Source organism: Rhinolophus sinicus, chromosome 2 (assembly GCF_057876585.1).
Source record: "Rhinolophus sinicus isolate RSI-liver-muscle chromosome 2, RSI-T2T, whole genome shotgun sequence".
NCBI classification, from domain to species: domain Eukaryota; kingdom Metazoa; phylum Chordata; class Mammalia; order Chiroptera; family Rhinolophidae; genus Rhinolophus; species Rhinolophus sinicus.
Genome location: NC_142502.1, coordinates 11,346,708 through 11,635,065, shown reverse-complemented (window position 1 = coordinate 11,635,065; position 288,358 = coordinate 11,346,708). Strand labels below are relative to the sequence as shown.

Below are 288,358 nucleotides of genomic sequence, written 5' to 3'. Positions count from 1 at the left end.
ACTAAACACAATGAGGCTGACCTTATTTCAATTTTATAGATGAGCAAAATAAGGTTTATGGAAGTTAAATATGTCACCCAAAGATGCATACCTGGTAAGTACCAGAACCAGGGTTGAAGTCCAGCTTATCCAACTCCAAAGCAAATGATATAGCACAATGCAGCAGTGGAGACAAGTGGTTAGGAATGCAGGCTAGGAAACATATTGCCTGAGTTAATACTCCATATTAACTCTGTGAACTGGAGCAAGTTATTTATTCTACTCTAGCTCATTTTCTCACCTGTAAAATGGGGAGAATGATAATATTGACTTCATAGGATTGCAATGAGAACTAAATGAGTTTAAAAAGTACTTGGACCATGGACCTCAGTAAATGACAACCATTATTACATTGCCTTCCCTTAAGAAGAACGGTTCTTCTCTATTTGGTAAGGCCATTCTTTTGATAGAGTATTCCTAGCGACTTTAGTGAGCAAAGATACTTCACAGTCAAATCATTCTAAACCACTTTTGAGCTTATATCTGAATTTATAGACAACTAGAATTTTAATTTCAAAATCCTAACGAAAGTGTCATTAGCCTATCCCTGTTTGTGTGTTTGTTCATTGCTCAAGCTTTCTCCACCCTCTCCCCAATAAGTCTTTGTCTTCCTACTATGAGGAGAAGGACAATGACTAAACCCATCAGCACCAAAGCTGGGAAGGCTTCCAGGTTCATTTGGAGACGACTGCACGGAGCTCAGGGGACGTGTGATCTGTCACAGCACTGGAAGCTTGCACTAAGTCTGCATTCTAAAAACTCCCTGGGAAAGGGGAAAGCAAACAAGGAGGAGCAGCCGGGCAAGGCGAGCTTCTCTGTTCAGTGCTAGGTAATGACTTTACCTGTACTAATGGCCCCATTTCTCCTATGAACAAGAGAAATCCAGTCAAATAGATGTGGCAGAACTGGGTTGCTCTAAGACGATAGGAAAGGACTGCTGACTTTTATATAATTGCAGCCCCTGTTCTTGTGCTTGTTACATGCAATAAATGTTGTTTCATGAGAAGGACTAGCCCTTGCATCCCATCAAAAATCTTTCCCGGAAACCTGGGGCATAGAATTCTGATATACTCTCACATTGTGGCAGAAAAACAGCAGTACAAGGCACATTACTGACATAATATGGTCCAGGGGACATGGGCTTGACTTGTTTTGTTGTAAAAGCCATTTCCATTAAATTTTTTGGAAAAGCAGCAGTAAGAGCTACTTACTACTCATATTTTTAATATATGCATTCTGCTTTGTCCTCATGATGGAAGAGTAGAAACATGAGGGACAGCAAACACAAGAAGAGTGATTAACAGTTTTGAAAATTAAATGATAATGCATGTATGTATGTATGTTTGTGTTTTCCCGGAGTGGCTGTGAAATAAGCGATATTTATGCCCAAGTATGCTTTGTAGAAATCATTTTAGAGTTCTTATGTTTACTTCCTAATTCTATTATACATTTGGAAGTTTGGAAAACATAAGGAAATCTAGGTCTCCCAGCTATGGGAATTAAATATTTAGAAAAATGAGCTAAAACCAAGGAGAGAGCGTCAACAGATGAAAAATTTCACAAAAGTGTGTTTTTCAATATAAAGATAAACTACCTCAGATAAACTAGCTTAGCTGTGTGCATGTGTGTGCATTCATGTATGGTCACACACACAAATGGTTTAAAGCCAAGCAATTCAATTTAAATAAAACATATGTCTCAATTGTTTGGATTCTACAAGAAAAGACTTAAAATATTCTGACCACAGTAATTTTTATAAGTGTTCTAATTTTCCATTTCAATCATGTGTAGACTATTTTAGAAGCTTTTTTTTTCTTTTCAAAAAAAAAAATCTTTGGTAGTCATTGCAATGGAGAACAAAATAGGCCCATTTATTTATTTCATGGATGGACTTAATACAGATGGTGTTATTAATATTACGTTACAGCAATGTTTGCCCAGAAGTGGGATTTAAATTCAAAAATGAAAAAAAAAAAATGTTCATTCAGAACTAAAAACAGTAATACTTTGAGAGTCAAGATGAGACAGCCTTCAAAATAACGTGAGCCATACTTTAACTATCAACAAAATAATTCAAGTTATTGGACTTTCACTTCCAAATGTAAAAACTTCTTTCCTTCAGTTCTTTTTCTTATGCCATGGAGTCATCTTCTCAAAAGAACAAGCAAAGGGGAGATCTATAATAATTGCATATTTAACACTTATGCTATGGGACCAGCTCAACAACATCAATGGGACTGAGTACTTACAATCATTGTTTCAACAAATGGCTTAATGTGAGGGAAAAAATAAAAATGTAACAAGTTAGGATTTTTATAAAGGTGGGGTTTGAATATTTGACAAACTTCTGAATAATCTCAAGCAAGTAAAACTCAACAGAAATAAACATCTGTCTTATAATTGCTATCATGATGGAAACTTTCCATAACTTACAAATTATTGAATTATAGTGCTCACACAGGAGCGGTGGGTGAATCACCAACCCTTAGTATAGATCACCCTGGACATATCACTTTCCCTTCTCTAATATCATGTTTCCACGAAAATAAGACCCAGCCAGACCATCAGCTCTAATGCACCTTTTGAGGCAAAAATTAATATACGACCCCGTCTTATTTTAATATAATATAAGACCGGGTATAATATAATGTAATATAACATAATATAATATAATATAATATAATATAATATAATATAATATAATATAATATAATATAATATAATAAGACTGGGTCTTAAAATAGAAACCTGTGGAGCTCAGTGTTGGCACAACTGTGGCATTTATGACAACATCTGATTTCCAGAGCACTATTTAGTTATCATACTTGCAAAGAGTTAAAGTGGAGAATAATGCTACATTCTAGTACCTGGGAACCTAGCCTAGAGTCTACCATTCAAAGGCAGAATTTTGGTCAAGATTGATTTATGTTTTCAATTACATTTCAAAGAATTAAAAACATTTTTTTCTGCCTTTAGACTTACTCATCTTCAACACTGTCCAAAATAAAAATCGGCTCTGTGAAATATTTCCAAAAATAAATGAAATGTGAGTGAATTTGTTCAGTAAAATTTATTGCTCAATATCCTTAATCATTTAGGTCTGTAAAAGAGGGTAGGAGAGTTTTCAGAGGGGTGTAATATTTGAGCGCGAAGCACTTTGATTTTTTTTTAAGTCAGTCAATTATAAAGAGAAGGAAAGAACAATGAAGAGAGTTATGTATAGAGTACCAACCAGTTGTAGCCAGCACACTTTCAGTGAATAATGTATGAAATTCTAAAGAGAGCTGAGAGACACATATGTGCATTTAATTTAAATCACCAGTATAAGCTTGTGTGAGAGAGAAATTAAATAGTTTGAGAAGTTCTATTAGCAATATCATTTTGGTATTTGAAATTACCAGTGCATGTTGGCAAAACTTATGGAAATACTTTGTGAATTTGTTCATCTAAGAAATGTTTATTGAGAACCTACTTTATGCCAGAAAAATTCCTTGCCTTTATGGAATTAATATTGAATGGTAGAAAACAATACACACACAAAGATAACATATATCAGGTTGGATAGTGATAAGTGTTAAGTAAAGTTTAGTACTACGGAGTAAAATTAAGTGACAGTGGTGTGCCTATTAGCTAACTATTACCTCAGAAGTGTGGCATTCAGCAGTAAGGATTTACTGTAGGAGTGTAAACTACGCTGATCTCGGCTGGGGTTGGCTGACTGTAGGATGATCAAGGCTGATCCTAGCTCAGGTGATTGAGGCAACTGAGCTCTAATCCACATTTCTCAGCCTCCAGCAGGCTGATCTGAGCAGGTTCTCGAGGTCTTGGAAGAAGTGTGGGAGAACAAATGGAAATAGCCAAGGCTTCCTGAGACCTGGACATGGAACTGATACACTGTCACATCTAATTCATTCTACTGGTCAAAGAAAGTCATATTTCTGAACCTAGATTCAAAGAACAGTGTAGGTCACCCCACCCACTGAAAGAGAGAACTGGAGAGTTAATAGTGAAGAGTAAAGACACGGGGAGGGGTGAAAAATGGGGTCAATGATGCATCTACCACAATGTGGAGGTTACTTGAAAAGAGCAGTCAAGAAAGAAGTCATTGATCTATTTGATCCTACAGATTAGACAGCTTAAGGAGGAGAAGGGGTGGAGACACTTGGATATCTGGGAGAAACATTTTAAGTGCAATGGCCGTGAGGCAGTAGGGAGGAAATGAGGGGAAAGTGGTGGGAAAGGAAATTACAGAGGTGGTGGAGGGAGGTGAATTGGGGTACAGATCTTATAGGGCCTCGTAGATCCTTGGGAGAACTTTTATTTTACTCTAAGTATAATGAAAGCCATTTAAAGTTTATGAGAAAAGACAAAACATAACGATATTTAAGGGCCTGCTACCACTGACAAAATGCTGGGCAGGCTGATGGTTGTCATGAAGATTAGAAGGTTAATTGAGAACCATAGAAAAATGCGTACTAAAAGATAATAAGAGGAATTGATCGATTCTACATATAGGGTCATATATCCAAAACTACATGTATAATACTTTAAAGGAAATTTAATGGCTATTCAAGGTAAGGCAATGTACAATTTGCTCATGCTGAATTTAGAAAATAGTTCTACAAAGCAAAACTTTACCCTGAGCTATGGCCTTTGATGTATTATTTTTAGAGTCATTGAACATAGATGACTTTTACTTTAAGTCACATGCATTTTTTATGAGGTTTCATATTTTAAAGCGAGGTAATTTCTTCATTGCTATAACTTAAAATATGTAACTGCATACAAAACATGAATTGAAATTCCCTAAAATAAAAAATTTTCCATTGAACAAGGGAATTTAATAAAGTAGCAGGTATAAAAAGTAAACATACATAAAGCATTATCTATGTACATATAAATATAACCACATAGAAGATAATATGGGAAAACACCACATTTGCAACAGCAAAAATAACAATAATATAAAATACTCGGGCTAAACTCTACCAAGAAAACACTCTTAAATGATGCAAAAGTAAATGCAAACAAATGAAAAGGTACCTCATGTACTTATGAGGAATCAATGTCAGATATAGGTCAGTTTTCCTTAAGGTAATTTAGAAATTTGATACAATACCACGGAAAAATCAACAGATTTTTCTTTTCTAGAACTAAACAAGTTAACAATAAGTTTCATTTGAAAAAACAAACAAGCAAAAATATTGAAAATGAATATTTTCAGGGAGTGGCTAGTGTTATCAAAGATTAAAATACACTATTAAGTCTTATAAGAGTGTGGAATCCTATTGCATAAAAAGACAGAGAGACTAACAGAACAGAATAAATTATTCAGAAATAAACTCAGTTACATATACATATACAAATAAAAGATAAAGAATACAATAAAGGTGGCAGCTTAAGTCTGAGAAGAGAGACGAACTTTTTAATAAGTGGAATTATGATAACTAAACAGACATATGGCGGAAAAATATAAAAATTAGATCCATTCCTAATACCATAAATGAGAATAAATTTCAAAAGTATCAAAAAGTAGATTGTAAAAAATAAAACATACTAGTACTAAAAGTCAACATGGCTAAATTCTTCTACAATATAGGGGATGGGGAGGCATAATTTACCTACTACTCAAGGTCCAGAAGTAATATGTAGATAAATATAGATAAATTTGGATATGTGAAATAAAAAATACTTTTTTGGATGGCAAAAGACAAAATGAACAAATAAAAAGACAAATGAAAGACTGGGGGAAAATGTTAACTAAGTTATAACAACTCTAATAAGTAAAGAGCTCCTAAAATAAAAAGACTAATAACTCATTTTTTAAATTAAATAGAAAATTGAACAGAGTACATAAAGAAAACTAAAGGCAAGTAGCTCTTAACTCTAAGGAAAGATGTTCAACCTCACTGATAAAAGTAGTACAAATCAAAACTACACTGACATAGCATTTTTCATCTACTAGATTGACAAAAATTCAAAAGGTTGAAACCACTTTGTTGTTAAACCAATGAAGAATTGCATACTGATATATTTGTGTTAGAGCTACAAAATATAAAATCAAGAAAAAGAATTTAATAATATCCAGAAAAATTACACATGAAATTACCCTTTGACCCAACAATAACTCTGGAAATCTATCAAAAACACATGGGCAAAAAGTATGAAAAGTATAAGGCTATTCATGACACTAGTATTTGTAATAGCAAAAGTATAAAAAGTATTCAAATGTGCATTAAAAAGGGACTGTTTGAATAAACAATGGTAGAACCACACAAAGGGGTTTCTTATAGCTCTAAAAAGGAAAGGATAGTATCTCTACATATCACTATGTGCTATCTCCAGGAAAACTTATTAAAGTAGCAGATTATAAAATTAACAGGCAAAAGTATAATAAAACAATGAGGAGAAAATAATGCATGAAGTGCTAATAAATATCTAAGAATGGGGCACTAGTAATATGTACATAATTATTTACGATTACAAATTTTGTGAAGAAAAAATGTTTTTAATAATTGCCTTTAAGTCAGGGAGGAAGAGAAAAAAGTGGTGAGTAAAGAGTAGCTAAACTTTAGAATGCATTTCACTTTGTATACTTTATGCTAAGAATTTAAATTACTTGGGTTTTTTTGTTTTGTTTTTGTTTTTCATTTTGTTTTGTGGGGTTTTTTTGCTGATAAAACATTTTTATAAGCTTAGAACTGAATTTGAAGAATTTATACTGAATATCATTTTCAACATTGGAAATTCCAATAACATTTGTAACATAACATTAAACTGTTTTTTATAGTTAGTCAAGCATAACAGGTATTTTGGCATGTGTAAAAGCACAATATATGTGGACTATATTTTTTACTGTGATAGGTGCTCTGTGATACCTGCAGAAGGAGACTGACTGGTGGAGAGCTGATTCATTGAAAATCAGGTTATCAACCAAGAAAAAAGAAAAACAAAGAAAGTTGTTTAGAAATAAAAACCCAATAGTTGGTAATTGCGTAAGAAAATAAAAATATGGTTGGGGTATACCTTCTTAATGGCTAGGATCTCATTTACATAATCAAATACAAATATCCCAGTATACCTCTTAGTTTGGTTCCTCATTGGACTATCAATTGATTTTGACACAAAATTGACTTTTTTCCCTAGTACTTATCACCATCTGACATTATAACAAATTCTCTCTCTCTCTCTCTCTCTCTCATTCTCTCTCTCTCCCTCTCTCCCTCCCTCCCTCTCTCTCTTTTCCCTCCTCCCCTCCAACTCTTCTTCCCTCCCTCCCTCCGGAATGTAAGCTCCGTTAAAGCAGGGACTTCTTCACTCTTTTAACCTAGTACCTGATGCTTGGAAAATATATGTTGCCCAAAAAATGTTTGTTAAATAAACGAATGTGTGAATATTATTTATTTGCTATAGCCAAATATCCACCCAAGATTTTATATGGGCATAGTGTGTTTGGTCTTGTGTGTCTATCCAGGTGTTTAGGACGGACAGCATCTCCTCTAGGCTTTTAATAGCAGTGGTGCATAGGTGTACATGAGATCAATGGCAGAATGTAGTGACTAAAGACAGGAGTCTCCAAAGTTACTCACTCCACCTTCTCACAGACTTTAGTTTACTTAGCTGGATAGAGAGGTTCACCATAGCATGTATCTCATAGGATTGTTCTAGCCGAGGCTCCCAACCTTGTGTCTGGCATAGACTGGACTCCCAGAAAATGTCTTATTTGTACACATATGTTGTGAGATTGAGGGAGTCATACTGCCTTCCTGACATCTAACTTCCTCAAGTCTCCATTCTGCTATTTTCCATAAAGGTCATCATCGTTAAGTTGTTGAAATAATTTTAGTTTCAGTTTCTGAATTAGTAAAATGGAAATCAAATAATTCCTATTCAACATACCACTCCCGAGTTGTTTTAAAAATCAAATCAGACCACTTAAGTGGAAGTGCTACATATGGTACTACACAGCTGTGCTATGTCCTTTTGTCATCTAGTCACTCAAGCCATTTAGCCAAATAAGGCAACTGCTCAATCATCAATCAATCAAATAATGGAACAGCACATATTTATAATCACACAAAATGTGAAAAGCACTGAACTATTCACCATGTAGAATAATGGGGTTATTCATTCTACGACCCAAGGGAACCACAAAAAGTTTCAATAATTTCTTCTGACTTTTGTTTAATATTCAGCTGCTGGAACTCATGTGTAAACAAAAAGAGATTTTTTTTTTTCCCCATGAAGAACGCATCCCTGGGTTCAAAGTCCTTTCTTATTTTCTATTGCTCCCCAGCTGTTCTCCTCTTTATCTTTTCTGGTTCTGCTCACTGAAAATATGGGGGTCCAAAACCTATTACAGTTCTGGTAAATAATTAAATAGACGAAAGTCACATATATTTTCCCAGGAGGAAGCATTAGATTTCTTTAAGCACAATGTCCTTCTCTTATCCAATTTTCAGGCCCAGTGATGAGTACTTAAATCCTAAAAATGTCACTATGCCCAGACCTAAAATAAACTTTCTCTTTGTTCTTTGTACATCCCTGGGGAAAGAAAGCATTTCTATCTGGGTGCAAGGTCTGCCTTCCTTAGATCCATCATTAAGCTGTTCTCCCAGGTACACCACCTTACCCATTAATATCCCATTCTGAGAATGTAATTTCTTTCCCACAAAAAATCTTTTTCTTTTATCACCACTTTTTTCACAGTTTTACCATTTTATTTAGTCTAGCTTATAGCTTCTCTTTCTCTTTGTACAGGTCTCTGTATCCTCTCCATAGGGCTTCGCTGAGCTCAAATATAGAGTCATATGTTAAAAAAACCTTTATACTTTGATCTTCCTTTATAATATTTTAATATACATAAGACTGACATTTTCCAAATTAGTGTGCATGTAATATGACAGCAAATTAAATGTTTCTTTAAAACAAACTAAACATTGTACAACAGGAGTAAATAAATAAACATAGCTTTTCAAACTGGTTGTTTTGTAAGATTATGTATTTCTAGAAATACTTGCTTTTTTAAGAACCAATCTTGAAATTGCCTTCAAAATATGCGACAACATGGAGGGATCTTGGGATTATCATGCTAAGCAAAATAAGGCAGACAGAAAAGATGAGAACCATATAATTTCACTGATATGTGGGATATAAAACTGAAAGCAGCAAACGAACAAGACAAACAAACAAAAACTCATAGACACAGACAACAGTTTAGTGGTTACCAGAGTTAGGTAAGGAGAGGAGAGTTTGGTAGAAGAGGGTAAAGGGGCTCAAATATATGGTGACGGAAAGAGATTTGACTTTGGTGAACACAAAATGCAATATAGATGATGTATTATAGAATTGTACACTTGAAACCTATATAGTTTTACTAGCAAATGTCACTCCAATAAATTTATTTTTAAAAACGTGTAAGCCAATTATATTTTAAATCCATCTTTATACTCTAAGGCTATCTTTCTTAACCCAAAATAAAATTATATAAGTATAATATAAAAATTTAGCTCTAAATGACTTTTTTTTCAGAAAAACATGTTTACTTTAAAAAATGAAGACTGTAACACTTGCAGCTATATTAAAGAATATGTCAATAACTACAAGGAAGCACAATACCAGATGAGATTTTTCTAGAAATACTATAGGCCATCGATAATTCTGTAGCCTCCTATCAGAAAATGTTTCAACAGACATATTGCTTTTTATATTTATATGCAGGTATGTATCTTTAAAAATTCATAGAATACCTGACATATTGTATCCTTCTGAGAGTCTCCTCCTGCTATCCATGTATATATTTACATTAAAGAAGAAGACATTTTAAAATATTTATTAAGAAGGGTAAATCCTGGTTTTTGCTCTTGAGGTTCTTAAACTTGATTAAGGAAAAAAATAGACAGGCATTATGGAGACAGTAGTATTTTAGAACTTTTAAACTCAGAAAAGATATTTTAATTTCAAATAGGAATATGTCTCCTGCCTTTAAGAAATACATTTTTAAATAATAGCATATTATCAAGAATGAGCTTGAAGCGTTACGTTGTTTTACTGTATGCCTGAAGAAATGAGGAGAAAAGTAAAATTATAAGTATTTTTAAAAAGGATCATAGGTAATATTAAAGATATGCAGTCAGCTTTCCCCCTAGGAAATCTGTGTTTAGTAAAGAAAATTCTGGAATATTTTCCCCCACAGAATTTGGAAAGTACAGGGAGCCTGGAGAAGAGCTTTGGGTAATAGACATTGACCTACATCAAATTTTGTGTAATCTATTCACTGAGAAGAGAAAAATTTATATGAAGATGGGAAGGATCCAGAGCTAAAATCAACTTTAGAAACATATGTATTGCTTTCATTGTTCCTACAGGAAAACAGGTCAAAATATATATATATATATATATATATATATATATATAAGGCAAAGTTGTATTAATACAACTCTCTGAACTAGAAATGGATGCAGATGAAAGCTAGCATATGTAATCCAAGATAATGGGGAGAAATTATACCCATGAAATATCTAAATGTAAGTTTAGCGTAATCATAGAAGCTTGTTTTAATTAAAAGCAATAACAAAAATACAAAAAAAGTCAAAGAAAAATATGATAGTTTAATCTCATCAAAAACTCTCTATGTAGGAGTTGATATCTCTTTAAATCTTATGTCAAAAATACAGTCTCTTAATTTTAACAGAAAGTATTGGCATTTTGGACAATTTTAAATTGTTATTTTATTAAAGGTGCTTAAGGAATAAATGATCAATCAATTGTCTGACACAAGTGCATTAAGTTCTGAGATCCTCTGCTGTGTGTCTAGAATGCATCTAACCATTGGGTCTCTGCCACTTTCCTGGCCATCACTTGCTACAGTAATGTTTACTGAAGATCTGCTATATTCCATCACTGTGCCAGCTTGCATTGTCACACAGAACTAAAACAGTGCCTTCCAGTCAGTCGACAAATATTTCTTAAATACCTCCTATGTGCCAGAAAAGAAAATGAGTGAAGTACAGAGACAAGACAGAGTGTGGCAAGTAAGACAGCAGAAGCTGTTCAGCACTCACCCGAGCAAAGTGCACAGAGTGCGCACCCAGGGACACAGCTGGCAGGCTTTATTTTGAAGGATGCTGTATGACAGGAAAGTCAACTTTATCTTGTAAATTATGGGGAGCCAACAAGCATGCTCAGTAGTGACACAGTCACATTCAACACCTCATTTTGGCAACAGTGTGCAGGGTGAATGTATAGAGAGATCAGTTAAGGGCTTACTGCATATATATTTAAGTGATAAATGTTTGAACTAGAAGCGAGATAGCAAGAGGAGAGGGCATTTAAAAGGTAGAATGAGCAATTATGGTGACTGAATGTGGGTCTAAAAAGGAAGTGGGAGCAGTCTATGATTTTATTGAACAAATATTTATATCATGTTTGCATGCACCAAGGACTCTTATAAGTGCTTTTATTAATAACTCATTTAATATCCATAAAAGCCCATGAAAGGGGCCCTCATGGGAGCCCAATTTTATAGATTAAAAAAACAGGCTATCTGCAGGTTAAGTGGTCACACTGCTTGCATGTGATTAAAATAATGATTTTTACTAAAACTAGGGTATCAGAGTTTATGCTCCCAAGGACTATATGACGCTGCCCACCTGGAAGCACTGAGGATGGCTGTCAGGTTTCTGGGTGGGAGACTCAGGCGGTGGTAACACTGTTAAAAGAAACATGTCTGGATAGGAAGGTGAGAATACTTTGGACATACAGCATTTCCGTGAGTTGTTCATGCGGAAGTGTTTACCAAGCCCATGGGTATTGGAATTTGAAGCTTTGGATAAAGGTCAGAGACACAGTTGGAGATGTAGACTGGATCCGCCGACATACGGGTTAAAATCAAGAGTGACTTCAGAGGACGTCAAAAGAGTATGTAGAGAAAGTTAGGGAGAGTATGCTGAAAAACCTCAACGTCTAAGGAGCAAGTAAAGGAAGAAAAAGCAATTAAGATAAACGAAAAGAGAGGATCAGAGACAGAAGTAAAGAAAGTTTAGGAGAGAGACAGTGGAGATAGGAGGAAGAGAGATCCTGTAAAGTAAGATTTAAAAAAAAAGAAAGCATTAGGTCAGCATTATAATAAGTCCCTAATGTCCTTAGAAAACAAGGTGGGGTTTTAAAGTGTGGAGTGGTAAATGAGGCTGTGAGCAAACAGAGGAAAAACTGAGGTCAGGACTTGGGTTAGAGATAAAAACATGAATAAAGTGCCATTTTTAAAAATGAAAATGGAACAGCCTGATGGTGTTAACACCAAAGTAAGAGTCTTTTGTACAAAGGCAGATGTGTAATGGTTTGAAAGCCGAATTAATGTTCTAGAAAAATGCTGCCACCATCACTTCCTCTGTTATCTGTGGAGCATGGAAGTTCAAGGAGGGAAAAAATGGGAAATAAATCAAGGGAAGAAAAGCACACAGTACTATATACTCTGTTAAACACAGGTTAATAAGGGTTTTGTTTGTTTTTCTGGTGAGTCACTGAAGGCTCAGGAACAAAAAAGTGATTTGCTCAAAAAGTGATTTTAAGAAGAATTATGTCGTGTGTGTGTGTATATATATATATATATATATATATATATGCAGTGGAATGATAGAAACAAAAGCAGAAAACAGGAAATATTTATCATAGTCTAAATTGTTGCCTCTGAAAGTGGGGTCCCCTGTGGTCTCTAAGACTCTTCCAAAGGATCCACAAGGTCAAAACAATTTTCATAATAATTCCAGAAAGTTATATGACTTTTTCACTGTATTGAAATTTGCATCAATGGTGGGAAAGAAGTGGTGGATAAAACTGCTAGCACCTGCAGCAGTCAAAGCAGTGAGACCAAACTCTGCTAGTAGTCATTGTATTGTTTAGATAACAATAAGAATGCTGATACTCTCTTGGTCAAAAAGAGTCATTGATGGATCAGTAAAAATTATTCATTTTATTAAGTCTTGACCCTTGAGTATATGCCTTTCTGATATCCTGGAAGATGAAATGGGAGGTACACAGTAACCACGTCTGCCATATGGCAAAGTAGGATGATTGTCTCTAGGAAAAGAAAGCACTTGTGTGATTGCTTCAGGTGAGAACTAAACTTTTCCATGCACTACTATTTTTACTTAAAGAAAGTCTGAAAGATAGACTATATTGATTCAGAATTGTTTGGCAGATGTTTTCCTGAAAATGAAGGAAGTGAACCTGAAATTCAAGGAATACTGAGAATATTTATTTCCAACGATAAAATTCAGGTTTTCAAATAAAATTGGAAATTTGGAAAACTTTTGTCTTCCATTGTAGCTTGACAATCTTCCAATGTTTTAAGAAATTTCTTATAATATCAGTGGTGATATTAACAAGTATGATTTTTTTGGTGTTATATAATAGAATGTTTCAGTATTTGAAAAATTGACATAATCCAGTAAACCAATATTTTCCAAATGATTGATACATGATGTTTCAAATCATGCACGAGTGGCAGAGTCATTCAGTGTGAAAAATAGACAATGGATTTTAATGTAACAGCACAAAAAAATTCACTGATATTTTAATTTCCACATTCCAACTAACCTTTAAGAAATTAGCACTTGTTAAGCTTGGAGTTAGTATCAAAGAAAAATATGCACAATTATCTGTAAAGACCACTAAAAGACTCTTCCTTTTTCTAACCATATATTTGTGTAAGGCCATATTTTCTTCAAATACTTCAATCATACAAGATACTGCAACTGACTAGATGTAGAAGGAGATACAAGAGTCCAAATGTCTTCTTCTAAACCAGACATTAAAACCAATTGCATAACATAAAACAATGCCAACATTCTCACTAAATATTTTATAATTTGAGAAAATATAGGGTCTTTTTTCCTTAAGAAATATTATGTTTACATGTAATAGGTTTGTTATTTTAAGTGAATTGATAATTTTTTTTAATTTTTAATGTGATAAATTATGATGAAGATAACCCATACAAACAAAAGGTTTTTTGAACCCTCAATAATTATTAAATGTATAGTCTTGAGACGCCACCAAAAAATATGGGAAAACTGTTCATCAAAATATAAAATGGTAAGAGCCTATACTCGGGTAACAGCAATTGTTGATAAATGATAACTGAAAATTAAAGAGAAAGACTCAAATAGAAATGAGGTTCCAGATTTTAAGAAAGATATTTAGACCTGTGAGTTGCTTAAACTAGCTGCTTCTTGGATGAATTATTCAAAAGAGTTCATTGAGTTTGATTCACAGTCATTACCTTCAGGCCCTTAAAGGAATCAAGCTCTTTATGCTATTCTATGCTATTCTATGCCAATTCTATTCTATTAAACATACTGCAATATTTCCAATAATTCTTCATGCTAACCTCCAGGCCACACACAATAAGATATGAAAAGCCAAGGTAAAGCAGAAGTTCTTTCATATACAAAGTAGTCCTGCAAAACTTCTTTGAGGTTGATTCTCATATTTTTATTTTACAGAAAAAGAAACCAAGTATCAGGAAGTATGAGTCATTTAGTTAAGTCACAAGGAAGTAAATATCAGAGCCTGAATTTTGAGTTGCCTTTTTATTTAAAGTCCAGGGCTTTTGCCCACTCTGTCCTAGGTATCTCTCTCTTAGGTTTATCAGATTGAGGTAGTTGTAAATTTTTTGTTGTTGTTGTTTTATTTTTATCATATAAATAAGAGCACCTGTTCTCCACTTCTCTGGATGTTTATGCAACAATACAGTGATCAAGGAAAATATTGTATTGCAATACATTTACATTCCCATTACACACACACACACACACACACACACACACACACACACACACACTTTGGATGTCCCTTTCTCTCCTGAGCTTGAAACTACTCTAATAGTGTCACGGGTAGTATTTATGTCTGTATTTCACATTAATAGATGTTAATCATGTGTTCCATTAACATCCCGTCTCAAAAAAGCAGGACTAAGCTATTAAAATAAGTGTGGGATGATGGCAATTATATGAATAACTAAAGCTAATATACTTTGAAATTCAAGGAGAAGGAATGACATTTACCACTTGCCTAGATCCATCCTAGCTATTACTAAATGTATTGTTTTGAAGCAAATATTCTTATGGGAAAAAAAATGTATGATATGGTTTTGATGTCAATGTTAAATTTTGACTGATAATTTTTTTCTTTCTTCAAAAGAAAATCTAGGCTAAGCAAGAAATATCAATAAACAGGCAGACATTTCTATTATACAGATAACATACAATAGAAATTAAACTTTATATGTTTAGAATACATGTTATATAAAATAATTAGGCTTGTAATAAGTTAACTCTTGTACTTATAGTTCATTTCCTTTAACAAGAGACATGAGATTTCACAGCAGAGTTGAGATCACTCTGATAGGAAATGTGTAATGATGGAGAAAAAGGAAAACACACTATAGGACAACTAAGATATAATGGAAGCTGGAATTTGAGGTTCTTTTACACTATATATTAAGTGGTATTTAGTGGTTCTTTCTATAACAGCTCTTCCCTAGCTTTCTCAAGGCTATCTTAACATATTTGAAAGAGAAATTAATTTTTTTCTGTATTTTTCCCAGTTGCAAATTGAATAGATGTGAGATACTGAGATGTTAATGTAATTTAAGAGGATTCTGCAATGATGTCCAAAAAATCCTGCATTCAAAATATATGTAATAGTTGTCCTTAAGAAAACTTGAGAAAGGGTAATACAAAAAAAACACATCAAATTTCCATTAAAAATAAATAGTTGAAGCACAAAGTTCAAATTCCTACTCCATACAATGATTATATTTTTTTGTAAAATAGAATGAACAACACATAATTGCTCTTTGACTAATTCTAGAAGAAAAGTCATATGGTTAGTCAATATGTCTACAATTTACATCCTGGCTGATTAATAGAATATACTGAGCTAAAAAGTACAAAACGTTATTATTGAAGCATTCATAAAATGTTTTGTTTTTAAGCTGTGCCATTTAAAAATCACGAAGATTATTTTAGGTAATGTTATTGTTTTCTTCAGTTTGGGCTGTTATAACAAAATACCATAAACTAACTGGCTTATTAACAACAGAAATTTATTTCTCACAGTTCTGGGGGCTGGAAGTCCAAGATCAGGGAGCCAGCAAGATCGGGTTCTGGTAAGTGCCTCCTTCTGGGTTGCACGCTGCTGTCTTCTCATTGTGCCCTCACATGGTGGAAAAAGATAGAAATTTTTCTGGGGTCTCTTTGATATGGGCAATAATCTCATTCATGAAGGCTCCATCCTCATAACCTAATTGCCTCCCAAAGACCCCTCATCTCCTAATGCCATCACATTAGGAATTAGGATTTCAACATATATATTCTGTGGGGACATAAATATTTAGTCCATAGCTCTTATGAAAAAAATATGCTAATTTTTTTCAATTACATTAAAATATTATGTATGTACATACATACATAGAGAGAGAGAGAGAGAGAGGAAGGGAGTCCACTATGCATTAAGTAGTGAATGGGCCTGCCCTCAGGAAACTTACTCTAGAGTAGACAAAGCAGGGAAGGTAAATAAAATATACGAAGTAGGAAGCATGCATATAAAAGATGACAGAATCACCATTCCAAAAGATCTTATTAGATTTGAATCATGAACTGCATCTAAAGATGTAATTTGAAAATAAAAATCCTATACTGTTGTACTCAGATGCCTCTGAAACAACTATAAATTTATAGGAGAGGAAAACATGACTCATCAAGTATAAGAAGTAAGCTCCTGCATTTGAAAACAGTCGTCTCTATCTTTTCTTAACTCCAGCACCTGATCCAAAGGAGATCTTTAATAAGTATTTGTTGAACTGACCTGGATCGTGTATAGAAAATTTTGTCAATACTAAACCTCAGGAGAGTCAAGAAAGCAATGTGTTCAAAAAGAGGAGGTTTAGACTCTTCCTCACTTTTCATTGGTTAGGCCAAACTTGGGGTACTGCTTTTAACTCTGGAACTGTACATTAAGAGCAGATGAACAAACTATAATGTGAATAGAAAAGAGGCAAGGCTACTAAAATAACCCAATACTACATCTTAGAAACAGCTGAAGGGAGCTAATGTTTAACTTGTAGAAGAGATTACTAAGCTACTTTCAAATATATGAAGTAATGATAACAGTTATCATTTATTAAACAACTACTGTCCCAATCTGTATCTCATTTAATCCTACTAATAGACATATGAGGTATTGTTACATTTCTTTTTACTGATAAAAAGAACTGTCACTCAATAAGGTGAAGTAACATATCCAAACTCATACAGCTAAAAAGTTACAAATCTAAGATTCACCAAATGATTTGACTTCAAGGCCAGGGCTTATGACATTGTACCTATTTGTTGTTCACATGAAGTCAGCTTAGGCTGGTTGTATGTGTCGTCTAGAGACAGAATAATGGCAGACAGATTTCAGCTCAGTGTGAGTGAATTGATATATTAGTTTATAGGACAAAATGTGGTCAGGTATTTTTTTGTTAGTCTCTAGGAGATTTTTGTGACATTTTATTGCTGAGAGTATAGCCTATAATGTAAAAGGATAAGAAAAATACTGAATACTGGCAAAACAACCTATAATTGCAGAGTTCACCTGTGAGTTACCTGTTTTAAAAGAAATGATAAAAATAACATTAGAATTAAATCTTCCTTCTGAGTTCCCTCATCCACTTCCTTCTGAGTTCCCTCATTCCTGCTCCCCAAAAGTATAACTTTCTACAACGAATGGCAGCATTTGGTGCCAAGGTGTATTGTTAAAAATATATATATATATATATATATATATATATATATATATATATATATATATATATATACACACACAAACATACAGATGTGTAAAAATGAGAATTACTTCAAAATTAGTGTTAATTTTACAAGAAAAAAAAAGCTTACCCCGGTTGATTTGCCAATTTATTTCTAAAACAGAAGTATTTGTGGACTTCAAAGTGAGGTATTACACTTAAAAATGTATCAATATTCCTCAACCTTATGTGGGCCACTCCAGTTCCAGTTGTCTATGAGATTCCTCCTGGAATCAAAACACTAGAAAACAGACTGAATGAATGCAAATGGTGTTTGGTTTTAACAATGTTCTATTGGGAAGCACACATCCTTGTAGGAAGTCTGGAGATAAAATGGATAATTAATAATTCCAAATGGATCTATGGGATTTAAGATGTGGAGGTTAACCATTATCTTTTGTTAACTTTCCTGGAATTCCCTGATTTCTGTGACCCACTCTTGTACCTCTTCCCACCCGGATAGAAATCAGATGCAACTGGATCTTCTACTCTAGGAGAAATCAAGGAAATATACAATAAGAGGAATAGGTTTTCTCCACAAAAGTTGATGTTTCCCATTTGTTTTTCAGAGAAAGGCTCACTCTTGTTTCAGGCATGTTTGAAGGGTTGGAAATTCTCATTTAGCAATATGAAAAGCACAGCTACCTTTTCAAGGATGCGTGGGACTGAGGCAAGGAAGGAGGGCTGAAGAAGAGGAACGTGTGTTCCTTGCCCTAAATGATTGCAACAGACAGTAGAGAGTTGGGGTGTCAGGGTTGCTTGGGTTGCAAGAGGCCAATCTCTTCCCTGTTGTATCACACAGAGAAAACGGCGCTGGGAAAACAGTGATGACAGCCCCCACCCTTTCTTATGCTTTACTGCTGCCAAAAACTGTCTGTCTCACTCCCCACCCCTTCCTTCCAACTCTCTTCCCCATCCTGCCCCTCCTTAGAGGTGTTTGCACAGAAGAGGGCCAAGTGGGGAGAACAACTCCTTGGACCGCTTTGCGCAAAATCCACCCCTTCTCTCTCCTCCCTCCCCTCCAGCCTCTGGATCCCGCACAGCCCTCCGTCCCCTCCCCCAGCGGTGCTGTGTTGGGGATGTGTCTCTGTACTATTAAGGTGGGAGGGGGGCTACAAGAAGAGGATGACGGATATTCAGTTCTCCCACTTCTGCCTGACGTTCCTCTCTAGCTCCGCCAGGGTTGGTCTGTGTAAGAAATAGCAGGAGCTGTGGCAGCGGCGAGAGAAGCGGCTGAGGCGCGTGGAACCTGAAAAGTCCGGGTGCTCGCGGTTACCTCGCAACGTGGGTCCCAGCCGGCCGCCAGCACCATGGACAGCGGCACCGTCCCCAGGAACGCCAGTAATTGCACTGATCCCTTCACGCACTCTTCAAGTTGCTCCCCAGCACCTAGCCCCGGTTCCTGGGCCAACTTCTCCCACTTAGATGGCAACCTGTCCGACCCGTGCGGTCCGAACCGCACCGAGCTGGGCGCGAGCGACAGCTTGTGCCCTCCGACCAGCAGTCCTTCCATGATCACGGCCATCACCATCATGGCCCTCTACTCCATCGTGTGCGTGGTGGGTCTCTTCGGAAACTTCCTGGTCATGTATGTGATTGTCAGGTAAGAAAGGCGCCCGAACTCTGAGCGGTGATTTCAGTGATTAATAGGGGCGTAAAGGGACACCTGGGTCCCCAGGCAGAGTGTTGGGAGGGAGGATGAGAGAAGTAAAAGGGAGAATGTGAAGTGACAATGAATACAGAGAGTGGTTATTGTTTGAGTGCAAAAACCTACTTTTCAATCCCCCCCACCAGTGATAAAGAAGAACCCCAAATTTCAGGAACAGATGTAAAGCTCCGACCAAAAAAAAAAAAAAAAAGCGCTCTATCTTAGAGCTCGCTTCAAGAGGGCTCTGGGGCAGAATCCCACAGTCCTTTAGGCAGAAGTTGTGGAAACAGTAATTTGTGAATAATGCAAGAGGAATGCCAGTTTATTTCCTCTCATTGGGGGCCAGGTCTCATTTTCAGTTCTTTTCAGAGTTGAACCTGGGCAACATTCCAACTCCTGCTAGTTTCTTTGCTGTCCCATATCTCCACCGTCCCTTCCCTTGTCATGTAGCCCTTACCCCACTCCACCTTCCATCCTATGGCCACACTCATAGAGGAAGTTTTCCTGGTGTCTCACCACAGTGTTGCTTTGTTGTACCAAATATGACAGTTGTGTTGCCTAGACCAGTTTGCAGTTAGCAGCTGCAGATGTGCTAGGGAGATCTGACTTGGGAATAGGTAGGGTGGTTCAAAAGTGCAGGATGTGACTGTGTTTCAATGCCTCCAAAAGGAGGAACCAGCTAGAATTGACCAAAAGCAGTACAATTCTGCATTATAAACTATAATATAGGAAGTTGTAATGGTTGCTCTTAAAAAATAAAAAATGTCTTTATCCAGGGTAATGATTTCAAAAGAGTTTGTGGCCCATTTTCTGTTTCCCAGATGCTCTGGGTTTACTTGGCAGAGTATGCAAACGCTCAATATCAATTGAGATTGATATAAATTGTGTTAGTATTGTGCATGTTCAAATCCTACATGTTAACATGGAATAATACATATTTATGTTTGTTAAAGGAAATAATGATTTTAACACTTTATTTAGGATTTTCTTCCTACTGGGGTATCTATGTGTTCTATGTATGTAGTGAACATGGAATTTTCATGGTGAGCTACAATATTTGCTTCATCTATTCTGCAAATAGTGCAGGTTTCAATGGAGCTCTTTAATCATTCAACAATCCATTTTCCCCATTATGTTTCTGAGTTGTTTGTAATTGATTTTCTACTTATATGTCTGATTTCTTTAATTAATGATTACTACAGAATAATGCTAATTTCTCTGATCTTTTGATGAGGAATAAGATAAGTAACGTCTCTGAGAAAACAGCACCATCTATTGAGAAGAAGGCTAACAACAGAAGATAATGCAGGAAGAGAATCAATGGAAGACTTTATTTTTATAAACATTTACTTTATGTAATCCAATACAAAGATTCATACCAAAGATAAAACCTAAATCTCATTTTGCAATTATGATAATAAAAATCATAATTTAAGGCCTGCATTATGAAGGGAAAATATGTTTCTCATTTTTCCTAAGAAAATTCATGAAATCATAAGCTTATAGGACCAGAAGGGACTCTAAAGATTATCTATGCTAAGTGAGTAAACTGAGTCACAGAAAACATAAATGATTTCTTCAAGGACAGATATTTCATTAGTTCAATACCACTGAATTTCTCTTAGCCAATATAATTTTCTGTTTATTAGAGTGGCAAATCTTGATTTGAGTTAATTAGACAAAAAGATTGACAGAGTAGGTTTAGGTAACAGTAATAATGTAGAAATGATAAATTTTCCCAATTTATGTCTGAAATCCTGGAGAATAATGGATAAATCTAAATTGCCAAAGTATCTAGAAATCCTGCCATATGAAACATAATATTTTCTTCTCTTTTATTGCTTCTCTTGGTATTTTCCTTCATCATTTTTCTCCCCTCTAGTTTATGTTTTTCTATAAAGGGAGAGTCAATAGAGCAGCAACTGACTGTCAAATAAGCAAATTGGTCTAATTCCAGGTTTAAAAGATTGCAGGTTAGGTGAGTTTATTTTAAAGGCATTACCTCTAACCTCTTGATGACTTGGAAAAGGATGGTGACATTTTATCTTACTGAGAACATGATATTATGCTTTACTTCTCTGTACTGAAAGTTCTACCAAATGCCACTAGGATTTGAAAGGACACCCAAACATCAACCTGTGGCAAGTCAGATGTTTAATCCAAGGTCAGACAACCCACTGAGAACATGAATGTGAAACAGAAAAATAGACAGTTCAGTGACGGATGGACTGATGAAGAGAGTATCTGGGGATTGAAGAAAGTTTATGTAGCTGAGAATATTTAACTGAACTGTCTCCAGGCTGTGGTGTTTTCACTACAAAATGATGGGTTCAGGGATATTATTGTCCCTGTTAAAACAATGAATATAATGCTGCAGCTATTAAACTATAAAGATAAAATTCTCACTTCCTGCTACTATTTAAAATTCTACAAATAATTTTGAATGGTCAAGTACGTAGTTATGGTTTTCTAACCAGATTAAGGTAATGTTGATTACAATGTCTTAATACATTGAGTGAATCATGAGGCTCAGATGACTATGGCAACAAAATCAACAACAAAAGTACCTGGAAATACAGATGCTGTGATTATTGCTTTCTTGTTCTGTGTCTCAACTCCATCATCATCATGCCTTCAACAACATTAAATAGGATTCTTACATAGTGCTATTCTAAGGAGCAAAGGACGGAAAGGAGATACTGTCATCTGATCTAAAGATTTAAAATCTAAATGTTGTGATGGAATGTTATAACTATCCATCACCTGAAAGCTTTTTTGGTTTTAAGGAAAAAAAAAAACAAATCTTGCAGGATAATATTATAAAAATTGCCACAAAGTTTCTGGGAAATATTGTGATAAAAATATTACAAAATGTAGCGATCATTTAAAATAGGATGATAGTATATTATTGTCAAGAATATTTAAAGAAAAAAATAAATTCAAGTAATACACAAAGTTATAGTTACCAGGAATGTTTCACTCACTGAAAATATTTGACCAAAGTAGAGAAATAACCATAACTGTAAAAACTGATAACAATCCCACATGTGCCAATTTTGTGATTTTTTTCCCACAATAATTCGTCCATGTAGTCATGGATGTGGTCTATGCCAACACTGTTGGAAAAAAGTAGAGGCTTAGAAACTGTTAGATCTCTGTGGGCTGTGTAAACCATCCTTACAAGTAAAGTTCCAATGAAAAGCGCCAAATATTGCCTTCATTTTTAACATTATTTCTTAATTTATCTAGCTGAATTCTCAGTATGACCAGTTATCAGAGAAGAGTGTTTAAATATATGCAAAATGTTACCGTCATGTTTCTTTCATTAAAAAGTATTTCTGATTTTAAAACACGACCTATGAGCTTATATTTGCTCTATATACTAAATATTTGATTCAGGTCTAAACTACAAAATGATCAGTCATGCCTGATTGAAACAGAAGTGCAAGCTTTTTCACTTAATTCAGATGTAAGTAGCCAAGAAAATAAGGAATAATAACGTCTTGTTTAATTTAAGGATATATATGTATGTATTTTTGTGTATATATATATATATGTATATATATATACACAAATATACATATATACAAATATATATATACATATCAATTAATTTGAATGCATATGTCATTGATATGGTCACAGTAATTTTTATAAAATAAAAAAGTTAATAGTTCATTTAGAAAGCTCAAATACTTATAAAGCTCGTTTTATTTTTTTTAAACTATAACTATCCTACTTAGAGGATGAATTTAAAGGAAAAAAAATACTAAATAAAATTCTGTTCTTAACAGAATGGTTTACCATCCAAACATAAGAATTTAACTGTATGCCTTTCACTTCACAATGGAGAGCTTCTAGTACCAACCATTACCATTTGAACTTGAACTGTGCTTTCCCATATAAGTGCTAATTCTGTTGGGAACACTCTTCCTCAGCGTGTCCTCAGACCCTAAATTGCTTTTAATTTTCTATGTTGTAAACTGTGTCTTTGTCATTTGCATAGAGTTATCACTGTGTTTCTTTGCCTTCTCTCCTTTCTTTCTTAAAAGAATGAGTTATATTTTATGAAATCTTTCCAACATAAAGGAATGTATGGAGAACAGTACAAGATTCTTCACCTTTAAAATTATATATATAATTAGAATAATTATATTATACTATTATATAATATACTATATTATATAATATATAAGAATTATATATTATATAATTATATTATAATTAGAATAATTATATACCTCTAGGAATATATAATATATACTACACATAATATATTTTATTTATATCTACATAACATATAATACATCATTACATAAAATTAAGAATTTTATAATACATAATATAATATAGAATACACAACTATAAATACATATAATATATAATATATAAAGTATATTATATATAAAATATTATATATAATATACAAAATATATATATTATAACATATATATAAGAAGCCTTCTCTCTTCTCCCTTCATTCTCTTTGCCCAGAGACTATCACTATTACAAATTTGGTGGTTATTATTCACACACATATTTTTATATTTCCACAAAGTGTAATCTTTAAACATGTTCTTCAAACTGTATATAGTAAATATTTATATTTTACATTAATATTAATACACATAGTTTCACTATTTGCCCAGTGTTGTTCTAGTTCCAGCTGATCAATGATAGAAACAAGATGTCAAACAAAACAACATAAAAAACAAACAAAAACAAATAAAAACTCGGGCCATTAACTCTCCTGAATGCTTTTAACTTATCTCTAAATGTGTGTTAAAAATTATTATAAATATTTCTATACAAGTACTTTTCCAAACTGATTTATATTTTTATTAATATTTGTATATAATATTCAGAGAAAATTTTTTTTAGTAATTGTTGCATCAAGTAATCTGTTCATGAATATTACCCAGACATAATTTCTCTACTTTTAAGAGGGAAATAAAAAATAAGTGGTTTCTACTCGTATTCCAAAATGTCATTCAAATGATAAATGCGATAATATTTACTTAGGAATTTTGAGTATCTTTGGAGGACCCCGTACACATAAAAGCTTAAAATGTTATTTTTTTTAGTATTCCACTTTAGGTATTAATTGCAATCAAATTGTTTTGGTCAGCAGAAAAAAATAAACTCATTTCAATGAATAATATACAACAATATGAAATTTAAAAATATATTAATGATAAATTCCAAGATTAAATGTTGTATGTAATTTAAAAGTATGAGACTTTCATATTTTTATATCTTTAACCCTCACAAAGTTTAATGTATATTTAATGGAAATAATGATTTATGACAGTAGTCTCCACACTTGTTTTTAGATGGAGACACTTACTTCAAGAACTTGGAAGCCAATATAAAAAAACAGATCAAAGAAGAGCCATTCAGGATTAATCATGTGTTGGGAACCAAGAGCACAGCTCAACTGCCACCCCCACCCCACCCTCCATTGCTGTCCCCAAGTCACCTGCAGGGAATTTCTGGGGCTACCTCAGGCAATATTTTAAAATAATGGTTTTCATATTGTTTCAGACCCTTCTTGTATCCCACCTCTCATCCTGCAGCTCACTTTTTACTTCAGTGGTTGGGATGGTAGTAAGTTTTGCCCAGATATAACTTGATAACACTTCCCCTTGCTGCGTGCATGTCTGGTTTCCTCACCTTCTACTCTGGACTTTCTCTGACTCCACAGCCCTCCACAGGAATCAGCCTGGCGTTCACATGTGAGGAAGTGGGACGAAGTTGCCACCCCATGGAATAACCCCTGACCAGGGAAATGGGAGCCGGTGGACAAATGGTCCCCTCTGCTTCCCTCTCCTTTGGGTGCACAGTTTTGCACAGACCACAGGCACTTTGGAAAGTCATTGTGACCATATCAAGGACGTGATTTTCTTCCTTTCCTGTTTCACTCTTCTATGTCCCCATTTCCGGTACCCATTTCTGTTTTCTGCAATCGCTTTCCAAAATGATTCACCTTCACATAAGCTCTTGTCTCACACTCTACAAAGCTCATCATTGCTGTTATTTTATACTTGGATACTATGTGTTGGTACATAAAATCTGGTTAATAAATTGAGTTTTATAGATTCATTGAGTTTAGGCTTTTCTTAACAATTAGAAATTCTTACGAAAAATTCTGATAAGTCACCCCAATTAGAACTCATAAGAGAGTTCACAAGCTTAGCTTTTCCCTGCACTTTTTCCCGTTTCAGGATTCAGGAAAGACTTGACTACATTTTGCTTAATGGATGGGGAGTAGGCAACGGTCACGTATAGTGTTCAGTTTACTTCTTGAGTTCAGTGTGACGGCAGCAGTAGGGTCTCTGGTATATACAGGAAATAAAGCTTCCTATGCCTTCTAAAAGATTATCTGAAGACAAGAACTACTCCTTCCTTCTCCACTGATTCCAAGTTGTATAATAACTATAAGAGTACTTATAATAACTAACGTCAAGAAAATTTTAGGACCTCCAAAATAAGCTGAAACAGCAGATATAAGAAATGTCATATGCAAGACACATCCTACAATGATTTTGTCTTAACAATTCCTTTCCTTAGCCATCTTTTCTTGCTTCAAGCCATCTTTTTCTTTCTCCCACCAATTCCTCAGGCTGAGGGTCCTTGAATAAGATAAAATCTGGAATGGGAGCGTAACCTGGAAGAAAAGCTTTGCCTTGGTTCAGTCAGGGCTCAGCTCCAAACTGTTCTGTGCCTCATTCTCCTTATCTGTACAATGTGTTAATTAGACTGAAACTCTTAACGTCCCTTCTACTACTAAGATTTCCTATGGCAACTTCAACGACACTTTCTCCATAATTTCTCCAGCTATAGTGTTTAGTGAAAAAGTAATCATCTATGAAATTAAATAATCTTGGTTCCAGTGCCATCTCACCCTCTTGGATTCAAAATGAGCTGAAATAGATTATGTCGGAGAGAGAAAACACTGAGCTGCCAGGTACTGGAGTGGTCAGTTAAGACAATGAGCCAAACTGAAAATCAGAGTCAAGCCTTTACTCACTTACTGCAAAAGTATAAGCATGAGGTTAAACAGGAAAAGATGCCAGCTCCCAGTTTCCATTTTCCCCCACAGAAAGGCACCAGGTCACATTTATGAGAACAGATATACATGGAGGGGAAAGGGAGTCACTGTCTTACTGCATACGGAGCCCCAAATAATAGAATCCTGCTGTTTTATGGACCTGGGGGCTGGAGGAGGGAAAGAGGTAGGGCTATGAGTGGGAAAGTACTGAGTCAGAGTAAAGAAGGGTTTCTTCAAGGACCTCTGATAAGGAGGTCTCGGCACAAGCACCTAGGAAGGACCATGCCAATGGCCCCTCAAGGAGGCTTCCCAATGGGTGTGTTTGGGCTAGGACTGCATATACACATAGGAGTATGGCTGTTGAGGGTGGGGGAGGGGAATGAACCCTTGACCACAGCTCACTCCAGGCTGTGACCAAGTCTGATTTGCGAGTAGCGTTCTCTCAGGAAGCCTTCCATGCAAAGCCTTTATAATTGTTTATGATTGGGCCCCCAAGATCACACACAGGATTTTGACCTGGACCTAGACTTCTCAGATTTAGCTTAAACCTCTATCTTTCATTTTCTCTTTTTGATTTATAAGGAGATTGCTTTAATATTTGCCTTTGGAAATTAATCATATTCCAGATGTTGCATTCCAAAACTGATGCAGAGAGATAGTGGTTCCACCAGTTCTAATTAAGAGAACTTTTGTCAACCAATGAATAGGGCAGGTAGGGCCTTTACACATGATGGAACATGTGATGGGTTCTAACTAATGAAAGAGATCATTCTACTCTGGATATCATTTTCTGTCCAGGCAAAAACATTGTCAATCATGTGTTAGTTTATCAGTTGCATATAAGGAGGTGTCCTAAAGTGAATCAAATAGTAACCATTCAGATTTACTGAAAAGTATCAGGGTAATTAAAATTAATGTTTAAATAAGTTAAACAAACCTGGTCTATTCACTGTCTTGAAATAAACTATATATTATTTTTTAGTACCTTTTTCTTTACTTTTTCTATTTTTTCCCCATCATCTCTCTACTTTTTTTCTATCAAAATCTTTCTTATTCTTCAAGTCCCAGTTTAAATCCACTCCTCTTTGCAGCCCCTCAATATTCTCATACAACCAACTTCTCTGAAGTGCAACCCTTACTATTTGCTACTATTGCAAAAAATCTCTGCATTTTCTCATGACTTCACAAAATGTCACTTGATGATACTTGAAGACTTGATCTACAACTGTCTATGTTAGCTAAGAAATTCAACATTTCAAAGTTGAGCAACAGAACTGTACATCTTTAAAATATTGTGTAATTCAAAGTGTTCAGCATTTCAAATTTACCTCAGATTATTCAAATGTAAATTCTAGTTAGGACAATTTACTACTTTGTTCATGCATATTTAGCCTTTATGACTTTAGACATGAAAGCTGTTCTGTACTCGTGGATTTATGTCAGCAAATGATAAATTCAAATACACATATAGATGCATACACACAAACATTGAATAGGGACTAGATTGTTACTCTTATAATTTAAATTACAAAGTAAAATTTTAAAGAGTAAAAAAATACAAAATTAATACAGTTGATTCTCATTATTCATAATAATTATATTCTGTAAAGTTACTGTGACTTCTTTGTAATTATTCTACCAGGATGCTAGCTCTATGAAAATGTAAAAGACAGGCATGTAAAAACTCAGCTCCAAAAATATTTCTCATTAATGATAATGACAAAATAATTGAATTTCTCACTAATATTTTTAAAATAATTTTAAAATAACCATGCCATATTTTCTTTTGTTAATTTGTTCTGTGAGAATGAAATGGTTCTTCGTTCAGTACAAAAATGCTAATCTACATTTTGGTTTACTTGATTATATAATGCAAATTATCCCATGATAAATTTTACCAAATTGCCTCCTTTTCACAATCTAAGATGAAAAAAAGCAAGCTAATTGTGATATATAATAATATATATCTGCATTCCCTTTTCTCCACAGCCTCTTCAACAGTTGTTACTATCTGTCAGACAGAAAAAGTAGAGAACCATATGATTTCACTGATATGTGGTATATAAAACTGAAAACAACAAAAGAACAAATAAACAAATGAAGGAACAAAAACTCATAGACATAGACAATAGTTTAGGGGTTACCAGAAGGTAAGGGTGGGAGGGGGGGTTCTAGAAGAGGGTAAATGGGGTCTAATATATGGTGATGGAAACAGAACTGACTCTGCGTGGTGAACACACAATGTGAGATATAGATAATATAGATATAGATAATGTATTAGAGAGTTGTACACCTGAAATCTATGCAAATTTAATAACAATTGTCACCCCAATAAACTTTAATTAGAATATATATCTATATCTATATCTATATCTATCTATCTATCTATCTATCTATCTATCTATCTATCTATCTATGTAAATTCTTAGCTGCCAGCTCAGAAAAAGAAGCAGTGGGCCAGATTTGGTCCATAAGCTATCACGTGTCAAACTCTCGTGCAGAACGTGCTAAATAAAATGTATGTACTTGCAGTGGTCATGAAATAAAATATATCACCTTCTTTGGCAATTTTGATTGCATGTTGTTTAATAGATGGAGATGAAGCATTTTATAAAAATAACCTAGTAACAACTTGGTAGTATTTTTCCACATGAGGAAATAGCAATGCAGATATGAAGTTTTAATGCAGACCAGAAGAATAGTCTTAGATTATTGTCACAGAGGATCCTGCTTTTCTGAAACTGATGTTGAAGTTGGGTTGAAATAGTAATCACACAGAATTGTTTCTATTTCACCTTACGCCCCCATCTTCAACCCCCAACTCTTCATTTGACCCAGAGGATTTGCAACATTCATTACAGCTCTTAACCACCGATTAGGGAGTGAGCACTTAGAAAACAGCATTTCTGAAAATTTTCCTCTATTGAATAAGCTTTGTGGTTATCTTAAATCAATGCAATTTTCTAGGCTTTCTCGTGGTATTTTCATCTTCAATCATTTGAACCTTTCAGGAAAAAAATGAAACTATCATCTGCAAATTCACATTAATTTCTTAGCAAATGTAAAATCTGTTTTCAAAGACACTTGTGCCTGCATACCAGCCACTCTGCACCCACTCCCACGCACCCAGATGGTGACTGGCAACTTTATTTCCCTCATCCTATCTTTATGCCCTTTCAAGTACAAACTCATTGCGTGGAATTTTTTTTTTCTCTTCTTTCTGACTTATATAACTTGCTCATTTAAAAAAAATTTTTTTTGTTTTCTGTGGTTCTCAAATATCGCTTTGAAAAATGTTATCCCTTGTGTTTTAGAATTCAGACTGTGCAGCTGCATAAAGAGGACTGGGCAGGCCAAGGTGTCCTGTGGTGTTTGTAAGCCTTTGGCTTCATGTCCATGGTTTTGCTCGGTGATTTCCTAAAGACTCACTGAAATCTCCTCCCTGCCTGACTTCACATTTTTAATTCAGTCCCCATCTGTCTCCAAATGACTGCTTCTTCTTTGATCAGTGTTGCTAAGCAAAAACTTTCTGGCATGTACAGGAATTCTTTAGATTAGACAGATGGCCACCAGGTATAAGTTTACAAGGAGAGCCAACTTAACTGGGTTTTAACTGGATCGTATATAGTCCAACTGAAGAACGCTACAATTCCCAGAATCTCTTAAGTGATAACCAGATTTAAATTCTAGCAAGGAACTTAGACAGAATAAAATGAATAATAAAATGTGAGTTTCCTTCCAATTAACTTATGGAACGTGAGAGCTACTCATAAATCCTTGCAACACGCTTTGGCACATCGAAGGAGAAGGCCTCCCAGATCTTCCATTTCAGTGTTTCTCAGTCTTGGCTGAACATTAGAATCACCTGGGAAATCTATTTAAAAAATGAAAACCCACCTCTGCATAAGGCTAATTGAATCAGAATCTCTGGAGGTAGCTCCTGAGCGTAGGTAGATCTAAAGCTTCACTAGGTGATTTTAATGTGCAGCCAAGATTGAGAAGCATAGATCTGGACCAGCCAATCCATTTGGGGGATAAGAATGCTGAGTCTTGTTTGTCAAGGAGGTTTAAGGGTTCTGTTTATATACTTACTTCTCTGTACTTCAGCTAGCAGTTTAAAGAATAAGTATTAAATAAAAGTATCTCTCAGAAAAGCTAAAGCTCAAGATTTTTAAAAATTTCCTTAAAACTGGCTAATCAGCTCTCTTCATAGTCTGCATAATAGAGTGAATGCAGGGCTAACCCTGGAACAAGAAGACTCATGCTTGAATCGCTGACCCTTATTAGTTATCATGCTCACCTAGCCTCCCTAAATCTCATTGGTTAACTTGCACTGAAGGAATAATAATCATATTTAATTTCCCATGGATTTTTAGGTCTCAATTAGATAAGATACATGGAAGTGTGTGGTGAACTGTGAAAGTAAGGAGTTTTGTTATTTGCTTCCTTCCCCCTGAGAATTTATCTTCCCTCCCACTCGGCTCACACCATCAGCTAGTAGGAATCTCAAAATTCACCCAGTGCTTTTGCCTTCCCATGGGGCAAATATATCATCTGTTATAATATTTTGAAATACAGTTCATCCCTTTGGAATCACAATTTTTGCAAAGGAAAAGCAAGGCTTTCTGTGAAAGCCACTGGTGTCATTCTTCATTCCAGTCAACCCCTCCCAAGTGCTCTGGGTCATTCCAAAATCGTCTTGATGGCAACCATGATGATGTGAAAAGATTTCTAAGGACAGATAATTTCAACTTACTTGGCTCCCTATTGATAAGTTCTTTTTATATTGTCCAATAAATTCAGTGGAGAAAAATGACACAAACCAATTATTTTTTGGGAAAAAATAGCTATTTTTGTTACTTAAATGTTTCACATTTAAATTGGTGTTATAGTCAAAGGATCTAAAACAGAATCTAAGTCTAAATGCTGGCTGCATGTATTAAAACTCCTTTTACCTCAGCAGAGAATTTTATTTGAATTAGAAGACATTAGTCATAATAATGATGTTCTCTGAACACTAGCTTTGGAAATTTAGGTATTTAAAAGACCACCCCTGTGAAGAGCCTTGGTTTCTGTTATCACAGTAACACTAATCACAGTAAAATTGGTCAAAAAGATGGAGCTCTTGATGGAGAATGAATTAATGATGGTACAGTGAGTCTGTGTGGCTATCTGTTCCTAACACTTTCATTATGGATTTTTATGCTTGTCAGCTTCCTAAATCAGAGTAGTAAACTCTATAAATAAAGCAAGTACAAGGTGAGAAATAATATCCTCAAGGCTTGGAGTGTCCCTGAAAACTGAGACTATTCCAAGTACAGAAACTGTGCAGAATAAGGAGATCAGAGAAAGAGAAGGTCTTCTTTGCTTCTGAGCATTTTTTCACTGAAACACTGAGTTCAGTGCCAGTGAAAGGTTAAGTGTTGTGTGGGGGAGTATTAAATGTTAATTGAAAAATGCTGCTGGCAGTATAACCTGCACATTAGAACCCGATTGTGCCTGCCAAGAAGAACAAGGGAAATTATTATCAACATTATTATTTCATACTTACTCAGCCCCCATCATTATGAAAAGGAAACCACATGGGTTGAATGAAATTAAATACGAACATGCTTCTGATGATGTTGGTGATTCAAGGCCACCGAAATAAAAGGTCCTATTAGAAGACATTAATTGATATCTTTCAGAGTCTTTCCTTCTGATGACAAAAGGAGGCTTGTTTTATTTCTTTGTAAAATAAACAAAGCATGTTTCTAAGGAATAAATATAGTGCCTTCACGTTTTATCAGACTTCACCTTTTGTTGTTATATTGAGTAACTGGATTTTCATAAAAAAGTTTTTGAGTATAGACAGGAAAAGCTTGTTAATCAAATTCATGCCAAAGAAGATGAAACTGAGGCTCATTTATTAATATGTATTTGCTGTGTTTGTTGAACACTAACTATGTACAAAGCACTTTCCTAGGAGCTCCACATATACTAGTGAGCAAAATAGATACAGTCCTTCATCTCCTCAAAAATACAGTCTAGTGAAGAATATTAAACCATTTCACCAATTGATAAATGCCAAGGATTTGACTATAACAACTAACCTAGTGTTCTTTAAACCCACTATCAGACAAACATTATTCACAAGATTCATTATAATTACTGTACTTCATCTTTTTCCATCAGTAAGCACAACAATGGGATAACTTCTGATTTGTGTCCACTCAATTTTCCAAATTTTATTAAAGCTATTATTTATGTTTCAGAGACAAGATAGAGAAAAATGAATGCAGAGGGCCTCGGTTAATTTTCATAAAACAATGAAAGAGAATTCTATCAACCATAATTTACAAGTATTTCTCAAAGCAAATATTATAAACATTTTATAAATAGTAAAGATAATGTAATGGAACTGGAGTCCTGAATAAAAGGGATTCAGAAGAAGAAAATATTAAGAGTCAATGCTCTAAGACATTTATTCGTGTGTCACTGTACTGAAACAATGGCCACTCTACTTCTGAATACACTGTCACATAAACACAGGCAGCAGAAAGCTGAAGCTGGAGATAAGACCTGAAACCTCTGTTCTTAAAATCACTGTCCTTTTTGTGGAATTTAGAGTATCAGTATCGAAGGAGAAATTGATGCCATCTTTTGAAAAAGGATTATTGCTCTCAACAAAGAAGTTTCTTGCCTACAAACAATATGTCACATTTCCACAAAAGACATTGGTACATTGGTACATGAGTCAATGTCATAAAGCATATATTAAAACATATAAATGGGGATGTAAAGTACAGCATAGGTAATACAGTCAATAATATTGTAATAACTATGTGTAGTACCAGGTGGGTACTAAACTAATTGGAGGGATCAATTCCTAAATTATATAAATATCTAACCACTATTCTGTATACCTGAAACTAATATTAAATAATATCAAATGCCAACTGTAATTAAAAAATAAAAATAATAATTTTTCAAAAAGTATATAAGTGACGCCAATGATAACTTCCACAAGAGAACATTATTTTCTCAACAACTTAGAAACTCAAAATATGAATGAGTGAATGAACATGACCATCTACCTACCCTTGCTTTAATTGCCTTTTAGAACATATTTTACATGACATATATATGTTAAATATATTCTAGTTAAAATAGATGAAGATGTGGAATTTAACAAATCAAAATATTTTGGAGGGGGATAATTGGTCAAGGAAAATAGTTGTGTTTTCAGAACAATTATAAATAAGGATGCATCAGTTATCTTTAACACCTTTGAGAGAACATGCTAGAAACAATGTTAGTACAAGCAAAACAAAAATAACACTTTTAGAAATATAAGCATTTAACCTGTGTCTTGTCAGAAAACAGTGTTGGCCTCATTAAATTTGAAACCTCTTAGAAGCATAACCATTATTATCATCATTATCATATCATCTTAGCTAACATTTATTGTGAGCTACTAAGGTACTACACGGTAGACTCCATACTTAAAAATTGTCATCCTTGCACCAACCATTTAAGAACAGTACTAATGTTTTCCAAGTTTTATAGATAAGAAAATAGAACTCAGAAATGTTAAGTAATAAGCCTAAACTTGTTCAGCTAACAAATTACGGCACTAAGATTTGAATCAAGAGCTACATGACCCTAAAACTTAATGTTTTTCAAAACTGTTACGCTTAATTGTAGCAAGGTGAGATTTTTTGAGCCAGTTACTGAGACTTCATCAGGATAGTGGATTGGCCTATTACTTTAGTTTCTATATCTTACTTCCCAGAATGTTCCCTAATTGACAACCTGTCCATGACTTTTCCTTTGCTGATAAGTTGTGCCCCCACTGAAATAAGAATGAAGGAAATAGGAAACTTGTAGCCTTTCAGTTATAAATTTAGAGTTTTTCCTCATATTAAACTGTGCCTTGATGAATTGAACTTATGTCTCTGGACTAACTAGATCTAGTTCTCTAATTTAGTTTACATTTTATCACAGAAAAATACAATCCATTAATTACTTGTGGAACTTCTAATTATAAAAACTCAGTTGTGATCTAAAAGTGTGCTCATACTTTATCTTTAAGAGTATAATTGTATGCTGTGACCAGTATATGTTAATAATTTGTATCAACAAACTGATCAAGAAATAGTGTGCCAGACCCAGTGCTGAGAAGTACAGCTAGAGCTAGGTTTTCTGGACCTACTATTCAGCCAAAGACCACGCTATTTTCATATTTCCATTTAGATCAGTGATCACTTTTTACCTTTTGGATAAAGGAAATTTCCAATTTGTGGAATGTAAGCTTCTTGAGGACAGGGAGAGACTGTGTCTTTTTTTTCACTCCTATAACCCTGAACTTAACAAAGTAGGACAGAGTGTGCCTGAAATGTTTCAGCATATTGAATTCATTATACTATTATATTAATGCTAGATTTATTTCAGCCCTCTGTATTTCAGTGTCCCATTTCTCGTTTGTAAAAACAACAACGTTTAGATCATTGCTCTTCTGAGAGTTAATGATTGAAAGAAAGTTGGAATTCCGTAAAGTAAAATTCCTGTGAAAGAGGTAGCTATTGTTAATTTAAGATCAAGGATATTTTCCATGGTTATTGTCCACATTCAAGTTGAGAAGTCCATGGGGTCTATGCCTTGTCCTTCATCCACTTTACTATACCAAGGAATCCAAATGGGAGCGGAGCCATGGAGAGATAATTGTGATTGAGAAAATAAGAATCTGGAAGAATTAATTCTGGAAGAATCTGAGAAGAATCTATCTGGAAGAAAACATACACCTTTACTCAAGGACTTTGCTAAAGACCTACCTAATTAAATTCAAAGAAAGGCATACTACTTCATGCCCTTGTCTTCTTAGTGAGCAAAATACAGGATGGACAGACAAGGGACAAGTCAGCTGGAATTACTGCCAAGCAAAAGTAACCAGGCAAGTCAGTTTTACTCTACAGAACCTAAATAAAGTAAACCAATGTCAAAAGTGCTATAAAAATATAAAATAAAATTTAAAAATCCTCCTTTCTCACTTATGGCTCTTGCCTATTTGCAAACCTAGCACCTTTGACTACTGTCACAAATTCTTCCCATAGACTCTACTCCATTGTATTCCACATTCCATGCGTTAGAAGTAGTTTGGATAGCGTGAGATATCCAAGGTTACCAATAAATGGAACTCTACTTCTTGTATCAACATGATAGACTGAAAATTAACAAACATTAGAAGAATTCTTCGTGGTGAGATTTTTTTTCCCCCCGAAAACCATTGAATTTATGCTTCCCTAGGAGAAGAAAGATGAGGTGATAAAAGCCACAATATCGGAAGGGAAATACAAGTGGAGTCCTTCCCCCAGGAAATGGGAAGAAGCCACAGACAATGTGTGACTAAGGAATCCAGATACGTTGTAATGATGTGTCATATTAGGTCACTAAAGAAACTGTTGGCCTCTACTATAGACCAAACATTTAACAGACATATAGAAGTACAAAGCTTACGTCAAGAAAAAGAAGTTCTACTTCACAGAGCAAAAAATAAACTGGCAATAAAACTTGGCAGTTACTATCAGTAGAATGGGTAGTAAAATTTGCCAATTTAAATGTATTTAACAGAAATTTATGTTTGTCTCTGGAAAACAGATAAATGATAGACTTAGTAGAGAAACTATATTTACATTCATTTCTGGAAAACAGATGATAGGCTTATTTGTAATTCAACCCTCTACTAAGCCCTTCCTGCCACCACCAGTGACAAAATCCTCAGCATCGTGGACCAGCCATATGACCCTGAGAAGCAAATTTAATATTTTTATGGGCACTCTCCATGTAATGAAACAAATTTTGAATAATTACAACTTTCCTAACACCTAAATGCAGGTTAAGCATTCCTTTCAATGTTGCCATATCACCCCCTACCTTGCCATAACATCTAACATATTGTTTTGAAAATACTTGGTTCTGGACTCTCACCAAACTTAAGGTCTCTTGAAGGCAGGAAGGATGTGTCTCAGGTACCTACCATGGTACTTGGCAAAAATTAAAATTTAAAAAAAGTGTTACATAAATGTATGTTTGACTCTATGTTGACACAGGTTTTTATGGTAAAAAAATGTAATTGTGAAAATGTAAATGTATTTTATGAAAATCAAGAATATGCTTATAATTCTTTAGATGTTCTATTATATTTCATACATAAAATCCAATATAATTTATACCTTTAGCTAGGAGAAATGTGAAATGTATAACTTGGATCACAAAGTTAGAGTATTAAACATAAAATGTCATCGGTTTGTCTCTACATGTTAAGGTTATGGTGATTTGTATTTCACTTTTTATATGCTTCATATTTTTTAAAATGGATGTGCAATGGTATAATAAAAGAAAAACACAAAAATATGAAAATAAAAAGGGAGAAAATTTTCATATTTTCAAAGTAACAGATGATCCTGAAAGACAAAAAAGTATTGTAGTAGAGAACTTCTTCACTAAAATATAAATCAAGGTCATGTTTGGAGCTTCCTATAAAAAATACAGTTACATATATTAATTTGTGACTAAAAATGTTGTTAATGCCAGATGAGTCTATTCCAAGTTGGAAGACAAGTCTAATTGATTTAATAACCCTTATTTCACCATAACACGAAAATTTTAGATTTTAAAAACTAAAATTTCAGACTTATTTGCTCTGCCAAATTACTGGTTTATTCATGAATCATATTTTCTCCTAACAAGTGCAATTGAATTCTCCACAGGGGAAGGAAAATACCTTCCAAAAATCTCTCTGCCTGAAATTACTTAGAAAAAAATCTCAGTAAGTTGCTTTTTGTTTCCTAGAAAAATCCCAGGTCATCATGGTAGTTATAAGGAATTGTATAATTCTTAGATGAAAAGCAGTCATGATAAATATGCAATTTTAGATAAGCCAAGATCTGCAGGAACTAACTGCATTACCTTCATTTTTCCTTCAATTGGTCCTAAAGCTTTTGAGCAGCTACTGTTGCAGGAATTAAGTGAATGCCAAAATATTTAGCTATCAAAAGGTGCTATGACACATTAAAAGGGATAAACAGGGAATGCTCATCCAGTTTTGACAAGTGAAATTTGAAATTAAGTCTTCATGGATGTTAATTAAAAATCTCTGTTGTGAACACAAAAGCAATGAGAACATTCTTATGTCAGCTCCCTACACAGAATCCTGATAAATAATTCTGTTCAATATGCTGTGCTATCATTAAACATCGCTAATGGTTTAATACATAACTACAGGACATACACACACACAACTGCACAAAAAATTAAATTATCCAGGGATTTTGCTTGCATGGCAACCATCACTCAGATATAGCAAATTAACAATGTGAAACATTTTTGTCCTTTACAACGGTTCTAAACCTTAGTTCTCTTTAAAATAGGGACATAACCACAATTGTTGTAGCTACCACTAGGATTTCTGTGAGCATCGGTTTACACAAGTATATGTAGAAGTGTCTGTAAATCTTACTGCACTTTATAACCGTTATTATTTATCAGACAGACAGCTTATATTATATGGTGCATATTACAGCAGTGCAATGTAGCGGTGAAGAACATAAATTATAACAAACAGATATGGATTTAAATTTATCCTCTGTCGCTGGTATTTTTGAGCAAGTTGTTTCACCTCCATGAACCTTGGTTTATTCATCTACAAAAACAAAAGTTATAATATGCAATTCAAAGTCTGTTATGAAGATTAAGCCAGAAAATGCAAGTAAACGTTTACACAATGATTGGCAGAAAGTAAACATTCAGTAAATGTTGGCTATGGTTATAAAACTCAAAAAGTAGCATCTATCACCATCATCATTTAATTTGTTTTAATGGGAATTTTTAGTGGTAATATAATCACCTCTTTACAATGTGGAAATTAAAGCTCAGTCACTTACTTGGTCATGGTCACAAAACATATTTTAATTCCAACCCAACTTATATCCTACAGACTAGTGAGAGTGTTTTACTCTGAATTTGACTAAGAAGCCAAATTGGGGGGAAATTAACAAAACAATGGTAGTTTTAGTTACTCACTGCTCTAGATTCATAGCAGTGTAATGGACTGGCCTTGCTCTTAAGATGAAGTAAACAGCTGGTATAAATCGAGAATCACCAGGAATGTTCCTACCTTACAAAATAAGATTTTTGTCCCTTAATCTCTTACATTTATGATGTTAAAATGAAAAGGATCTCTAGGAGATATTGCAAATAAGCCCTACAAATAGAAACCACTTAATTACAATTAAGCAAGCAGGTCTCAACTTCAATGACTTCTAGATCTAATGACCACATTCAACTAGTACTTGAAGGGGTAGAAAACGTGGCCCTGGGCTCTGAAAGAGAGAAGCAGCCCATAAAACTGGTAAGACGATATCCAATATAAGCTTCATAGCCCTCACCCCCAAGTTTTGTCTGGAATGGGTTCTGCTACAGAGAGACATTGGGTAGACATTGGGTGAATACATTTGCCAAAATTCCAGTGATGCAGGCAGCTATTATAGTGACCATGCCCTCCAAGTGGCCTGTACCACATCTGTGGGCATCACTGGAAAATTTCTAATTTTTCCCTCCATCTGCTCTTTGTTGTTGGCCTCTGGTACAACCTCCTGATCCGAGTACACTGCCATCAATGCTCTCCAGCTGAAAGCCACCAGGAATAGACTTGAAGCCAAAACAACTTAGGCTTATTAAGTTTGCTCCAGCAAAGGAGACAGAACAACCACAGGGCCTTTCGTTTATGTTTGGTGATGAAGGATAGGATTCAAGGAAACAGAGCTCTGTCTGGATAGGGTGCTGTCTCAAAGCAAGAGTAAATTGAAGCAAGGGCTTCAATGATTCCTTATCTAGGCAGCAGAATTAAAGTAGTAGGGCTGGAGTTGTCAATGAATAAAAACAGCAGTCAGTTAATGTTAGCCAGGAGAGGGAGATGTTTGGCATTTTTATGGTTCAGGTAATTTGATTTTATCTCTGCTCAGGCCTGGTTATAGAGTCGTCTGGTTTTGGCTTGTCACATCAGGGGCATGGAAGGTCATCCTCTGAGGTTGTTACTCTCAAGAATTATATTCCACACATGAATACCACAGCCTGGCTCTTAGCAACTAGGCTAACTGCCTGAAAGCTGTCAGGGGGTTTGTTCTTTCTCACTATTACTCAACCTCACCCCTATTACATGCTGTGCCCTCTTCTCCTCTGGCAAAAGGGAGGGATAAAAATGGGGATCAATGTGGGGAGTAGTAAGATGACATGGGATGGAAAGCAGAATGTATTTCTATAGAGGTGAGGAGGTGGGTGGAATCCCTTAAGAATATGAGATGAACAGAAATCTTATTTAAAGAGCTACATAGATGCAGACGTTAGGGTCAGGATAATTCATCACGTCCCTCAGGCAAGCCAGCAGTAAAGTGCAGACTGAGCATGGTCTCTATACTCCAGAAGCTTACACATTAAAAAAAAAAAAAAGATAATTTAAATATAATCATTACATATATTGCAGAACACTATGATTTCAGGTATGAGCATGCAGAATGTTGAAATTTATTCTCAAGTTTATTAATAGCGCAAGATTTGCTTTTATTCAACATTCACATTAAAAACTTGTTTAAAGTAAATACTATACAATGTCTCATTTTCTGGATGGCTGATTGAGAGCAAGCACAGGATTCCATTCCCAGCCCCCAAACTCTAGAACAACTTTCAGAGATTATTTTTGAAAGAACACAATAAAATAAAGAGCCATACACAAATTTATGAAAATGATAGATTCTTGGTAGACAATGTTTAAAGGGCCTTATTAAATGTCACTCTTATTTTCCCTGACAATGTTTGGACCAACTGAGAGATAAGACAAAATGAATCACTTGATAGAGAGAAAAACATCAGCTTTATTATTGATAAACACTTTGCTGGGTGGTTATGACTAGGTCATGAAGTAATCATGGCTTCCTAATTCTAATCCCAGAATGAAATACATGGACTCAGCTAGTAAAAGACCTGGACCACCAGTGACCTCGTGATATGGGACTAACCCCTTTAAAATTTAGAACCTGGAACACTTGGATATAATACGTGTTCTTTTTGAGCAACTGAATCTCAGAAAGAGATAGGGGAGGGGCAGAGCTATATAGATACACAATTCCTGAAACGTACAAATGAGATAAGTCTCTCCTCCTTTTGAAAGTAGTGAATGATGCAATAGTGTTAGGGACAATGATGAAATATGAATTCAGAATAAGAGAGGTCCTTACCCTTTATTCACTTTGAATAAACTAAACACCTGAAAGGATATGTGGGAGAACAGGCAATATGAGCCTCAGGTTGTACAGGCCACTGCCTGAGGGGGTTTCATAACGGTGTGATTTTCACAGTGGCAGCAGCCGTGTTAATTGGCGCTTGTGTGTTTTCTAGTCTATAGGCTAGATAAAAGCAATGATATTCATTTAAAAACTGATTCCGTGCTTGGGGCAGAGACACTGGCTGCACCTGGGAGAACAGAATGCTCTGGATGATTAGAAAGTAGCCACCAGTTTACTACGCCTATCTCAAGCTCATTCGGTCCTTCATTCTTATTGAAAAATATATGGTGCACAAGGTGCAGGAGCTGATTCCAACTCTTGTGCCCAATCAGGCTGCACAGGAGAGGGAGTGTACAATCTACCAAAGAATATTAACTTCAAGAGTCATCTCGAAATTAATAGCAATTATGTTGTTAATGAATGACTACACCATGAAAGAGATGGCGTTGGGGGTGGGGGGTGGCACAACAAATAGAAGAATTTACACTTGAAAAAACAATTAAAAAGCAGTCACACAAGGACTTTAAAATAACTTATATTTAATATCTTCAGAGGGATGAAAGTAAATATTATTTCCATGAAACAAGAAAAAACAATTAGGAAATAATAATAGACAGTTAATAATAAGCAAAGCAAAGCAGCGAAGGCCCTGAATAACCAGAGTTCAAATCCTGGCTTCAACAATTAATTATTAGTTGTGTGTCCTTAGGGCAAGTTACTTAACCAATCTGTGTCTTAGTTTTCTCATGTGTATAATAGTGCTAATCATAATACTTACCTAATTGTAAAGCACTCAGAGCAATAACTGACACATAATTGTTTGTTAAATAAAGAACTAAATTTGAAACCCTGAAACTAACAACCATAATTTGGGGCATTCAAGATTCTATGGGTGAACTGAATAACAGAATAAGAGAATAAGTATATTAGTGAGCTGGAAAAAGGTAGTAAATGAGATAGAAATGGAAAATATGGGAAAACAAATAAGATCACAGGAGTATAGACATGTATGATTAGAAGTAGAGAATGGAGGGAATGGAAGAGAGGCAATATTTGAGAAATAATAGTCCCCCACTTTCCATAAATAATGTGATGAGACTTCAAACTGGAGGGGGCTCTCTGCGTGCCAATCACAATAAATCTTTTTTTTTAAGTTAGCATATTTTAATGAGGTTCAAGAACATAAGGGAGATAAAATTGCAAGAAAATAGATGAGAAAATAATACATTATAAGGGAGTAAAATCAGAGTTCTTTTGAACACCATTGGAATAAAGAAGAAAATGGATGGAATCATATTTTTAAAGTGAGTAAAAACAACTGTGAATGTCAAACCAAAGTAGATAGTTTAGAGATAACTTCTTCAACAGACAGTAGAGGGCTGTTACTTGAAGATATTGAAGTAAATACTACAATAATCAGTTACATTTATTGAAATTGATCACGAGAGAAAGAAGAATAAGATGGGGTAAGAAGGACTGGTGTTTTCCATCACAGGGGTGAAATTATATTCATGCATACCTTCAATAAATATTAAACCTACTTTTTAGATAACCAAATAACGTAAGCATGTTTGAAAGCCTACTATGTGTTGGGCTTAGAAGAGTTGCAAGATTCAAACGACGCTTCTGAGGGACTCCCTTTATGTTAGAAGAAGGCAGCGTGGAACAGTGAACAGACCTGGGATTACCCCAGTTATGCCACTGACTGGCTTTACAACTTTGGGTAAGGAGCCCATCTTGAGCCTCAGTTTGCTCACATGTAAAATGGGGATGATATAGCACCTGTCCCATCAATTTTTAAAATTACTTAGTGCAATATCAGGTATGTAACTAGCATTAGTGACTGTTACTCTTCTCAGGAATAAGACGTTTAGAAGGGTGTTGGCCAAAACATTCTCTCCAGGTGGTAGAGTTTCATTTTTTTGTCTAACCAATATGCTATACACCTGAAATTAATATAAAATAACATTGAATGTCAAGTGTAATTGTAAAATTTTAAAAGGGGGTGAAAAGATGAAGGGGAATTAGAGGTCCAAATTTCCAGGTATAAAACAAATTAAGTCACGGGTTGTAATGCACAGCATGGGGAATATAGTCAATAATATTGTGATAGCGTGGTACAGTGTCAGATGGTTGCTGGACTTATCATGGTGATCACTTCTTTAGGTCTATAAAAGTTGAATAACTATGGGGTACCCCTGAAACTAATATGTTATGTTAGCTATATTTTAATAAAAAATCTTAAAACACATTTTAAGAAAAAAAAAGAAATCAGGGCATGTATTTTTGGATTTTCAAGCTTTTCCTGTGGTTTTTCAGGAAATTGTTTTTCCGCTTTGGGTAAAATATAATCTACTTCTGACAACATCAAAATAAGTAATAATAAATAAATAAAAAGAATACCCAGTGCCTTCTCACCAGTACCTCTTAATTCTCCAGACCTTAAATCTTGTGCTCTGCCCCCAAAATTGAGCTTTCCAGCCTATCATCCTAAATGCTTGTTTTGTAAACTGGAAATCTCAAAAGAGCACTTCACAGCGCCACGCAGCTGTTTCTTTGCTGAATTTATTTTCCTGCTGTCCTCTCTCCTAGACTTCCCACATTCCCTATCTATCCCATTCATTAGTTGATGCCCCCAGGCTTTATTTTTACTCATTTTATTTGTATTAAATACTTATTGTGTGCCTATGCAACAGAATTAAAGGCAATGAATATGGATTATTTCTAGAAGCTTTGCTGAAACAAAACACAGAATGGAAATCACAAAATAGAAAATGAGGTCAAGAGAGGGATTTCATTGAAAAGCTATAAGCAACCAGAAAAGTCCTTACCAAATCTGCAGAGATTTTCTGCATTGTACCCGTATTTTTAATCTCATTCTTAGTAATAACCAAGAAGTGAGCAAGCACTCCACATGAGCTGTACATCCATCTCCTTTCAGTTTTTCAAGGACATTGCTCATACAAGTATCCTCTCTTTCCCCTGACTCATTATTCTGTCATTGCTACATGACTCAATACCACACATACAGATATTCTCTAATATATCAGATCAATCAATTAAAAAAAAAAATCTCTCTTGAACACATTCTCTGTTTCTCTTCATAGAAAAACATCCCTAAAGTGTTTTCTACATCATCCATCTCCCTCACTTCCCATTTACTTTGTAAATCTTATCTATTTATCTTCCAACCCCCACCACTCCGTAGCATTTGTCAAGACCATTAATAATGTGGATTATGCGACGTGGACGGATCTCTGTCCTCATTTTACTCAATCTCTCTGCAATGTTCAGGAAATTTGACCACTACAGACCATGATACTCGTTCCCACCTTGATTTCCTTAACTCCACCTTTGGTTTTTTTGTTTTATTCTCTGACTATCCCTTACTTCCCCCATGCTTATTGAGACTTTTAACCTTGGCTGCTTCCTTTCTCCTATATATCCTTTCTCCATAAGCATTCATCCACTGTCCCATGCTTTATGTAATACCAATAAGTTAATTACTCCCCAAATCACACCTCCATTACTATCTTCTCTTCTAGACTCCATATTCCAGCTGCTTATTTAATTTCTTCACCAGGTATCTAATAGGCATTTAGCAAAACAATATACTAAAATACTGTCCAATGCATATATTCGCTTTCAATCATTCTTTTTTATCTTACAGCTCTTTTGTCTTTAAAACCAGACTATGGGATTGAGTTCTCTTATTCCTAGGAAAAGGAAGTTACAAAAGAACCCAAGGAGGATTTATAAAAAAAAAGAAAATCTTGACTATATATTCCATTATAGGGTTTTAAAGCCCTTAGCTTTAAAATGCATGACTAGGTCAACTTTAAAAAGGGAAATGTTTTCAGTGAATTCTAAAATGTTGCACTTGATTATGAAAAGCTCAGCCTAAAGGACTGTGAGAATACAGTTTATACCATAAACCATAGGTTATAAAAGAAAAGCTAGTGAAAACAGTGATTTTCCTGCTGCAAAAAGAGGGGCTAGAACTATCCGGGCTGGAGAAAACCACTTGGAAGGACAGGAAAAGAGAACAGAGTTCAACTCTTCATGTGGGACCGTACCCTTATCACTTGCCTACCTCACCCCCTCCCTCCAGAGGGAAACTCTTTATGAGGGTATAGGTGAAACATATAATTGTGAATATATAAGAGAGCTTTGACCTCATACCTGGCTGGAATTCTGCAATGAGATGACACACAAAGTATCCCATGGTACCATTGGATAGTTACAGTGGAGTAGAAATGGTGGCAAGGCAGAGAGAGGAACTGAGAAAGGTCTTGCTATACATGAAGGAGACCCAAAAATGGGTTGTAGGAGATTATTGGAGTTGAGAAATATTCCACAGGGACCCTGTTGCATGCAGTCAGCGTGCCCTATAGTTAACTATGACAGAAAACCCAAGACAGAAACCAGAGAGATCATGGGTTGAATCTCGAGAAGAGCCCTGTGCGTCTGAGCTGACTTGCAGGCAAGGATGGGTTCAGAATATGTGGGGTGGGGCTCAAAGCTCATATACTTTGGAGCTTCCTTTAAGAAAATGATGCAAGATTACAAACAATAATTAGAAATGAAAGCAAATAGATTAAAAATCATGAAAAACAACAGATTTCTAAAAGCTGACAAATACTACAAACCACAAAATCTAGAAAAATAATTTTCTGTTACTCAACTCCCTGCCATAGCTCTGTAATAGTTTTCTAACTTTTAGGCTATATACTTTTTGCATGCCATTTGATAACATTATTATTTTCTATAGTAACATGGAAAATAATTTAATTTTTCTTCTACCATAGTTGACCAAAATGTATTCATTTTTTATTGATACTTTAGAAAACTTTCTTTCAATTTTGCAAATTGATACCAGAATTGTCATGCACATTCTTAAGATTGTCAAATTTGGGAGCATTTCTATCAAGTTTTTCTTACATGATCTATAAGTTTTATCAGGGAAATATGTATCACATAAGTAAGATATGATCCAGAATGTTAGGATGCATAAAAGATGTGATTTCACGTATAGACATACTCATGGCCAAAATACTGCTACAAGCTTATTCTTTCAAACACAAGAATGTTGATAAATTCTATTGCAAAGAATTGCCATCAAAAGAGTTATACTCCATAAATAATTGCATTTTATACTGTATAATCAAATATAGGCACGATAGAAAAGAAGTACTTTGATTGGATATTGATGAAAATTAAATCTCCACTTACAAAACTGTATGGTTTTGTCTGGTGATAGAAGGCTTTTCCACAGACTAACTTCTAACTCCAACAATTCAAACTTCATTTCTTTCTCACTCACATTCTGGTGCATTCTGTATAACACATTCATGTTCTCTCTCTCTCTCCCTTCTCTTCTCTTCCTTTTTCTCTCTTTCCCTTTTTCTCTCCTTTTCTGGAACTTTGTCCTTCCCTATCTTCAACCATTGTCACATTTTGCATCGTACAACAGATAATCTCACCCACTTGCATGATTGGAATTACCATGTAGAGACTGGTGACATATAAATGAATTACTCCAGGGGAAATGCAAACATATATTCAGCTACTTAATGGACATTTTTCCTTTGTCTCACAACATTTCTCCTTTGTCTCACAGTCAAAATCAAACTCTCTATCAATACCAAACCTGTTTTTCCTCTCTTCCTTCTCTCTTACATAATGATATTACCATCTGTCCATTCTTCCATGCTAGAATTTGGATGTATATTACACCCTTTTTGAGACCCCAGTCCTAAAAATAATTAACTCTTATTGATACTTCTTCCTAATTTTCTCCGTTCACATTTGTTATACCTTCTTAAATGGTGTTGCTGATTATTTTGCTGTTATTGATGATGGTGGTGGTGGGTGAGAAATAATAAGCACACTTGGGAAGTATTGCATTTGAGAAGCCAATAGCAGGAGCAGATGTCCAAAAGAAAGTTGGAAATGTAGTTGTACAACTTGAGAAACTTGAGAGAGATTGTGAGTTAACTACATAGAACTGAAAGGTTTAAACCATGGATTGTTAAAGCGTAAACTAAAGAAAATGGAACAAACTCAGCTCTACTTTTAAAAATACGATGTATTACCACATTCAATATAACAAAAAAAAATCTCAGAATTTACAATATGCCCCCAGTATGGTCATCTTTGAAAAGATGAAAGAGCTTTGTCTCTCTCTCTCTCTCTCTCTCTCTCTCTCTCTCTCTCTCTCTCTCTCTCTTGCATGTTTCCCTGGAATATCAGTCATTGGATTTATCCAATTAATCATGGGTATTAAAAAGATACCCTAGGGAATTTTTTTCTTCATTAATGTGGATTTCTTTCCATGAGGGTAAATGGACATAAAAGTCATGGCAGATGCAAGAAAGGTATCTTTCCAAGCACAGTCCTGAACATAGAAAAAGGTGCTCACTGTACCCTTACTGAATTAGATAGCTTTCTTCTTCACTGATATTAAAAAAAGAGAGTAAAAGAAGAAAAATACCACTTGATAAAAACACGCAAAAGCAGAAACTCAGCCCCAAAAGAGGTGAAAGTGTTCTGTGCATCCAATTGGCTCTATCGTGAACTCCTAGAAAAGTTAATTGAACAAAGTGAAGGACTTGACCTGGTACAAAGCTGACAAATGGGATTCTAGAACCTGCTCTTTCTCTTTTCAAGCTCCCTTGGTCAGTTTTATTTCTGGACAGAGATAGGGTCATCACAATTCAACAAGTAACCCCAAAACAAAATAACAACAAAATGCTTGCGAAGCCCATTGGGAAACACGAGTAATTTATTCAGTGTGGCTTCATTTAGCAGAAGTCGGTCAAAATCAGTTTGGGTAAGTGGGAATAGTTGGAGAAATGGTGTGAGGAACGGGTCTGAAGATAAATAGGAATTATTTTATTAAAAAAGGAAGGGCATCTACAAACAAAAGGTATATACAGAACACAGGAGAATAGGTAAGCTGCCAATGAAATGGGTTTCCCAGTACCGCCTCCACAAAATTACTCAAATGAGTCAAGCATTGAAGGTCCTAAGATAAAATTTTTTAAAAATATAATTGCATGGTGATTCATTTGGATTCATATATCGAATAATCTACTCAATCACCTAGAACAAATGTAAAGAAATACATACTAGGAAATTTTCAATGGGATAATTAGAAAGAAAATAATAACTTAGGCCACTGACTACAATAAAAGCCCCAATTCAGTGGGCACAGCAGAACCAGTCAAGGTCAGAAAGGTCTTATGAGCCCAGGCGAGACCTTCTAAGGACTTGCTATATATCCCTCCCATTTCACTTTGCCCACTTGGCTACCAAACTCATGTATGGCACAGAAAGAAGTAAGCAATAGGTACAAAGGATGGTAAAAGGATTCTGTGTTAATATCGAGGTGTTCTACTCAGACCAACTCAGGTAAACTGACAGCAAAATTAATGCGTCCTTCAGCTCACTTCTTTGGCATGTTGGGAACTCTGGTTTATATACTCCTATGTCTCTTATAACTCATAGTGTGCCTTCCATTGTTCATGTAACTTCTCTGGAACAACATGCATACCACCACATCAGAACAGAACAGGATGAAAAGCTCACGTTTGCTGGATTGAATGAATGACCCCTTTCCTGATTAGACCATCCCTTTAGATTAAAGCCTTTGGAGATAAGCTAGAAGCCCTTGGAATTCCCAAACATCTAGTCTTGTATAATTCTCTTTCATATATTTAGGAAATTGCTGAACTGTCTATGTTGCTGTGAGTTCTGCTGGGGGAGAAGGGAGAAGCAGGGTGGTGTGTGACTAATGCAGCAGAACGTGCTTTGACATCATGCAGGTCTATAGTCAGTGGTGTAGCTAGAAAAAGTGATTCTTTTTCTGCTTTAGGGAAGAAATTCCTGCTTATAAACAACTTCAAAATTCCTGCTTATAAACAACATCAAAATTTTTAAAACTTCTTGGGCATCCAAGGTCATTTACCCTAAAATCTTGAAAATCACATTTTTTATTTCACTTTTGTTTTTGTACTTTGGAGGATCTGGTCTAAATTATCTTTATATGCTTGCCATATTTAGAGTCCTCAAAAAAAGCAAATTGATTTACCTCCTTAAGTTAAATGGCTTTTCCCTTTAAAATCCTTTAAGGAAATGAAACTTCTAAAGCAAGTCAAAAGGACCCAAATCTAAAAAGGGGGAGCCTTTCTGGTAGTAATGCAACTTCTACAATTAGACGCAACTGGGTATCAGAATTTTAGAGCTCAAGAAGCAGTTCGAGCCTATTGGTCCTGAGGAGGTTTATGAAATCCTCCTTTATAACATCAGCTTCCTGGCTTACTGAAACTAAACATACTCTGGAACACCGAATGAAGGCCCCAGACAAATGAGTCTATAATCCTATTTCTTCCAATCAACAGCCCTCTAGAGTTGAATGAGTTAGATTCTTAATATCATGTGACTGAAGCACAATGAACACAAATGGAGATTAAAAATAATTTATTACGCCATGTAATAAAAAGGGCAAGGAAGACCTGGCCTCAGTTATGGGTTTCTGTCTCACTCTGTCCAATCTACATCCTCTGGGTTGGATCCATTTTCAGACAAAGTATTCTAGCAACTACATACTTTACATGCTCACAGGTTTTGGTCCTGTGGGAAAAAATAATATTCTCTTTCCCCAGAAACCCCAAGATAATCTCATTGACTCTAGATGAAATGTGAGACATTAAAACATCGCTAAACATTCCCCATGGCCCCAATCACTTTACATCTTTCTGCCCTGAACGAGTAAGAGAGCCCATTGCAAATCACATGGACTGAGAGTGGGACATGAATGGCTCCCCAGAGTGAAACTGAGATACTATTATTAAATTAGGGTAAATAGATGTGAATTGTCAAATGTATTTGACAATTTGACAGTACATTTGCAAAATACTTTTCCACCATCCAATAAGATTATTAGTGTTGTCAGCATATCTGTTTATATCTTCTACTGGGTAGTTCTAATTTCTGCAGCTTTAAAGACATATAACTCTCATAGATACCCTGGAGAAAGAAAAATATATGTCCATGCAAAGACTTGTACATGAATGTTCATAACAGCTAATTTATAATATCTAAAAACTGAATGTGACTCAATTCCCATTAATAGATCAATGCGCAAAAACTCATAGCATATTCATAAAATGGAATACCACTTGCAATAAAAAAATAAATTATTGACACATGCAACATTGTAGATGAATCTCAAAAATCTCAAAATAATTATTCTGTGTGAAAGAAGCTAGACAAAAAGGAGGTCATACTGAATGATTCTATTTACATAAAATTCTAGAAAATGCAAACTAACGTATAATGACACAAAACAAATCATGATTAGTGACTGCCTAGAGAACAGTGTGGGTGGGATTAAGGTAGGGAAGGGCAAGATGACAGGATTAAAGAGCTGCACAAGGAAACTTTGGGGGATGATTGATATGTTCACTATCTTGATCAACTATTGGCATTTTTGCTGTAAAGACAAAGACAGTAAAATATTTTAGGTATTGCAGGTCATATGGTCTTGGTTGTAACTGGTAATCTCTGCCATTGCATCATTGAAACAGGGGATAGATAAGAAGTAATTAAATGGGTGTGAGTGTGTTCCAATAAAACTATTTACAAAAACAGGCAGCAACCCAACTGAGTATACAGGCCATAGTTTACCAATCCCTGATCTTGATTACAGTGATGGTTTCACAAATATGTACATATGTCAAAACTTATCAAATTGCCCATTTTAATTATATGCCTCAATAAAGCTATTAAATCATAAAAACAAGACAAACAACCTTAGCTTCCCCATCACAGATTGGATAAAGTTTAATATTCTTACCATTGCATATAAGTCTCTCCATGAACTGTCCTCAGTATCCCTTTATATCAGATTCATTGTCACTCCCCGGTGGGATTTCACCCGTTAGCAGTGCCAAACATGCATCATGCCATTTCAACTCTCTGCCTTTGTTTGGATTCTCTCTCTTCCTGGAATTAAACTTGTGGATCTACACTTCCAGGATGCCTTCTTTCTTTCCCTTTCTTACCACTTCTAGTCCCTTTGCCTCATTTCTATGCCCTCATAACAGCCTGTGTGTGTGTAAGCATGTGTGTATGCATGCATATATATATAGAGAGAGAGAGAGAATTTCACAGTTACATTGCTCTACAATTTTAACTATACATCTGATTTTTAATGTATTTAATATTAAAATGAATTATTTTCCAGTGTCTGAATACTTGACTGAGAATTCCCTGTGCCTGCTACACTTATCACAGTGCTGGGCACATAATAAATAAATAAGGTAGCCATTTATTACAATCGTTTTACAGATAAGAAAACTGATAGGTAGAGAAATTATACTTATATGCTTAGCCCATAGGCACATAAATAGCCGATCTAGTATTAGAAAAGTGTTCTTCCACTTCTAATCTCAAATGCTTTCCATTAATCCTTGTATATTTCTTTGCTTTGTTATTGGAAGCTCATCTATATTTCACATTGGTGTCTTTTTCTGACTCTGCCACTGCTCTTCCTTTATTTCCTAGATACACCAAAATGAAGACTGCCACCAATATCTATATCTTCAACCTTGCTCTAGCAGATGCCTTAGCAACCAGTACCCTGCCATTCCAGAGTGTCAATTACCTAATGGGCACATGGCCATTTGGGACCGTCCTCTGCAAGATAGTGATCTCCATAGATTATTATAACATGTTCACCAGCATATTCACCCTCTGTACCATGAGTGTGGATCGCTACATCGCAGTCTGCCATCCGGTCAAAGCCCTGGACTTCCGGACTCCCCGCAATGCCAAAATCATCAATGTCTGCAACTGGATCCTCTCCTCAGCCATTGGTCTGCCTGTAATGTTCATGGCGACAACAAAATACAGGCACGGTGAGTAATGCTGCAGGCCTGAGGGGTGGAGAGTTTGTAGATGGATGTGTTGGTGAAGTCATGAGCAAAGTCGAATTTATGGAGGGGTCCAATGTCAGTCAAATTGTAATTTTAATGATTCTTTGTAGCAAAATGCCTTTGAATATATTGAAACAGACATTTTTCCCTATAATTTTAATCATACTAAACATTTTAAAGAATATATATAAGCTGTTGGTAACTGATTTCTCTGCACTTCATCAAAATGATGGGAAAATAAGATTATTGCTCTCCCAAGAGTAATTAGAGTTTAAACCCAAAAGCATGAAGTGGAGGCTTGTTTTACAATTTCAGGTGCTGCCTACATGACAAATTTATATTTCTAGACCTCATATCAGAGTGATAAACCACTCATCAAAAGTGGACTGAAAACATCCATTTGCTGGAACATCCTATAGATTTTATTTTTTATATCAACATAGACCCCATAGAGAATGCAGCTCGTGGTGAGAGGTCCATAACTGTTGACTGAATGAAAGCTAAATGTGATCAAACTGGACAGTAAAATGAGATATTTAGAAAAATACAATAAAACTAACTCTCCCTGAAAATCAACAGAGAGCTGAGTTTCCTCCATAGTTTCTTTAAGTCTTTCCTTACTGGCCTGTGCACAAATAGTTTTAAGTTAGCTTAAGTCAAGATGATACATTAGTGAGAAAAATGGCAGTGTTAATGCCTAATGTCTTAAATGCTGCTGCTGATTCTTCCTTATATTTCTTTTCATCTAGGTTCCATAGATTGTACCCTAACATTCTCTCACCCCACCTGGTACTGGGAAAACCTGCTGAAAATCTGTGTTTTCATCTTTGCCTTCATCATGCCCGTCCTCATCATTACGGTGTGCTATGGGCTGATGATCTTACGCCTCAAGAGTGTCCGTATGCTCTCTGGCTCTAAAGAAAAGGACAGGAACCTGCGAAGAATCACCAGGATGGTGCTGGTGGTTGTAGCTGTGTTCATCGTCTGCTGGACTCCCATTCACATTTATGTCATCATTAAAGCCTTGATAACAATTCCAGAAACTACTTTTCAGACTGTTTCCTGGCACTTCTGCATTGCTCTTGGTTACACAAACAGCTGCCTGAACCCAGTCCTTTATGCATTTCTCGATGAAAACTTCAAACGATGCTTCAGAGAGTTCTGTATCCCAACTTCCTCCACCATCGAGCAACAAAACTCCACTCGAATTCGTCAGAACACTAGAGACCACCCCTCCACAGCCAACACAGTGGATAGGACTAACCATCAGGTATGCAGCTTCCAGAATTGGGTATATCTACTGGGGATGACATAAAAATTAGATCTTTGTACCAATCCAAGATTTTAATCCATTAGGAGATCAGTAAATTGGGGATTTAGATTCAGAATGAAGATAAAGGGAGGAGGGAAGTAAATTGTGATCATTGTGTTAGAGAGGTGTGTCTTTATATAAACTGAGCTCTATGTATTTGTACGTATTCATTTAAGTATAAAGATATGCCAACTAGAGACGTGCAAAGCCTCTAAAAATCTATCTTCACAGCCTTTCCTTCTTTGCAAAATTAATGACTTAGCACATTTTGGGAGCGATCTTGACCTAGAATTCTTTTTGTTTTCCCCAGCAATGTTATGTATTTCATGCATGTCATTCCAGCATCCCTGTCACTTCTCAAAAGCCAGCCCTGCTTTGGTTCTGTGGTTAAACAGAAAGGGCCAGCACTTTGCTGACTGGGGTGATGGGTACAAGATGTTCGTAGCAAAATCAGTGTCACAGCCAAAGGAAAATAAAAATGGCCAACTTGAACTTTGTAGCTTCATTGGCTGATAAATTTTTATACTCGAACACTAGAGCAAATATCAAACATATTATTTATTAGAACTAAATTAGTTTTATAACAGTCATCATACCAGTTGGGGTTAATACCACGAGGAGTGACAATTTGTTGGAAGATTTATTCCTGTGTGAAGAGTATAGATCGGGGCCTGCGTGAAAGATTCAAGATTTACACATAATAGTAAAATTACATGAGAAATCAAAAAGGAGGAAAAAGAAAGAAAAAACTGTCTATAAGTTAATATTGCCTTGTTAAAAGTCACTGCTTTGCAAAATTTGGAGACTGACCTGTAAAGTAAATCAAACATACCACTTAACTAGTAATATGAACTTAAGTAAATTTTCAAACAATGGTGCCAGTATCCAAAAATCACAGCCTGAGTAATTCAAAACACAGAACTCAAAGTCAAACTTCCTGTGAAGTAAATTCTTAATTCAGAACCTTAGATAAAGTTCCTAGATCAGAGGGTAGGCCTGTGGGGGCAGTTGACTAGGAAGTAAAGTAGAGGAGGCAGAGGGAGAGTTAGCTACCAGAGTGCAGCTGCTTTCTCTCCACCACACCCCACCTCGCTGTTTCCCATTACCCCCACTACTACCCCCGAGCCCAGCCCAGACTCACCCTTTCTAATGGACCACAAGACTAATGCAGCGTGGCCCATAGCGGGCATTAGCCCTCATAACCCTGGTATGAAGTAATGCTAAAATGAACACAGGAACTTGCATCCCCTAGAGAGTTTGAGGTAATGATGGCAGGCCCACTTCCAACCAAAGGGAAATTACCTTATTATGTCTCACTTCCAAATCCGTTTTAGAAATGAAAGCCAAATGTTTTTCTACCCTGCTTCTTTTCTCTATTATTTTTCCACATCAAGACCTCTCACCCTGCTCCTTTTACTAAGCAGCTCTCTTTCTCAGCAGCTATCAAAAGCTTATGAGTAACTTAAAGAGGGTGGATATGTAGATTTTCTCCAACCTGAAGATAGTATGTTAAAGAATGCAATTTAAAAGTCTTAGTTCTAACCTAAGGTTAAAATATTTTGCATCGCAGTAAAGTGCTTGCATTGGAGCACATGATGGCCATTATAAAGTACTGGTTCTTTATCCTTTGGTGCCCACCCATACCTTCCCTCTCCTTACAGGCACTTGAGGGTGTGGCTGTTGGTAATACCCTAGCCTCAGGGCCCATGCGATCCTCCAAGCATCCTTTATGCGCCTTGCTCCCCTGGAAATACAGCTCCCATCTGGTCTGCTGGAGTGCTTCTGAGTTCAGAATGGTTGTCCTTCAGTTGCCCTTGACAGTGCCCTTGAGTCCCTTCCAAATGCAGCATTTTCACATTAGTGTGGTTCTTGCACAGCCAGAGAGAGGAGAAAAGGATGGTAATCAGGGAAGCTCTGTTCTAAGTAACTAAAAGGTTTGCTTTAAAAATACATCCAATTAGGGCTTATCTTCATTGCTGCCTCTATAAAGCAGCATCAGTGTCCGATAACAGCCGAAACTCATTAGCCATGGAACTGGCTGCTTTCCCAAAATGCCCAGCTGGGAGAGCTGGACAAAGAAGAGTGGCTGCCAGGAAAAGAGGAAAAGACACTCTGACATATTTGAAAATTAAGATAAATCAAAGATCCTTTCGCTAATCTCCACTAAAGTGATCGTTTAGAATCAAGACAGTTACACACAGAAATGTGGAACAATACATCAGCCTTTGACAATAGTATCAATCGTATATCAAAATAATAAAATTATTTGAAGGAAAAGTCAGAGACTTTATGTCTGTGTCTATAGGACATAGTTGATTAGTTGTATGAATTCAGAATCTGACAAAAAGATTGTTTTTGTTTGTTTGTTTGTTTGTTTGTTAACATCGTGAGCCATCATGCTAGAAAACAAAGCTAGTTAAATTTGCATTAACTTTTTAACTGCTTTCTTGAAGTTTGCCTTGTTGTAGATGTTTATGTCCTACCTATGTATTTATGTTTTCTCCAAGAAATATATTATACTATATGTCACATCGCAAGCACATTAGTCAACTTCATATTCTGCAGATCAGAGATCCAATATCAAACCTTCCCAGGGTGTCTGTATTCTGACAACTGTACACTGAGACCATGTCCATACAGCGCAAAGTGAAGTGGAGAGTTGGCAGTTATCCAGGTAATTTGATAAGCCATATATAAGAAAATACTGTGCCCAAAATAAACTTTGAATCATACTTACATAGTTAAGGGCCACTCAGTCAGCTTTTGCTGCGTAACAAGTCATTCCAAAATTTAGTAGCTTAAAGCAATCATGTTTGAGTTTGCCATTCTATAGATCAGTAATTTGGGCTGGCCTGGGCTGGACAGCTCTTCCAGTCTTAGCTGGGCTCACTCTGTGGTCAGCAGCTGCTGCCAAGTCAGCTGTCAGCCAGCTGATCTAGGATGACCCAGTAAGAATGGCTCCCTACACATGGATTCTCATCTGCCAGCCTGTGAGCCGGGCTCGTTTGAATAGTGGTCACAGGTTCTATATTCAAGGAATGGAAAAGACTCCACCTACTGATGATGGGAGCTGCTGTCATGTTGTAAAGAGGTGTGGATATCGGGAGGGCAGTAACTGTGGCCACTTTTACTAACCATCCATGGGGGCACATGCTGCATGGGACAGACAAGCCATAGCTTCCTAAGAATAGGAAACACATCTGCCTTCTTGTGCCTCCAGTGTCTACATAGTGCAGTGTCTGGCACATTACAGAGTAGTCCAAAACTACCTGTTGACTGAATGAATGACCAGAGGGCCCATGATAGTTCAGGAGATAGAAGGGTGGTGAGAATGAGCCCTTTCTTATGCAACTGATTGACCACTTAAAGGAATAGGTAACACTCTGATGTTACTTCAGGCTCGCCTTCCAGAAACTAGAAAATCTGGAAAGGAGAGGTTCTTCATTTTCTCTTCTCTAGCCTTTAGTCCTCGATCAGAAGTTACACTTTTCCAAAAACTTTCTTACACTTGTCCTCTCTTATAATTTTTGTTTTAACAAGTGCTATTGATAAGGAGGCCAAGAACTGGACTCACTGCCCGAAAAAAAAAAAAAAAAAAATGGCCTCATGTTCTTTCATGCATTCTAAGGCTCAGCCACTGCTCCAGCTGTAGCATTCCATTCCTGATTTATGTTCTGCTCATCATCTTTATGGCTACTAGATTTTTGTTAAGTAGATTCGGGCAGAGGCATTGATTTGCGGGCCATGTGCTGTCAATGCAATTTAATTCCTCTGTGCACCTTCCATCCTCGTGTTGTCCTGAGTGGACTCTGCTTGGCTTGTGAACACTCCCCGCATTTGTTCAGATCTATTCAGATCCCACTCAGATCTGAGATGCTGGCCACTCTAATTTGCCTACACTGCTCGGTTTCCACCCCGATCTCATTCTATAATACGTTTTCTGTTTTGACACCTAAATTATTTTTGTAAATATTTAACATTACATAGAAAAGGAAACAACTTCATTCGATTAATTGGACTTTCATTTACAGCTGTATTTGCGTTAACTATCACCATAATAATAATGCTGTCTTACATGTGTGTCATGGCATACAGATTAAAAAGTGTTTTCACGTGCACTACCACATCAGCTTCCTATAGCAGCCCTAGTGGGCAATCATAGGGGCAAAAATACTCAGAGAGGTTAAGTGATTAACAAGATCAAATCACCAGTAAGAGACAAGACTCAGATAAACATCCAGGCTTGTGATAGGAATCCAAAGCTCTTCTCTGCATTCCCACACAATGCCACTTTGCACTCAACTATAATTGTATGGTCTCAGCCAGAGATTCTCAAGCTTTGTGATGAGCTCCAGAAAATGTAAGTTTTGGAGAACTTTTCTAAGAAGTTCTGGTTCACTGGGTCAAAGTAGCGTCCAAAAATCTGGATTTGAGTAAAACACTAAACTGAAAACTCTGATTTAAATATAACTTCATCCCAATACTACTGACCTTACTGCTTTGTCTTAACCTGAGGAACCATTTCTGTCAAGCTGATTGACAGGAATATTTTCACCACGTGAAACTTGTGTTTAGCAAAATAATGTGGTTAGTTATTCTTGGACAAAGCCTTAACTTTTCTAATCTATCTGTCAGTGAGTCTCATAGGAGAAAGTAATACAACAGTGATAAAGCTAACATTATGGTACCTCCTGCTCACTCCTTCTCATTGATAGGGCAAGTCCATTCCTAAACCTTCTGGTTACTATTTTTAAAGCACTTTCTTCACATGTTAATCAAAGTAGCAGGTCAAGAAACTAGGAGCTACTTTGCATTTGTGCTAACTATAAAACTGCATTATCACCAGAGAAACTAAAAACAGAAGCCTAATTTTTTAAACTCAACCATATCACTCTCAAAAGCTGGATCTTGACTTATTTTTTTTACAAGACATCTGTGGAGAGCTAATTTGAGAAGGAAAGCATATCAATTCCATGGCAAAATCCCCAAATGGGAACGGCTCACAAAATGACAGAGCTTGACCACACTGATACATACTTTGTGAATAAAACCAGAATGTCTATTCTTTCAATTCTATGGTTTAAAAAGAAAATGATTCAACTTATGAGTGTGTGATTGTGTGTGCATGTGTGTGTATGCACGCACACACATACAAATGCACGTGTATAGTATGGGTGTGCCTCTTTATGCATGTGTGATTCCAGAGTATATCTAGGCTTGAAATGAAAAATATCTTTCATAAATAACAGAAGAACTTGGTATGATTCCATAAATTGGCTGAGAGGAAAAACATATTGTTTAATTGGAAATATGTTTATTCCCAGAAAATATTAGGTTTTTGAGACTATTAGTAATAAGAAGTATTGACTAGTTTGTGCCAAGTATCTTATTTAATTAATCATAGGCAGCATTGATTATCTGTACTCTACACTTGAGGAAACCAATGTTTAAGGAACTAATGTGCCCACGGTGATAGTTAAAAAGTAGTGGCTGAGAAATGAGCCCCTTGAATTTGATATTATAACTCTTAGTCCATGTGCCTTACTGTCCTTCCAGTCTGGTTTTCACTATTCTTGGTGGTGGCTCTTAGAACTAAATTTTAATCTTCATGTACTGGAAGTTTGAATGCAATCAGGTCTTTAAGCAGCCTTGTTTAGATGTATTCATAGAGTATTTGTGTGTCTCTGTGTAAAGACAAGTGTTCAGACAGACTGATGAATAGCACGGAAAATTAGAAATTTAATTATGAGGGTCTTGGTTACCGTTATATGAGTTGAAATTATTTGAATAAAATCTTTTACCATCATTAAAGTCATAATGACTCTCACTGAATGAAAGCATTTGCTTTTCCACAAGTTAAAATTTTTTATTTGTGTCAGAGAGACTCATTTGATATTTTCATCAGGTGACCTTTATGATCATGACTGCAATCACATTTATCCTACAAGAGAAGGCAGCATGGTGGCGGTGGGGGTGTCAGAGGGGACCAGGACAGGAAGTCAGGTGAATGTTTTAGTTATCACTCTGTGCCTGACCAGCATGTGATGGAGCAAACCTTTTCATCTTGCAAGAATTCAGTTTTCTCAACTCATGTAAGTGGGTTCAACCAGGGTATTCTGCATAACAGAACCATACAAGGGACGTTGAATTATCTAGTTGTTTCTGATGGGATATTCTAATCTTTTAGGGACTTTTAGTTTTAATGATTGCATCAAGGAATATCATTACTGTAACATTTTCTTGGGCTTGTTGTTTCAATTAATGTAACTAACTGATAAAATATAGCAACATATTAAAAAACACTAAATTAAAATGAGATGTCATTCTATTTGGCTAAACGTAAGTGGTAAATTACTATTTTATAAGAATTTATGATGAAAAAATTCTCACTTACTGAGATGTAGTGTTTGGGAAGATGTCAATCTTTATTTTTCTATCTTATATATAATAATCACCAAATATCAAATAACTATAAGCCAAAAGTTTCATCACAGTTTAAAATAATGGCACTGTCAGTATAAGAATGAATATATATATATATATTTCATGTCATTTGACTATATAAAACACAGTGTTTATTAGGAAGGAAGGAAGGAAGGAAGGAAGGAAGGAAGGAAGGAAGGAAGGAAGGAAGGAAGGAGAGAGACAGAGACAGAGACAGAGAAAGAAAGAGAAAGGAAGGAAGAAGGAAAGGAGGGAGGGATGCAGGGAAGAAAAACAACTGACCCACACAGCACCTTTTTTTTTTTGTCCAAAACCAGCTACATTCTTCCTACTGTTCTATTTTCCATACAGACACCAGAAATCTCAGGGACACTAGAAATCTATAAAATCTATCAAGCCTTACCCAATTATTTTCTACACACATTATCAAATCTTTATAAAGATTAAGGAAATATACATATATATTTATATGCATGTGCATATATGTGTGTTTGTGTGTGTGACCCGGAGTGTCCAAATGGTACATCTAAGTACCTTAAAGTGTAAGAAATGAATAATGTTTTTCTTGTGATGAAATAGATACATGTCAGATATCAAATAGAAAAGCAACAAAGTAAAGCCCATGGAAAATTACATTATAATATAAACATAGCTTAAGAAAATTCAAATTTTTAACACCACCAAAATAAACCTTGACAATAAGAAAATGTAGTGAATTTCAGGTATAAAATGGGACATGGCCTCTATGTATTTGACAAAAGCAATCACCTATTTAACCCACCCTTACCAACTTACCAAGAATATCTCACTCTTGCTGTTCTTTCTTCTTCTCAGTCATATCAGCTAAAACGTCCTTATATTCACAAAACTCCAAATATAGTTATAAGTGGGCTCATTCAAATTTAAATTAATTTTAAAATAATGCTTTCTTTGAGCTGTTCTTTGGAAATAGAAGAGACACATGTCACTCATAAAACCTTAAAATGCTGCAGATGGAAGTGTGCAGTATAGTTAGCACACACTTTAACTGAAAAGAATTATGGTTATTTCAGAAATTCCATGGGACAAATAACCTTCCAAATGGCTACACTATAAGTAAATATCAATATTTAAACCCCAACAATGCAGTTGGATTTATCAAGCAGATGTAAAATATTCACAGTGCTTAAAATATTGGAACTGAAATGGAACACTGAGGTCATCTAGCCCAAACCTCCTCATCTCACAAATGGGGAATGTAGACTAGAAATGTTTTGTTTGTATTTTATTTTATTTCATGCTTTCTTTCTAAATATAGAAGATGATAAGAAAAGAGTCTTTTCAAATGGGGTTTGAAAAGTGGGGTTTGAAAAGTGGGGTTAAAGAAAAAGTCATAATTATATTTTATATGAACTCGAGTATATGCAAATTTAATTTAAAAAAAAGTTCATCAGGTAAGGGGAAAGGTTATGTTTAGATGAGAATAGCAGATATGATTTCAAATCCTAAAAATTTAGATGGCTCATTTATTTATCCAGATTCTACCACTGACCAGCTGAAATATCCTGGGCAATTTTCTGGTCCTCCCTATGTTTCAATTTCCTCATCTGTCAGAATGGTGGTAACTGCAGTAGGTAACACTTAATTTTAATGTGAATGTGATGTATGAGTTCATGCAAAAGAGGTAGCACAGCTCCAGGCCACTGGCTAATATTACTAATCCAAGCCACTTAAAAAGGCTTTACTATTTTCATTTCCTCTGTTCCCTTTTCCCCGAGAAACTAAACTGCAGCTCTTGTAAAGAAAAGTTAAAAGGGATGAAATAATGGTGCCAAAGGAATCATAAGTTTGGTGTAACTCAAGGCTTCTCAGACTTGGCACTAGTGACATTTTGGGGTAGATAATCGTTGTCATGGGGAAGTGCATTGTGGGATGTTTAGCAGATCCCTGGCTCTACCTGCTAGATGCCAGTAGCATCCACCCACACTAGTTGCAACAGCCAAAATATTTCCAGATTTTGGAAGAAAAAAAAAACAAAAAAAAAACAACTCAGTTGAGAGTCACTAATCGACCTGACCAACCATGTTTAATAGTTGAAGAAACATCAAGGTCCCAATTAGTTGTGATGTCTTTAAAGTCATGCCTAGAACTAAGCCCCAGCTGTCCTGCCTTTGGTCTAAATCTGAAACATTATACTGATGTCTCAAAAGAAAGCTTTCTGCTATACTGCTAGCCAGATGGAAAGAGTAAGAGAATATTAATGGAAGATAAGAGGAAAGTACAATTCTTCAAATCATTTTATTTCAACTTTCTCTTTTGAGGAAAATGATCTCCATCCTGAAACATTATTAAGAAAGAATTAAAATCCTAAAAAGGTGAAGATATTAGTGAACACTAAGAGCCTCTGAATGAGTTCAAATCTCCTGGTGATCTTAAAACATTAAGGGAACTTTGAAATGAAACATAATTAATAAAACACAAATCATAACTTCAGAAGCAAAGAATGGGAAGAATCCTGAAAAATTAGGGGAAATAAGTAGAGTCCTAATTTTAATGGGAACTTTGTAGCAACTAAAAGCCACACAGAATGTTTACCTTTGCACTGTTTGTTTTTGAAACCCAGGTCAGATTATTAAAATGTGTTTTGAGAGCATGTAGAAAGGAAGCAGTAATCTCTAGGAAGCAAGATAAACTCTAGGAAGTAGTTATGCAAAAAACAATTTTATTTTCTTTGAGGATTGTGGGACAGGGAAACCAGGTAAGCCAGAATCAATAGTGTTTTCAACAAGAGATTTGACAAACCTTTGTTAATTTCCATAATGCTATACTATGTTGAATTACGATCTGGATATAATAGTACAGTGTGGTAGATTTATAAACTTTGATTCCCATTTTAAGCATCCCATCAATGAAGGAATGCCGAATCATCTAGGTAATTAGGTAATGAACCAAACATACTAGAAAAGTAAGTAAAAACTTAAGCTATAGTAATTACTAGAGAAAAACTTGAGAGTCCAAAAATCCAACTATAGAATCATAAAATATGAGTGATAGCAAATATGAACAAAAAAGTCCTAGCGATGTCACGGGTTAGCAGCGTGATATAGGCCATCTCAACTGTTGCAATTATAGCTCGATGGTATCCACAGAAGTCTAGTGTCTAGAACCAAAGAAATGATAGCTCCTCTCTATTAGAATGAAACAAGTAAATTAGGTTGTGATCAGAGGTGAAGGGAATTAAAATCCCTCAATATGACAAATGGTTGAAAGAAATGTACATGATTATCCTGGGAAAGAGGAAGTGCAGACAGGACAAGATAGCCTTGTTCATATATTTAAAAGGATATGAATAGGGAACTGAACTTATCTAATACAACTCTACTAATTACAGCCAAAGAATGGCAGTTACAGGGAAAGGGATTTCAACACAACCAAAAAAAGTACTTTCTAAACTTTGCTATACAAGGATTTCCTCATCACTGGAAGCCTCAAATGTTCAAGCATCAGCATTTTGCCTACATGGCAGGGATGCTGCAAGAATTCAGATGTTAAGATTTGATGTTTAGGGAACCATATAGGGGATGACTCTGAATAATGTTTTTAGGTTTTACAAGTTCAACCAGGTTCATACAGAACACTACTGTAGTGCAATGCTACTCTGTGATCCATGAAAAATTAGCTCTTTAGACAAATGTTAGGAAATATTGCCGTTTTTATTTTTGGTCTTCAGGACTAATACTGAATATTAGCATTTTAAGGCTTTGAAAAGCCCTACTGTGAGTGTGTGTGTGTGTGTGTGTGTGTGTGTGTGTGTGTCTGTGCTGCATATACCTATATCTATATATTTGCATTTTGGTTTTTAAGCTGAAGTTCTCAAACTTATCTGAGCACAGACCCAGTTTTTCAAGGGACACCTTGTAACGTCTCACAAAATGAAGGGTTCACTAAGCAGTTTCAAAGAGCCAACTGGAGACCATCAGTCCCAGTTAGGCACAGATCTATTCAAAATTCAACGTTTTCCTGGAATTAATGGCAAAATCCCATAATTCCAGACCTTCACCAACATTCTGAAATCGTTGTTCTCTTATTCTCACTCATTTAAAATATATGGTCTAAATTACAAACAAGATACTGAAACATGATCTCTCAAAACAGAACGGACTCTGTTTATTTGGGTTTTCACTATTGTTTTGCTTTGTTTTGAAGCTTGCCACTTTCTAGTTACAATCCCAAAGGGGAAAAAGTCTATGCAGCTTTCAGATATGTTTTCACTGATTTAAAGGACACATTGCTAAGAATAGGCCTTATAATTGACACATTCTTTTGTTTTGAATGAGTCATCCTTGAGAAAAATAGCATTCTTTTAAAAGTCACCAATACTCAACTGTGAGAAGCATACCAAAGATTGAAAATTGCAGTCTTTCTTGTGAAGTAACACAAGATTAGAAGCCAGGGAACACAGGTTCCCTGTCAGCTGACCACCAGCTGTGTGAGCTCGGCATCCCACACCACTGGCAGCTTAGGGCTCTCTTCACAAGCAGGTCGTTTCCAGTCTGTTTTGACTGACAAGGAATTAAGGTTCATTTCTGGGTTTGACTGGTTACCCCATGCAGACTCTGAGGGCTAGCATTTTCTAGTGGACATCAAACGTAACCACCAAAGCTTCCTTTTGTGAGAGAAATGATATATTGAAAAAATAAATTCATATTAAAAGCAGGAGGAAGCATATGGCGTATTGAGTCTGGATCCTTTGAACTACCAGGTTATTCCACCTCTCCTTGAATTATCCTTGACTGAAGTTTGACCCCTTGTTATACCTACATACCAATATGTCTGATTTCACCAAGAGAACATGGAAGAAGGGACGAGTTCTTATGATTTAGATAAATGGAGAACTTTGCCTGGGAGTCACCAACTCCAAAAGTGTTTTGTGTGGCTCTGCTTTCACTGTTTCTGTAATTAATGAGATTTTGAAGTCTCTTACTGACTGAAACACTGATGAGCTTCAAAAGTACCCAAGGCTGTGATTGGCTTCAGCTGCAACTTTAGATGGCATCACAAACAGGACCGAGAAAATGGAAGTGGAAGAGAGTAGCTGCAAAAAGCAAAAGTAAAAATATTAAGCCAGCTTTCCTCAACCAATACAGTTTGCATGTCACTTCACCTCTAAAGACCTCTGCTTCCTTCCATAGATTGGTGAAGTTAGAAAAGACAATCTCTTAAACTCTCTCCAGGGTTAGGAAACACACTCCAATTGCTTTATGGATAGAGATTAAAAGTGCTTTATACAAGCTTCAGTTGGAACCGAAAAGTTACCAAACTTTATTTTTCAAAATAGGCTTAAAAAATAGCCCAAAGGGATTTGCTCATGGACTTTCTGGAAAAAAATAACAGTTTAAAAACCGTTGACCAAATTGGAAAGCTGATGGTGGGTGAAAATGTTGTATCTATGTCAAATGTCAAGTTTGCTGAAATTTATAACAGCTCTGTGGTTATTGTCAGGAAAGAAGCCCAGCCTCAGAAAATGGCAGCAGTTAGAAACTTCCAAAAAAGAGATCTCAGCAAGCCAGCAGGTCAACTGGCCACACCATGGGGCCAAAAATAAACAAAGTGACTCAGTGGACCAGAGAGAAAACAGCTTACCACCAACAGCACCACAAACAGCAGGAGCCTGGGGTGGGGGAGTGCTGGCTCTCTTGCCTGCTAGTCCCCTGGTGGGACACAATGGGCCCAGATTGCTGTTCTGCACACAATGGATTGTACTGCAGCTGCAGAGCCCAGAGCTAAGGGTTCAGCAGCATCTTTAGTCATCAGCTGTAAACAAACTGATCCTCTTCCGCTGGGAGCAGGGCAAGCAATTACAAAGTGGTCCTGCGTGGTCCTCATGTGCTCGGGCAGCAAAGGTTCTGAATTGACTACGTGACTATAGAAACCACACGGAGTCCAAAGAGAGTGAGGCGTGCAGTTCAGCTCAGTCAGCAAGACTGTGCAGGGACACATGGTCGACTGACTCTCCCAATAACTCACCTCTCAGCTCAACACATTCCTGGCTGAATTCAATTTCCATACGATTATGTCACCCCATTAGCAATTTGGATTAGACATACTGACAAGGGCTACAAATAAATCTGTTCCATTTAGTTCAATCAATACTTGATTAGGGTTATTATTCACAGAATCTCCATCCACAGGTTCAGATCACTAAGGAATAAGGACCTCAGCCATGCCCTCCAGAATCCCTGACTCAGCTGAGTAAGTCCCAGAGAGCACTAACTAGGTCTTATCTCAGATAGCCACTCAGCTTCCGTTCTTATGCGATGCGTGGATTGTGCCACCATGTTGCTGGTAATAATTAAAACACAACAGGAGTGGTTGACAACCACACCACAGTGTAGTCTGAGGCGCATCAGTGATCCATTTACCCTCAGGGAGTTCAGCCTGGCCTGTTGGTGTCCTGTGGCTTGTCCCGTCTCATTGGCTGTGGTAGCTAAAGTCAAGACTAGGTTCCTGACCTGCCTCTAGAATGTGCACTCTATTGCCAGGGAACAGTGCTCACACTGCTGTATGGAAACAGGAATCCATGTCTCCCCCAGGCAGGACAGCCCTCTTTACCTGGGGACCTAGCAAAGGAAATGTGATCCAAAGAGTGGTGTTATAGCGAACGACTACAGGGAGCCAAAGACGAGACACACAGCAAATCCCATGCCCAGTAGAGAGATATCCTGTGACCCACTCTTTCCCATATGCAAACATAAACCAAAGGAGACAGTTTCCATTCGGGATTTGTTGATAAAGTTCGTTTGGATCACTATTCCATGAAATTGGACAATCCATATTGTCCATGGTCACCAAGTAATTACAGCCTTGATAGTCATACATGGCATAATCCAAGGGCACTCAGGTGTCAGGAAAAGCATATGAATTGGTATGAGTTTAACTGAAGCAAGGTTGCTTCTATCTTTGTGTTTTTACGTGTACAAGGGGCTTCACTGTAGGAGCTGCCTTTGATGATATCAGGCATGTAGAGCAACTAAGGGCCAGCCGAGCCCACATAAGTTTTTCTGACCCCACTGCATATAGATTGAAGTGATAAACCCAGAAATACAGCAAGTTGGCAATCAGGGCTGCTTACTTCAGTGGACCATGTGATTGTTTTAGCAGGCGGCAGGGTTAGAATTTGGATATAATGATAGCATCAATCATTGTCCCCTTCCAGTGCCTCCAAGGTTGAAGGTATTCCTTCCTCTACTGAAGTGAGTATTGGTGCCAGGGAGGCACCAAGGGGCACACCTCAAGGAGGCTGCCTCCTCTTAAAGAAATCTGTAGTTCAAAAGGGCCCCACATATTTGACCCCCCTTACCCTCATCTCCCACCCCCCACCGCCCTTACCCTCTGGTAACCACTCAATTATTGTAGGACATTTTCTTTACTGTCTCTAGGATTCACTTTTAAATAGTCGCTCACATCGCTCCCCAAATTTTGACTTGGGTGGCTGGTTTCTGAATCTTGCCAGAACTAATGAGCAATCCTGGGCCTTCCTGTTGAGTTAGCATCTGCTAACTTTATTGGGGCTTATCGACATAATGTTATCAATGTATTATAGTAGGAACAAGTCACTTGCAAAAAGTGAGAGGCTTGTTCTGTGGTTTGGCCCACCCACTGGTGGAAAATGGCAGGAGAATCCAAGTATTACTGAGACTGCACGGTAACCATGCTCTGGAAACTGAGTTGGGTGACCTTAGAGTGCCAAAGGGATTGAGAAAAGACATGACCAAAGTCCAGGATAGCATGCCAGGTGTCACGTGGTCAATTGATTCAGTGATAGTCACAATGTCTGGAATAGCTACACCTACAGGGGCCAAAACTGAATTCAGTTGGCAATCATCCTCCATGAGCATCCAGATCTCATTAGCTTTCTTCACTGGCCACACAGCCCTATGATGTCGGAAGGGAACCTGAAGCTGAGCTGTGATCTGTTGTGCTTGCATCCCACCATCACCTCCCTACAGTGGCTCGTCCAGATCAGGACATCTGCCTTGGACATCACAGCATTCACAGAACCAGCATGTAAATCATCACTTGCAATTACACATTCAGCCTAGGAAGGGGCAGAAGTAGTGCATAACAGGGGTCCAAACAGCCCCACCAGAAGGCACATTTCCTTCCTTTACCATTTTACTCTGTTTTCAATCTTACTAATGGAATAAGTGGTTCTCTCCCCTCAAGGGATCCTGGTACATTAGTCATTTGTGCATGGATATCAGAAAAAGACATAAAAGTTTATGTTCGCCTGCCCTTACCTTTCTCCCCTACCCTCATTGTGCCCTCTTTAGGTGTGTAAGCTATTTGAGATCTCCTGAGAATGACACCTCACCCCAGTACTCTTTATCCTTAAAGGCTTTCAAATCTGGATACAGATGTGCAAGGTCGGGCAGTACATGTTCTGAGGGAGATGTTTGCTCTAACACAGCCACCTGGCTTTCTAGTTCCTCCATCAGAGGGAGATTGACCGCCACAAGGAATCTGGTTCTGCAGAGGCATGCAGAGCTCTATCTGCCTGAAAAACTAACGCCTCCTTGGGGCCCTCCATCACCTGGGTTTTAGCACACAAGTCTTTGGTGAGCATCACATCAGTCTCTACTGTGGGAACCCTTATTTCAGTTAAGGGCATATCCACATTGCCTCGTGGTTTGGAGAACGTTGGATTTTCCTATCCTGGGCTTGGTCTTGGATTTCAGAGGCTTTGCCTGGTTTAGAGAGTGCCATCCTGGACCTCTAATGGCCCTAAATCAGCATGGCTGCCAGCACAGGGCCTCCCTACAAGAAAGATAGTGAAGTATTCTACCTTGTGGGGAGGAGGGAAATCTTCAAACTCTTCAGTCATTCTCTGGATAAGGATCATAATCTGGCTGTCATCCTGTCTAAGACAGACCCAGTCTGAGCAGCATCAAACCTCAGGCTTTCAACAGCTTCCTGCACGGGATTTCATGGGATTTTATTGGCCTCAAGAAAGTCTCTTTAGGTTAGCCATAATACAGTTATTAAAACAGAAATCCACAGTAGTGAAACTCATTGAATGGCATGATTCTGTCCCAATTAAATCATCTGCACAGTGGCTTAAATCATGGGATCCAATGTCAAAGAACATAGGTGCTTCGTTCAGCCCCAAGGAGCACAGCGTTCCTCACTCTTTTATTAGCTATGGGTCTAACAGTTCCTCCACCCATTAATCAAAGCCCCCCACGCTTTCTCCTTTCCCTCTTACTATGGGTATGCATCTTTCTACCCACTATCGAAGTGAACTCTCCTCTAGATGTTTCTAGTTCTGACATAAGACTGGGTGTGGCTGTGCTTTCCTGCCTGGTGGAGCCCAGAGCACTCTCTCAGTCCCTAGTCCACTGGAGAGCGAGCAGCAACAATAGCGCCCTTTGGGAGCTGCTTAGAATCTGTCATCACCACTCAACCTCCATCCATCAACTCATCTCATGTTCATCAATAGCTAGGGCAGGTGGACCACTCACCACCTGCCTCTGCACCACCTGAGCCAGAACATTTGCCACCAGCTCCCAAGGAATCTCTTCGTATTCTCAAACCTCACCCATGAGTCCTTGCCTTCTCTCTTCCAAAAAAAAATCATTTTCTATCTTGGCACTCTGCTTGTTGTGCCAATTTGGAAAGTATCTCAACCTCTTAGAAGATGCAAGAAAGAACAAGTCTCCAGAGGTGTCTGAGTAAGCCAGCAGGTTGTCTTGCTGCAACTCCACAGTTGGCAAAATTTGACAAAAGGATGTAGACAGTTTATTGCTCACAGCACAGTGAACAGCAAAAGCTTTAGCACGGTAGTGACTTCCCTGTCTAAATCCCACAGAGTGGTGCAGATGGTGGCTGCACACTCAGTGTAATAGCTGAGGGACTCAGAGATAAAGTCTCAGCCCCTTTTGCAGCAAGCATAAACAACTCTCCCCTGAAGCAAGCAGTCACACCGTCATCAATGCTGTGGTCACCTCGACCTACTTAATTGCATATATGACTATCAGCAGAAACTGTGCCAAGTCAGAGGACAGGTAACCCATGCAGTTGGCACAGCCAGCAAGGATGGGCAGAAACACCCAGGGCCCGTGGCAGGCTGCCTCTTCCAATGGTGGTAATGATCATTCTATTCTCACTTTTATGAAATATATATTAAAATATTTAGGGATAAAAGGTCAACTTAGTATCAAATGGGGTGTGTGTGTGTGTGTGTGTGTGTGTGTGTGTGTGTGTGTGTGTGTGGAAGAAGAGAGAAAAAAAGGGAAAACTAGTAAAATGAATAGGGTAAAATGTGAAGTAGGGGAATCTGGGTAAAGGGTACACAAGTGCTCTTCGTTTCATTCATATTCTTGCACTTGTCCTGAAGTTTGATATTTACCAAAATAAAGTTAAAAAATCTTTCATCCCTTTTTACTGACTATACAAACACCTCCTTTTCTTCTCACCAAAAATTATGATAACTGTGACAAGCAACGGTTATTTGTTAACTATAAAACTTGTTTTGTTTCTATAACCCTCCTCCCTTATTTGAAAATATCAAGCCACATTTTATGTATGTGAACAAATTTCATGTTGTTGCTCTAGGTGTGATAAAAAAAATACAGTGAATGTTTAAATGTAAAAAATGTATTACAGTAAAAGACATTGCCATTAATCCCCCTCAAAATACTCCCCCCCCCTGCTTCGAACACACTTATCCCATCATTCTTGCCACTTTCTGAAGCCGTTCTGGAAGTCCTCTTTCGTGTCTTTACTTCATCCTCCATCAATATAATGCTCTGTGTCACACATCGCTTCTAGTGTATGGCAATTTCTGTCAAATAAGAACATTACAGTGTGTCCTCATCCACCTTATTCACAGTATCTGGCACCATGCGACTTCTGGCTCTTCCCCAAAGTCAAAATGACCATGAAAGATAAACATTTTGAATCTATTCAGGACATGGAGGCAGCCACGACAGTGCAACTAAAGACACTCATGAAAGAGGACTTCCAGAACTGCTTCAGAAAGTGGCAAGAATGATGGGATAAGTGTGTTCAAAGTGAGAGAGAGTATACTGAGGGGGATTAATGGCGATATGTCTTTTATGGTAGCTTTTTTTTTTTTAATTTAAACATTCACCATATTTTTTGACCACACCTCATATATGCTAGCTTTACAATGGAGGTGGGAATGGGGAAATTCCTGAACTTCAAATCAGTTGCTTCAGAAAAAAATACATTAATTTTGAGAATTGGGTGAAAAATAAAAATTTCTTTATCTAGAAATAAAGACAAAATGTACTATAATTTTTTTTTTAATTTTGATCAAATCATGAATAATTTGAAGGTAAGGAGAGAAAAAGGGTCAAGGACAGAGGGAAATAAAGAATTTGGGTTAAAATATACTTTTTCAAGGAAGCCATCAATAATATCTCTTTGATGATCAATGTATAGTTCTTATTCATCAGTATATACAAATGCAATAGCATATTCAAAATGACCCAAGTGATTAAATAATGTCTTGACATTTAGGATAAACTCTGAGACTTGTAGCAGAAAGAATACACAAAGGCTCTCAAAACAGTTCTGATACACAGAAGATACCCAATAAATACGTGGTGTAACCCAACCTGAAATGCTCACTGTCTTTGTTCTTTCTCTTCTTTCAGCTAGAAAATCTGGAAGTAGAAACTGCTCCGTTGCCCTAACTGGGTCCCATGCCATTCAGACCCTCACTGAGTTTAGAAGCCATCATCTTATGTGGAAGCAGGTCACTGCAAGAATGTGTGGGCGGCTCTAGTTTCCTAGGAAATTGCCTGCTCTGAGTCATCGAAACTCTTCCCTCTCTGTCCACTTCACTCTGCCTATTAGAGGGATATCCAAATTAAATCAACCACTGGGAAGGAGAAAGCTGTGCCACACTAATGAGTTCAGCCTGTGGGCATAAGGAAGACGCCCAATGGGACTACAACAGGCCATGGTATGTATATTGAGATCATCATGGAAGAAGAACCTTCTGTCTGTAATATATTTTCAAGCAAATATTTATGGCTTCATCAAAAAAACAAACGAAAATAAAACACCATAGATTGTTAAATTCACCACAGTAACACGTAAAGTAAATGCTACCTCTGATCAAAGCACCTTGTGTGGACATCCAAGACTTCCTAGACTTCTGTAAGGGAATACTTTGCTCTATTGTTTACCTGTACTGTTAAAGTTATCTTCCAGTTAAGACATCATTTCCACCTTCATTTCCTGGCGTTGTATTTTTTTAAAAGAATAACATCTCTTACCTAGTTCCATTATTGCAAGGGAAGAGATTCACATGAAAGGTAATCTGAAACGCGGTAATGAGTCAGCCGCAGAAAGGTGGGTACTTGTGCACGGCAAGTACTTCCTGAGAGTTATCATGGGAGATTTTCCATAGTCAGGCTTTCCATGGTTTGCTCCCCAGCTTTAACTGTACAGTTCCCTTGCTTCCATCTAGGTGTTCACAAAAGGTAATAGGAAGTCAATGAGCTCGTCACTTTCTTCATGCAGGAAGTCAAGCATTAAAACGTACTCTTTATTTCTCAGTAGTCTCTCCATACTGCTTGCTCCCTTTACAGATTATTTTCTCTTGTTAATTCTGCTCAGAATACTTACGCTTTTTGAATCAGAGTGATAAATTGACAGATGTTTTTGTTGATTTTCAGAACAGTTTGAACTTTTATAAAAATACGGATTCCATCAGTTTAATCTCAAAACAGAAAGACTCAAATGACCATAGAGGGGGGAAAAAATGTGTTATCTACTTTGCAATCCTGTGTGGTTTTGGACATGAAATATTAACAATGACTCAAAAATATTTTACTAAAGATTATGTTCATATAATGTCCTCAACAATATGTTGGTCTTTTTGATCTTTTCTAAATGTCAAGATTTCTTTTGTAAAATGTCAGTCTTCTAAGTAGATTCTCTAAGACAATTCTCCTCTTTGACTGGTTTTCTTTGGTATAAAATATAGTAAAGATTTGGTCATCATCCATTTTGTTTGATCTACACAGTCAAGTCAGATGGCTGATGCCAAAAGGCTCTCCATTTTGAACTTTTGTCTGCATTGATTAAATGAATCAAATACATTATAGTTAGTTATCCATGAAGGCACAAGTAGCAAACTGGGTGCCAGCTTCCTTTATAAGAGTATTTCTGAGTCTACAAGCTGCCAGTAGTCTCAACCTTAAAATTAGTATCCATTCTTCAATCTAACAAGGCACAAATATGCACCAGACACCCACAGGCAATGTTTCAGGAAGGCAGCTGTCGTGTCAGAATAACTGAATTTACTGTCTCAGATCCAGTTGGCTGTAGTTATGTAGACCCGACCCACATATCCATTGGATGAGAAAACAAAACAAAATCCAAGATAAGTGGTTTAAAGTTTCCTTCTGTAAAGTCATATATTTGCCTCTAATAATCTCAATTTTTCAAATAGTATGAGAATGGATATGAATCACGTTTAATTGTTTTACATTTTCTGATCAAAGTCATTAAAAGCAGGGTCTTAAAAAGATTTAGAATGTCAAATAAATGCATTTGTATACATATATTTACATACATACATTATGAGAGCTTCCACAAGTAAAAAGAATAATTCAAATGAAACACAATAAGGGAAAATGACATATTTGCATGTAAGTCTCTGGGGAGGAAAATCTTGTTTTTAATGAGCTATAATAACATGAGTCCTCTCAAGGGATGCTGTAGTGCTGCTTCCCGCTCATGAGGCTGTTTCTCAACAACCATTACTTCAGCCTAATGGCACCTCTCGGTTAAGGCATTCTAAAGTAAATCATAAGTGTGTTTTCAATATTCCTCATTCAAAATCGCTTTTATCGTAAATTTGTTAGAACTATCTTGCAATTCCATGGCCAATAGAGAAGTGGCAGCCCTGACTCAGTCGGGTTTCTTATGAAATCTGAAGACCACGTAATGTTCTGCTTTGTTCTTCCTTCTTATTTCATCCTTGCCCTTACGGATGGGATCTCTTCCTAGTTTGACAGCCCAGTAATGCAGACTGTGATGTGAAGTGGAAGTTTTGCTTCTTCATTTAATTACTTGCTGTGGAGATTCGAATCCCAAGGAGGTAGTGTTTTCTCCTGTCGTCTTGCCTTTCACTGTTTCTTTGCTCCTGCATCCTTCTTTCCCTGTCAATCATTAGAAAGGAAAGAAGGTGGGGGCTGGGGGGGTGAGACTCAGCTGGGGCACAAGTGAGTCACTAAGAATCTACTGCCAATACCCCCACTGGCTACTTGATCACACTTTTGTTCTAAACTTTGTGCTGTAATATTCTGGATCCACATTAACAATTTGATGGAGTCAAGTAAGAGATTAGTGAAGAGGCTAAAAGTTTGAGCTTTGAGTCATCTGGATCCAGGTCTGAGTACACGTTTTGGTATTTTTCTTTTTTTTTTTTCTTTTTGGCTTTGTGGCTTTGAATAACACATTTAAGCTCTCTTAGTGTCAGTCTTCTCTTAAAAGTAGGGCCAACAATAGCAACCTTATTGGTCTGTGGTCAGGACCAAGTGAGATAATGTATATAAAAAGCTTGGCCTACCATGTAGCAAATGTTCCCTATTTGTAGTGCAAATTATAAGTGAAAACTATCATTGTTAGAGAGAAAGAGAGAGATTTGATGAATCCTCAGGTAGAACCACCTCTCTGATCACCCTTGGCAGGAAACTCTGAGAGGGCCCTCCTTGAGAAGGCAAAAAGACCTCAAGCAGAACCTCCTATAATAAAATAGCATTTCAATAAGTGCCATCAAAAGAAGCAGACTCTTAATTTGGCCATTGGAGACACTTCTCAACATTGAAATAGATGGTTGGCAGTTTTAAAATAAACTCTTCTAAAAAATAGCTTTGAGTTGGTAAAAGAATATTCATTTCCTTAGATAATATGACATGTGTTGCTAAAACTGACATCCATTCACTTGCAAATTTCATTATTGAAAAGGCACACTTAGCTTAATATTACCCAAAAGATGCTAACAAAATTCTACTTCCAGTTTTCACAGCATGCACTTTTTGTCTTGGGATCCAAGCAAAAGTTGAAATTCAGAAGCACTGATACAAAGCCTAGCAGAGAAATAAAACTAAGGCACAAAGAAAAGATGATCTCTAACGACATTTATTACATAGCCCCCAAAGCATTCAAAGTCCTTACTTCAGTCAGTTATGTTTATATGGTCAAAAGTTAAAGCAAGATCCTTTTGGTAATGCTTGGATTACATATCTCATTCCAAATTTGTGGAAATCATGTGTGTGCTGCATCTCTCCTACAATAAAGGTAATCGGTTTATGTAGCCATAGTCTCTGTCTACTGGCAATTACCAAGATGAGGAGGCCTATGAGCGATTCTTCCAGCTTCAGCTAGCAATACTGCTCTTAGGGTTTTCCAAACTCCAGAGCATTTCAGCCAAAGAAAACTAAGGATAGGACATGGTAGCCTCAGCTTCTCTGTTTCTCTACTGGCCGTAGATGCCCATGCTGTGGCTGTGCATGTACAACCAGAGGCATTATCCCCTTCATAGAAATGTCCACCACCAGGGAATGGGGGAGGGGAAGAATCCTCATTGGCATTGTAAAAGCATCAAGATTCTTGCCTAGATTCTCAACATAATTTTTTTCTCACAGACTACATTACTTGGGCTAGGAGAAGGGATGGGAACCAACATGAATCCTCATGAGTACCTTGGCCAAATCATTATATTTGCCCTGTGTGAGATGCTTCAGGACTCACTATCACAGAATTTGGCATCCAGATTATATTTACGACCACTGTTATTAAGACATTAGGGTCTAAAATGACAAGTCAATTAAAAGACCTAACTTTGAGACATCCATCCAAGAGCCAGTTGAATTTGATTAGAAGTAATTTCAACCCACAGTCGTTGTTTTCCACTGAAATCAAAATACTAAACTTCAAGGAATTATGTACATTACTAACTCTTCAAGAATTAAGCAAAACCAAATACTTAGTGTGCTATAGTGTGTGGCAAATATTCAGGCTCTTGTCATGTAATGTCATAACATTTCTTAAAGGAAGCAGCAGATGGATCAAGTTCAATTTAATCCAACCAATATTATTGTGTCCTAGGCACTCAGATTACAAACGTAAGGACTACCGACATTGAGGTTTTACGAATATGAAAAGTGGGTTGAGGGTGGATTAAAAGTGCATCTTATTACAAGGTATTGCACCAACAAGGCTGGTGCAAAAAAGATTGCGGTTTTTGCAACTATTTTAAACCTTTTAAACCACAACTACTTTTGCACCAACCTAATACTTTTCAAATAACATTGACTAGCTGCATATGCATTTTAAAGGAACTTTAAGAACTCAGAAATCATTAAATTAAATATATCAACCTTTGAAATCATCTCCTGACTTAAACATATAAAAAGATGATTCTAGACTCTGAGCACATATTCAGAGAAAGATCGATTTGCTGGGGTTCTTCCCATCACACATTTAATAGAAATTTAATAGTGTAGTTTTTCAACTTTGCATTTCCTACAAACTTGTAGTAAGTGAAAACTCCATTAAAATCTGTACTTGGTATCGCACTTAAACTTTACAAACTACAGGGGAAATTAGGAGGATTACTGCTGCCTCTGCACTTTGAGAGAGGTTCAGGTTGGCATTTCATAGCCAACCCATTTGGAAAGTAATGCTTAGTGATGCCCAGACCCCACACCTAGAAAGAACAGCCCTATGTGGTGTATAAAGGATGAGCTCTTTCTTCTCTCCCAGCCTGCAGAAGCTTAGAAGTCTCTGATCCATTCATGTCCAAAAGAGACCCTCATATGCTTAAAGACAAAATAAAACTCTATGGCAATAGATTAAAATATTCCCAGAGTGTAGTACTAGGTCTGAGTCAATGCAAAAGTTTTATTATTTCTCTGGCAAAAGTGAGTTAAGACTCAAGTAGAATCAATACAGAATAAGGAAGGAAGGAGCGAGCTTACTCATTTTTATCATTTTACCATTGCAGTTATTTGCACCACACTTCACTGCTGCTCAGAGAAATTAGTTGGCATTCTTACCCTTCATACAAAGAGGTTATCTTGAAAAAGATGTCCTATAGAGCAGGTATTCAAATATATTCAATCTAGTCAAAGTTGCAGATTCTATAGAATCTATCAGACCAGAAACAGAATCTACTGAAACAATACTTGAGTGCAAGCAGCTGTTGGGTAGATTTACAGCTCTGTTTCAAGAAAACTTCTGTAGTTATGGAAACAATACAAAACAGCCCTATGTTAGTATAAAACTTGACTGATACTAATCATAACAGTGCCAAGTTTTTCAATGTAAGCAGATATGTTTATATTTGTTACTTGGTGTGTCTTCAGTTTGGGTTTTGAAAGAATGATAATATTAAGTACATCGCATGAGGAGAAAGGGTAGCTCACAATTTCTGCAGTAACTGAATTTGCCTGTCTGTGAATCTCAGTGGTTAACACAACTCAATGATTTGTTGCCATTCAGAGCTACCTCATGAATCAAATATAGTTTGCTTCTCACCCCACAATCATGTACATGAAATTTAAACCAGTGCAATTGAGAAAGAGGTTTGTTGCTTAAGTCCCAACCTAAGTATCACATTCTTAGCAATCTATGCATGGTTTACAAAGAGAAGTGTTTGTTTTATGGTTCCAGAAAAGGAATACAAAGTCCTTTCGGACACTGAAGGAAATTCAGCTTAGTAGTATTGTCACACGCACTGCAGTAGGAATGTTTAGCAACAAAAATCTTCCAGGTAAAGGTGGTTTCAAGCAACTTCTTTCTTTACCTTGAAATTTGATTTTTGATAGATCCTAGGTCTTCAGAACAGGCTGTCATATTTGCTTTCAAGTCTCTTAAACAGAAATTTCTTCAGATACTTCGATGTTTGATTTAATTAGCATTATCCACTGGACTTAGAAAATTTTTCACTGAATGCACAGGATTACAAAACACAAAGTGGAAATGAGAGGAGAAGTGGTACAAACTGAGGGAGAGATAAGAAGAGACCGGAAGGGACTAAAGGAGACAACTATTCTCCCAAGAGTCTGGGTAAAGTTGAACATAGTCACACACAACGAACAACATGAGTGAGCTTCATAAATTTACACACAGTAAAACTGTTCTAATTAACAAATGCTAAAGAAAAGGAAGACAAGAATACATTTGTGTGACCTGATGTTTGTGATTTCACCATCCACAGTGGAGGACGAAACTAACGAATCTCTAGGAAGCTAGGAAGAATAGCAATTGTTTTTCCCCATTTCAAGGAGGGCAGGAGGGCCCTTATATTACACAATATTTGAAAATTCATATGTCTCATAGGCTCTCCCATCTCTGGTTCCCTCAGAGATGGGCTTCTGGATGGCAGAGGTACTTTTCACATTCCAGTTATGGCCATAATGCTGTGTTTCCTCGAAAATAAGACATAGCTGGACAATCAGCTCTCATGCGTCTTTTGGAGCAAAAATTAATATAAACCCAGTCTTATTTTACTATAAGACTGGGTCTCATATATATATAAAAACCGGGTATAATATAACATAACATAATAAATATAATATAATATAATATAACATATATAACATAATATAATATAATATAATAATACCAGGACTTATATTAATTTTTGCTCCAAAAGATGCTTTAGAGCTGATTGTCCAGCTAGATCTCATTTTCGGGAAAACAGGGTGTCACTACCCATAGTGCTGTGACACCAATCAACCAAGCCTACAGATCAGCTGGTGCCTCTTCTAGTCTGCAAGGGCCTGGGTAGATTTGGCTTCCATAGATATTCCCAGTTACAGGCATACAGTCTTCAAAAGCCTTTAAGGATCTTCAGTCAGAGGTAAACCTGTGAAAATCCCACTGGTTTTTGACCGACATATTACAGTTCTTACTTTCCCAAAATAATAAAAAGCAATTTGCATGGTTTCCATTATACAGCATAACATTAAGATGTAGTATTAAATTCTACAGTCTTCCTAGCAGAGCAATACATATGACTCTTCTCTTCCCATGGTCAAGACATGCTCTGAAATCAGTGAACATTATTCAGTCTAAGGAGTCTGATTACCAGAGACTTCCAAAAGAGAGGAGTTCCCGTTTATAAAGAGATGTGAATAAAATAGTCAGGAGTTTCATTATTTGCCTCCTCTTTGAAGTTTTCGGTTGGTTGGTTGGTTGGTTGGTTGGTTGGTTGGTTGGTTGGTTGGTTGGTTATGGGGGGATTTTTGCTGTTTCTACTCAAGATTTTTCACTTCTCCCAGGAATGTTTGTCATCAAAGACACATGCCCCTCTATTTTCTCTATGGAATAGATTTCCCTTTGCAATGACCAGTGTAGGTCATCATCACCTGAATAAAGTAAACACTGGAGATACACATTTGCTCACAGCTTGACATCATGGTGGACCACCTACATTCCCCATTTCACCAAATCATGGCCCCCTTCTCTATCATTTTGACTTTAGAATGGGTCAGAACTCAATCTCCATTATCCTGACTAGTACCAGAAACCCATCAGCCTATTCTTGTTCTCCTGCATCTCTGCAGGTGGTAAACTTGATTCCTATTGCCTTTGCCTGCCTCTGCAGGGGTCCATGCAGAAAACAGAAAAATAGCAAGGCCTTCCTGTGACTCTCTTTGGCTGTGAGACAATTTGTTCCCATCCGCCCCCAGGCTCACCCAGGGCTCTGACTCAGAAGGAAGCTGCTACTGATCACTGCTGTATTATCTTAAAACTCATTCGCTTTATGGAAATTCATGGCCCTTATCTCTCAAGGGAATGGAGAAAAACAATAGGCCTCCTACCCAGCTGTACTTTCCATGTAAACTGCATCATCTATATAAATTAGGTTCGAATAATATCAGATTATATTCTGGATTCATAAAGTCAATATTGTAAATAGACTCTGGCAAATTTCCTAGGATCCCATTGCTGCCTGAGAATCAATCACATAACTTCTACATGAATAAGGAGGGGGAAAAACAACAATAAGACAAATTTATGTTTACGTGAACAACTGTCCAATGATTTTGGATTTTTTTGTTTGTTGGTTGGTTGGTTTGTAATAAATTCCATTCACTGAGGGGATGGAAATAATCCTGATTACATGATTCCTTTTTCATTTTTATTGTGAAATCCTTCCTTCTCCAACAATGAACTGAATTTTCTCATAGCAAAATTCATAAGCCAAATGGCATAATACAATTCATAATAATGGTTGATGATCCATTCATTTTAAATACTGTTCACTACAATAAAATTCCAGTGAAATCTAAGAACTGGGACAGTCCATTGAAGTTACTTGTACCAGGAGGTAATTTGGCCTATATGCATGGATATACACATAAAAAATAGGAGTATCTCTTTTAAAGTATCATTTTCTCATAACAAGGCTGAAGCTTCCAGTAGGAACTTGGGAAATCAATTTGGTGAGTTTCTTATTGATCCTGAAGACCATTGAAGTGATCATGCTGGTTGTTCTCTAACTGGCTGGTTTCTCACTTAGAGAAAGTTGGAAACTGAGCAATTAAAAGACACCAGGAGGGAAAAGGCCTACCTTGTACTTCATGCAGAGCTGTGAGAGAGAGGGGGATCCGGTAAATGCATGGAAACAGCCATGCTGCTTGTGACATAAATTTAAAAACTCTATATGTTTAACTCTGTTTTTGCATTGTCCATAGATATCTTTGTGAAAGTAGGAAATTAATGTTAGGTTGAATCTAAACACCTAAATCAATTTGCCTCTATTTTATTAAAAAAGAATAGTTTTGACCTGTATCTGTATTTTTTAATAATTTGAAGTCTGAGACGCTCATGTCAACACTATATAAGATTGGAGACTCCCACATACCAATATAATTTGAGTCTCCATTGTTTGAGAAAATCCATAATGGAAAAACTAAAATGTCAATAATATTTTCAGATGTGCATTTTATTTCTCACAAGAGCACCTACATTCATTTGAAGAACAGTTCTATATATATTCTCAAACATATTTATTTAGTTTATGGCCTGATAAACATGTGACTTCCCAGATTGGTGGGAATAGCTCCACAGCCTATCAAGGATCAGGGGACCCTGAGATTTTTTAAATGGCTGGTTTGATTGAAGTTTCTGTTATCATTCAGGTGTTTTGCATTATACAGTATATTTTTAAATAACTATCACCAACACACACACACACACACACATACACACACCATAGCAAAATGGAGCCTTGGAAATTACACAGCAACTGTGATCAAAATAGAAAGTAATCAATAAAATAAAGTTTATCAAGGTCTTAGCTCCTTATTTGAAAGTCTACAATCAAGAAATTACTTGCAAACTCATTATTTACATTTGTTCCCTGGAAACAAACTTAAAATAAAAATTAGAAAGTGCTTTCAACTATACTCTCTTTTAAATTTTAATTTGAATTTCAAATTAAGGTATTATTACCACACAAAATCTAAATTTCACTGAAAAGTTTTAATGATCATAAACCCTGAATCCATAAAATTCAATGCTACAATTTATAATTTAACACTCCCATCATAAAAATTTCTGTTCTATGACTAGCATTTAAAATTCCCATTAGTTTAATGAGAATTAAATGAGAAATATTGGTATATATATACATATTTCCTATTATGTATATAATATATATTTTATATGTTATAACATTGAATTATATATTATATATAATAGGAATATATATGTAATGGGAATATACATATATAATGATGGGACTATATATTTATATATATTCCCATTATATTTTCGATATAAACAGAATATATATACCAATATAAACTTACTTATATATTTAAATAGGTATATAAATTCTCATTAATTTGGAGGGAATTAAAGAAGAAATGCCAGTTTCCACTAACACCTTTCATTGGCAATATGTTTTCTGACCTTTTAACCTACTTAATAATTCTGGAAACTTAAAATGACAAGTAATCTTGTTGTTTTCATTTTATTATGTTAAATCAAAAAAATTACAAGTGGAACTTTACAAAAATGGAAAAATCTGCTCTATCAAATGTAGCAAATACACAAGTTTTTATAAAGTGTGAATCTAAACATTTGGTGCTCTGTTACTTGTCATTAAATTTTTGTAACAGTAATGGCACATTTTTGCTTTCCAAGGAAAATTTCCATTAGAAAAGAGAAGATGTGCTATATATTTTTAATTACATTGGAAATTCAGGTAACTGAAAACACTTAGCTAAAAAAAAAAAAAAAAAATACCTGTAATGTGTTCATGGGAAATATCCAAATGTAAAGAATATGTTTCATTAAATGAAATTCTCTGTGGTTGACTTAGTTTAAATACTTTTAAACAGATTCTTTCCCACAAACTACTTTTTTCTCCAGCAATAGAAATGGCAGCAGAATTGTTACTTCCTTTGTTTATAACTTGAAGTCAAACCTAACATAAGCAATCAACTCTCTACCCATTGATATCATTCTAATGGCTCCCGTTCAGGGGCCTGAGAGAAGAGTGGAATCATCATTTTTCTCTCAAGGGTTAGGAGTCAAAGGAAAGATACAGACCTGCTGCTCTGCATGTGGGTTCAGCTTCTTTGCAGCAGTCAAATATCTAAAGAGCATATAGAAATGCCTCCGGTAACACAAAAAGGAAGTCTAGAATAGTTCATGTTTTTCAGATTTTATATCCTCGTAAATGAAAGTATAACCAGATCTTTCAAAAAAACAGTATGAAATCCATAGATTTAGCAATGAGCACAACATGCTTCCTGTGTTTATTTTCAGGTCTTCTTCCCTATATGCTTTTACCACAATAAGTGAAAAATATTTGCCTGCGTATCCGTATAGTATTTCACCTCTGTGTCCCTGCCAAGAAATAGAGACAAATGAATATATTGTTGCTTGTGGTAATACACAAAGAGGAACATTTAAAAATATACAACGTTCTTGACATTTTGATGCACTGGTAATTTGGCTTTAGGTTTTGTTTTGTTTTGGGTTTTAATTAGCGTGTTAGTCTCACCTTCATTTTTTTCACTGTTGATGTGTATTTTCACTTGCAGTAAAGACTAAGTTATCATTTCACATGTTAGGCACATTTCTAGGTAAGACAGGACAATCAGCTGTAGCTTTCAAAAAAATGGCTTGCCAAATCACAATGGTCTCATGTAGATAAAAATGCTGACTCATACATCAAACAGTGAGCATACTGCTAAATTGTTTTTACATTATTTCTATTTGACTGTTTAAGGTTATTGTATGGAATAATATAAACTTCACATTGTATTACTCTTGTTCAAGAATACTTAAGTATTTTAGGCTGTATTGTGATTTTCTTGCATGTAATATATGATGATATATATAATAAAGAAAACCTGATAGGGATACAAATCTAGATTTTTCTCTCTTGTCTTTTTCATTCACACATTATCATTGATCTGTTTGAAAAGAATATCCTCTGGGGAAATATTGCAGTGTAGGTAAAGAGCCTAAGAATCAAACTAACAGATGATTTTGATGCTGAATAAGCACTTCAAAATGAATGAATGGGATGGGCTTTTCTCTTTGTAAATTATTTCCAGTGTTTTGCCCCTAAAACTTGACAACTATGACTTCTTCATTGAGAACTGCCAACCAACTGTACAGAGGAAAGAAAAAAAATAAACCCGCTACTGTAAAGTCATCAGTTGAAAAATAAAACTACATTCACTTCTAGTCTACTTTAAAAAAATTAATTCGATATCTTAAGCAGTTAAATTCTTTGCAAGAAACAAGAAGTTCAATAGGGTAAAATTTAGAGTATAGTTTAAGTTTTAAAGTATGATTTTTTGAGTGTGGAAGTAATCTATGCAGATGCAAAAACACTTTGCTGTAAAACAACAGCCATTTCAAAATGACATTGGATAACTCCAAATTACATATTGAAAAGAGTTATAAACATGAACCCTTTGAAAAGAAAAACTTATGCTCAAATCCTAATACATGCTAGTATCTTCTCTGCCCAGCATTCCAGGTGCAACTCCCTGCCGCACAGATTTGGTCTGCTCAAAACCTCTGAATGGCGTTCCATTACCTAACAAGTAAAATCCAATCTTTTTGCATGACATTGCAGGGCCTTCATACTTTGTGTGAATATACCACAATCTATTCATCCATTCTGCTATTCATGGACAGTTGGGATATCTCTTGTCTCAGGCTGTCATAACCAGTGCTAATAAGTATAGATCTTTGGGTGCATAGACACATGCATTTCTCTTGGGTACATACCTGGGGATGGAATTACTTGGTAAATAATACTGAATGGTTTTCTAAAGTGACTTCACAAGCTTCCCCTCCCTTCAACAGTGTATGAGCCGAGTTCCAGTGCCTCGCATCCTTGTTAACATTGGATATTTTCAGTATTTAACAACTTTAGCTGTCTTGGTGGTATACAGTGATATGTTATTTTGCGTTTTTCTGATAGTAAATATGTTCAGCATCTTATCATAGGAGGGATGAGAAAGGCGCCCTATCCTAAATCTGACAAGTCCAGGGACAGCAAGTAACTTGACAGGATGATGTGATCATAAACTCCTAATTGGCAGGTCATGGGAGGTAGTCAAGCCTCAGGCATATAACTTCTTTAATAAAAGAGTTGTCTTTGCCTTAAGCAAGCACTGTCCATTGTTTCTGTGCACCTAGGTAGACACATCTTTGAAAAGCCTCTTTTTCAGACCCCTGGGAAGCACAATCACCCTCAAGGCAGCACATCATATCTCGTTAACTATCCTGTAATCCAATCCCCGCTTTGCTTTCTCCCACCTTCCTGTACTCTTGCTTATGATCCCCCTAAATTCCGAATCCATAAGAGAAACTGAAAACCTATCATTCTCTGGAGCGTTTGAGATCTTGCTTCTGGGCAATGTTGTCAGTTTGGCTCAAATAAACTGTTATAAAAATTCTCTGAAGGTTTGGACATTTCTTACATCAACAGCATTCTCATTGGCATTTAGAAATTCTCTTTGTGAAATGACTATATAAGTGCTTGTCTATTCTTTATTGGGTTGTATGTCACTTACTACCAACTTGTAGTTCTTTACATTCTATGACTATGAGTCCTTTATTGGATTTAGGTATTGAAAGTATCTTTCCTACACTAGGCCTTGATTTTTTATTGTTGTAAAGGCATATTTTAATACATGAAAGTTCTAGAGTTTAATATAGTCTAACTTATCAATGATAAATTGATAAATTTGTCCTGTTTAAGACAACTTTGTCTACTACAAGTTGAAGATTTTATCCAATATTTTCTTCTAGGAGTTTTTACCTTAAAAGTCTAATCCACCTGAAAGTTACTTACGTGTATGATATGAAGTAGGTACAATATTCATTGTTCTTTCCACATGGACATTCAATTGGCCCAGCATCATTTATTGAAAAGACTCTTTGTCTTCCAAATTGCATGATACCTGTGCTATAATTCAGGCAACCTTATGTGTGGGTCTGTTTCTGTTTAATTTGTTCCATTGGTCTATTGACACTTTTAGAAATCATAACTTTACAATGAGTCTTGATTATCTAGTAGTGTAAGGTTTCCAACTTTGTTCTTTGTCATCAAAATTGACTTTGCTGTTTTGGGCCCTTTACATTTACATATAAATTTTAGAATCAACTTGCAGGTTTCTACAAAAAAAAAAAAAAAAAGCCAAAGGGAATTTTGCTTAATATACAATGTTGCCTGCTGGAAGGGGTCTATGACTGGCTAACAGGGTTTGAAAGCTGAATGATGGAAGAAGCTTTAAGTTTGACAAAAGCCTAATTTTAAAGGACTTGAATGTCATTTAGGGAATGTAGGCTTTATTCGGTAAACAGTAGGGAGCCATCAGAAATCTTTAAGCAAGGAAGTCAGATGATTAGATCTGTATTTTTGAATACAGCACCCGGCAGGCAGCAGCATCCATGCCCAACTCTATCTACCTAAATTTTCAGATGCCTACCTTAGAAGTAGGGTTATACCCAGGTGTGAGGAAATTAGTACTTCTTCTGGAACCCCAAAGCCCAGAAAGAGTTGTGTTATGCCTAGGGGTGGTGAGGAGAAGGCCTCCTCACATGTTAGAGTAAACACACAGCCATGCGCTCCTTTCTGATGTACTAACATTCAGTTCAAGTCTTGGTTTGAGAGGCAGGAAAGTTCTACCACTCTGAATCAGTGTACGTCTGCCTGGAAGATACACAGTTCTCTGGGATGTCAAGATGAAGAGAGAAAATACGAGGACTCCGGTATTGGAGTTGTGCCCAAATTACCCAACCACTACCCCACGTCATCCCTCCCCCTTCTCTAACCCCAGGCTGAGGCAGGAACATCCTCAGCACTGAAAGTGCTGGAGACAATACATTCAGACGCCAGGTACAATAAAATACAGACACACACAAAACAGTAACTTGTTAAAAGATATTCAACCGTGACTCACACTCCTTTCCCTCCAACTTCTGACCCAGATAGCTGGAGCAGTCAGGCAGGCCTGCAAAAGTACAGGCAGTTCCCTTCCAGAAACGGGCTAGCTGAACAGCTTATTTAAAAATTCATATCCATTTTTAGGACAAGAGTAAAGATAAACCACTCTTTGACAAGAAGAAACGGTAACAGTATTTAACCCACTTATCAAAAATAGAGGAGAGGAACTAGCTATTTAAATTAGATTCCATATTGAGAAGAGATCTCGGAGCCTTGTTTTATTTCCCACCCATCTCCTGTGGGGTTTCCAGGGGCTGTCTGGTGGCCAACTGAGCCTTTGACCATTTCTGCAAGTCAAATCTACCATCCGCATCCCAAGAAAGCTTTGGTCACTATATGCATCATGCAATTAATTGGAGATGTCTTTTGCAAAAGCAAAATAGACCAAAATAACTCTAAGTCTATGAGAATTAGGTATCTATCTCTCCTTGTTAAGCCTGTGTATTCATCTTGGGGGGACTACTGATATCTGTCCAGATCCAGGAGGACCTTTAGGTCTTTTTAAAATTCTATCTTCTCCCTAGTGACAGGCTTCACGGCCAGTATATGGAAGGCTTGGACCAGCCACAGTGTCCAGCCTCTCTGAGCCACCTAGGCCACACATCCTGGCCTCTAGACCCTCTCAGCCTCAGTAGTAGTGCCGGCTTCTTTCACAATTTTCCTGGCACAGCAGTGCTTGAGCTTTCCCACCAAAACTAGGTCAGCACTTTCTTAGAGGAAAATCAAAGCAGGCATACTAAAAACACCAAGATAGAGAAAGAAATTGAAAGAATGTTGATATTAATATTCCCTAAAGAAGCACCATGAAATCATAATGGAAAAAACTGAAATCCTCGCTGGATTTTCTTTTTTCGGTGTCGAGTATTTTCATGATTTTGATTTGCCTAGGGAGGGTAAGGGAACCAGGATCTTTCAAGTGTTTTGGATCCGTAAAGACATAATTCAGCTCTGCCCATCCAGAAAGCCTGAGACACCATAACCTGGAGAGGCCTGCTTGGTCATGTGGAAATGGCGGAAGGAATCTGTAGGTTCTAGCTGTCATAAAAGGGTGAGAAGCCATAGCAAAGGGATTGCATGCACAATCCTATCTGTGTCCAAACTGTCACTAGTGCTATTGTCCTGGCATGCTGCTTTTTTATCTCTTTGTCACCATTCCCCTGCTCCCCACCCCCCAATTCTTGACTTCATCAGAGCTCCATTCTGAGACTAAATATTTAATACGAAGATTACTCTGCCTAAGGTAGAAGGTGAGAAGTAGAAATGAGAGAAATCCCTCTGGGAATTTTGGATATTCAGCCATCCTTGACTCTTCCAGTAAAACAATGGTATCAAATTTCAGCTGAGTAATGTAGAAACTGTTATGTACGGTGAAGTGATTCTGCAGGCTGAGCTCATCTAAAACTCTCATGCCCACCTTATACTCTCTCTCCAGAATGGCTAGGGGACCTCACGTCCCTCCTAAACCTTCAGTTCCTCAGCCCCCTTCCCGAGCCTCTTTCCCCACTGGCCCAGCATCCCCACAGACAGTGGCCAAGCCACATTCTGAAATGCCGGCGCAACAAAAAATTATAGCCCCTCAAATTCAAATACATGGGAGTGCAATGGAAACTGGCAGCCGCTTTCCATGATGTACATGTCCATGTGAAGTGCATGGAGCTTGACTTCAAAGGGATTCTGATCTGTTCACTTGCAATAAAAAGGAGAAAGAGTGAGGCAAGCCGAGTAGCAGGTACCTGCCTGAAAAGTCCCCACTACTAGTTGGGAATGTCAAGTGCCTTTGAAGGACACTCACTTTATAACCATTTTAATGATAAGAAAGATGTTAATAAGGATAATATGAACACTCATCAGATGCAAATTATTTACAGTTGTCCCACTGAGGGCTTTACAATTATCATCTCGTTTAGTCTTCACAACAACTGTCAGGCAGGACTTCTAGTATCCTGTTTACAGATGAGGAAGGCAATCTGAGAGGTTACATTCTCTGTAGTAACCCAGGTAGTGAGTTATTTCAAAACCATGTTCTTAACTTGCACAGTATACTACTTCTTTCAAAAGCTGTTCCCCAAGCATATAGATGACATACAAAGAAATATAAATAAAATTCCGTAATTAGAAAAATAAAGCCAGAGGGGGCTTATGGTAAGAAGATTACAGTCATGTACACTGGTAAAAAGAAAGGATAAGATAGGAGTATGTTTACTATTTAAAAAAACATATCTGTTATCTCTGAATATGCATGTTTTCTGTGGCATGCCTTGTGTAAGATTTACTAATTATTCTATGGTTAAATAAAGAGATAAACCTTTAACTCTCTGAGCCTGTTTCTCCCTCTGGAAAATTACTAATAACTGACACGAGGATTACATCACAATGTATAGAGAACTTTCAGTTAAAAAAAAAAGGACTGTTGTGTGGTTTTTGATAATGGTACGACTTTAGAAATGCATTTGTATAGAAGTGATTCGCATGCCAGTCATTCATTTAAATCATCTGATTGTTTTAATAAAACTACCAAGGCCTGGACCCTGCTTCAGAGAATGAGTTTGATTAAGTGTCTGGAGGTGGGGCCTGGTCATCAGGACTTTTTAAAAGTTCCCCAGCTGATCTCACTTGTGTGCCTCCCGGGTTAAACACACAGGAGGGGTAAGGAGCTCTGCCCATGCATTTGGAGGGAGTGGAGAGAGTCAAGGTCAGTATACTGGAATTGATCATGTCTGATATGTACAACAGGTATCAGAATCCAGCATGAAAGGTGGGAAGAGGATCAGATGTACCTTGAATTTCATTGGAAAGACCAGGGGCAGGGTTCTATTTCTCCTACGGGGACTGAAAACTGTTTCTTCTTTATGGTGCATCTCAACTTACTGAGTTTTCCCCTTATCATCTCTTGCCTTTAAAGTTTCTTTCAACCTGGAGAAAACTGCAAGCCAGAAAAATGCACAAAGATTTGAACGCCTGCAACGGAGATGAACAGCGATCAGCAGCAATGGCCCTTTGAGTGGTTCCGTGTCTATATTCACTCTGATCATGTTGACTCACTCTGATCTGGTCACTGCCAAGTCAGAAAGAACCCCCATGTATGGGGCCCTGGGAATGCCCCTTTTTAGTTTAGAATTGTCCTTAAAGAAAGGAAGGGTGTTGCTTTGGCTGTAGTGAGGTCTAACATCACCATAAATCTGTGGTAAGCTAATATATTTCCAGAGAAGCAACCAGAGTGAAAGACACTTCAGGATCCTGGCAAGTGGGGGGAGCCACTAACAGCCGCTACCACCTAGCTTATAGAAATGTAATTAAATGCTTTTCATCTTCCCTACCGTATATGAAACAAAAGACAAGATCTGCAGACCAAAATGGCCAAAGAAAAAGGAGCATGATCCCCACTGCCCACAGAGTTTCATTCCCGCGGGATGATATCTCTTGGCCAAAGTCACACTTGTATCAGCCTACCCCGCAGGAAGATGAAGGAGCAAGTGTGCAGCCGCCAGCAACACATTCCCACTCTCAACAGAAAACGAATACAGAGGGTTTGAAACATTGATATGCAAGTCACTCTCAGGCTGTGAGTCAGTTTTCTTCTCAAAGCAATTAGCAATTACCAGCATTTATTCAGTGAGCAGAACTCAGGCAGACAGACACTGACAGTCCATCATTATCACAACAAAAGAACCAAAGCTTTTATCCTCCAGAGGAAGAGAGATTTTAAGAACCCCAACTTGCAGGCTCACTTGCTTCCCAGATCTATGATTTATTTTTTAAAAATAATATGAAGTTCAGGCATTTATTTATGAGGAGCTGCTTACAGGGGGTCTTCCCAGGAATCACATGCAACTCCAGAAAGCTCTATGTTAAATCTATTCAACATGGATTTAATAGCTCAACCCACAGGGGGTGCTACCTCTACACCCACCACCCTATTGACTGCATTTTGAGAGAGGAAACACTTTCTGCAAACTTCCTGCAGATTGCTTCCTCTTTGCCACACCCTAACCACTCAACTGCCATTTGGATGTGGTCAAACCAATCACTATTAGCCAGGGTCCAATTATATGCCAATGACAGACACTGTAAAAGCTAGAATGAACAGATGACACTTGCATGGTCACAGGTCTTGTGTACTAAATCCACAGCTTTAGCAATGGAGGCAAAGCCAAACTGGAATCATCTACCTCTAGCCCTACTGCATGTACTATTTTGGACATAGCATTTACCATTCTGAGCTTCAGTTTAATCTCCTCGTTCATCAAAGGGATAAAACCTACCTCACATAAGAAAAAGATGATATATATAAAGCACACAATACATGGGCATTATGTATTAATGTCATAAGTAACCAGTTTGTCCCAGTCTTTACCAGCTGGTAAATACAAATATTCTAATGGTCAGCCTCTACCTTCTAAGTCTCAGTGCTATATCCTCCAGTTCCACCACATCTGAAAGTCCAGTCCATTCCATTAATTCCCTCTCTAATTATTCCGACCTAGAGGCCCTGAAAGAGGTGGGGATGGTGGAATTCCTGGCAGCCCTGTTGTCTGAAGTTCGTGCACCAGGGCTGCAGCACTGTAAAGCTTTCCCAGTCTACAGCCTCTGTTGCTGCTTTGCTTTGCACCTCTCATGACCAAGTTTTATACAAGAAGTTCCCGTGTAGACCTATGGAGCCTGTAGCACCAAAAATTTCTCTTTCCTGGGATGCTTGGACAGAGAATGGCAGAGAAGATACAAGTAGCCCCATCACACTCACTCTGACCCTGGAATCTGTCCCCTCTGACCTTTGGCCCTCTCTGCCTTACAGTCCCACAGACTCTGCTATTCTTCTTACTCTGTAGTCAAGCCTCATCTGAGGTCTCCATAAAATAGATGTGACCTTATCTCAGCCCCAATTGTGAACCAGTTCTTTTTCACAGTTCTCCTAACTTCTTTACAAGCAGGGGTGTGGTTTTGAATTCCTTACACATTCTCTGTCCAGAATAGAGGACCTCCAGCCAGACTAACAGTCTAATCTCTAATACAGCAATAAACCTGGTCACTAATATGTGTATATATACATACACACACACACACATTTACACATGCAAACACGTGCACATAAATGAACAGGTAGGCTCAATAAATGGAGTTAATATTATTTTAATTAGTTTTCTACAGGAAGTCAAACTGCTTATATTTCATTAAACATTTTTCTCACTTCACCCTGTCATTTTGTATCTCAGACTGGCATACCATAGCCCTTCTTTCATTTTTGTTCCATCTATATCAATACCTCAAAACCCTTTTCAAACCTCACCTCCTCCATGAAGCCGTCTTTAACCACTCCAGCACAGACTTCTCTTCTTCACTTACATTTATTATAGTTATTGTCTCTAGTACACCTTTTACAATAAATTTATTCTCAGGAAAGAAGGCAAAGATTAACAAGAACATAGAGTGCTTTCTAAGAGTATAAACGGATCCTGTTGCACAAACCGGTGAGATGTTTAAATAAACCTCTTCCTTTGAAGAGCTAAATGAAACACACTAGAGTCTGGGAGGGCCTGATGACCTACTAGTAAGCACTCATCAGCTGTTTCCATTTACAAAAAGATGCAATAGGTGTACGTTTTCATATCCCTTTCACAAAATACAACTAACAATTGAAAACAGAGAAACAATAGAGAAAACTAATTAAATTTAAAAAGGTGGTTCTCTGAAAAGATCAGTAAAATTGACAAACTTCTAGCAAGACTGACAAAGAAAAAAAGAGAGAAAATATAAATTACCAATATCAGGAATGAAACAGTATAGACTATGCAGACATCAAAAGGATAATAAGGAGATATTATAACAACTCAACAGAAATAAATTTGGCAACTTAAAGTAAATAGACCAATTCCTCAAAAATCACCAAGAACCGCAACTCACCCAACATGAAGTAAATAATTTAAATGCCTTGCAAATATTAAGTAAATAGAATTTGTTACTTTAAATTCCCAAAAAAAGACATTCAAGCCCAGATAGTTTCACCAGAGAATTCTACCAAACTTTTAAAGAGGAATTAACACCAGTTTTACACAATTTCTTCCAAAAAATAGAAGAGGGGAAAATACTTCCCAATTTAATTTGTGAAGGTACTATTACACAGATACAAAAAACAAACAGATAAAGACAGAAAAAAAAAAAACAACATAGACCAATATTCTTCATAAATATACATGTGAAAATTCTTAATTCTTATATTAGCAAATAAAGTTCAGCAATACATAAAAAGAAGTATGCATCATGATCTTCAAATTGGATTTATTCCAGGAAGGCAAGGCTGATTCAATATTCAAAAATCAATCAAGAAGGCTACAACTGGCTACAGTTGTAGGTGCTCCTCTTAATGGACCCTTGCATAGACTTACTCATTGATGGACTCACTTACTCTGAGCTCCAGTGTTGAGGCAGCGGTTCAAAAGGTATCAGGGCCATATGGGGAGGAAATGAGTTGTCTGGCTTCAGAGGGTCAGATATGGCAGCTTTCTCCCAGAGGGATGAGCTGGTAGAAGCCACTATATCTTTGTTGGGCCCTCCCCACTCCCAGCATGCAAACACAGGTGGCCACCATATCTGAGTCTCTATCAACCTAACTAACACAATTGGTTCACCCCACCCAGGTGATTCCAGGAGACACTGCCCCACACAATTTTCAGGCACACCCAAGATGCTTCCAGTGGCTTTTCTGTACAAACACCCTGTCTTGGCATATGCTGCAGACTTTTCTAAAATCTCTCAAAGGTTCACAAAACCCAAACATGTAGCACCTGGCTTTGGCATGTCTTACATCTCTTGCTGAGCTGCCCTAACACTGGCACTAGCTGCTGCCCATCTTAGTTCACAGCTGGGCCTCTTGAGGCACCTCCAAGCACAGCACAGGTGGCAGCCATCTGCAGATTGCTTTGTGGCTCATGCCAGGTGGCCCCAGGCAGGAAACAGGCTGTGGTTGAACTGGTCTGCAGCAGAGCCCCTCCCAAGAAGTCATGGGGCTGGCACATCCAGAGGCCAGCTTCGGACATAGCCAGAGCATCATTTGGCCACCTCCAAGGATGACACACTTAAAGGGAAGACTAGGCAGGTACCAGAGCCCTGCTAAAGTGAATCCTGCTCTGTAGGTTCAGCCCCAGCACCACAGCTGCTCTACTGTAGTCATGGCTAGTCCTCACAAACAAAGAGCCTCAGGGTAAATCCTTTCCACTGACATGCAAACAGCAACCAAGGCTCAACTACCCTAGGAGGGCACTCACAACCCACATAATGGACACGCCTGGGGCACCCAGCTCTGACGACCAGAGGAGACTGTGCAACCTGGGCCCCACAGGATACCTACTACATGAAGCCATTCTACTAAAACTAGAGGTATAGCACCCCTATCTAATAAATAGAAACAAATACAGTGAGGTAGCCAAAATGGGGAGAAAAAGAAACGTGTCTCCAAATAACAGAATAGAACAAAGCTCCAGAAAAATAACTAAACAAAATGGAGATAAACAATCTACTAGGTACAGACCTCAAAACACTGGTTATAAGGATGCTCAATGATGTCAGGAAGAAATTCAACAAAGAAATAGGAAACAAAAATAAGAGATAGGAAACAAAAAAAATATATAGATAGGAAACATAAAAGAAATAGTCATAAATAAAGAATACAATAACTGAAAGGAAGAAACATTAGAGGGAATCAACAGATTAAATGAAGCAGAGAACAAATCAATGATTTAGGAGATAACAGAAAACACACAAACAGAACAGCAAAAAGAAAAAACAGAATAAAAAAAAGATTAAGATGGTTTAAGGGGCATCAGGGACAACATCAAGTGTACCAACATTTGCATCATAAGGATACCAGAAAGAGAAGAAAGGGAGCAAAGAATTGAAAGCCTATTTGGAAAAATAATGATGGAAAACTTCCCTAACCTGGTGAAGGAAATCAACGTAGAAGCCCAGGAAGCACAGAGAGTCCAAAACAAGATGAACCCAAAGAGGCCCACACCAAGACACATCATAAATAAAATGCCAAAGATTAAAGAGATAGAAAGAATATTAAAAGCAGCAAGAAAAAAGCTGTTAGTTACCTACGAGGGAGCTCCCATAAGACTGTCAGCTGATTCCTCAACAGAAACTTCGCAGGCCAGAAAGGATTGACAGAAATATTCAAAGTAATATAAAGCAAGGACCTACAACCAAGATTACTCTACCCAGCAAAATTATAATTTAGGATCAAAGGACAGATAAAGAGCTTCCCAGACAAAAAAAAATGCTAAAGGAGTTCATCACTACCAAACCAGTATTACAAGGAATTTTAGAGTGACTTCTTTAAGACAAAAAAATAAGAAAAATAAAATAAAATATGTGAATAATAAAATGGCAAAAATTCCACATCTATTAACAATTACTTTAAATGTAAGTGGACTAAATGCTCCAATCAAAAGATAGGGTAGCTGAATGGATAAGAAAGTATAACCTTTACGTCTGCTGCCTAAAAAAGACTCACCTCAGATTGAAAGACACACACAGACTGAAAGTAAGGGGATGGGAAAAGATATTTCATGAAAATGGAAATGAAAAAAAGAAAGCTGGGGTAGCAGTACTTATACCAGACAAAGTAGACTTGAAAACAAAGGCCATAACAAAAGACAAAGAAATAACGAGTAATCCCATTTCTGGGTATTTATTTGAAGAAACCCAAAACACTACTTCAAGAGGACATGTGCATCCATATGTTCATTGCAACATTGTTTACAATAGCCAAGATGGGGAGGTAGCCTGGGTATCCATTGATGGGTGAAATTATAAAGAGGAGGTAGTACATATAGACAATGGAATGTTGCTCAGCCATGGAAGGGAATGGGTTCTTGCAATCTGCCTCAGCATGGATGGACTGGGAGGGTACTGTGCTGAGTGGAGTATGTCAGACAATGGAGGACAGAGGCACTGTGATTTCACTTATATGTGGAATCTAAAGAACCAAATAAACAAAACAGAAACAAACTCATAGATACAGAGAATATTTTGATGGCTGCCAGATGGGAGGGGGGTTGGGGCCAGGGTGCAAAAGGTGAAGGCATTAAGAAGTACAAATTGGTAGTTACGAAATAGTCATAGGGATGTAAAATAAAGCATAAGGATTATAGTCAATAATATGGTAATAACTATGTATAGTGCCACGTGTGTACTACACTAGTCAGGGGATGACTTTTTATGTAAATGTCTAACCACTATGGTATACACCTGAAATTAATACCATATTGAATGTCAAATGCAATTTTAAAAAAATTTAAATGGGGGAAAATAGGTGAAGGGTAATAAGAGGTTCAAAGATCAGGTATAAAGCAAATAAGACTTGGGGATGTAATATACTTGTACAGTATAGGAAATACAGTCAATAATATCATTTAATAGCATGGTACAATGTCAGATGGTTGCTGGACTTATCATGGTGATCATTTCTTTAGGTATATAAATGTTGAATAACTATGATGTACACCTGAAACTAATATAATATTGTCTGTTAGTTATATTTTAATAAAAATCTTTTTTAAAAGATGTCGATTCTCACACATTAATACATAGGTTTAATGAAATTCCTATCAGTATCTCTGTAAGGAGAGTGACATCAGCAAAATGATGAAATAGGAGTTTCCAGTACTCAGTACTCATCCCCTTGAAAAAACATCAATTTAAATAATTATCCATTCTTGAAAATACTTTCATGAGAGATAAGGAATCCAGGTGAGAAATCACTGCATTTGAGTGAAGCACAAAAATAAGAAAAGATGTTCTGAAATAATAGGAAGGATAGTTTCACCTTACCCATTTCACTTCACCCTTTCCCCAAACTTAAATAATGTAGTACAGAGAGAGATACCCTATGAATGGGGGAAGGAGAGTGAAGTAAACACCCAACCTCACTATGGACCCCAGCACCAGGCCCATCCCACTGAACCCTGGTCCCAATCCAGCCCCAAAGCTCTAGATTCCAAGCTTGCCCCTGCAGTCCCAGGTTCCAGGCCTCCCCCCAGGCTAAAATGGTCCCCATGGCTCCAGATCAGCACTGATGGTCCCAGCTTCCAAGCTAATCCTGTAACCCCAGGCTCCAGTGGACTCAGAGTCCAGGCCTACCCCAATGGACCCTGTGGTTTTACTGCACCCCACAGACCCAAGCTCAAGGCTTATCCCAGCACTAGATCAGCCCTCATGAACCCAGGTACCAGAACCACCCACCCACAGGCCCTGGTACCAGGCCAGTGTGCCTGAGGACTTCAGCAAAAAGCCCACTGGTGGATCCCACCAAAAGACATGTCCAGAATTTCTGAACAGGCTGACCAGTGAAGGACTTTCTCTGCCAAAGCCAGTCTATAAAGAGATGCCTATTTCTTCAAACGCACAAACACTGATGCATTAAAATATAATATATAATCAAGAAAACATGACATCATCAAAGGAACAAAATAGAACACCAGCAATTGACTTTAGAAAAATGAAGAAATGTCAACTGCCTAACAAAGAATTTAAAATAATGATTTTAAAGAAGCTCCATAATCTACAAGAGAACACAGATAGACAATGAAATGAAATCAAGAAAACAATACATGAACAAAATAAGAAGTTTAAGAGGGAGATAGAAATCAGCAGAAAAATTGGGAAACTCACAAATATGTGGAAATTAAACAACACATTCCTGAACAACCAATGGATCAAAGAAGATATCAGAAAGGAGGTATAAAAATATATTGAGATACATGAAAATGGAAAGACAACATACCAAAACTTACAGAATGCAGCACAAGCAGTTCTAAGAAGGAAGTTTATAGCAATACATGCCTAATTAAGAAAAAAGATTTCAAATAAACAATCTAACTTTACACCTCAAGAAACAAGAAAAAAGACAATGTAAGCCCAATGTTTGCAGAGGGGAGGAAATAACAAAGATCAAAGAAGAAACAAATGAAAAAGAGACTAGAAAAACAACAGAAAAGATCAATGAAACTAAGAGTTGGTTTTTTTAAAGATAAAACTAGCAAACTTCTAGCTAGACTAACTAAAAATAATAATATTAATAGAGAAGAGTCAAATAAATAAAATTTTAAATGAAAGAGGAGGTATTACAACTAACATCACAGAAATACAAAGGATCATAAAAGACTATTAAGAACAACTATATGCCAACAAATTGGATAACCTAAAAGAAATGAATAAATTTGTAGAAGTAAACAACCTACCAAGACTGAATCAGAAAGAATTAGATAATCTGAAGAGACCAATAAGGAGTAAGGAAATTGAATCAATAATCAAAAAACCTCCCAACAAAGAAAAAACCAAGACCTGATGTCTTAATTGGTGAATTCTACCAAATATTTAAAGAAGAGTAAATGCCAATCCTTCTCAAACACTTCCAAGACAAAGAGGAGGAGGGAACACATCCAAACTCATTTCACAAGGCCAGCATTAATTACCCTGATACCTAAGCCAGGCAAAGACACTACAGAAAAAGGAAATTATAGGCCAATGTCTCTGATTAACGCAGATGAAAATATCCTCAACAAAATACTAGCAAACAAAATTCATCAGCACATTAAAAGGATCATACATGAAGACCAAGTGGGATTTATGTTTGGGATACACAAATGGTTCAACCATATACAAATCAATAAATATGACACACCACATTAGCAGAATGAAGGATAAAAATCATATGATCATCTCAATCGTTGCATAAAAAGCATTTGACAGAATACAACACCCTTTCATGATTAAAAAAAAACAAAACAACACTCTCAATAATGTGGCTATAGAAAGAATGTACCTCAACATAATACAGACAATATATGGCAAGCCCATACCTAACATCATACTCAAAGGTTGAAAGCTACATGCCTTTCCTCTAAGATCAGGAACAAGATAAGAATGCCCAGTCATGTCACTTCTATTTTATATAGTACTGAATGTCCTAGACAGAGCAATTAGGTAAGGAAAAGAAATAAATGTCATCCAAATTAGAAAGAAAAGAGTAAAATAGTCTCTGTTTGCAGATAACATGATTTTGTAGACAGAAAATCTTAAGGACGCCACAAAAAAAAAAAAATGGTTAGAAATAATAAATGAATTTACTAAATTTGCAGGATACAAAATCAACTTTAAAAATCAGTAGCAGTCATAGCATATACTAACAATGAACTACCTGAAAAAGAAATTAAGATAATAATCCCATTTATAATAGCATCAAAAACAGTAAAACATTTAGGAATAAATGTAACCAAGAAGGTGAAACATCTGTACACTGAATACTATAAAACATTGATGAAAAAAACTGAAGGCACAAATAAATGGAAGATATCCTGTGTTCATAAATTGGAATAATTAATACTGTTAACATGTCCAGACTACCTAAAGCTGGCAACAGATTCAATGCAATCTGTTTCAAGATTCCAATAACATTTTTCACAGAAATATGAAAAATAATCCTAAAATTTGTATGGAACCACAAAAGATCCTGAATAGCCAAAGCAATCTTGAGCAAAAAAGAACAAAGCTGGATGCATCACAACGTGATTTCAAAATATACTACTAACCATATGGTACTAGGCATAAGAATAGACCTATAAAACAATGGAACAGAGTGAAGAGCCCCCAAAATAAATCCACACATTTAGAATCAGCTGATCTTCAACAAACATACAAAGAACACACAATGGGGAAAAGACAGCCTTTTAAATAAACGGTAGTGGGAAAACTGGATGCCTACATGCAGAAGAATGAAACTGGAGCCTTGTCTCACACCATACACAAAATTCAACTCAACATGGATTAAAGTCCTGTCACTGTAAAACTACTAGGAAAAAATTTAAAAATAAAAAACATAGGCAAAAATCCTCTTGACATTAATTAGTCTACGCAATGATTTTTGGATATGACCCCGAAAGCAAGGCAGCAAAAGTTAAAAATAGACAAATAGGATGGTATCAAAATAAAAATCTCTGCACAGCAAAGGAAACAACCAACAGAGTGAAGAGTGAAAACATATGAAATGGGAGAAAATGTTTGCAAACCATACATCCAATAAGGGGTTAAAACCTGAAATATATCAGGAATGCAAACAACTCAATAGCAAGAAAACACGTAACCCAATTTAAAAAATGGGCAAAGAACCTGAATAGACATTTCACAAAAGAAGACATACAAATAGTCAATAGGTATATGAAAAAATGTTTAATATCACTAACCATCAGAGAAACACAATTCAAAACCACAATTAGATAACACTTCACACCTGTTAGAATGGCTATTATCAAAAAGACAAGAGGTAAATGTTGGTGAGAATGTGGAGGAAAGGGAGCCCTTGTGCACTGCTGGTTGGTATGTAAGTTGGTACATTTACAAAACGTATTAAAAAAAGGATGGAGTTTCCTCAAAAAATCAAAAATAGAATAATATGTGCAATCCAGCAATCCTACTCCTGGGCATACTCACGTATCCAAAAGAAATGAAATCAGTATCTTGAAGAGATATCTGTACTCGCATGTTTAATTGCAGCATTATTTACAATAGCCAAGATATGGAATCAACCTGAGTGCCCACTGATTGATGAATGGATAAAAAAAAAAAAAAAAGTTATATATAATGGAATATTATTCAGCTTAAAAAAGAAGAAAATCCTGTCATTTGTGACACATGGATGACCCTGGAGGACAGGACGCTAAGTGAAACAAGCTAAGCAAAGATAAGTGACCACCAGGAGCTAGCGGGGCAGGAGCAATGTTAGTTAAGGGGAACGAAGAATCTACAGAATATGATAGAGCCTCTGAATCCCGCATGTACCCCGCCTCACTTCTTTGGCCACACAGTGGGCTGCTTGTCTACGGTGATTGTCTTAGCTCGGGCTCCTATAACAACATACCATAAACTGGGAGGCTTATGAAAAACAGAGATTAATTTCTCACAGTTCTGGAGGCTGGAAATTTGAGCTCAGGGTGCCAGCATGGTTGGGTTCAAATGAGAGCCTCTGGGTTGCAGACTCCTGACTTCTCGTTGTGTCCTCCCCTGAAGGGAGGTAGAGTGAGCTAGCTCTCTGGCCTCTTCTTATTATCACGTCCATGAGGGCTCCACCTTCGTGACTTAATTAGCTCACAAAGGCCCCACTCCCAAATACCATCACGGTGGGGATTAGACTTCAACGTAGGACTTTTGGTGAACACAGACATTGAGTCCATGACAGTGGTGTTACGTGGGATCCCGTGCATAGATCCCGCGTGAGCCCTTGAATGGTCGTAGTGGTTGAGGCACTATAGAAAAGAAAGGCAAATCCACATGTGAATCCTTGCCAGTCCTAGTCAGGGTGAAACATTGTCTTTTCCCAGACGGAAGATGTCGCATCCAGCATGACATGGGCTGTGGGGAGGGAGAAGGGCAGCGCAGGGTTAAGAAAAGACAGTAGCCAGTAATAGTATGCAAGCATGGGCCAAGGGGAACAGTCTCAGGGACTGAACCCCGAATTGGGCAAACATGTAGTTTTTATTGGTAAACTTCTAAAGAGGTAATGATCGTTAATCTCAAGATCTGTGTGTTGGTAGCCTGCTGGCTGTCTTTCTGAAAGTTCCCATTGTGTCCCAGCTTGTACTCTGCCTTCACAAACACGCACATCTCCAAGGAATCCATTGAAGGGGAGGGACCGATATAATTCCATCGGATCTCAGTTTGCTGAGACTTCCCCCGGAAAGGAGCTTTTCTGATATCTCTCCATCGGGCCTCGGTTTGCTGAGGCACTCCCTTGTGAGATCCTGGGAAGAGCGCAGGAGAACAAAGGGTTTGGCATCTATAAGGCAACAGGAAGACATCCAACCTAGTCAACTTGCCAACGAGTGGCTGCTTGGTCTCCTCGAAGCATGATACCTTTTTGGGACTCAGCTTTGGCTTTGATATTAGTGGACAAGGCATTCAGCAGCAGCAGTCGCTCTCAGGTTTGTTGAGGGAGCATGTCATCCAGGATGTCATGAAAGGTCTCTGCTCCCGCTCCCCACATAAGAACGCAGGACATGGTGAAACCAAAAAGGAACACCCACGGAGCCATAGGTAGGGGAGTCACTATATTCTCGCTGGCAGCTGGGTTGGAGACACAGGAATCAGAAACCACACTATCCACAACCTGCCATCCACTTCTGTCTGCCAACCCACCTCACTTGCTAGCTGCAATCCTCCATGCTAACTGCAATCTGCTCTTGCTGGCTCAGCCACCATCTTCTTGCTAGCCCCCATTTTCTACCAGCGTAGCCACGGCAGTTATATTCGTGGCCAATGGCTCACTGGTTACAGCTGATGGCCAACCAGCCACAGCTGATGGCCTCCAATCTCAGTTGATAGCCATTTACTACCTGAGCCAGCATCTTTCCACGTGAGGCCGAGAGCCTGGAAACTGCACTCATGGCTCTGTCCCCACAGAGCGTGGGTTTTAGGTTCATGGTTAGCCTCCATCTCTGCCCCCATGCTGTCTCTGTTCATAAGCCCATTGTGTAAGCCCTGGGGTGGCCCATGACGGAGGCTGATAGGTATCAACAGGCCGACTCATCCTGTACACTGGTTGTTTAGTGCTTCTTCTGAAATGGATGCTCTCTGGTGGGTTAATAGGCCCACCAAGCATACTGCTTCTTTCTTACTGGTAGAAGTGCAACATACAATAAGGTGTCCTTTGAATGAGATGTTCTGGCTTTCTCCAGGCAATTGGACCCCAAATATTTCATATATATATTTGGCAGGCCCCTGAAACTTTGCAGGATTTATCTCTTCCTTTCTGGAGCTCCTGTGTGCAATTATAGCCTCACGAGCACTGCCCATTGTTTATTACATGATAATATCAACATAGTGGACCACTGAGATGGAGGTTCAAATGGTCCCAGTCCCTCCTGACTATACTGTGACACATAACAGGAGAATTATACAGACCTGGAGCAAGATCATAAATGTGAGTCTATTGCATAGAAATATAAAATGCCTCTGATCCTCTGTCATGATGGATATTGAAAAATAATGCACTTAGCTACCCAAAGTCTATGTACTTGAGGCTGTAATCTGCTCTGGTAAAGATACCACATCCAACACAGCAGCTACAGTTGGAATATAACTTGGTTAAATTTGCAAGAATCCACTAAAATTTGCCATAATCTTTGATCTTTCAGGAACCAAACTGGTAAAATTGCATAGGCCTGAATAGAGACAACTACCCTTGTCCCTGAAAGTCTTTTAGGGTGACACCAATCCCTACCATTCCCCTTGGATACAATATTGGCTTTTACTTACTATCTTTCCTGAAGGAAGCCACTTCAGGGACTTCTGTTTGGTCTCTCTTTGACCAATTATTGCTGCTCAAAAAACTGAAATGAATGATCTTCCACCTGCTATACGTATGGCCATTCTAATTTTTTATTTAGAAACCAGAGAACATAGGCCATTTATCTCTTGACCTGTATGTGCCCCTATCCTACCCTAACACGAGGTAGTTCAGAATATTTGGGGGTGATTCCTGGGAATCAGCAATACTTTGGACCCTGTATCCAAGTTGGCTTCCCACACATCCTGTCTCCAGGAACACCCTTTTCTATTAGCAATCTCCAAAGATCCACACGGCCAGCGCAAGCCCCAGGCTGTCATTCGGACCTTACTGCCCAGGGCAGTAATTCTGACTACCTTGTTTATAACTGTTAAGTGTTGCCATCTGGGCTCAGGCAACCACTGTACGAGGCCACGCTGGTTGAGGACGGAGAGCATAATAACCTTCTGTCTAAGTGGCTGTCATTTAGCTGAGGACAATTTTCTGGAAAAGGGAGGACGCTGTTAGCTGCAAAACCTCATCGCAACTGAAGGATAAAAGCTCTGGTGGGGTGAACAGATCTAAGCAGGCACCCGCAACAATAACCTTTGGCACTAGGACAATAACTGGCTAAATAGGCAGGCACCCTGCTCACCTGGGAATTCTGTCCCTTCGCTCTGGGCAGAATGGCCAAGACAGGCTCAGCAGAGACTTCTGTGTTGGCAGAGTGTTTATGACTCCCTAAACTTTGTGACTGGAAAACATCAGAGCGGCATGAAGGGATTACCTACAAATACAGGTTTGCTTAGTTTTCAAAAGAAAAGACAAATGTAATGCTCAGATTGTGATTTGTAAGAGCCAGGACCTATGGGAATTCTCTCCTTCCTCTTTCATGGGAGAGGAGCTGTGACTTGGCCAAACCCCTCAGTCAATTGGACGTGGCAGAGAAGCTCATAAAACTAAGATAGTGAGACATAAATTATCCTTTGCTTATGATACTTGACTCTCAAAAGTGACTTTCTAATGCTCTGTCTTTAAATGCAGGTATTGTAAAACCTGATCTGTTAAAATACCATACCTGTTCCGCCTGTGTACATGATTTTGAAAGCCAGGAATTATTTTGCTTTTTTCTGCTTTTTACCTCTCTGATGGTGATCTATATTTTGAGGAAATCTAACTCAAGTCACATAACATGACAAAGGCCTTTCATGCTTATAGTTGAAACTTGGGAATACTGGAATTTCTGGGATAAATAGATGGCTCAGGGGGACTAAGCAGGGTATTTGAAATGGAAGTTTTTCATAGGCAGAATAACAGCCATGCCCTAGTGCCTGGAACCTGTGTATATGTTCCAAAGGGGAATGAAGTTTGCAGATTGAATTCAGGTTGCTAGTCAGCTGACCTTAAAATAGGTTTTCCTGGATTATCCAGGTGGGCCCAATATAATCACAAGTGTCTTTAAGAGTCTGAGGAAGGCTTGACAGGAGAAGAATGGTGCAGAGATATGATATTGCTGACTTTGAAGATGGAGGAAGGGGGCCAAGAGGCAAAGAACGTGGGTGACCTAGAGAGCGCAAGGAAGTATGTTCCCCCCACGCCCAGCGCCATCAGAAGGAACGCCATCCTGCCATCACCTTCATTTTAGCCCAAGGAAACCCGTGTCTGAGTTCTGACCCCCAGAACTATAAGAAGACACATTTTTTAAGCTACTAAATTTGTGGTCATTTGTTACAGTAGCAATAGGAAACTAATACAAGATTGTTCTAAAAATTAGGAACATACTATACCTATGCCTGTTGCTCGTCCCTTTGGTCTAGGATAATTTTTACTGCTTCCATGTGGGAGCCTCGACACACTTGATGGTTGAAGGATGGAGGAGACAGAGGATGGAGCTCAGCATGTAAAGTGAGAATTGGGGGAGAGGTAAAAAATGACATGGTGTTTGTGTAGACAGCAATCGAGTTGGTGTGAGTCAAGTTCAAAGGCAGGCTAACTTCCTCTAAGCAGTGGATCCAAAATAAAGGTATTTTGTTATGCTAGTTCAATATTTTCTTTGTTCAGTTTTCACAGAAATATCTTGTGTATTTTAAGGAACTTATGTGTCACAGGTTGTAACTTTTATAATCTGCAAATTCTTTTAAACATCTAAAAATAAAAAGGGGTGACTAATGATAAGGGCTATATAATGTGTCAAATTTTGTGAATCAACAACCATTTTGAAAAATATAAATATAAATGTCTCTGTACTATTAAACTCGTAAACTGAGGACCATTGGAGAAGACCACATCAGTTATTATTGAAAGAGAGTTCCCCACAAAATTAGAGCTTTTATTTAAAAATAAAAACATCAGTAGTGTAGACCCTATTGTTTTTGTGACTGCCACCAGAGGGCACTATATCCTTTGCAGAAGATAAAGGCCCAGCCATGAAACACTTCCTGGGAGCTTTTTCTTTGAGGAAACATGACAGAACAGAAAATGAACACCAGTAAGTATATTTCAAATTTTTTCCATGTCATTTTACTAGATATATTATACCTTGTTTTTATTTTAATCTTACAAGTCAACCTCAAAAACATAAAGCAGGAGAAATGAGCCATGACACTTTTTTCAGTTTAGTCCAAGAGGGTAGGTGACAGAGAAGTAAAGCACAATGAAATTAAAGGTATCATTTCCACATTAACACCTTGCCCCCAAACACCATGCAGTGCTAAAAGTTCCATCTCCATCATGCAAGGACATTAAAATACACAATGATTTAAAATCCTGGTTTTTATCATAGGATGCTAAGTGTCTCCATGGGGCATGCTTCCCCTTTGGACTTAAGATAAAGAAACATCAGTACAGAACAGTTAAGTCTCCTCACAGCGAGAGAAATGGAAGAACTATTTTTTAACATAGAATCCATTTTTAATGTTTTCTCTGTGGTCTGTGGTAGCATGGGGAAGAGTAAAGATGTACCGAAGAGGCAAGGAAATTGCTTCCTGTTTCAAAATATAGAAAACCATGTAGCTGTTCAATATCTTGTTCACTGAGGTGGACGTCACGCTTTGAGGAGTGGACCTTTCCCCTTCCACAGACCATTTCAAATGGGTTGTTAAAATCCAGTTTCAGGGGCTTTCCTTTTCAATTTCATATTACAAAAGCTTAGGAGGGGCAGTCACCTCACATTTCTAGGACTTGATTTCTCTTGTGTACTAAATATACAAAAAATTAGAAGGGAAATAAATGGGCAAACCCTAATCACACATCATATTCTATTAGACTGAAGAGGAGATACAGCCTGAAACTTCCTTTGCATATGGCAACTTTCCAATGAATGGTGACTTTTGGAATGGCATCCTCTGACGTAAATTACTCACCAAGTCTTCTGTGTGGCTGTATCAAAATATTACCTTCCACTGTCACCTCTCTTTAAAAGACTTAAAAGTATATTTTCTTTCTGTTTCACCTCTATGATATTGTTGTGATTTAAAGGCTATCTGAGGAAATTATCATAATTACAGGAGAAGAAATTGAGAGAGGAAGTTAAGGGCCTGACCCCTAGTCACTAAGCTGGGTCTCTGACATAGCCTGACACTCTTTGAAAGGAAAACAAAATAAACGCACTTCATTTCTTTAAATACTCATATATCTCTTTCATCCATGGATCTCACAGCATCTAGCAAGCAGTATACTTTTCAGAAGGAAGAAAAGAAAGCAGAGAGTAATTATGTTAAACCCCAACTCACAGTCACCAGGTCACTGCAGGAGGGACAGAAACCTATCTGGCCGATAAGGAAGAGACTGTGCTCAAGGAAAACAGGCCCCCTCAGATTTCAAACGGATGACTTTGCAAAAGCCACCATGGGTGCCCATTTCAGTGCAATGGCATGCACACTCTAAGTCAAATTGATGAGTCCCAACAGGGGCTTCTCAAGGTAAAGTACGAGGGAAGTACAAGCTCAAGTCCTAGAGGTGCAACTTCAAGTCCTGGCTGTACCTGGGGCCCTGCCCAGGCACATCACTTTTCAGATTTTGCTTTCGCCCTCTATCAAAAGTAGTAGTGATAATCCACAGTCATCCCACAAAGACCCCTGGGGAGGTGGAGCAGGGAGCCTGAGACATACTGATTTGCAAACCACAAAGTGCTACTTAAATAAAAGTCATTGGCTTCACGTTGAAATCTGACCCCAAACACCAGCGCTCTTTAGGTTTCCTGGAGTCTTTGGAATAGTATGCTTTATGATTCTTTCTAGGCTTGATGCGATGCTGAGATTGTAGCAGAACTGAGAATTATGAAAAGCAGAAGACCCCCTTCAAATGTGGGACCATCTGATTCAGCATTGCTGCCATGTACCAACCAGTGAGGGTATCACATCAGGCACCAGTTTGGGTCTACAGACTAACACCAGAGAGAAGCCACCTCCTTTGGAGGTGCTCCCCGCAGCCCCAAAGTAGAATCCAAGGAAGATCTTAATCCATAGCAGGTGCCACAGATTTGGGCTTGGTTATACTCAGAGATTCTCTACTTCCCTTCTGAGAGGCCATTCTTCTGGGTCATTCTACAGTCCTCAGACCCTCTTTCTACAGGGAAAGAGGAGGCTTCCCTTAGACATGATGAAACTACCCAAATCCCTTTCAGAGACGACCCAATCCCCAGGAAGAAACTGGAACTACGAGGTGACAGCTGAAGCTGGGCACTCACAGAAGCAGCCCCTCTATCCTCACACAACATAAAATAGAGTGAAAGCATTTACAGAGGGGAAAGCACTAGCAAGCAGGTGATGTTGGTCTAGACAAGCAGGGTGCAAAATTGTGCAGTTCAGTTTAACTTGCGTTTGGGGAGACTCTGCAAAGTAACCACTTTGACTAACAAAGGAAACACTGCTAGACTTGACTTGACTTTGAAAAATAACTGACAGGCTTGATTAAGGACTCTCATGGACCTACTTTGCCTTTGAGTGGTTTTAAAGGAATGTACACTAAAAAGTCAGTTAAATACGTGTTAATGAAAAGCCAGAGTAAAGCACTGAAATGTATTCCCAAGTCCTAGTCAAAAGTTTTTGGAACACTCCAGTTTAGGAAAAACTGTTTTAAAATTCATAGGTTGGTGTTACAAACCAGAGGAAAAAAGGTAGAAGAACACTATGCCATATCCATTACTTATTTCCTCCATTATTCTTTCTCCTTCCTCCTTCCCTCAACACCTTGTTTACATTGAATCCTACAAATCAACCTTCTAATGGCTGCCAAGTACAGAAAGAATCAACGATCATTTCTAGAGTACAAAGATGGAAGCATTGGCCTCATACACCAGAAGCTTGAGGGCCCAATCTGAGGACCTAAATGGGTGCTTCTCTCTGGTGCCAACAGTAGACTCCCCACAGGTCAGGCGCCATCTTCTGCATGGCCGTGGCCTCACCCAGCACGTTCTACTTGGTATAGGTGCTTCTGGACCAAAATGACTGGCCTGGCCTCTCATCTCACAGAAGCTTCCAGTACTACAACTTGCTTCCTGTTTGGTTTCTTCTCTTTCCTAAGGCTAACGTTGTTTTTTGTTTGCAAAGCATTAAGACTTCTTAGTAAAGCTTGGGGAAATATTCCACAACTATTTCCATTTAGTTTGCAGATAAAATTCAGGAGGTTATTTCCATTTGAGTATCAAGCCACACTTTGACTCTGTAAAGAAAACTGTTTTGTTGACAATTTGCTAGCGGTAGGGCCAAAATGGGTTTTTGGTGGGTTCCGGTTATTCTTATGGTGGGAAATATTCATGATGATTATCAAGTGAAGACGTTCATATTGCTACTCTAATAAAATTAGTTTTCTTTAACCACAGACCCCAAAATTTCTATTAGTCTTTAGACAAAAGATTCCATTAGTTGTGTTTCATTTGTTTTAGGGTTTGTGGGCATAAATGTCCCAAAACTTAAAGTCTATTTACTAGAAGGGATAGTATAAGATGAAAGTCCTCTTCTGGTTAAGAGAGTGACTTAAAACAGAGAAATCTAAGCCTTCTACGGGGAGGGAAAGAGAGAGAACGCGCGCACAAGTGAAAGTGAGAGATGGAAAGAGAGACCAGAAAGTGAAAGATTATTATTACATGCCCCCATATTTATCCCACAAGATTTCCTGAGCATTCCTCATACATCACAGTGCAACATAACAACTCCAATGAATCAATAATCAATAGTATTTCTATTTTTCTCAAGCAAAATGTATATCCTTTGAGAATATGTACTGAGCGAAACATATAATAATATATCATCTTTTAAAACACTAGTAATTTGACCTTCTATAAATATACTTAAATAACAAACACATTATAGGTAGCTACTCACATAGGAGCCAAAGAGACACATAAACATACAAAAATAAAGCAATCATGTTTTAACTCTCTTGTTTTTGTTGGGTGTTATTTTGGAGTAGACATATTAAAACAATTCAGATAACAGAATTATCTTGTCAATATTTATCCTGGGACACCTTGATATAAGTTTATACTATGCATATTCACCACATCCAAGGAGTAAAGCAGCAAACACTCTTTGCTGGACTTATTACTATCTTCTACAGTGGTTCAGAGAAGCTAGGAGGGAGTAATAGCCTCCAAGTGTAATGAGATAGTTTTCTTTCAGCTGTTCTGTGGAAAGGAAAATTAATCAGAGTCCACCCCCACCTGGGTAAAGTGTGAAAAGGTCAAGCTGTTCTTTAAGTGAGTGGAATATAGATGGCATCTCCTCCTTGAGCTTTCCCACACACCAGTCGTTATGAAATATTTCTCAACTCATGAAAAAGGCAGGGGATTTCGGTGCCACAAAAACATTTGTCCTGTTTCAGTTGCTGCTGTAGAAGACATTCTCCCACTCCAAAAAATGATTTGGAGAACTCAGCTCCCCAACCAGATAGAATATGTACATTCTTCTTTTTGGAAAACTGAATATTTCTATGAATAATGATCCCCAGTAAAAAGTGATCTTTTGTCCACAGAATGTTGTAATTCTCTTGAGAGCAAGGAACAGAAGCTAGAGTGCTCACATCCCACCGAGAGCCTGGCAGAACCGTGAGCTCCCAGCAGGAACACGAGAACTGTTCAACTGGACCCGATCACGCCAGTCTTGAAGGAAGTGCTCCACCGGGGAGGAGTCCTGCTGCCATTGATGCTGGTCCTCACCTGAGCTGCATCTTTACAGAGGGAGCTCATGCTTGAGGAACTGGTCTCAGTTTTCCTTTCAAGGAAAAATGTAAGCTCTGGCAACATCTTGAAGAGTTGCTGGGGGTAAGAAGGGGAGAACATCCTGGCTTGTTCTCAACTAGAATTTTCAACAGAGGTGCAGGAAGATGGTTCCTCGAGTCCCTAGGGGGTGCCTTAAGAGGTGGACGTGGGGTCCTGCTGCTGCTGATAGATATCCTGAATCAGCAAGGTGTTCATGACCTTCCACTCCCTGTACTTCCTGGCTGTCAGCTTCGGATCATCCAGCAACTGGTTAATCATGGCCAAGTCGTGTTCTTTACACTGTCCAAATAGAAAATAAGGGGGAGTGGGGGTGGGGGGGAGATAATGTAGTGAGTATCTTAATTTCAATAAACCATCTTCAGCCCTTTTGCAAACGAATGTACACATGCATTCATAAAATTATCAAAGTGTTTTACACATTAATATTCAAATCCCTGTACCAATCCTAAGAAAGATGTCAAGACATCCATTTACATATGCTAACCACAAAGAAGTTAAGCATCCTACCCAATGGGAAAAGTAGGCATATAGCCAGGTCTTCTACGTTGCTCTTGCCTGATTGATCTGTTACTCTACACCACAGTAATATTTCTATCTCACTGTGAGCATTATTCCTCCTGAAACTCAGAATTATATAACCACTTCATTGACCATCCAACTTTACTAAGTAAAATTGGGGCATAGTAGTTTCCCTAAGACATATAAATCTTGTTTATTTTTTATCATCTTAAATTTTAATAAACCACACACACTTATTTAATTAATATATGCAGAATAAATAGATAGGCCATCTTTTTCTTTAAAGAAAAGACTACTAACCCTCCGTGAAAACAGTATGTATTGCAATGATGCTAATAAAGTAAACAATCTATTCATATTATTTCACCCTGCCTCCTCTGTAACCAATGACACACATTTCTGAAATGTGGAGCTCAGGTTAAGGAAGTTTTCTGTAGTCAAGAAATGGAGTAAAAATAAAATACGATGGTCTCTACATTCAAAAACAGTCATTCCATCCTGACAATTTTATCTCAAATCTTTCTTGTTCCCTCCATCCCTATGACCATCACCCTAATTTCAGGTATAAAGTCCCATCTGCTACTACTGCCTCCCAAGTGAGTCCCTGCCTCTAAGCCCCACTTTAAATCCACCCTCCACATGACAATGCAAGGATCCACCTAAAATGCTGAGTCCTTTTAATGGTTCCCCTTGATTTTTTTTATAGTTTTTTATTAAATTTATTGGAGTGACATTGGTCAGTAAAATTATATAGGTTTCAAGTGTACATTTCTATAATACATCATCTATATATTGAATTGTGTGTTTACCACTCAAAGTCAAATCTCTTTCCATCACCATATATTTGACCCTCTTTATCCTCTTCTACCATTCCACCTCCCCCTCTTACCCTCTGGTAACCACTAAACTGTTGTCTGTGTCTATGAGTTTTTGTTTGTCTTGTTTATTTGTTGCTTTCAGTTTTATATCCCACATAAGTAAAGTTATATGGTTCTTGACTTTTTCTGTCTGACTTATTTCACTTAGCATGATAATCTTGATATATTCCTGTTGTCGCAAATGGCAGTATTTCATCTTTTATTATGGCTGAGTAATATTCCGTTGTATGTACGTACCACATACTCTTTATCTAATCATCCATCAAAGGACACTTCAGTTGTTACCATGTCTTGGCCAGGTTTCTTGGACCTGAGCTTCATTTGCTGATCCTCTTGCTTCTTATTTTCCACTCTAACAGTGTTGATGTTAATTTTCTCCCCCACACAATGCTAGTTCACGTTTCCATGATGTTGTGCCATATGAAGAAATTTCCTCACCTTTCTTCACCTGATGAACTCTAATTCCTAGAGTTGCTTTCAAATGCAACACTTTCCAATCTTTCTCTACCAGATTTTACTGTGACTTATAAATCTATACTCACTTCGAGAATCATATTCTTCAGAAAATCTTCTCTGAACCCCCAAATTGGACTTAGAAGCTTTTTCAATGCTCTCATGCCTTCCAATGCTTAGAGCCTTCTTATAACTTAACCAGATAACGTTCAGATATTCATGGATCTTTCATGCCACTTACTTTAAACTTCTTAAGGAAGGTTAACAATTAACATATTGTGTTCTTCCCTGTATTCCTTGCACCTCACATGATGCTGAGTGACAGGCAGATATTCAATGCATGTTTATCATTGCACCAATGTCTCTGCCTACCCCCAGGATGGCATGTGTGGAGCTAAAAAGTCATAACCATGCTCAATGGTCACAGTTCAAATTCATAACCATTGCCATTAAGTGGACTTTCACTACTATCCAGTAATCATATTTTCTCATCCCTTCTCTCTCTCACTTTCCCAAAGGACTATTTCAAAACTTCTTGTCTCTACTCAAACCTTGTCCCATCCTCCATTGTAACTGATGTTTGTTTGCTTTTCTGCTTTTTGTTTTTGAGGAAATTGCAACAATCAGAAGAATATTTCTCCCAAGTTCCTACTGCCCACTACCTACAACTGCACAGATATATTGCTGCCTTCCTTGCTGTTCATTTGGATGAAATATCTGTGTTCCTAGCAAAGGCCAATCTCTCCATTTGTGTGCCATCACCCCCTCTCTCAGACTCAAGAAATTCACTTCAGCATTTCTCCCCTCTTCCCAGCGACTCATCAGTTTCCCATCTCCATATGATCATCTTCACTGCCATATGTGTGTGCTGTTATGTTTCCCATCTTAAAAGCCCTCTCTTGACCCCATATGCCTGTTCCAGGTAATGTTCCACTTTTCTCCATACCGCCAATGTCCCTGTGTCCATTCTGTCACAGAACCACTCCCACCAGTCTTTTGCCCCCACCATTCTTCTAAAACTGCTCTTCTTTAGGCCATCATTGATTTCCATGTTGATAAGTTCAATAATCAATTATTCACCTTCAACTTATTTATCAATAGCATCTAAAATTGTGATGACTCCTTGAACACTGGTATCATATCACTTACGTGACACAATTTCCTGATTTTTTTATCCCATCATGGCCACTCATTCTCAGACTCCTTTGCTGGTTCTTCCATCTGGCACAATCTCTTAATGTTGCGGTGTCCCAGAGCTCTAGTCTTTGGCCTCTTCTCTGTTCTCCCTACACTCACACTCTTGGGAATCTCATGTAGTCTCTCCCACTCTCCCTATAGACTGAGGGTCACAAATTTATTTGTTTATCTAAACTTCCTCTTCAGCTGTTCCACCTGGATACCGAATAGGCATCTCAAATATAACGCATCCAAAACTAAGTTTCCATGATTCTCTACATGCCTTGCCCTGCCAACTCCCAATACACACTGAAACCTGCTCCTTAGTCTTCCTCAAAGCACCTGATGGCAACTCCATCTTTCCAGTTACTCATGTCAAACACTGGAGTTATCCTTGATTCTTTCTCTCATTCCCAATCCACCAGAAAATCCTGATATTTCTACCTTCAAAATATTTCAAACTATACCATACGTCTGTACAGAACTTTCCCAAGGCTTCCTAGCTCACTCCGAGTAGAAACCAAGGTGTTAGCGATGACAACAAGGCATCACATGATATGATCCCCCTTTGTCCCTCTGCCCCACTGCCTCTCGCCCCATTCCCCCATCCCCCTACTGCACTCCAGCCACACTGACCTCCTTGCTCTTCCTTAAACCTGCGAGGCACACTCCCACCCCAAGGCACTTGCATTTTTGTTCCCTCGCCTGGAACATTCTACCTCAGATAACCTCATGGCTCACTCCTTTTTCAGATCTTATTCAAATCACATCTTCCAATTAAAAATCTATCCCTCATTAAAATCAATCCCTCAACATTCTTTATCGCCCTTCTCTTCTATTGTCTATCAAATCAATCACCACTTAGCATACTGTAAAATTACTTATTTATTTTGTTTATTTTTCCTCTACCTAAATGTAAGCTTTATGAGGGTGAGCAATTTTGCCTGATATGCCCGCTGCCATATCCCCAACTCCTGAAAGAACTGACACATGGTAGACATTCGCTTGTTGAAAAAAATAAATATATGAAATAAGAAATGAATGAATGAACTAATTATACATTTGCTTTTTAATTTCTTTTGCATCATGAACACTACTTAGAGCCTGAGGAAATCCTCTCCATAAACAAACAAAAATGTTATATACACACACATATACATAATTACATATAATATACATATATAATTACACATGGTATATATATTATATATGTAGATAGATATAGATAGATAGATAGATAGATAGATAGATAGATAGATAGATAGATAGATAGATCTGTATCTACCTATCTATCTACACACGAGACATTTGCATATAGTTTTAGAGATTCTAGAATTGGCAGCATTCGTTTTACCCAAATGAGGTATCTGGTCATATATGATCACAAATATTGGTGACACACAATTCTATTTTCTGTACTCTATAATTAGCTTTACCTTATGTTTTTTTAGGGTGTTTTATTACATTTTCTTTTCCTATACCTGTTTCTAAATTAGTCAGCATAATATGGATTTCAAGGGAAAATGATGAGATTTATAATTTTGAATCAAGAGAGCGAGGATGTGATGATAGATCGAGATCAAATGACATATTTGGGTTCAAGAAGGAGAGAAAAATTGCTCAAGAGGAAAGTTACCCAATAAGGACAACAAGCAGGCTGAGCAAGACCCAGAAGCAGAGAAAAGCAGGTTAAGCAAGTGGGTTATGAGGAAGAATGGCGGGTAGAAAGTTGAGCAGGGCCAAGAGAGTTTTCTTTCTTCTGAGTTCTCAACATCTATACTTCAAAAAAAACAGTATTTTCAAAAAGGAAATAAATAAATAAGAATAACAAGCTTTCATGGTCTATCAGCATAGTGTTATTCAATGAAATTATTTAAGGATTTTTTCTTTGCTCTTAAGAAATTTTGACATCTGTTCAGAGAGAGATCCTAATGTTTTCTTGAAAAAAATAAGATCTTTGCAGATTAACAAAATGTGGAAAATTGATTTTTTAAAGGCAAAAATGAACTAGCCACCCCTAAAAGATCTGATAAAAGTTTTTAGGAAAGGGTCGCTTCAACTTTGGGCTAATAGTTCACACATGGCTTTTAGCTCTAAATGACACAAATTTCTTACCATTTGGCTCACATATGTGTGAATTCTTTTATGGATAAAAAAACACACACACACACACACACACACAAAAATTGTAGACAAGAATAGAAAGGAAGGAGATTTATGAGACCACAAAACCCCTGTGCCCCCCCCCCCCCCCGGGGTCAGTGGCATCACACACCGCCAGCTCTCCCAGGTGGCACAGAACGCTGGCTCCCCATCGCTTTGCATCACTTTTACCACATCCTCCTGACTTTCTGGCAGGCAGGCAGAGCCTGGTGTGGCTTCCAAAAAATACTGCGAAAGAGAGAATGCTGTAATTTCATTTTTCACTCCACATATGCAGTGCATGGCTTGAATCAAGACCTTAGCACTGGAAATGTGTTCGACCAGAGAAGTTACGGGAAAGAAGGGTTTGTTCCTCTTGTCATCGGCCAGGGAAATCCTGAAAGTTTCAGGCAGACCCTTTAACCATTCGTTTTAAAATAAAGGGAGACTCAGCCAAAGTCAGTGGATGTTGAGCTATACAAAATTCTTAAAGGTCTACATTTAGAATATGACGTGCTAGTTTATTCAACTTCCTCGAAGAATTTCCATAAAGAGTATTTGTTCCAATACAATCCCAGGACAGGGGTATTTCTTTACGAAATGTGTCTATCTCTAACATAAACATTACTGTTAAAACAGTTTCCTCGTTTCTGTGTGGAACTGTTGTCTTTGCTTGCCCACACTCCAGCTTTCAAGAATTTTTTAAGTAAACATTGGAATTGCAATGCAACATACATAGAGAAAAGTGCACATATAATAAGGTTTGTTCTTGATATATTGTCACGAAAGGGACACATCTCTGAAACAACCACCAAGGTCTAAAAAGGACCCTTACCCAGCACCTCTGAAGCTGTCCTTGTGGGCCCTCCCAGTTATATCTTCCCTTCCTCCTCAAAGACAATCACCATCCTGACTGCCTTGAATTTTAAAGACCATTATATTAAATTAACAATAGTTAAAAAGAAAATAATTCTTATAGTTTTTTGGCATGAATAAACAGACATGTACCAAATTATCTTCCTCCAATAAATAGGTTGATGTGCTGCAAGGCCAGTTTCCACATCATCATGTCTTCCTCCCTCCTGATGAGATTCATGGGACCACATGACATGGATGATGTTTCATCTACCCCATCATTACACTTTGTGAGGCCTAAGGGATCTGTGGAAAGGGCCTCTTTCCAGGAACGTATAGACAGAGTTCTTCAGCTAGGTGAGGTAGCCCCTGACATGGCCCCACAATGTTCCTTGCTCCTTGGTATTCATGCCCTTTTGTAATTCCCCTCTGTGAATGCAGGCTGACCTAGTGTCTTGCTTCTAATGAATAGAATATAGTGTGAAGTCACAACTGAGATTGGCGTATGATCCATCTCACTCACCCTCTGTCTTACTTGCTCTCAAGAAATGGTAGCCAGCTACCATTTTGAGAGCTGCCCTAGGAAGGAGCTCACAGGGCAAGGAACTGTGTGGCTTCCCACCAACAGACAGTGAACAACTGAGACCCTCAGTCCAGCAACCTGAAAGGAACTGAATCTTGACAACAACCATATGAGAGAACCTGGAAGCACATCTTCCCCCAGTGGAGGAATGCATGCAGCCATCTGGATTGCAGCCCAGTGAGAGACTGGGAGGCAGAAGCACCTAACCAAGCCACAGACACTGTGAAATGATAAGTGGTTACTGTTTATAGTTGCTAAGTTGAGGGTATTCTGTTACCTAGCAATAGAGACCTAATACTATACGGGGAGAAAAGAAAAAGCTGAAATCATCAATTCCATGACCAGAGTACATGGAGAACAAGAGGTCACAGAGAACCACATAGCCCAGTAAAATCTTTGAATTCTTTGTACAAACCTGAATTCTTTGTACAAACCTCACAGAGAACCACATAGGCCAGTAAAACCTTGGAATTCTTTGTACAAACCTGGCTTCCCAGTGGCCAGGCCAGGGCATGGTCCTGTGATGGTCTAGAATCCTGACATTGCTATGGAAAGCCGAAAACACAATCTTTCTCCTTCTAGAAATGGCCTGCACTGTCTGTCCTCTACTTAGCCTCTATTTCCTGTTTCTCCTGTGGACAAAAAAGAAACCACATACTAAACCTGACAAGCTCAGAAAAAGCCTGTATGGCAGGCCCTACAAACTCAGAGACCGAAATTTACCACATAGGATGGTCTGAACATAAACACCGCTAACTAAAAGCGGGTCCTGGCTGGGAGGCACACCCTTGGCCTGTAGCTTCCTTGACGAAAGTCAATCTTTACCTTAATTGAGCCTGTCTATTGTCTTTTTGCCTAAAATAACATGCCCTTGGAATGTTAAAGTAATTCTTCCCCCCCCCCCCCCGACTCTGCAGGGCACAACCTGACATGGCCCCACAGAATAACCTCATTGTTATTCTTGTCCCCTGGTTACCATCTCTGCGTGCTATAAAATGCTAACTATTATTAACTATCCTGTACCCATCCATGTAAAAGGAGTATCTGTCCCTCCAATTTACTTTTAATCCAATCCCAGGGATTTCCCCACTTTGCTTTCTCCCACCCCCTTAATCTACCACCAATGGATATCATGTAACCTTCCTCCTTTGATTCTAATGTACAAAATAAATTGCAGCACTGTCAGTTCCAGAGCATGTTCTCAATCTGTTGAGACTTTGCTTCACAGCAACTATCATGAGTTTGGCTCAAATAAACTCATTAAACTTCTCTACAGGTTTGGACGCTTCCTAAGTCAACACTCCCAACATGGACCACATACAACATATCGTCCACTGATACATACAAGTATTCACCCAGGCCAGTTCCTCCTCCTTGAATGGCCTTCCTTCTCATCCTGACGTTCTTCATCTCTTACTCATGGGCGAGTTGTCAGCCCCTCCATGACACTGTCCTTAATGGCCTCAGATAGGCAGCCACTCCGCTCCACACCCCAAGCTGGCATCAATTAAAGCACTTATCACATTACATTCTGTTTTCCTCTCTGTTTTTATTGCCCAGTGGAGTCCACACAATCAATGGTCCCAGTGCCCTAGAATAGTGTCTGGTACACAGTAAGAATTTTTGTTCAACAAAAAATGTATTCATTAATATCAATTATCACAAATAAGACAGTAAAATCCCAAGATACTATGGCATAGCACATCGAAATACCAAATACATTTATCAACTCTATACATACTATGGAGTAAAACGTATCTGCCTTTGAAACGAGTGATAGTGATGTTTTTCCATCACTAAACGTCAGAGAACTTCTCTGCATTTGGATTTCTTTGTATAAACTACCCCTTTGCCTTTTATTTTTCAGCCTCATTTTTGCAGCCTTGTAGGGTGCCTAGGTCTTCTATTGACTAACAGATGTATGACTAAGACGCACTCAGCTGTCTCTTTGTGGCCTTATCCTTTGATTGCTGATATTTATTCCTGGAAAGAGACTGAAATGCTTGATGCAAAAGGACATGTACAAACCAGAATTAAACTGCAGGATCTATCAAGGCCTTTCAGAATCTATAAATCCTCTGCTAATTCAAGACTATTGTGCAAAGTATTCTGACCTCCTCCTATTCTATAATCTAAATATGAAAGCAGGATGCTTTTGTTAGGAGGAACCATTTCAGTTACAGGAGGCCCTGAAAGTAGCTTCAGTACATCCTGTACACTGTCCTTCATCCCCATTGTGACAACATCTGCTGGTTATTATCATGATGTGTATATTTCCCACTGCCCAGCTTTCATGGTGTATCTTGGCTGCAGAGCCTACAGCTGAGACTCACTAAATCTCTGCTGTATTTGAAATCCAGAAAATGTCTTCTAGATGTAGTACAGAACAATGGAACCCTTTGATAAATCAGGTGAAATCTCAAGATACCATTAATATGATTGTTTATTCTCACGAATTGACTACACTGAGCTCTCAACATTTATTGTGCCAGGTAAAAGGGTGCAAAAAACGAATTACACATGCTCCTTGCCTTCTAGAAGCCTAACAATTAACATTTTATACCAGAGTGAATGTGAAAATCAAGGCCTATTGTAGAAAAGTGCATTGGTGTTACTGTGTGAATGTTCTAGTGCTTTAAGATGCTTTAAGGCTGGATTTGCTTTTACTGCCCTCCCCTCTAGCCACACAGACACATGGTGATTAGCATCAATCTCTGGGCAAACCAGCCATTCCTCGCCCCACATCCACAGAGTTCATTCACAATTTGAATCTTTTTACCTTTAATGTGCTATTCAAGGTTCGGATTTTGTGGAGTTTCTCATTTATGGATGGATTTTTACACCGCTTCACAAAGGACTTTCTCAACTCCTTTTTGGTTGAAGGTCGTCGGTCCCCAAGAGGAGATAGACTAGCTTGCTCTAATGATTTGTAGAGCTTCTCCATTTCATCATCTTCAGACACTTTTGATTCTTCTATTAAAATAAAAGAAAGCAATAACAATAAACCCAGTTAAAAATAAAGGTGAGAACATTAGACACTGTGGTCCCAAAACAAGGCCCTGCTGACACTTTGATCTCAGACTTCTAGCTTCCAGAACTGTAAGACAATACATTTTTGTTGTCTAAAACACTCAGTTTATGGTACTTTGTGAAGACAGAGTCATGTTCCTTTTGAAGTCACTAGGGAAGGATCTGTCCCAGGCCTCTCTCCTAGCTTCTCTGATAGTTCCTTGACTTACGGAAGCATAACTCCAATATTCACATGATGTTTTTCCTGTGTGCATGCCTCTGTCCAAATGTCCCCCTTTTATAAGGACACCAAGTCATATTAGACTAGGGCTCGTGCTACTGACCTCATCTTCACTAATTATATCTGTAATGACCCTATTTCCAAGTAAGGTCATATTCTGAGGTACTCAGAGTTAGGACTTCAACAAATGAATTTTAAAGGGACACAACTGAACCCATAACAGTCCCCCATCTAGGCTGCCAAAATTCATGTCCTTTTCACATGCAGAATACATTCATACCTCACATCTCCAAAAGTTTTAACCTATTCCCACATCAGCTTAAGTCAAAAATCTAATCCAAATATCATCTAAATATGGCATTGGTGAGACTCAGGGAATGATTCACCTTGTGGCAAAATTCTTCTCCATCTGTAAACTTGTGAAATCAAACAAGATATCTGCTTCTATAATACAGTGATGGACAAGCAAATCCTAGCAAACTAATATGACATATGATCAAACAATATGTTGTTTAAATTTAAAAAAATTATTATAGTAAAAGACATATTGCCATTAATCCCCCCCAAAACTCAAAATACTCCCCCTCACTTCAAAACACTTATCCCATCATTCTTGCCATTTTTTGAAGCAATTTTGGAAGTCCTTTTTCCTGAGTGTCTTTAGTTGCACTGTCATGGCTGCCGCCATGTCCTGAATCATTTTGACTTTGGAGAACCAGAAGTTGCACGGTGCCAGATCCAGTGAATAAAGTAGATGAGGACACATCATAATATTTTCATTTGACAGAAATTGCCATACCAGCAGCGATGTGTGACATGGAGTGTTGTCATGATGGAGGATGATTTACTCCACACTTTCAAACACACCTTCTTTTCCGTTGGATGGCACTCGGAAGCAGTATTCATCGTATTTTGTGATCACACATTCATCGCATTTTGTGATCACCATGTCACACATCACTTCCTGTATGGCAATTTCTGTCACATAAAAACATTACAGTGTGTCCTCATCCACCTTATTCACTGGATCTGGCACTGTGTGACTTCTGGCTTTTCCCCAAAGTCAAAATGACTATAAAAGGTAAATGTTTTGAATTGATTCAAGACATCCCAGCAGCCACAACAGCACAACTAAAGATTTACAAAAAAAGGACTTCCAGAACTGCTTCAGAAAGTGGCAAGAACTATGGGATAAGTACGTTTGAAGTGAGGGGGAGTATTTTGAGGGGGATCAATTGCAATGTCTTTTACTGTAATAATTTTTTTTTTTATTTAAACATTCACCATATGTTTTGATCACACCTCATACACACCCTAAAGCTTGAGAACCACTATCCCCCAATGACTTTTTAATGTCCTTCCTTGAATTGCCCTTTGGGAGAAGGAACCTGCCTGTGGTCTGTGGTTTGAGCAGATAATGATCATTCCTCAGGGTGCCTCCACTCCCCTTCACAACCATGCCTTGCCAGTCTCTGCCTAAATGTTTCTACTGATGCAACTCTACCCAAGATGCAGGAGACCACATGTGCTAGGCTAAGCCAATGGCAGTTCCACCATGTTGCCCACCGTCATTGATTTAGGAATGAGCATGGGTTTCAGGTCAGTCTAATTTGGGCCAAGAACCTCACTTCAAAGATTTTGGTTTGGGGTATCACAGAATCAATCTCTTTTTTCCTAAACAGAGTGATATGATGATGTGAACTGGAAAATTCTAGGAATCATCCCAAGAATGATGAGACTGGAGCCAATCCATAGGACACAGCTAAGACATGCATCTATATGATACCATTGGAGTCCTCTCAGCTTATGGGATCCATCTTTGGTAGGATGCTCTGGGGGTGGTTTCAGTCACATGCAACTGAAAGGGCCTCAAATAATACAGAAGATTACCCACAGAAAAATCTTCATCTCTTGATGTTGCTTTAATTTCTTACTAAAAATTTCAGTCCTTTATTCCTTTATTCCCTGAAGATAATCTTGGAATACACAATGAGATTTCTTTTTCCATCACATACTCCTTAGTGTCTATGCATTTCACTTTCTATCCTGAGAACAAGCTTGACAGAGGACCATGTTAAAAGTATGGCATTAGGAGGAGGTCAAAAATGGGCGAGCTCTCCAAAGGGGAGAGAAAAGCAAACACTAGTAGTATAGGTGCATCAAAATCAAGCAAATTTCACTTACTTTACAGTTTACTCTTGTGAGATAAGAAATCTTTAAGCAACAATTACTTTTCCTCCATTTTGTGCCAGAAAGTCACCACAGGAGAGGAGCAAAGATATTGGACTAACTGCAACTGACTTAAAGTTTTGCTCAGTAAACTTCTTTGTGCTCTATTAAAACAGTCTCAAAAAAGAGGGAAAATACTCAAAACTATATTTGAACACAAGTAGACTTTTTGGCTCAGGCCGTGTGCCAAATTACAGAACACCACATATTGTATAAGTCCATTTATATGAAATGTCCAGAACAGGCAATCCATAGAAACAAAAAGTAGATTAATGATTGCCTGGGGAGAAGAATGGGAAATGACAGTGAAAGTGTATGGGTTTCTTTTTGTGTGTTTAAAATGTTCTCAAATTAGATTGTGGTGATAATTGCACAACTCTGTGAATATATTAAAAACCACTGAACTGTAGTACATTTTTATGTGTGGGTTTTATGTATGTGAATATATCTAAATAAAGCTTAAAAAGTAGGCTTTAATGAGATTATCATGATAACTGATGATATCTGCAGAGCAGAAATATTAAGCATGGTTAAGTTGGAGACATTAGAAAGTCTTAAGAAAATTAAATATGCGACAAGAAGGATGGACCTGGAAGGTATTATATAAGTGAAATAAGTCAGACAGAGAAAGACAAATACCATATGACCTCACATATATGTGGAATCTAAAGAACAAAATTAATGAGCAAACAAAACAGAAGCAGACCCACAGATGCAGGGAACAAGTTGATGATTGCCAGATGGGAGAAGGTTTGGGGCAGGGTGAAAAAGGTGAAGGGATTAAGAAGTACAAGTAGGGAAAAAAAAACATGTTTTTTGAGACAACCAAAATGGCACAGTAGGTAAACATTGTGTTCACCTTCTCTCACAACCACATCAAAATTACAACTAATCTACAAAACCACCATTATTGAGAATCGCCTAAAATCAAGCTGAACTGAAACCTTTCAAACAAGGACTTTCAGAAGAAGACAACTCCAGACAGGCAGGAAGGGCAGAGACGTGGAATGGTCCCACACCCTCATGTGACCATTAAAAATTGGGAGGACTATTTCGGCTGTGGGGATCCCCCCAACCCCTAAAGGAGTGAGAGAGAGATCCTAGCCCCACATCAGCCCATGGTTCCAGTGCTGGGGTGAGAAGTCCCCATAATTTTTGGTTGTGAAAACCAGGAGAGATTGTGACGGAGTGAGACAGTGTGGCTGCACTCACAAGTGCTCCTCTTAAAGGGACTATGCACGGCCTAACCCACCAATGGAATCACTGTCTCTGAGCTCCTGCACTGGGGCAGCAGCTGGAAAGGCAGCAGGGACAAATGGTAGGGAATTGAGTTGTCTGGCTTGGGACAGGGGCTAGAGAGGCAGCTTTCTCCTGGATGGGAGCTGGTGGACGTCATTGTTTCTTTGTTGAGCCCGCCCCCTTCACAGAGTTTGAACACAGGCGGCCACTATTTCTGAGTCTCCGCTGTTAGTTCTCCCCACCCTGCTGATTTGAGACCTGGCCCCCCACCCTTCCAATTTTCAGGCCACATCCAAGTCACTTCCAGTGGCTTTTTCATGCAGACCACTTGTCTTGGTTCAAGCTGCAGACTGTCTCAAAGGTTTGCAGAACCCAGACAAGCAGCATCTGGCTTGAGCATTTCCTGTACCTCTGGCTGAGCAGCCCTAAGCGGGCACAAGTGGCAGCCGGCCTTGGTTCACAGCTTGGCTTCTCAGGGAACTTCTAAGCACAACACAGGCGGCAAATGCCTGCAGATTTCTTTCTGGCCCCCGCTAGCTGCTCCCAGGTGGGGCACAGGCTGTAGCCAAAGTAGACCTACAGCAGATCCTCTCCAAGTTAGTCCTGGGACTGGCGTCCCCAGTGGCCAATTTCAAAACGAGCTGGAGTATCATCCAGCCACCTCCAAGTACGACACATCCAAGAGGCAGATTGGCAAGCATCAGAGCCCTGCTGAGGCAGATCCTGCTCTGTAGGATCAGCCCCGGCACAACAACTCTCCACTGTAGTCAAGGCCCATCCTCACAACCAGTGATCCCCAGGTTCAGTCCCTCTGATTGATGTACAATTATCAACCAAGGCTCAACTACAAGAGGAGGGCACACAAAACCCACACAAAGGACACACCTGGAACACGTGGCTCAGGTGACCAGGAAGACTGGACCACTGAACCCCACAGCACACCTACTACATAAGGTCACTCTACTAAGAACTGAAGACCCAGCAGCCCTACCTAATACATAGAAACAAACACAGGGAGGCAGCCAAAATGGGGAGACAAAGAAATATGTCCCAAATAAAAGAACAGAACAGCTCCAGAAAAATAACTAAGTGAAATGGAGACAAGCAATCTATCAGACACAGAGTTCCAAGCACTGGTTATAAGGCCCGGTGGGTATTAGACTAATCAGGGGGATCACTTCGTAAATTATATAAATGTCTCACCACTGTGCTGTACACTTAAAACTAATATAAAATAATATTGAATGTCAAATGTAACTGAAAAATTTTTAAAGGGGGGGAAGGTGAATGGGAATAAGAGGTTCAAATTTCCAGGTACAAAACAAATAAGTCATGGGGATATAATGTACAGCATAGAGAATGTAGTCAATTAATATTGTGATAGCACAGTATAGTGTCAGATGGTCGCTGGACTTATTGTGGTGATCACTTCTTTAGGTATATAAATGTTGAATAACTGGTATATACCTGAAACTAACATAATGTTATATGTTAGCTATATTTTAATAAAAAGCCTTTTAAAAGAAAGAAAGAAAATTAAATAAAAAGACATCGGAGTCTTAGAGGGGACGATAAGATTAAGGACTCTGGGAGTTTTCAAACACACAAGGATATAATAATTTTATATGTCATTTTTTATAGCTAGGCAGGTAGGATTCTACTTCGAATAAAATCTAAATACACAGCCTTCAATACCATAGTATTTTTAAAGTAAGTAATACATATTTAGCAAACTTCAAGTCGCAAATCAAACAAGTATATAACAAAGAAGATAAATAGTATGTTTTCTTTTATTTCTCTGTGCTCACCAAGCTGCTTAGTTGTGCTACTAAAGATTATGATAGAAGATAAAATTATTTTTGACTAAAACATTAGTTTGTAATTATGTCAGAGGAAAATCATTATCTTAAGATTATATATCTAATTTAACAGATGTTAAATTGGTAAAGATAAAAATAACTTTAGAACCTTGGAATAATGTGGCATAAATCACACTCTGTAAATGGAAAATAAGCAGAACTGCCCTTTGGGAAATTTCATTATCGTTTAATATATTTATATGGCTATATATTATTTTCATGTTAAAAATATCAGAGGTTATCCCCCTCCTACACACGCATTAATGTCCCTGACTTAAACTTTAGGACATTAACAATGAAAATACAGGTGTGTGTGTATGTGTGTGTGTGTGTGTGTGTGTGTGACTTTAAAACAGACACATACATAAAGTAGACCTATGGAGATTACTGAAAGTTAATACAGAATTCACCTAAAATATGACCAAATAATGTTCAAAGATTGGATACTCTCTATTTGTATTCATCTTGAAATTGGAGATAATAGTGAGTGTGTCCAGATAAAGTTAAAGCTGTTGAGGAAATGAGGCAAGGGAAGAAAAGCAAATCACCAATATGTTCTCGCCTATCTGCCAACATTTTTCCTTCAAGAAAACCTGAAACTGAAAGACTATACATCTGACCTCTAATAACCTAATTCCAGAATTACTCACAAAGGAAAGGACAATAACATAATAAATGGTCATGTAAGCAGTTAAGAAAAATAGCCTTATTGGTTCTTTCGTGTCATAATCTGAGAGTTCTACAATGTCTTGCTAGATACACACATACCCGTGATCCAACCACGTCCACACCTAGCCAAAAATTTTATATTGTTTTTACTGCTTCAAATAAACAGTAAAGTGGCTGGTGCTTAGGTCTTTATAGAGCTGTAAAATGAGCATCCAATAATAACGGAAGCAAATGATAAATAGAATCATAGGGGGCGGGGAAGGACCCAAAGGGTATAAGCATACATACAATGAAACACAACTTGCACCTGAGCCTAAAGCAGAGGTGAGGGTCCTTCCCAGTTGTTATACAGAAGACTAGCGCTGACTCATTAATCCTACGGGGCTATTCCTGTACCTTTAAGGGGATTCTCCATAAAGTCATATTCTAAAAAAAAATCTCCCTTTCATATTTTTATGTAAATATGTCTAAATTATAATTTCATATTAGAAATCACAACATTAATTCTCTTGTCTTACCAATCATAAAAAGAGCAAGAAAAAAAAGATTGGCAGAAAATACCACTGGTCTCTCTTCCATTGGATATAGAAGCCAAGTTAATTATTTCCACCTCTCTTGTCTTGTGATGCAAAATAAATGAATTTTGTCAGACAGTCCAGTGTTTCCAATGCAATTGTTATCCTTCCTCCCAAGAGTATCTTTTAGTCTTCTTATATAAAATATCACTTCAAGTCCCTTCTCTTAAGGCACATAAGGCACTTTATAGTCTATTTCATCTGGCTTCACAAGTGCTTTGCCAAAACAGACGAAAACTTTTTTTTATTTTATGGATGAGAAAAAAATAGTGATTCATGAAGAACAGTAAGTAACCTTTCTCAAATGTAAATTAGTGATGGAATTAAGAATGAAAGTTCTGTTCCACACTATGCAGCTTCATGGGCTTCTAGACCAGTCTTCTCAACCTTTCATAGGCAAAAAATCACCCAGGGATCTTGTTAAAATGCAGATTCTGGTTCAGTCAGTCTGGGATGCTGCTAAGATTCTAAAAATTTAACAAGCTCCTAGATGATACCAGAACTGCTGGTCCATGGACTATACTTTGAGGAGCAAGACTAACCTGTCTGTTATTAATTTGTCATGAAACACCAGCCTCAACTCACAGGAAGAGAAAGGGGCTGGAGTCACAAAGAGAAAATTGGAATTTGTCCAAAAAGCAGCATTTATTTTCTCTGTGCTACATCCTAACTAAAAAATGTATTTATGGCTTTGCTCAAAGGACTATATCCAGAATCCCTGCTCTATAGCATCACTATCTCATACATTGAGTTGGTATGGTTTTGAGGTAAATGTTGATGACCCTCTACATCTGTTAGACTAGCTCAGAACGTCTCAAAGACTAGTAAGCTTTCGTCAAACTTAGGTCAGTACTCCAACAATTTAGACTCAAGAAATGGTATTCTTTTTTAAAACAAGATCTTTCATGGTGACATTAGCAAATGAGACAAAACAACATTTTTAACTAATGGTTAGAAGTTCACTCCTTTCCAAGATTATGCCAAATGCATATGCTACTCTCGTCTCATCCTCCTACGTATTCCAGCCTATTGTCTGCTTCTGACGGGACAGGCATGCTCTCCTAGGCCCGGAATTTGCCTGTCAGGAATACTGTGTGCAGAGTCTCTCTCTAAATGCCATACTTTCAACGTTGCCTCCCCCACTATCTTATTTTTGGTATTTCCTTGTGCTTTCTAGAATGCGTTTTTATTTTCTTTTTAGAACATAAATGCTGGCTTCAGGAGACAAGCGGGGAATTCATACACCATATTTCATATCAGAATTCGAAAGCAAACCTTTTAGAGACTGGGAAAGTCTAAATTGATATTCAAGGGAAAATCATGTTAGTTTCCAAATGTGAAACACTTGGAAAGGTTTGGGTAGAAGCAGTATTCCCTGTTTTGTTTTGTTGTTTTCCTTAACCTTTATTACAAGTCATCCTCTTATAAAAGTATACATGGATTTAGGTGAACAGTATTCCCTGTTTTACGGGCAATGTTCTAAGTATTTGGTAAAGGAAAGACCATGGAAGGCAACTGTTACAAAGAAAAGATATACGAGGTGTGATCAAAGGCTACACAGAATATCCAAATGACTATGTAGTTACGAGGTGTGATCAAATATGGTGAATGCTTAAATAAAAAACATTTATTACAGTAAAAGACACATTGCCACTAATCCCCTTCAAAATTTTCCCCCTCGCTTCAGACACACTTATCCCATCATTTTTGCCACATTCCGAAGCAGTTCTGGAAGTCATCTTTTGAGTGTCTTTACTTGCACCGTCATGGGCTGCCTCAATGTCCTGAATCGATTCAAAATGTTTACATAGTCACTTGGACATTCTGTGTAGCCTTTCAGACTTTACAAATGTTACTTAATACAGCACCTGATGTCAATATTTCAAAAGCATTGTATACAGGCTTTCTCTAATTAGTGATTCTGACAACTCTACAACAAAGCAAAAGACAGATCATAATGATAGACAAATTTAAATTATACAACTAAGATAAATCTGGGTAACTCATTTTAACCGTAAGGATACTACTGACCCAAGACCATTAGCACAGTACAATTTTGAGAGCAAGGCTGCCTGTTTCTTCTGCTGTTGCTGCTGGAGATAGTTCCCATATATCGAGTTTTGACTATGTGGCAGGCACTGTATTAATTGTTAATCCCAACATTATCTATGTAACAACCCGATGAGGAAAGTATTATTAACAATGATACGAAGTATGTCAAGATACAGTAAAGTTAAAACTTTGACCAAAGGCACAAAGAGATAAACCTTGGTTCTAACCCAAAGCTCATTATCTTAAATACTATGCTGTACTATAAACATTTAACACATTTTCTTTTGAATAAAGTTCAACGAAAAAGATTTTGGCCAACCCAGTGGCTCAGGTGGTTGGAGCACCTTGCTCCTAACGCCGAGGTTGCCGGTTCAATTCCCACATGGGCCAGTGAGCTGCGCCCTGTCCAGCTAAGATTGTGAACAATGGCTCTCCCTGGCGCTGGGCTCCCGTAAACAGCCGGAGGTCTATGTGAGCTGCTGTGGGCTGCTGCAGGCTGTTGTGTACTGCCGTGGGCTACCATGTGCTGCCATGGGTGAGTGGCCAGCAGCTAGCGTGAGTGGCCAGCAGCCAGCGAGAGCTGCTGTGAGCTGCTGTGAGTGGCCGGCAACTGACTGCCTCAGCGGGGGGAGCACAAGGCTCATAATACCAGCATGGGCCAGGGTGCTGTGTCCTACACAATTAGACTGAGAAACACAGCTTGAAGCAGAGTGGCGGGGGGAGGAGAGGAGGCAGAAGAAGGGGTAAAAAAAAAAGAAAAAGACTTCAAATCAGAGAATCTATAGTCACTGAGATGGTACCCGGATGGACTGGACAGACCAGAGCTCAGATCCCTGCTCCCACTACTCTTGTCTTCCAAGAGAAAAAAATCCCCACTCAGAGCCTGTTTGTGAGGTGCCCGGGTTTTATACCTTAAACACGATTGGCACAGAGCCATAGGGCACCAGACCCTAGGACAGGAAATTCATAAGCTGGCCAGAAACCTAAAACATATGCCAGATAATCAGATTCTCTACTTGGGCATTTGAACTGGGCACCTGGGGATAACGAATCAGTTCAAATGGGGAGCAGGAGATGAAAATCAAGGTCACAGTAGGCTGTGGCCCTGCATACAACAAAGGTATAAATGCTTAGAAACATAGAATACAATGTTGGGAGAATGCTAGTTGGGAAAGAGGTGATTTAAAAAACGGCAAGTAAAAGAAATTTTATAAAAGAGAAACCAGATTGAGAGAAAGTCAGAGACAGCACCCAAGTATAAAGCTAGTATTTTTACTTATGCTCTTATAAGTCTGAAAGAGTAGTAGTTTCACTTTAATTTTCCTCATTTTTCTATATTTGCTATACCTTCTCTGCTGAGTCATGTACCTATTTTCTCTTTGATGTTTGATGTTTCTATCAATTAAGTCAACTCAATACCCTTCTACTGTATTATTGCTTTTATTGATAAGAACAAACCTAGTCTATTGGGTGATATTAATATTGTTTTTATTTTTCTATCATTGCCTCTGGTGGTAGTTGTTTTTGGAAATAATCTTAGATTGAGTCCATTGCCAAAGCATCTGATACATAACTTTATATTCTTAAAATAAATATTCATTCCATTTCTTTTTAAAGTATATTCTTCCAATCATATGAGCACCCAGGAGTCATTGAAACATGTAATGTAGACATAAAATGTCTATATATGCCCAAATCCTAAGAAAACAAACAACTCTGGCATGTACACAAAAAGACATATGTCAGGGGGTTTCTTTCTTTGTAAAATATAGTTATGAGATGGAGGTTAAGTGAGAAATAAATGGGGGAAGATGGCTGGAAAATTTCCTAAAATCAAGAATAAAAATATAGTCAACCTTGGCCCCATAACAGGCTGTATCCATCAACCATGTGACTCCATGATGGAGACAAGTGAGGACAACAGATAGAAATGAAGATTCAGAAAGAGGGAGGGATGGGGGCAGGGGGCCACTTCAGAAAAAGAAGGTGAGGCAAGAGGAAGGAAGAAGTTGCCCTATCTCAATTTCACTAAGCGGACAATGAAAGGTTTGGAACAGATTAATGCCCTTACCTTTTTGAGATGTAGCTCTTGTTCCCTTATTTCAATGATTATAGTCTAGTGTAATCTATAATCACTTGCATGATATCCTTATGTTTGCCTTATAGAAAATCCTTAACATACAGTAAGTCCTCACCTAACATCACCAATAGGTTCATGGAACTTCGGTGAACAATGTATAATGAAACAAGAGTTGACACAAACGAGAGTTGTTCTCCTGGCATCTCATCAACATTATAACAAAATGACACTGAATAAAATGACATTATTCAAGGACCTGCTGTATATGTTTAGAGTTATATGTTTAAATATGGCCATTAAATCTCTACTAGGAAATCTTTTCTCAGAAAATGTTAACAATCCTATAGGGTTGCAATTATGCTTAACACTACAGGAGAGTGAATGTGCTGGGAACTTATGACTCATCCTTGATTCTTCTTTCCTTCACACCTTTGATCCATTCATTTAGTCAACTTATTCATCACAGATTCTTTGAATGCCCACTGTGTGCTAAGGCAATATATTTGAGAGCCTAAAATAGACTAAAATAGACAAAAATCTTTTATGAATCTTAACATTCTTACATTTTATCTTTATAATATGTCCCAATATGTGTATTTTTTCCGCAACCCCCATTGTTACTAACTTAGTCCAGGCCACCATTATCTCACTGTTGGCTTATTTTAACAACTACATAACTGTTCTACTTTACCTCCTTAATATCCATTTCCCACATAGTGACATGATCTTTTAAAAACATAAACCACACCATAACGCTCCCCAACTTCAATTTCTCCCAAAACACCCCATTACACTTGGAACAAAACCCAAACACCTTACAACACTCACTAGTTGCCACATAAGCCAGCTGCTTTTGAGTTCTCCAATCTCTTCTTATGCCTCCCCTATCCACTCTGCTCTAGGCACTACAGTTATTCGTGTGTTTGTGGTGAGGCCGGTGTAAACAAACCTACTGGGCCGCCAGTCATGTAAAAGAATAGCACATGTAATTACAGTAGTAGGTTATACCCTCTGGATTTATGTAAGTGCACTCTCTGATGTTCGCACAATGATGAAATGGCCTAGTGACGCACACGGCTGCTATTAAGCAGGACAGGACTGCATTTAGATGCTTCTGTATCTATCATTAGGTGACCTGTGCTGCTTCACCGGTAGCTCTAAGAAACCTGTAATATAATAATTATCTCAGGAACGAAACTCTTCTGGTTACACTACTATGTGGCTTGGCTCACATGACTTCTAACCCAACCTTATGTCTTGCTGATTATTTATGCAGAATCGTTTTTAATCGGGTGGTTAAAATCTCAAGCTCTCAAACAGAACTGCATTGCAAACACAACTTTGACACATACTGGTTGCCTGACATCTTTCAGCAATTTATTAAACCATTTTAAGCCCCAGTTTCTTCATCTATAAAATGCAAGTGGCAATAAAGTACCTACTTCTACGTTTGTGGTGGAGAAACAGTGAAAGCTTTCCCTTTGAGATCAAGTAAACCACAAAAATGCCCATAATCACTATTTCTATCAGCATTGTACTGCAGGGCCAAGCCAAAGCAAGAAGTACAATAAGAGACATGATGATTGGAAAGGAAAAAGCAAAACTGTCATCATTCGCAGAGATATGATTTTGCATGTAAGAACGTTTTAAAGATAAATTATTAGAATCAAAATGAAAACTTAGCAAGTGTGCCAGATTTTTTAAAACATAAATTTAAAAACATCAGTTGCATTTATTTACACCAGCAATAAATAGTTATGAAATTAAAAAAGAAAAAAATACATTTTTAAAAAGCATTTAAAAATATAAAATATGTAGAAATAAATCTAATAAAATATTTTCAAGACTACTATAGAAAATTATAAATTACAAAACTTTCTTTAAAAAATTTCTTATGAGCTGTGAAAAAGACAAATAAATAGAGACTGGTAAAAGATAATTTTCATGAACTGGTAAAGAGATCAGTTTTACTCAGGAAAAGTAATAAGAAGTAAGGGGGGGAAATGAGATAAAAGTCTGACAACTACCAATGACCTAGTTATATTATTCAAATCTGCAGGTAACCAAATCAGTATTATTTCATGATGTCTTCCAGGGCTCTTTAGCCACCGGCATGGAGCGAACAAAGAAGATAGTGGGTCATTCATGCCTGAGATCAATGCCATTGAGGTCAACAATTATAGATTCAAGATTTTCCCCAGTACTAAATATTGCCATTTTCAGATCCCTTCTCAAATTATACTTCAAAAAAATAAGATCACTATAAAACTTTTTAGGGACTCAATTAAGTAATAGAGATACAAAGACCAACATCAGTCTTCACCTCGATAGGCACGCTACAGGACTCCTCCAGTCTCTGCTTTCTATTTCCACTGCCACCCCAGCTATTCTAAAAGCTTCCTAACTCTTCTAATTTCCTTATTCCTAAAAGAATAATCTTCTCTTATTCTCTTCTACCTACATTCTACAGCTAACATAATTTTTCTGAAGTATAGCTCAATTATATGATTACTCTCATTAGAAATGGTCATCCATTATCTACTGAATAAACCAATGACTAGCCCAGTATTCAACATCATCCAAATTTCTTTTCCATCCCTCTTTGCCATAGCTCCTCTCTCTATGCACAGAACCTCCCACTTCGACCACATCTTAGATCACTCAGACGTGATCTTCCATATTTTGAGTCCCTGCTCTCTTTTAAATCCCTCAAGTACTTTGTACTTCTCTGTGTCACTTACTTTACTCTGCTTTCTTTGGTTAACTATGTCTCATTCCTCCCACTCTCCCTATTAGATGTTAAAATGTTTTAGACCAGAAATTGTATCTTGATTATCTTTGTGTTCCTATTAGCACAAAATACTTGAATAGATGTTGGGTACTCAAAAAAATAATAATAAAAATGATGCTAAATTGAATGGAGTTCAGTATTCAATTTTTTTTTTACTATCTTTTTGCTTCCCAAAGAGACATGCCACAAATTTCCTACAGTAACATCTGAAGTAGCTAGCTAAAATAATATAGCATCTGTACTGTTAGCAATGAGATTGTGTAAAACTTTTTGCAATATTTGTTAAATCCTAAAATCTGGCTCATTTGTGCCACTTTCCTGAGCTGTCATGCATACTCTAGTGTGCTTGTGTCTTCATTAAAAATGCTTTTTATTCAACATAATTCCCATATTAATTATGGCTATACCTGTATTTGAAAAATATATTTGCGTAAATTGGGTATTAGTCTTATTAGTGGTTATTGGCTATTCAGCATCCAGGGTGTAGTCACTCCATTGATGGCATAAGTATAATGAAATTGGCTCCACATTGTGAGCGTAATGTAAGTAGAGACATACAATGTGAGTCATCACCACACAAGTATACATCTTGGCCCAATAGCCTCTCACAAAAGAAAAGGCACAGCACAGAGTAAAACTGAGCTGAGAGCAACATTCCATTAACACCATCATTTCTTTTCTCCTATGCTCTGGAGACTCAGTGAAGAATCTGGAAAACTCAGGAACTCTGAACCTCCCAATGTGGAAAAGCAATGGGGTACAAGTAACATCCTGCATTTCTTTAATAGCTTACACAGCAAGGGAGAAATGTCTAAAAGGGTATTTCCCTCATTGTCTTAATAAAAAGAAGGCTATCATACATGCTGTCTGCCTGTGTCAGGACTCAGTTATTGACCTTTAAGAATCACTTCCAGGATAAAAACTTCTTTCTCCAACAACCACATCTTGAGACTTAATTTAAAATCCTAACTCCTGCTATAAATATATAAACAAACAAACAAACAAACAAATAAACAAACAAATAAATAAAATGTATATATAACATATATTATATATCATATATATATACTATATATCATATAATATTACATATTATATGATATATACCAGAAGTAATGTGTGACATGTAGCATTTCTGTTATCAAAACATCAGAATGCTGCTGAGTGCCATCTGCCAGAAAGGCAGGGATCTTCAATAAGGGAAGTGGTACGTGGAACTTCAGTAACAAGTGTGTGACAAGTTTCAACTTGTTCGGTGCAGTCAGTTGGGTGTGAGCTACGGTTGAGAGAAGGTGTGTTTTAAAGTGTGCTGTAAATCATCCTCCATCATGAATGACAATGCTCCATGTCACACATCACTTCTGGTCGGCAATCTCTGTCAAATAAAAAACATTACAGATGTTCTCATTCACCTTATTCTTTGGATCTGGCACCATTTGACTTCTGCCTCTTCCCCAAAGTCAAAATGACTATGAAAGGTAAACATTTTGAATCGATTCAGGACATAGAGGCAGCCACAATAGCGCAATTAAAGACACTCAGGAAAAAGGACTTGCAGAACTGCTTCAGAAAGTGGCAAAAAGGATGGGATAAATGTGTTCAAAGTAAGGGAGAGTATTTTGAGGGGGATTAATGGCAATGTGTCTTTTACTGTAATAAATTTTTTTAAATTTAAACATCTACTATATTGTTTGATCACACCATATATATTTATATTTATATATATATATATATATATATATATATATGTTAATATATATGTGATATAAAGTACAGCATAGAGAATACAGTCAATGGTATTGGGATAGCTATGTAAGAAGATGTCAGATGGATAGTAGACTTGGTGGGGTTATCACTTTGTGAAGGGTGTAAATGTCTAGTCATTAAGTTATGTTGTACACCTGAAACTGATAATAAATAAACAAACAAACAAATAAATAAAATCTTTACTCCTGCTTTGGGTCATATGAAAACCTCAGGATCTGTCATGAAAATACCCTGAACAATATTTCACACACAGGAATTTCAGGGCTTTTTTTTTTTAATTGGCAGATAAAAATAATTTTTGAAAGTCAGAAAAATTAAAAGCTACCTCCTTCAACACGTAAGTAAAAATATATATATATGTAAAATACAAAACCTGATTACTCCATAGTAGGTCATCAGAAATGCAAGCAAAGACTGAGTTGCTGTTTCCATAGCAATGACTTTATGTAGTTTAAGTCCTCTGGGAATTTAACCAAATCCCCAGCAACACGAGAAAATCATCAGCAAAAATTTTATAACATACGGCAACTGCCAACAAATCAGTGAGAGAAGAGTATTTTTATTTTATCTTTCTACCTAGAGGAATTTCTTCATGTCAAGCTGTTTGAAGAAGCATACAGACTGTGTTGGTTACTCTGTACTCAAAATTTAAAAACACAAGGTGTCTTCCTTCTTAGATTAAAAAAGCCGCCGGTACCCAACCAGGCTCTACATTACATGCATTCCAAGAGTGACATTTAGACATGGGCAAGAACTGCATGCATTTTCCCATGACTCTCAAGTTATTTATCCTAAAGGAAACTCAATCTGCAAGGTTATCTCTTGAGAAAGAATGCAAATGGAATTTTAGTCTCTATTTTGCTTTTGAAGCCATCCTCATTGTGGCATGGTGTGTGTGTGTGTGTGTGTGTGTGTGTGTGTGTGTGTGTGTGTGAAAATGTTTAGTCCTACCTTATGATTAGGACCCAATGATTAAAGTAAGAGTTTTCAGCTGGAAAAGAATAGATGTGGTACTTTCAATTATTTTCTTTAGTTTCACGAGTCCTGTATCTGGAAGGATCTTCAAGTATCAAGTTAGAGGACATCGAGTTCAAGACATTTAAATTCTCTCTTCAGTATATCTTCTTAAGAACACAGATTGTGACCAATAGGCAACATGCAATTACTATCCAATGAAAATAAATGTCTCAGAATGAGTAGACACCTCCAATGACAAGGAATGCATTACTTCCCAAGGAGCACATTCCTTTTTGAACGTTCTCAATGTTCAAAAGAAGTTTCTTATGCTGAACTTGAAATTACCTCCTTTTCAGTTGTACCACTGGCCTCAATTTTGTACTGCAGAGGAGTACAAATTAAGCCCATTCTTTTTGTACATACCAGCACCTCACAAACCTGAGACCAGCATGAGTCTACCATTTTCCATTCCTCACAGTCCAAACTTCACCCCCCTATATTCCCTCAGTGCCATTACTTAGATTCTCTTCTGTATCCCACCTCATTCACCTCTGGAAGTAGGTTATTTTACCAATAACTTCATTCACTCTACTTTTTTTAAATGTAAAATAGATCACTGGCCTGAATTAGAGGTGTCAAACAAAAATGCCATCAGAGTCCAGGCAGATAACTCAACTGTGTGAAACACCATCAGGGAGTGGTAAAAACTGTGGTGACTCAGAGAATGAGTTCCCAGCCTGAATATTCAAATCCACATCCTTTAAAGTACTGTATACACACACACACACACACACACACACACACACACACACACACACACACACTACTGGGTCTGCAGTTGTAAAGTTGTAATCCTTGACCTAAATTACTCTGATACCGAATACTAAATTAAAAGGATACATATGAAAATTTGAGAACTAAAATAAAAACTTTCCCAGATTAAGCTAGAAGAGAGGGGAGAACAGACATCTATGTCATCAGGCCACTCTATCCAAAAATCATGGGAATGTAGCCAGTTAACTTTCTCTCAATAGTACACTGAACACATACAAACCAAACTCATCATTGTCTCATTGTTCAGTATCTTATATCAGGTAAGCTTGTTTTACACCAGAGTGAATAAGGCACAGATTATCAGAAAAGCCACATCACAGTTGAAACTAATAATAAAAGAAAAGTTAGTCTGAATAAAACGTAAGGACTAATGATCATAGAGTATTAAGAAAGGTTACATTATTAATTTCTACGTTCCATCAACTCTTCTCTTCGCTAAGACTTGAAGTGTTTTCTTTTCTTTTCTTTTTCCCCCCAAATCATAATCTGTGCTCTCCCTTATGTTTAAAAGTCCCTAGTGCTGCCCTCCAAAGCCAGTTGTCTGTCTTCCTGTTCACCACACGGGCACCTTCAGGAACCTACTAGCTGGCCCAAACCTCATCCGTGGTCTTGGCTGAGGGAGGGTGGTCACTCTAAATTTGTTTGGAATCATGGAAGCGATGTTATAAATATCCACACAAGTTCTAGAACATAGGACATGGAACTCAAAAAATGTCAAGCCTTTCCTCAAAAAAAAAATAAAAAATAAAAAATAAATAAATAAATTATATATATATATATATATATATATATATATATATATATACACACACACACACATATAATTTTTCTGATTATGTCTCATAGTCAAAAGCATTTGGTTAGTGACACATATAGTGGGTAATGAATGGCCTCAAAGCTAGAGTTTTCCACATGCAAACTCCTCTGCAGAAGTAGCCCCTAGGTTTAGCCACACATGACTGTTTAATTACTGAACCATCACTCATGATTTTAAACACTCTTTTTACAAATTAACATTAGAATTCCAACCCAAATATTCATTCTCTAAAGAAGAGGAAACAATGCCTTGGTTTACCTCTGTCCATCAGCTTTGATCCAGTAGGCTTGTCTGGAACAGTAAGATGGTCTAGGTTGCTACTCAGTGAAGATGTGTCATCACTAGATAAAGAGTTCAAAAATCCACTCTCGGACATGGCCAAGCTGTGTTCCTGGGCCTTGTGACTGTTTGCCTCTGAGGGTGTAGGTGAGTGAAGCTGAACAGCAAAGGTTACACATTGTCCCGCATCTTCAGTAGCAGATGAACTGTTCACTATGTTAACCCAGGACTGTCTTTCTTTAGGTAAGGAGGACAAGCTACTGGGTGTCGTCACTGTATTTTCCAGGGAAGAGAAAGAACACGCCGTTTCACTCAACTTGGGTGAAGATGAACACGACTGCTGTGCCACCTATTTTGCACAAATAAAATAAAAATGGTAAAAAAAATCATGAGTAAACCAGTATTCTCTACTTTTCATATTCAATGAAGGTATCCCAGTGATTTCAAAATTAGCCAATAATAAGAATCAAAAGAAAAATGTATTATAGATCTGTATGACAGGCATTACGATGCCATTTTCCAAAAACTGATTTGTACAACTTTGAATTCACTGTTCTAAGATCTGAAAAATCTCCATATCATGATTTACCCTATTCTTCAATGCTGTCCAGAAATGTGAAAGGTTTCTTCAGAGAATTCTTTGGAAAACTGAAGGATACTTGGAACAAAAAGCAGATTTCAATCTCTCACTGAGTTCTTACTGATGGAGCAAAAACTCTTGAAAAAGGTGATTAAGACAAAGCAAAAGCTGGAGCCAGATAGGACACAAAGCCATATTAACTGAGTGGAGACAAGTGACATAGGCAAAGCAAATACAATATATTTCAAACTTCAAACATCCTTGATATATTCCTTAGCACATGGCCAGTATCAGCTCATAACTACATAGTTAGGTGAAATAATTTAAGTCATTTACTCTTCAATACTTTTAAAACTTTAATAAACTTTCACCAAAGAAGACAAGAATACCTTTGCAGGCTCTGAATTCGTTAAAGACACACAAAAACCCTGCAGCACAGACGAGGCAAAGTGCGTTAATGATGCAAGCATTTCCGAACACACGATCCAACGGTGAACGGCTCTCCTTGGCAATATCTCCATCAGTCCATGGAAAAAATATCAATGCAGCATCACCAATTGTCCTTTCTTGGGAAAGATTTCACTTATTCTGAGATGTCATCCTTGTTCACATTTTGATGTCGAAATATATTTGGAAAGTGGTGTTGGTAGATAGTAGCTTTTGTCTCCTTGGAGGTTTTTTTTGTTTTGTTTTGTTTTTTAATATCCTAAATAGTGAAACAAAGATTTGGCACCTATATGTTGTTCCTCCATTTTAAATGTATTGGTCAGTAAAATCCAAAAATGAAGTCACCAGTACTCTATGGGACATCCTATGTCTCCAATGGCAGATATGACAGAGAAGGCATTTTATGGTTCAGTTTCATTATGTCATCCTATGGAATACTCCTGTCAATTTCAAGCATTCAAAATTCCAGGAAAGTGGGAGGGAGGAAGTTATTAGAGGGAAGAAGACAGAGAGCAAATTAGGATCTTCTCCCAAAATCCCAGAATGGCAAAAGAGGAATCAGCAGCCAGACTGTAATGGCCATCTGAATTAAGCCCAATGGCCTTAAATACCAAGCCAATGAGTCCAGAATTAATTTGATAAGCGTGAGGGTTAACTGAAACGTCTTGCTCGGGTGAATCAATATTGTCAGAACTGTACCTTAAGAAGACTAACTTGGAAGTGCTTTTTAAGAGGAGAGATATTAAAGTCAGAGAACGAAAAAAGCCTGCTCTTTCCATAACCCAGGCAAAAGCTAAAGCAGGTCACAACTAGGGCAGTGGCCGTGAGGTTGTGCGATAGCCAACACCCACCTTGAGATTTACAGTGAAAACAGGCTGAGAAGGTGAACTGTTAAAGCAAGAGGCAAACATGCAAAAGCTAATTCTTGAATAATTTTAAAATCAGTTCAGCAATAGAGCTTATCATACTTTTTTGCATCTTGAGAAGGAAGCATGAACTTTTCTTTCTACCTTTTCCTTAAATGTGTGGTCACTGATTATTTTTCTCACAACTACCTCACTCACAGGCATTTCTATTACCTTACATAGTACACATATCAAAAGATAAGTGACTTTTAGTAAAAAGATGTGCAAGATTCATCCTACTAGGATTAAATTGTAATTTCCAAAATTGATTTCACCACTTTCTGTGTTTAAGAGTCTTCCTCCCCTGCCACTGGCCAATGGGTCACAGTTTGCGGGGTTTGTTTTTACTTATCACTTCTTTAGTTTGCCTTAGCTGATTTTTTTTTTTTTTTTTCATCATTTGGCTGTAAAGGAATTGTACTTCTGAAATGCATCAAAATGTGAGGACTGTCTTGTTAAAATATCGCATGAGCGTCTTCAAACTGGAATTACAAACACTTATCTTCTCAGTTTCTCTCATATCTGATCCACTTATGGGTGGTCTGTCTTACAACTACATTAAAAATCCGATCATTCCATTTCTCAACTATGCCCTGCTCTGAATCACCGCCATTTCTCCCACTAGATTACTGCACACCCTTCCTTAGATTTCTTTCCTTCTATACTTAGCCCCAGCTCCCAAAGTCTCTCCAACACAGCAGCCCGAATGTTCCTTTCAAAATGGAAATTGAACACATCACTCTTGTGCTCAGGCTTTCCCAACAATCACTAAATGACTCAAAACGTCAGAGTCCTTTGCTGGCCCACAGTATAGTATGGCCACCGCTACCTTGCAACTTCATTTCCTGCTCCTCTCATCTTTGTTCATCCTGCTCCAGCCACACCGGCTTCCCTGCATTACCCTCAATGCACCAAGGAGATCTTGACTCTAACTGTTCTCTACGCTTGGAAAACTCCTTTCCCAAATAACCACCTGGCTGACTCACGCCGTCATTCGAGAGTTTTGCTCAGATCTCAGCTCTCACTCAGGCTCCCCTATTTATTGCTGCAACCCGACCCCAGCACTCATACCTCCCTCACTCAACTCTGCTCTACTTATTCTACGGACATAGCTCATATCTTACTTATTATGTTGATTGTATATTGTAAGTCTCTTTCAACTAGAAATTTGGTTCCACAAAGAAATGAATCATTGTCTTTTTTATTCACGGATGTGTCCCAAAGTATTCAGAATAGTGGCTCTCAATAAACATGTGTTAAATGAATTAATAAGTATATAAGCATCGATCAAGTTTTTAGACAATTATTTTTAAAAATTAGATTTAGACAAAAAATATGTAGGACAGATTTTTAATGGTTTTTATACCTCTTAAATCACTTTGTAACTTATAATATCGGGTTTAAAATGTGAATGAAGTTGGTTCCTTTTGTGCTCTTTCGTGAGTTTCAAAATATCACGGATAGTGATTTCTACAAATGATCTTCCAAAGCGAAACCTACAGACTCACATCTAGTTTGAGATTTTTTACTAAGCCCATCAAAAAGCTCCCATTTCTACTTTCTCTGTGAATAAATGAATGTCCTGTCTACTATCCATCCTGCAAAGCCTTCTCAAAAAGAAGGCTCATACACAAAAACCTCTTGTTTACTCCAGGAAGACCCTGAGTGTAGATTGTGGTTCCGCCATAGAAGCACAGGTCCAAATCGGTAGGATGCTGAAGTCTTACTGCTTATCTTGACTCTATAGTCACTAGAATGATTGGCTATTAAATTAAATTTTTAAGAGTTAAAAAAAAAATTTAGGTAATTTTCCAGAAGAGTTTGATTTTATATTTTTCAGTTCATCATTCCAAAATGGAAGTTCATTACCCAAAGTATTTCTTTTTTAAGCAAGAAATTGGGGGCGGGGGGATTTCTGTCACTAGGCTTGTATAGCTCAGTCATGGCTAACCTATGCCAGATTGAGACAAAACAACAACTTGATTCACACTCTGGATAAAAGTTACCATGATTTTTTTAAAATTTCATCTGTTTGAATAAAAAGCCTAAATGTCATTTTAACCAAGTGTCTTGCATGTCTGTTTTTCAGTAACAAGAGGAAACAAAAACAAAATCTGCCTGGGAAATACACAAATATGAGGAACATACTCTGTTTCTAAGAAAAATAAAATCTAACTGTTCAATATTTATCTATTTCTAATATATTTCTTCAGAAAAAAAATGTTAGCCTTAATGGCCTTCCAAAAAAATGCTCAACATAGAACTCTAAGAAATAACATTTGATTGATGACTCAAATTCTAAAGAATCCTCCCACTTCTGTGGCAGTGCTCACTTTTCTCATAAACACTCCTTCAATTATTTTTTTTGAAACAGCACTCCCTGAGCTTCTACTGTAACATCAGGTAAGACTATCATTGTATAAGGCAATTGAGCCATGACCCTTTGTCTAAGAGGACAATTTGGTTGACTTTACTTTCATTAAATGTAGTCCTAGGTACCTGACAATGCTGTTAGTACTCTGTGATACTAGTTTGCCATTACAAAACTGAAAATCACAGCATTTTAGACCTAAAATAAATCATAAAGGAGTCACAGTACGGAACACAGTGGGAGAGCGAGGGAAGAAAAGGAGGGAGAACCACCCAAATCCTTGCATGTTACAGGTTAAAATATAGGAGAGACTGAGAGAGAGAGAAGGGGAGGGGGAGAAACAGAGACAGGGAGACACAGAGAGACAGAGACAGAGAAATTAAACAAAAACATATGCTTCTCTAGTAAATCAAGAAGGAACATCTATTGAAGGTCTATTCGACTTCTTTAGGAGCAATAAAGGGTAATCCAATAAGAACATTGTTAAAAGCTGGGAGACACTTTACAGTCTGGTGATATCACTAAGTTTGAGCAAATAAAAGACTTTTCTAAATTCAGAAATGGATTTTAAAAGAGGAGAAAGACTACATTAAGGAAAAGCGTTGAGTGTATGAAGAAAGGATAGATTGTAAGTCTAGTTCAAAAATTGGTCTAAAATTCACCATACTCAAAATTTCATTTTATTTATATCTTGCTTAATTTTGGCTAATCCTACTTAATAAAGATTTTAATAAACATACTCATTCAACAAATTTTTATTTCTGATCTTGGCTGCTAGACAAATGAATTAGAAAAGTGACCATAATTCTCCACTGACAGGGTAAAAACAGAAGAGGTCATTATCTAAATGATATTTAACACTTGAAATTCAGGAACTGGCAAAACACAAAAATAGATGAAAATTTTATCACACAAAATAGAAAATTCTGGAAGAAGAAGTCTGGTAAGTGAAAGAGCTGCGCTAACCTGTCAGAACCCGTAGCTATTTAGGTCCATGGATGGGCAAGTGTATGCCACAGTACAAAGAAAATGTACTTTAAAGCTAGATAGTCTGAGGTTCCCAACTCAGGTTCCATTTACTGGGCATGTGACCAAGCCATTCCACCTCTCTGAAACTTGGCTTCTTTATCCATGAAATGAAGATAGTAATATCTACTTCCTCTTGATCTGGGGGTAGGAAATAATTCTATAAACCAGAAACAAAGGCACTAACTACAATAGAAGTGATGGATAACTCTGACACATTGACATCAAGAACATCTGTTTCCAAAAAGAAACCATGAAACAGAGTTTTAACAAATAAAAGCCATGAAATGGGAAAGGAAATGTTCCTCACTTTTAACTGGCAAAGACTAATGTATAGAACATTGAATTTTAAAAATCCTATAAATAATAAGACAACTAAATATGTACTAACAGACACCTCACAAAACAGAACATCCAAACGGCCAATAAACAAGAAGAGATGCTTGGCCTCATTTGTAATCAGTGACATGCAGATTAAATAATATTGCTTCTCAGGATTGTTTGGGGGAGTAAATGGTTAAATATTGAAAGCACCTACATAAGTCCTGGTACATAGTAGATATAAAAACCATAAATCAACTTCCCCAAAGTTCTTTGCTAGACTTGTTCTAGGGGCCACCACTACTATGCCAACGAGCACCCAAATATAGAGCAACTCTCCACAGTCTTAACATCCATTAATAATCTGAACTTACATTGGACGCTTCCAAAGCTTAGAATTAATCTTGGACTTTTCTCTAGTGAATATACATAATCATTCCATGTGCAGAGTTAATGCACTAACCCCAGTCCAGGCTTGCTGCTCTCATTCTGACTCTGATTTTCTCTTTATGCTATTATCTTCATCCCCTGTACATTTATTTTCCATTGTTGTAGCACATGCACCTAGGCAAGGCAATTTCAATTCTTTCTGAGAACAACTGGAGTATAAATAAACATTATAAAATAAGTCTGTACAGGCACTGACATATTACCTAGCAGCTCTTTGCATTACCATGGATCCTCTGAGCGTGAGACATCTCTGGGTCACACACAAATACTCGGAGTCTGTCGTACCAGTGGGTTGCTATGGAGAAGCCTGAAAATCTGTGCCCTGAGAATTGTGCTTGTTCTTTAACAAGTACCTCCCTTAGCCTGTTCTAAAAATTTATCAGTCAAGGTAGCTTCAACCCAACTGGAAGAAATGACGTCCACGCATTTGATCGATGAACAACAGAATAATTATGTCAGTACATACCGAAGGAGACAGAGTCTCAGCAAAGTAAGGAGGCGGTGCTGCTTCCACAGCTATTTCAGGATCTTCCTGTTCACTCTCACTGTAGCATTCTATAACAAAAAATAAAAATGCTTAATGTTTCAAAGCCATCATCATTTCTTCCATAATGCATGAGCAGTGGTTTTTCTCCATCTGTCTATTGCAATTCCAACCCAATTCAGAAAGTGCTTAACTTGTAGGCTACCTGGTGCAAAGGCATTACACAAGAGCAGAAAACGAATGGCCACATCAGGTCTTCTGCCCTCAAGGAGTGTCCAACACATGGGAAAAGGACTAACTGTAGCTGAGGAAAACTGAAATAATTCCTCAAAAGGTGTGTGTCATATACTAAGGGGGGCATACAATCAGTAGTATTAATTTTGATCACAGGAATCATAATGAGCTGAAATTGGTAGGATGAGTAAACCATCAATGGTGCACACACAGTGATGTGAGATCCAGGCCAAGAGTGGAGGCTGAGCTAAGTATATGGAGTCCCCTATGAGATATGGTGGAAGGCGAAGCTAAAACGTTCCTTGAGGCCATATCGTGGAAGGCCTTATATACCAGGAGAAGGAGAAGGCTTTTGTGTACTTATTTTTTTTCCTCCCAATCTATAAATGTACCTCAAATATACAATGGGTATTTGATTTATGGAAAAGAGGAGCATGGAGATGGTTAAGTCACTGATTTCACAGCATTGTATTATACTTCTTTATTGTTTAAAATCAAGTTGCCACTTTTCCATTTCCAAATTTAAGATTTTGTGATTTTGTTATCCAAAGATTTAACTCCCTAGTTCCAGTTCCCGAGTTTTATGTGGTCAGGGCTTTTCTGAAATAGTGTTCAGCTCTGTGACCGTGGCACCTAAAGCCTCCTTCTTAATATTAAAAAGTGCTTTTATCAGTAAGAAGAATTAGACCCCTGTAGTTGTTGAACGCTGAAAGCTAAAAATATGGCCTGTGCCCCAATCTGACCTTCAAACTCCTAATACAAATTTAGGGTAATTATTTTCGGTACACATCTAGTGGAAATATTAAAATATCAGAGAGGAAATAGTGGGATGAAAGTTATCTGCCTAGATCATGATGAGATGATGCCTATGAGTAAGAACCCAGTAAGTGGAGCAATAAAACATTTGCATTGGCAGTTATTTGAGATGACAGTGAAGCCTACAGCTGCTAATGTGTGGGTGAAGTGTGAAAAGCATTCATAGCCAGCATGGGAAGCTCTCGTCCATGCTGGTAAGTCTATGTGAATATGTCTACATATTTTCAGATAATTTTAAATGCCAACGTATGTTTCATTAGGACAAGACTATGCATAGAACTTGACATCACTTTTTCATCCTATTTTATCTTATTCTAATAGTCTTGCTAAATTTTCAGAAATTTAAAGTAGAACATACCTTCGTCCTTTGTAGTAGATTCACGATGGTTTACAGCTAATCCAAGCTTGTTTAACCACCTGAAATTTAAATAGAAAATAAATGTTTGGCCAAAGAGACTGGCCACCTATCTCTTTACCTTCCCCCAGGCCCTGAGGTAGGTGTTCTGCCAAACTTTATAATGAAATTAAATCATAATTCTACAGTCAGTCTAAACATTTCCAGAAACAGCATAAAAGTGTATTATTGAAACCTAAGATTTCTGGTTTCACAATATTTTCCTTACTCAGGGCATTCTTTCTAAGAGAAGAAATGAGGTGGCCCACTATCCAGTGGAATAACATGGGCAACTACATTAGATATTCTCAATATATGAACAAATATATATCTTTTGTAATTGTGCATTTGAAATTTTTAGCAACCATCAAAATCTTTATCATTGAATTTAGCAAACTGATTCTTAAAGTTTTACCTTTTAAAATGCCAGTTTATTTAAAAAGGAAGGAAGGAAGGAAGTGGGGGGAGGGAAGACGAGAGGGAGGGAGGGAGAGGGAGAGGGAGGGGGGGGAGAGAGAGAGAGAGAGAGAGAGAGAGAGAGAGAACACATTTTTCAGCCAGGATTTTTATATTAATCAGTAAAATATATGGCTAGAATTCGACAGGTATTCCTAAACTGGGGAAAGTTTTAATTCCTTGAAGAATTTTACATAAAGTAAAAATTGACAATATCATATCTTCTGTTGATTTACCATTTTGTTGGCAATGAATTCCAACTAAACATCAATAACAAAAATAGAACTAGACAAACTTTAAGGAACTCAAACTTGGCTTATGACTTCAAGTTACTGTAGTTCCTTCTCAAGGGTTTAGTTAGAAACATATTTTATAACACAAATTTTTAAAAGATTTTAAAATGCACCTATTTCATATGCACTTAGCTATATAACCTGTCTAAAGGGAAAATAATATTTTGGGGTAGCGGTAATCTAAGTGATTTACATTTCCTTCTTTCCAGTTTTCTGTATTAAAGTATATATATATATATATGTATATATATTCCATATTGTATCTTTTTTGAGAAACCAGAGCATTTAGTAGTTCCTAAGTCTACCAGTATCAACAAAATAATAATAATAATGTTATGCACTTATTGATTCACTTATACTTTTCATTTCTTCTAGTCCATGAATTATTCCCCATGCAACACTCCCACCATGACATAAATATTGCACATTCCCAAGTCTACAGTTGTCAACAAATTAGGAATCTTTACCCAACCCTCAACCTGCCATGGACTTCCTGTATTTTTTAACAGAAAATATATAATAAGTCAGATTTTTAAAAATAAATAAAATAGGACTTCCTACGAGCAAAAGATGAGCTCCAGCCTCATTTAAGAAATCCCCTTAGGCACCATGATAATCACGAGCTCTCTAATGGCCGCTTAAAACTAGATCAATACCTGGGCGCAGATCTTGCCGTAGGAACCGGCAAATGTTCATCAAGACCCAATAGAATAATTAAAGAAAGAAATGGGAAATCACAGAAAAAATACAAATGGTTAATACATCTATGGAAAGAAAATGCTCAGCCTCAGTCGTATTTGGGGAAATGCATATTCAAACACAGGAAAATATTTTTTACCACGAGATCAGCAAAAATCTTACATATCTGATTGATAGAATTTAAGAGAAACCATTATCATCCTTTGTTGAGTTAAGCAGGCAATTTGGTGATACTGTTCAAAATTTCAATATGCAGCACTTCACCCAACAATTCTAATTATAAATGTCTGTTCTACAAAAACTCAACTGCATGTACACAAATAAGTGTGGAAGAACGTTAATTAAGCAAGGCTTACAATAGCAAAAAGACCAAAAAAATGATACAATATAATTGTCCACAATAAGAAAATGGATAAATAAAATATGGCATTGAATCCACCAGAACCATGTCATAAACGAAGCTAATAAGAAGACTGAGATGGGGGGCCTTGTAAAGACCTGGAAAAATCATAACTTACTGTTACATGAAAAAAGCAAGTAAAACAATATATGCAGCCTGATTCAATATACTTTGAAAACTATATATTTGTACACGTGCACAAATTGGTATGCAAAGAAAGCATAGGGAAGGCTATACAGCATACTGTTAAAAATGGTTAATCTTAAAGAAAGAAGTTGAATTGGAAGGTGAAATTGAGGGTATGGGAAAGTTTTAACTTTACATAATTCTGTATTATATAATTTCTTACAAGAATATGTTTTATGTATTACTTAACTAAAAGAAACATTTAAAAGTACATTTTTAAACACTGATCAGGCAAAGCACAATGAATTTAATGATTCACTTTTAAAAGACCAAGATAAATTAATCCTTAGTTTATAACTGATTTCATAATTATATAGGCTGACTCTCCCCAAAAAAAGTATCTAAAAGTGAAATGGACAAAATTTTTTATATATCAAGACAAAAAATAGTTTAAAATTGAGGATGCCTGAAACAAGAAAACACACTTCTAAGTTCCTTTCCAGAACATGAAAATACAGAAACACAGCAAAACAAGAGTATTGACAATAAAAATAAAAAAGATTCCTCTCAGCCCTTACCCAAATCCCATGTCTTTTAACTCCCACCATTAGTTACTGCTGTGATGATTAGAATCTCATTTGACTGTTTTCTTTCTAGAACCCACTGGCTTAGAGTACCTCCTTTGCTAAGAGCTTTTTCTTTTTTTTTCTTTAACATTAAGACAGCAGAAAAATGTCTATTTGTGACTAAATAGATGGATGCACAAAAAGATTTATATTTACATAAAAGAAGATGACAGATGTTTCCTGGGAGTTTGTTGTATATTGACTTGATGTGAATGTGTGTGTTGGAGAAGCACAAGCATAAGAAATTGGTGTACAAAACAACAACATTCTTCCCACCAACACTGAGAAAGGCAACTAGCACCAGTCTTTGTTTAGAAACCAGCTCTGTCATTACCTTTAATTACTTAACCCTCTACTAGTAAAGTGAGGGTCCCTGCAGAACACAGGGCATTTCTATTAAACTTCATTACCTTTCCCTTCATCGTCCCTGAGAGAAATGTCACCATCCAAAAGCACAGTTTCTCAAGGAGACCACCTTCTGAAACAGGACCAGGCGCGCCAAAAGCCATTCACCCCGTCTTTCCCCAGCATCTCTGCCTCTCACTAAGAAATACCCAGTACACATTATGTGCTGGCGTAAACAGGCCACATCAGTGAAAAAGGAAGCTCTTCAGGTGCTACTGTAAAACAAATCTTTAAATGGGAGAAGGGAGAAGTTAACCTGGAGACCCAAAGAGATCCTGTAGTGTTGGCTGTTAGAAAAACCATCTTCGGAATAGTAAAACTTAATTATGATGTTATAAATAAAAGAAATTATGATATATTCAGGCACAGACAAGATAGGCCATTTATCTACAAGGGACAATTTTCAAATATAAAGGTCATTCAAAACAATGGGGTCAGGACGGCTTATGTTCAAACCTCAATTTATATCTTGTTTGTAAGCAGGAAACATAAATACTAACATCATTTCAAATCAAATGAACAGATCTCTACATCATAGGTAGGCAGTAAGATCTTGCTTTTGATGACTAGGAAATGCTTGGATTTAACAGCCAGCGGGGGGAGTGTATATATCATATGTATAGTTAACACTCATGCAACAATATTTGCCATTAGAGCTCTGGAAAGGGAGAACATGAAAACTGAAGATAAACGGAATAGAGATGTAAACAAAAACCAGAGAAGAGTAGGTTGGATGTGTGATTTCGCGAGCAAATCTGCCTGAAATGTAAAAGGTTCAAGAACCTATACGGGTCTGGCACTTTTACTGGTTTACAAATGTGTTGTTGCACTGTGTAGGAGGAGAAATTCACCAGGTAACAAAGCGCTCAGCAGCAACTGTTGCTGTGGTAAATTCAGTCTCACTCTTTCCTTGTCAGAGAGAACAGACCTGCTTTGAAAGAACCCTTCACAGGATGGGTAGGAAGAATGTAGACAGGAAGGACGCTGGAGATACAAGCCACTGTTTGAGAGAAACCAGGGACAGCAGGAGGCTGGGAGGAGTGGGGAGCAGCTCTGTTTCGCTGCCATTAAAGGCCAGGAAAGACCATCTGGGATTAATGGATGGCTCAGCTCCAGACTGACCCTCACTATCCTAGGGCTCCAGTACTGCTGGGCAAGACATGAAGCCTTCCCCACACCCCTCACACACCTAGGCCTGGCTAATCAATAGGATTTAGCGGTACCAGTACAGACAAAAAGAGACATTAAAGAGCTTTGAGTGTGAAGTTTTAAAAATCCTCTCCTTTTGTGTATCTACTCTCATTTTTCTCAGATGCTTGAGAAAGCTGTGGGGTGAGGGGGAGGATTAAAATCAGAAAGAGGGGAAAAACAACTTCTGTCTTTGTCAAAGTAAATAAAAGACTTGTTTGAAAGACTCAATTGTCAATTCCTTGCCTTCTTTCTAACACTGGTCTTCCCAATTTTCTGTGGTAAAGAGCCATTCTGCTCTCGTATAAAGGCTTGTGGTGAGGAGATAAGTACAGGGAACTGATGAGAATGCTTCCATCTAGACAGGGCTGCTGATAGGATATCCTGTAAGAAGGAGAGAGAGAGAGAGAGAGAGAGAGAGAGAGAGAGAGAGAGAGAGAGAGAGAGAGAGAGAGAGAGAGAGAGAGAGGGAGAGAGAGAGAGTGTGTGCACAAATGTTCTCATACGTGTTTGGTGAAAAGCAGCTTCTTTTTTCTTTTAAGTTTCTAGAGAAGAGGGCAAACAGAAATTATATAGGGTAGATGGGTTGGAAAATCATGACATATAAGTAAACAAAAGACTAAGCCATAAACTCTGAATGGAGGAATTATGTCTGTATTCTTTATTTTTATTGCCCAGGTTCTGCTACAATGGGACACATAGTAGGTGCTCCAGGGACATATTTTTAATTAGTTATGTGAGGTAGTAAGAGACACTAAGACTTCTGAAAATAGAACTTAAACTAAATGGAATATTCTCTGATGCCTCAAACACCTCAGATATGTACATAGTCTCATTCAGATAACAGCCACTGTGACCATGTCATGATCTAAACCAGTAGGGGATAGAGTGGGGCAGGGAGTACTCTGTGCATATATTCCACTTATTTAAACAAAGCAGAGAGAAAACAGGAATTTAGGGATATAAAATTTTATGTTAAATATACTTTGAGCAAGGAGATTTTGCAAAATGTTTGGGATTGAATATGGAGAGGTGATAAACACGTGTCTCATCATGATAATCACACAGCACATATGAAATGCTGTAGAACTATTTTGCATGAAGAATTCTGAAAGCTGTGAGATCGGTTACATAATACTTTCAAGCTTTTCTCCCTGTGATGCTGATTCTCATTTTAATATTTTCTTATAATGACTTTTGTCTATTCCTTTCTCATCTCACTGGTTCTCTCAGAAGAATCTCATGCCTTCTTCCTAAAATAGCCAATTTGATATGTGTGGTTTTCCAAACTGCTTCCACATACTAGAGAAGCAAGAAGACATTATAGATGATGAAGAGATTAATACCTAAATCAGCAGAAATAAATAAAACAAAATTAATATGAACATATGCTTAAAATTCAAACACCTGACCAAGGTAAGTCTATTCCCCTAAAGACTGGACTTAACAGTTTTCTCTACTTACACATTCATTTCCTGCGTATTCTCAGCTGCAAAATAAAAGCTCTTGATCTGTGGATGGATGACCTTAAAAGCACTTGAAGGGGAAAAAGCAGGGACACACAAGAAATTAGTGTTTGCAATCATTAATGGGTTTGAAAGTAAATCAGTCAAATATAAGTATGATAAATTCATCTGCTTTTGTAATTTTACAAAAAAAAAATTTAGTTGTATTAAATACCTATTGTCTAACCTTTATTTCATGTAAAGAGCGGAGGGTTAACTTATCATGCCAGGACACCCAGAACAGGACTGAGTCTTGGCTAATCAATAGTTTCTGTTTAGCCATAGGGGCATATTCTTTCTTTTTTTTAATTTTAATATTTATTTTATTCATTGTACCCAAAATATTATCGTTTCAATAGGTAATCGATATAAAAATTACTGTTGAGATATTTCACTTTTTTTGTAGTTTCTACATAATTTTTAATTAGTTTCAGTTGTGCAAAACAATGTAATAGTTAGATCTTTACACCCCTCACAAAGTGATAACCTCCCTCGCCAATCTACTACCCCTGACATCATATATAGCTGTTAAAATTCCATTGACTCTATTCCCTACGCTGTATTCCATATCCTGTAACTAAGTGTATATATATATATTTAGTCATATATTATATATATATATATATATATATATATATATATATATATATATATTAAATTATAGTTGATATTCGTTGTTATTCAGCTTCAGCTTCAGGTGTACACTGCAGTGGTCAGACATCTACACTGTCCATGAAGTTGTCTCCCTAATAAGACAAATGCCCAACTGATACCCTACAAAATCTTTACAACATGATTGATTATATTCCCCAAACTGTCTTTCGTATATAGGGGCATATTCTTTTCTTTTCCTTTGCCAACTGCTTTGCTATAAAGAGACAATAACAAACTTTAGAGTGATACAGTGTCACTTCAAAATACTTAGATCAACTCCTTTAAGAAAAGTGTCAATTCAATCGAATATATACAAGAATCTATTTACAGGAAAATAATCAAGTATAGAAATTCCACACTGTGACAACCCATCAAAAACCTTATCTAAGTCACCCTCTGGTAAAGAAAATATATAAGGTAGATTATTTTTTTAATAAAAGCATAAAACATTAAAGATAACAAATAATAAACTGTTTCCCATTTACCATTTAGGCCGGAAGTCCTACAGTACGGGCAAGAGTTTTTGTGTATAACCAGTTTGGTCAAAACACAAGAATCGCCACGAGCTGATGTATCACTGGGTAGATGCAGCTACACCAGAGTGTGAAGACTTAAAGCTAATGCCAGTTTATTTATTTTATTAGAAATAAGTCAATCACTGCTACCAGCAACATAGGTCAATAGGGAAATGTTCTTTTCTGATAAAATAGAGAAAAGATGTCAATGGTAGAAAAAATAAGAAAAAGGTGAAGAGGACATATATACAAAATGCAGCTGGATACTATTATGGGAAGAACATTTTGAGTCTAGAGAGCTCTCCCATGTGTTCTAGGCAAGTCCAGACTCTCTGGACTGTTCCCTTCTCTGTAAAATGAGGTAATGGGCTAGTGACTTTTTTTGGTTCCTGTTGGTTCTCAAATATTTTGGACTTAAATTATTATATTGGGCCATAATCCCCAAGTCTAAGACATCTCAAGAGAATTCAATTTCAAGGAGGCTACTGACAACTCCATAAACTAAGAAAAAGAAACAGGTCTTGCCATCATATCTACAGCTCTGAAGAATCCTATTTAACTAGTCATTCCCTTTATAAGGACAAAACCTTGACATCTGATTTCCCTGCCAATCCTGGAAGGGAGCTTGTTTTTAATTATATCACAGACACAGTCGTCAACAACATACCATGCCAAGACTCCATGGGGTTTTAAAACCATCCACTCCAACAAAATGAAATTCCAGAAAACAAGAGGTGAAAAGCTTCTATTATTGCTTAGGGTACCAACCCATAAAGCTCAAAGTTCTAAGACATTTGAGTGCCACATTCACTAACTTCCAAATCGTCACATCACTCGAGGAACATTATGAAGAGATATTATCCTGGCTCAGAGTTTTGTGGAAAATGATAGACAACTTACTGCTTTTTTTTGCATTCAGATGCTCTCTCCACAGTGAAATCAGGCAGGTTGACAAATCCATCAGCTTTTTCTGCCTGAAACACATACATACCACATATATAAACAAATGCGTTAACTCTAGCAGGTAGTTTATTGAGATCACATATGTGGGAGATAGTATAAATGAAATCAAGAGGAATCAAAAGATACCTCCCTGAATAGCACTTGACTTACCCCAGATACATATTTTGTAAGAGAAATTAATATTCTCCTGATAAGTCATCCAGAGTCTTCCCATGAGGAGTAATGTGACACAGCTTAGGGATGGCCAACATATGGCATGGAAAGGACCTGCCCACCCCTTCCTGTCTTCCTGGACAAGTTCAGAGCCAAGCCATCGGAGCTCTGCTTCCTGCTGGGCCTGTCTGCAGCCCCGGCATCAGGTTCATCCCACTACTTTAGTGAGCCACAGGTACATAAGGTGGAACCAAATAGCACCCTAAGATATGGTGGACAGACATCTGACTTTAGAGTTAGTAAATTGAGGTTCACATCATGAATCTACCACTTCCTGGGTTGTTATAAGACAGAAATGAGCTCAGGTAAATAAAACACTTAACAGATACTCAACAAACATTATTTCCTCTCCCAAGGCTGTAGGTAGTTCCTTGGGGATTAAATCTCAGAGTCATATCTGGGAAAGTCTCAGTTCTGTAATTGATTCTTAGGAGTTTTTTCTACAAAGGGAAGACTGCAGAAGAAAACGACACTTTTGAGGACATAGTATAAATGCCACTTTAAAACACCAACATTTTTATAGGAAATGTAACCATTGTTCTACCTCTTTAAGAATTTGTTAATCTTTATTTTATGGATAAAATTTAACAGAACCACAAGAGGGTTAGATTGCTTGTCATAGACAGAACTCAAATCTTCTTCCATATACACCAGCGTGATTAGAGAAATACAGACCACATGATTAAACAGAAATGAGTCAGAGCTTATTGGGAGTTGAGAATAAATTGATTCTGAAAATACAATCTTAAATTTAAAAATTAGCTAGCTATTGAAGTAGCACCATGGATGCTCTTAGTTCACGTCATCATTCTGTATCTCTTTCCCTTGTTGCTAACCAGAGTGCAACTTGCACGCCTTCCTTCAGAAAAATTAAACTGAAACATCCAACCCTATGCCTGTATTTTCCTTTCTCTCCTATATGAGCCAATTTATTCAAACTCTTCACTTGAAATGCTTTCTTCTTATAAGACTCACAACTCATTTCTAAATGGCTCTTTCTAGATGGGTACTAGACTTATCAGGGTGATCACAGTGCAAGTTATATAAATGTCTAATCACTATGTTGTATGCCTGAAATTAATATAATATTGTATGTCAACTGTAATTGAAAAATAAATTTAAATAAATAAATAAATGAAAAGGGAACTTCCTTGTTAAAAATTACACATACAGAAGGTGACAAAAAAAATGTATACACATTTTATGAAAGGAAAACTGCAGTAAAACTGTAACACTCAATATATATTGATAAGAAAAGAGGAATAGAAGTCATGTTTGACTTCTGCAATTATAAGAGGTGCTCAAAATGGTTACCATCTGTGTAATTTTAATATAGTTTTTCCTTTCTTAAAATGTGTATACTTTTTTTGACACCCTCAGTATATGCATTTTCTTCATTCAACTTATCTACCTCATGATGCACTGTTTAATTACTGAATGGTGGTTTCATCAATCCTCTCTCAAATAGAATGTGAAGCACTTAAAGAACATAGACCACAAGTCAATGTTTTCTCCAATGCACAAAGCTTCCTGTAGATTCTCAGGTAACATCACTATATAAAAGTGTAGTTTTGAAAAACGGTTAGGCTCCAGCAATTCCACTCCTAGATATGTACCCAAAATAAGTGAAAACAGGTCACAAATAAACGCATGTACCTGCATATTCACAGCAGCATTATTTGCAATAGTCAAAAGGTGGAAACAATTCATCAACAGAGGAATAAATAAACAAATCATAGTATATCCATATAATGGAATGTCATTCGGCCATAAAAACAAATGAAGCACTGATACATGCTACAATGTGGATGAACCTTGAGAACATTATACAAAGTGAAACAAGCCAGACACAAAACATCACATATTACATGATTCCATTTATATGAAATATCCCGAAGAGGTAAATCCATAGAGACAGAACACAGGTTAGTGGTCGCCAGGGGCTTGGTATAGTGGGAAATGGGGAGCAACTGCTTAATGCATATGGGTTTTCCTTTTGGTGTGATGAAAATGTTTTGGAACTAGACATCGGTGGTGGCTGCACAACACTAAATGCCGCTGAATTGCTCACTTTGACGTGGTTAATCTTATGTGAATTGACCTGGGGGGAAGGGGGCAAATATGTCAGGCTAAGGTGTTTTTATATCAATTTCTTTAATTATATTAGGATGAAAAAAATAATCTATATTCACCATTTGTTTCTACTTCCTCCATCCATCCATGTCCACGCCCACTGGTCCGCAGAAGTGGTAGTTACCATGAACCCAGTGGTCTCTGTGTTGCTAAGTCCCATCTTTTGAGCCCTCGCTTAATTGAGCTCTGGTAACTGATACTATAGTCCACTCCCTCCATCTTGAAATGTCTCAAGTCTTGCTTTTCTAACAACACATTCCTGCTGATCTCCTTCTGTTCTAACTACTCCTTGCTCTCTTTCATGGGGTCATCTTCTCCTGTCTGTTTCTTAAATGTCAGTGTTCCCCAGATCTCTGACCACACTCCTGTTCTCTTCTCATGCCAATACTCTACATGGAGGACCCCACATACTCCCATGGCTGCCTGGATCACCATTGTACACACACATCCAAAATCTGTACTTCAAACTGGGATTCAACCCTAGGGATCCTGTCTCAGGGATCCAACTGCCTAGTGTACCTATTCACATAGGTATTCCATGGGCTCCTTGTTATGGACTGAATGTTTGTATTGCCCCAAAACTCATATGCTGAAACCCTAATCCCTAGGGTGATAGTATTTGGAGGTGCAGCCTTTGGGAAGTAGTTAGGTTAAGATGATGTCATTCAGGTGGAGCCTGCATGGTGAGATTAGTGCCTTTGTAAGAAGAAGAGACCAGAGACCCTCTCTCACCTCCATGCAAGGATATGGCAAAAAGGCAGCTGTTTACAAACCAGAAAGAAAGCCTTCATCAGACACCGAATCTGTCTTTGATCTTGGCCTTACTTGCCTTCAAAACAGTAAGCAAGAAATGTTTGTTCTTTAAGCTATCCAATCTTTGGTATTTTCTTATAGTAGCCCAAGGTGATTAACACACTCCATAAGAAAGACATATCCAAAACTAAACTTATCATCTTACTTCCTAAAATGCCTCTTCCTCTTTCTCCTGTTCTTTACTTCAATAAATGGTATCACTTCTTTCCAATTGTCATAAAAGGAACTACATATGGAAGACATTTTTGCCTCTTCCATCTCCTTAGCATCTGTGTAGGTAATCACTAAGTTTTATCATTGCTACCTCTGTCGCAGCTCTTCAATCCATCCATTACCTACCACTTCCTTCATATCACCGTTAACGTCCACCTGAATTACTGAAAAAGTCTCTGAAGCCATTTTCCCTCTCTCTAATTCTGTCTTTTCCTCCAATTTAGTGTCCAAATCACAGTAACAGCAAATCTTTACTCCATTCTTCACATTACTTCTCTCATTAAAATATTGCATGGTTCCCAATTGCCTTTGGATAAAGTCTGCTTGCCTTAGCAGAGTATTAAAAAAATGCACTTCATGATCATGTCCTGCTTAACTACACAATTCCATCTCCTCCAGTGTCCTTGCTCCTACTCAACCGAAAATAAACAAAAGAATGAAAACACTTCCATTGAGCTGAATTAGAATTGACACCCAATTTATAGCATTATCAGCCTCTAGACAATTTCTTTTCAGTACAAAAAGCCCATCTAAAATTAGAATACAAAAATCAATCAAAAAATGAAACATAAATATATGCCTTTACTAATACTTTTTATTTACTTAAAAATAAATCCATGTAAAAGATATGTCACAAATCTTCACTTGGGTGCATTCTGTTTCTGCATAACAGAAATGGCTGAGATTCCTTCAACTAAGAGCCTAAATAAATTTGAGTAACAGACACGTTAGTGTTTCCCCAGTAAATCTCCCTTTCCTTCATAAGCAAAGGCAGTTTTCCACTGTGATGAAGACATTCAAGCAATACTCAAAATCACAGGTAACGATGTCAAAAATTGTCCTTGCTTATTTGACTTGCAAAAATGCTTCAAAAAAGATAGAATGACACTTCTCTTCCTCCTCCTTCCCCTCCTCCTACTCCCCTCAGATCCCTTGTTCCGTGCTCTGTTCATCAAAAGAACTTTCTCCAATAGTTTCTTTCCTCCTCAAGGATTCCTAACTTTCTGAAAAGTTACTTGAAAGTTCTGCATTGGTATCTGCAAACTTCTTCTGTATCCTAAGGTCATAAAAAAGTGTGTTCTCTTGCCAGAGGTACCAAACCATTTTTTCGCCACTATGCAAACTTGCCTTACCAAGTCTAGTCTTAAATCCTGAAGTGAGACAAAGCCTTATACTTTATGGTAGGATGTTCTACAATCTCAGAGGTGTTCCTCCTCATCAATCAATCCATCCGCTTTTCCTAGCGATTCTGCTTTTATCTGTGTCAGTGGAGTCTCACCTGCAGTTGCTGTCATTAGGCAGCATTAAATACACATTTTTATCAAAACGGTTTAGTGTTACACATTCATTTAGTCAACAAATATATCTGACTAGTTTCTTTGTGCCAGGCACTGTGTGAGATAGTTGGGATACATAGTATAGTGAACAAAACAGACAGAGATTTTTACTCTGAAGGAGAAAAGAGACAATAGCTCAACACATAAATACAGACGTTGCACAGTGTGTTATAGGTAACAACGGCTATGGAAAACAGTAAAGCTGATCAGGATAAAAGGTTTCTGACCACGAGCAGAGAAGATTGCCTTTTGCTCCTAGGTTCATAATGTACTTCCTACTTCATTCCCCTAGATAGGGCTCCAGGAACCGACTCAGGTGTGACCTTCAAAACTTTGTCCCTGTTACTCTGAGACTGGAATAGGTGCCCTCCTTTGGTACCCAGCGCCAGGTGTGGGCTTCACTTACATACTTCTCTTAATGTATTTGTTTATCTGATTATTTGTCTGTTTTTCCAATAGACTATGAGCACCTTGAAGGAAATACTATTGTCATTTATAGTTATAGCAAAAATACCTGGGACAAGGTAAGTGTTCAATAGATATGAAATAAAGAAATGAGTTTTATGAATGAATGAATAATAAGGAACATTGTTTTTTACCTCGGACTATAAAGTGCTAAATGGCAATAAGTACTAAAATGTGATGCAGGAACCACTTTGGAAAACAACTTGACAGTTCCTAAAAAATGTAAACATATAATTACCATACAACCTAGCAATTCCACTCCTAGGTACCTACCCAAGAGAAATGACAGCTACATCTACACAAAGATTTGGATACAAATATTATAGCAACATTATTCATAATAGCCCAAAACTGGAGATAATCTAAATATCCCTCAGCTGGCAAATAAATAGAGTGGTATATTCATACAATGGAATATTATTTAGTAAACTATGGACATGTGCTAAAATATGAATAACCTTGAAAACTCTATGCTAAGTGAAAGTCAGATACAAGAAACATACATTAATGTATGATTCCTTTATACGAATTGTAGAGAAAAGGGAGATCTACGGAAACAAAAAGTAGAATGGTGGTTGTCTGGAATTGGGGGTAGGAATGAAGTTTAATTGTAAATGGGCATTAAGGGTTTCATTGATATGATGAAAATGATTTAAAACTGATTTATTATGATGGTTTCATCACTCAGTAAATTTACAAAAATATATTAAATTGTAAATTTGAATCGGGTGAATTTTATGACACATAAAATATATTTCAATAAAGTTGTTTTTATAAACATGAGATGCAGGAAAAGTTTGGGGAATAAAAAACTATGAGTGAAATCCCTCCCGTTTCGCTATCAGTGAGACTTGAACGAAGGTAAATATGGAAGTCTCTGATGATCCCGCCTATGATTCAGTATGACTTGGTCACATTTTAGATGCAAAATTCGTTTAATATTTCGTATAGTCTATGGTTTAAGCTGAATTCTGGCTTCAATTTTGGACTACATGAATTTTAGGGGCAAAAATATTTTATACAGACTATATCACACTTCAGACACAATTTTTTAATTAATTATAATCAAGCATCAAATTTTCAGTATTTAAGTACCAAAATAAGTGTTCATTGCCATCAATAAAGTTGGACTTTTTCACACTACAGATAACCTTGAAAATAGACAAAATTACTTTGTAAGTATCTATATATGTCAGAAAGGTAGAAGGGCAGACCAAGAAAAATAAGTGATGCATATATTCCAGAGGCTAAGTAGGTCAAAGAAGACCAAACCAGCAACAAATGAAGTATAACAGAGGAAATCATAATGTATTTCATGGTTAAAAATAAAAATATAATTATCTCTCTATTCTCAGTGGAACCATATTTCCTTGATTCTAAGAAACTGATTTTTTCTTTAATAATTCTGAAATCAAAATGCAACTGAGAATCTATATGGATTTTCATGGTAGCATTTCCTCTCCAAACCTGTTATTAAACAAATCACAGGTCTTCAAATGAATAGGATCTTATTAAATTTCAGAGGAAAACATAGTTTTAAAAAATATATAAGTTTTCATGTAAGATGCTTTTGTGTTTATGTGTGAATATGAATTTAACATTTTTGGAATTACTTTAAATAAATTGAAGTGAAGTCACCCACTGGATATCGGAATCAGGAGAAACTGCAAACTCCATTTCTCCAAATAAGTCCATGGTTTGCTTGCTTCTGCCCTGAAACCACCCATACGTGGGAAACAGACAAAGTCCAAGCTCTAGGCGAAGCTGCCCATTTTTATGTCACCTGTTGTCATTAAATTTGAAAAAACTGTGGTCACTGGTACACACAGACCTCTGACCACTAGAGAAATTTGAATTACAGTCTCTAAATTACAAGCCTAAAATAAACTGAGATGGAACAAAAGAATAAAGTTAATTGTTAAAGTTCTAGTTCTACAGAGAAACAGTCCCTGTCAGACACTGCAAAATGCAACCCAATGTAAGGAAACAGGGTAGTAACTAGCAACAATGTGTGTACCCTTTGACCCAGAAGGCCCACTTCTATGATTTGTCCTAATTATTATTATGTGCAATGATATGTGCACTGAAACATTATTTGCAACAAGAAAAAACTGGGTAGAATCCAACTGCCTATCATCAGGGGACTGTTGAATAAACTGTGGCATCCACATGCAATTAATAACTACACAAAAAAGACATGTATAGATATAGAGTAATCTCTAGGACATAGTAAGAGAAAAAATAAGATAGATACAATAGATGTAGTATGCTAAAATTGTGTAATAAAAAAGAAATAGGATATGCCTCAGTATACTTACGCGTCTATATCTGTAAAAAAAAAACAACAGAAAAATAAAAACAAAAACAAACATAAAAAGAGAGAGGAAAGAAGGTGGAGGAATAGGGATGAAAGCAAGACTTATCTGGCTGTAACTTGTTACACAGTGTTGACTTTGGGACTGGGTGAATTATTTATACTAAACACACACACACACACACACACACAAAGCAACTTCTAAAAAACATATGAACCTAGATGAATGTAAGCATGGTGACATAACCCCACACCACTGCTAATGACTCCAAGAGACCTTAGAGCACAGAATGTTGACTATAAGTATTTAGTGGAATAAAGCCTAAGGACTTTCAGTAGTGATATTGTCATTATTATTTTTACATAGTTTTAGTAGTTCTTCCCCCTCAAAAGAAAAAAATCTGCATGGACTTAAAGATTCCCTCTTCCTCTCTATACACTAGAGATCAACACACTGCTTTGTTCTGATGAGCCCCTCATCTCCCTCTTCCTTCCAGAAAAGGAAACATAAGGATTACACATCAAGGCAATCTACATTCTGCAAGAATTGCCTGGGCAGAGAGCATGGAGCTGAACTTACCAACTCTGGGCTGTACACACACTGCAAGGGTAGCAAGAAAACAATGTCTTGTTTTGCTTCTAGATGTCAGAAGCAGACGTGCAGTGAGAATGCCCAAAGTCCTTTTAAGAAATAGAGTAATCTTGACTAATATCTAAAAACGGCTAACATTTGAGAACTAAGCATAGGCCACGCACATAGTACTATCTTACCTGTCAGAGGAAAATTAATCATATTCAAGTGCCAGAATGTACGAAACTGATCAGTTTCTGACCCAGACAGCAAACTAGATTGGCATTATAAATAGGAAAGTTATGTGGATGAGTAAAGTGATAAAACTTGGACCAGAACCCAGAAATCAGTTAAATAATGCGAAACGTGTGACTGAAGAACTTTAGTCTCAACCAGGAGCTAAAATAGGAGAAGAGACTCTGTAGCCAATGGATGGCACAGAAGAAAGAACCCTGGATTTGGTATCAGAATATCTTGATGCAACCCACCTACCGTGTGATCTGAAGCAGAGCACTGAACCTCCCAAGTCAGTGTCCACACAGTGGAAAAGGAGATATAACCAGCGTCTCGAGGCTAACTAGAGTTAACATAGATGTACGTGATCCTATAAAATTGTTAAAGCTATAAAACAAAGTTAAGATTTGATTATTTCATTAACTGATAAGAACTGGAAAAAGGAATGAAAACAAAAGAGAGGGAATGATCCAGAAAGACAAAGGTGAAGTCATAAGGTTTTTACTCTGTCCACTGTCAACTGAGCCCTTGAATAGCTGTGTATCTCAACCTTCCCTGACTTCTTTACATCAGATTAATCACTGGAGAAAATACTTTAAGTTATCTGGAGGACAATAATGCTAGCAAGCTTACTACCGTGTTTCCCCAAAAATAAGACCTACCCCAAAACTAAGCCCCAGTTAAGATCGTCAGCCAGATGGACGAATTTAGTACATTACGACGATGTTCCAGAAGATGACATGACTGTATTTGAATAAATGTAGATTGTTGTGCATGAAAAAATAAGACATCCCTTGAAAATACGCCCTAATGTGTCTCTTCGAGCAAAAATTAATATAAGACCCAGTCTTATTTTCGGGGAAACACGGTGTATCCTTCTTATATGATCTAAGGTATGTTTTTATTAAAATATTATTGCATTTGGGTTTATCTAACATTACTCTGTGCATGTAATGAGACTTTGACTGAAAGACACTTTCTTCTCACAAATGCCTAGAAATAGATATTCTACACAGAGAACATTTGGTCTGCATTTTTGACTAATAAACAGAAAAGCCCAATTGCCTACAGAACATGCAGATTCCTGGAATAAATGATAAAAATGGACTGAGAGTGCTGATTGTGATAATTATGATAGTCCTGAGGATGCTGAGGCCCCGACCAGGGCGAGAGAAAAAAGGCTCGGAAGGAAGCAGACCACTTGAAGCAGGCGCTGCTGGTGACTCAGCCACATCCCCTAGGCCTGACCACCCAGGGGCCACTAGCGACACTTCCTACCAACAGCACTGTCTCTCTGTGGAAGTGCTTCCGTGGCTACCACATTCCACTTCCCCACCTGTGCGGAGGTGCTCAAGAATGATTGTCCCCAGGATCAGTCCTCAAGCAACAACCAATGGGACCTGGTGTATACATACTCCTGTTCCCCTGCCCTTGGGAAGAAAACTCTGAGGTGTATACTTTTTACAGGCTCTTAGAGTTCCCCAGCAGAATCAAGCTTGTTACCCACAGTCAGAATTGGCTTGGTAGGGAGACCTTTCTTAGCTAACTTTCTACCCTTTTTCACTTCCCCATTCCATTTCCAAGTATTTCCAGTATCACTTCCCAAAGAAACTACTGGCACCCAAATCCTCTTCCGAGGGTCTGCTTCTGAGAAACCTAAACCAAGAGGCCATTCCACTCTAAGAAAATGTTTCTACTCATGGTTCCTATTCATGAATAGCCCAGTTGGTTGGTACCCTAAACCTTCTTCATTATTTCCTCCTAAAAATCACCCAGAGATGACTACCTCCCTAGTATTTTAGGTCATATTGAAGTGGTGACCAAGAAGTAACTGGCATCTTACTTTATGATTTGTAAATTAGCTCTCCTACCTAGCCATTCTTCCATTCTCTCCCTGTGGAATCATATTGTAAATAAAATTAAGTTACTAGTGAACTTCCTGGTAGTCTGACATACAAAGATAGTCATTGCTTCTGAAATATCATTTTCAACAACAATTAAGATGGAAGCTTTACAATGTAAATGCATTTTGTGTTACTGTTCTCTGTAATATAAAATCCTTAGAATGCAAAGCCATTCATGATCTTACCCTGTCCAACTTTATCTCTTACCTGTTCTTTTAGGAGCCTTAAACCTGAGAGATAATTTTTACCTACATAGGGTGGGTCTCTTCAGGAACATGGTCAAAAAAATAATAATAATAAGGAAGAAAGCACTAAATAGGAAGGAAAAGTTTTAAATGAATAAGAAAGTTGATTAAATCTCACTATTACAGAATAGATTACATCTCATTCTACCTGAAAAGTTTCATCTACTGTCCATGGTTAGAGCAGGAACACGGGGAGAATAAATAAAGGAAACCCATTTAAGAAAAGTAAAACTCGGGTGCATTTAATTTCAATATTAGAAATCTATGAGAAATGAAGAATAAGGTTAGTTCTTTTAAAATCACAGTTAGTCAGTATAACTTTGTCTTCAAAGTATATTACATCTTCCCATTCTTCAGGAGCTTTCAATCTCTTCAAAGTATTTTTATGAGTTTCATGAGTGCTATTAAGATGCTACTCAACCAAGGCAAAACTAATAACTTGATTCAAAAACAGAAAAAGACCTGTCTCCTAAGAAGATGTACAAATGACCAAAGAACACATGAAAAGATGCTCATGGTCAATAATCATTAGGGAAATTAAATCAAAACCACAATGACATACTACCGCACACCCATTAGAATAGCTATCAAAACAAACAAAAACAAACAAATAGAACCAGAAAATAACAAGTGTTGGTGAGGATATGGAAAAATCGGAACCCCTATGTACAGCTGGTGGGAAGGTAAAATGGTGCAGCCACTATGGAAAGCAGTATGACAGTTCAAATAATTAAAAATACTGGAATTACATGGGCGGCTGCTGCAGCTCTCCCTGGAGCCTGTGTCTGGCCCAGCCCAGAGCGCAACCCAGGCACTGCAGCAGCAGGCAGACGACGCGGAGGTCCGCTTGCAGGGCCTGCAGTGGGAGCTGGAACGCCAGCGCCAGCAGCGCAAGAAAGCTAACAGGGATGTGGCAGCTCTCAATCGGCGCATCCAGCTCTTTGAGAAGGAGTTGGACGGGACCCAAGAACGACTGGCCATGGCCCTGCAGAAGCTGGAGGAAGCAGAAAAGTCTGCCAATGAGAGCAAGAGAGGAATGAAGGTGATAGAAAACCGGGCCATGAAAGATGAGAAGATGGAGATCCAGGAGTTGCAGCTCAGAGGCCAAGCACATTGCAGAGAAGGCAGACTGCACATAGGAGGAGGTAGCTGGTAAGTTGGAGCTTGGGGAGCGAGCTGGAAAGGGTGGAGGAGTGTGCCCGAGGTGTCTAATCTAAAATGTGGTGACCTGGAAGAACTCAAGAATGTCACTAACAACCTGAAGTCGCTGGAGGCGGCCTCTGAAAAGTATTCTGAAAAGGATAAATATGAAGAAGAACTTAAACTTCTGTCTGACAAACTGAAAGAGGGTGAGACCCGTGCTGAAATTTGCAGAGAGAAGGATTGCAAAACTGGAAAAGACAATTGATGACCTGGGAGAAAAACTTGCCCAGGCCAAGGAAGAGAATGTGAACTTACATCAGACACTGGATCAGAGACTGGAAGAGAATGTGAGTTTACATCAGAAACTAAATGAACTTCACAGTCTATAACCAAAACAGAAGAGCTGTTCCAACAGAAGCTCCAGACCTCCCTGTCTTTCTCTTCTCTCGTAAGAAGTTTCTTTTGTTACTGCATCTGCACTTTGCTGGAAATGTCAAGCAAATTATGAATACGTGACCAAATATTTTGTATCAGAGAAGCTGTGAGCACCAGTTAAATTTAATTCCTTCCTTTTTTCTTTTCAATTGGCACCAGCTTTTTCAGCTCTATTTTAACCCTTAAATTGCATTTATGTCTAAGGTAGACAGGGTGTTTCCTATTGAACATAGTCTCTTAAGACTGAGGGCATTTGGTTCCTGGGAGATTAGACAACTCCACACTTTCAAAACACAGACTCAAATATCTAGTCACTGGTCAATTTAAAAGGTTGAAGAATAGAACCTCTGAGCCACCAGTGGCCACACTACAGGAGGCCACAGACTATCACATTAAAATGGGTGGGGCCTTTCCATCCAGAGCAAAAGCGGGGCGGTGCTATTGTGGGAAGTCAGAAACCACAGATAGATTAACCTAATCACCCTGGCTTTTTTCCACATTCTACCATGCAGCACAAACATCTTCTGCGCAAGCAGCATGAGAGTGCTGGGGAAATAGTCATAATACTCTGATAAGAGGCCATCTACTCAGCAGGAATGAATATGGTAGAATTTAGTCCTGTTCACGGGAGCTATATCAAAAAGATTGTTCACCATCAATTATTGAGCAAGAGCATTTTTCTATTAATAAATATTGGTCAGAAGGGGCCTCTCTGGCAGCAGAGATAAAGGAACTGGCCTAACTTCATCTCCTCTGTACTTTAGGGAACAATAAATTGAAGATTTACATATCTAGGACTTTAATTCCTTCTTCAAGACTAAGTTAATAAAAGACCAGGAGTCTCCTGATTAAACTGGATTTTGTAGACAGGGCTGCACATTTTGGCTTTGTTATGTTCTTGCTTTCTCGGTTAACATCTCAAGAGCTGAAACATTCCATATTCCCCAGCAGTGTTGGGGGGCCAACTCCAGTTTACAGTTCTGACTAAAAATCACCCTGCTTCTAGCTTATCTGACTCCTCTCTGTCTCTCTCTCTCCTGTTTATTATGCATCACACTACCCAGGAGATACACTAGCAAATTGTGCAATTGAATAGAGCCCACACTTTTCCTTTAGATTCTTGCTGCTGTATCATATGTAATAGTATCACCTTTTCTATATTTTGGTCAAATACATTTGTACATAAACTAAAAAAAAAAAAAATAGAATTATATGATCCAGTAATTCCACTTCGAAATTCAAAGCCAAAAAAATTGAAAGCTGGGTCTCAAAGAGATACTTGTGCACCCATGTTTATAGCAACATTATTTACAACAACCAAGAGGTAGACACAACCCAAAAGATATGAGTGGATAAACAAAATGCAGTATATACACACAACGGAAAATATTCAGCCTCAAAAAGGAAATGCTGACACTTGTTATCACATGAATGAACCTAGAAGACATTATGCTAAGTGAAATAAGCCAGTCACCAAAGGACAAATACTGTGTGATTCCACTTATATGAAGAACCTAGAGTAGCCAAATTTATGATACAGAAAGTAGAAGTGGGGTTGCTGGGGCTGAGCAAAGGAGGAATGGAGAGTGATTGTTTGAGTGCAGAGTTTCAGTTCTGTAAAATGAAGAATTCTAGAGATGGTAGCACAATAATGTGAATGTACTTAATGCCACTGAACTGTACCCTTAGAAGTGGGAACTTTCATGTTATGTGTATTTCACCACAATTTTTTAAATAAAAAATAAATTTTAAAAAGTTTTAAGGCTACTACTCCAAAATTCATGATTTGCCCTCAAAAGATGAAAACGCATTTGCCACAATAAGTTGCATAAGCTTCAAAGTATGAAAATAGTGGTTAACGTGCTGTTAATGAGCACCATCTGTTTTACGAGTCATGGCTATCTGTTCACAGTTGTTTAACAGATAAGGAGGAAGGCCCAGAGAGGGGGTGGTTTTTTTGTCTGAGGTGTTAAGTGATCAAGGTACAACCTGTCCTCCTGATTCTGCACCCAGGGATAGCTTCTACTGCAGCACGTCATTTCCTGGTGTCTTTTTTGAAGACATTGTTTCAAACAGATTCTCCTAAATTCTGACTTCTTCAAAAAATGTTCAACTTTTCTTTTTTTTTTTTAATTCTTCCCTGCATCGCTTCCTTCTGAAATGTTCCTGAAACATGCTCTCTGGGAGACTAAACACAGCAGCATGATGACAGATGAATTTATCAGTTAGCTTGTCTGTAGAAGCAGCTGGGCTTTTGGCCCTTAAAAGAGCTTGCTTCAGAGGGATGATAAATCTTCAAATAATGACTTCTCGGGAAAATCCTCAAATCGAACCAAAAGTTCAGCTCATCCCATGGGCCACTTCTCATGCTATTGATTGGGAAGTGTGCACACAGCCTTCATCACTAAATCGTGAATCACCTGACCTCTTCCTCCAGGTTAGGAACTACCACACTGAAAAATCCCCTGGGACCTTCTAGCTCATTCCCCTGTTTTAGGCCTTAAAAGCATCCTTTACACAGGGTCAGTCAGCAAAGTTTAGAATCTCTAGCACAGGACAGGCCACTGTTGCCAAAAGAAACCATTTCTGGCATCTGAAAAGCCTTAGCACAATTCTTCTGCACCCCAAAATCACAGTATTATGTAAGCACATTTCACCTAAAGCATATACAAAATTGCCTTTCTTTGTATGTATTCCTTTGATTTTTTTATAGTGTTTTAAGATGCATGTGATCTTCTCAAAGTCGCTCCAAATTCTGTAGAGATAATGTTCTTAGTCAAAGTGTACTTGAAAGAAAATGGATGCATAGAGAGTTATATCACTGACGTAGGGGTACACGACTTCAAAAGAAAGTACGAGACTAGAATCCAGGTAGCATTTCTCTCTTATACCATGCTGGCAAAATCCACCTTCCTGCCTGCTGGCTTAAAAGAATGACTAAATTATACACACATACACATACATACACATATGCATACACACATATCAATCTATTGATACACATGTATTAATATTTATACACATATAGTAATAGTTATATTACACACCTATTTACACATACGCATAATGTAAGTTAAATATGCACCGCTCTATATTTAAGTTAATATATGTGTACTTGTGCATTCTATTTCCTGTGAGCTATTTTTGAAAGACTTTAGAATAAAAGGCACTTCTGATTATAAATTCTCTGGATGGTTAAATATACTATGCTGCATCCATGGGTAATATAGCCATTTGAAATGATGTTGTGGATATATACATATTGACAGGGAAATATGTTTGTAATGTATTCTTAGTGAGAAAATCAGTTACAATATTACAGATAGTATATTTTATCATTGGGAAACAGAAACAAGTTTGGAAACACAAACAACAAAATATTTACAATGATCACATTGAGGTGACAGGATCGTGGTTCATTTAAAAAAGTAAATGAGCTTGAATTCATTTTTTTCTGTATGTTTGCCTCCCTGTCTGTCCTTTTTTTAAATTTTGCTTAATTGCATTTTCTAATTTTTCTAAATGAACCCATATTGTTGTATAATATTTTAAAGCATTTTAAAAATTAATTTAAACTTTCAAGAAGCAAGAAGATGGATTCTACCAAGGAAAGATAAAGTAGAATAGAAGTGGAAACACCAGCCTAAGCAGCATGGACTGCCCCCCAGAGATGGGAGGACAGTGCTGAGTAGGCATTTTAGTCAGTGCTGGGCGCTAAGGGGACTGTCCTATGAGACAGCCCAACCTATGCATTACCTCGGGCATCCTCATCCAAGCAGTAGTGCCGGCGCACATCACTGCCTCCGGAGGACAAGAGAAAACCCCAAGGGATTTCATAGTCTTGGTGTTTCACAATTGAGTTTGAAAAGTTTGGAAAGAATGTAAAGGGAAATAGTATTGGCCGCATAAGCAACTGTTGCCACATTACATCAACTAAGCAATTAAAAATTATTAAAAACCACCTGCCTCAACTACAGTCTGACCATAAAACCCAGTAGGAAACTATTATTTTAGAAATACCAGGGATACCCAAAAAATGTATACAAGTGGATACTTTGGTCAACATTGCTGAAGCAGTAGTTTGCTGTAATCAGAAGTATCTGGACACTGATGGTAACCACTTGTAATTGTAGAAGTCAAACGTGACTTTATTCATCTTTTGTTATCAGTATATATTGAGTATGACAATTTTAATACAGTTTTCCTTTCGTAAAATATGCACATTTTTTGGCACCTTCTGTACATTCTGGGACTTACCGAAGAAAGTAAATATTAGGACACAGTGATAGCATCATAGACAATAAATAGATTAAACCTAACATCCATTTGAAAGATCTTTTATAAGATATGATAATGAGGGAAGTAACAGTATTCAAAAAGACCTCAGTCAAGTGGTTCCTAAGCAATCAGGTTTACCCCTTTCATCCATCAGTCATTATCTTCAGGTGAGCTGCTTGCTGACAACAGCTGAAACATCACATTTTGCCCTATCAATATTGTACCTTTTCATTCTCCTTTCCAATACGAACTCTAGGATCATATGTTGGCAAAGAGTTCATGGATTTTACATAATTGGTTTGCATTGTCTTCTCTGAAGAAACATTTTTAAATATTCGAATTTTTTTGGTATACACTCAGAAGTCGATTCTTGGCTAAAACAATAAATATGGAACTCAAATAAACTAAAAGCCCATAATTCATAAAGCATCTCATTTTGGTAGAACTCTGGGAATATGTCAGGTTCTCAATCATGCTTTGATTAATTGATTTATATAACTAATTGAAAATTAATTAACATAATAAGTAATTAGCTCAAAAAATACTGGTGCCTACTCTATGCCTACTAATTCTAAGCTCTAGAGACACAGTTTAAACCAAAGAAGTAAAGAATATTCCCTCGTGTATTTACAGTGTAATGGGTTAAAAAAAAAGAATATCATAAGCTCTGATTGAAGTATTCATAAATTCCTATAGACATTTTTTTTCAGTCTATGGTAAACTCACTCAGACGTTTTTCAAAACTGATGCTAATAGGTGATCACTAATGAAAGGTACAGAAGACTTCAATATCTCTTTCCAAGAGAGAATTAACCCATTCTTTACTTATACTGAAATAAAGGCACTCTATATTTACTGAAACTTTCAGAACAATTGTTTCATGAAAAGATAAATTCTTGCTTTCAGTATCATTTTCTGCAAAGGTTAATTCTGCCTAACCTGAAAACTGATTTGATCTTTGCTGTAGAGACCCTTATAAAACTCATTCCATGAAAAATTGCTTCCAAATCTACGTTCCTCTGGAATTCACCTAATGTGCACATGCAGCTAAAGTACCAAAAACATATGACAGAGACACAGTCACTTGACCCCACAGACACGTGGAACCATTCAGACTGTAAGGGAAAAACACGATCACATTTGGGCAGTCAGGTTGGATGCTCAGAAAACTGGAAAGTCTGCATAATATGTGTTATACCAGGTATTTACCAACAAACCTCATTAGTTTACCAAAAGTTTTTATGAAATAACAGGTTGGGTGATTCACCTTTTCTATAGGAGGCCCAGAGGTCCCAAGGCTAACTAGGACCTTTGATGCAACAGCACAAATGGCATTGACTAATGATTGCTTAACTACTAAACAACACAAGTTTCCAGTAACTTTACACAAAACTAAAATAAATCAAAAAAGCAAATGACAAAGAGTATAAATGAAATTCCACATTTTTAGCCACAAACTCTTCCTCCCCCAATTTGTTCATATCATTTTACCGGTTACTGCAGGCTCCAAAACTGGGACTCATTCTTGGTTTATCCTCAAATGTTTTCTGTCCCATATCCAAGCATTCAATATACTTCATTCTTTCCTTTTGTGTAGTATGTCCCAAATTTTCACTGATTCCACTCTAGTCCAGTAGTTCATGACTCAGTGCCTGCATTTGTCACCCTTACCTAACTGGCCTTCCGAAAGCTCCTTCCTTCTCCAATATAGCCCATTAATTACTGCGAGGTTAATATTTTCACATGCCAATTTCATTAGATCATCTTCTGATTCGCGGTTATGCAAGTGGCTCCCTACCCCCTAACTGGATCAAATCCATATTACTGCACTGTACATTTGAGGCCCTCACTTGCTAGCTCTGGCTCACCTTTAAATGGGGACACCACGTAGCCCAGGGGAAAGAGCCTGGTTTTGTCACTGGTAGATCATGTTTTTAATCACAGCTCTGCCATTTACTCCTTATGTGAACTTGAACAAGTTACTTAAATTCCCTGAGATTCAGTAAACTGCCTTGAAAACTGGGAATAATAAAACCAATCTTGCTAGGTTATTATGAGAATTCAATATAAGGCCTGGTATGGTGGGTTGGCATGGCTCATTTGCATTTTCATTTCTTTATGCACATTTGTCCCCAGACTAGAATACCCACCCCTCTACCCCGTACCCCACCCCACCCCCAATAAAACTGCCTTCCAGGGCTAATCTCGAGAATTTTCTTTCTGAAGGCTTTCTATATTCGCTTCAAACTACAGGAATAATGTGTTTTGATTGGTAAGAACTGTTTATTTAGTAAAAAAGGCTGGCCTCTTTAACCAAGGAAATCATGCAGCTTTGGAGATGACAAAAGGGGCAAACACACCTTCCTGGGTAGAAAGAGTCACTGTGGCGGAACTCCCTCACGTTCAGCCCAAGATATGTCCCTTACCTCCCACTTGTCTCGTCACCATTTCACAGTGACATGCCTGAAGGAAGACAACAATTCAGAACTTTGCTGCTTCTTCACCAGAGAGAAGATATTAATCCCAAAATGTCCATCTCCAGCTGTGCCTGTTATCCAGGTGAAATGCTGCAGTGGAGGGACTTTCCCCAGTAAACCTTCCATCTCACTTTCAACATTTCTGCCCCAGCCTAGTGATCTTGATCAATAGACCCTTGTTTTCAGCCAAAGGCCATGGTACAAAGAATCTGATAAAATGAGAAGATAGCAAAATGGGAAGCAGCTGTGTGGGACCTATTTGGGGCGTATGGAGCCCTTCTAGCAAATCTCAAATTACACCTTTTCCTGTATCTATTTTTAAGAATAGAAAAGGAAATCTTCTCCTGGAAAATTATTTTCCATCAAAAACAGTCCTTATTCACCATCCCATTTCTCAAGAGTTCTTATGTGTAATGTAAATGCTGATGATTCCTAAATCTCATTTATTTACGAAATCCACAAATATTAATCAAGTGCCTAGTAAGTGTCAGACCCTGGGCAAGTTGCTAAAAATATACCTGTGGTCCTGCCCTACAGAGATTATTATCAATTAATAGAAAACAGAAAGTCTAACAAACGCATAGAAAGGAGAAAGGTAAGTATAATATGAAGAAAATTATAGACGACTATGGGAGCAGACGGAGGCTGCCCAATTTAAGTCAGAGGATAAAGTAAGACCACCTAGAAGGGGAGCTATTTGAACTCAAATGTGATGTGACTGGGTGGCAATAAAGACTTTAGGGCATGGAGATGAAGCGTTTTCTGAGCAGAGAAACAGCACATGCAAAGGCTTAAAGAAAGAGCGACCATGGACAATGCTAACCAGGAACTAAAAGAAGTTCTATAGTGGAAGCTTGGTTGGAGGTGGGGAGATTGGGGAAGTAAGAGAGACATAGGTCAAGAGATTCTCACAAGCCAGGAAATGAATTTGTACTTTATCCCAGGGGTACAAAAAAACAACTGTGTGGATTTCAAACCCAGGATTTTAAACAGCCTGAATTTTTCTAGCTGTTCAACTTGAATCTGCTTTTGTAAGACTTGGCATGCATTCCTGTGTGCTGTATCACATTCTAAGTACTTAATATGAGGTGTGAAAAATGAAGACTGAGTGTCTGGACTTGACCTTTCTCAAGGAAATCTGGGTAGTACTGTTTGAAGCAGCCAGGCATCATGAAAGAAGAAGGTACACCATGAGTTAATTACTGGCTCATAGTAATAATGACAAAAAAAAACGCTAAGAGAGGTGGTCTCCTCAGGCAGTGTCAGGGAATAGTAGAGACAAGCAAAGGGATCTCATGAGATCACTTATACTTTCTCGAGAGAATTACCCTAAACTTCATTTATGGAGTTGTTCTCTCAGAACCCTATCGCAGGCAGAAAACAGAGTGATCTAATCATGCCATTTATTCTGGGCCCCGCATGCAGTAAGGGTGGCATATGGCGACAATCCTGGGCTGAGGAATCAAAGGACTGAAGTTGATCTGTTTTCTCCCACTTACTACTTGTGTCACTTGGAACAATGTACACAATCTCCCTGAGTCTCAGTCTTCCCAACTTTCAAAACATGGTGACAATTACTACCTCAAAGTGTGTTTTTGAGAAGCAGAAGATAGCATGTCTGACCCAGACTACCCTTTTGCACATATTAGGTATGGAATAAGAAGTGGCTTTTGCTATAATGCTGTGGGTCCCATTACCTCTGAGCATCAGGCCACATAAGAAAGAATAGGGACTAGGGAAGGGAGAATAAGAAGTTTCCTCATTGGACTTAGGTTCCTTGAGAGCTACTTTGCTGAATCTGAATTTCTGAGTGGCAGAAAGGAAATAAATGTTCTTAGCTTGAAGGTATGTGTTTGGCTTTTATTTCATAGCTGACATTCACACAGATAACAGGACTATGACTGTTAATTAAGTATTCATTGAGCAGCCTCTTTTCCCCCATGACAAACATGTAATTAACATATCAGGGTGTGTGTGTGTGTGTGTGTGTGTGTGTGTGTGTGTGTGGAGAGAGAGAGAGAGAGAGAATTCCTCTATAACACAGAGTCATAGAATTTGGGGGTTGGAAGTGTCCTTCTGTTACATTAGTTTAATAGGATAATTCAATGGTGAGATAACACTAAATTTATTCTCCATTCAATGTTGCTAACCCAACTCTATTCAGGTGCATGGTTTGCTACCTGAATGTTGCCTTATACATTTGCAAGGGAGGGCAAGGATGCCTACGTGTGTCTGATGTTCTCTCCTTTTCCTCTTTCTAATCTAGTCTCAGTCAACACTGCTGCTCCCTGTGGAAGCACGAGATTCCGAACGCCCAAAATAGTAATTCATTGCTTCTCTAAGAGAAGCTTAAGCCAAATGAGCTGATGAAGCCAAATTAACCAAATCTGTTGACTATGTGTGGCTCAGAGAGGGCTTCCTTTAAATTCTATGAAGAGAAGGACAGCACTGAGGATAGATTTGCTGAATACTTTGACTGAATGAAAAAATTAACGTGCTGTTTACATCTGAGCTTTGTTATTTCCCACAAATGGGCCGTGCTCCCTCAACATGCAACCCTTCCAACAGCCTCAGGAAATTCCTAGGGAGCTCTTAAAAGGTAAATCAATAAGTCCACTAATTTTATTAAAAAATTACAGACTATCCACTTGCCACAACCAGCTAAAAGCAAGAGCCTAAAATAATGTGAAACAAGAGGCTGAAATTTATATTAACCTTAATTGTCCTTAAGAAGGAAGCTATACTTGTTTAGGAAACCCCTGGATAAAAGGTGAGATCCCAGGCCCAGTTTTCTTCAATTTGGGTAAAACTATTCCACACAAGACAAGATGGACATATCCAGGAGAGCAGAAGAAAAGAGAAAAAGGAGATGGTGGAAGACTGCACACCCTCCAACATAATTCTTTCTTCTGAACCTCCCAAATCTCTGATAAAGTTGTTAACACTCATGAAAGGCTTAAGGAAATATGTTTTTATGGAACTTGATGAAGAATTTTGTAGTGTTGACAGAAGCACAGGAGAATGCTTATTCCAAAGCACTGGAACTGGATTTGGGTCCAGCTTAACCAAATCTTTACAGGACGGGTGCCAGTGAATCAGTAATGAGCAAATGTAAATTTAGCAATGAAAAATTTTGCCCACAAACTATACACATCACTATTTTACATTTATAAGTTTACAGGCTCTACAGTTCTGTTGCTTGAGCAATATGCACACACAAATCATTTTAAAAGAATGGTGTCTTATAAAAAATTTTTCTGTCTTATGGATAATTCCTAAGCAACTTTCCCTTAATTGATCAAAGGACATCCGTTGCTAATCTTCAATTCACCCCCAAAGAGAAACTGAAGCTCTTCTGAGATCACAACTGGCTACTTGGAGGCTAATGAAGAGAGTTCCTATGTGAAGGCTCTACTCATTCGATATTTAACAAAGCCAGGAAATATCAACACATCTTCTAACAATAACTTTATTTCCAGCCCTTTTCCAATAGAAAACTAGCCTGTGAAGCAGACCACAGAAGTGTACTGCCTCAAAAGGATAAATGAGACAACTCTCCTAGTAAGTGTTATCCAACCACCAGTTGTTTTAATGCCATCACTGAACATGCTAAGGAACAAACAACAGTCACCAATGCAATGATGGTGGCTCACAAGTTAGCGGTCCTAAAACCAACCCACCTAAAAAAGAAGGTCAGAGGAAGAGAAATGAGTAAAGGAGGAGGAATGGAAATATCTTCTGTGGACTAATCGATTTACACCCCTAGTAGGTCTTAAAGCTGAGTCCCTTCTTTTGCAGAGATCTTAACAACGTAGAGTTCCCATATCTAGTGCCATCCACAGAAATCCAACAATGATTAGACTCACTCATGGAACAGTAACATTAATAGACCCAGAAGGCCTCCTTTAATAAGGATATAAAATTGGGACACCCCTCTCCAACCAAAGATTAGCCAAGAAGGATGGGTTTTTATTTCATAAAATACAGTGGAATAACCTACATATCTATTGGACCAGAAACAATTTCTAGAACTTATTTGTTGATTGCTCTGTTCCAAGTCTCAGGAACAAAAATGAGCTTTCCCATTGGAATCGCCTGCTCAGCAAGGATCTTTACTCCCCCCTTGGCTAAGGAGGCTGGGGATGGGAGGAAGAGAGTAGACTCACCATTTGATTGCTGTACCAATATAGCGATGACCCCTTCAGTACAACCCAGAACTTTTTCCATTTGTTGCTTAGGAAAGTTCCTTTTTCTTTTTTCTTATACAGCCACCCTTGGCAGTCAGCGTGCCCCAAGTCTTTACATGATATCCTCCTCCGACTCATTGTGAAAAAACCTGCAACAATTACATGAAAAGGTAGGTCACATATGACCCTGATTTATGTGACAGGGTGAAAGGTAACTGTTAATTATTTACCTCCTGGGAGTTGGATTTTTTTTTTTTACCAAGATTTATGCAAAGTAAATGCAAATAAAGAGTAATTTATCTATTTTATTTTTAAACATTCATTTGGTGTTTAGAAGGCACAAGATATGACCAAAGAAACCGTGAGACTAATATGCAAATGTTAGTCTAAGAATATTATTCAACAAGAGTAAGTTTAAAAAAATTAAAATGCTGAGGCTGGCAGGCACATCACTGTACTAACACAGCTCCTTTCAGCAATAATAGCAGGAGTTATGCAATAGATGGAGAAGGGTTAATGCCCACCTAAAAACACAGCCACTTTCCGATTCAGTGCCAGGTTTTCTAAGCTCTATTGACATACCACGAGGGATTAATCCAAATGAACAGCACGCTGTCATTTCTTAAAAATCAATCCAAAAATAACCAAAAATTAATCTGCCGTCCACCTCCTGATATTAGCATTAAGACAGACAAAAAGCTGATTCTAAAGAAGGTATCCAAGAGAAAAACCACACTCACAAGCACAAAAAGGGGATAAAGAAACAAAAGAGATCTAATTACCTTGAGTTTTCTTTCTCGGCTTCTGACGCAAGGGAACCTGCTGAAAATGCAGGAAGGAAAGAAAAGAGGAAATTTCTGATTGTGTTGTAACATTTGTAAAGAGAGAGGAGGGAGGAGGTGGCAGTGTTTATGAGCAGGATGGAAGCTAAAAAAAACTCTCCAAGCAGAGCTGAGGGGAGCTATAGCTGAGGCACAAAATGTGCGAATTAGAATCAATAGACTTTGAGCTGCACCTGAAAAACGTAACACAGCATTTATCACTAATGTTTCCTGTTTCCACCCACAGGCAGCTTTCTCACTACCACTTTAGTTAGGACAGCACACTGTTCGCTAAGCTCTTAAAAAAATAAAATATTGCCCTTTTTTTTTGACAGAAGAAAAACATAGATCCTGTGTCTTTTCTGGCAATTTCTAAATAACATTCTATAAATAAACCTGGAAATGAATCGTTGCAGTCTCACAATATTACAGGTTCACCTCGGGCTATTAAATGCATGGTCTTATTACCTCACAGGATTACATCCAAACCACATGAAAAAGAAATTCCCAGAAAAAGAAACTCCATAGCTTCTTTGGGTGAGATCGAAGTACTATCAAGTCTCCTTATCAGGAAATTTTTATTTACAGCCAAATTTAAATTGCTTTCTCTGTCTTAAGTACCTGTGAATATTTCTCACATGTTTTATGAAAGATTAATTATCAATTTCTATTTTATACTAGGTCTTCAAATATTCAAATCAGGTATAAGACAATATATGAAATATATATTTTCACAATACATTTTAAACAATTCATATAAAATCAGACTATTGGCAAAAATAGAAAACAAAAAAATGCTTTCAACTGGCTGTGTGTGTGTGTGTGTGTGTGTAGGAATGCAGAAAGAGGCACTTTAAATTAAAGAAGTTTTATTTTTTTCTCCACAATATCTAAGCTGAATATACTCAGGTTTAAATGGTTAAGTAGAGAATTTGAAAAAATTGTACATAATTGAAAAGTCGTTCTAAAAGTTGGTATGCAATCTTATTACAACATTTCATGTTATTGTAGATGTTAGTATTTTACATATCTAATTATTAATCGAATAGTTATTGTATATGGTTCTACTATGTGTTTAAAAATGGAATATAATATAATGGAAATAGGATGGGATTTTTAAAAGCAGAGGCCTGAAATCAACTCATAGCCGTCATAATTAATAGCTGTGTTACCCAGGAAAAAGTCCATTTACCACTTGGAACCTACTTCTTCAGTGTAAAATCAGGATATTTATAATAATTCCAATTCTACAGATCTCATAAATACTTAACAAGATTGTACATGAAAATACTCTGAAAACCAAAAAAACATGACTTTGTATAATTACACGTAATATAATATTATGTGACTATAGATATAAACAAATACTTCAGATCTAATAAACAAAAACTTCATAATAATTATTTTCGGGATAAGTAGGACTTGTACTTCCCTCAGGAACAATGATGGAGTCAAAGTGCTTAAACTGTATTTCCTGGGAAATCCTGAACTGATTTTTTATTCTACAAATGTTAGAATAAAATTCTATTCCTGAAGAAATTAATCATCCTTGTGAAAAAAAGTTATAATAAAATCACTAGTTGCCCTAAATTTTAGGCAAGAATAGACATGTTACAGTCATGACACATGCCTAAAATTCAGGCATGTTATCACAGCAAGGTCCTCGTATAAGCTCCACTTCACAAGTGAGTGAATATCTCCTTCACTCACTTTCATCTTGGTCTAAAATCCCCACCATTCCCTCTAATAGTCTTCTGGGGTGTGTTTTATATGCAATTACCTGAGATCAGTAAAATCAATTAGTATCGATTAAAAAAATATTTTAGCCCAAATATGTATATTATTTGGATAACTAACACTTAGCCAAGAGCCAGGACTAAAGACAAAGAAAAGAGTAAATTTAGATTGTGGGAACTATTTGAGAAAATGGGGGTTCAGGAGACCCCAGGGAGCACTCAAGACAAACCGAGCACTCAAGACAAACCGAGAACCAGGGCAATGAAAAGAAACAGAGAGAATTGTACAGAGGCCTTTCTAGAGGGTCTGGCCCCAGAAGAACAAGGTGAAATCGCATTACAAATAGAGCTGAAGTTCATACAAAAAGAGCAGCTTTAGAAAGAATGAGAGAGGAAAGTCAGGAGAGGACAACTGTAGGATCTGTGAAGGGAAGCAGCGCTCATACCATATCTCCTGACCGGGCCCTGGTGAATCTCCTCCACCTATCCCTTACAAAGTCCTAGAGGAACTGGATGCACTCCAGCTCCGTCATGCAACCTGAGGGCTGTTTCTAGAGAAAGCCCCAAATCCAACTGTAGGCTTTGTCTCAATATCGGCCAGAAGCAGTCCTTGGTCTACACTGGATTCATGTCCTCGGTCTAGGCTGGATGAGGTATGGGAGCTCTACACAGAACAATACCTCAAACAGGGTGATGACCCAACATCAAGAAAGGATTTTATTAAGACTTTTCTCAAGGGAGCCAAGGGAGTTTACTCAACTATCCTCTGATAGCACTTCTCCCAAGGCAATTTAATTTATAATCTATATAACTGTTCAAACTGTTTCTCTCAACCAGAAACAGACTTCATAGTATAGAAATAACAAATTATAGGGAGTTTCAGTTTCACTTGATATATATGCATCTGAAACCTACACTACTTTACATGAGAGAATGAAAACAATCTCAAGAACTTTAGTGAGTTTAAGATACAACATACGCCTCACAACAGGAAGTGGAACCCGCCAACTAGTCAGTTTCAAAAAGATCTTACATGTGGTTTTTTTCACTAGGTGAGTGAAAAAAAAAAAAGCCAAGCACCCAGTTGAGCATTTTATGAGACAGTTTTTCAATAGGGGAATTATAACTCATTCTCCTCACGAATATCCAGAGCCTAGCAAGATATTTTTCTCACACTATTATTTTTCCCATTGGGATATTGTAGGTAAAACTAATTACTCTACATTCTAAAGTTGGGGTGAAATTCTTCCTTTAAATACACATTTTCTTTTGATTGAAAAAAAGTACTTTTCTTTTACTTTTTAAGATGGTTTTAAAAATTCTTTTTTTTGGGGGGGGGGGGAAGGGGAACAGGACTTTATTGGGGAACAGTGTGTACTTCCGGGACTTTTTTCCAAGTCAAATTGTTGTCCTTTCAATCTTAGTTGTGGAGGGTGCTGTTCAGCTTCAAGTTGTTGTCCTTTCAGTCTTAGTTGTGGAGGGCGCAGCTCAGCTCCAGGTCCAGTTGCCGTTGCTAGTTGCAGGGGGCGCAGCCTAGTTGCAGGGGGCACAGCCCACCATCCCTTGCGGGAGTCCAACTGTCAACCTTTGTGGTTGAGAGGACACGCTCCAACCAACTGAGCCATCCGGGAGCTCAGCGGCAGCTCAGCTCAAGGTGCCGTGTTCAATTTTAGTTGCAGGGGGCAGAGCCCACCATCCTTTGCGGGACTTGAGGAATTGAACTGGCAACCTTGTGGTTGAGAGCCCACTGGCCCATGTGGGAATCGAACCGGCAGCCTTCGGAGTTAGGAGCATGGAGCTCTAACCACCTGAGCCACCGGGCCAGCCCCCTTAAAAATTCTTTTGGTCACTAATCACTCAAAAACACACATACACATATGAAGGAACCAGTACAAAATATACAAAGGGTCCTCCTTTGACGCTGCATGATGGCACTAACACCCAGATTACAGGATAATTATGATATTGACTTCTGATCTATATAGTAATTGTCAAACCTTGCAGGTACAATTTACCCCCATGATATATTAAAATTCACAGTAAGATAGTTTGTCATTACATCAAACTTCATAATGATCCTGGTCTTTAACAGAATTGTTAACATGCTAATAAATGTCCCTCATTTGTAGTATTTATCCAGTTTCCATGGTGTAACACCTCACATTGTTGTCAGCTTCAAGATACCCAGTCCTTTAACAAAACCACAAAATTTCGTAAATATTTTAGAGCCAAGCAAACTTCAGTAGATAGAGCTGTTAAGGATGTTTCTCCACAAACACCTTTTCCCCACAAGTATCTTTCTTCCTTCCTAGAAGTAAAACTCAGGTTTTTAAAGGGAATTTTAAAGTTTTTAATTATTAAAATTTTACCTACAAAAATACATGAAAAACTTGCTTATTTTTTTCAGAATATTTACCTACCTTAAATATTACTTAATAAATAAATATTTTTTAAATCCTTAGTAGTGAAAAATGGAGACAGATAATAGATTCTAATAGTAATAATAATGTATATTATTAAGACAGTAATAGTAAGCAATAACAGCTAAGAAATACCGGGGGTGCCAAAAAAATGTGTACACATTTTAAGAGATGGTCAACGTTGCTCAAGCAGTAGTTTGCCATAATCAGAAACGTCTGGATGCTGATGGTAACCACCGAGCACCTCTTGTAATTGCAGAAGTCAAACGTGGCTTGTATTCATCTTTTGTTTTTGGTATATATTGAGTATCACAATTTTAATAGTTTTTTCCTTTCTTAAAATGTGTATACATTATTTTGGCACCCACTGTATATATAAAGCTTATACTCATATAACGTTTACCATGTGCCAGGCACTATCCTGAGTCATAAATACCCAAACTGAATTCTTATATTTATGGCTTACGAGCTATTTTTACTCCCATTTTACAGAAGAGAAAATTGAGAAAATGGAAGTTCAGTGTTTGGCCCAAATTCACACAAGTAAATGGTAAAATGCAAATCGTTATTGCAAGAAGAAAACTCCCAAAGTAGTAGCCTGTTAAGGTATTGCTTTTGTTGTTGATGTTATATAAAAAGTAGGATGGGAGAAAGGACTAGACTTTGAGAAGAATCTGGATGCCACCGTGCATTCTACGTAGAAGAGAAATAGAAGAAATTAAAAAAAAATTTTTTTTTAAAGGAGGACTAGAAAGAAGGGGAAGAAGAAAGAGAGAGGAGATAGGGGCTTGGAGGACAGGAGCAAAAGAAGGGAGCAAGGACAGGGAGAGGTGAGGGTGGGCAGCAGGAGTTAGAATGCAGACAGTGAGGGGGAGCAAAGTGCTGGGGAAATTTTTGGAGTTTCTGACATCATTATAGAGATCACAGTTAAAAACATCTTTTATTTAAATATATATTTATTAAATATATATTTATGTATTTAAATAAAGTAGTTTTATATATAATATCAATATATATTTTATTTGAATATGTGTATATATGTATATATACGTTTATATGTGTATATATTTTATTTAAATATGTGTGTGGGGGGTATTTATATATACATACACATATATATATGTATATATATATATATATATATATATATATATATATATATTCAGTAGTAAACATATTGAGTTTGAGGTACATATGTACATATGTACATATGCATCCAAGTGGAACTATTCAGTACATATAGTATTTAAGGATCTAGGGATTGGGAGAAAATCTGGAATAAAGATATACAATTGGGCCTCATCAGTGTATAGAGAGTAGAAGTCTTGAGTTTGGATAAGATCACCCAGATATGTAGAATGACAGAGGACTGAAGTCAGAATCAGAAGGAAAAACAATATGTCTCATAGAAGCAGAATCAGAAGGAAAAACAATATGTCTCATAGAAGCAACAGGAGCCTAGCAAGGAGACTGAGCAGAATTGCCAATGGAAATTGGCAATGGAAAAAAAAATCAAGAGAGTGGTTGTCGTGGAAGTGAGGGAGTGATTCAAGAGAAAGGTGGGTCTAAACCATCAGCTGTTGCCATTGTAAAAGAGAAAGAAAAAAATCATTAGAAACCTTGGCAAAAACAATTTCAGTGTCAAGTTGGTCTAGAAGACAAATTTCAGTGGGTTGGGATTAAATAGGAATTGAAGAAATAAACGTAGCCTTGAAGACTATTCTTTCAACGATCTTCACATTCAAGCTTTAAAAAGTTGGTTTCACGTAAAATAAAGTTATCTTTCTATTTTTTATTCTATATTCTATCTTTCTTAGCATTTTAAAAATCTGTTTTAGAATTTAAATTTTCAGGATTGTGAGTGGAAGTGCTTAGTGTGCTCTCTCTCTCTCTCTCTCTCTCTCTCTCTCTCTCTCTCTCTCTCTCTCTCTCTCTCTCCCCTCCCTCCCCACTTCCTTTTCTCCCATTGTGCCCATGGCTCCCTCTTTATCAGTTTGGAGGTTGCTTCCACCTGATGTATGATCAGTCCTACAATCATGTCCCGGGGAGAATCTTGCACATCCAGTCACTGATCTAGCTGATGACTAGGTTCTTTCCTGATTTCGAGGCTGTGTTCCCTAATTTCCTCCCTAGACCCTCAGGCGGCTATGGGGTTACCCCAAGCCCTGGTTTCCCAACTGTTTTCATCTTTAGCCCTTTCACAGGTGAGGAAGCCCCCATTTATCACTGTCATCAGAAGTAGCTCTCCTCACACGCACGAGTGGAGCATTTTTTCACCCCCATACTCTGGGACAGGAGGCAAACTAGTTCCAGCCTCCAGACAAGGTGCTCATTGGGCCCACAGCTCAGTCATGCTCGATTCATTTCTGATCCACAGAGCTGATTACAGTGTGTTTGAGCCTAACTCTGCTTTAGTGGTTTTCTATGTTTCTATCTTTGCTCTATGTTTGCAACAGAGGGGGGTATCAAAGTGTGAACTCACAAAACTGGTATTGAATGCAAGCCAGTCATTTCATTTATAAGGTTCCATTTTGAAATCACAATCCAAATCACAAGTCCCTTCCCCATAGTAGCCTCAATATGCCACCACGACATCTGTCCATTTCATCTCCTGGCAACTTCAACTTTTCTTCTATTCTACATAAATGTCAGGCATTTTAACAACTCCATACTTATGAATACTTTATTTCCTTCCTTCATTTTTCATCTGGTTAAAGCTTATTCATCATGTTAGACCCAGGTCAAATGCCACCTCCACCTGAAGCCTTCTCTGACTTTAGAAGGCAGTTAGCTCTTAGAATAATCTTACGGTCACTCAGGGTTATCTATTTATAGTCACTAACAATTGATTTATATTATCTCCCAAAGATCTTCATGGTAGGTATGGTTTTTATCTTCCTTTCCACAAATGAGGAACTTCATCTAGCTGTGGTTAAATAACTTCCCCTCGGATCACAAATATAGTAGCAGAGCCAAGACTGGGACCCAGGCTAGTCAGATTCCTAAGCCGACTGTTTAACTCCATGTTACTCTACTTCTTCTGTCCTCCATTTTCCCACAATGCTTTGCTGATGCCTCTAAAATGGATGTTATCATTTGTTTGTTTACATATCTATGTGGTACATACATGGTAGTAGCACTGTCTACCCAGGTGCCCAGGTGCAACCCAAACTTGTGAGCAATCTCAGATAAGCCCTTTCCCCTGTCCCACCCTTTTATTCAATCACTATCACTCTTCAAGTTGCTTCTTAAAGTTTATCAAAACTCGTTTACCAGCTCTGTGGTTGAATGACTATAACTCTGTTTAGAGTCAATGATTAGACAAAATGTCAAGACAGAATTGATGTTCTTAAACATGCCCTTACTTCAAAATCTAGCACCTAGCCCAAGGCCTGACACTTAGGGACCATTCAGTGACTACTTACCCAAAGATTGACTGTGTCTTATGTCAATTTTTACTTCCTGTGTGCCTTACTAGTTGTGCCTGGCACAAATGGAGATTTAACAAATATGAGGTCTGACAATTAAGTTCGAGAACTCATCCTAGAAAAAGTGCACTTCCAAATAGTAAAACACCTGGTTAACTGTTTGTCTAGCTGGTACAAATTCATAATGAATAATCCCTCTGATGTCAAAAAAGGTTAGTAACATCATTGCAACAAGTTCTTGAACTCAATTGTCAGGCCTCTGCCTAAAAAGCCCTCTACTACTTAATTACTCAGAGCTGAAAAATGCCTTCACTAGTAAATAACATCAGCAGACTCAAGCAACATAAAAGTCACTCTAACACCTTTCTCATCCCAAAGCAGCACGTGCATAGATAAAAATCCCTGGGGTTGATCTGACACTAAATTTGAACCCACCTTGAGAGTTGACCCTTGGTATTTCCTTGAAAGTAAAATGGACTTGTGCTAAACAAATCTCTACTTCTATCTAAAATACTATTTCCTCAAAAACCACAGTAGCTTTCTCCAGTATCCTGTTTTAACCATATCCTCCAAATACTAAAAATCTGGAACCTAAAAATAGAAATGCATGGGGTGAAGGAGGGCTGAAAGGAGGGACAGCAGTTTTCCAGTGGGAGCTAACAAATCTATACCCCGTAATCTATTCCCGGGACAGCTGTCAGGCACTTCTCCACTTCAAGCCCTACTTGGGACAGCAGCGATGTTAAATAGCTTCCCGAGTTTGATCTGTGTGTCAGGCTTATGCACAGCAGCATGGGCACAGCCATTTCCACAGAGAGTTATGTTGATGGACTCTAAAAACATGATGAAGCTGCCAAAATTTCGGTTCTTTTTTGGTTGATCAAAAACGTGAAAAATAGATTACTCACTTCACCCCTGAATATTACCACATCCCTAAGACACACAGGAAAGGCACAGAGATGGAGTGAGGGGCAGGGCAGGTTTCCATGGGGTTCAGAGTCATGTCTGGGCTGCTCATGGCACACAGTACACAACAAGACCAGGCCATACATGTTCTGTGAGTATCATTACTCACAGTTTCCTTGTGAAGAAAGCACAAGGACCAGATTGCTGTTGGAGGGATCATCCCACAGATGACAGTCCGGGCAACAGTAGACGACCCAGCCACAGTGACACAAGTAAATTTCTGTGTGCATTCAGTGAGCTGGTCCTTCTCAGCATGAAAACTGAGCGAAGCAACCAGGATTTACAAGCAGAGACTTTTGTTTCAGGAAAAAGATTTCACTTGCCATTTTATTTTCAGGCGGTATTTAATGAAGGGACTTGATTTTAAAGAGTTCCTGAGAAAACACTGTCATACAGTCCTGATCTAAGATAATTCTGACATGTCTTCCCCACACGAGCCTTCCCTGAAAGTAAGAAATCTCGGGAGCTTTAGGCAAAAGAATGCTGTGCGATGGTGAAAGAGATGATGTGCCACATTCCCTGAGACTTGTCATTCTAAATTAGGGCTGTGTTCCTTCTTTAGCTAAAACATTGTTGCTAAAATCTGAGACCAGAGAACTATCTTAACCAAGCCTTTAAGATTTATATATGCTAGTTTTTTTATTTATTTATCTCTATTTACTAATTTGTTTATTTATTTATGTGAGAAACTAATCATAACAGAAAACTATGCAATACGGATTTAGTGTATAATACTTTCGTATCACTGCAGTGTGAGGTACAGAAAGCCTTAGCAATATGAAGCACTACACAGATGGATTCTTAGAAACGTTTAGGGATTGTACCAAATCTAATCATTATGTTAAACATTTCCCAACAAACTATGACCCAGATTCTAAAGGCGATTAAGCTAATTATTTCTTTCGGGCCAAAAAGTTGGAAAATTATGGCTTTTGTGTATTCAGCTACCAGTTATTGCACAATTACTTGTGTCAAGGATTAGAGATTCAATGGCAAACAAGCTCTCGCACAGCCAAACACAGAAGACAAAGAATTAAACAAGGATAATGAGGTCTGCACATAAGTGCTGTAACGTAGCCCATTATAACAATTACCCAGAATGGGGGAGCCAGGAGAGGCACCCCACGACTTGATAAAAACAATGACCTGAAAGATAAAAACCTGAGCCTAAGAGAACCTGATATAGGAATGCGGGTGAGATCCAATGGGAATCAACCACGGAGTGTGGGGGGTAACCACGTTCAGAGTACCCAAGTCACATCATTCAGGGCCTGGGAAGTTACGCTTGAAAGTATAAAGTTTACCTAAAAGCCAATGAGAAGCCATGGAACAGATGTCAGCAGGTGAGGGGCACGATCAAATTTGCATTTAGGAAAATCCACTCTGCTCTGTGGCAAGTGCATTGGAGGGGGCAGGTGCAGACACAAAAGAGCCCAGTGGGCAGACAGAAGGGCACGTGTTGTGTCCGGGAAGGTGGGAAAATATGTAGGAAGTAAAACCAACAGAACCTGGCGAGTTAATACCTTGGATTCTATGTGAAGTTTTAGCTTTGAACATTCTTCTGTTTCCCTTCAGAGGAGAGAAAAGAATGCGATCAAATGCAGCCAGCTCAACTTGACAAAAAGGAACAAAGCTGTTCTACTATACATATAATAACATTTCAACTGCTTAGCATCTAGTTTCTTGAGCAATTTTATTAGCACTATTTACCATACGAACCTCAACGGTAACTATCAGATCTGGATCAACAAAAACACCTAAAAGTATCGCCCCCTCCCCCACCAGATGGTAAATTCCTCGTCTTGGAACCTGATTCCAAGCAGTGCTCAGAGCGCAATAAATATTATTTAGTGGAAATGAAGTGTAATTCGGGATGTGATTAGGTCAAATGTGTCAAGCCTACTGAAACTGCCTAGCATAAAAATAGGTCTCCTGTGCTACATTTTATTTAGAGAACAAATGACAGCAGAAAATTGAACTAATTTTCTGAATGGAAAGATAAAGTAGGGTAACCACTGAAAAGCAGCTGGAAGAAATGCTTAAGAGAGACGTTAAGTAGCATTGTCCAGACTCATCAACCATGAGATAAAAATAACAGGGAAATAGACACACAAGGAGAGCTGAGCTGATTGAATCTAGGAGTGGAGCCTGGCTCATGGAATGAAAATGACCCTTAAATAGCCAGAGTTCCCACCAAGAAGAACAGAATCCACTTGTGCACAGGTCCAAGGGAAGCAGGTTACGTGTTACAGCAGTAACCGAGATTACAGGCTCTAGATTGGGATATTACATGGATGATATGTTAGTCCTCAGGGAACCACATCTGCAGTCTTTGTTCCAATCCCCAGCATTACGCTTTTTGTTTTTAAAGATGTGGAGATTTTAACTTGTTTCAATCGCAGCTATATGTCCAGTTCCTGCCTAGTACAGTGACTGATATGATATATGTTAGAGTCAGAAGTAATTAGTGAACATTAAATGAATGTTTGAATGAATGAATTTATTAATTTAAAGTGATTAGGTGCTCATTTATCTTAATTTCCATTTCTTTTTAAGCATATAAGATGAACTCCTTCCCGCTGGAAGACTATGTTCTTTCGGTGGAAAAGGAGAGGCAATGTTAAGAATTAAACACTGCATTACTTTTCTCAAGGATCCAATAATCTCATTTCTTCCTTTTAATTTCCTGTTTTTCCTTCTAACACATACACATGTGCTTATAATCACATGCATTTTTTCTTTTTAAAATTTTTCGTAAACTTTGGATACTCTGAACTTTAGTCTTCCTAACTCTGTTTTTACAGATCTGTGCTATTGCTTTGCCCTTGACTGTAGGAGACTCCTTTAACATCCTGTACATGTTTTTTATATCTAATTTTAGCAAATGTCTCCTATTGTGGCCACATTCCTTCTCTTAGTTGTTCTTCTTTATCTTCATGTGATTTCTATTATCAAAACAACACCCACCCATTTGTGTCCAAGGGATCACACTTCCTTCTCTGTCAGTTTTAGATGGCAAATTTCCTAGGGTTCATAACTGACTATAATTTGTTTTCATTTTTAGTTTTCTGCAGTCCTATCTCCCAACGTTTCCACCATTTTTCATCATTAGCAAGCTATTTTCCTCCTCATTTAAAATTAGCATCAGAATGAAAGTGTTCTCATCGCCTCCTCTATTTCTGGGATATGAAATTGTTAAAGTAAGCAGAGACTTTATCATCTGCCCTGCTTTTCAGTAAGGTCCCTTCCAGGAGCTGTCTAGTTCACTCAATTACCCCATCACTATTACTACAACCTTCCGTGACATCCATTTTCTAATTTGCATCAGGAAACCATTGCCCATGTTCCTTATTTGGCAAGAAGTCTATACTATATTCTCTCAACACCCTAGTTTGATTCTGTTTTTGGCTCTATTCCAAAAACTCTAAGCTACATATTTCTCATGAGGTCATTAGATTTGTCAGAAGATGCATACCATACAATCCCACACTACCCCATATCACTCTTCTAATAGAGATAATATACTTGATCAGTTGATCTACCTAATTTAGGCAAATTTATGGCTATAAAATCGTTTTTAAAGGAATCTACAATTTCAGTGTAATAATTAACAGAATTTGTTCCCATAGAGGTTGCACTAGTACCAGTTAACTTAAAACACAGAGATAACTTATGTACAATACATTAAAATCATAGCTATGTTTCTTGATCTTTAAAAGCAAATACCTAGAATTCTTAAACAAATGCTTGGTGATCATAACAAAACCTTGAAACCTAACAAAGAATTATTTCATTCCATTGTAACTAATGAAATGGAAGTCAATAAATGCCTAGATGGACAATCAGCTCTAATGCAATCAGCTCTTTTGGAAAATAAGACCTAGATGGACAATCAGCTCTAATGCATCTTTTGGAGCAAAAATTAATATAAGATCTGGTATTATATTATATTGTATTGCATTATATTATATTATATTATATTATATTATATTATATTATATTATATTATATTTATTATACCCAGTCTCTTATTATAGTAAAATAAGACTGGGTCTTATATTAATTTTTGCTCCAAAAGACGCATTAGAGCTGATTGTCTGGCTAGGTCTTATTTTCAGGGAAACACAGTAGCTAGCCAAACTTAAAATCAACCCTTCTAGTTTCTAACTCATTCATCAAACTAACAATATCTAAAGTTCAGAGCGTTCCAAAGGGTACTTACGAGAACATTGCCATCTGTAGCCATGTATGATGTCAAATTGGAACAAACGCTAGAAAAGAAAAAAGATTTCAGTTAAACGTGGGATTGAAGTATTCATAAGAGCATATATCTCTTTGACCTTTGTGGGTGGTGTGTATTTCTATTTCAGTAGATGAATTTCTCAATAAAAGCAATTCATTAAATGGCCTTTTAATGCAGAACTCAATAAGCCAACTGTTTAAAATTGAGTTCATAAAATAAGCCAAAATTTCATCAACACATTTGTCAGTATTCTTTCAAATCTATAGCAAGACATGTATATTATTCATGTACTTATTATCATATTATATATAAACATATATCTTTGAAAAGTAAAAATATTTCCTCTTTGTGATGAATGACATAATGAAATACGTGGAAATATTGGATCCCTTGCTATTATTCTGATGATATTAACTAAACAATTTCAAAAATGTAACTAATTCCTCTGCCTCAAAAGTCCCAACTTTAATATGAAGATGAAACTCTTTTGATGTATTTTGATGTATTTCACTTTGTAGTGGATTACCTGAAAAACAAGATACTTTGTGGTTTCAAAAAATGCAGATGAAAACAAAAAGAAAAAAAATCTCATATTTTCAGACTTTGACAAGAAAGAAACTTGTTAAACATCCACAAGCCACTGAAATTTCCCCCAAAGCCAAAAGCCTTTCGATCTCTTCCCAGTGACACAACAAATAAAGATCCATACCCCATGTGACTTTATTTCGTATACCAGTTGTTCCCAACTTTCAAAGAGGTACAACCTCTTCGAAAAGGTACAAGCTTTTAGGTAAAGAAGATTGTAGAAGTTAAGAGCAAAGCTTTTGATTGGTCTGGACTGGATTTAAATCCCAGCTTGGCAATTTATTGTGTAATCTTGGGCAAGTAATTGATATTTTAGGGCCTCAAGACTCCCATATGTGATAATAATATTTCCTTCTTAGAGTCAGATAAGAATTAAGTAAGAAAATATATTTAGAATGCGCATAGCATGGCCTAACATAATAAATGCTCACAAAATTATTTTATTGTCATAAAATATTTATTCCTTATTCAAGGATTTATTAAAGGTCAACTATATATACCCTTTAAATATGATATAAAGCATTGCAGTGTAACCTTTCCTGACTCTACCCAGAAGGCTAATTGGCCCCTCCCTTACAATAATAGCTAAAATTATTATATTTATTAAGCAGTTAATAAATGTGCCCAGCCAATTGATGATTTTCATATATCGTGCCATCCGATTGTTAGAACCACTTTATCAATAATCTATTACTAGTCCCATGTCTTAGAGTCTTAGATGAGACAATTTAGGAGATTTAGAGAAGGAAGTTAGTAAATGGATATTTCTGAATTCAAACCCAGATTCCAGAGCCATCCTGGTCCCCCCAAAATCTCCCACAGGACGATGCTCATAACTAACTCTTCAATGTCTGTGGTATTGTACCATGATGCTGTGGATAGGTATCCCTGGTTGGATAATGAGAATGTAAAAGGTAGAGGCCAAGACCTAGTCTACATGCCCCAGGGCTGAGCGCAGCGAAGGTCACAGCTTAGAAAAGTATTATCAAAAATGTTTTTTTAACCTAACAGATCACATCCTCAGATAATGGTATTATTTCAGGGGAATTCTGAATCCCTTCAATCAGTCAGCCTTGTAATAGTAAAACAAAGACAAAATTCACAGGAGGTGATGAAAGACAAAAGGATAAAAATCACCTTTAGTTCTTCCCCAAGCATTGGGATTTGTGGACAATGCATGCTCTGATCATTGATACTAAGGCTTCCTTGGATCTTGAGTCATATTTCTCTTATACATATGGTACCTCTTTACCTCCTAACTAACTCTTAAGTACGTCCACCCTGTCTAACCCATTGCTACCACCCTAGTCCAAGGAACCAGCAACTCCCTCTTGGACCACTCACTGTAGGAACATCCCAGCTGATGTCCCAGCTTTCTTTCTTGTCCAGAGTGATGTTTTCTCAGCATACATATAACTATTTATCTCTTTACTTAAACCTCCACAATGGCCACTGAGTCTTGAGATAAAGACCAAAGTCATGAAAATTTCCTACAAGGAAGGCTTTGTACTACGTAGCCTATCTCTTCTCTAGACCCATCTTGGATCATGTCCATGTCTCTTTCTTTCCATCTCCCTGATTCACTGGCTTTTAAAAGTTCCTTAAACGTGTTTCTAGCAATCTCAGAACCTTTGTGACAGCTCTTCTTCAACTGTCTTACCATCTAATCTTTAGCCCTCAGACCAAATGTCATTCAGTCAAGAAAACTCTTTCTGCTCCTATGACAGATCAATCCTATTTTATATGCTCTCATGGCGTGTCACCTTTTGTTCATAGAAGTTCCCATAATTTCACTGAATTATTAATTTTGTGATTGATTCTTTAACATCTGGCTCCCCACTGTACTATACCGTACATGAGGGCAGGCACTGTATCTTGTGTTGCTCACCTGTTTATTGCGGCATCCCCAGTTTTGGACCAGGGTGATTCAATAGATATATGCTGAGTAAATGAATTAAAACTACAAACAATAAAAGCATTAAATCATAGATGAATTTCCATAAAGAAAACCTAAGAATTCTAATTTTTTTTTTGTTTAGTGGAATAGTGTTGTTGTGAATATTCCATTAGAAATCTTCACAATCTGCCGGATAGGTTGATGTCATACTTCCCTCAATCAAAGAGCAAATGGGTAAAAATACCATGCAATCAGTGGTGCTGGATGGAGAAGAACGGCTGGATGTGTCTTTGTGGAGGCCACATGTGAGTGTTTACTTAATGATTTTGGAGTTTCTGTACTTAGTTCTTAAAGTAATTGACATATATGAAATCTAAAATGTCGCCAAAATGATTCAGAGATAATTTAGGGCATAAGAACCATCAAAACAATTTAAGCTCAACTCTCGTGTGTCATCTTCCATACAAAGCATATACTCACAATCCAGGAAGAACTAGAAAGTAAAATGGTAGTCATGGAGACTCACAGAAATACATTTTCTTATTGTTTGGGCAATGAGACCCACCACAGCTAACCATGTTTAGGGCATATGGTATCTATATTTTGATAAGCTAAATATGTAGCTCAAAGATTTTGATTAAAATATTTATAAAGCACATAATAAAAGCAGCTTATGAAAAATAATAATGATGCTGGCAGAAGTGTTTTGAACATAATAGTTTTTCCATAGTCCCAACCCATCCTGAGAGTATCAGTTCAAGCCAGGGGCCTATAAGTGAAAGAGTTAAAGGAAGAAGTAGTAGTTATTTAATCTGTCCTGATAAAGAATTTTTGTATAATTTCCAGGAATTAAAATTGTATAAGAGGCTAATGACAGGGTAGCAAGTGACTTTTGTAAACCAAGAGGTTTCCAATCTTTGCTTTCAACAAAATCAAATAAGACTGTATTTTAAATGTCTATTAATCATTAAAAGTAGTTGTTGTGACAGATCACCATGTGATAGTTGGTATATACTTGAAAGGAGTTCAAAAAGTGCTCCCTTCCTATTAATTTATTTATTTGAAAAACAGTTTTAAGTGCTTACATACATAAAAGTCAATAATAGGATTAAAATTCATTCTGAACTCTCACTCTAGCGATAAATAATATTCATGCACAGATATGTTACATAAGGGGGAAAACCTCATATATCTCATTAAATAATACAATATTGCAAAACAATATTTACCACCTGTATTAATCATTATTGTCAAAATGTGTAATATATTTATGTTGTTTGTTAAATTATGTACCAATAATAATTGTAACAACTTATTCTAAATAAAATCTTTTATGACTTAAAGAATTATGTCACCCAAAAATCTTTAAATCAATCTCAATTTAAATGTGTTGTTTTTTGTGGGGTTTTTTTGCTGAAATGTATGACAGAATTGTCAATAAAATATTTTCAAGAATAAAAATATTATATAATAGGACAAAAACAAATGGGGTGGTGGAATGGAAATATGAGTTTCAGGGGGAAAAAATTAACAAGGTAGAATTTAAAACTCCAAAGATTACTTTTTTTAAAAGTAATGGGACATATCACTAATATGATATTTTTATTGCATAGGTTATATTTAAAGAGAAATATAACCATTTCTACTATCCAGATTTATAACGTATCAGAAATTACATCTTTTGCAACTCTTTAAACCTCTGATGAAAGCTCTAGGTGACAATTTAAAGTACGAGGAGGTATAAAGTGTTTCCAAATGATTTTGTGTCTACAGGACTAAAAAAATGTATTTTGAAACTACTGCATGCACAGATCTGTCAGATTTCACTCTGCTACTTGATAAATGTGGAAATTTATGAAAATCACTTAATTTCTCTGACTAGCAGATGCCTCATCTGTTAAACAGAAATAATAATAACCAACTCATAAGGTTTTTGTGAGAATTAAAGGAACTATACGGGAAACATGTACGACACAGTTCATGTTCAATGAGTGGTAGCAATTACCTAGAATGGGAGCAATTACTTAGAAATAGCTTTGTTATAGAAAACTGTTCTTCCTAATGGAATTAGCACACAACTAAAGAGTTGGAGCAAGTGTGATAACAGGTTTCATCAAATAAAATCGCTTTCACACTTCAAGGTTGATTAAACTCCCTAATCTACTCTCCTAGCGACATTTTTGGTGCCTTGTTTCAGAGTGTAAGGGAATAGCTTTCTCATATTTGAAACACTTATTTTCTTTAAAGAACAATTTCTCAACATAGCACAACATGAGACTTAGGCAAAACAATGATGTCATTATTTTTTTAAGATGCAAAATAAAATAAAATGTATCACTGACGAACTCTTTAGCTGACAAGTAGAAAACACATTTCATTATTAAATGAATAATAAATTTAATTTCAAAACGATATGTTCCTTAACATATTCTGGTTGTTAAGGACTAAATATTTGTGTTCCTCCCACCAAAAAAAAAAAAAAAAAAATTCATATGTTAAAATCTATCCCCATTGTGATGGTGTTTGGGGAGGCAAATAGATCATGAGGGTAGAGCCCTCATAAATGGGATTAGAGCCCTTATAAGAAGAAGCTAGAGAGCTAGCTCACTCTTTCCTCTCTAAGAGGATACAAGGAGAAATCAACAGTCTGTAACCCAGAAGAAGACCCTCCCCAGAACCAGACTGTACTGGCCCCAGAACGTTGGGCTTCCAGTCTCCAGTATTGAAATAAGTTTCTGTTCTTGATAAGCCACCTAGTTTATGGTATTTTGTTATAGCATCCTCAACTGACTACGATGCTGGTAAAGAATCATTCCATTTTGTTTTAAGCAGAAACAAAAGGCAAATTAGTTTAGACACTGTTTGGTAAGTTAATCCAGTCAGAAATATGGACTCTGATCCTGTATCTTTTCAAAGCTAGAAGATAAGCCAAGACTATCAATATGAAACAAATGCTCTATTGATAAAGAAGGCAGTTGCTAGTACAATTAGTATTTTTTAAGAACTAAAAAAAAATAATAATCACTAAAGAGTTATAAGTTCAATTGATCCAAAAGTAACTGTCTTAGACATAATCTTTGGGCTAGTGCAGCAAAACAAGCGTCATGTCTAATGTTTTAATGATTTTTTTAAAAAGAAAACAATTTATGGGGATTTAGAGATAATTTTTCTAATCAAAATAAACTACAGGTTAGGTGTATCCTCTTTCCCACAGAGTCCTAAGTGAAAAGAATATAACTCTACACTAAAATTTTAAAGCCCACAGATGAATTCGTAACACACTTATCCTTCAAAATTACATTGCTAGATATGACAGGACATTCTCAGAGCAGCAAATGGATTTCGAGAGTGTCCATGAATACATGAATTGTTCGTAATGCAGAAACTAGAGCTAAAGAGGAAACAGAAAACGCTGGTCATTCTTGAAGCAGAAGTCTCAGTCATCAAAAAACATGTAATACATGTGGCAACAAAGTACACACTTAACTACTAACGAGAACTGTCTGTGAGCAAGCATCTTCTGTTAAGTGAATTTGAGTCCATCAGAGCAATGCCATGGGAAGCAGGAGAGACATTTCATCTTTGCTCATAAAGAAAAGCAAAGGACATGAAATAACCCACTAGTTTTGCCAACTGGCAGGAGAGTCCTCTTGTCAAACAAGGCAGAGCGGGAGAGATGTAAGCAAAATGCAAGGTGACTTCTCTGTGAGTGTATATACAGTGATACATGGGGTGGAGGTAGTCTGGGTTGTTACTTTGTCCAGGAAATTTATAAAAGAGAAAAATGGCTTTACTCAAATTATTTCAATTTTTTTTTCTTTTCAAGTTAAGCTCTTTTGTCAGATTCAATTTCACTTTCTACATGCTTTAAATTGTTCTCATTCTTTCTCTTTCATTTATTTTCATGGTTAACTTTTCCACTCATTTCATTGTATTTCTTTTCCTCTGTCTCTCCACTTTGAAGACGAACTGATAGATGGTTTTAAGAGGCAAAGCTTTTTTTAAACAGAAACTATGGTGACTAAAATTACTTTATTTTCAACACCACTAAATACTGTGATACATCGTCTAAGGAGACTGGCAGGCCTCTTCCTTCCTCAGTTGGAAGGAAGCTGTCAGTCTTGACAATCAAAGCTTAGACATAAAAAAATCCACAAATCTGGGTGGGGGGAACCCTTCTTTCAGCCAATCTCTGCTCCCAAAAGACCGTTTATTGTAATACCAAGCAGGTGGCAAACCGCAAGAGCTCTCAAACAACCTGCCTCTTTTTCCTCTGGAAGAACCTGCACCAAACACAACGACTGCTGGCCATGTCCCTCTGGGAAGCACGAAGCTCCTTTGCATCTTTCGGACTGGAGGGGTCTCCTGCCCTTTGTGAGTCTCCAGAACTGGAATTTTGAAGATTATGGTCTACACCCACGACATGTCATCAGGCTCACGCTAGCAGGGCCCTGCCGATCCCTCTCTGGGGCCATAGCAAGTGGGGCACTGCCCATGTGCATCTGTGCCTGTTGTTCCCAACTGAAGCATTTTCCCTTCACCAGAGTGTGGGGTCTACCAGATGCCTGAAGAGCACCAGGACTCATCTCTATGGGTTGATTCTGTTCCCATGATTGTCTTAAATTCCCCGATGCCAACTCCTTGACTGATTGCTCTCATAGGCCCTCCAGAACCAGGCTAGCTCTCTGACTTTGGAGGATTCAGATTATTTATATAGGCTGGGGCCCTGCAAAGACTACTGGCACATACCCTACACACACACACACAACTAGCAGCTGCCTTGTGCACCAGTGCAGATAAATGCACTGTGCACCTGCCTCTTCTCCTCGACTAGTGACAGATCCAAGGAGCTTCTAGGAGCCAGTCATTCTAAGGCCCAAACTAGCTGCATGCTTAGGTATGATACAAGGGATTTGTGATTGGAACCCAAGGAGCCTCCTCAAAGGTTAGTACTAGCTCCAAGAAGCTACAATATGTAGGGAAAGGCCCACCGGGCCACGGATGAGGTTGCAGGGAGCCCCTAGGCAAAGTATCACTTATGGGTCCACCACAGTCTATCTCATGATCACACCCCAGCTTCCAACAATGGCAGCTCCTATGTAACATCTGATTGTTAAGTTCTCTTCACTCTAGCCTATGGGGGGTGAGAGCAGATGCAGTGCCCTAAACTGGGCCAGACAAGAATGGCAAATTCAGATGGCCCTTACCTTTCTGCAATTTGCATCCCTGAATACCTCCCCCTGAATAATAATCACATGTTCAGCTTGTGAAATCTGGACTGTGTGCACACTGCTCAAAGGCAGCCAATCACTTTAATTCAGCTTTGCCAAAAACCTTCCACTGAACACACTGAAGTGAATATGTATAAAAAGGTACATTCTGGGTAGAAGCGGCCTCTGCCACAGGACCATTGCTGTCTGGAAGGAAGCCAGGGAAAAAAGAAAAAGAAAACCTATTATAAAAGCTGACTTCTGTTTGCGCCTGTTGCTCGGGAGTTGGAGTTCAAGTTCCTCTTTTGTCTGGTTAGCTCTTTCATTGGGAAATATCACTTCAATGGGCCTTATGATTTTGCAAAGCGAGTGCCCAAGGCCTATTCAAACAGGTAGACACCATCAGGAGCTAAACTGCTGTGCATAATAAAGCAGAAGGCTGCCTTTCTCAAGAATGGGGTGACTTCCCCTGGAGGCTCCTATAATGATATTTGGAAGAATTATTGCAAACTGTTTTCAGTCTTCACATCAGCTCTGTAACGTAATATTACCTATACTTTTACAAATGAAAAAGCTGACATACAGAGCAGGTAGACTAACTACTTTACACAGCTAGCAAATTATAAAGTCAGAATTTGAGTTCAGGTTTTCAAACACCAAACTCGGGGCCCTTTAGACATTAGTAGAGCTGTCTCTTTTAATAATCTTTGCCTTTTCATTTTCTCCTTAGCAGCATGCTTAATTTTTCTGCAAACAGTAAGTCCCATTCCATTCTTACAGAATGAATGAGTCCCATAATTCTTGTAGACACTCCAGGCCAGGTGTACAGTAGGCACCTAATAGGTATTTGTTGACTTACATTGAACCTGTCTCTAACACAAGTTAGAGTAGGTAAACTATTTACCAAATTTGGCCAATTCAGAGGAGCCTGATGTGACTTGCAGTAATTGACGCCTTGTACCCAAGGGCTACATGTGGGACCACAGATCAGCAGCCACTGGGTGATTTTGAAGGGTCTGATCACCAAGGCATATAGGTCCTAGAAAGGGACATTGGAGGGCCAAACGCAGCTTGTTTTGGAATTGAGCATCCTTGTCAAGGCTTCATTCAGAAATGACGTGGGGCTGACTTCCTGTTCCAAACCTCAAACAGGCAAGCTAGTGAATCTAAGGCTTTTATTCCTATCTGCCTGCCAACAAACCTGAAGCAGGTACCTGAATTTTGCATCTGCTGATAAATTCTGAGTTAATGCCGCCAACATTTTTAAAGCAAGAGTGAGAGATGGAAACAAGACACATCTATTTATTCTTTGGGAGGAACTATTAAGTTAAAGCCATTCTTAAATACCCCCAAAATGAGACATCAATCCATGTAAACTATTGCCTTCAGACTAGATTAGCTCTGTCTGGAATCACATGTAAGCAAAGAGACCCCTAGCGGACAAACATGTTTAAGTACACTATTTAGCTTGAGAGAGAAGACAGAAACCTCATTCTGACTCTCTAACGTTATTTTTATTTCAACACAGCATATTTTAAACTACTAGAATTATAAACCCAGAAATCTAAGTTTTCAAAAGAATATTTTGTGTTTATTTCTAAAGTAAGTTTTTGCTCTTGTATTTGTTTTTTACATGAGACTATCTTACTGCATTAAGTCGTGAGAATACAAAAATTACTGAACAGATTGTAATGGGCCAGACACTTCAGTTCATCCTTCCCTGAACACATGTGTGCCTATTTTTTTTCTGTTTCCATCCCTTTATAGACTTTGCATATGAAATTTTCCATTTGTCTTTGGGTTGTTTTATTCTTGCTTTTGATTAAGTCAAGCCAAAGACTTTTTTTTTTTTCCAGCCAGCTTCCTGTGGTCTGCCCAGCTTCCTGTGGCCAACCCACTCTCTTCATTTCATACTCCCTTTCTCACTCACTCCTCACCTACACACTGTTTTATGCCTACCTCTTCTCATTCCTCTTATATATGCACCTGCCACCTTCCCACTGCCCTAGATAACTTCTCCTAACCTTAAAAGTAAAAGTCTATCATCACAAAAATAAGGAATCATCTGTCTTGTCTTTACTAAATACTACTGAAATTTGCTTATGTCAAAAGTGTGCACTAGAAATTGTTTTTTTAATTAAATGGATATGTTTACTTGCAATTTATATGACCTCATGGACTCAAACTCACAGAATTTTAGGTCTGAAAGAGGAACACTTGTTCTGGGAGAAGTCAGCTGACATTTCCAAAGTCTGGTTACTTGGAGTCTGCCATGCTGTAAAAGCTGAGCAATGTGGATGAAGTACTATGTGGAGAAGCAATAGCCAAGGAATGCCAGTGCTCCAGACATGTGGATGTAAAACTGATCTTGGAAGTAAACCTGCCTGTCTCAACCACGCCAGCTGAAACCACGTGAATCAGAGATGAACTGCCAAGTCAAGCCCTTCCCAAATTCCTCTCGTGGGCAAAGCAAAGAGATCCTTCCTCCTCCATTTTCAGTAAGTAAGGTGAGGTGGGCCTTACTTTTTCTATCACATATTTGATGGTGAACCTTTTCCTTTGATATTAGGAATAAACCAAAGATGTTCATTATTATTCAACAGCATTGTATCAGAAGTGCTCATAAAAAATGGTAAGAATTATAATGATTAAAACATACTGTCAATATTTTCAGATATGATTTTACATGTAGAAAATAATCTACACATGCATTATTAAAACTAAAATCTGTACATAGGTTTTATGGTTGCTAGAAGGGCTGAAAGGTTGAAGGAAGGGTTGCTAGATACAAGGTCAACAGGTGAAAATCAATAACATTTCTACATACCAGCAACAAATAGCATGAAAATAAAATTTTAAAGATTATACATGTACAGCAACATCTCTAAATGCCAAATACATTAGAATGAATCCAACAAGAGATGTGTACTGTTTCTATGGAGAAATCTGTAAAACATTATTGAAAGAAATTAAAGAACAAGATCTAAATAAATGGAAGCATATGTGGTGTGTTCATTAATTGGATGACTCCAGATTGTAAAGATGACTATGGCGCGTGCTTTTTTTCTTTTTTCACTATTAATTTCATTATCTTATAGTTATAAGAATATTATCCTACTCTTTCTTCTAGAACTTTTGGGGTTTTTTGGGGTTTTTTGCCTTTCATATTACATCTACAATCTACTTGCAATTAATTCTTTATTATGATTTCAAATAAGAGTCAAGTTTCATTTTTTAAATTAATAACCAATTGTCTCAGTATCATTTATTGAAAATACTGTCATTTCCCCGTTAGCTCTAACCATAAAGGCAAAACTTGATAAGTTAGAACACACTAAAATTAAGAATTTCTATTCACCAAAAGACAACAATACGGGTTGTAAAAGCAAGCAAATGAATGAGAAAAGATATGTGCAATATGTATAACCTATGAAAGCCTATATACCAGAATGTATAAAGAACTATAAATCAACAAGAAACAGGCAGAAAATCCAAGAGATAAATGAGAAAAGACTTAACAGCCATTTCACAAAGGAGGATGTCAGCCAATATACACATGGAAAAGTGCTTAACCTCGTTAATAATGAGGGAAATGCAAGGCAAAACTGCAAAGGAATACCTTTAAACACTGTAAAAATTTAAAAGACTGATAATACCAAGTGCCAGACATTGCAGAGCTAATGAAAACTCTCAAACACTGCTGGTGAGAGTGTAAATGAGGGCAACCATTTTGGAAAACTGGCAATATCTGCTAAAGTTGTGGTGAAAATTTTAATATCTGAAAATATAAAAGTCATGGTGAAAATACATATATATATATATATATATATATATATATATATATATATATATAAAATAATGTTATAGATTGATAACAAAAAAATAAAGCCAGAAATTATAACCTTCATTAACATATAAATATATTGCCTCAAAATAGATCAAGCAACCACAACTCACAGAACTGAAGAGAAAAATAAATTACTCAGCAATTATAGTTGAAGATTATAGGACACATTTCTCAGAAATCAATAGCCTAAGCAGACAATAAGTAAACAGAAATGCAGATGAACCAAATGACACAAATTAATAAATTCAGATACACAGAACTTTATACTTGAGAAACAGAGAATACAAATTCATTTCCAGCACACATGGTATATTGTCAAAAATTGACAATATACTACATTTACCAAGGGAGCCTTGATAAATTTCACATAAATAATTTAACACAGATTATCTTCTCTGACTATAATGCATTAATTATAGAAATTAATAATAAAAAGTCGCTTTTAAAGGTCTATATGTCTGGAAACGAAATCTCACACTACCAAAAAAATTTGGATTAAGAAGGAAATCAAATGGGAAATATTTAGACTTTATCACCATTGAAAACACTACGTGTCAAAATATTTAGGGGCTATGATTAAAGCATTTTTAGAGGACATTTCATACCTTAATTACATTTATCAAAAAATAAGGAGAAATGAAAACAAATAAGCTAAGGGCTCAACACATGAAACTAAAACAAATAGCAAACCCAAGAAAGAAATAGTGAAAAATAAAGGCAGAAATCAATGAAATAGAAAAATATGGGGAAGAATAATGAAACCCAAAAATGGTTCTTTGAACAAAATTAATAAAATAGAGCTCCAGTAAGACTGATTAAGGGAGAAAAATTAGATACAAATAAAAACTTCCAAGATACAGCTTTAATTTGTCAATTATTCAGACTGAAATTAACTTCAAAAATTTTATTTGGATGCAGGTAAGTAGTCAAAAATAAATCTAATATAGAGAGATTGTCTGATAATCCATCTTGCAACCTGCTATCTTGAAAAAAATAAAAATGTCTTTGCCCAAGTCTAACTTGTTTTTTCATACACTGGTAATTGGGAGTAAAAATCAAATTGAAATTAGAAACAAATTATACAGAAATCAGAGAAAATTATTTTCCCCATAATTTTTTTCCATGCAAAATTACCTAACCTTGGCGGCTGGATGGCTCAGTTGGTTAGAACACAGTGCTCATAACACCCAGGTCACCGATTCGATTCCCACATGGGCCAGTGAACTGCGCCCTCCACAACTAGACTGAAAACAGCTACTTGACTTGGAGCTGAGCTGCACCCTCCACAACTAGACTGACAACAATGACTTGAGTTAGAGCTGATGGGTCATGGAAAAACACACTGTTCCCCAATATTCCCCAATAATTTTTTTTTAATTACCTAACCTTTAAAAATTATTATAACATAAGGACAATTATATATACTCAAAATTCAAAACCAAACAAACTGGAAAATTACTGTCAGTTTCAGAGCCTGCTGCTTTCTTCTACCTAATAATCTTATACCTTTTTAATGTAGAACCCCAGTTCTCAATGCTCACCTGAAGGATGTTTTATTGGACATTTTTAGATTTTTCCCTGACCAGCTCTTTTTATTTCAAGGAATTGCCTCTTCCCTCGTTGTGGCACTGTCAGTTATATGGCCCCACATCCCCAAAACAGGATCAAGCATACGGCCTAGGTTGACCAATCATTCATTCATCAAATATGTATTGGCTGACTGCCTGCCAGGCAGTTTTACAGCCTGAAGATACAATACTGAACAAAATAAATGGAACCTCCTGCCCTCGTGGGTTTACATTTCATGGGGTGGACAAACAATTAACAAGATAAATAAGTAAAATAAATGGTATATTAGATGGAGGTAAATGGAGAAAAATGGAATAAGGAAGACTATTATAGAATTGTAAAAGTGTGAATAGGAATGGTCTCACTAAATAGCTGACATTTGACTAAGACCTGAAGGAGGTGAGGAAACAACCTGTGGCTATCCAAGGGTGGAGTAGCCCTGGTTTAGGGAACAGTCAGTGCAAAATCACGGGTTGGGAGTGTGTCTGGCATGGGTAAGTCATCACGAGGATGCCGGCATGGCTGGAGCTCAGGAGCAATAGGAAGCGAGTGGTAGGAGATAAGGTTGGAGGGGTTTGGGGGGCCAGATCATGTAGATCAGGGTGTTCTTTTAAGCTATTGTTGAAGGCTTAGCTTTCTTTGAAGTGAAACAGGCCAAGTTTTATTGGTTCCAACAACCAAGTTAACAGCTCTGGCTCCAGCCCTGAGAAGAGGCTGAAGGAGTAAGGACATAAACCAAGAAATCAGTTAACAGTCTACTGCAGTAATCCAGAGAAGATTCTTGGACCAGAGTTGCAACAGTCCAGGTGGTAAAAATAAGTGAACCAAACTACTCAAAATCGCCTTGGCCATAATGGTCGATTTAGAAAAGAGTACATGAAGCAAGTCAGGCTAATCAGGAAATTCTACCTGAAGTATTGGGAAGCAGATTGTCTTTTTTTTCTGGGATTTTAGCCATGAGTGCAATGTAAACTTCAAGTCAGCAGTGGCCGTCTTGGTCGCCTCGTGGAGAGAATAGAGAATGAAGCAAAACAGTGGGAAGCAGAGCCCAGAGAGAGGGGGGGGAAACAACATCTTCCCATGCCACCAAATGCTGAACCAGATATATTTAAAAAGAGGTACACTTGAATATGTCTTGTGAAATTTCAGAATTTCAAATGAATACAGAGAATTCTAAAAGTTTACAGACAGGATAAAAAGGTATTAGGTGCAAAGAAACAAGAAGAAGAATGACATCAGCTTTCTCATACACAACGTAGGATATTAAAGGATATTAGCACAATGCCTTCAAAGTTCTAAGTAAAAATAAATTTGTACATAAAATTCTATACCCAGCCAAATAAATAATGAGGCAAAATAAACACATTTTCAGACATGTTTATTCCTCATGTATCCTACATGAAAATATTGCCTAATTTTCTGAAAAAGAAATTTAAGGAGAAAAACATTAGAAACAAGAAGGAAAAAGACATAAGATTAAGATTCACAGAAAGCTGAGTACATAATGGTGAGGGAAAAAAAGTACAAAAGAAGTGAATGACAATCTGTTAAAATTGTTCTAAGTCCAATTTTATGCTCCTAGTTCAATATCCCATGAATAGGTTTTGCAATCAATTTTCACTGTATTTTGAGTTACATTTAATTTCAAGATGTGGTTGTATTGAAAAGAAAAAGAAATAATAAAATACTATTAACAATACAAATAAAGCCTATAGATATATAGGCATGTGAGGGCCATTTTTTCCACAGACATTTTTTTCTACTGTTGATTACATCTATACTCTCAATAATCCTTGTTTTATTTATTCCTACCTAAAGTTAGAAAGTTAAAAATGTGAAATTAATTTTAAAAGGTTAAAATAACTTACCTGTATAGTAAAACATAAGGAATTATAAATGTGACTGATTAAGGAAGGAAACGTTTTTTATAGAGATGCCTAATGCAAGAATTTCCAGCAAAGTTTATCCAAAAAAGAAATTACTGGTGCTCTCGATATCTAGTTTTTCTCTCCTCCCTCAGCCCCCAGGGAGAACTTCAGCCCCACATAGTTAGGAGAGGCCATATGACTAGTTCTGGCCTGTAAACTCGATTGGAGGTGACACGCAACAGTTCCAGTTAGGAAAAGAGTTTGAATGTTCTGCACTCTCTCTTTTCCTGCCGTGGGAAATCCTGAAGCCACCTTGTACCATGGTGGTGCCACAAGATGGTGGAGCTTCAGTCAGCTTGTACCCCTGAGTGACTATGTGAAATAGAGGAGCCTTCCCTTTCTCCTGTCAACCAGCATTGAACATATAGTGTGCATAAGAAATAAAAGTTTACTGCATTAAACCACTGAGATTTCAGGGTTAATTTGCTGCCTCAGCATAGCCTAGCCTAGACTGACAAGAGCTCCTTGTGCCTCACCAATAACAAAAGTCTTGTCTGAAACTGTTAAAGTTGTGTTTAAATGTTTCCTGCATAAAGTAAACTGACAGATACACAAGGTATTTAGTCCATTTTTTTTAACACTTTAGTTGGAAGGTGATTTTATTAGGAATGACATTAATATTTCTACTGAGTATAATAAACCAAAGGAAAATGAAACATCTGTCAACAAAAAAACTTTTGGAGTAAGCTTATGCCTCCTCTCTTCTCTTCGCACTGTCTAAAACAATAAATGCAGAAAATTTTCTGAAAAAGTACCCCATTAATTTGTGGAAATCACCTGATCAGATTTTGAAATTTTTCTACTAATACCTATCAGTTTGGGATTCTGTCCCTTAGAAAGCTATATTCGTCTTTTGAAACAAATTTTAAGAAAGCACAAATATTGTTAACCAGAAAAAAATAATAGCTCAGATGTTAACCTGCCCTCTTGAAAATTTGAAAAGCTTTCAGATTCTGTTTCAAAGAATAACCTCTATATAAATATTTCTTCAGCTAGCCAATTCTCTTGTTGTAAGCCAGTTGTCCCCATCCCTGTTCACTTCGGTATATTTTATGCAAAAAATTATGAGCCTCCAAGAAGAAAACATGTGGTCATCTATTCCTTCACTGCCAGCACACAGTATTTTAACACAGAACTTGTTTCAAAATAAGCCAAGAAATCTTGGAGCTCAAGTTGTTTTTCCATTAGAGGTATGAGACTTGGCCCCACATGTTTCTGCTCTGGAAAAAATTCATTGACACTCTGAATCACCTGGTAACATAAATTAACATTAAGTAGGTCTTAGAACATAACCCTCATAGGCACAGTAAGAAAAAAAAATTGGAAAAATATAACCTTGTTTTCAAAATATATTCACATAAAACTCTACAATATTCACTGCCCAGTAGGAATATGTCAAAATAATTAGACAAGCATTCTGTACTTAAGAATTCTGTGAAAACTGTTGGTGAGATTGTAAAAAGGTACAGCTGCTGTGAAAAACAGCAGTATGGCAGTTCCACCAAAAAATTAAAAATAGAATTTCCATATGATCTAGCAATTCCACTTCTGGGTATACATACAAAAATATTGAAACTAGGGTCTCAAATACATATTTGTACATCCATATTCATGGCAGCATTATTTACAATAGCTAAAACGTGGAAGCAACATAAGTATTCAGCAATGGATGAATGAATAGGCAAAATGTAGTATATACACATAATAGAATATTATTCAGCTTTAGAAAAGAAGGAAATTCTACAGTATGTACAACATGGATGACCCTGGAGGACATTATGCTAAATGAAATAAGCCAATCACAAGAAGACAAATACTGTATGATTCCACTTATATGAAATACTTAAAGTAGTCAGAATCATAAAGACAGGAAATATAATGGTGGTGTCCAGGGGCTCAGGGGATAGGGGCACATGAAGAGTTATTGTTTAATGGATGTAAAATTTCAGTACTCCAAGATGAAAAGAGTTACGGGGATGGATGGGAGTGATGGTTGCACAACAATATGAATGTATTTAATAACACTCAACTGTATGTTTTAAATAGTTCAGATTGTAAATCATATCGTATGTGTATTTTATCACAATTTTTAAAGTAAAAAAAAAAAAACATAATTCTGTGCAGAACTCAAAATAATCATGGGGCCAGAAATTTAGGCACACCTAAATAAGAACTAAATATATACTATTTATTCCCACTACGTGCACTTGGACTACAAACTATGTTTATAATATATCAGAGTGACTATCTGAGCAACAGTACTTTACTATTACTTAATGACAATGGTAAACATGAGAATTATTAATATGCCTTTGCATCAAGTTGGAGGACGTTTGATTTTCCTAGTAGCTGGTTCAAGACTTTCTCTTAGGTAAACATCTAGCTTTGCTTTAAAAATACCATAGTAAGCTCTTTGTTATAAAATCTGATATCCAGAGTGTTTGCAGAAAGGCTTGCATGAGGCGATGAGAGAAAGATGGGAGATGGAGCCTTGAAAATGGAGGACAGCAGTGTGATAGAAAAAGTGACATCCACAATGTTGGTATAAGTAGAAAGCAGTGAAGAATCAAGCACTGCCTTCATGTTGGCTTCTGCTGGACCCAAGAAAATACATAAGGATACCTGAAGAAATAAGTTGTTGGGAATTCATACAAATCATTGCCAGATGCACCCCATTCTTAAAGGCCATAAATTTGGGGGCATTAGTGCCAAATGCATAAAATATCCAACATGCACAGATGCCTCAGCTGATGACAGTAGCATTCATTTATCACCATCATAACTAACACTTATTGAGTGCCTCACTACATATATACCAAATATTGTTCTAAGAGCTGAGTTCCCATTAACTCATTAGATCCTTGCACCAGCTTTATGAGGCACTATTATGATGTCCGTTTAACAAGTGAGGAAAGTGAAGCACATAAGGGTGAAGTAATGTGACCAAAGTCACACAGCTCGTAAGTGTCAGAGACAAGATTCAAACCCAGGGCATCTGAGTTCAGACCCTGCCCTCCTCACTAGTAAGCTATGTCCCTGATTCTGTTTAAGGCAAGAGCTTCTATAATGCTTAACAAAACTCAAATTATCTAATTTGGTCATTGGTGGCATAGTTGGTTATCATCTTTTATAAGCAGAATCAAGTTTTATATTACAAGAGACCATAGAGTTTACCTAATCCAGTCTTTCAACCAATGCAAAGTTCCTTCATAACACACCTTTTTCTAAGCCAGTCTTTTTCTAAATGGCTTTCATGATGGGAGGCCCCTAACCTGAGAATCGGAAGTGTTTTACTAGAAATAGTACTTGACAGTTTTTGAAGATGGTAAAGCCCTTCCATTTTTGGTCAACATTTTAGGGTAACCAGTTTTGTAAAGCATCAATGAAAAGTATGAGGATGAAAAGTATCACTTACAGTTCTTCAGTGAAACATCAAATGTTATGGCAAATAAAGCATTCTTTACTATAGTAGGTAATATATGGGAGTTTTATTGACTGAGTCATACAATCTATCTCATCAATAAATGCATATCTTTAGTACATACATGTGGAAACAATAGGAGTGTATATATTTAAAGACATCTGAACAGCTAAGATATGCACCAAAACTAATTTTTTTTCAGTGAATTGGACAACCAGGACCATGACTTTTAAGTTACAGAAGCGCAATGATCACCAAAGAATGATGGTGACTAGAGGTTCATCAGTAACCAAGCTTCGGACAGTTGAAATAAAATTAAAAGTGGATGGAAGTATATACTGAGGAAACAGTGATTACTATTGTTGTTTAGCTCATAGAAAAAAATAGTACTTAAGTGAATATACTAATATTTTCAGAAAATTTACCAGAATTTCAGTTATATCCATTGAGTCACAAAAGGATGTGTCCTTCATACCATAGATGGCTGTGAAAAAAACCATCCTAAAGTTGCTGGGAGATGCAAGGGAAGCATTCTAGGCAACTAACTCCTTTTCATCTTAAAAAGAAGTTAAACCAAACAGAAAAATGTATGTCCCAGTCAGGAGTTAAAACATAAAATTCTTTTTAAATAATTTTAATAAATAGAAAATCAAAGGAGCGATGAGAAGAATTACACACATATGAAGAACTACAGTCATGCCTGGATCATTAGTTTTAAACTTTTAAAGTTGGAACATCTTAAGATTATTTTACTTTTATATTATACTGTTACATATAAATGCTTCATTTTAATTACTAATAAATACAGGTCAGTAAATGCCTCATTTCTAAAGCATTCAATTTGCTGTTGGGCATGTAAACACATAGTTGCTTATAAAATAGATCTTTCACATAATTATAGTTCTATGATACTTTGATAGTTATGGTATATTCCTAACCAATGCGGGGGTCAAAAAAATGTAATTAAATTGCTTTACTAAATAACTCTTCCCCTGAAAAGTAATCACCATCAAAAATTAATTTTCAAAGGAAATCCAGAGGACCAAATAAAGTTGGCTATTTATCAATGCTATTAGCTTCTCTCTGCATTCATCCTGACCTAGTGATAATTATACCTAGGCTATTATCACTTGGTTCACAAATTAAAAAAACAAAATGGAGTACAGACCCTTCAAGTCATAAATATCACTAACAAATTAATTTTGAAGAATTTTCAATTACATACCCAAAAACTATGAGCTTCTTTGTCCCAGTACTGTTGCCTCTGATCTGTACAAGAGAAAGACAAGAAACAGGGTCATGAGCTTTCTACCTGGACTCAACTGTCTAGAGGAAGTCGGAATCCTACCACGTCAACTCCAACAAGAGGCAACAAGATACTAACTTGGTCATGGTAATAACTACCCAGTGTCTCTCCTGGAGAAGGAGACAGAAAGTTCTATCTCATAGGAAAGAAGAAGACCTGGGTAGTAAACTAGCAGGAATTCATTAAACTGAGATCCCCTGGAATAAAATGTTTTCTAAAAGATAAAGCAAAAATAATGTTCTAACCCCTTTGAACACTCCTCAAGATACATTTTATGTTGCTTTTAAATACAGACATATCCAGCTTTATTGTGCTTCACTTTGTGACTCTTCACAGATATTGCATTTTTTACCAACTGAACGTTTGTGGCAACACTGTGCCAAAGAAGTCACACAATGGGATTTATAGATGATGTGATACAGAATTGTACACCTGAAATCTATGTAATTTTACTAACAATTGTCACCTCGATACATTTAATAAAATAAAATAAAAAGTTATTGATCTGTACCATTTTTCCCAATAGGCTCAGAGGACGGTTAACATTTTTAATTAAAGTATGTACATTTTTTAGACATGACGCTATTGCACACTTAATTGACTTCAGGACAGTGTAAACATAACTTTTATATGCACTGGGAAACCAAACAATCCATGTGACTCACTTTATTATGATATTCACTTCATCGTGGTGGTCTGGAACGGAACCCACAACATCTCTGAGGTATGCCTATACCTTGAAAGACATGCACATGGGTTTGAAACTTTCATCTGTTTTCCTGGAATTTTGCCATGGGAAAATGCTTCATATTAGTAATAATAATTCCATCCATTACCTAAACCATATGTTTAAAAAGCACAGATTTTTTTAAAACAGAGTTTATTTTGTAAATCTGTTTTAGGCTTACAGTAAAACCAAAAGGAAGTTACAGATATGTCGCATATACTCCCTCTCCCCACACATGCACAGTGTCCTTCCTTATCAACATTACTCATTGGAATGGTACATTTTTTACCAAGGATGAACCTACATTGAGACTTCAGAATCACCCAAAGTCCATAGTTTACCTCAGGGTTCACCCTTGGTGTTATACATTGTATGTGTATGGACAAATGCACAATGACATGTATCCATCATTATAATATCACACATAGTATTTTCACCACCCTGAACAAGCCCAGTGCTCTGCCTATTCATCTTTCCCTGCCCTCACCTGACAACCACTCATCTTTGTATTGTCTCCACAGAGTTGTGGTTTTCAGAATGTCATATTGTTTCTTATCAGGGCTTGATAGCTCATTTCTTTTTAGTGCTAAATAATATTCCATAATCTAGAGGTACCACAGAGTATCTATCCTTCACCTACTGAAGGACAGCTTGGTTTCTTCTAAGTTTTGATAACCATGAATAAAGCTGTTGTAAACATACACATGCGGATCTTTTTGTGAACATGAGTTTCCAACTCCTTTGGGTAAATGCTGACCATGACTGCTGGACCATATGGTAAGAGTATGTTTAGTATTTTAAGAAACCGCTAAAGTGGCTGTACCATTTTGCCTTCCCACCAGTAATAAATGAGAGTTACTTTTGTTCAACATCTTCCCTGGCATTTGGTGTTGTCAATGTCCTGAATTTTGGCAATTTTAACAGGTGTTTCATGGTATCACATGTTTTTTCCATTTGCCTTTCCCGGATGACATACAACATGGAACATTCTTTCGTATCCTATTTGCCATCTGTATATCTTCTTTGGTCATGAATCTGTAAAGGTATTTGCCCATTTTTAATTGAGCTGCTTTTTCTTATTGTTGAGTTTTAAGAGTCCTTTGTATATTATGGATAACAGTCCTTTCATTATCAGATGAGTCTTTTGTAAATACTTTCTCCCAGTTCGTGGATTGTCTTCTCATTGTCATCATATTGCCTTTCACAGAGCAATTTTTAATTTTAGTGAAATCCAGCTTATCAATTATTTCTTTCATAGATCATTTCTTTGGTGTTGTACCTAAACAAGCATCACCACAGCCAAGGTAATCTAGGTTTTCTCCTACATTATCTTCTAAAAGGTTTATAGTTTTGTGTTTTACATTTAGGTCTATGATCCATTTTGAGTTAATTTTTATGAAGAGTATACTAGATTCATTTTTTTGCATGTGGATGTCCAATTGCTCCAGTATCATTTGTTGAAGAGACTATCTTTGCCCCATTGTATTTCTTTTTCTTCTTTGTCAAAGATCAACTGACTTTACCTATGAGGGTGTATTTCTGAGCTCTCAATCTGTTTCATTGAACTATTTGTCTATTCTTTTGCCGATACCACATGGTCTTGATTATTGGAGCTTTATAGTAAGTCTTCAAATTGGATGGTATTAGTCCTCCAACTTTGTTCTTCTTCATTATTGTGTTGGATATTCTGAGTCTTTTGCCTCTTCTGATAAACTTTATAATCAATTTGTCAATATCCATAAAATAAATTACTGGGATTTTAATTGGCATAGTATTGAATTCATATCAAGTTGGGAAGAACTGACGTCTTGATAATATTGAGCCTTCTTATCCATGAACATAGAATATCTCTCCATTTATTTAGTTATTTGACTTCATTCATCAGAATTGAGTACTTTTCATCATATAGACCTTGTACATATTTTGTTAAATTTGTACCTAAGAATTTCATTTTGAAGGGTAATAATGTAAATGGTTTTGCATTTTTCATTTCAAATTCCACTTGTTTATTGTTGGTATATAGAAATACAATTGACTTTTGTATATTAAACTTGTCTCCTGAAATCTTGTTCTAATAGTTTATTAGTTGCAGGAGTTTTCTGTTGAGCTTTCAGATTTTCTCCATAGATGACCATATCATCTGCAGACAAAGTGAATTCTATGTTTTCCTTCCCAATCTAAATACCTTTGATTTCCTTTTTTTTTTTTTTTTTTTTTTTTTTGCCTTATTGCACTAGCTAGAACTTCTAGTATGATGTTGGAAAAGAGTGGTGAAGAGCCATCCTTGCTTTGAACCTAATCTTAGTGGTAAAGCTTCAAGTTTCTTATCATTAAACGATATTAGCTGTAGGTTTTTTGTAGATTGTTTTTATCAATTTGAGAAAGTTTCCCTCTCTTCCTAATTTACTGAGTTTTTATCATGAATGGGTGTTGGATTTTTGTCAAATGGTTTTCTCCTTATCTATTGATATGATCGTGTGATTTTTCTTTTATAGTCTGTTGATACACTGGACTGCATTAATTGATACTCAAATGTTGAACCAGCCTTGCATACCTGAGACAAATCTCACTCAGTCATGCTGTATAATTCTTTTTATACTTTTTTTTGGATTTTATTTGCTAATATTTTTTGAGAATTTTTGTATTTACTATGTTCATGAGAGATATTGGTCTTTAGTTTTCTTCTCTTGTCATGTCTTTGTCTGGTTTTGGTATTCTGAAAGAGATTGTAGAGAATTAGTGTTATTTCTTCCTTAAATGTTTGGCAGAATTCACCAATGAGCCCATCTGCTGCTGCTGCTTTCTGTTTTAGAAGGTTATTAATTATTTATTCAATTTCTTGAATAGATGTAGACTTATTCAGATCATCTATTTCTTCTTGTGTAAATTCTGGCAGGTTGTCTTTCAAGGAATAGGTCCCTTTCACCTAAGTTACTGAACTTATGGGCATAGAGTTCTTCATAGTATCCATTTATTATTCTATTAATTTCCATCAGATCTGTAGTGACGTGTCCTCTTTCCTTTTTTCTTAGTTAGACTGACAAGATACATTGATTTCATTGATGTTTTTTAAAAACCAGCTTTTGGTTTCATTGATATTCACTACTTAGTCTCATTTTTAGTTCATTGATTTATACTCTAATTATTATTTCTTTTCTCCTGCTTACTTTGAACTTAATTTTCTCTTCTTTTTCTAATATCCTAAAATAGAAACTTAGATTATTGATTTTTATATCTCTGTTATTTTCTAATCAATGCTTTCAATGATATAAATTCCCTCAAGCACTGCTTTTGCTGCAAGAGTCTTCTCTTTTAAATCTGTATATTTGTACCTAACAATAAAATGAGATGGTTTTTCAAGAAGGTCTGTTGCTTTAATAACGCAACTGTTTTGAGCACTTGATGTTTTTAACTTTTAAATTTTCTCCAACTTTTTATTTTGAAAATGTTCAAATTATAGAAAAACTGCAAGAATAGTTAACAATGAACACCTGGACAGCCTTCAACTAGATTCCCACTTTATTACCATTTTGAAACATTTGCTTTATCTCTCTGTCGGTAGATGATAGATAGATAGATAGATAGATAGATAGATAGATAGATAGATAGATAGGTAGATAAAGTAGATAGAGCTGAACCATTTGAAAATTACCTGTAGACATAAAAATGTTTCGTCCATAAATACTTTAGTATATACATCCTAAGAATAAATATCCTACTGTAAAATTACACAGTAATGATCACATTTGTGAAATTTTAAATGATGCAATATAATTATCTAATATACAGTTCAAATTTCACCATTTGCCTCAGTAATGTTCTTTTCAGTCTAGGGGATTTATAGTTTATTTTAAATTCAGGATCCAATCCAGGATCTTCTTTGCATATAGTGGCATGTGTATATAGTTGGGTTTTTTGTGTGTGTGTCTTTGATAATTGACATTTTTGTAGAATCCAGCAGGCTAGTTGCTTTGTATAATGTCCCTCCAATTAGATTTGTCAAACTGTTCCCTCACAATTAGACTAGGTTAAACCATTTTGGGCAGAAGTACACAATGTGAAATTGGAATGCTCTCCGTCTGTTTTATATATTTAAAGAAGCACAAAATAGAGTGGATTAATATTTTATTTCAATCACTTAATCACACTTAGTGATTGCCTATGATAAAGTAAATTTAGTGTCAGAGTTTGCAATTTATAAAATGCTTTAGCATGGATTAATTTATTCAATGTGCACAACAACCACATGAGGTAGGTATTTTTAATCATCTTTTCTTTTTCAATGGAAATTTATCCAAGTTTATATAACCAGTAAGACTACTTCTGTGGCCAAAATTTAAGTATAGAAATACTGTAAATATACTACTAGAATAAGTAGCCCTCTATTTTCATGTCAAATAAATTTAGACATTTTTCTCCTCTACAACTTCCACTCCACATTGTCCAAACTGTATGCCTTACAGTGCTAATTTTCCTGTTAAGTTGCAAGGTAATGTGCATGACGCTTTATCTAAACATTTTCCACCCATAATGATTTGAAATTATAATAGTAAAACCAGAAACAATGCAAACATAGATAGATGCTAGCTGTGTTGAGTGCCAAGTCATTGGCTTTTGTTCATGCATCTGTCTTTGCATTTGATGTATCTGGTAATACACCAGTTCCTCCTTACTTCCCCAGACAAGATTTTATGTCACTTCCTTCTACTTCCCAAAGCAGTGAAAACAGCATTGTTTCATGATCAATCAGCATTTGTACAAGAACTTCTCAGCGTATTAAATTAGTATTTAAAATTTGTTTATTTTTATGTATTTATTTTTTTTTTTTTAACCTTGGACCTCACAATCCCAGTTTTGTTTAGTTTAGGACCCTGTCAAGAAAAGTTTGGTTATCAGTGTGTATAATTGATTCATAATCAATAGCATGAATCTCTAGGTAGACATTCCAACCAGATGGAGCACAAACAGGTTTTCCCATTCTGTAAGTCAAGGGCACTGATGGGGGTAAAAGTCAGACAACTTTTATAGTAATACTGAAAATTAAGAAGTAACACCCCCTATGTCCAGGTAAAGGGACTGCAGATGCTTGCCTGGTATCCAGACTCAGATAAATTATCTAAATCATTTTGAGTTTAGAGAGATCTGAAACAAACAGGTCTCTCATCTCAAAACCACTTTTCCAACTCCAGAAAGGCTCAAGCTGAAATGACAGATCAAGATTCATTTACTTTCATCCACGCACAGTACCCTTAACACTCAGTGATTTGACTATCTCATCTCAAAATAAAAGACTAATTTCAAATGCCTGAATGATGAGTGTGATATTATTGTCTCTGTCCAATGTTCAATTTCGTAAGGACAGATTCCTGAAAATACCCAAATAAGGAACAAAATTCCCTTTTCAACTTTCACAGAGTTCTGTAAAAGTAACATCATTTTCTTTTGAATTGGCGTATTATGCAGCTCCTTAAAATAAAAATCTATATTTTACTCCTGGAAAAGCATTATTCTCATTCTTCATTTGAATTTGTTTTCTAAGTCAAATACAGCACAGGAAGCTGCACTTGATTATGCCTTGACTATATAAATTATAGCCAGACAGAAAGAGTGATGAAAAATGTTTTAGCAATGAAGTCCTTAATAGGACATGTATCATTCATTTTTCCCTACCAACCCTCAAAAGACTCTTATTATCTTCAAATAACAATAAGAGAGGCTGCCGGTAGTTAATTTAATCACTGTAATTTCCTAAGAAATAAAGACTGATGTCTATTGAAAATTATTCCAGTTATGTCTTTGAAAATGAGTTCAAAACTGTTAAAATTACTACTTTCAATATTATATTAACCTCCAGTAAGTGTTATTATTCTCACAATCCTCCAAGAGCCAAAAACGACATTAGTGTCCAATTTTTTTAATTCAGAAAAAATCAACTTTGAGATGTCACAGTTATTTTTAAAATTTTGCTCAAATTCAATCTATTTAAGGTTTAATCTAACCCTTTCTAATACATCCTGAGAACCAATTTCTCTACTTAAAAACAAAAACATGGCCCAAATTTATTTTATTGAGTCACATTAAATCCAACTCTCTAACCACTTGAAAGTAACTGGAAGATAATTACAAGGAAGGGATCTCACAAAAACAACAATGATGAAAATAATAATAGCCAACATTTATTAAGCTCTGATTATGACTTACTTTGTGCTGGCATGTGCTAAATGCTGTACCCATATTAATCATTTAATTTTCACAACAACCCTATGAAGCTGGTTCTGTTTTTATTCCCATTTTACAGATAATCAGCCCTTAAATCTGCTGCTCCAGCTCAGGTCCTCTGCTCTGTGTTCAACTGCCACCCCACCACTCCCAAAGTGTTCTGCCCCCCACCTCCTGTACACATACCCCCACCCACGTTTCTGACCAGTCCTTCTTTTTACTAAATGTGTTGGAGTGACATTGGTCAGTAAAATTTTATAGGTTTCAAGTATATGATCCTATAATACATCATCTGTGTATGACATTGTGTGTTTGATGAGGATTCTGCTCGGTGACACCTGCTTTTCTTTGATCACAGCTCTCCCTCCAGGACCCACGGATACTCTAGAAGAGGAAATGGGTGGGAAGAGTATGGGACAGGGAAGGTCTGTGTGAGCAGCCTCTGCACCCACAGCCACGCCTCCTCCCACTCTGCCAGACTCCTTTGCTCATCTTGGCTTTTCCCAGGGCTCTACCCCCTGGTCCAGCTTTTGGAGGCCTCCAATCCATAGCCAAGTCTCTAATGTCTACACCACAACTGCAGAAAAGGTTAGCTCCTCTTCCTCAGGGCTCTTGGACCTCATGCAATGTCCCTGGCCTTGCTTCTGTGTCCCTGAGCTTTCTGAAGTGATGCTGCTTGGACACACACATCACAGCAGTAGTTTGCTGTTTGCAGCCTAGCACTGCAGGTCATGTTGGCAGACTCTCATCCTGACACGACTCAAAACACCATGTTCCAAATGATTAGCTATAGGAAGGAGGCAAAATTCATGCCTCTCCAACTTTTCTGTGTTTTGATTCTTGGTACGAGGTCAGACAATTAAGTTTATGAACTTGTTGCAACAATGTTGCTAAACTTTTTTGATATCAGAGGGATTATTCATTAAGAATGTGTACCAACTGGACAAACAGTTAAGCAAGTTTACTATTTGAAAGTGCTGAAGAGGCTGCGTGAAAAAGTTAGACGACCTGAACTTTTTGCCAACAATTCATGGCTCTTGCATCAAGACAATGCACCAGCTCACACAAAACAAATAACTGTATTGGAACACCTTCCCTACTCGCCTGATCTGGCCCCCAATGACTTCTTTCTTTACCCGAAGATAAAATTGAAAGGAAGATATTTTGATGACATTCAGGACATCAAAGGTAATATGACAACAGCTCTGATGGCCATTCCAGAAAAAGAGTTCCAAAATTGCTTTGAAGGGTGGACTAGGCACTGGCATTGGTGCATAGTTTCCCAAGGGGAGTGCTTCAAAGATGACCGTAATGATATTCAACCATAAGGTACGTAACACTTTTTCTAGAATGAGTTCATGAACTTAATTGTCTGGCTGCGTATGTTGTGAACTCTGCATATATTTGATGAAAACGAAGGGAAGCACAGGGAGAAAGCAAAGGGAAGAAGAGGAAAATGCAGGAAAGGAGACATGCGGTGTAACCAGTTTCCACGGTTTGTTATTGTAGTGAGTTTGAACAGACAGTGGTCACCAGGTGGAGGGAGGCAGGGGAAGGGAGCTGCCATAGAAGAGGACATAAAGAAGCCAGGAGAATACCAAGAACGAAATTCACTGCTCAGTTCTGCTACTCTCTACTCTGCATTTCCCACAGGCCAATATCACTTTTAACCTCATTAGCCTACCCTAAAGCTCCACCCCACACCCTAGAAATATCCATGAGTGAAGATTCATTTGTGTCAACTACCTACCCCTAGGATAACCCTCCTTCTGTATCTCTCTTTGACCAAAATGTACATTCCACATAAAATACTATTTACATGAATATCAGTGTCAGTGGTCTGGGGTAAAGGCAAAGGAACAGTAAAGTGAAAGAGTCTGACTGCTCTGGGAGGGAGTGGTGAATTGGATGCAGATGCTCTATGTATATTATGCAACGAAGCTTTCCCTTTCTCTTCCTTGTGGGTGTAACATCACTACACTGCTAGTTGATCTTTCTTACATAGAGCAGGCTCGTGAGTCACCATTTCTACCATGGGCATATTTTTAAAACTAAAGTTGATGCGCACATCTGACAATGGTGCTTACTATTGAGCAATGGGAGGGACAAGGTTTATCCAGGGCCCACGTTTACCATGTTCTTGCTCTAAGATTGGCTCTGCCAATAACTACAGCATCTATTCCACTCTTTAGAAAGTAAGGTTGTTTTTGATATTAAAAAATACATATTTCCATTGTTGTAAACTTAAAATGCAAAAGAAAAATTTAATGGAAAAAAAAATCACCCATAATCCTGAAATCCAGAGATACCCACACTTGTGTATTTCCTGCCCCATTTTCTTCTATTCATTTGGAAAATTTGTAATGTAACAAGGGTATTCTATATCCACAGCTTTGTGTCTACAAGACCTAATCTTAGAGCCCTGCACAGACGGGGATTAGAGCTAATATTTGAGCTGCTTCACAAGTCACATTTAGATCCTTTAATCACAGCAGAGGCCCTGACATTCCACTAACTTTATCAGGCATGTAGGAGATTTTAGACAGCACCCTAATGAGCCATAATGCTCTAAAGAGCATTCTTTTCTTATCTCAGTTGTTGAGCAGGAGGTCATAGGGTACAGAATAATATGAAAGTTCACATGTACATTTTCAGTGTTTGAAAACCAGCACATAAAGCACAGAAGTGCTTTTAAGAAAAAGACCAGTAATACTTTCAAGTCTCAATGAGTGGGGCAATCTCAGATATTTCATTGTTTAACATCTCCACGTTCTTTTAGGGAACAAGCTATATGATTGGAAGAATGCAAAGATTGTTGAACTCAAAATTCCCTGCTAATAGGAAAACAGGATTCAGAATCATCTGGCTCAATTTTAGGGAACTATAAAAAATAACGATCTTTCATAAATGCATGACTTTGCTTTAACAATTTGTCCAATTGTCCCCAAAATGTCTTTTTAGAGATGGTGGTAGAGAACTTCTTAATGATAACGTATACTCAATTTAAGCCAGCAGCTTACCTTTAACTTCCCAAACATTTCATGAGTTATTATAGTCAATTACATAATCTCAAATCAAGAGCATATTTTTCTTGTTGTTGTTCCTATAAGAAGCAGACTTTGCCCAGTCAATTAAACTGAAAAAAAAACTGACGCGAACCCAAAGAAAGCAAAGGAAATGGGCAGCAACCTTCCTTTAAAGAATGAAGAACTGGTAAGGGTCTCTTCTCCTTTCAAAAGAGAATGAGTAATTCCTGTTAAGCTTACCAACATCAGCCGCTCACGCACACACACACACACACACACACACACACACACGTGTGCATGCACACACGCACATGTGTAATCAGAGGAAGAAAGGACACGAGTGTTTCTATTTGCCATAGTATTTCATCTCAAAAGCTCTCAGGAAATCCTGCTATTACTTTGTGAATCATCTATGACTTAAAATATTGTTGTCAATGGTTAGTCTTCTAAAAGTTTTAATAATCAGCCATCCCACAAGTGCTTTATGAAGTCGGGCACCTGCTCTATACAGGTAGAAGAAGAAAAGTTTCTATGATTTGAAAAAAAAAAGATTTTTTTTTTTTTTGTAAATTGTCAATCTATACTATTCTATTTTTCCAAAATTCAGGCATTCTATGCCTGAAAAATCTATAAAAGTCATCAGTTGGATTATTACTTTTAAAATGAAAACCCATTTCTAGAATTTGTTATAAACCCATTGAAGTTAATGTAGATATTACTGCTTTCAGTCCCCACCTCACATTTTCTAAGTCCCTGTGCATGAAGGAGGGCAATTCTCCCACTATTGTGTGTGGTGTTTTGTATTCCCTCTTAGAAGCACAAGACAGCTCTTCTCCATCTCCATTAAAATAAAATGCAGGTTTGACTGCTTTGTGGGTGAAGCCAAAGCAGAGAAAATTTTAAGCCAAACAGAAAGGATTCCTATTTATTCTGATTCCTCAACTGTGCCTCTGAAAATAACTATTTTTAATTTATTTGAATGTAGGTACTGAAAGAAGTGGATTTTTTCTCTTTAACAAAAAGACAAAGTAAATATCCCCCCCAAAAATATATATATATATATCGTCAAACACAGAAACACTGTACTTCCCCATTGCCTTTGAAGAGGCAGACATTTCATGTGCCTTAGCAAATTACTCTTCTCTTCAATGAAATCAACAGACATTTCCTTTCCATAGGTAATAAAATTGGAATCCATATATTCGAAAACAATAGCTTTTATCGTTGCCGGTTAGGAGTGGCTTTCATGGAGAAGTTTCCCGATATGACCCCTGAAGAGAAGAGATACACACCAACTACTCTAAACCAGAAGTAAGCGTCTTTGTTAGATTTAGTGCCACATTTAATGAGCATATAATTAATAAACCTATAAACCAAGTTAACTCAGCCACTTATCAAAGCATATATTTTGCAGCCAATTATCTTGGGGCATTCACCAAAAAGTTATATTAATCACTTAAAATAATCCATGTGCTAGGAGTTTTATAGATGAAATGTGCATATGGTTCTATCAGGCTTAAATTTTCCAAGTGAAAATTATTGTAGTCATATAGTGTGGGCTATGTGTCTGTGGCCTTCAACACTCTTCCGTCTGTGAATGGAAATAAATGCCCAACTGTCCTAAGTGGCCCTTTCCCATGCTGACCTTAGGCTGGTGTGTTCTGAGATGTGTCTTATCACGGCCTGTGGCAAGATCACAGTTCTGCAACTGGGAATAGGATTTTTTTCTTTTAATTAAAATTTAGTGGGGTGACAATGGTTAGTAAAATTACATAGGATTCAAGTGTACAATTTTGTAATACATCATCTATGTATCACATTTGAGACAACATGGATGGATCTTGAGATTACTATGCTAAGTAAAATAAGTCAGTCAGGAAAAAGTCAAGAACCATATGACTTCACTGATAAGTGGGATATAAAATTGAAAGCAACAAAGTAACAAGACAAACAAATACAGAAACAAAAACTCATAGACATAGACAATATGTGTTTCCCCGAAAATAAGACCTAGCCAGACAATCAGCTCTAAAGCATCTTTTGAAGTGAAAATTAATACAAGACCTGGTCTTATTTTACTATAATATAAAACTGGGTCTTATATAAGACCAGGTCTTATTTTACTATAATATAAAACTGGGTCTTATATAAGATCAGGTCTTATTTTACTATAAGACCGGGTATAATATAATATAATATAATATAATATAATATAATATAATACAATACAATACAATATAATATAATATAGTACCTGGTCTTATATTAATTTTTGCTCCAAAAGATACATTAGATCTGATTGTTCAGCTAGGTCTTATTTTCAGAGAAACACGGTAACTTAGTGATGACCGGAGGGTAAGGGGCCGGGGGGATAGTGGAAGCGGGTAAAGGGGATTGGGATCTTTCCAGAAGAGAGTATACATTCCCAATGTTAACAAACTTGGAAAAATTTGGACTCTGAGTTGTAGTAAGAAAAACTTTCCTCCTCCCATCTTGGCTTTGCTCTCTTGAGCTTGTACTCTAAGGAATCTTACTAGGGGGCTCCATGGAGGTGCTATAAAGATAGCTGCCACAAATGCAGGCAGCCCTGGGAGAAGGTTGGGAGCGAGGAAAGCACACAAGATGGCACGAGTTCTGTCAGCAGGCATATCTAGAGATGGATATACTTGCTTTGTAGTTAATAGGATATATTTATGTTGCTTGCAGTCTCTTGGTTGTATGGTTAAGTTCTTGCTAACTGTTCAAGCACAGTAATAACTTCCAGTAACGTCTACATCCTACCGGCCCATTCACCTGGCATGGTGATATGATGGCCCAGAGCCAGAGGTCATATTACAATGTGAACAGGTCCTGTGTCTCCCTGTGTCTATATGTGGTAGAGGGAAACAAAGTTTCTAATGAACAGAACCAGAAGTAAGTTTGGAGGGAATCTTTCCACATTTTAAAGCTCATACTAGAAAGAAATGAGAGAGAGAAATCCTAAAAATTTACATTACCAGTAATAAACTGTGAAACCAAATGAAGTTTTTCTAAACAATCAATAAAAATGAAAAACAATACTGATCAACTTATGCTAGAGGACAGATTAAATTATGCTTCTATGTTCTCAAGAGAAAAACTTTACAAAATCATTGTCATATAAAGAGGCAACCAAATATGCAGCTAAAAGTGTAAGGGGGGGAATAATATTATAGCAATATATCAGGCAGTTGATTTTTAAATTATCTTATTTTTCTGGTAATATGCTGTTTCTGCTATTTTGTCAGCTTTTTAAAATTTGAAACGTCTTTTAAATAGTGTTTCTTACAACACTCTTTGTTATTTTGCATTATTTCTCCCAAAAAAAAGAGACCCTCCAAATTGTATAAACTTCAGGTCCCACCAAATCTGCATCCACGCTGGTCATCCCGGATTCCTCACATTACAGCTTGGCCTCCGCTGGGCTATGGTGAGTGGGTGATGTGTCCACATTTGGGTTGTCATCTCCTGGGGCCATACAGTGGTGGTAGACAGAGGTTTGTGATGTTCTCCAAGGGGTGTGAGAATCTTGGGCACAAGAGTTGAGACTGTCTCATCCAGGCACCCCTCCAACCTTGAATATTAGCATTGTACTTTGTTAAATGTGCTCCAAGCTTCCTGTTCTCCAAGCTATTAAAGCTTGTGTTTAATCTGCAGCATAGAATAGCTGCGTTCCCACGCTTGCCACAAGCTTTCAGTCCAACTGGATGGTTCTCGATCCATATCAGATGCTCAGTTACAATAAACAGTATTTATATAATCTGTTTAAAGGCGTATCTATTACTCTGTATCTCAGAGTTATTTACTACTCAGGTGCTGAGACTTCAGGAAGTCTGTGATTCCCTGAAATTGTAAACAGAATTTAATGTGTTTGCATTTATAGCTTTTATCAGCGTCTCAAAGTGGTTCATGACATGGAAAAATTAATAATCACTAATCTACATGTCAAGCATAAGTACCTCCAAGGAAGTGGTACTAAAACCAATAAATAAAAACAAATAACACTTTATAGCTCCTAAAGGTTAAACAATTTACACTGGATATTTTTAAATCTAGGTCTGTATAAAGCTAGGCCAGCAGAAACATAGGTCATTTACACTGAGAATTACAAGAGATAGCCCAAGGAAACAAAGCAAGTTTTAAAAGTACTGTTAATTCCATTACACAGCATATCATTGCTATGGACGGAATTGTGTTGTGCCCCCCACCCCAAATTCATATGTCAAAACCCTAACCCACAATGTGATAATATGTGGAGATGGGCCTTTTAGAAGCAATTAGGTCATGAGGGTGGAGACCTCCTGATGGGATTAGTGTCCTTAGACAGAAACAAGAGAGAGATCACTCTTGCTCTGACCTGTGAGGACACAGCAAAAAGATGGCCATCTGCAAGCCAAGAAGAGAGTCTCACCAGAATACCACCATGCTGGCACCCTGATCTAGACCTTCCCAGAACTGTGAGAAATGAATGTCTCCTGTTTAAGTCACCCAGTGCGTGGCATTTTGCTCTAGCAGCTTGCGCTGATTAAGACAGCCCTCATGAGGCAAAGCCTATGGAAGGAACTCTCTAGTTTAAGCAGAGAAAGATTTGGGCATCTCATTTTATTTTATAGAAAATGTGATCATGAGTCTATAACTAATTGTTTCTTACCCTTTGCACTGAATGTCATAAACTTAGAATCAGATTTGTCATTGTGTTCTAGTAAAGGTCTAGAACCTTCCCACATACACTTTGTATTACATGTTAACTTCACTCCCAAACATCTCTTACTTTTCACACTAATCTTTTCTCTTGTTCCATTTTTTCTCATCCATTTATAATTTTATTATATTTTGCTATATGCATATATGCAAGTTGTTTCAAGTCCTTCCAAAGACAAGGCAGGTAATAAGAACATAAATCAATAAATGAATGACATTTCTGTTTGAGAATTAAAAATATAAATGTTCATAACTGCATTTGGAACTATATACAAATATTTATTTGAAGAAACTTAATTTATCTCAACCATACTCAAAAGCCTATGAAAATGATTATCCTATTCTAGGGGTCCTTAACTTGGGGTTCATGAGCCTATGGACAGAAATCAGGGAGTCTACACACTTGAATGGAGAAAATACATCTTTGTTTCTCACTAATCTCTAATTAGAATTGAACATTTTCTTCAAACATAAGCATTGGCAAAAAAAAAAATCCCACAGAAGTATTAGCAGTATCTGTGATTTTGCTTCCCATAGAAATCGCAGGTGTTCTCATCTCCCATTATGGTTGTTGAAACCATTTCTAAATGTCTCTTATGCTCATCGTCACCATTCAAATGTCACTATACTTGTTGCTACATTGTTATTTAATGCACTAAGAAGCACATATTTTACTGTACCACAAATTTTTTTATTTTTATGTTTATATATTTGGTTTCTTTGTAATCCTCCATATTTTGTTTTACACATTTTAAAACATTATTCTGAAAAAGGGATCCATAGTCTTCCTCAGACTGCCAAAGTTGTCCAATGAATAAAATAAGATAAGACCCTGACAAATAAAAACTGTTTAGGTAGCAGTTTACGGAGTGTTTGCAAATGTCTCACTGAGATCTATACAATGACTTGGGAATGGTGGTTTCTCTTGACTGGCATTTTCTTTTAAGCAAAAGGGACTATAAGAAGCTGCATGCGTCTCCTCGTCTCTTTCACAACGATAAGGTCACAATAAGCCCCTGCGTCATAAGTCTATTTCTTAAGTCTGTATCTGCAATTTCCGAAAAGGCATTTAACAGCTTTGTGAAACTTTGGGTCAGCATTTCTATCACTGAGAGAAAAAAAAAAACAATTGACTTAGTATTTAATATTATTTAAAATGTCTATTAAGAAGCAGCGCATTTGACTCAATCATGTAAAAACTCATTACCTATTTTGCAAATTATCCAAGCCCCTTCCTTTTATTTTTTTGCTCCCTTGTGTGTCAGGATTTTTTTTCTTTTTTTAATTTTTGTCAGACACTTTAGCACAATTAGAATAGGACAAGAATAAGGAAGTAAAACCAAAGGCTGTCAGTACAATTACTTAACACGTACTTAAAAATTATTTTTAGTTACTGTTGTGACATTTGCAATTAGCACCTGGTACAACAGTGTGTGTGCTTGTGTGAGTGTGTTGGGGGGAACCATATGCAATGGTCAGGGCTCCTCAAGAAGGCCATGGGCCAGGGCCTCTGTCCCTACTTCCCAAGTTCATTGATCTAAGACCAGGGGAGGGAGTAGGGACTGACTGGGGAGATTTTCTGTCACCACCCCTGCTGCAACTACAGTGGGAAGTGGAGCGAGCATGAGGGGCCTGGTGGATCCCTGGGGGCTGGGGCTTCTCCTTTCTCCTTCTGGCCAAAGGAAGGATACTGTCCCTGGGCCACCTGCCCCTATTCCCATGACAGTTGTAGTTGGATACTGAAGTTCACAGTTAAATGATAAGGCACCAGATTGCCTACGATCCTCTGAGCATGGGCCACTTTGTCTAACTAATAGATTTTCCAGATGACTGAGTTCTTATCTTTTCAAGCTATGACACTTCTCTCATGTTAGTTACCATGGACAACTGAATGTATTATTGCTGTACTGTAGCCCTCTCATGTACTTAGAAAAGTAGCCTGAAGTTAGTTTAATCTTCTATTGATGACTCTGGATCAACATGGAAAACATCTGCTTTCTTGCACGGGCATGTTACGAGGGTGAGGCTCAGATTCCACCGAGGGTCTCTGACCGGAAGATGAAGAAGCTGGCATCTTTGGGTTCCTACAGCGGCTTTTTCTATTTTTTGTCTAATCCTCTCTTGTCAGACATCCCTTCTCACCATTTGCTGCAATTCTAACGAAGAGTTCCTTTTATCCTCCAATAGACTTAGAAACCAGATGTGCAATAATGACTAGACTGAGTACTTGAAGGCATTATGAATGCACTGAAAGGTACGCTGCATAAGGTTTATTATTTACTGTTCACAGCATCTTTTAAGTGTTCACAGAGTTTTCTCATTTGCTGATTCCACGCTATGTGCTAAATGTGAGAGTGTATAGTATAGATAACTTTCAACTAAATGAGATACAATTGTATTTGTTTTTTGGTGGCAATCCTCCGGAGAGACCTCGTTGTTCTCATAGGTATGTCTATATACCAACTCAGAGAAATACTTGTCCCAGATTTTGGCTGGCAGCAAGCTTTGTTGTTGAGTTAAAATTTCCTGACTCTAGTATGGAAATATTTACTGGAAATCTTGACTGCACAATCCACTAGGTCCTGCTGTCCGAAATCTGTGAGTCATACACTCATTTTCATGGAGGCAGCAAAACCAAGTATCCCCACTTCCTCTTTCACCCGTGCTTTATTTGTCTCATTTAGTTGTAACCACACAATATGGTGGAAGGACAGCGGACACTTATTGAAATCCCGCTTCTGCCTCCAACTAGTTGCTGCTCTCTCAAGCCTCAGCTTTTTCATCTATAAAGTGAATATAACTGAGGACCCAGGGTGTTAGTAAGGATTAAAGGACATGCTTTCAATGAATTTACCTAGTTAGTATCAGGTACTTAGTAGATGCTTAATAATTACTTGTTTCCCATGTTTTCCCAAGTTCCTTTATTTTCCAGTTTGGGTGTTTCCTTTGAAACACCCAAATATGTAGGTCACCTTCAAAAGACAGACTTACCCTCTTTGGCGAGGCATTATTGATCAGATGCCAGTAGCTTTAGTAGCTCTTTCTGAATCCGCATGAGATTTTGACTGCAGATGTATGATAGCACTGTCATGTGGTCTTATGAACGTGTGCATATATATGTCTGTCAGTCCTGAGACTGAAACTGACAGGGGAGGGTTGGCATCTCTTTCATTTTTGCATTTCTGTCTCTTAGCCCATCGACTCAGACATCAGCAAAGATTTAAGAAATAAATAAAAGAACGAATCACTATTTAGATATCTTGAATGAAAGGTTATCTATCTTAAGTTTCCTAATATGGTACAGTAAACTTTTGGACCAGAAGCCGGAGGAGAGCTTGACAGACAAGAAGCCAAGATGATCAAATCCATAGGCAGAAGCCTACCAGTAGCTCTCTCTGACCTCCTACCGCCATACTCCGTTCATCACATTAACCTGGGAAATTCCCCCACTGTATTTTCAGTGCATAAAGAAAACCTCCTCATCTGCATTTCTAGACAGAGTCCATCTGGCTATGTCTAAAATAGTTTGTCTATTTTAAATCATAAGAGAATGAGTGACTAGGCTGGTGCCTCCCGGCTGTCGGCACAGCCTTCTCCATCTCAACAGTCACCCAGAAAGGTGTCTTTCTTAGGCGAAAAAGCCAGCTGCAACTAAATAGCCTGGTTTCCTACACTTGCCTGTCAGTGATTTGGGCTCCCTTCTCCTACACCTATACCTACCCCTTTAAGAATTGCTACCGTGCCTTCTTCACAGGGCATTTTTCCATCTCCATGAAAATCACCAGGCCCACCTATCTTTATGCTTCCACCTGTAGGCCTTCTGCCTATTTTTTGCACCTATCCATCCTACATAGACTTATCAGAATAACTTTTCATAAAAATTACATCCCACTGGTTAAAAAAACACGAATCAACAATAGTTCTCTATCTCTCGCTTTCCTTTTCAACCAGTGAAACCGTCCTCAACTTCCTTCTTCTCCCTTCACACCCCCCTCCTACCATCTAATTCTGGGAAGCTCCACGTGGCAGTCAAACTAACCTCATCAGGGCTTGTTTTCTCATTATTTCATAATACTTCCGTATTCACTGTGCCTTTCATCCAGAATCTCCTTCCTGAAAAAAAAGCTTTTTCATCCAAGCTTTTTGCTTTAAATTTCTTTAAAATGTAACATTTTAGAGTTCAAAAAGGACCTTGGGTTAGAGTCCAGGAATGTAATATAATCCCCTCATTTCTTTGAGTCACAAAACTGAGTCCCAGAGACGGCTGGTGACATCCTTCTGTCAGAAAGCTCTCAGACATCCGACTCTCTCAAGTCCTCTCAGGAAAGCACTTACCTGGCAACAGCCGAGGCAGGAGGACTAATAGTGCTGTGCTACATACTAGATGTACTATATACCATGCACTAAGGGCTAGCCTAATGCCAGGCTCTGTTCTAGGCGCTTCCACATGTGCTCGTGTGATCCGCGCAATGAACCTGTTTTATGAAGCCTAAATGTGACATTCAGATAACTTACTTGCTCAGCATCAGACATCTAGTCCATGCCAGACTCAGTTCTCAGAACTAGGTTTGTTTAACCCTCCCCCCAAATCTCACTTCATTTCTATATCTCACTGTTCCCTCCACCTGCAGACACTATAAAATTCAAAATTGTATTTATCTCCCTCTGTGTATGTTATTTCACATGGGTGGTTGTATTAGTGTGCTAGGGCTGCCATAACAAAATACCATGCACTGGGTAGCTTAAACAACAAAAATTTATTGTCTCACATGTCTAGAGGCCAAAGTCCAAGATCGAGGTATCGGAGGTTTGATTCAGAGCCCATCCTAACATCCTCCTTTTAACTTAATCACCTCCTTAAAGGCCCTATCTCCAAATGCAGTCACATTCTGAGGCACTAGGGGTTAGGTCTTCAACACGTGGATTTCGTAGAGGAAACAATTCAGCCCAGAACTGTCGCCCAGAACTGTATCTTCTACTTCTGTTACCCTTAATCTCGCCCCCTTCCAAGTAATGTCTTTCACTGAATTACAATAAAAATCACACAAATGGTATGTAGATCTTTTGCAAGTCTACATTTAAGGATATAATATTATTAATATTGTTTTATGTAATGAATGTAATAATGTGAGAAGAATCTAGATATGCTTTTACAATGTCTTGATCACTTCACTCTTTGAAAATACTGAGTAAAAATTAATATCAGCTAAGAGCATTAAACTCCACCTACGTGCTATTCATGATGCTATTAACTTATTAGATACTGAGTTACTCTCCCCAACCCGCCACCCTCACACCAACACTCTGACAAATATTACAAGCAAGCAAACAAACGAAAAGCTTCTCGTAAGGATCTCACCATTGAAAAGAAGAAAGGTACAGGGTTCTTTGAAATCGTCACTTCTTAAGTATAAATACCTCTTCAGAAGCTTCAGCAAATTTCAGGGGAAGAGGGATGAGAAGGAAGAGTAGTCAATTGTGGGAAGAAATCATAACTGAAGGAGAAGGGGCCAAAGATATGATGAATGTGCTTAAATTCCTTTCTGAAATATTTTAATGAGGGTCCCAAATTTAATATCGTATCACTTAATTCATTCCTTTCTATAAAACTGATCCAGAAGTCATCCTTCCTTCCCCGAGCAGTGGTTTTATGCACAACAAAGAATAAAGTATATTTTATGTTAATTTCAGACTTTTTGAGCAAAGACATTAATGAAAGAATTCTAAATACACCAGCCCCTATTGTAATACAATGGGAAGGTAATATGCACTTGTAATTTCTACAGTATCCATAAGGTGGTAATACTTTTGAATGTTCTAATTTGTTGTCAGTTTTACAGAATGAGAATATTTTTCACCTTAAGGTTAGTTGTGATATCTGCAACTCAGGAACACAAGGACAGTCCATTAGAAATGGGTTGTACAGTTCTTTATAGTTCTCATTTTAAAAGTGTAAACATGTACGTTTATTTTTTAAAAAAAAATAAGAAACTGCCTTCCGAGTATGTCAAATCATCTTAGATGAGGTAAGTTTTGAAAAGGAACATATAGGGGAGAAGTTTAATATATGCTAAAACATACTGTCTCTTTTGAATAATACAATTTCCAAAAAAGAAAAAAAAAAACACTAACATTTATTATACACTACGTATCACTTTCTACTCTTGCCTCTCAATGCATAATCATGTTTAAATCCCACCTATCTCTAAAAAAATTCCCTCTGCCCAAGCTATGTTTAGTCACTGCTTGTTTTTTAACCTTCCCTTCAGTCAAGCGTCTTGAAAGAAATTTGCTCTTTTTGCTGCATTTCTCACCACCACGAACTGTGTTCTCAAAGACCTGCTAGTAGACTTCAGGCTCACAGCTGTCAGGAGGCTGACATCAAAGTTGGCAGGCATTTTCTTACCGCTGAATTCAATGGGCACTTTCTGTCCTTCTCTTACCTCCCCACAGCGTGGGATCCCATCTCCATGTTCCCTTTTCTTTGGCTTTCTGGACCCCACTCCCTCCCGGTCTTCTCTCCACCTTCCTGGCGTCTCTCCTCAGACTCCCTGCTCCCTCTTGTCCCTGGGGTCCTGTTCAAGTTCATACTTTCTCGTAATGCATTTTATTTGTCACCAATGCCGATGAGTCCCAAATCCATATTTCAAGCCAGATATTCTAAGATCCACAGATATCCATCCAACTGCACACTGGCCATCCCCCCATTTGCATATGCATATGACACACTTTCCTAAACATGTAGAAAAATAAACTTGTCATCTTTCCTTTAAAATGTGTTCTTCATCCTCATCTTGATGAATACCCTGTCCCCTAATCCGATTATCTCCTTTTCTCTAGTTTCATATCATCAATAAATTAATCAATATACTGATTTCTAAATGTAGAAAGAACTTCTTGTTCAGTTAAATTGGGAAAATAGTATTTAAATTACTTTTAAGTATATACTCTTTATTTACCTTGTGACAACAAATCAATATCACACACGTCTTAGAGAATCTAAAGAATATTAAAAGAGAGCTACAATACAGCTGTGACAACCAAGACAGAGTGATCTTTGTATAAGAATATGAAAATTGACAATGAAAGAAAAGCAAGAGTTAAGAAACAGATACACACTTTTATAGTCAATTGATTTTTGACAAAAGCACCAGAGCAAATCGATGCAGAAAGAAAAGACTTTTCAATAATACTGCTAGAACAAGTGGATAGCCATATGAGAAAAAGTTAACATCAATTCCTGCCTCATAGACCTGAACGTAAAAGTTAAAACTATAAAGCTTCCTGAATATAATATAAATATAAAGAAATATTTTCGTATCTTGAGGTAGCCAAAGATTTCATACCCAGGACAAAAAACACTAAGTAAAAAAGAAAAAAATTCTACTCATCAAAAATCACATTAATAGTAGGTTGGTGCAAAAGTAATTGCAGTTTTTGCAATTATTTTTAACCTTTTAAACTGCAATTACTTTTGCACCAACCTAATAAAAGAAGCAAACCACAGACTCGAAGAAAATTGCCACGAAAGTATATCTGTCAGAGGAACTATATCCAAAATATAATAATGAATTCTTCCAACTCAATAATAAAATGACAAATAGACCAATTCAAAACGGGCAAATGAGTGAGCTGCACCCTCCACAACTAGATCAAAGACAACAAGCTGCCACTGAGCTGCCGGAGGGGTAGCCAGATGGCTCAGTTGGTTAGAGCACGAGCTCTCAACAACAAGGTTACCGGTTCAATTCCCACATGGGATGGTGGGCTGCACCCCACCCTGCAACGAAAGATTGAAAACAGCAACTACACTTGGAGCTGAGCTGCGCCCTCCACAACTAGATTGAAGGACAATGACTTGGAGCTGATGGGCCCTGGAGAAACACACTGTTCCCCAATATTCCCCAATTTAAAAAAACAAAAAATGGGCAAATGATCTGAACAGAGACTTCACAAAAGATCTACAAATCCTAATAAGCACAAGAGATAGTGTTCAATTAGTGAATCATTAGGAAAATGCAACAAAATGACAATGAGATACTATGATAATGGCAAAAATTAAGAAGATGTTAGTGAAAGGCAGGGCAATCAAAACTCTAATTCATTACTGATGGAAGTGTAAAAAGTTACAACAATTTTTTTTAATGTTTGGCAGTTTCTTATAAAGTTAAACATAAATACCCTATGACCAATAGTTCTACTCTATAGCATTTACTCAAGAGAAAAAATATATATCTACACGGAGACTTTTACATGAATATTCACAGTAACTTTATTTATAATATTCTCAATTTGGAAATAGCCTAAATGTCCATCAACAGGAAAAGATACCACAAGCTGTGGTGTATTCATATGATGGAACAGACAACAACAAACAGGAATGGACTACGTAACTGCTATCTACAACAGCGTAAATTAATCTCACACACATTACGCTGAACAAAGAAGCCATGTCCACAAGAGTACATGCCATGTGACGCCATCAACATGAAGTTCTGGAACGGATGAAACTAACCTACAGAGAATGGAACCAGAACAGTGGTTGCCTCTGGTGAGAGGAAAGGGGGCCGGGATTGACTGTAATAGGGCACGAAGGGAAACCATCTGTGTCGTGGTAACAGCGTGGATTCCATGACTACATGCATTTGTCAAAACTCATAGAATTATAGCACGTACAACCTGAGCTTTTCACTATATGGAGACGATCTTTCAATAAAGTAATTTATAACGTAGAAGGTAATGAGACAATATTATTTTGATGCAATTCAGATTAAACCTAAAAACAAATACAGCAATATAAAATAGGGCAAATTCATTCCCCTCTTCCCCTCAAGGAGTACAAACCCCAGATTATGGGTGAGATGCAAGGCAGAAATCAGTTTTCATTTCTGCCCAACTAGAATCACAGTGTGCTTCAAGTTACAAGATACCTATCTTCCGTATAACATGATCCTAATGTCAATAATCACCATTTTCCTCCCAGTTTTGCCCATAAACTAAAACCAACCTCATCATCCAGAACCTACAGAAGATACAGGGATTTGTTCCAACACTAGCTGTGTTAGTAGAATTATGAGTGTCTTGCAGGGAGACATTCGAGGATAAGTCTGAATATAGATGATTTTTGCCTTAACTGCTGACTTTAGAACCTAATTAAGGATAAGCTATGACTCCACAGTAAGTTTTCCTATGTAAGTTGATGATATATTCTAGATTCAAATGCATAACTAAATTCCTATTACATGATTCTTAGTGCCCTGATTATAATTAAATGTACTGACGTACTTGAAATATATTAAAATCCCAATCCTTTCTCTTCCCTCCCGCTACCAAAAAACCTGAACTATTTATAAAACTTCATTATCTCTTCATTTGGTTTTACTTATGTGGACTCATGAGCCACGCATGGTCAATTTCAGACCTATAATTTGTGGCTTCCTGTTTCCAAGAGTCCTCCAGAGTACTTCTCATGAGACTGTTTTTCTAGTTAAATATTTACACATATACATGGGGTACACAGGCAGTTCATATTTGACATGATTTAACAGCATCTACATCTGTTTCTCATCATAACATGACTGGAAAATATGCCTACTAAACATTTATTAAAAATATATTTGTTCAAAGCATTGTTTCTACTCTGGTCTTGAGACATTTCCATGCAAAGAAAACAAGATAAGATGGCCCCTCTCAGGCGCTGTTTCCTTCTCAATTCCTTTCCTATGGCTTCAGGATTCTCTCTTGCTATCAGTCATTACTTTCCAAGCCAAATCAAAGCAGGGGTCATGTCTTCTTTTCATCAGTGTGTGAGAAGCACAAAATTAAATTGAGATATGAAGGGGGAAATACCCTACTTACATATTTTTTTAAATCTCCGAAAGCAACAACTGACTCCGAGTGTGGTACTCCAAGGTTAGCAAGGCTGCATTTGAAGAAAGTGCCTGCTGCTACAAACATGCCTGAAGTCTGTTTCACATGCCCTGTGCACATCTTCAAGTATGGGCTTTCCAAACACAAAAACAGCAAATCCTTGGCTTTCAAGAGGTAGTCATTCCTAGGTCCCCCAAAATTTCCAGTCGCAAACATCAGTTCTAATTCTTCCCCTATCTAACAAAGCCAATTATATTTTAAATTCATACATTTTTTCAGAAATGTAAAGCATAGTTAAATCATAAGAGTATTCTCTTCAAAATATTAATTTAGAATAAATTGACCTTGTCTGACTTTCATTCTGCTGTTTTGAACTTCAATCCACAAATCTGTTTTCTCCTTTTTATTCATATTGCTATCATAGGCAATACCAAAGCAAAATTTAAAAGAAACAAAAACTCCTGAGTGAATTATAAATCCTAGAAGCTGACCATAGTTCATATGGATCAAAGAAGCAAAAATAAAAAGAATAACTCTTTTCCACTACTTTGAGACTTTTTCCAATTTGTGTCTAATTCAAGACCTTGATATTTTCTTTTCTCTTCTTTGATTATCTTTTTGGCTACTTCACAGCTCATTACACTCTGCACAGAAAGTGATTGGATAAAATAAAAGGAGATGGGACTAAAATGGGTGTAATTGGCTGCAACAGCCCTGAGGAAAAGCTTTATTTTCAAAAAGGCTAGAAAACCTAGTTCTAATAAATGTTTTGGTGCATAGAGAATTTAAATAATCTTTTTTTTTCTTTTTTTTTTTTTTAAGGAGGGCGCAGCTCACAGTGGCCCATGTGGGGATCGAACCAGCAACCTTGCTATTATTAGCTCCACGCTTTAACCAACTGAGCTAACTGGCCACCCCTAAATGATCTTTAACATTCTTAACTCTTATCACACTGATTCAAAAGTAGTAACAGTAGTTTTAGACATACTATTGTTAGACATTCAATTTTAAGAAATAATGGGAAAAGTTACTCAAATCCAGTATCACATTGTACACTTAGAGAAGTACCTCCTGGATACTACGTATTTTCTCAAACAAGTATATATACATATACATGAGTAAATGTTAGCTTTGATCTGCTGTTCTGATACTTCACCATATCTATGCTAGTTATAGAAGAAGGTAATTTAAACATGGATAAGTAAAATCTACATGTGATATACAGTTTTTTTTACTCATTAACTTTCATTACATATTACATAAATATTTTAGGAAAGGGAATAATATGTACACGTCATTTTTTCTCAACTTTTGGAGAAATAAAACATAATGCTCATCAAAAGACCCAAGGAACCTTTCAAAATGTAGAGAAGGAATAGTTTCCAACTCTTTTTATGACAGCAGAATGCTGATACCAAAACCTGGCATAAACATTGTAAGAAATTTGTAGACAAATATCCTCATGAACATAGATGCAAAAATTCTTAACAAAATATTGGCAAATTGAGTCCTACAATATATAAGAAGGATATTGTGTAATGACTATGGGGAGTTTATCTTAGGCTTAACTGAATATTAACTGAATAGAGGAAGAAAAACATACAATCATCTCAATAGATACAGGAAGTGCATTTGCCAAAATTCAAAATCGATTCATGATTTAAAAACAAACAAACAAAAATACCTCAAGGTATGCAAGTAGTAGAAGGAAACTTTAATAAAAGACCACCTGCAAAAAACCGTACAAATAATATCACATTTATGGTAAAATATTAAACACTCCCCTATGGTTGGGAACAAAGCAAAGGATGTCCTATCTTACTATTTCTATTTATCCTTGTACCAGCAAGTAGGAAATAGAAATAGAAACAAGGATAAAATTAAGAAGAAACAAAATTAAAAGACTTAACTATTTGGAAAGGAAGAGGTGAAACCATCTCTTAAAGCAAAACTTAAAAACTATTTTTTTAAAACCACAACATGATTTTGGAAATCCTAAGAACACGTGCAGAAAATTCTGACAAATTTCTTTAAAAGAAAAAAAAAACAACTTAGAATTAATCATTGAATTTTTGTTAGCATGGTCACAGGATAAAAGATTAATACAAAAGTTTGACTATATTTTTATGTAATAGCAAAAACTCAATTTGAAAATAACATTTAAAAGCAATTCCCTTTATAATACCAGCAAACAATATTTAGGGATGACTTGAACAAAGCGTGAAAGATTTCTACCCTGAAAAGCATTGCTGAGAGAAGACCTAAGCAGACCTAAATAAATGGAGAGATATACTATGTCCATGGATCAGAAGACTTAATATTGTTCAGATGACTCAATATACAAATTATGGTATACCCATATAATGGAATATTGTTCCATTGTATAAATAAACTAAATAGAATATCAATACATGTAGCAGTAAGGATGAATCTCAAAATAATTATGATTAGTGAAATAAGCCAGACAAAAAAGAACAGATAAAAATTGTAGCACATACAAAATGATCTATAGTAAGTAAAGCATATCAGTGGTTGCCTGCAGATGCGGGAAATAGGGAAAGTTGGAGAAAGAGACTACATTTTCTTGATTGTGATTATAGTTTCATGATTGTAGACATACGTCAAAACTTATCAAACTGTACACTTCAGAATGTTTTACTTATTAAACATCAATTATACCTCAATAAAAAGTGTTGGTGGGTGTAACACCTTAGTATGGGATTAGTCTCCATAAATTTGAGAAACAGACAGGTCAATGTGGCTAGAACAGGGTAAGGGAGAGGGAATTAAAAGACAAGTCAGAGGTAGGCTGGGGCCAGACCGCATGTATCTTTACCGGCTCAGGTCAATTAGTGGAAATGTACTTAAGTGGAGGTTTGTAAACAGGATAGTAATGTTGATCTCATTTACGTGAAATGCTTTTTGAGCAGGGTAAAACAGCCTAGTCAAACCCCTGGTCAGGTGGCTATATCCAGCGATTTTAATAGCGCTTATTAATTCTGAGTATATGAAGATCCCTTATGGCAATTTCTATTACAAAATGGGTTCTCCAATTCCATATAAAATTTTGTGAAGAACTGAGATTTCTGATACGTTCTATTATCAAAATACATCGTATAGCAACCTTATTCAGTAATGGCTATGGGACAGGTACCAAATTTCCTAATTTTCCACAAAAACAATTTGCCAATAATGTGATCATAATTTCAAGACCAATGTAAATCTCACATATATATATGGCTTTGTAGGTTTAGAGCAAAACTGAGCAGAAAGTACAGAGTTCCCATATCCCCCTACCCCCACACACATACAGCCTCCCCTACTGTCAACATCCTGAACCAGATGGTACATTTGCTACCATGATCCTACACTGACACATCATAACCACCCAAAGTCCATAGCTTACATTGGGTTTCACTCTTGGTGTTGTACAAGCTATGAGTTTTGGCAAACCTGTAACAGCATCTATCCTCCAGGATAGGAACATACAGAATATTATCACTGCCCTAAAAGTCCGCTGTGCTCTGCCAATTCATCTTTCCTTTCCCCCAGCCTCTGGCAACACTGATCTTTTTACTGTTTCCACAGTTTTGCCTTTTCCAGAATGTCACACAGTTCGAATCATGCAGTCTACAGGCTTCTCAGATTGACTTCTTTCATTTAGTAATATTCATTTGTGTTTCCTCCATGTTTGTTTTTTTCATGGCTTAATAGTTCATTTCTTTTCAGTGCTGAATAATTCCTTTGTCTGGATGTGCCACAGTTTGTTCATCCTTTCCCTTATAAAGGACATCTTGGTTGCTTCCAAGTTTTGGCAATTGTGAATAAAGTTGCTGTAAACATCTGTTGTGCAGGTTTTCATGTGGATTTAAGTTTCAAGTCCTTTGGGTAAATACCAAAGAGTGCAATTGAAGGATAGTATGGTGAGGACATGTTTAGTTTTACAGCAAATCACCAACTATCTTCCAAAACTGGCTGTGTTATTTTGCATTCCCAATAGCCATGTATGTGTGTAATAGTATCTCATTGTTTTAATTTGCATTTCCCTTAATAACATAAGATGTGTGGCACCTTTCATATGCTTCTGTGCCATCTGTACCTTTGGTGAGATGTGTATTCAGATCTTTTGCCCATTTTTTAATTGTGTTGTTCATTTTCTTTTTGTTGAGTTTTAAGTGTTTCTTGTATATTTTGGATAACAGTACTTTATCAGATATGCCTTTCACAACTATTTTCTTCAAGTCTGTGGCTTGTCTTTTCATTCTCTGACAGTGATTGTATTTCAATGCAGCATATTTTGACAATGGTCATGCCTTCAGTTCACCAGATCTAGCTAGGTATATACTGAAATATGATTAAGATAAAAATAAAAATATTGCCAGAAAAACAAAATAAAATATGTTAATGTGCACTGTCATCCAAGCAATAGCTTCTATCTGCAACTATACTGGAAAGAAAATTAGAAATCCAATTAAGCGCTTAGAAAATTGACTGAATAATTTCTGTTGACATTGTTCTTTAGTTAAGTCAAATTTTTCCAGGTGATTATAAGAATCCCTAATCATGGAGCACAGAGTAATAGAAAGATAGCAAAAAGGGAAATAGAATTATATTGTTTGATATTTTACCCCCTGCAATCAACAGTGTTTCAGCATTTAAAAATTATAGAAACTTTAAGTGTTCCTTTGTGGAGGTGGTTGCTTGTTTTATTATGTTGGAGCTATGTGGGGCATCAGTGTTAAATAAAACATCCTTTGTATTTCCAAGTTATACATGTGAAGTTGTTAGATTGAAAGAAATGAAAGTTTCTAGTCTTAGACAAGCCCAAAAAAGTCAAAATCTTGCCTATCAAGTCATCTTCCTCACTATTCACTATCTACTTTTATACATTTGAAATTTTCTATAATAATAAAGTTAAAATTTTTAAATGAATGCTTAAATACATTGAAATTTAGAATGTAAAACAGTTGACATCTAAAATCAGTAGGAGCAATGAGGCTTATTCAACTAACTAGCCATGTGGAAAACATCTAATAAAGTTAATCTCTAATTGAAATAAATTTCAGGTGAATCAAAGATTTTAATATATAAAATAAAATAATAAAACTATTAGAAGTAAATATAGAAAATTTTATTTATTTGGGAGGATGGGTCATGAAAGCCTTTTCTGAACACACAAAACCCAAATTCCAAGAAGATTAATGAACGTGGCTACATTAAAAAAGTTTTCTCCACACAGGAAAAAACCATACTGAGTCAAAAGACAAATAATCAACTGAGAAAAATATTTCAATGCATGTGACAATGAGCTCATTTCCTTAATATATAAAGACCTCTTACAAATCAGTTATAAAAGACCATTAAACCAATAGAAAAGTCAAGAAAGAACTTAGAAGCAGTTCATAGAAAAGAAACACAAATGGTTTCTAACATAAGAAAAGACAGTCAACCTCTGTCCTACAGAGATGAAAAGTAAAATGTCAACGAGATATAATATTTCATTTATCAGAAGGCAATCCTTAAGATATATGCCATTAAAATAGATACTTAGGTGAAAAAAAATCAAGATGTTGAACAATCTATATTGTATGTCTCTATCTTTGTAAAAATAACTATATATGCATCTCTACATATACACATATGTGTATACAAGTTTAAATATGCATAAAACACTCTAGAAGAAGATTATCCAAACTGGTGACAGTGGTTGCTTCTATAGTGGGAACCTGGACATCTTGAGTGAGGAGTAAATATAACTCCATTCTGTGTTCTTTTACAATGTTTAAAAATTTAAATGTATGTCTACATTATCTTTTCAATAAAAAAATAACTAGTTGATTAAATAAACTAAATTATTTTATTCAACAAGTATTTATTGAGCATCTACTTTGGACCGATCACTATTTTACATGCTGGAAATACAACTTCAGCAACCAGCATCAATATCTATCCTCACAGCTCTAACATGCTCCTGGCGAGAGAATAATAAAAATCTCAAATGAATTATTTTCAGTCTGTACAGCCTTGACTATAACTTATGATGTTTTCTTTGGATGTGACTTTTTTTTAATACAAGTGAATATATTTAGTTTTATATAAAATAGTAACTATAGGAACACAATCTTTGGACTGACACAATTGTCATCATAATTTGGATACAATCACTTGTTGAGTGAGAAGAAGCAAAAAGAGGTTCATGGTTCATGCCTCCATAGGTATCCATATAATTAAGAATTTTGTTCTCCTTGCAACAAAACCTTTCAAATCTCTCTGCCTTCAACTTGTGGTTTACCTATTGAGAGTTAATCCTCTCACTCCCTTACTATGTAATTCATTATTTTAGGATTTAAATCTAAGTTACATCCTGATGATTCAGGACAAAAAAAAACAAAAAAAACCAAAGACCTTTACTGTCAACCATATACATATAATTTCCATCAGCATCCTAAGTTCTCATTTTCATTGCATCTCTTGAACAACTACACCAATGAGATGTAAATTTACAGCTGTTAAGATTTTGTTTCACTTATAAAAGACACAATATTTTAGTTAAAGGATTGGGTAAGCTAAAGAACAATATTTCTAAAGTATGGCTGATGAAAACTAGGCTTGCTCAATGTTCGGTCAAAAAGGGGTGACTTGGCCAATCAATTGGGAAATGCTACATATGAAATTTCCACATAATTAAAAAGTTTTCCCACGTTGGATATTTTCAATGCACATTAGCATTGCAATATTATGTAACATTAGCACGTTTGTGGCCCTAAGAAATCCTTCAACGAAGAAGTTTTGTTAATTTTTGAACCTCTCTTCCTCCCTTCTCTCTGCCACAAGTTAGCCCTAGGACTTCACGTAGAGCCAGATTCTTTTCAGCCATAAAGTTCTCATGTCTAAAATCTAAGACTTGAGACCACATGATATTTTAGAGTCACATTCTACTTTATTATTCTAGATTCTTGATCTCACGTTAACAAAATTAAGCAGTTTAAATATTCAATGTTACTGCTTTGGAACACAGCCAAATAAATAATAATCAGCTATCACTCAATTCCAATATATGCCCTATGATTGATAAATGTGATATGGTGTGCTACTCAACCTAAAACACTTATAGGTTAAAAATTGCCATTTTAAAAATCAACTAGGAGTTGGGGCGGCCGAGTAGCTCAGTTGGTTAGAGTGCGAGGTCTGGACAACAGGGCTGCCTGTTCGATTACCACATGGGCCAGTGAGCTGCGCCCTCCACAACTAGACTGAAGACAACAAGCTGCCACTGAGCTTCCAGAGAGGCAGCCAGATGGCTCAGTTGGTTAGACAGTGAGCTCTCAACAACAAGGTTGCCAGTTCAATTCCTGCAAAGGATCCTGGGCTGCTCCCCCTGCAACTAAAGATTGAAAACGGCGACTGGACTTGGAGCTGAGCTGTGTCCTCCACAACTAGATTGAAGGACACCAACTTGGAGCTGAAGGGCCCTGGAGAAACACACTGTTCCTCAATATGCCCCAATAAAATTAAAAAAAAAAAAAAAGAACTGAGTTCTCCTTCCCCTTTCCTTTAAAAAACATAAAAAAAAAATAAAAATAAAAATCAACTAAGAGTAATATTTTTAAGTAACTATTCACATGAACAACTATGTCATGACTTCCTTTATCAGGCATGGAAAAAAGAAAATAGATTATTTTTTCATGGAGTCCCTACTCATTTGTCTGCCAAACAGACCTATATCAGCCTGTGTCAAAAAAGTTCTGTACCAGAAAGACTCAGGAGACAAATGATGAAAAAGAATAGATCTCCTGACATCAAGGAAATTATAATCTGAGCTCCAATCAAGACAAGTCTCCATTTTGAATCTTTGTTCTCCTCTCAGTAAATTCAGCGTACTCCCTGGCCCAACTCTGGAATTCATGCTGTAAAAACTTCTTATTAGCTCACAGCTAACCTGAAACTTCCCATGGGCAAGAATTACTGCACAACATACCTCTGTCACAAGGAGCACACTCTTGGTCCCCTGGCAAGAAGAAAATGAAAAAGGCTAAGTGTGTGTGAGTTTAGAACACATGAAATTCAATATTGTCCACCAGATTCCTTCCTCATAAGGATAATCCTCTCTGATAGAATACAGCAATAACAACAAATGCAGAATCCAATTTTTTTTTTAAGCATGGGACAAAAGATATCCAATTCAAACCACTCCTCCAAATCAAAATGTGATCGCCACTAGCCTTCCTTTTAACAGAATACAAACAAGACTTAAAATTATAGCCTGTCTTTCAACTAAACTCTGTCCAAGAAAGTTTGATTGGAATGCAACTTTAAAACCAATCCAAGAATTTTCTCTTACAGTGGCCCTAACAAGTATGTTCAGCCATGGAACTGAATCTTTCTAAGTTCTGATTATCTCTTGATTTTTATCACTAAACCTAACTTCCAAGGTTTCCAGGGGCACAAACAACGTTGTTTAGTCCTGATTTGACACAGCATTTTCTATAGTCTACTAGCTAAAGATGAACTTTAAGAAAGGAATCCTTTATTTCCATATTTAAAAGGTGCAGTTCCCACTAAGAAAATCCCACTATAATTTCATTAATTCAGATGCAGGACAAATGCAACAGAAAAATCAGGGACTGTGACATTTTCATACTTCACGATTTGACCTATTAATAACTTTGTATGAGGCAAGTTCATCTTCTGGTAAAAGCTCATGAATAACAAATACTTGTCTGAGAATCTAAGCGTAATGTATCAAGAAGCTAAAATTGGTCATTTTGTGTGAGCGTGTGTTTAAAAACTTTTTGATTAAAAAAATACTGAAAATTTTTGAAGAGATTCTCTCCTTTGGTAAATGTAACTGGAGATGCAAGCCCTCTGTGAAGGTATTGCTTGAATTCCCACAACTTACGAGTGCCCTCTCCAACCCCCATCTTTCACAGATTTCTAAAGCACTGGAGAAACCACCAGGTAGAATGTCAGCACAAATACCCATGGTTGTCATTTAATGATGGAGGCTCAAGAGAGAATGGGAGACGGGGTAGGAACTCTGTTATAAAACAGTTTCATTATAACATCAGCGAAAGTTGTCAGTACAGATATGTGTGACCAGGAGGGCCCCAAAATATCTTCCGACATCTCAGTGGTCAGGTGGTCTTGAAGCAGGCCTACTGGGGACTCTGCAGTGGATTGTGGTTAGGGAGACTTGAAAGAAATTTGATCTACTGGAAAAGCCAGCATTGACTCCTGCCTTTGCAAATACAGGACTGTCTCATATTCAAAACCCCCAAAGCTAGATCAACTCCATTTCCTTATAATCTTCAGAGCATTCCTAAAACTGAAGTCATGGTTGGATCCTCAAACAAGCCAATTCATTTAGATTTTTCCTCAGTCACAGACCACCCCCTCAACCCCAGCATCTTGTACATGCAAAGCCTTGACAGAAAGGAGTATGAGGAGAGAGGAAGGGTAAAATAAAGTAAATCACTACCATCTTCATATACAAAGGACAATACCTCATTACATAGAAAGACATTATATATGAGAAAAGGTGAAAGAATCTTCAGAAATAAACGATGCTGTGTTTGTTTTTGGGCTGCTAACATTTAAAGGGTCTAAATTATTTAGACACTTACCAGCTCCAAGTGGTGGGACAAGCCAGTCAGATGATTTGGCAATGCAAATTAGCTCTCAGTTGGAAGACTCTGATTGGCTAATTCACACACTGGTGTTAGTAGCTCATTACTACTGAAAGACCTTTCCTTCCCAAGAATGAACAAGAATGTGTTCATTTTGACCCAGATTTAACAATAGAAAGAGTCTTCGATTCAGGAAATCTACCGTGTTTCCCCCAAACTGGAAAACAAGCCCTAGCATGATTTTTCAGGATGACATCCCCTGAACATAAGCCCTAATGCATCTTTTGGAGCAAAACTTAATATAACACCCGGTTTTATTTTCAAGGAAACATGGTAGGTGGTGAACAGTGTTATCTCTAACAAGTTGCACACATTTGGAAAATCACAAAATCTCTTTGGACCTCAGTTTCCTATCCATAAAGTGGCAAGTTAGAGTAAATGCAGTCTGAAGTCCCTCTTTGATAAAATAGATTTGATGTCTGATTCTATGGAGTAAGCCCTGGCATCAGCTTCCAAGACAGGTGAGTAGAGGCCTCCCAACCGATCCAACTGTAAGACTAAGAATACATGCCTGCTGGGATGACTCAGGCTGGGAAACAGCAAGGAGCAGAAGATGATTAGACTTGAATTCAACCTTGACCTGGATGATAAATCAGTAGAGACAACTGAAAAAAGTGAACTGCCATCTTAAGATACTTAACCCTAGAGCTGGGAGGTCTATGGGTGGAGCTGGGGCCCTTGTTAACTCTCTAGTCCTAACTTCCTGTTAAACTTTGTGGTAACTTCCAAGAGAGGGATGTTAATAAATAGAAGAGCCATCTTGGAATTTGGGCTTTTTCTTCTTCACGTGGGCGGCTGCTTGGAGCACTGGTGGGAAGTGTGCATTCGCAAGTGTGCATTCGCACACTTCTGGGGTGACCTCATTTCTTTTTTCTTTTCCCAAATAAACTATTCTTTTTGGTATATTTTCCAGAGATTTATTTTTTCCAGTCGACACAACTTACTGATAAAGGCCAGGCAACAGAATGCTTCAAAGGGGGAAAACCTTCTATAAGAGTCAGCAAACTAGAGTCAAGCCTCAGCTCAGTCATTCACTAGTAATGTGGCCTCGGACAAGCCACCTAACCATTCTGAGCCTCAGTTTCCTCAATGGGTGTCTTACTCTCTGCCCCACATATGGACAGCACAAAATCTTTGTATCGGTTTAAGAAAATGTGCTCCCAGAAGAGGGATTGCTGGGTCATATGGCAATTCTATTCGTAATTCTTTGAGAAACCTCCACACTGCCTTCCATAATGGCTGCACCAGTCTGCATTCCCACCAACAGTGTATGAGGGTTCCTTTTTCTCCACAGCCTCTCCAACACTTGTTACTGTTTGTCTTGTTGATGATAGCCATTCTGACTGGGGTGAGGTGATATCTCATTGTGGTTTTGATTTGCATTTCTCTGATGATTAGTGATGTTGAGCATTTTTTCATATGTCTATTTGCCATTTGTATGTCCTCTTTGGAGAAATGTCTCTTCAAGTCCTCTGCCCATTTTTCAATTGGGTAAAAATCTGAAAACATTTAGAGATAAAGACACGTGTGCTCCAATGTTCATTGCAGCTTTGTTTACGGTGGCCAAGACATGGAAACAACCAAAATGTCCTTCAATAGATGAATGGATAAAGAAGTTGTGGTATATATACACAATGGAATACTATTCGGCTGTAAGAAAAGATGATATAGGAACATTTGTGACAACATGGATGGATCTTGAGAGAGTAATGCTGAGCAAAACAAGTCAGACAGAAAAAGCAGAGAACCATGTGATTTCACTGATATGTGGTATATAAACCAAAAACAACAAAAGAACAAGACAAACAAATGAGAAACAGAAACTCATAGACACAGACAATAGTTTAGTGGTTGCCAGAGGGTAAGGGGGGCGGGGGGTGGGGGGGTGGGAGATGAGGGTAAGGGGGATCGAATATATGGTGATGGAAGGAGAACTGACTCTGGGTGATGAACACACAATGGGATTTATAGATGATGTAATACAGAATTGTACACCTAAAATCTATGTAATTTTACTAACAATTGTCACCCCAATAAATTTAATAAAAAAAAAAAAAAAAGAAAATGTGCTCCAACACACTCGGTAGACTGATTGTAAAGCAGTCATAGCCCAAAGGTTCCATGTGAATGGACATTTAGCATGTACAAGAAGGTCTCCTTCTCAAAGAATAGAACAAAAAAGAGGCTAGAAAAAGACTTTTGAGAAAACAGCTTCCTACTTGCCCACTCCTAAGATGTAGACACTGAAATGTTACTACGTGAAACTTCTTTAGGCTCTCCAAGAGAACAGAGAGTAGACTTTCAATGGAAATGTCTGCATCATAAAAAGATGGCTAACCTGAGTCTTTGTCATACCAAAAGCCCCAGGCCTTGCAATGACATTTAAATAAACAAAGGATTCACAGAATCTCTCTTTTACACCAGGAGACAGGACACGTGTTGAGAGGGCAGGCAATGGATAGAGCAGAGGGGTTGGACAAATGTGCCTGGGTAATGAAGAGAAAGAGGTACAAAAAGCTGGGGGGAGGAGGAAAGAAAAGAGATTTGGCTACAGCCAAAATTCCCTGGGGGCTATTGATTGGCATGAACAGGTGGGTAAAATGAAGAAAGCTTTTCTTACCTAAATGACTAGGTTGGCTAGGAAGAGAAGTATTAGACAACAAAGCTACCTTGACCCAGGGACAAGTATATGATATTAATGCACAGAGTGATTGGATAAAGCAATGTTAACTGCTAAATGAGAAAGGAAAAGCACCTACCTAATAGTGGTTTTTTTTTTAATTATACCTAACCAAGTACATTTGTTTTTATCAATTCTCCATGAATTCTCAAAAGAATATAAGGAGACCATCCAGAGAAGATTGGCTAATGATTCACTGTTAAACACGTGTGAATTGCAATAATGTCAGTATAAATGAGGGGAAAACCCTGCTAACAAAAGGAAACTGAGTGAGGAGCCAGAGTTAGAGCCAGACTGGAGAGATGGGTATTCAAATCATATTGTGGCATAAGAGTTGAAGAGAATTGAGGTCAGGGAACTTCCTAAGAGAGAAACTCTCCCAAGAGACAGCAAGACAGGGAACCAAGAAGTCAATCAGATAAGATGCTATAGCTATAGTAGAAAAGCTTGAGAAGAAATCTGAGAGAGCTAGAGTACAGGTCATTAACATACAGCAGAAAGCACTGAGTCTTGAAGTCTACAGAAGGGCAAATTTGGGGATGTAATCAATACAGAAAGGGATGCTGAATCCAGGAAGACGAGCACTGAGAAAAGTCCTAGATTTAAACAAACTGGAGCCTTTGAGAGCACTGTGACTGGGGTGTAATGAACAAAATCAGGCAGGAAATTGGCCAGGCGACATCAGTTCAGGAGCCTTTTATGCAGTGTGTGAATTCTCAAGCTCCTTGCTTTTTCTTCTCCTTCCTGCTGCATGACTTTCAGCTTTTTTCTTTGTGTCCACCAGAAGGCTCAATGCATAGGGAAGATGACACTAATTGTTAAAATTATGAATAATAAAATGGCAATAGCTACATGTCAATCAATAATTACTTTCAATGTAAATGGATTAAATGCTGCAATCAAAAACTAGGGTGGCTGAATGGGTAAGAAAACAAGACCCCCACATATTTTTTAAAGTATGGTGAATGTTTACATTTAAAAATTTTTATTACAGTAAAAGACACATTGCCATTAATCCCCCTCAAAATACTCCCCCCTTCTTCAAATACACTTTTCCCATCATTCTTGCCACTTTCTGAAGCAGTTCTGGAAGTCCTCTTTCGTGTGTGTCTTTAGTTGCGCTGTCCTGGCTGCCTCAATGTCCCAAATTGATTCAAAACATTTACCTTTCATGGTCATTTTGACTTTGGGGAAGAGCCAGAAGTCACACGGTGCCAGATCCAGTGAATAAGGTGGATGAGGACACACTACAGTATTTTTATTTGACAGAAATTGCCGTACCAGAAGCGATGTGTGACACGGAGCCTTTCTGTTGTGGTCATAAAATATGGTGAGTGCTGCTGCCAAGTGCCACCCAATGGAAAGGCAGGGATCATCAATACAGGACATGGTGCATTCAAACTTAGTAACAGTATGTGACAAGTTTCAACTTTGGTGCAGTCAGTCAGGTGTGGGCTATGGTTGAGAGAAGGTGTGTTTTAAAGTGTGCCATGAGTCATCCTCCATCAAGACAACACTCCATGTCACACATCGCTTCTGGTACTGCAATTGCTGTCCAATAAAAACATGACAGTTTGTCCTCATCCACCTTATTCACTGGATCTGGCACCATGGGACTTCTGGCTCTTCCCCAAAGTCAAAAAGATTCAAGACATTAAGGCAGCCACGACAGTGCAACTAAAGACACTCAGGAAAGAGGACTTTCAGAACTGCTTCAGAAAAATGGCAAGAATGATGGGATAAGTTTGTTCGAAGTGAGTTTGGGGCGGGGCATATTGAGGGGGATTAACGGCAATGTGTCTTTTACTGTAAAAATTTTTTTATTTAAACATTCACTTCTTTATTTAAACATTCAAACATTAAACATTTTTATCACATATCATATATACAATGAAATATTGCTTCCCAGGGAAGGGAATGGTTTCTTGCCATCTGCAGCAGCATAGATGGACCTGGAAGGTATTGTACTGAGTGGAGTATCAGACAGCGAAAGACAGACGCAATGTGATTTCACTTATGTGTGGAATCTAAAGAATAAAATGAACAAACAAAACAGAAACAAACTAATAGATACAGAAAACATTTTGATGATTGTCAGATAGATGGGAGGGATGGTTGGGAGTGTGGGTGAAAATAGGGGACAGGATTAAGAAGTACAAATTGGTTGTTACAAAGCAGTCATGGGATGTAGGGTATAGCATAAGAAATATAGTCAATAACATTGTAATAATCATGTATGGTGTCAGATGATTTGTTGGGGTGATAGATGGGAGGGGGTTGGACAGGGTTAAAAGGTGAAGGGATTAAGAATTATAAATTGGTAGTTACAAATTAATCATGGGAATGTAAACTAAAGCATAAGGAATATAGTCAATAATAAGGTAATAACTATAACTAGTGCCAGATGGGTACTAGACTAGTCAGGGGGATCACTTCTTAAATGATATAAATATCTAACCACTGTGCTCTACAGCTGAAATGAATATAAAATAACACTGAATGCTAAAAAAAAAAGTAAGCAATAAAAGTAAATATAAATAAATAAATAAATAAATAAATAAATAAATAAATAAATAAATAAATAAAACAGTCACGGGGATGTAAAGTACAGGGTAGGGAATATAGTCAATAATATTGTAGTAACTATGTATGGTGTCAGATGGGTACTAGACTTACTGGGATGATCATTTTGTAAGTTATGTTGTACACCTGAAACTAATATAGTATTGTATGTCAATAGTAACATTGTATGTCATACTAATGAAATATTGCATTTTAATTGAAAAACAAAAAATTATTTTTAAAAATTTTAGTGAAGAGGAATAAACACATAAAGTTACACAGCTAATATGTGGTAAAATTGCGATTCGCAGCCAAGTTCGATATGTTCTTTAACCATCCCTCCTGCTTTACAGAACAAACTTGACCAAAGAACTGACTACTCCAAAGAATTTAGATTCATAAATCTTAAACTAAATTAGTTGGATCATAAATGCCATGAGAGAAAACATTGAGAATATTAATATAAATGGAAGACGTGATTTTTTTAAAGAAAAATAAAGTATTGCCTGTACCCTTCAAAAAAATTGGCTACTGCACTCCTATATGGTAAATTATATCAAAAACATGTAATGTGTTAGCAATAGAATTTTACATGTCAGAGTAAAATTATCTCATTTTTGTTAAATACCCACATATCTGAAGAAAAAAGTATTCAAGATTTTACACCTAAATGTTAACTATGATTATTTCAGTGTGGTAGGATCATAGGAAATATTAATCTTCTCCTTCTTTCTATGTATTATTGACAATAAGCATGTATTATAGTATGTGTCCTAAAGAAAAGGAATTTTTTTAAAATTTAAGTAGTATATGACAAGATAGTTGATAACATAAATTTAGTGTGAGGTTGAATTCAAAGTATTTGCCTAAAGAGATCCTTTCTTCCCTTCCTTTATCTAATTTGATATTTACTAATCTTTTCTCAAAAACTTGTTCTGGTCTTATAATAAATAGAAGACATGAATGGAGACTATTTAAATACATCCTCTCAAAATCCTGCCTTCCTATCTTTTGATCTCTGTTTTCTTCCTCTTTTCAATCTGAATTCTTAGAAGCAAATGTCCCATCTCTCTGCCCCAACCCTCCTCAGCTTTGATCTGGAAATATCTTTAGGAATGAGATTTTCCTCAATGCTCAGGCAAATCTGTGACGAGCACTGCTAACTTTATACTATTCACCCAAACAAGCTTCCACTGGCCTAAATGTGGTTAGATTACGTACACTCTCGGATCCAGGAATGGGAGGAAAGATGGACAAGCACAAAGCAACCTTATCTAAAAAGAGGAAATCTTGCGGCATCCTTTTCCTTATGCCCTCAAGGCAGCCATTTATTACTGGACTCCCAGTTCAAACAGACCCAGGTTTAAATTCTGACTACAGATCAAATTTTTGGAGTTGGGATCATGACTGTACCCCTTACTGTTTGACCTTGAGCCAGGTTCTTAAACTCTCCGAGCCTGTTTCTTCCTCAGTAAAAGAGGAGCTAACTAATAACACCATTTCTTAGAGTTATTAAGAAATTAGACAGTGGACAGCCTTTAACATCTTCCCTGGCAGACAGTAAGTGGACAGTGTACATTAACTGTCAATAATAACAGTAGTAATGACATGTGACACGAAGCCACTGGGGACGTGCAATTGTGTGCAGCCAGTTTGAGAAACTACAATGAGAAACAAGGAGCCTCTTGAACCCTATTTCGACCTTCACTTAAAGGCTCACCTCAGTGGCTCTCACTACCCAGAAAGTTCCCAGCACTGTTGGGGAAGCCTCATTGGCCAGGGGCCTTCATCTATTCGCAAAAGGTCCACGTCCACGTGGTAAGAAAAGAAACATGAGTCTGTGGGGAGTAGACAGTAGTGCTCAATGCCTGAACTCAGTCCAGGACTGAGAGGGGAATCTCTTGCTAATTTGCTCCCAACACAAAGCTCCCAGGAATAGATATTTAATGCAAAGTGGAAATGACCATACCCTGTGTCTAGGACTCTGCTACTGCCAGGAACACCAAAACTTAAAGCAAAGTCGCTTTGGAGGGATTCTCTGGGCCTTATTGCTATATCTACTTACTCTGCTTTGATGAATGCTCTGATGTCTTCTCATGCTGGCGTCTGGGCTCGGAATAGCTGGTGTTTCTGTTGAGGCACCTGATTTGTACGTAACTTTGGAATGTTTGTGAGTGTTCATAAAATAACACTAAATAATAGTCTGGTGCCTAACTCAAACCTTACTCGACAATTCCCTCTTAAGTCCCCATTACCTACGCAAAAGCAGTTCTAGTTGATTAATCAAGTTGAAAATCCCAGCGCAGGAAATCTTAGTAGCTTGTGTTCTAGGGTAAAATCCAGCTCTAGCTGGAAAACCTTGGCCATGTTTGACTGAGAATTCTAGTTCAGATCCTTCTCTTTGAGAGAACGGCTGCAACCGAATCTACCCAAGAAAAAGTATTATTGCTTCACATGATTACAAGCGAACCTTAAGGATGATCTTGTCTGTTCTCTCACAAGGAAATACCTGGAAAATATTTGGTATTCAATAGGCACTTGTTTCAATGTTAAATATTCAAAAATGGGCGCTCATCGTATTATATGATTAACATTCACATTCATGACGGAGAACAATTCTTTGCCTGTTTGGTCAGGGTGGTAAGAGAGATTGGCATTTATGGTCCAACAGGAACCAAAAGATAAGGCCTTCAGCACACATTGCTTCAGGCTTTTAACAGCTAGAAAGAACAAGGTTGTTATACCTGACCTGCACTTTAAGTAAATTAATAAAATGTTTCTGTTAATTTGCTAACGAAGCAGAATCTTCAAACATGTTCCAAAAGGTAATGAGACTACACTGAGGACCAAAACTACTGCAAACCTTCCCAAGATTGTGCTGTACTCTGAGATATCCAAACAGAATAATCATAAACAAATAGCCTAAAAAGTATGGTCTACCTGTTCATAGCCATTTGCTCGGGTTTTGAAAAGAATTAAAGATTACCTCCTTAAAACATGACTTAGTAGGAGAATAGCCAAATGTCTTCTGGGTGAATTGTAATTTCTTACACCAAATTATATTCTACAGAAGTGAACAATGAGGGGGAAAAGGTGAAGGGGAATAAGAGGTTCAAATTTCCAGGTATAAAACAAATACCCTGTTTCCCCAAAAATAAGACCTAGTCAGACAATCAGCTGTAAGGCGTCTCTGGGAGCAAAAATTAATATAAGACCCGGTATTATTATATTGTATTATATTATATTATTATATTATAAAGACTCAGTCTTGTATTATAATAAAATAAGACCAGGTCTTATATTAATTTTTGCTCCAAAAGACGCATTAGAGCTGATTGTCCAGCTAGACGTTATTTTCAGGGAAACACAATAAGTCATGGGGATGTGGTGTACAGCATGGGGAATATAGTCAATAATATTGTGATAGTGTGGTACAGTCTCAGGTGGTTGCTGGACTTATTATGGTGGTCACTTCTTTAGGTAGGTTAATGTTGAATAACTATGGTATACACTTGAAACTAATGCAATATTGCATGTTAGCTGTGTTTTAATAAAATTTGTTTAAAAATAAAATAAAACAAAGGCTACAACGAGAGACAAAGAAGGACCCAATAATCCCACTTCTGGATATTTATCTGAAGAAACCCAAAATGCTACTTCAAGGAGACATGTACATCGATATGTTCATTGCCGCATGGCCATGACGTGGAGGCAGCCTGGGTGTTGGTTGATGGATGAATGGATAATGAATGGAGTTGGTACATATATACAATTGAATCCTACTCAGTCTTAAAAAAAAAAATGAAATCTTGCCATCTGCAACAACATGGACAGACTTAGAGGGTATTGTGCTGAGTGGAGTAAGTCAGACAGAGAAAGATAAATGTCATATGATTTCACTTATATGTGGAATCTAAAGAACAAAATAAATGAACAAACAAAACAAAAACAGATTTATAGATGCAGAGAATAAACTGATGGTTGCCAGATGGGAGGAGGTTTGGGAGGCAGGGTGAAAAAGGTAAAGGAATGAAGAAGCACAAATTGGTAGCTACAAAATAGTTATGTGGATATAAAGTACCGCATAGGGAATATAAATAATAATATTGTAATAATTATATATGGTGTCAGGTAGGTTCTAGGTTTATCAGGGTGATCACTTCACAAGTTGTATAGATGCCTAATCACTATGTTGTACACCTGAAACTAATATAATATTGTATGTCAACTACAATTGAAAAATAAAAATTTAAATAATAAGTTAAACATAAAAAAAAAGTGAACAATGTTATATTGAGGATCCTGGGAAGAATTTTGAGTCAGGTCCATTTCTTTTCTTTCTGAGAGGTCTGTATTTTCCTATTTTACACCAAGGTTCAGTAATCAACATGTAAATTTGCCTATACATAGTTAAATGTTCTATTTCTCTCGGACATTAGAGATCAGTGCACAAAACACCTAAGAGCATTTTCCTACATGATAGCCAAGAAAGAAAGGAATTCTACCTGTTCAACTTTGAAAGAATCTATCCAGTCACAAATTTCTGTTGAAATTTTGAAAGAGAGTATGTAAAATTAATAACACGTCTAAAATAAAACTGAATATGGATCAGTTAAGAAGAGGAGAAAAAAAAGATGTTTTTAGTTTTGAGCAAATTAAATGAATTGCCTTTGCTACAATGATGTTTTCCTGCTAAGAGAATGTTGTTCTACTAGAGATAATTATGGTAATAAGAATTCGGGTAATTTAAACTCTACTGAAAAGGGGATTGAAGAGATTCTTGTGTTGCAGAGAAACCTAAGAATATGCTTGAAATCCTAGCTGTTTATGTTGTAATTAAAATTATTATGTAGGTACCACACTAACTTTATGTATCAAAGGAATCAACAATTATAGATGAAACCACAAAAATGACCCAAGTTTCCATAACTGGGGATTTCCGATTTGCTATATGTTTCGACTGAAGCCTTAGGCTTTATATTTGGACCAAAATGCCATCATATTGCATCATTTTCCAATTCAGAATATTTGAACTTGTCTTTCAATATACAACTTAGGGAAGTAAATATCACCCCAAATAGACACTAATGTTCCTTATCTAGCAAATGACCACATCAGGATAATAATCTGGAAGCCCTAGCTCGACTCAATTTATGAAAGGATGTCTTTTTATAGATTACACAATAGCCTGATTTTCAATTTGTAAATGTGTTTCATTGTTCAGTGTCGTTATTCATCCCATTCAATGAAGTGGCTCTACTGTTTGAGGCCTAACGCCACAGGTTAAAGTCAGAGAAATGAGTCATGTTGGATTTGGTCCCTAGAAGTGCTTGCCAACAATATAGATGAGTCTATTCCTAGCATTTTAAATGATTTTTATTTTTTACCCCTGTATTAGTTTCCTAGGGCTGTAGTAACAAAATACCACAAACGGAATGGCTTAAAACCACAGAAATGTATTCTCTCACGGTTCTGGAGGCCAGAGGTCTGAAATCAAGGTGTTGGGAGAGCCCTGCTCCCTCTGAAACCGATAGGGGAGAACCCTTCCTTGCCTTTTTCTAGGCTTCTGGTGGGGTTGGCAATTCCTTGGTGCTCATTGGCCTGCAGCTGTATCACCACAACCCGTCTTCATCATCACATCATCTCCCTGTGTGTCTCTGTCTGCACGGGGCTGTCTTCTTATAAGGACATCAGTCCTATTGGATTAGAGGCCCCCTCCATTATGACCTCATCTTAATTTAACTCACTATATCCACAACTCTTTATCGTCAACTAAAGTCCCACTCTCAAGCACTGGGAGTTCGGACTTCAGCATTTGAGGGGGAAAGGCACAAGTCAACACATAACACTCCCTACTACCTTTAATCTAATCCTCCTCTGCCAATAAAGCTCTTCTATGCCATTTGAGTCTCTACCTGGTAAGAAAATGAGAAAAGACAGAAAGCTACATGGGTTGATAATGTTTTTACTTTCTTCAAAGCATTTCCACTTCATCTCCATGGGTCCACACAACAAAGCCTACTGGTTAGGTTTTGTTATCTCAGCTTTTACAGATGAGAAAATGTAAGTGTGGTGAAGCTAAGTGCCTTTCTTGGTAGCACTATATGCTATATGCTACCACTGTATGCTGGTAGCACCAGCTGCTATATGTCACCAGCAGAGCACTTCAGTCTCCTAGCATCTAGATGTGTGCTGCTGGCACTAATATGTAGAACCTATTATAAAGACCCTCCGTGCAGGTCCACTGAAACTCATAGAAACTGGATGTTTCCGAATTCAGTAGCATGTTATTATAAAAAGGTCCCTGGGGATCCTTGTGGTGACAGAACTGTTATGTATCTTGACGGAAGTTGTAGACTATAGTCCACCATCACCTCCGCCATCAGTTCCAACTCTGTCCTACCACCCCCATGACCACCACTTCCACCACCACAGCCTCCACCTCCCCCTTCACTGCCATGTTGTGACCTGCAGGGCTTTGTATCGTCTCTTTTCATCTCTTCCCACCTGCATAGTCTCCTCCTCTCCTGCTTCCTTCACTCTGACTATCTCCTTCAGTGTCTGGGCAACAGAGATAAAACAAAAGCTACCCTATCACAATCATTTGATGAAAAATCCGAATCATTCATTCACTGAACAAATATCGACTGAGAGCACAGTATGTGGCAGGCACTGCTCTGAGTGCTGAGAGTACAGTAATTCCCCCATTTGCAGGATTTTTTTTTTTTTCAAAAAGCTTATTTTTTAGTATTTTCTTCACTCTCACACACCATTTGCTACATTAACCTGCTTGCACATTGTCAACCTGTGCTTGGGTTACCAGCTCACACTCCCTAGCCTCCACGCTGGATGGAAAGCAGAAGTGAGCTGTTTAAGAAGGACACGGGAGTCAAAAGGAAAGTCTCAGGCAATAGCCATGAAGTAATTTCTTATCTCTTATTGCCACAGCCAGCTACCGCAGGAAAGAACTTCCTATTTCCATACTCAGATGATGCGTATTTGCTTACTGCAACTTGCCTGCAAGAGTTTAGACACAGACCCTCTCCAGAGAAGACACTAATATATAAAGAAAGGAAATTTAAAAATACATTAAAAATGAGTACACCACCAAATAAGCAACCTGAAGTCTTTTCCTCCTTGTTCATATGGTATGAGCAGGAGGAGACCTGTGTTCTTTCTGTTTCTACGTAAAATAAATAGCTATAGAGGGATCAGGCTCTATGCAAGACTCTTCAGTGTTCCTAGGAAAGTACTAGGAATGCACAGGCCCCAGAGACTCGCAAAGCCCACGACTGTAGTCAAATATGCCTTGATGGGTTATAAGTCTGCCTCCTATAGCTAAGTTTCTTTCACATATACACAAGCAAAAATAACAAATGCTCCAGGTGCCCTGTGGGGAAAAAAATCATCTCTGAACCAACATCACCTAAGTCCTTGTTTTCATACAGAGAAATTTTGTCAAGCCTGTGACTTTTTTCTAAAAGCAAAATCCCTTCCCGCTGTCTGCATACACAGGGGGATTCTCCACAAAGAATATGCTTTCTCAACAGAGCGTTTCCCCACATGAACTCCTCAGGATCCAAACAAGGGCTGAATTGTTCTTTTCTAAACTGAGCCCATGGTCTGCAGTCCAAGAAACTATCAATACAACATCCATTGAAAAAAAAAGAAAAGCAGAGTGAGCACCCAACTCTCTCCTTCAAAGCTCTAACAGCTTTAGAGAGTGCCTTTAGTACTGCCCCTCACAGCGGAAGGTTTCTGAAGAGCTGCACAAACATCATACCCCAAGAGTCACATTTTAGAACTCACTGTTCTAAAGAGAGCGTGAGTGTACCAGTCGCCTTACCATCTTGAAATGCCAAGCAATAACTCCACATAATATCAGCCAATGAGTGATTTTACTTACACGCAATGAAAAGACCGTGGATCCAAGGGCTGGCTCTTTCTCCCTGAACTCAGAAAACTCATAATCCTCTGAGGCAAAAGTTGAGGGCTCCACTTGAAGCAACCACAGCTCTGGAGGTTCAGTGTATACCAGACTACCATTAGAAGCTGACCAGCGAGTAAAGCTCTTTCAAAAGAAGAGGAAGTGTCATCTCTAGTTCCCCAATTTTATTGTTCTTCCGTCTTACTGTTAACTAACCTGTCCTTGATTCCAAAATCCAGGACCCGATATATGCAAAGCAGGCACATCCCATCTCTCTGACTTCATTGATCACTGAACATGACCCACTGTATTCATTCCCAGGACACACGTATGAATCATTACATGGTTTTGCTTTCCTGTTTTGCAGGCAAAGATGTTTGTTTACTCACAGGCATGGAGAGTGAGATTATTTGCAGAGCTGTTCTCGGTGTATGTAGTTGAGATACCACTTTTTTTTTTTTTTATCATCGGCCTCTTTTAGGCCCAAATCCCCCTTCCTTCTCTTCTTTCAGGTTACCCTTCTTTCTCTTCTCCTAAAAGTTCGTTATACTCTACTAAATAGAGGTAAATTTGTAAAAAGTATTTTAGGATACAAATAAGTCTTAGCCTGCCATTCTTTTGCAGCATACATAATAGATTCTCTAAATTCAAAACTTTTCTTTCACATGCCAGAAAAGGAAAATGACAGACTAAAAGTTAGAGGTGTTTGAACTCATCACCAATAAATTCCTGCCTCCCCCTCCCACTCTCCTTTTTAACACCAGCATCTTGTTTCTTTATACCTCCTTGGGAAAAGAATGCAATCTCACTATATTCATACTCTACTTTCAAAGAAAAGGAAACAAATAATTAGAAATGGACTCACGGTCAATGCAGAGTTTCAAACTGTGGTTACTAGACCATGAGCATGTGTATTAGTTATCTATTGCTGCATAACAGATTGCCCTTCCCACCCTGACACTTAGAGGCTTAAACCAACAAACACCTATTACCTCACAGTGTCTGTGTGTCAGGAATCTGGGTCCAGCTTAGCTGAGTTCTCCGGCTATGGATCTCCCACAAAGTTACATTCAAGGGGTCAGCTGGGACGGCAGCCATCACAAGTCTCAGCTGAAAAAGGAAACGATTCCAAGCTCACTCTTGTAGTTGTTAGTAGGATTCAATTTCTCAGGGACTATGGGACTGAGGGTCTCAGATCAATGCTAGCTGTTGACCTATAACCACCCTCTGTTCCTTACCCCATGGGCCTCTCCTTAGGGCAACTCACAAAAATGGCAGTTGGCTTCATCAGGACGAAAAAGCAAGAGTGAAAGGGAATGAGAGTGAAGTGTTCTGATCCTGGTTAAAATACTCTGTGGTGTTTGAGGTCTGCCCATAGGTAATTACAAAGGCCTTCACTTGGCAGACCTCAGTGGGAAAGCTGCGCTCCTCACACTAGACTTGGTAATAACCAGCACATGGTAGTGCCCGAAGGGAGTTGCAGTCAAGGTCAGGGCCCCGTGGTCAGTCATGTTCTTTGGCATATTTATATTCCCAGCCCAGTGCCTTCATTCCTAAGCCTCTCTATCTGAGACCTTGGGCCAAGGTCCTCTTCAGGTGCCTCTCCTCCTCACGAAGGGAGGAGAGGGAAACCTTGAAGACACTTTTCCACTCTACTCAGTCAGTACTATCTATTCCTAGTCCCCTCCCACACACATACACACACGTCAGGGTCCATGAAACTACCGGAGACTTTTATTGGGGACTTCCTCAACAGTGAGACAACCCCCCATATGGGTGCTTCTGCATCAGACCCTCCACAAGTGCACCATGGGAAAAATGGAACAAGGGGAGTCGGCACTGCCTCCAGCTGTAGACTCTTGCTTATGTTCTCACAGTAAGTGATCAAAGGCATAACGCTTCCATTTTTGGCTTGTTGCTTGAATCAGCAACTCCAACACCTGACAGCTCCACTCTCTGCCCAGCTCCGTTGACCTCCTGTCAGAAACAGAGTGTGAGCAAGACAGAAGTCATAATATTTTGTAACCTATTCCCAGACGTAATAGCACAACACTTTTGCCACATTCTGGTTGTTAGAAGTGAGTTACTTGGTCCAGCCTACCCTCAAAAGGAGAGGATTACATGAAGTGTGCATATCAGGAGGTGGGGCTCCGAGGGGGCTATCTCACATGTTTAGGTTCAGTATACAAAATTTTATCCCAACTCAAGTTGCCCCTGCGCAGCCAAATACTAACAAAAGAGAAGACTCATCTAAGGATAAAATCATAAATGTAGTCGAACCACTAAAAGAAAATCGGAGACTTTCATCCAGGCATTACGTTAGCCTGCCGCCCACTCTAGTCATTACCAAGGTCACACTGCTCAGATTTGACAACCTAATGACCTTCATCATTCCATCTCCAAGAAACAGACAAATGAACATACAAGCAAAAGACTAAACTACACTATAAAACTAGCGTAGAATCTGGAAGGCAGCTAAAGCAATTTTAACAAAAAGAAAAACTTTTCACCCAACCACAAGCATGAGAAAGTCTTAAAACAAGCCCAGAGTTGGACTTTCTTCGGCGAGTTTAGATAGTTACCTTAGTTATTTATCCCTTTAGAATCAGAATTCCCAGACACCTGGCCTTTCTCCTCTTGATACTCAATGAATCTAACTCTTAAGGATCACCAGGTGGGGCATCATTGCCTGTAGCCCCCACCAACCCCAAGGGGTACAGAAACAGGTCACTCCATAGTAAGCAGGAACTGCTCAGACCAGGGCAAAGAAAAGGTCTGTTTCCTGGCCTGGACACCCTGGGAGTGAGGAAAACGGGTCATTCTGGGTAGAGTACTAAATAATTCAGTTGACTTTAGCTCTTCCTAATTTGAAGATGTGTTGACAGCAGCCTACAGAAACCAGTGTCACTTGATTTAACTGGCAAGAGGCTAAGGGCAACATTTTCAAAAGCAAAGTGAAAATCCTCTGTAAAGCATGTTTTGTATCTCTGCTTTTTCAGAGGTTTGTAAATTTACAGATTAAACATAGCCTACATTCCAGCATATCCCATACCTCACAATCCAAATGTCAATAAAAACTGTGTTAATAATAAATAATGCAGTTGGGTAGCAGAGAAAAAAAGAATATATAACAAAGTTACTAATTGGTAAAGGCTTTCCTTTGGGGAACATAGTTCCTTTGGGGTACAAACTATTATCCTATGGGGTAATAGTTTGAAAACTACTTCAGTCTCTGGTCTCAGCCCTCCTCTCATTTTTTTTTTTTTTTAATGCTCATTTCATGAGAAGATAAGAATTAAATTAAATCTGTAGAAGAATGAAAGGATTACGAGTAGATGCTGTACATTTTGACCAGGAATAAAACAAAAGTTCTCTCAGTGGCTTCTTTTTTTTTTTTTTAATTTACCCCTTTTTTTTTTTAAGATTTTATTGGGGAAGGGGAACAGGACTTTATTGGGAAACAGTGTGTACTTCCAGGACTTTTTTCCAAGTCAAGTTATTGTCCTTTCGATCTTAGTTGTGGAGGGTGCCGTTCAGCTTCAAGTTGTTGTCCTTTCAGTCTTAGTTGTAGAGGGCACAACTCAGCTCCAGGTCCAGTTGCCATTGCTATTTGCAGGGGGTGCAGCCCACCATCCCTTGCGGGAGTTGAACCAGCAACCTTGTGGTTGAGAGCCCACTAGACCATGTGGGAATCGAACCGGCAGCCTTTGGAGTTAGGAGCATGGAGTTCCAACCACCTGAGCCACTGGGCCGGCCCCTCTCAGTGGCTTCTTGTTTGCATAAACTTCTGTTTCTGGGACACGCTGCCTCATCTTATCCCTACATTGAGTTGTCCTCTAGTTCTCTGCATTAGGAGCATCCAAAAGTACTAGATGATATTAAAATGGGCTCATATTTCATCGGGCTTTTAGATGCCATCATCAAAGACATCCTCACAGGGCCTGTAATTTACAACTTTGGGGCCCGGATTGGAGCCACTTAAATTCTTGGAGCATAATCACTTGATTTATAGAAGTGGAATAATCCTCATGGTGGCTGGACTTTCAGTTCAAGATGGACTGATCACAGACTTTTTTTTTTTTGCCTCTTTCCCTCTCTCCCAAGACTCTATTAAAATGATACAACAGGTATAAAAACTATATAAACCCACAATAACAATAGTGACGCTGGAGGAAGAGCATGAGAGCTCAAGAGATCTCAACAGATTTCTGGAAGATGGGATTAACAGAGGAGGAGTAAGAGACAAAGAGCAGGCACCCACAGCGTTCTGTCAGTGAGGATACTCTGGTGGAGAACCTGCCATCTGTGACGCAGAATCCCTGAGAGGGTCAGCATTCCAAAGGTCAAGAGAGCTCAGAAACTCTGAACAAGTGAGGACGATGGAAATAGGAAGATGAATTGAAAGTCTGTAAGACCCTAGTCTCGCTCCCAGACCCCTCTTTCAAATTTCTCTCTCAGCCCAGCCAACATACACAAGCCTGCAGGCGGCCATTTCACCCCACTCCAGGCAATATCATGGAGGACTCTGCTTTAAAGAAATTGAAATTGCGCAGAGATTACAGTCAGTGTGTGTGGATATGGCCACTCTCACACATTCTGGTATGAGAGTGTCACTGAGCATGTGCCGGGGTAACGTCATGTCCTGTTAGGTAACCATGAAATGCTTTAGAGTGGTGAAAAATGGCTTTCTAATCAGTATCTTTACAGAGTCTCATGAAAATATTATATCCATAAAAAAGGAACAGGGTGCTAAGAAAAAGATGAATAATCTGAGAATAAGAAAGAACCCTTGGATATTATAAATATGCTTGCCAAATAAAATTTATCATCCAAGCCTTCCGTTAAAATCTTTATTTGGCACGTGCCACTTGCGCCTTCTCAAGTCCCTGTCCTTAGAAGAGCCCGTGCTCGGTTTAAGGCTCTGGAGTCACCCTTTCAAAATTCTTAATAATCTATGAGTGAGAGCCCCGTGTTTTCATTCCAAACTGGGCCCTGCCGTTTTTGCAGCGGTCCTGTTTGTAAGTCTGGCTCCTAACTGGACTGTCAGCTCTTTGAAAGTAGGGGTGGGTTGTTTTTGAAATTCGAAATTTTGAAATCCCGGTGAACTAGTATAGGGCCAGTAAAGGACAGTGGGCCTAACTGATACTTATATGTACTTTACATGTAAGGGCTGTAATTTTATACTCTAACGTCCAAGAACACAATTCATCTTTCAGGAAGGCTATGATTTATTCTATGCCAGAAGTCCCTCTAATGCCACCTATAAAACATCTCTGACTCTCTGTAATGCCTGAAATGCCATAATTACAGTTTTATTCCTTCTATTTTAAGATGTTTCCCATCTCTTGCACTGTCAATCCTGCTGGGACTATAAACTTCACTAGTGAACTTTAACAAAGAGGAATTTGTCAGATTTCTTCAGTTCAGACAGAACCAACCCTAACCCTATTCCAAAAGCAAGAGATTCATTGTAGGTTCACACTTTGAACACATCACACGCAGCTGTATTACTGATTTGGGACTACGTTGGTAAAACATGTACACAAATAACTCACATAGATTCCTGAGCCTCAGCCACTGCAAATCAGTGAAGTAAAAATTTTAGTGTTATACATGAAAATATATCAATACTCAATATTTTTTTGAAAAATATACATTGTCACCAACACCTATCACATCTCTAATTTATGCCTGAAACGTTTTTTACCTTTTCCACTAATCAATATAAAACTCTTACCTGCCTGGTTACTATTCAGTGTATTTATGGAACATGTTTCTTGACTGATGATATACCTGGGGGCTGTGTATCTAGGAGAGGAGACGAGCTCAGAGACCCAACTGACAAGCAGAGCAGGCGGCAGCATGGGACAGATGCCACGGGACTGATGCAAAATTAAGGACTATGAGAAGTCAGAGATGGAAGAAAAGAATTCTGGTTGCCTCTACGTGGGCCAGCTTCACAGAGGAGACAGGATAGGTGCTGGTCCTTGAAGCCCAGCTGAAATATTAACAGGAAAGATAGAGTGGGACATGACAATCTACACAGGGAGAGAAAGTTCAGAAGATCAGCAAGTTGATGGTCAGCTCAGTGGTTCTCACTGAGCTGCTACCGCCCCCTAAGGGCCATTTTGGAGACTTGTTGACAGTGACCTATTTCCCTCCTATAAATAAAGACCCTTGGGCCCACGGGAATTATCCAAAATAATCCCTCCGTTTCAAAATCCTTAATTCAATCACATCTGTGGTCTCTTTGCCATAGAAAATAACATATTCACAGGTTGAAGTGATTAGAACTGGGACATCTTTGGGAGGCCATTATTCAGCCTACCAGCCAGCTTCTGGGGTACACGTTTTTTACCCTCACCTAATTCTAGTGGTTTGTAACACACACTTGTTCATATATTCTTTTAGTAGCTAGGCCTCATCCAGAATGTGAGATATGATAATGTCATCCAAATCCGTAATTCCATTAATGACACCAAGTACGCCACAGCAGGGAAGATATTAGATTTTCTAGATCCCTCTCTCTCCTCACAAGTAAATCACTGAATTTGATCACTTTAACCATCCTCCCAATATTGTTCAAACCCATGCCCTTCTTCCAATCCTGCCACCTCCCTCCGTCTTCAGAACTCATCCTCGGCAGAAGAGTGACACCTTTCCAGCCAGTCTCACCTTCCCTGTGGATCTCCCCAACCATCCTCCATGATTCTGAGTAATCTCTCCAACATGCACATCTGTCACTCCCCAGGAAATGCTCATGGAGCCTGGAGAACATTTGCTGAAATGTTTGTTGAACAGAACTGGTGATAATAGATACTGATTTGGAAGGTTGTTCGAAAAACAGATCCTATAACCTGGGATCTGAGACTTCAGTCCTTATTTGTAAGGGATTATTTTGATTGGATTTCACCTGCTTCTACCTCATGTGTCAGTTTGGGAAGAAAGCCCTATTACTCTGGTCATTTAGTTCACATGGCATCCACATGAGTTATATTTATAATATTAGACTCCCAAGATTTAGACGGTAAATCACAGGACTTTGTGATTGACTCCTCAGTCTGGATTAAACTGATCACTGCCACCAAGTGGCAAATGTTGTCACTGGGCACAGCAGCCTCTGCGTTCATTCATTCTGTTACAGCCTTAGGGGCAAAAGGAAGGCCATGAAATGGGCCTCAAGCCTTCACGGGCCCCGTGAGGAGCTAAAATTTAGAACAGCAATTTGCAGAATTTTATAGCAAAGATGACTTGTGTGCTTCACCATAGCAATTAGTTATATTTTCCTTCTAATTCCTTTCCATATTCAACTTTGCAAAACACAATAATAAATAATGTTTACTTGACATTAGAAGGAATATGACGATCTGGAAGGTTATTTCCAAGGTAGCTCAAGCTCATGTCTTTAAGGATTAAAACGTGTTTACATTTTATCCACATATAATGGGTGTGTAGAGAAGCGATCGAAGTGAGAAGAAAATGATGTGCCTGTTTGTCTTGGTGCAGCCATGGAAGGCCTGGACTGCCAGGAAGTTGGCAGTATAAATCCACCACTGCCCAAGGTCAGGCCCTTCCTTGCAGGCACAGAAACTCCATCTGTCCCTGTCGTGGGGTTTCTTGACCACAGGGAGGCTGATTTAGCCTAACCAAGCCACACACAAAAACCTGAAAGCTGATGTATTCGTTTGAGATAAGAGACATAACACATTATATATTGCCATCAGCCTCACTACTCTTTTCTGTAGCTGCATCGGGGGTTGGGGCCGGAGGAGGAGGAACGAGAAAGAGGAGTCGTAGATGCACCCTAACAGAGAGAAGCAGAGAGCTGGTTTCTGATGCCATTTCTGGTCCTGTTCTAGTTCATGCAGCTCAGCACGATGCTTCCTTTTTCTGCGAAATTATGTGAGTCTCTGTTCCTGGAGGACAAAAGGATGAGCTGAAAATACTATTAAATATAGTCATTAGGGACAGTGTTTTGACGTGTTTTGTTTTGTTTTATGGTTGTTTTTAAGTTTGGAGCATTTGAGCATTTTTTGATATTGTTTAAATGTTCACTATTCATTTCTAATTTTATTGCAAAACAGTAAGAGAATGGAAGCTGTACAGCTTGTGCTTTGTAAAATAGATTCACATATTCTTAATGTCCAAGTATAAGATTAATTGTTCAATGAAAACTTTAAAAAAGGTCAGTTCTCTGTATTATAAATCATTAATATCTATTAATTCAACTTCGAAATTATGTCACTGGTCTTAACTAAATCCTATTTCCTTTGTCTACTTGATCTGTCAGACTGCGAGGTATGTTCATTTCTATGACATTTGTCAATTTCTCTTTATATTTTCAGTAAAAGTTGTTTATATGTTTTAAGTGCATGTACTTGAGCTCAGATAGGTTTGTGACTATCGCATATTCCTTATGTAGATTCTACCTTTTATCTAAAATGACACTGTTTTATCGTAGGCTTTTGCCTTGAAATTTCTTATCTGAAATACTATTGCCACTCCCTCTTTTCTTTGTCTGCATGACGAATGTTTGCCCATCTTTTTTTTTTTTTAACACCTCTAAGTAATTTTGTTTTTGGTTGTTTGTAGTATATAGTTTATAGAAACTACTTTAAAACTTTTTATCTGCTTGTGTTTGTTAAAACAGCTGTGTTTGCTCTTCTGCCAGTTTGTTTTATGCCTTCAGCTTCTCTATGCTCTATTGATTCTAGGGCTAGAACATGTGACTCGGCCTAAACCAATCAGAGAATTCCATGTGATTTGAACTGGTCCAATCAACATGATACCAGCATTTGTACAGGAGCTCTAAGGAAGATAATCTTTTTCATGCTGAAATTAAACTTATCAAGCTGTGAGATTTAGAGCTTCTGTGGACACCTTGCTGGACTGAGAATGGAATACACACGATAGAAAAAATAACTGAGAAGTAGAAAAAGCAAGAGTCCCAGAGGCTTTGTTCCAACACAAGAATTCAGCTCTACTTGAAGATATGTCTACCTCCAGGCCCGGCACTGTCCAACAGAACTTCCTGCGATGATGGAAATGTTTTATGATTTGCACTGTCCAATATGATAGCCACTGGCCACATTGTGGCTATTGAAATTGAGGCTAGTGCAACTATGGAATTGATAAAGACAGTGTATTATTATAGGGAAAGGCAAACAAAGATTAAGCGTCTTGATTAAATTCACAGAATTAATCACAGAGCCAAAACCAGTAGCCAGGTCTCCTAGAATCTACGCCTGTGCTCTGAATACATGCGCTGAGATTTGCAATAATTAGTTAACAGGGGAGCAATGTGGAACTGAAAAATAAGGTCTATATTTGATGTGTAGATTTTTGATCATTTCTTTTTTGTTTTTTATTGCTTATGTACGCTGGCATCAAACATAAATAACAGCCTTTGGAGCGAAATTGTCTCTAATTATGCCAAGTATAAATAAATTGCTCTTATTATGTTTCTATCTATAAAACTGATGTGCTGATTGTTGCTTAAGATATACTGAGGGTCTTGTTTAGAAAACTTTACATGACTTTGATGCCATATTCTAATTCCTAATTTATATCAAATGTTTATTCTGACATATAAAATTACAGGATAGAAAATGTGATTCTTAAAGAAATAGTAATGGAATAGCTTCTCTAGGCTACTTGGAAATAACTGATGTAAAAAGCTACTAATACACACTTTACATAACATTGACTAAACTAAGGCGGGTACAGTGTCAAAATCACAACATGGTTCATTTTCTCTTTTACACAGGCACTCCATTATCTTTTGCCTCTTTGCTTTTCTCTTGTTTAGTTCTATTTGGAGATCTTGAAAATATTTATAATAATATTGTATCTATTTGGATTATAATTCTTGGCAAAATATCTGTTCTCAATTTTGTCTGAGACATAGCTAATAACTCGGGAAATTTCTGGAAATTTCTGAAGCCAAGAATATTCACCTATGACCTCTCAACGATTATGCTGTTACTGCCCCAAATATGTCTTAAAGGGGTTGCCAAGAGGCCAGGAAACCCAGGGAACAGCAAACATTGAAATGAGCTAAAATGTAGACTGAGTCTTTTTTTGACATGACATTTCTGACTTAAATTTTTGACCCAAGTAAAATGGAGAACATTTTTACATATTGATAATAATTGGGGGTGGGGAATGAGAATCAGAACCAAACGAGTCAGGTTTAGGGCTCAGGCTGCATAAGTAAGATGGAGAGCAGAGAAGCAGCAGAACACAAACCCGGATGAGGCTGGCAGCTGGAAGGACAGCGTGCTGCATGTCAGGCATAAAACACCTGAGACTTAAAGCCACACAGCTCTCAATTGTCAGCAATGTCGATAATGAAATCCCTTAGAAAAGTTCTTTTTTTTCTTTTTACATGGTATTGACTTTAGTTGGGGTGATTTCATGGAGCTCAACTCAGTTAGGACAAGCTAAGACCCAAGGAAAACAAGCCTGTTTCTGCTTTCTCCAAAGGGACAGAAGACTGTCCTCGATACTGAAATTTGTATGAGGAGGCTCAGAGGACAGAAATGACAGGACATCATGAAAGGTAAAGGGATTTCTTTCTTCTTACAGAAAAAGATAAACTCCTGAACTCTGATCTGTTTAGACTGGAGTCGACTCATTAAAGGTGTTTGGAAACGTTTCTCAGTTTGGCAAGATTTGGATCCCAGACCTTCCTCAAGCTGTGGATATGTCAACCATCACACTGAAGATCATCGCCAGCCATGCCCCCTCCACCAGGGAGCAGGTAGTGATCTAGACTGCTGGGATGCTCCTCCCCAGGTAAAGCACATAGTTGTACAAATTGATCTATGTCATGGGGAATGGAAGCCCAAGGAGTGTCAGAGACCCCCAGAAACATCTGCTGGAGGTCATGAGGCTGAGAATCCCGTGATGCATTCCACTCTGAGGCACCCACACCTCCAGGTTGCTCAATACCAGAAGGTTTAAGTGGTCCATGGTCATTGGCATCCGAAATGCTGGAACTCATGGGACGACTGTTTGCAGAAGTTACAGGTAAAGGGTTCTCTTCCTTCACTGAAATGATCTGGTTTGGTGTTTCCAGTGACAGACTTGGCTGAGTTTGTAGCTGTTGCTTCCTCCTTTTGATGAGTTGGTTCTTGAACCAAGTCTTTATCACTAACTCATCAAGATGAGTAGCTGAAGTAAATGCCGTCATGGTAACCCAGTATGGGTACATGTTCTTTTTGAATGTACCTTTCAGTATTCTAAGCTGTTCTGGACTAAAGGTGGTGCGATACGGGCAAGTAGACCCTGGCTTTCCTGCCATAATATCTTTTAAAAGTAGAATGATCCCATCAGCTGCATGTGTTTCTGAGCTCCTGAATTTTGTTTGTGTCAAATTCCTCCTTTTATTACCAACTCCCCTGCTGTGGGACAACCTCCTCCAATTTTCCTACAGATTTAATTGTTGTTTGAAGTTCTACATTTCAAGGAGGGAAAAAGGATCAGAGCATCTTCCTCAAGGCTCACTGCTCTCAGCCTTGCATGACCCCTGAGCTGCCCTGCTCTGACATCCTTCCAGACAATCAGAAGGGAGGGAGAAGGAACCAGACATGTGGTGAAACTCACAAAACACAGCCAGGACTCACCAATGAGCAAGAGGCCAAAGTTCTCTTCCCACCACAGACTTGTGCGGCCAACAGCAGACAGCCCTCCTGCAGGGTGGTCCAGGCATCCTTCTCTGGAATCTGTACATCCTGCTTCTGAGAGGAGTTTATAAAGAGACTCTCACAGGCACTCAGAGAAGAAAAACAAAGGCCAAAACCCTGGCTCTGTTTGAAAGACTGAGTCCAAACTGAGAATAGAACTAAAAGGCCATGATTGACAGCAAAGTGCATTTAGGGATGTCAACATAAAGTTGAATGTGGAATTCAAGATCACATCGATAAGTTTCACCTCCATTTTTGAAATTAAGAGTACGGGGAGACCAAGGCCACTGGGATCATTTTTGACCCAGAGAAAGAACAAATTTGGGCAGAAATTGCATCAGAGATTAATTAATTTTATCTGTAACGATAGCTTTTTGCAAATAAACTTAAAATTTTATATTAGAATGATCATATGTAGATGGCTTTATTATATGATTGTCATTATCAAAAATTAAGGACTAAATTCATCCAGTTAGTGTTGCAGTCTTTGTACAGGTAGTCCACGTTTTGCATAGTTCTAATACATGAGCAGACATTTGGTCTTGTCCAAAACATTTATGGAGACATTTGGTCCATGCCAAAATGTTCTTGATATGGGGTCCTGTCCAAAACATTTACAAAGATATTTGATCCACACAGTTAATATAAATCTTGCTCTTCTGCAAGATTCAAACTCTGACCCATCTACCTCACCCCATGTGCCAATACCAGTGAGGCTACCGAGTCAAGAAGGGTTATTGTTGGCAATACAGCTGAAACACAATTATTGGACCAATAAAACATGCTAGTATTTTTTATGTATTAATTCTGTAAGCCAAAAGTAGAAATAAATGTTATGGGCTATTTGAACCCAGGGACCTTTTTTTTTTTTTTTTTTTCCCAAGAGAAAATAACCAAATTTAATACATACTTATGTATGGGAACCCCACGGTGTGTGAGAGAGTCAGAGACCCCCACATACACAAGAGCTTCCTCAGAGACGTTTTTTAAGTGCGGACACTTTCGACAGGACCAAATTTCAAGTAACTTTTGGCATAGACCAAAGGTCTCCATGGATATTTTGGACAGGACCAAATGTCCTACAAGAGTACTAATATGCACGAATTTCAGTTACGACTGTTTCGTTAAATGACAGCAGTCATACAACATGGTGCAAATTTCATTTGCCAAAGTACGTTAACTGTGAGAAATTGCATTATGTACAAACTTCACTGCTGGCTTTTCAGTCCCCTAATCACTCCCTAAATAGCAGATGAACATTATGATCAGCAACCAAGCACGTCACTTCTTCTAGAGTCTATCAGTGACCAGTCCCTGTGCATCTGTTATTCAGGTCACACAGAGCCAAAGTGCGTACAAAAGTGTGTAGAAAACTGGATAATCAAAGGCGTAAAAACAAAAGTGCAGCAAAGAAACAAAAAGTAATAAAGCTGGAATTAAATTTCCAAGCAAATGTAAATGGAGTTACAGAACAAGCAGCTGATCAGGAGAATGTGGGTACTGCCCTGGTCCTGAGATTCTAAACGTGCAGCCAGAGGATTGGTGAAGGAGACGCTCGCCATGTACCTGAGAAATGTGGTTGTGACACAAAACATGAAGATATGCCAAAGGAGGTAATGTGGACAAAACAAACATAATCACATTAAAGAGCCCTGAGAGATATTTCTAAGCTATTTCAACAAAGAATAAAATGTTGGAAGCTGACTCAAACTTAGAAAGGAGGGTGACAATTCTCCCAGACATAGAAAGATACGAAAAGTTGCCAGCGCCATACAAACTCTTCTTGATAAGTTTTTTACAAAAAAACAAACAAAAAACTCTTTCATTCTCAATGTTTCTAATATTTTAAATTACATGGTACTAAATATATATCAGTTTTACTATTGTTTTTATTTCCCTATACATTTATCTGACAGACGATTTGATGTTTTGACAAAAATTTTCAAGTTCACACAAGAATGGTAACTTTTCCCATTGATTATTAAGATCACTGCAAAGTGGCAGCTTGCGTGGTCATATTTATGTGCAAAGAACATGAATTCCAGGGGTCGATATAAGGAATGTTCAAACCTGTAAAGAATTTTTGTAAGATTTTGATTTGAACCAAAACTTATGGCAATTGCTGGGAAGCAAGATGTCAAATGCTTCAGAGAGTAACTGTTTTGTAGTATCTTTTATGCATTTGAGATTAAGGAGAGAACATAAGGAAGGTGGAAGAAAGCAAGGCAGGGAATGGATTACAGAATAATTAACAAGATTACTTGATCTCCTGGGTGGTTATTTCAAAGGTATATTAACCTAAATGCACAAAAACAATGGACAGGTGTAATTATGCTAAATATCGCCAAGTTGTCCTCCATGGGGGTTGTGTCCTTTCACATTTTCATTAGCAATGTATGTGACTGAAAGGCTATTTATAGAAAGGTTTTATTTAAAAGTGATGTAAAAATTCTGGTCTTAGAGCTGTAAGCAGCCTCCATGAGAAAGGACAGTGTTAAAAAAAAAAATGTAAAGCTCTAGGAAGTCAGAGCTAAAGAGGCTGAATTATAAAATCAGAACATTTATTTAAATGGATAACGTGAAACAGAAGAATAAACAAGGTTCCTTACTTCCTTTGTCATGTAACAGAACAAAACAAAGACACACCCTCTCCTGAAAACTGTTGGGGAAGTGAGAACCTATCAAGCCAAGTGAGGGGGAGTGGAAGGAATGGAGAGTATATTACCCATTGTTAACAATTCAAGGTATCTCTGTTCTCCAACACCGTTTTTCCATTCAAATAAATTTTGCAACTACCAACTTTTTCTATTCTAGAAGTTTCCCAGATTTTTACCCTCAGTTAGAGAGTCCTGTCCACTCATTCTGCTTCTCCCCAGACCCAAGGGTCCTGATTTTCCCTGAAAGGAAAGTAGAACAGCCGCATCACTTCAAAACTTTGAAATTGGAACCAGGTAACCCAACTCCTAGGCCGGATTTCACCTGCCCAAATCCCTAAATCTGTTTTCTGGGCTCTTTGTGGGAACAGGTCAGGAAGGCAGGTTGTGTTCTTTTATTTATTTTTCCATTTTGGTTTAAATAAAAACGCTACGTACTTATGAAAATTATATGTAGGTTATGATACCAACACAATCCACCTGGTAACTTAAGAACTAGAATATTACCATATCCTTGAAGCTACCTGTGTGTTCCTGCTTCGTGCCGTCTCCTTCCTTTCCCGAAAGCCTGCTCTGCAGAGGATGTGTTTGCATTTGCTGAGAGTTAGGTGATTACTTGGGCCACTTTTACCTCCTTTGAGTCCTTACGGGTGAGCCGCTGTCTTGTGTGGGCAAGATGCAGCCTCCACTTCCCAGGGCTGAGGTAAGAATTTGCCCTCAGGACCACTTTCCTGTCCATTTCTGACTCATTATTACTGGCTCGCTGTTGGAAGTTCCACACGTTCTTAGAAATCCAGCAATGCCTCGGAAAATATCTTCACTGTGATTAATGCAAGATTCCGTTGTCGTGTAGCGGGGGAGATGGGGGGGTCGGGCTCTTCACAGGACCTTGCAATCCGCGTTGTGGTTTCAACATTCTTGCCTCTGGTCTTGCGATAGGATCCTCCCTTCCTTGCTATAGTCTAAGGAAGGATTACAACAGATCCTATTTCAAGCGCTACTAACCCTTCACAGTTGGATTATCTACGACAGTTTCAAATAGTTGGTAGTGGTTACCTGCACTTCTATCTTGAAGTTGAGATTTTTTTCTAAACTCTTCAGGAATGCACGTTCAATTTCTACCGTGAGCAGGCTTGCAATGAGTGACAGCCTCGCAAGAATTTAGTCTTGACCACCTAAGGCCCAACTTCTGCACTTTTCAGATGAATATATATTGTTTGGTATTTAACTCGTCAGTGATTGGTCCTTGATTACCTACATCCACCTTCTGAACATTAGTCATTATTAGTAAGGTCGTGGGAATTTTGAAAACAAATATTTTCTCTTCCTACCCCGTTTCTTATCTCATCCTTGACTCATTCACTCCCAGCTACAACTCATGCCGTCTTTACAACCATTCTCCCCAAACTCAAGCTCCTTGAATCACCTTGATTTCCTAAATCCTAGCAGAAATTACGCAATGAAGAAACACTTCATGATCTGAACTTGTCCCTCATCTCAGGTCTTCTGATCATTCTTAATGGCTAATTCTGATTCCTAATTAATAATCACCATTCGGTATATTCGTTATCTGCTGCGTAACAAATACTCTAAAATATAACAGTTCGGAAAAGCAATAAACATGTATTTTCTCACCCCGTTTCTATTAGTCAGAAATTTGGGGATGGTCAGTTGGTAGCTAGGGGTCTCATATGAGGTTCCTGTCGGGATGTCAGCTGGGGCTGCCGTCCTCTGAAGACTTGATGGAGGAGAGGACCCACTTCCAAGCTGGCTCACTCACAGGGCTGGCAGGTCGATGTTGAGTGCTGCGGGAAACCTCAGTGTCTCGGCACATGGTCCTTTCCACAGGACTGTGAGTGTTCTCACAACGTGGCAGCTGGCCTCCCCCACATTCAGTGGTCCAAAAGAGAGCAAGATGGAAGCCTCAGCATCTTCTATGACCTACCTCAAAAGTCACACGCTGTCATTTCCACAATGTCACTGTTGGTATCACAGGTCCTCTCTATTCAATGTGGGAGGAAATTACACAGGCGGATGAACACTTGGTGACAAAAAGCACTGGAAGTCTTCCTGTCGGCTCATTACTGTACCTGGCAAACACTTTCCTTTGAAAGGGGTGTAACACCAAAGGTCCCCAAAGCCTGAAGCTTAATAGTTTGTAAACTATTGCAATGTGCTGAGTAAAGAGCAAAAATAAGCTTTTACATTTCCTGGGTAGAAGAAAATGATTTCACATTTTTGCAAGAAATGTCATAACTTTGGGGCTCATCACCGTATGTCTTTTTTGAGATTCCAAAGATGAAATTACATTTCATGACTAAAGAGTGAGGAGAAGCAGAGTGGATAGAAACAATGCATGGGGTTATGGCAGAAAGTTGTTATTCAAAAGTTCCTAAGTATTCCTCTTGAGAGTCATTAGGTTTAGTTATTTTCCACAGAATAATAAGCTCCATTCAATGAAAACTTTTTCTGGCCCTTCTACTTCTGAGAGTAACTGTCATCATAAGATAATGGTAGACTACCTTTTGTTTTGTTTTGCTTTGCTTTCTGGAATGCTTGATATGACAGCACCCACAGAGTTTCTGGAATTTCCTCATAATCTTCTAAGGAGGTAGAAAGCCATATGTCTAATTATAAAACAATGTTAGCCTTGTCACTGCTAGGTTAGCAAGCCAGAAATCTGGTGAAGTTCAACAAAGCAGTGGTTTAAAAATATTTACATACAGTAAAACTTTGTTTAGTTGCCAAACCCCTGAAGAACCGGCGGGTTTTTCCACAAGGTGCAGCATCATCACCAAGTAATATTTTCTAAGCCTTCTCCTCGTGAATAATCACATTCAAGAGATGTTTATGAGAGAATTTACCACCAGAATGTGCCAGACATATTTCCAGGTTTCTAGAAGACATCCACAAAGCTCCTATCCTGCCCTCCAGGACCTAGCAGATCTGTGCTCACTCTGGGGAACCTCTTAGGCCAACGGTGGGTTTTCATGTTACCCCCTACCCTTTAGCCACTTGTGATAGGACACAAAATCCAGTGATTCAGGAATTCAGCTAGGAGGCCTCCTCCTTACTCTTCCTTTTCTAGCTCCCTTCACCCCCTACTTTCCTGAGCAAAGCACATCTGGTTCTAGGAATATTCTTCCCTCCCAATCTTACATGTTCAGAGTCTCATTCTGTCTAAACCTTGCCCCAAATCCACTCAACATGTATGTTGAGCCTACTCAGGCATTACTTTCAGATTTTAGACCCTTCATCTTGCCAGTGTTGGAGTTTGATGATGTGGTAGCAACCAGAAGCAAACCTCAGCCCCTGGTGATTCGCGCAGAAGGGATGTGTCTGTCCTGGTGCCAAAGGAGGACAACCTTCGGAGGGAAAGAGAGCAAGAGTGGCAGAAGCAACAGCTTTTTCAAATGGACTCTGAGCTGACATACATCCTAAGAACTTTCTTCTTTTCCTGAGGAAGATAAAAGGAATCCTACCCATCCAAACTAAAGACTCGCTCCAAGATAAAAAACAAAAAAATGACTCACTCCATTTTTCAATCCTATTTGCATGCATCAACATCCCTTCTCGTGCTCTTAGTTGTCCTTCAAATCACTCAGAATTCTTTGAAAAGAACAAGACACAATGCAAAAGCATCTCAGTTCATGAAGTAGATTCCTTAGTCTATACCATCTTGAGATATCTAAATTTCCTAAAGACATCTTTCTCTTTTTTAATTGAGATATAATTGACATATTATATTAGTTTCAGGTGTACAACATTATGATTTGATATTTGTATATATTGCAACATCGTCACCACAGTAAATCTAATGAACATCCATCACCTCACAAAGTTACATTTTTTTTTCTTGTGATGAGATCTTTTAAGATCTAGTGTCTTAGCAACTTTCAAATACACAATACAGTATTATTAACTGTAGTCACCATGCTGTACATCCCCAGGACTTATTTATTTTATACCTGGAAGTGTGTACATTTTGACCTCCTTTACCCATTTCATCCACCCTCACCCCTGCCTCTGGCAACCGCTAATCTGTTCTCTGTACCTATGAGCTCAGTTTTAAGATTCTACACGTAAGTGAGATCATATGGTATTTACTGAAGACATTTTTCTACATTATGGATTAATAATCCTAAAACCTTCCATTTAAAAGCAATTTTAAAGCACTTATGGATTTATAAATACAAAGATTTATACAAAGTTATTAGTATTCCTCCCTCCTTTGTCCCCTTCCCTAACAAGGGACACATGCTTCCTACACCATCCTTCCACCTGTCAGTCCCTAGGATCAAAAACGACAACAGTTGTACCCCCCCCAAAGGTCCAAAACAAGGTTCCCCTGTGAAGCTCTTCAGTTTTGAAATGGGACTAAGTTATCAAAACCTAACGTTTTAAAGGGGGACAAAAGAAAGTCCCTGGACAAATATGGCAATTATCAAAACATGGAGGGTAAAGTACTACATTCCAATGGAAAAAGAATGATTAAAAATGTGCTTACCACTGAAGCAATTGCCCTGTGAGTGTGCCAGATGTTTTCTGTTTGTCCTTTCAGATCTACTCATCACTCCCCCAAAGCTCCTCATCACCCCCTTTCCCTGCTTTGGCTCACAGGAAGCTGCTCTCCTTGGACCACTCCATCCACAGGGCTTTCCTGCCCTCTGGCCTCTGGCTGTGTCCTGTCAATGGAGAGCTACTGACAGAAGGAGAGAAAGGTCAGGACACATATTCTCTTCTCGTCTCTCTTTCTCTCTCTTCTCTCCCTCTATCCCTCTCTCCTTCCATCCCTGCTATGCATTATCAGAGATCTTCCACCAAAGGTCATGGCTCCTAAAGGGAGTCCCCTCCCCTCTCCTACTGCCACATCCTCACTGTGTCCCAGTCCTTCTTGCTGATCCCAGGATGCTTCGCCATCCCTTGTGGAATTTCTGCACTTGCTGACACTTTTATAAATTACTGGTTCATGAGACTCTCATCGATGACCCCTTTAGAGGGTGCCATCTGTTTCCTGCAGTGACCATGACCAGGACTGCACTTGACTGACGTTTTTAGCCTTTGTAGCAATGCATCAAGCACTTCACTCTTTCCCTGATGAAAAGTAAGTTATAAAAGAAAAGGACAGCTAACCACAGGGTACACAACTTTACATAACTAATAAAATAACTTAGGCATTGCTGCAAAGAAAATTAAAGAAAGATGTTTTATTGTGTACGTTATTTAATTGAGGCAATAGGAAAGGAATGTTAGAAAAGCAAGAATGCTTGTCAAGTTCAGGGTCCATGATAACCACACACAGCTTGCTGCATGTTGTGGCCATATGTGTAATTCACAATGGATATGAACACACGTATGTGACAATTCTTCTACTTTTAATGAAACATAAGAAACTGGCAAGCGTTGGAAATTAGAAACATATGTTTTCAATTATTTTATTGGGCCTTATTTAAAAAGAAAGTTTTCTATAATCAAATGTATTGTACATTATTTTGTTCATGTCTGAAATAATAGCTTAGGTATAAAATCGGTTAGAAATTTAACAGCTGAATTTTTACAGAAGAGTTGATTCTTTCTTTCCCCTGAATAAGTTTAAATTAAATTTTCAAAACAAACGGCTAGTTTCCTGGATGTAAGGAAGAGTATGGGTTTCTCAGAATTGAAAAGCAATTGTTATTCTCTTTTGTATAGAAAAACGAACAAACCCATTGAGTGAATCAAATTAATCTTTGATTATTTAAACATCATCTTAATCATTGGTTCATGTTTGTCCTTCACATTTTTTTATTTCATTTTAAACATAAAATGAATACCTATGTACCCACTACCCTAACCAAGAACCAGAATATTACTGACTGGTCATGAATCTCGTGTGCCTCCTCCCATCCACTCAGCACAACCCCCACCCACCACCATCTCAGATCCTCATCATTTGCTTTGCCTCAGCCCCTGCTCATGCCTGACCAACTCACCTGGGCTCCCTGGTTCCGTCAGGGCTGATCAGGGCAGGGTGTCACCTTGACCATCAATCATGCAGCCAGGCCAACCGCCTATGCACCTTTATGGACTCAGATGAAAGGCCACTCTGCACCCCATGAGTTTGGGTATCTTGAACAGCCACCTAAGAGGCTAGGTGATACAACATGAAAGTACAGGGACTCTAATTATCCACGGGCAAACCCTGACCAATGGGAGACAGCAGAGGGGAGACACCGGAAGACAAATTCCTCTTCACCCTCCCCCTTTACAAGTTTCCACAGAAGCCCCACTCAGTGGGACACAACGGCCTGATAGCCCACTGTGCGTCTCTTCATAGCTTGTCTTGAAGTGGCAGCTGACAAGGCTGTGCTTCACTTGGTGTAGTAGTCTGCTTGGGCTGCTGTGACAAAGCGCCACACACTGGGGGACTTAAATAGGACTGTATTTTCTCACAGTTCTCAAGACCAAGGTGTCAGCTGGGTTGGTGTTTTCTGAGGCCTGTTTCCTTGGTTTGTAGATGGCCATCTTCTCCCTGTGCCGTCACACACGTCTCTGGACAAATGTCCTCTTATAAAGACACCAGTCATACTGAATTAGGGCCCATCCTAAAGACCTCATACCTCTTTAAAGACCTTACCTCCAAATATGGTTACATTCCGAGGTACTGGGAGTTAGGACTTCAACATACGAATTGGGGGGGGTGGGCACAATTCAGCCCATAACACTTTGTTTTGTTTCACATCTTCTTTTGCCCCACTCCCCTTTTTTCTCTCTAGTTGCCCCGGGTTTTTATCTTCCAAATAAAGCATCAATACTTTTATCCTTGACTCCAGCAAGAATTGGGCTAACACAACAATCCATTACATACACATCCACCAGTGGGTTCCTTGCTTTCCCACACTCTTGCCAACACACCAGACATAACCAACATCCTGAACTTGGTGTTTACCGTTCCAGTTTTTTGGTTTTTTTTCACTTACATGTTGTATCAATAATATTTTCTTCAGTTCTTCCGGTTTTAGAATGTTATAAAGAGTGTTATACTTTATGTGGAATTTTTTCATTGTTTCCACTCAACAATATGTTAATCAAATTCAACTCTTGAATGTGAATGGCTGGAGTTCATTCATTTTCACTTGCAGCACATATTCCATCATAAGAATAAACCATAATGTAAACGTTATTTAATTGATGGACATTAGGTTGTGTTGTACAAACAAAGGCAGATGGCTAAGCAGTACAAATAGGCCTCCTAGAGACCATTGGTTGGGGACATTCAGGAAAAAAAAAAAAAATCAGCAGAGGGTGTGCTGGTCCCCTGTTGTCCATTTCATCTGGCGGTAGACAGGTCTACCTGAGCCCAATCTCAGACTCTTAGAAAGAGGCCATAAACCTTGTGGGTTTGATATGCATGATTAAGGAAGCACCAGACCCTCCCCTGGAATGCACAGCAGATGTGTTTATAGCTGAATGACACTGCCTAGTATGAATGAATATTCACTGCTAATTTAACCTCACACCAGCAATGCATATGAGGTCCTACTGCTCCTCCTAGTACTTCCTCCTAGTATTTTCTAATTACTTCATTTTTGCCAGTCAATTAGGTATGGAAGAGTATCTCCCTATGATTTTTATTTAGATTTCCATGACTAATGAGTATCTTTCCATATGCATATTGGCCACTTGCTTTCCTTTTTGTAAAATGCTTTTTGCTCATTTTTGTATTGATTTGTCTTTCTCTAGCCAATTTGTAAGAATTATTTACTCTTCTTGATTTGTTAATAATAAATGTGATTTATTATTAATTTAGAATTATTAATTATTCTTGATGCTAATCCTTAGGATTTATCTACTCTCAATTTGTAGCCTTATTTTCTTTGGTGTCTTTTGATGAACAGAAGTTCTTAACTTTAATATAGTTGAATTTATCAATCTTTTCTTTTAGAGAAAAGATGGACCCTTTTGTTGTCTTGTGTGAGAAATTCTTCCCTATCCCAATGTCATAAAAATATATAAACTTCAAAATAGTGCACGGACCAAAGAATAAATCATAATGAAAATTAAAAATTAGTTGGATTGAATGATAATGAAAATACTACATTATCAAACCTTGTGAAATATAGCAAAAGTAATGTATTGAGGGAAATTTACACTCTTAAGTGTTACTATTAGAGAAGTTGTCTATTATTGAGCTAAGTATCCAACTTAAGAAACATGGCGGAGACCATTAGTCCTCACCAATATTCCTTTCCCAACCTCTCTTGCAGTGAAGGTAGTTATGATTGTCATTTCTAGGCCAAGTTGTTTGTGCAGTTCCACTTTTCTCTGTCCCACATCCCATTCTACCAGATGGATAATGCCAGGGTAAGCTTGAAGCCCCAAGTTGGAGAAACCATAAGATAGGAGTGGCCTGAGTCCCTGAGTCACGAGTTGGAGAAGGTTCATCATGGGGCGTTGCCCAACCTGGAACTTCCACAGTAGACTTTGCATGAAGAAAATGTAAACTTTTAGTATGTTACATCACTAGGATATTGGAGTTGTTATAGCATGAGCCTAATACAAGAAGTCAAAAATAAATAAATAACAGAATAAGCACAAAGAAAATGGAAGGAAGGAGAAAATAAAGGAGCAGAAAGCAATGAAATGGGAAACAAAGCAGCAGCAGCAAGGCTCAACAAAGGGACAGCTGTTCCTTCCTGACCTTTAGAAAAGCCATCAGATAACCTCCAAGCTCTGGTCTTAGTCTCCTTGCTAAATGTGTTTTCATCTCCCCACGCTGTCCTACAGAGGAACCCACTGCGAGCCTACATATATAAAGCTGTATGGGCTGGACTATTTGTAGCTTATTCCTCCAATTGCCAAATAAATGTGCTGGGTTTTCTCCCATCACAAGAACCAAAGGATAGGCGATGGACTATACACAGAGAACAAATCTGGGGAACAGGGATGACTGTGGTTTGAGCTGCATCAGGAAAACACAAAGGCAAAAGGGCAGAGCAAGAGGCCAAAAGTCAGAGAGTAAAGGTCAAAAAGGGAAAGAGGAAGAAAAGCACACAGAGCAGGGGTGCAGGGCTTTCTGGGGCACTCAAGACACGTGCTCCCCATGCAACGAGAAAAGACAAAATCAGAATATTGTCATTGGTATGCACCACATTTTCATTGCCAAGAACAGAAATTAATCCCATTTCCCATGTCAGTATACTCGACACTTTAAGTTAATTCTACAAGAGTGCTTTTGATAAAAGCACCCAGATGTATTCATCAGCGAAAAGCAACCATAAGGAAGCCCAGTAATTGTCATCATTAACTGCAATTTGCAAAGGAGTTTCTTTATTTAAACATCTGACATTTCTTCCTTTTAATCTTTTGCTTCTTTGTTGAACTGCATCATAGTTGAACATCTCCTTCTACTTGTCATCTATTTGGAGAGCAGGACGCCTGGGGGAGCAGAATCCCTGCTTGTTTTCATACATCAACCAAGTAGAATCCCACAGGACAATGACCAAAGGACATTATTTTAAAACTAGACTCTCATGTCGCAGGCAGTATCAGGAGCATTGTTTATTGTCTCTAAAATGCAGCAACAATATTCTCAGTGGTTCCATCACGTAACCCCTTGGAATGAAGGTTCTTAGCAATATTTCACTATCTAGCCCACCGCCCTAGTATGTACACACTTGGTTTTCTCGGGTCCAAATTATTCTCTTTCAACCAGACATCATACAACTGGAATGGTCCTCCAACTTGCCCAAATTTATAGAAACATTCTTTTGCCCTACTCCCCACTATTAATTTTTCTATGCCTAATTAAAACTGCCTGTATAAGTCTTAAATGAGTTCTCTGTAGACTTCTGAAAGGGCTTATATTCTCAGCAGTTACTGTAATCCTGTAACCAGAGAAGCTGTTGTTGATGGCCAAGGTTTATTCTTCCTATAAATATGATTGACTTTTGACACCTGGTAAAAAAATTTTCTCTAGAATGAGAGCCAATGTAATGAAATTGTAGCAGTCTGGAAAAAAAAAAAAAAAAAAAAAAAAAAAACCTTAATATAAAATCATTGTTTTCCACAGAAAACTCTAATATTTTTTCTATTTTTTTTCTGACTGCACAGTCATTGATTTTACCATCTAGTTACTTCAGTAATATTTGCTCTACCTGCCATGTGAGTTATACAGAAAGGTTTTAGAAAGGCTCTTAATCCAAGCTGAAGAGCCAGACATCCAACAGGATGAGTCAATGCTATAGAAACACAGGAGAGATCAATTAATTTTGTCCAGAGTATGGTCAAGGAGAGAGAGCCTCCTAGGGATGACCTTGGCAGTCACCTTGGTGACAGGACCTAGAAGGATGAGTTCATCCTCAGAATTTAAAAATCCAGAACTAAGTGCTAAGGAAGGGATTAAGGAAGAGCATTAGCTAAAAATAACTAGTTGTTAGTTAAAACTAACACACAAACTAGCTCTTGCACCCTGGCATCTGTATTCCAGGCTGTCTAAAGAGTATAATTCAATGAACATCATTGAATAGAATACACTCTAAGGAGGCTTCAGTGGCCTTTCTTCATTAGGGAGAAATCTGAAAATGTGACACTTCCAAGTAAAAGTCCTCTAAACAAAATTAGCTTAAATGTTCTTCCACTCATTTAAATGCCCTAAGAGCAAAAAGAGAAATAAATCTTGAAAAGTCTTGGTTTAATTCTTTTCTTCTCCAAAAATCAAGGCCTAGTTTTTTTTGTTGGTTTGCTTGCTTTGTTTTGTTTTAATTGCTAATCTGATCTGAATGCCCAGATTATTTCCTAGGAAAGAAACAGATGAGTAAAATCAAATTTGAGGGTTATCATTAGGTATTCAGGGAAGTAGGGGTGAGCGATCCAGGGAGGGCGACCATTAGTATAAAATGCAACTGTGATACAGGGCACAGAACAGAACTGAGTTTTACTAGGAGAAAGGCAGAGAAAAATATGATCTCTGTCCTCGGGGCATCTGCACTCTACTAGGTTGAATTATACAGGCTGTCGATTATGTAGGCTTTTAGTTTAGTATGGCCGAATATCCACATATTCAAATAGTCCCACCTAACAGAGGAAGGAGACAAACACAAGAGCTGAAGCTGGAAAAGGGCTGGGAATTCACCTTAGACAGTATAGCTACAGTTCCACTCTATTCCCATGGCACAGATAAATAAACCACGACTCATGGGAAATCATAACCAGACTCTGCTCACAAAGTCTTTCCAGAAACAACATTCACGACTACAGTGTCTGCATTAGCTAAGCATCTGTTGGTCTCAGTCTGGCTGATACACTGCACATGCCCAAATGGTTGAAAGTCAGGCACAACTCAATAAACCAAATGAAAGCCAAACCTACCAACCAACCATTTGCCAGTTCCCTTTGTCCCTCTCATAGTTACTCTCCCTATTTTTCCCTGGACCTACCAAATCATTAGTTGGGGGAGACTTCCAAGGACAGTTGTTTTCAGCTTCTGCAAAGGCAACAAAATCCTTTAGTGTTATATTTATGGAAGAGTCCTTTTTCCTGAGGATTTCCAAAGTAGGTACCAAGCTACATGATTCCTTGTTTTGCTAACCATGTGAAACACAGAAGTAAGTTTAGGGGTAACACTTCAAGCCGGGAATGGGACACAAAAGTCATTCAGCCACCTATGAGACGGGGGAAATGCTCAGATGTTTCCATACATCATTTTGTTGAAGAACGTTGGGGGGGGGGGGGAATTAAAGACAGAAGATATGCTGATGATAAGTCAATGTTAGAATAATACTCTATTATTCGGAGTGTGTCCAATCATAGACTTTCATCATTTCCTGAGTTCTGACACAGCCAAAACCTCTGGGTAGCTCAGCTTTGTACCACTAAAAACCAAATTTCCAGGCCACAAACTACAGAGCAGCCTTCTGATAGTGTGACAGTGGCATTATTTTGCTGGTTACAGACAAAAGAATGAGCAATTCCCTGCTGACTGGTTCTGAGGGCCTTATTTACTAGAGGTTAAGATGCCCTAAACACTACTTCTAGAATATTAAGTTCTGTGGGCTAGACTACACTCAGGGCCTTGCAAACATTATCTCCTTTAATCCCCATAAGCACATGAAGTAGAGTCTATTATTATCCCCATTTTGTAGATAACTGGGAAACAGAGAGATAAGTAACTTGCTTCAAGTTGCAGAGCTTATAAGTGGTAAAGTGGGACAGCTGGATTATCTGACTTCAAAAGCTGAGCTGCCCACTGCTTGTAACTACTTGAAGGCAATTTCCAAAAGTCAAAGACTTCTAAATTATAGCGTTTCCCTGAAAATAAGACTTACCCCGAAAATAAGCCCCAGTTAAGATCGTCAGCCAGATGGACGCATTTAGTACGTTACGACGATGTTCCAGAAGATGACAAGACTGTATTTGAATAAATGTAGGTTGTTGTAAATGAAAAAATAAGACATCCCCTGAAAATATGCCCTAATGCATCTTTTGGAGCAAAAATTAATATACGACCCGATCTTATTTTCGGGGAAATATGGTAGTACTAATTCCTGAAATCCATCCACTCTGATCCCAGCACAGCCTCAGCTGGAATGACAGAGCAGTATATATGACCAGGAAAACAGAACCCAACACCCTCAAAATTAAAAGGACAGTTTCTTAATCAATAGACAATATTACTTTATATTAAACTTCATTTTTAAAGCTCTTTCATGGCTAAAATAAATCAAAATGTTCAGACCAAGATGTCAAAATGGTGAAGGACTATCTTAAAGTCCAGTCTTTGTCACCCTAAAAATAAAGGTACATAATACATCCCTTGAATGATTTTTTCCGTTTCTCTCCTTTTAGTCATTCATTCACAAATATTTGAGTGCTTCCAATGCTCCAAACCAGGGGAGAGAGAATGATGAGAATATCCATATTCCTAGCTGGCTGGATTTCAGGAGGGCAGTACCCCTTCTTCTTAAAGTAGCTCTGAGGTTTCTATCTTCATTTTCCCCTACAGATTCAGTTTCACAACTTTTCAGAGAAACCAGCCAGCTCAGTAAAGGAGAGTGTGTGGTATCCGGCTGTAAGCCTGACATGAATACTCAAGCTGTGAACTGTCTTCCTCAGAGAGAGCGGTGACTCCAGAAGTCAGTGGGGATCCAGGAGACAACGTAGGATGAACACCCACCTTCTTCAGCTGTAGCCTATGAACAGTTGATTGACTCAGAAGATGAGTTTCAAAACATAGCCATAAATTTTCCGATTATGCCCAGAGGTGACCAGGTTACAAGCAGGATCTAGTTCCTAATAACCCAAGACCACGTGCATTTCTACCTAAGGAGAGCGGAGTAGGTGCCCCAAAGATTCTGAAAGACTATGTGACAGCTTCCTGGCTAAGTGACATTATTTTGTTGATTGTGGACAAGATCTCTCTCCTCTTTCCAGATCACTAAGCCATAGGACATTATTACAGAAAGGCTTTTGTAGTAAGAAAAAATTATCTTACACAAACACACACACACACACACACATATGGTTTGGGGCAAACCTCACATCCCTAAAACTAAAGAAAAACATAGCCCTCTGGCAAATCTGAATTTGATGTAATAATCTCTTTTTCCTTTACTTACTCGTATGTTACGTTTCTCATACCTTTGTCAAACCAGCACACTTCCAGCAATAATTCTGTCCCAAAATAAATAAAACCCCAAGGCAAAACTTAGCAGTTGAGAAATATCCAGAAAATTATAAGGTGAATTTTATAGTAAGATCAGTATTTTTTCTAATCCAATATCGTACAGGTTATAAAACCTGTTTAAGTCCCATTAGGTATCACAAAACATGTACTATGGTCTTACTAGGCTTCACCATGCAATGCCTCTCACATAGTTGAAGAAACATCAGAAATGTCAGCTTCTGTGTACACTTTAAGCCAGTTTTTAATCAATAGATTTCTAAATACTCACCTTCCAGGTGATTCGCATGAATGTATAAAAAAATTACACAAGCAGAGTTAACTCCAAACACGAATAAAATCAAGCATCATTGGCCAAGCCCAAAAGTGGCCGTACCAGAAATAGTTTATTCCTCTTCAAGGTGTCCACCTCCCACATAATCTCCAAGGAAATAGCTGGCGATAGTCTCATCCCAAAGGAAATGATACAGTGATTCCATTCACTAGGGTGGGAGCAGAAAGGGAACCACTTGTCTGTAAAAACTAATCACACATACGCTAAGTGAAAACCTCTAAATTAGGCCTCTATGACCATCCCATTCATGCCATGGTGGCAAAAAAAAGCGACATGATGGTTATTCTTTTTTGTGTTTGTTTGTTGTGTTTTATTTGTTCGTTTACAATTGTTATTCTTTGCTCGTAATATTCAAATGTCAGAGATTTACTTACTTGAGCTTTTTAGGGGATCAAAATTTATGTGTAAATATGTCTTAGGATTCTCTGAAAGCTAACAAACTGAAATTTGGGGATATTCGTGGTCTTTGGACCAGAGGAGGCAACAACTTCTTGACTTTCAGGGGGGGGAACAGTAACAAAAACAACGCCCCCAAAGTTCATTCTGCAACTTCCAGTTTGGTATGGAAAGAACTAAGGAGAGAGAAACAGATTAAAAATGGACAAATACTTAACAAGAAGACTGAAACCCTCCTTAATGACGGTAACAGGATTTTTCAAAAATCATTTGTTCTCCAAGGGATGGTACTGCTCCCTAGGAGGCAGTCTGGGAAATGTGAGGGCTTTTAAAGTGCCCGTGACTTTAAAACTCGTGGGAGGGCCAGGAGTTGCTAACAGATGGAGCTCAGATGATGCATAAGCCCTATGGGTTAGACCCTTGACAACAAAGAGGTCCCCCATTATTAGCACAATTGCCCCACCGAATGCTTCTGTAGGTGGAAACCCAGTTTGGAATTACGTGAGGCTCTAGACCTTATTTTATCTATAAACACACAGGGGAATTCTTGGCCCAGTTTGAAACTGTGTTGGATTTTATAGGAATGCTATTATTCTATATGTTGAGGGAAGCCTGAACAACAGTGAATATGCACAAGGACACCAGAGCTAGTCTGCTTCAGATTGAATCCCAGCTCTGTTGTTATCAGCTGCGTGCCCTTGGATAACCCCTGACATGTAAAACAGGAAAGACAGTGGCACCAATCTCATGAAGCTGTTAGATATTTACGAGGTTGGTGCAAAAGTAATTGCGGGTTTTGCAGTTTGTTTTTGTTTTTGTTTTTTAATCTTTTAAACCGCAATTACTTCTGCACCAACCTAACAGAATGACGCCCAGCAAATACTCTATGTGTGTCGCTATTACAGACTTCTGTTTTGTCTAGAGCTTTATCAAGAATTGGCCACATTTTAGAAAATCAGATTGTTGATGTCAATCTGTCCCTGGTATTGAGATGCCAACATAGCAGGCCTGCATTTGTAGCTGCCACATCCATGGTGATTTTATATATAGATACGAGAATGGGCCTTGTGTCATTATTTCACTACATCTTGTAATATAATTATGCGAGAGCATTTACATATTAAAATAATTATTTCATTATAAAATATTTATATATTTATATCTGTTTATATTTCCATTAGGACATTAAATTGACGTATGTGTACAGAGGGCAGTTATAATCCCTATTAACTTCATTTTGGAATAGTAAATGGGGGCGACACGTTTGTGTGCAAAGGTAGGTTTTACCATCCTTGATTTTCATTTAATGACTGTAGTGGTATTATAAAACATGTATTATAAAAAGGGGTGAGTGTTGAATTGGGTCTGGTAGTATTTTTTAAAAATCACTGTTTTAAAGTATCGTGTCAAAAAGTGTCATTCTGCATCTTCATATGTTAACACATGTCCACCATAAAACCTGGCTTACTACTGAGGCAAGCACTTTCTATTAGTTTCTAAGAAATCAGTATTAAACTATTGTTTATACATCTCAGCAGTAGAGAAACACATAAACTTTTTTTAAGAAGCAATCTATTTCTCAAACACTGTTCAGGAGACAACCCCAAATAAAAATAAACATGAAGCTGTGGAGGCTGACTGAAGGTAGAGAACCCAGAAACTTTTCTGGCCTTCCCATAAGGCTTCAGGGAACAGTCTGAAAAAACACCCATCTGTTACAGTCATTTAAGTTGGGCACTGCCTATAGTTAAGACTGACTTCTGAAAATTCATTTTCAGGATGGTCATTTGAGCACAAGTGGCATTTTCTCCACAGAAAAGGGGTTAATCTCCAGCTAAAACCCCCAAAGCTATTTTACTCATTACTCAGCCAAACTACAGCGCTTAGACACCTCCCCTAAATCCAGGGAGTGAGAGGAAGTGCTGCCGCCCCATTTTCTGGGCGTAAAGCCAGCTCAAGCTAACAGTAAAATGGGCAGGGGCTGGCTCCTTTTCCACAGCTCCCTCCTAGTCACCAGGGCCCTATTACCAGACCTCCCAGCCCCCACACTTGGCCCTTACGTTGTGTTAAGCGCCTGATGAATCACAATCACACATGCCAGCCTCTCCTGCTCTTGGTTTGCCAAACTCCTTTCCAGCCCCCATGACACATTCATATTCTCACCGCAGTTCCCTTAGAGGCAGACAACATGCTGGCCTGACTGAATTCAATCACACAAATACCTGTTCCCTTAACCCCACCAGAAGCACTTTAAAAAGAAGATGTTTACTAACTCTAAGAATCTCCGATGCGCTGAATTTCATAAGTTCAGCAAAGTAAACAATTCCAGTGGTATATGGGGTGTGGTGGTGTGGC

At 37.6% G+C, this 288,358-nt stretch overlaps 2 protein-coding genes and 2 pseudogenes across 7 annotated transcripts; 2 read left to right on the top strand and 2 right to left on the bottom strand.

Annotated features, from left to right (window-relative positions):
* Positions 1-18,819: 18,819 nt before the first annotated feature.
* On the top strand, positions 18,820-83,021 carry OPRM1 (opioid receptor mu 1). The gene is made up of 4 exons (XM_019749260.3): positions 18,820-19,493; positions 51,477-51,829; positions 52,597-53,117; positions 71,264-83,021. Exons 1-4 carry the CDS (start codon positions 19,201-19,203, stop codon positions 71,300-71,302), a joined length of 1,206 nt encoding a protein of 401 aa, XP_019604819.2. The 5' UTR covers positions 18,820-19,200; the 3' UTR covers positions 71,303-83,021.
* A 21,910-nt stretch (positions 83,022-104,931) lies between these two features.
* Positions 104,932-257,398, bottom strand: IPCEF1 (interaction protein for cytohesin exchange factors 1). 6 transcript variants are annotated; one of them, XM_019749258.3, is made up of 12 exons: positions 257,252-257,398; positions 209,776-209,819; positions 190,073-190,121; positions 177,262-177,301; positions 176,459-176,628; positions 153,455-153,528; positions 151,345-151,416; positions 145,652-145,710; positions 144,226-144,314; positions 137,639-138,008; positions 119,041-119,234; positions 104,932-109,934 (listed from the first exon to the last, which is right to left on the bottom strand). In XM_019749258.3, the coding sequence occupies exons 3-12, from the start codon at positions 190,094-190,096 to the stop codon at positions 109,788-109,790; spliced, it is 1,239 nt and encodes a 412-aa protein (XP_019604817.3). In that variant the 5' UTR covers positions 190,097-190,121; positions 209,776-209,819; positions 257,252-257,398; the 3' UTR covers positions 104,932-109,787. The 6 variants fall into 6 exon arrangements, with proteins under 6 accessions (XP_019604817.3, XP_074189825.2, XP_019604814.3 ...); XM_074333724.2 differs by having other exon boundaries at positions 177,262-177,298; XM_019749255.3 differs by lacking the exon at positions 257,252-257,398 and adding an exon at positions 251,411-251,426.
* LOC109456784 (tropomyosin-like) lies at positions 156,600-165,491 on the top strand (annotated as a pseudogene).
* Positions 257,399-267,980: 10,582 nt separating the features above from the next.
* On the bottom strand, positions 267,981-268,466 carry LOC109456787 (paired-like homeodomain transcription factor LEUTX pseudogene; annotated as a pseudogene).
* Between the last annotated feature and the right edge of the window lie 19,892 nt (positions 268,467-288,358).

Excerpts from the sequence above, each read along its gene's own strand:
- IPCEF1 (XM_019749257.3), bottom strand. The coding sequence starts at position 257,313 with ATGAGTTTTCTGAGTTCAGGGAGAAAGAGCCAGCCCTTGGATCCACGG. Across the intron at positions 151,417-153,454 it reads TCTGAATGCAAAAAAAAGCA|TGCTTTTAAGGTCATCCATC; the intron begins GTAAGTTGTCTA and ends TTCCCCTTCAAG. Across the intron at positions 138,009-144,225 it reads CTGAGACTCTGTCTCCTTCG|GTGGCACAGCAGTCGTGTTC; the intron begins GTATGTACTGAC and ends TGTGCAAAATAG.
- OPRM1 (XM_019749260.3), top strand. The coding sequence starts at position 19,201 with ATGGACAGCGGCACCGTCCCCAGGAACGCCAGTAATTGCACTGATCCC. Across the intron at positions 19,494-51,476 it reads GTCATGTATGTGATTGTCAG|ATACACCAAAATGAAGACTG; the intron begins GTAAGAAAGGCG and ends TTTATTTCCTAG. Across the intron at positions 53,118-71,263 it reads TGGATAGGACTAACCATCAG|CTAGAAAATCTGGAAGTAGA; the intron begins GTATGCAGCTTC and ends CTCTTCTTTCAG.